Below are 287,353 nucleotides of genomic sequence, written 5' to 3'. Positions count from 1 at the left end.
AGCTAACCCATAACTTGTCAGGGCTGGGCCTGAACTGCAGCGTTGAAGGCATCTCCAGATTCCTGCAACTGGATCCTTTCAACAGTTTCTTCTGTACCTGTGGAGACACCTGATCCTTTGACTTTAGAAGACTGAAACTGTCATGCAAGAGCATGATGTGTGGAATAAGGCCCCAAGCTGACAACATCGACATTTTAGATACTGAAAGCTACCATGCTTTAAAAACAAACATAACAATCATTTAATCCATAACTACTTATGAGCTTCTATTCTTCCAAATACACCAGTCAATGCTGCTATTCCGTGATAAATATTCTTCAGGGACAGATCAAATCATGGCCTGAAATATTTCTAAAAATGAACTGGCAGTGAGAAAGGCAATAATGCCAGCAACAAAGAAACTGACTTTGGGATTTAATTTAGAGGTTATTTAAGCATGCTATGCTTGTCAGAGAAGGCAGTGCCAACCCTAATAAGGAAGGACGGTAGAAGAAAACCAAGTATAATTAAACAAAGATAGTTTTCACATAATGGAAATAGATTTCTTGGCAGATTTTACATCTACCTAGCAGAATCCTTACAAGGGCTGCTACAATGATCGAACATTCAAATAATGCCTGCTCACATCTGGAGGAAGAGGCAAACCTTAGGTGATCCATGGAGTGAAGCCACTTGCCTGGTATCATTATCAGAGAGTGAACCTGAAGCACTGGGATGTGTGCAAAGAGAGTATTGCTTAGCAGAGGGATGCTCCATTACTGCAGAAATTCCCAGAGATATATGGGGACGTGAGGCTGCTACATCCAGGTCAGCAGGTCACGGTTTATTGATTAAACAGACATACAACACAGTCATCAAAAGTAGTGGTTCAGATGGCAGCAGAGCACAGGCCCTACAAGGTAGCTTTGAAACCAGGAAACAAAATCAAAGACAGCTCCATCCTTGCAGCAATCAGAAGATCCTGCTCAGGCAGATGAGGCTGAGACCAAAGGCAGGATGACAAGAATATGGCCCTTGCCCAAATGGGGTTAGCAAAGTGGAAAGAAACAAAGTTTATGAGGAAGAGCAATTTTCAATGCTCTACAGTGCAATGAACGAAGACATAGAAGTGGAAACAAGAGTTTTTCTAATTAAGACAGCAAAAACTAGAGGTAAGAGACTGATCTGAAGCCCAGCTAAAGTGAATGGCTAAGAGGCCAATGAGGCTGCAATTAACAGGCGGCAAAGGTTGGGTGCTGGATCCTCTCTCCCACCTGCCCAGCAAGTCAGTTTGTTCTGGCAGAAAACAGAGGATAAAGGAGTTAAAAGCAGCAGATAACAATCAGGAAGAGAAACCACTGACAGCAATTGTGGAATCCCTGGAAAGAATCATTTGGAAGAGGTATTGAAAAGCCAGTTCAGTGTATGTATGTATGCATGCGTGCATGCAAGCTGAATGAAACCTGTAGTTACTCATCTTTGCTGGGCTTTCACCAAAAACCCATCTGAGTGCAAAAAAATAGTCTTTTGATGTTAGTCAACAAGTGGTAAAGGAAACAGGGGATGCTGGTACCATGGTAGCCCCACAGAAGTGTTGAACATGGCTCTCAGGTTTCTCAGAAGCAGCTCCCAGCTCCCTGTTACCCTTGAAAAGAGTAACCTGTGCCTACAGGAGATAGGTGGTCCTTCACACTGTTTAGATGCACATCCTTCTATGGTCTTGCCAAACGTTTTGGGAACTGAACTGAGCTCAGCTGCATCTATTAAGTTGTGCTGAATACACACAACTGCTGGATCTCCCCCTCCAACAGAAAAGGCTTTTTTTAAGGTTATGGTCTTTCCAGCCCTATGGATGCGATGTGACTGCTGGCAGACTTGCCTGCACTGGGACGCAATTTCACACTTTAACGTCAAGCCCTGCTCTATCCAAGGGGACATAGCCCAGCGTGTAAGCAGCTGGCTGGAGGGGCTCATGCACCTACAGAAGACAGACAACCTTTTCCAAATGACCTGTTTCCACATCATCCTAAGCATTTTGATAGTCTGGATGCTCCAATGGCTCCAGCAGGATGCCAGCCACAGGAGTAACAGTACAACTCTAGACTGATTGTTCCATGATTTCATGCTTGTTGCTGAAGGCACAATGGCATTCTCCATCCTAATTCTAATAAGAACACAACATGCTATGATTTGGTACATTATAAGGGTTTGAGGCAATCCCAGAAGGAAGTTGTTTAAATTACATTAACCAAAAGGGGAATTGAAATTGCAGTTTTGCACTTCCTCTATTGAGTCAGACTGTCAGGCTTATACCAAAACTACCAAAGATACTTGTCAATAAAACCCAGATGTGATCTTAGAATCACAGAACGGTTAGGATTTGAAAGGACCTTAAGATCATCTAGTTCCAAACTCCCTGCCATGGGCAGGGACACCTCACACTGGACCAGGTTGCTCCAAGCCCCAGCCAACCTGGCCTTGAACACTGCCAAGGATGGGGCAGCCACAGCTTCTCTGGGCAACCTGTGCCAGTGCCTCAGCACCCTCACAGTAAAGAACTTCTTCCTTATACCTAACCTAAACTTCCCCTGTTTAAGTTTGAACCCGTTACCCCTTGTCCTGTCACTACAGTCCCTAATGAAGAGTCCCTCCCCAGCATCCCTATAGGCCCCCTTCAGATACTGGAAGGCTGCTATGAGGTCTCCACGCAGCCTTCTCTTCTCCAGGCTGAAGAGCCCCAACTTTCTCAGCCTATCTTCATACGGAAGGTGCTCCAGCCCCATGATCATCCTCATGGCCCTCCTCTGTATGAATAGTTTGGTTTGGAAGGGACCTTCAAAGGTCATTTAGTCCAACACTCCTGCAATGAGCAGGGACATCTTCATCTAGATCAGGTTGCCCAGAACCACATCCAGCCCGGCCTTAAATATCACCAGGGATGGTGCATCCACCACCTCTCTGGGCAACCTGTTCCAGTATTTTACTACCCTTATTGTAAAGAATTTTTTCCTCACATCCATCCCCACATCCATCTTCTCTACTATTCCAATGCAACAGCCATTTTGCCTGATGATCTTTCTTGTTTTTCTGACTCTGCCCATGCTGCTAACTCAGCGTCTACAGCACTCATTTCATCTCACCATCAAATCAAATGAAATTTTTACTTTGCTCTATCAAATATGATCTTTCTTAAGCTATTGGAACATTATATAACGCATGAATTCCAGGAGTTTCGTGGAAAGACGGTAATTTTAAGTCTTTCTCAGCAGTTAAAGTTCCATCTCATTGGTTACAATACCTTGCCTTTTTCTGTAAATAATTTACCATGTTAACAGTTACCATCACAAAAACAGGTGATCATCTGTATTTGCTAACAGGTCTTCTGCTCAAGTACATGTGGGACTCTGTGGATGCATTTACATTCCTGTGAAGCTCCACTGGGTCAGAATCCCTCATCTAATTCTTTGCCCATGTCCTGGCACAGACATACCACCAAGTTGTGTTCAATGGGCATCCTTCATGCTAATTATATGAAATAACCTATTGTTTTCAGCATAAATTTGAGATGCCCTTCTATTCTCTTCTACAGGGTGACGGTGGTGCTGTCATACCCAACAGCAGTTAAACACTGCGCATTGTCTGCATTTTATTCTCAGACACTTGGCCATGAAGTATGGCTGTGTTACAGCAACGAAGAGCTACCAGTGCACCCCAGTGTCATGTACAGAGTAACCTGCTAGCAAACTGCTGGAGTCTGAGAAATCTTCACTAACAGATATTTTTTTTCTTCCCTTAACGTATTTAATCATAACTGGTAATGTAAAGACTCTGAAAGATTTGTTAGTACCACAGGCTGTGTAATGTTTGATATCTGACAGCAACACCCTTGACCAGGAGAAAAGCACAAAGTTATTGATGAAGAATTACCAGACCAGATCAGAAATCACAAGTTATCATCATTTAGCTGCAAAACTATAACCTTGTTTTCTCTTACTTACCAAGCTAGTTTAACCCCCACCGCTGATGTTTTAGTCCCAAAGCAACTTTTAAGTTAACTTTCAAAGTAAAAAACTTTGACAGAATGGAAGGAGAAGAAAACTTCTGTAAAGGAGGAAAAGAGAATGACAAAACCATGTAATTGTTCCTCTTTAACAGTAACAAAAACTTAAAAATATATTACCTCTTTCAGTCAACAAGAATAAATCAGACAGCTGAGAGACTGTAGAATGGAGTTCGGACGAAAGCTATCCTTGGCGCTTGGGTGTACGCTCCTGAAACTGATGTATGAAAAAGCTGCATCTTTCTTTTATACAGTAAAGGTAGATCATATTCCTCGCCCACATCTAAGCCATAGGATCAACTGCACATTTGCTCTAACGACTGAACATTACTTTACGTAATTACCAGCCTACCATTCTGATCTTATCATCGACTTGAATTTCATGAAGATTATTTTTTTTCTTATATAATGAAAGAAAGGTCAGCTTGCGAGCAATAATTCAGTGCTGGATGAGTTTCCTGGGGAACAAAAGTATCAGGCATGCAATCATTTGCTGTAGTTTTAAGTGAACAGAATCCCCTTTCAAAAAAAGGAAGTGTTACTAAGGTGTCCTAACGCTTCTTAGAGTGATTTTTTTTTTAATTTCTAAAAAAGCCCATAAAACAGTGGCATTGATTTAGCAAAGAATAACAAAATAAAGAGCAGCAGTGATCTATACACACATTTAAAAGAATAATCTCCATTTGAATTTAATGCCCGAGGAATGAATGTATGGATAAATATAGAAGGATTACCTTTATAAAGATAAGATTTCTGGCAAGATCTCATTTTTAGAATAAAGCTAATGCAATTAAGGCACTTCTGAAAACTTCATCAGGGTGCAGACTTTTAAGTCTTAGGGACTCGTAAGTCCTCACTTTCAAGTGACAAGAGTCTGTGTGGATGCTGGCTAAATAAGTTCCCACTCTGCCTTCTGGCACCAATGCCAAGCAGCACAGCAGAGCTTGCATCCAGGAAACTCTTCCCTTCCCAAAGGGGAGGTGCATGTCCAAACACCTACTGGGAACAGCCTCTGGCAATGCAGACAATGCTCGGCTGGTGCTCAAAGCCATTCCTGCAACCCTATTGTGTTGTAAAGTCCCGAAGACCTGAGGGAGATTCACTTCAGATGTCAGAAGTTCACATCAGAAGTTAATTTCCTAAACCTTTGGACTGCCTTTATACTCAACGGAGAGGAATAGCCCTAAACATCTACTTTGATACAAGATGAAGTCACTTTTCCGGTCCTGTTTTTCACCATTGAGAGCCCAGGGTAACTAGCTTGCACTGTTCACTGTCCTGTCCGTAGAGATGTACAAATGTTTTACAGGTTTAAGAAACTCCTAAACATCCAAAGGCTTAAAATTACTTTGTAAGCACCTACTTTTTGTCACTCACTTGGAAATATGATACTGAAAGAGATCTGTATAGCTTATTGTGTTCCTATGAAAATGAGGCTTTGGTTCACGACTCAGACCCTTCCAAAATGTTTACTGTATAGAGATTTGGTGAATCATACCTGTCCAGATTTCTGCTGCTCAGTTTTCCTATCTTGCCTTGACTTTCTTTTTAAGTAAGAGCAGCACCCCCGGACTCTGTTAGATCAGACACGTCTATTGCAACATCTTCTGCCTACACTAACATCCTCATCTGCTTCAAGGTGCTGCACACCTTTTTCCCTTCTGTTTGTTCAACTGATGACTGTAACAAAGTTAAACTTAAAACAATTGTCTCCAGCCTACACTTGGCTTGAAATTGGCTTCTGTTTCAAAACTGAAGATGGATTTCTGCATCTGGAAGCTTGTTTGGGTTTTGTCCAACAATACAAGCTGGTCTAATAAAAGAGAAATAAAAAGAAGGCTCTCTCCCTACAGTCTTGCTTCATTTAATAACAAAAGCATAAGGTTGGAATTTGAAAGCTATTGGTAAACATAGTTTTCTGAGAAATATTCCCCTGGAAGACAGAAGCTTAATATTTCTTGTCATTCAAAACAAAATGATGAAAATTGCTGAAGTTTATGGAGTGCCTCCGACTTGGCCCTGTCCTGCCTATTTCCTACTCACCCCAGCTTGCAGTTCTACAGGAACACCAAGGTGACTTCTGATGCTTCACAAAACCCTGAAAACTATCTTCATCGTCTGGAATATATGTAATTATTATATTGTACATTCAAAGTTGGTACTCATTTACCTACGTATTGTAGCATGTCATCAAACAGTAAAAAGGAAATGCTATACAAAGTAGTTTGTTCATTAGAAGGGCTCAAGCATTGTGACAGTGTTAGCCCCAAAGCATAAAAGAAAAGTAAAAGTGCCCACACACCTGGTAGTCTTTTCCTATCAGAATGTATTAGGGATAAATCTTGTGAAGTCAACAGAATTACACTGGTATAAAAGATAGCTTTAAAAAAAGCTCTTATTTTTATTAAGAGGATTTCTTATGTCAGCTGCTCCAAATCTCCAACTAAAAATACTTGGTCAAATCTGTCTTGATGTGTGATTGAATGAGAAATAAAAGAATGTGGCTCATTGTTTGGTTGGTTTGGTTTGGTTTGGGGTGGGGGGGAAGGGGAAACCCCTCTTTAAACAGGGTATCTTTACACCATTTAGCAACACTCTCACAGGTTTTTGCACGCTCTGATATTATGATTTTATGGTCTATATAAGAAGTATATAGATGAAAAGGTAAGTATGTATGCCAAACTGGACCATCAAACATGCTTTGCCAAGATCAGTATTTTGCTTCCTATTTGCGGGAGCAGAAAAAGCCATTCTGAGGTGGAAAAAGGCAACAAACTGCAAAATTGTCAAGTTTATTTAAAGCCACTATGTTCCTAAATTTGTCTGGGACTCTATTAAGGAGCATAAGTGAAACTAAATATAGCACTTGTTACGAGCGAAATCAGTGTGAGCTCAGCACTTACATATTACGGAGTTTCAACTTTTGGCTCTTTTCTAGGAGCTGGATACCCACAGTTCCTTCTCTAGATTTCTCTGGAAAGGAGAGTTCATATCTCTTCCCCTGCTCTGCCAGATGCTTCTCAGGGTATCTGTCCTACTTCCCTACTTAGTCACATCTGCTTGTCTCCAGGCTGCTTTCCGATGCTGCCTTGTCAGAGGAAAGCTTTTCTGTCTGGCTACTCAGCACTGACAGTGCTGGGCACCCTCCAAAATGGAAAAGGCTCTCTTGCTTCACAAGATAAACTCTTCTGTTCAGAAATAACTTCATTCAATCAATCAACAGACACAACCCCCCCCCAGTGTGGTCACAGATCAGCACTATAAAACCTATGTTTAATAAGGGCAATGCAAGGTTTGCTATACCTTACCCCAGCAGTAAAGACAGTACAGAGCACACCTACTTCTTTTGGTTTTATCCCTGCTGCATTCATCAGAACCATTCCTGCTTGCTTTCTGGGTTTTCCTATAGCTTGTAGATAAACAAAGGAGAAGAAGCAAACTTTAGAATGAAGTTGTGACAGCATTTTTTCTTGGATGGGCACACAAGCAGAATTCTGACAGACTTTTTTTTTTTTTTCTTTAAATAATAATTAAATTATATTTAATAACTTCCTCCAAATGCAGCCAAAATCCATCATTCATCATTTGTGCAACTCAGAAAACAGCAGGCCCCCATCTGAGAATGGAATGGCTCACTGAACGCCAGAAACTCCTTTCTCCTTCTCCCTTGCAGTCTTTGAATACCTCTTTGGTTCTTTGTCCAGCCCTGCCCTAAAAGCTGACGCAGCACCCACAAGTCTGAGCCTGCACTGGACCCTGAGCCAGATGAGTCCTGTAGCACTGGTACTATCTCTTACATTTTAGGTGTCACTTCCTTTGTTTCTCATGTTATCTTCCTGGCATCCCAGGAGAAGAGAGGCTCCCACATACCACATACCACAGGCTGCTCTGCACTGACGCAGGCAAATTATCAGAGTTGCTAAAGAGAGATAACAACAAAAGGCCTCACCAGAATGAGTGAGAGAATATCCTGGAGAGAAAAGTTTTACAGCGGTTCAAGCAAAAAGAAGTAACTTGAATCTTAAACAAAAAGATATGCAGCTATTTCGATACTTCACTGAGCCTCCCTACTCCTTCCCAGTTTGCTTGTAACTTTTCCAGTTGCCCTCCATCTATTCCCAGAGACAGTAACAACATCTCAGTAGATACACACTTAAGCAAGACTCCCCAAGGCAACAGAAAAAACATAAACACCATTTTCAAGTCAAAAGCTCCTGTCTCCCAAAATACTTCATACTGTCTTACATGGAGAGCGAAAGTCTTCTGTTTTTACTGATATTTTCAATGGATTATCTAAAATTATCTCTCAAAGCAGTACTTCTTGGCCTCATCCTCCCTCGCTTAAAATCAATGGGAATTCTGCTATTATTTCAAATGACACTGGATCAGGACTCTTAAGATTAGCTATTACTGTTCTCAAGCTTCAGCCAAACATTGATTATTCTGAGATAATAAGGCTTTCAGTACTTACTGCACATAAATAATTGACTGCAAAGCCTCTCCTATTCTAAAACCATAGTGTAAAGAGGGTTCACTAATACATATCTTTTTTGTTGTTGTTTTTAAAGTAATTAAGATTACAGATGATGACACTTCAGAAATATGTGCAATAATCATTATTTCACCAAAGCTAAGTAAAAATTGTGCCTCGGAAGAAAAACAGTAAGATTATAAAGAATACATACACTCTTTCCCCCTTTTAGACTGTAACTTGTCAAGGTCAAAATGTTTAATCTTGCCATCTTACCAGCCATCTTATGGTACTAAGAGGATGATAGCTTCTCTTTAGCTCTGTTTTCATGCTTCTTTTTGGAATATGTTTATTTGAAATCCAAGTCCTGTGAGCAAAATCAAAATTGATAGATAATATTACAACTGTCACAGCACTGTGGAACAGCAAACAAAATGCCATTAATGCGTAGGTTTGACCTCAAGGACTTCAGAAATTATGTTTCAATACTCCTTTTCTCTACTTTTTAATTAATAAAAGTAACTACAAGTCATATAATGACTAAACCAGCTCACAAGGTCATTCCTGTTACGCACAATGCTGCTCTGTTGAAGCAAGCAGGTTTTTTGGACTCCTGAAACATTAAGTGCTTATTATTAAACAGGTAAAACACCAGACTAGGTGGACTACTGATTAAACCGATTATGACAATGAATGTGTTCCTGTACCATAAGGCTAGCCCATGAGAGACAATGCAGCCTTTAAATATATTTCAGTATTTAGCTTTTTCATGATAAAAACAAACACCATCACAAACCATATGAATGCATCACTGCATGTCAGGTTTAGATCTGATAAACAGCCATGTAAAAGTGAAATGTATACTTCCAGTGCAGCTAAAACAAAGAAGCCTGATCAATAATGCAGGATGTCTCATTTATACGACCAGCTATTTCAGCAGCTCTCGCTATCTAATACAGAAATAATTGTTCAGACAATTAGCTGTTATCCTTCTCTAGCCCCAAATCAGAACACTTCCATATGCTCACTGTATCACCTCTTCTATTAGTAGAGATTTCTAGCATGAATTGCTTTCATATTTCATAGAACTGTATTTCTTGCTTTTTGCAAATGAAAGCAGAAAAAATGCTTAAGTTCACCAAATTCTGATCAAATCGCAGCAAGCAAGAAGTAGGCTATGGTGCTGATAATAAAAAAATGCACTGATACAGAAATGTAGCTGGAAAAGGGATTCTGAAGAAAATAGCTTATTTCTATCACATTACCAGAGGCTCATCGCTAGGTTGCTGTTGCCCTCTCCACTGTCACTGCACAGAGGAACCTGACTGCCAGGTCATTCAGCTGAGTAAAAAAAAATCACTGTATTTCCGATCCATATTGCAGCAGCACCTAAGAAACCCACACTGAAACCGAGCCGAGACGGCCCCCAGCCCCAGAGAACTCACCATCTCAGAACGGGTTTGGAGAAGCAGGAACTCCTGTTTCACTCAGGTGGCCATTTCTGTGAAGACATCAAATCTCAAGCTCCTGTTCTGGGTGTCGCCAAAATTTATAGATGAGGTTCTAGGCCTGCATAGTGCAGCAGGTCAGTTCCCACATTCACAGTGGTCTCTTCTGATCACACATCTAAGCAATCCCTTCATGCAGCCACCTGCCCGCCGGAAGAAATGTGCGTAGCATACGTTTCACATTTCCCAAAGACTTTCAGAGCAACAACGAAGGGAATTATACATGGTCCTTGGTTAACAGCCTGACTCAGTACACAGAAAATGGGCAGTGTGTTATAATAAATGCCATATTGGAAAGTAAAGCATGCCAATATTGCCCACGTCCATATAGTTGTCTTTCAGAAAGGGCTTACATTTACGTAATGATGCATCGAAACAGATCTTACAGTGCTTTGGAAGCTGGATATTGAGAGTTGATTACCCACATTGCTCAAATTTAACCACTCTCAAAAGGCAGGATAGTAGCCGTTCATCACCAGCAACTTTACTTGGCTGTCCTCCAAAGGCCTGCTATGAATCACAGTTATGTCTCAAATGTCTACCTAAGCAGACTGCAAAGGTCTAAGCTGCAAATTTGGGGAGACGGAGAGGGCAGAGAAGGTGGTCTGAAAACCAGTGAAAATGTGAAAGATTCTATTTTATATTATTTTGTGGTCCAGCCTATTTCTAAAGCTAAGCTTAAACTGTAAAATGAAGAGCAGAGAGGACCAAATAAAACCTCCTAGTTCAAATGATCTACATGGTGCATGTGTCCTCCTTCCAGACATGAGAAATGCAGTGGAAAATGCTTCAGGGGATCACTCCCTGCTTCAACTCTCAGGAATTATTTTGTGCATGCAAACTTCCATGTGCCTTTTAGTAATAAGCTGTCAAGAACTACAGGTTATTGATATTTTCCCCTTGCACAAGGGCAAGGAAGAAGAAAAAAATATCACAGTAGGATTCAATTCCCCCCCGCTTTAGACATCAGAGGTACAGATGGCCAATGACCATGCTGGTTGCACTGGCTATCTCTACGGTCAATGGCAAGATAAAGGCATTTTCAGGGTGCAGTTCACCTAACCTGTTCTATCACTCTCCTTAGAATGAAATGGGTGATGCCATACAATTGCTTATTTCTCTCCACCGGTTATAGACAGGTCAAGAAACGTGGCTTTGACAGTCCTATCCAGTTTTTAAGATATCCACCCTTGCCCAGACAAATCCAGCCCAAAGAACCCTTAATTTTGTGTCCAGTATGACAGGAATATGTACAATCATGCTTTTTTTTTATATATACTTATACAACCTGAAGTCCATGATGTTTCCCAAGCTCTCTGTAACTCCCTACAGCTGACCCAGGAGGTTAGGAAGGGGAAGAAGGTGAAAATAGATCTTATCTGTTAATTGCCTCCTAGATTCTTTCCCTTTGTCTGTGCTCATTCGTCATCTTTCATCTTGTTTGGTATTTAGCTTTAAAATTCTCTGAAGCAAAGACTACCCTTTTATTCAAACTATTTTTAACCATGACTAGGGCTCCTAAACAGTATAACTATTAAAGATCAACACACTGTTTGCTTGATATGAAGAAGGGAATGCATCGTATCCTTCTAAAGGATGGTGCTGCAAGTGCAGCTGCTGTGATGACAGTAAGCAGACCTTCAGCAACATAACTTCCCATAGCTATTCCCAGGAATATATAAGCAGGGATAACTTCACAGAGACCTAGAGCCTGTATAGAGAAACTCCCAGACTAATACAAAATGCATTTAGTCGCACTTGTTTTGATTTCACAGAAATACAGACTGAGGTCCTTTGGCTTCTAGTCTTTGGTACAGACAGATACTCACAGACCAGTGAAAAACTGTGCTGGTAAGTGACACACAAGATCCTGCAAGCAACCCTCAGCTGCAACCTCAGATATTGATGTCTTTTTCAGGAGTGCACTACACACTGCTTTAATGAAGGCAGCCAGAGCTTTTCACTACCAAGCTAATAAAAACATTTCAAAGCTACCATTTGTTAACTGGCTGTATTTGTTTCCTTGGGAATATCCTTTAGAGTTGTTTTGGTATTTTTTAAACATTTTAAATGCCATATCTAAATGTTAGATGGGAAATTCAAAAGACAGCACAACTTTGCTACTTCTATTGGCTAGTATCAAATACCACCAACTGAATTGTGACTAGGTGACAAATGTTAGCATTTGATATGCCTTATCAAGCTGAAACATGCATTTTTAATTTTAAACAGAGCTTCACTGCAGCACTGAAGCAAGCAGAGCACCGATGAAAACAGATTTGCTGCTCTTTGATGTGCTGCAGAACATGGCAATACAACTGATTCATTACAGCAAATAAGGTCACGAGTCTGCCATTGATTTATTGGTTTAAAGGGTCGTGTGTGTGAAATCAGCTCACTCAGACAGGGAAAAGGAAAGCTCAGCGCCAATGTCTTTGTGTTTTAACAGTTTCCTGTCTCTCTGCTTTAGTTTTTCCACCAATGTTGCTTTAACGTGCAATGAAACAGGCGAAGCAATGTCCCTGGGAACTTTTGCAGCCCTGATACCCATTAGTGTGCTCTAAAAAGCTGTATTAAGCAAATACTGAATTGAGACTCGTAGACATATTATCAGGAGTCCTCAGAGCATAAATTCTCTGTGCAAATAGGCAGGATAGGCAAGGTAGTGAGCGATGTATTCAGTTTCCTGGGGTCTTCTGTACCTACCTTCCATTTAAGTCACTTACTAGTCCTGCTGTCTGTGAACCACTGCTGGGTGACGGAATATCTGGGTGATGGTCTAGCAAATGTTTACAAGAAGAAGTTTAAATCCTCCCATTCAACTAAATCCTTCATACGGAGTTGCAATCAGTACCATCTACAAATGAGTAATGAGCAAGCCCTAACCATGAGGAGAGTGATTCATCAGTCTAGCAAATTAAAGTCCAACAGAACAAAATGGAATGCAGATGAAAGAGAGCGGAAGAGAAATTAAAACAAACAAACAAGCAGGCATGATGCAAACTGATACAAACTGATACTTACTTTCACTATTTACCGTATCTGGTATGTATCTTTGAGGGTATGGCTACACGTATTCTGCAAGATTTCCTTGAATAAGGCTGAGATTTGTCTGATCGGATGCACACAGCTGCAATGCCATATAGACACCCAAGCTGGATGTCTAGATCCCCTCAGAATCAAAAGAGAAAAAAGGGCATTTTTAGACCGATTTTTGACAAGCAGCTCAGGATAAGATAAACTGACCACTCTCCTTGGTTATAATGGCAACCTAGACAACTATCTCAGATGCAGGCATCTACAGCTGCACTTCAGATCCTTACATTTGGCCATATAAAGCTCACAGCAAAACCCAAAAGACCAAAACGACTTGCTGTTTAGCAGCCTGGCTAAATTTACTTCATCTGTTGCCTATTTCAACCACTACAGCTTTTCTTAGAACATCGTTACAGACACTGAAGTTCTGAAAACAGGTTAAAAAAGGGCAAGGGAGGGTATCAACACAGGATCTAGAAGCCATTCTGCAGGCACTGATTGGCACCAGGACATCCACCAGTGTGGTACGGCTCTGTACGAACACACTACAAAAGAAGCAGAGACACAGCAGTGTGTGGTCACACCTGAATTACTAAGTTCAGCTGAGAAACAAGGTTTGTCACTGAAGTCACAGAGTTACAGTGCAACCGCATTGTGCGCGTACACAGGACCAGCACAGCTTTGGTGCCTCTGTACGTGTTTCCTTGCTCATCCTGAAGCTCACCCAATCAGTCTGCCAGAGGCCAAAGACAAGACTCAGTGCTTGAGGCTAGGCTGACACACATCCTAGTTTAACACCTCGGCGTGCAACCCGTTCATGCCCAGCAGCAACTGCGCTCACCTCTGCTCTCCTTTTCCACCAACACACTCTTGCCTTCTACTCCTGTATGCAGAGAGAGAGATCATTTCCAACAGCAAGCAGACATTCAAATACAATTTAGGGCAGGGGATCACAATGGTCCCCAACTGAGCAGTCTGCAATTGTTTGCAGAGCAGCCGCTGGTGTGAAGTCTCATTAACTTTGGTAATGTAGCAAGTCCCAGTGATTTCAGAAGCATTTAATCATGTACTTACACGTTGCCCGAGCAGGGGTGTACATAAGCACACATGCTTTGCTGATTACAACAATTTTTTGACACTAAGCACACACACTGCAGAATGGTATCGGGATTGTCAAGTACAAGCTTAGAGAGCCCAGCCCTTGATCCCATGATACTTAGAGGTGTTTGAGTTAGTGGGCTGTGACAGAATTCACCATGAAAGTTCAGAGAACTGCCTGAAGTAATGTTTGAATCAATGGTTGCTTTTAAGAAATAACAGCAAGCAAGGAAGGTTCTAACCCTAGAAAGGTATAAATGCAATCCTTATTTTTAAAAGAGAGAGTGGAGGACTCAGAGCATTTTATACCCGTCTACCTAACTTCTACCCCTTGAAACGGAACAAATCATCAAACAACAAGCTTGTAAATACCTGGAAGATGATGATAATTATTAAAGAAACAGTCGAGATTGGTTTGTCATGAAAAGACTCCTATCAACTGATGATAATCTCCTTCTCTGACAGGGTAATTGCTCTAGCAAGTAAGTGCAAATGGCAGATATGATGCCTATTGACAATGACGAGCTTTTGACACTGTCCCACACAGCATTTTCGCAGGAAGCCACGACAGCGCGTTCCAGGGGTAAGCAGCAACGCAGGAGGTGCACACAGCATTTGAGAAACTGTTCTCAAGTTCAGTAACTGGTGGTTTGCTGTCAATCTGGGAAGGTTTCTCTGGAGAAGAGCCACGGGACTTTGTGCTGAGGCCAGTTTTATTCCCCACATCCATTAACAGCCTGGGTGATGGCACATGCGTGTGCTGCCGCAGTTTGGTGGTGACGTCAGATTGGGGAAAGTGGCAAAGTGCTCTGAGGATGGAAATAGCACTAAAAACGGGCCTCAACAATTGAAGCACAAGCCTAAAATCAGCCAGGCAAAATACAAACCAGACAATGTTTTGGAAAGAGAAATCTAATGAGGGCAAAAAGTTAAATATAGGATAGGAAATGACTGTGTAGGCAGAAAACAATGTGGGAGATCACAAACTAAAGAGTCAACAATGTAACAGGTGACACAAAGAGTAATTATTCCACTTAGCTCTGGCAAAGTCCCAGCAAACGTACTACTGGGTTGGGCATTGGTCACTGTACTCCAAGAAAGAAGCATAGCAACCCATGGAGGAGCCATATGACAGCAAGAAGCATTTAGGAAAGACCAGTTGTGAGGAAAGGCAAAGGAACGGGGTTTGCGTGACTTAGAAACAGAGCAGTAAATTAAGAAATGATCAAGGTGGAACATTGTAGCAGCACTCCAAAATGTAGGAAGCTGCTATAGAAGATTTGATGGCCATTGTTCCACCCTGACAACTAGAGGAAGGACACAGATCAGTCAAATTTGCAGCAGAGATTTAAGTTGGGTATTATGATTCAATTCAGTTAGCACTGAATTGCACTGAATTCAGTTGCAAAGCACTGAAACAGGCTATTTCAGAGGCTGTGAAATCTTCCCTCCAGAAGCCCTGATCCCACTTCCTTTGAAATAGCACATAGACACTTTGTATGCTTAATAATACTACTAAAGGTGTATGTGGTCATCAGCGAGTTTGAAAGGTCTGCTTGGTCTCTGCAAGCCAAAAGTCACTCAGCTCCTAATAACTCTACATCACCGCAACTCCACATCGCAATGATTCAACGTTTCTGTAAGCATGGGCTTGAATGGCAACAGGATCAGACCTACATTTTTCCTTATACAATGGTGCCTAAGTAATGGAATGTGTGTCTCAGATCTTTTAATGTAACACAATTTAATGCACTTTTTGTATTTGAATAGTACGCATAAATCACTGCAAAAGAAGTGCTATCGCACAGTAAGAGGAGAGCTACTAAACTGTGTGTCCTAGACAAAGGAAATATTTTTCAAGTGGCTTGCCTGAGGGGGGATTTAACTGAGGAAGTTAATGCATTCCAGCAAGAATCTCCATCTCTATAATACCAGTGGATTAATTGTAAGTAAAGCTAAAGCCATGAGTGAGGAAAATTTGCAGCATAAGGAATGTTGATGAAAAGTGTGGGATGGTTGTTGAAGATAAAAACATAATTTGAAACGAATTTCAAACCAGTTGTATTTTTTCAGCATTTTGTTATTCCCATGACTCACTGTCAGCTATAAGAATGAGGTTTTCATTTTATTCCAAGAAATCATTTTTGAATCAAGAATTCATTACATTTCCATCTTTTCATTTTTGCTGCAGTGGTTTCTTTCTCTGTGCACCGATTTTATCATCTGATTGCAATCAATATTGCTGTACCAGGCAGTACATGTAGTTCATCAGCAGTCAGAGAATGGTAAGGGATTACAGAGCATTTATACTACCCATGCTTAAAATCCATCCTTTACTTCCTCCTGCCCTTTGCCGGCTGTACCCTTTTTTCCATCTATTGGCACTGGCATCTGTATTACACCAAAGGTTTTCAGTATGAACTTGCTGAAAAAAGAAATCCATGAGATATTTGTTTTTTAAATAAATATGTTGCTGTAAAACATACTCTTGGGAAGCATTTTTATGCTCTATCACAGCAAAGAGCTGTGTGCCACTATTAAGTAATAAACTGACCATAAAACAACTAAATCACAGAGCATCAGCAATGCAGAATGCTGATCCAACATGGGAAAAAAGTCTTTATTTCATTTACCTCACACCTACCAGCGAATTCTTCCCTTACCTCTTAGCAAGACACTCACAGTAGTTACTCCAAATAAACTCCCTCCCCAAGCTGTTTACAAAACCTGCCCCATCCTGACGCCAAATCCCTTTTTCTGCACTCACGAAAAATGATCCAGTTCTTGAACACTTAAAACTAAAAAAAGTGTTACTGTGGAATCCTCCTAATTTATATGCTTATCTTGTCAAACGGGAAGGGAATGAAGAAAAGAATGCAATGAGGAGAACACATTTCCATCTCCAGGATACCCTTTCTTTCCTTTAATTTTTTAAGTACAGCTAGAGCTCTGTTAAGATCGTCTCAACGAGAATAAAACTTACGGATTCAGGCAGGGTGCACTGGGAAGTGAACAAAGGAAAATGATAAGCAGCAAAGACAACTGGAAAGGAAAAAAGGCACCATTAATTACAGGTAATAGCACTGTGGTTTGTACTGAATTATGTAAAATGAGAACATAACCACTCCCTTGCTTTTAAGATAGCTCTGAAACTATTTTGTAGGAACAAAAATTCCTGAGAAAACAGCTCAAGCCATGACCCAGGCTGTATTTTCAAATGGGCTGTCCTCCGCTGTCGTTAATCTGCTCCCTCTGGAACAAGAAGATTCTCCATGCGGTCTGAAAATGGATGTTGCAAAACTTTCTCCCTTCTTCCTCCCGACTCACGCAGAAGACAACCTACAGACCACACTCTGCACAGCTGCTTTGTTTCCTTGACGCCAGACAATTAAACCACTTTGATTACTGAACAAGGTATACAGACATACATCAGTGATTTTGAATATCGGTGAAAATGGCCTCAGCCTTGACAAAAGCCAGCAGTATCATTAAAAAAGGTGTGACTACATGAGATTGATTTCCTTCCCCTTCTGGAGTTAAAGTTTCACTTGCAACCAATTTTCAGGACCTGATCCCCTTCCAAACCCATTTTTCTGTTTTCTTTTGTAATGTTGTGGAGGAACACACAAGTAGCTTAGAAATAGCACTGTTTATTGAATAACATGGTAGCTAAGTCTGTTTCAACATACTCAGCAATCAGTCAACACTAGGTTTTCCTCACGTGGCACCATCCTTTAGCTTGAAAAACTTTTGTCCTAACTGATGCTCACTTTTAGTGTTTCCAGGCTGAAATTATACTTCTTTTCACCTTTGGTTTCACTAAGCTACATGAACCATTTTTATTCTCCTCTCATAAGACAGCATCTCCACTTTACTGATCATCCCTTGAGTCTTTCCCTGTACCTCCTGCAGTGCGAGCTCAGCTTTCCTGAATAACAGGGACTAGAATCACACAAATTGTTTCAGATGAGACAAGACCAATGTTTTTATCTGCAGTATCTAATGGAAATAGCTGACCTGGCACGTTGTGTGATTTTAGTAACTTTTTTGGTAGCTGGATCATATCTATGACTTGGTCATCATCAACCAATACAATGAGCACTTTCTATCCACTGTCACTTCCAACTAATGAGGTTCCCCCCTAGCAGAAAGTATTGCTATCGGTCTCCTTGCATGTTGTGTTATTAAAATTGATTCATTCTATTACTTAGGTTCCCAAGGTCACCTAGTCTTGATCCTTCTCATATTGAAAGTGTCTCACTATTTTGTGTCATCAGCACATTTCATTATTACAGCTCATATTTTTGTACCTACATCATTAATGGAAATTTCTGGCTGAATAAAGGTCTTCTGATGTTTCAGATGGGTATGAGATCTATTTTTAACTTTCACCTCAAATGTGGAAACATTTGCTTTCATAGCTTCTTTCTCATTAGCCGCTGCTTTAATTTCCTTTGTAAGGAAACTCAGCTGGGCTTCTGGCAATTCTCACTTCATCCTTACCCTTCTTAATATTTTTCAAGCAATCATTTTGTTCCATTCCCTTCAAGCTTTTGATTGTTCCCAATAACCCTTTTGAAGTGGCTATTTATCCAGCTGGGACTGACTGTCCCTCTTGTTTGAGATACTTTTTTTTCAGAGAGACTTGACAGATGCCAAGCCTTCTCCACATGCAAGCCCTTGACCACCTAGATGCAGCTTTCGTCAGCAACTCATTCCCTTAATTTGTCAGAATTTGACCTTTGAAATTAAGAACCATAGTTATCAACCTACTTTTGCTCCAATATTTTCCTAATACCTTACAAAAACTATTTCTCTTCAGACTTTGAACCTTTGATGTTGAACATCTCCAACACATCTTCATGCTCAAACAGAAGCTCTTTGCTGCATTTCCCCAACACTGACCCAAACAAGTTCTACTTCATCTTTCCTATCTTTTGTTTCTTTAATACCTATCACACTGCAAATTCTAATCCTCCATCAATCCCCTTTGCCTCCCAAACTCCATGGGTGCTTTAATATTGATGTGCTCCTGTCCCAGTTTCTGTTCTATCTGCTGTTATGTTGGGGGTTGGACTAGGTGACTTTTTAAAGGTCCCTCCCAACCCATACTATTCTTGTTTGATTCTATGCCTAAAAGATCTAGCTTTGTTGACAGGGCTCCAATGATACACAAACATCACAGTCGTTTCTTGCTAACACAACATTCTCCCTGGAAGAGTTTATAGTCCTTCTCCCAACTACCAGCTACATGCAGTCTAAGCAACACTTTCATCACTTATCACTTTCCAACTCTTTTTCCTTGCTGTCTGTCATCCCAACCTCTGGTACTCCTCTAGCTATTCACTAGGATTTTTCTCTTCCAGCATCTTACAACCAGTAGTGGGACATCACATAAATTGTGTCTTTTCTTTTAAAGTGATTTCAAGCAACTGGTAAATAACCCACATACAGGGGATCTTAGTTCATGAAGATTCCTTTTTCTCTTACACATTTATAGCCCGACCCAGCATCCCAAAACATACAACCAGAGTGGTATCCTAATGACAGGTTTATTTGAAACATGAGAATTGAAATGTGGAGCTAGGAAAACACCACACTGTGGAAATACTGAGTCAGTCAAGGAAGTGACAAGAGTAAGAGTGGGGAAGAGTGTATCTAAATCCCAAAGGAATTTCTGATGATGAGAAATATTTATTGCCATAAGCCTTTATCTTAAATCTTTATTCCTAGCACACCCTAGTAACAAGCTAGTCAATTCCTTTTAACAGGAAATTCCACCTTTGTAGCGGTGTAAAACTCGTGTCCTTCCCTTTCCAGTCTTCCATCATTTTTTTGTTCTTTCTCACTGTCTCCACCCTCTTTTTATTCCTTATACTGTTTCAGTTGGCTTGTTGTCATCTTTTCCTCCCCCTGCTCCCCCACGTCCCCAGATTCATTGCCCTTCCACATATGCATATCTTCCTCATCTTCTTCTTTCTTCTCTGTATTTTCCAGCACAGCAAATACCTTCCTTGACTTTATTTCCCCTGCAGTAGTAAGCCTCCTCTCTCTTACATTCATTTTTTCACTCATAGCCTGCCTCACAAATCCATGGAGAAAAAGAGGTATCTGAACAGACTGTCTTCCCTCCACAATTTCTTTCTCTCCTGTCACCGCCAGGCACCAGTTTTTCTCTTCCATGAGCTCTACCTACCACAATGCATAATACTCTTATTCACTGCTGCCTGTGGTTATCCCTTCTACTTACTAATTCATTCCTTGGTCTCTCAGGTGTAAGCTTAGCAATTATCTGCCTGTGAACCACGATTCTCCCTTGACCAAAGCCCCTGGAGGCCTAAGCGCAAGTCCTCTTCAGTATAGGACAGCTGAAAGGCAGCGTCCTTTCTGCTTGACCCTGATGAAAACAAAACAAATGACCCTCACCCTACCATCTCCAAGTGCTAACCTTTTGCATGAGCAAGAAATTCATGTTCCATGTCTCTCCTTGCTTCCTGGCCTGGGCTCAATTCAGAAAACCCTCTGGGCAAGGAGGAAACAAGACAGCAAGCTAAAACAAGGACAGACTATGAATATGAATTTGGCTTTTGTGGTTTACCCTGAAGTGAAAATAATTACACATAGCGCAACATAGGACTGAAAGAGTTATCCATAGGAGAAACTGTTTGAGCTCTTGTAGATAAATTAAGTGATTGAGAAAGAAGAAATGGGTCTTCACGCAGTTGTTCCTAGTATTTGCATCACTTATTAACACCCGTGTTACAAGCAGTTTAGCGGTGAGAAATACATACAGACCAGACGTTTTTCTAGTACTACATTAAGCCTTAAAGGGGAAAGCTGAAAGTTTCATCTTCTCCTGCTTAGAACAGAATGGGTATCATATACAACAAGTATCAGGAACTTAGGTTTCAGGCTTACAACAGCAAACAAAATATTTACTTGGTTACTTGTATGGGAAACTAGAAACACACCACGCTGGGTTTACTGCTATGACCCAAAACATGACCATCTTTGGACCGGACCCCCAGGTCCATCTCCAAAATGTTGCATATTTAATACCATCACTGTGAGTGTCTACAGTTACAGAATAACATTTCTGCAATCTCAGAGAAACCTCTTTTCTTTCCAGCTCCGAGTCAGCATTCATTCCATCACACGGCCCAGTTTCAACTGTACACAAGAAGTAGGCAGCCCCATTTTTCCTTTGGGACAGAGTACATAATAATCAAATCAGTCCAATGGGTATAAAAGTTAGCTGGTGTAGGATGTTGGATTAGATCTGGTCCAACCAAGACTGGCTGCCATGCTTAGGAGGCTGCAGCTGCAGTCTCTTACAGTCAAGAACCCGTACAGCCAGTTGAAGTTAGTGCAATACAGCAGTATTCCTCATTTTTCGGATAATGTGAAATGCCCCACTCAACACAGTGCACATTCTATCACTGCTGGCTAAGAGAAACAATTTAGTCCTGACAGACAACACCCTTGCAGCAGTAATGCATTTCTTCCTCTAGCAACACGAACAGTGTGAAGCCATCAACCTTTGTCAACCTGTACAGCACATAAGACTACAAAACATGTATCCAAGCCAATTCAGCGCCCATCAGGTCCATGTTTTCCTCCTCATCGATGTCTCAGGCCAACCACTGTGACAGGTGAGTTTCCTCTGCTTCTCTGGCAGACGCAGGGTTAGTTAATGCCCATCACTGGAGCTCTCCTCTGTTCTGAGGACATCAGCAGTGCGTGAGAGGGTTCTTGGCACAGCACCAGGATGGTGTGGGCAGCAAAGCCCTCCAGATCTCAACCGCTTCACTTGAAGAGAAAAACCACACTTCTCACTTCCAGTTATAATAAGAGCAGGTCGATGCAGGTACGAGCAACTCAGAGGCATCCTCAAGGCTAACACACCGTTACCTCCTGCAGAGGAGGAAAGTGAACACCACACAACACCACCCCAGCAGCGTTGACCGCGGCTGACTCAGCGTCACGCGGCCTCCTCAGGCAGGAGCACGGAGACAACGGCACAGGCAGGCTGCTGGATGTCCCCGCGCAGCCTCGCTCCACGTTGTGGCAGCTGGCCTGAGGGAAGCAGCTCTGGCGCTACCGGCGCCCACGCAGCCGGAGGGGCAGCAGCGATGGCCGCCCCAGCGCGCCCCTGCCCGCGGGGCACCGCCGACGGGCACACGCCGGCATCGCCACCATTTCCTGCTGTTTGCCGCCAAATCCGTCGGCGGGAGGGTGGGGAGGGCCGTCACGTGGCGCCTGGCGCGTGGCGCTCGCGGTCACGTGACGCGCGGAGGCGCGCCCCCTTTCGCGTTCTCGCCCCGCCCCCCTGCCCCGTTCTACGCCGCGGGGGACGCGCGAGCGCCCCCCCCCTCACCCCCCCCCCGCGTCGTCTCCAGGCACGTGACCCCTCCCTGGAACGTGGCATTGTGTAATCACGTGACCTGGAAACGGAGTGGTGGGGGCCGAGAGGCCGAGGCAGCAGGGGGGGCTGCGTACGCGACAGAGCGGGGTGCGAAGATGGCGGACGAGGAAGCCGAGCAGGAGAGCGGCAGTCTAGGTGGCGACCTCCTGGAGATGCAGCGCCTGCGGGAGCGGTTGGTGGAGCTAGAGACGGGGCTGCGGGAGAGCCCCGAGCCCGCGGTGCAGGCGGCCACCGAGTACTGCACGCAGTTCTGTCAGGTCAGGCCGCCTCTTCCCTTCCCTTCCTTCCCTTCCGTGGGCCCGCCCGCGGTCTCCCCTCCCCCGCGGGGTGTGTGTATGTGCCGTGTGTGTGCACGGGTGACAGGGAGTGCGGGAGGCCGGCCGGGAGCAGCGCCGCCCTCGCTGGGGCGCCCCGGGGGAAGCCGCAGCCAACGGCCCGGTGCGGCGGTTGGCCCGGGCGGGTTGAGGGGAGGGGGGGGCACTGCGCTGGGAGTTAGTGCCCCGGGCCGGGCTGGGCTCCGCGGGGTGGTTGACGCCGCCACCGTTCATTGTGGGCTGCGATGAAGCGGCCCGCCCCCCTGCGTCGGGGCCGCTCCGGCCCGGCCTGTAATCCCCTTCCCCCGCCTCTCCCCCCCCTCCCCGTCCATCCCCGGCGGCCGCCCCGGTTCTCGCGGTCTCTAGGCCCCTTTGTTGTGCTCTGCGGCTCGGCTTATCGAAGGGCCCTTTGTTCCTGGCGGTGGCGGACCGAGGGCCCCCCCTCCCCGTCCCCTTCCCTTCGGCACCCCTCCTCCCCTGGAGGCGAAGGGAGAAGGGAGGGAGTCGGCAGTCCGGGAGATGGAGGTTCCGCTTCTCTGCCGAGGGGTCGCGGAGGAGCTGAAAGTGCGTCCTGGGTCCCGTTTGCATGGAGCTCCCGCTCCGTGCCCCCCGGCCTTTCCCCTCTCCCTTGCCCATCTCGTACCCTGGAGGGATAGCGGAGTAGTTGCCATCCTGGGAAGGAGGGGGCGGTGAAGTGGTGGTTGGCTACATGAAGTCTCTGGTGGTGGTGGTGGGCAGGTCTGTAGGTCTGCGATGCTGCTCGTCGTTTTCTCGCCCTGTCAAGGGAGCGCAGTCGCACCTCAGGAGAGGACTCCTGGGCTGGCACCGTTGGAAGCACCATTGTGTGTAATTACTCTGACTGCGACTGCCTCGGGGAAAGGCCTGCTTCCCGAGGGCTGGTCCTGTTCCTAAAGCAGGGATGTTGGCAGGTGTGTCTGCTGAACTGGTGACCCTGCTGAGTATCCCTTTCTAAACAAACTTTGCGGTGCTAGCTCTACAGTTCAAACCAACTGATCCATTTTAGTCATGTATGTGTCTATACATTGCCCCGATTTCTCTTAGGTGGCCTTTCTCAGCTATGTATAAAACAAGTCCTTAATTATTTTAGGCCACGGAAAATCACAGAAACAGCTACTTCTTCAGTCTGTCTGATAAAAGCAATGATTTTGGTTACACATCTCAGTCATCCGTTTATGGACTGTAGGCAAATTGTTAAAGGGTGGAAGGGGTAAGAGTGAATTCACATGGTTGGTTTGAATTGTGTTTGATTTGTAATTTTGTATCTCTTTCCTCAAAGAGTTGATTCTTGGTGGTAGCCATTGTACCATGCCAATTTACATGTCTGTCACTTCTGGATTTAACTGGGATCTACCTTTTGCTAACTAGGGAGATTGACTGCTAAATATTTTAAGCATATTCCTTTCTCATTTCATATATACAGGATCTGGATTTCTCTTTGGTCAAAATTTATCATGCTTTATTTGGGTAGAATGTCTATGTAGATGCATAGAAACAAGGTTGGGTTATGTTGGTTCAGATCACTGTGTTCTCAGTCTATTTAATCTTTGTGCCTGCTGTCTTAAATTCATACACTGGGAGGTGGAAGTCTGACTTTTCTGGCTCCGGCTTGACTCTAGCTTGTGAATGAGCTGTTCATTGAACTGAAGTAGGAAGGTGGGAATGAATACGCTATCACGTACAGAGTAGATCGCTGGTCTAAAGCAGATTTATCACTGAAATTATGGGTGCATGTGCTTAGTGTGCACTTCAGTAGTTGACTGATTTAAAGTTTAACAAAAAATATTTTTTTTATTTGAATGTCTGTTGCAAAAGTCAGTTCTAAGGCCCAAGTTCACTTATTTTCTTAAACATAAACCTTTTAAAAACAAGTTTCATTGAAGGAAACAGTTGTGTAGAAACTGACTTAGATAAAAACTCCGTGCTCTTTTGAAATGTTGTTGTCTCTTCTAGACCAAGATTTGTAAGAAGGCTGTATCTGGTTTTGCAGGCTGAAGACTTGATACTGAAAGATTCTGATTTCAAATGGTGAAGCGTCTGTTCAGACCTTGGTTTATGTATTAAATAGAGGTGATGTTGGATGGATGGGGTTTTATACTAGTTCAACAGCGATTTGTTTTAAAATATCAGTTCACCTGTGCTGGTGGTGCCAAAATACTTATTCCACCTCTTCTGCGGTTTTATTCCTTTATTGGGCCTGAAGAAATAAAGTATTCATGGTTCAGATAGTATGTTTAGCTTGCATTGCATGACAGAGGTTATAGAAAATCCATGTAATTGTGAAAGCCATCTCAGAAATCTTTTAAGTAGCAGGTTAAAGGCACCTGCCATGATTTCTAGAATAAACTCTCTGCATATATATGCATGAAAGAATAATTTGGTTAGTCATATATACAAAATTTAGAGTCTTATTTATATCCTAAGCCTGGAAGTGCATTGCTGAAAAAATATTGTAGTGTTTGTCTCAGTGTGATTTATTTAACTTGCCTTTTTTTTTTTTTACATTTAGTTTCTAGGTATAAAATAATTACAGAGAACTTGGAAAGTCTTGTGTCCTTATTTTGCCAGGTAGTGACTCTGGAGCCCAGCAACCATACAGCTTGTTGCCGTAAATCAACTTTTAAATTTAATTTTTTTTAATGAAGTGCATAGCATAATGTTCAAGAAATAAGCATATTTTCATACTGAAGGAAGGTAAAGAATACGCAGCAGAGCACTGAAAGATCCTTAGGTTCAAAGGCAAACAAGGGATTTAAGTATTCTATGCTCATTAAGTGGGAATTGTACCAAATCCCTTATCTGGTTTTGAAAAATCTCAGTTTGAACTTTTTTGGTGTTTATAAGGAAGATATTGACTCTTGTTACCACACATGGTCTCTTACTCCAAAGAACATTTATCAAACTCTTAATTGAGTGTGTAGACATCCACCCTTAATTTTGTTTGGCTCAGCAGCTACAGGTATGTGATACAGTCACAAAGTGCTGGAATGTGAACGTCGATAAGGTTGCTATGTTTTTTTTTTTTTAGCTTTCAGTTCAATAAATTCTGGTGTAACCAGGTTTCCGTCTCTTCTTTTGAGTGCATGCAAATTCTGGAACTTCTACTTTTTAAGTAAAAAGTGTTCTCTTTTGAGTCCAGTGAGTGATTTCTACACTGAGCCAACCCTTAAAAGCTTCTGTTTTTATATTTCTGGGTTTGTACATTTGTCTCTACCACATTTTGTTTCTTCCTGGTTTCACAGTTGCTAGTTTTTTTCCTACATACATTACCACAAGTGTAAGATTTCCATCATGACTTCTAATAGTTTTCCATTTTGCATTCCCACGTGTGACCTCCAGATGATCTGCAATTCAGGGAGAGATGTACAGCTGCCAGAAATCACAAGGAATCTGCTAAAATGCAGTATACCACAGAGATTCCCAAATTCATGGAGAAAAACAACTGTCATCACTCTGTCATCTCATGCAAACTTTGAGCTGCCTCAGGCAGTTTTGTGTTCCTTCATCACTGTAAGACCTATGTCAAACAGTCATTATCTTATTGACTGGGCATGGGGGAGAGAAAAAGACACCTGTATCAAAGTGAGTCAGCCAGACCATGATTCCTAACCTAATAATAGGATTAATTTTTTGTAAACCATAGCTAAAAATGCTTATTTAAACTGTTGTCAGAGATTTCCAGTAAAAAACATTAGAAAACATCCCTGGATAATACCTTTCAGTTCAGTTATCTTTGCCTTCAGATCTTCCTCCGCACCCATTGCAGTCTAACTTGATCTCTAATCTCTTGCTGCAATTTAAGGCTATGGAGATTCATCCTATCCCATGTAGATGTGGAAAGTAGCACACCCCTTTTCTGTTGGAAGCACCTTGGATTTTCAAGGCTATTTTCAGTCTTTCTCTAGTTTTCACTTTTGTGAACAGAGTTTTTACAGTCCTTATTTTTTTTTTTCCTTTTTGCTTTGTTACTACATCCTTATAATGGTTTAGAAGTACGTACCTGCAGGAATTCGGAAAGAAGGTGACAACTTACATAAGAGTCAGGATTTAAGTACTTTTCCTGTAAAACATACTATTTTTCCTTCCTAGTACAAAGAGTCCAGAGAAGAGTGATAGTTCTCCAAAGCATAAGAAATTAAGGTAGTTAAGAAGATGGTACAATGTAGATGGAGGAATTAAAATTAATAGAACTTTTAGAATTTTGACAAAACTCACTTTTTTGTATAAGGTGCTGCATATAATACTAAAATCAAGCATTCCACTTAGTTACTGTGGGAAAGCAAAAAGATTGCACTTTGGCAAATAGATACTTAGTTTCATAGTTACCTTGATGGACGCTGATGCACAGTTTTTGCTGGGTTACAGATGATGCTTTTACTGAAATGAGGAAAACCTCTGCTGTCAATAAACTACCATTTCTCTGAGAAATACTTTTAGCCAAAAGGTAGTACTTCCAGGGTATGAAGTGTGGTTACAGTTAGTTTTCCTCCATAATATCCTTGGTGATTATTGCCCATTCAAAGACTGAGAGCCCTTCTGCTTTCCATAGTCCTTCAGCCATTAAAAAAAAAATCTGAAGACTTTACTGTAGATTTCAATTCACCCATTGTAGCTGGCTGTAAACAATAGCTGCACAGCTCTATGCATAAGTATCTCAGTACCTAAATGTTTTAGATACTTTCTGTACTGGCACATATGTTCCTGCCTTTACTTTTTCCCACAAATCCAAACTTTATTCCCCACTTTTGAATAATGTGTATTAATGATGTCTAGGCTGCTTTCAAAAATATGGTTATTGAAGATTCATTGTTTAAAAAACATGAAACGCTGACTATGGAAAACACCTTCCTTATTGTGCAGGACTGTATAAGGAATATATACATATGTTAATGCTCAGTAAGGCATCTCATTTTATTAAAATATCCACATTGTGTGTCTCAGTTCCTTGATAAGGAAATTATATATCTATTTGAATATTCAGTCCAGTTTTTTCCTCTATCTCTCAATACTTCTTTTTGGTGGTTGTTAGACAGTGAATATCTCATAAACCACAGATCTTGAGGGAAGGCAGCAAAAAAAAAAAAAGGGAAGATAAAAGCTCTTCTGGGGCATCTTTGCTTCCATTGTGACTAAGCTTCAGGGAATTTCATCTGGCCTTTACCATTTACTCTGCCATTTAAATGTCATAATATTTTTTTACTCTGGGCTTATGCAGACGTACTATATATTGTGGGTGGTTTCTACACAAGACTTCCCTAAATTAGGGATCAAGCTGGAACTGATAGGAGACATAACATATTCTTTCTTAAGCCAAAGAAATTAACTCAAATTCATGTATATACAGAAACTGTCTTCAAGAAATAGTGTTCCAGGTATTGATTTATATCTATCAAAAGCTTTCTGTTAGCATAGTTTTTTTTTAAAGGTGTCCATATAAATCCGTGAGCAGTTACAGTACAATGTGTATAATTCTTTGGTTTCCATGAGAGAAACTAGCATTACATTCTTGTGCCATCAGCCTCCCTAAAATGATGATGGGCAATAACTTGCAAATTTAAATTTAAATAGCAGGTAAACTGTGACTTTAAACTGTCTTTTGAAATACTATCCCCTATTTTATTTGGTCTGTGCTTTTGCATATGTTATTAGCTTAATGCTTTGTGTTTTAAGAAGTGTTCAGGTGTTTTTTTGAGGTGTGGAATATTTTTCTTTCTATTCATCTTTCCAAATGTGCATTAAAGGCAGCTCCATGGTATTATTTCCGGGATTTTTCAGCTGTAAGGATGAACTGCAGTGCTTTCATTTGGGAAGAGTTAATCTAATAACACCTAGTACTTGGCAGAACAAAGACATTCAGAAAGAAGGTGTGTGTAATATCAAAAAGGCAATGGAGATTTATAAAATTATTCTCTGAAAATAAGGCTGATCCAATAGGAAATGGGATTAATTTTGCAAAAACGTGCCTGTAGGTTTTGGTTAGGAATAGTTTGAACAAATTTCTTCTCTATGTTCTTCTCTGTAACTATTGTACAGTCTTTTGGTGTATAATATTTCTGGCTAGTAATGAAGGTAAGTGAATCTTTAATCAGAGAATCAGCAAAATTCTGTGCTAACTAATGTAGTTCTCATTTGATTATTTTGTTAATTATTCTGAGCTAGTCAAGAGAGTTTTTTGTCTATAAAGGGACTCATGTAACATGGGCAACTTCTGCCAGAGCTCCATCCGGCCTCAGATACTGACTCGTAGTGTTCATTCTCTCCTAGCTGATGGATAGATGCATTTGTTGCATTGAGAAACTTGACTCCCTGGAGTAAAATTCTTTAGGATTTCTTTAGGATAAAGACCAGTCTTTATTTCATAGCTACTATAATTTGGGTTGAATATAGAGTTTTTATTTGAGCTGATAGCAAATATGGTGTTGCTTTCTCAATCTCCTGTATATCGTAAACAACAAAATTTAGTAAGACTTCTTTTGTCTTCTGTTATTCAAAATGGAGAGAATTGATTCTAGTGAATAGATACATCCTGTTTGATATTTATGTATCTAATACACTGAATACTGTTTTGATGAATCAGTGAAGTACATTCAGTGATCAGGCATTAAATCAAATTACGAGTAAGGAGTTCCTCAGTCTTGTGATTTCTGCATGTCTCAGGAGCTCCTGGTAGCACACTTTTATAACAGAATGAGCACAAGAAGATGAGGACAAGAGATTAAATGTTCAGAATCACAAAAGACACAATCTGAACTTCATTTTTACTTTAATCATTGGAGGATGGCTCTCATGAGGAGAATAGATGAGATAGAAAGTAGCTTCTGATTACAAATCCATAATACTGAAGATGATAAAACTTAAATATCCCAGTTCTACAGACCTGGAACTTGCATAATGTTTTAGTTGAAACTGGCTTGGCAATTGAACCTTGCTTTTGGATACTCATTCCGACTTCATGAACCACATCACTGTGATGGCTGAAACTCCGAGTTCTGCTCAGAGTTGCTAACATATTCAGGAGAAAGCATAATCTTGGCTCCTCTCCTTCCTTGCACATGGACACAGTAGCCATACCATGACACTGGTGTAAGGATACAGTTTGCTATTAGACTTGGTGTGAATCAGGTGGGCATCGCCTTGTTCTTTCACAGGAAATACGGATCAGATAGAAGCATCCTTTGGGATGCCAATTTGACTGTCCTGAATAGACAGGCTTAAAATGGCAATTAAGTAACCTTTCTGCTGAGGAAGGAGATTATCAATTATGTTCTCATCAGAATTAAAAAGGTTTGAAATATCAGTGGGAGAAGTTGCATTCAGCTGATAGCTAATACAAAAACGTAGCATAGATCAACTACAGAAATATTTGTCATGTCTTAGTTGACTGAGAGAGCAGGTTCAAGTCACCTATATTGAAGGAAATGCACGTATTTTCAGATTAGACAGTTTTTTCTATCTTCCTATTTTTAATCTGCCTATGTGCCAGTCTAATAATTAAAAGAATAGGTAAGTTAGATTTCCTGGCAGTGGATAAAAGTTTGCTGTAATGAACATCCCACCGCATTCCTGAAATGCCAGTTTAATAGCCAACTGCTGAATACTGCTTTTAACTAAACAGACTAAAATAGGAAGGTCAGGATGACAACATTAAATTTGAGACCTGAATGAAAAACTGAATGGGAGGAATATAGCCTAGGACTCTGACAAGTTCACTTCTTATGTAAGGATGGAAAAGAGAAATCAGATACTATTGGCAAGGTCAGAAAAAGCATATTGAATACAAAACGTTGAAATATTGAAGAGAAGCTTAAAGAAGGATTAGTTCTATTATTATATATGGCAGAGCCTGAGACTTAATGAAGTTATTTCCTGGTATTATAAATAATTGGTTTAAAACAGTTTGTGGGTGTGAGCAGAGACTATTTTCTACGGGGTTTTTAGTTCTTTTTCTAAAACTAGCTGGGTTTTGAATTTTAAGCAAAATAGTGACTGAAGAATAACAGGACGAAATAGCACCAAGGTAATTTCTCTTTTGTTTTGCCTCTTTCAATTTAATTATTGCAATCTGAGCTCATGCAGTGTGTTCAGCATGCCCAGGTGAAAAACATACAAACTGCTTGCACCTTCGGACTTATATTTGGGGAGAGAATTCTAACAGAAGGTTCTGTGTTTGGTAATTAACTTTCCAGAGTCACTCATGTCTCTTCCATGCAGTGTTTTTTGTGGTATTTTCTTGGTGATGGTAGATGGTGTAGTTACTGCTATGAGAGTCGCAGCAGTCCCCCACAAGCTCTGCTATATCTGCTGAGGTGCTTTTTTTTCCCAGACCTTCCTTCAGTGTAGGCTCTGCTTTAGAAATGTAAATGTATTTTTCAATTGCACACTTAAATCTGACTTGGGTTTGTACCTGTAAATTGTGGGCAGTGGTACTTCCCTGCTATTTGATGTGACATGCATTAGAAAGCAAATGTGGAATTTTTTTGTTGTTACTTTATCTACCTAGTTAGGTATCAATGAGTAACTTCATTATAGAAATAGAAGTAGAAATAGTTGGGTGAGAGGCATGATTAACTTTTTACACTGTGTGCTGAAGGCTCAGGCTGCTCATGTCCTTACAAATTGAATTATAACAATAGTTAAAAAAACCCTCAAAAAGTTAATCTTAAGGAATGAGTTTCTTTATATTGTTCATCGTTACGTGGATTCTTCCTGCACTTAGTCTTAACTTTCTTTACCAGAGATGTGCACTCATGAGACAAGAAGTTCACTTTGGAAGTGATCTTCTGATCATCCCTGCTTACCACACTTTGTTGTACATTGTGAAGCTCCTTTGCAGTGTGGAAATTGAATGTGTTTTGGGTGAAACTAAACCATAGGCTGTGCTTCAAAAGGGATTGCAGGCAGTCTGCTTCAGCCACTAATAGCTATCAAGTTAATAATGGAACAAGCTGAAAGCTAGACTGAAGCAAGATGTCTTGTGATGGATACACTGGGGATTTGAGTTCTCAGCACCAGCCTTCTGCTGTATGGATCTGCTCCTTGTGCAGTGCATTGCACTGAAGTCTGTCTTCATGGGTTCTTCTTGGACTCACTAATCTAGTATTTACTAATCTTGACTTTACTTTCAACTGTATAGAGAAGCTGTTGGTGTTATGATGTGGGTGTAAAGTGTAAAAGCAGCTGCAGTTTTCTGTTTGAAGGAAAAGGGAAAAGCAGTGAAAAAGATTGGAATTGCAGCCTATCAGTGGAGGAGTAGTAATGGGAAAAAAAATTGGATAGTGTTGCACCATGTGTGCAGAAATCGAGAATGGAAACTACTGCTTAAATACAAGCTTGTAGTAAGTGATGGAATTAAGCGTCTGGCTGCAGTCCTCTCTTCTGGGCACAAGTCAATATCTCTAAGAATTAAAGCAACATCAACTGACTTCAGCCAAAGGCATCTTGGCTTTCTAAAGCTATACTTTGCTTAACAACTTCATTGTGAAACAATTCAGAAGGCACATTGAAAGTAAAAATAGCACATCAGCAACCTAATCTTGAAAGGTTTTGAAAACTAAAATGGAGTACAAATTGGGATTGATGTTCTTTGATCATAACCATTATTTAAATAGTACTTGTACATTAGCAAAAATTATCATATTTGATTATGTCATCCGTTGTAAATGCAGTCTCATGTTCTGTACCTGCTGAAGTTCTGCTTGATTCTGGATTGTGTTGTATTATAATAACAAATATGTAAGAGTTAATACTCTTGCAGCACTTGCCTGGCTACAAAATCAAGTCAACAGTGCTAAACCTTGGTAAAGAAATACTGAATCAGTTAACTAATGCCATTTTTAATTTGCTTAATTAAACTGCTTTGGCAATGAATTAAAAATACAATGCTGTGTTGACTTGATATAAAATGACCTCTCAGTGCACAGTTCTGAATAAACAGAAATTGATTTTGTTGACTTACATCAATATAACCCGGTTCTGTAATTTTGGCACACCCGTGAGGGCAGCAGTATTTCAGGTGGTGCTGTTCTGTCTGATGCTTGCAGTGGGCAGGTTTGAAATATCCATGCTTTCCTATGTAAGTTTTGTTCTAGTGTAAGAATCAGCTTGCCTGTAGAGCATCCCAACTAACAAAAACAAACCCCAAAACCACCAAATTGGAAACGGGTAGTTTATGTTTGAGGTTCTTTGTTGGAGGCAAAGGTGAAAGGGAAATAAAGATGGATTACGATTATGGTCGTAGGGAGAAATGCCTTGATCAAAGGGTTGTCATATCACAGAGAAAGGAATAGATACATATATTTTTCTCCCCATCCTTCCCCCTGCCTTTCCTCTATGATCTTTAAATTGGGCAGGAGGTATAGTGGAGTTCCTACTATATATAAGCATGTAGTTTACTCTTTAAAATGCTTTAAAAATCATCTGTCAGTTTCAGATGTCTTAGATAATGAAGTCTTGGGCAATCTGAGGTAGACTTGCCTTAAATTAGACATTGTTTAGTAAGGGTTTTTTCTTTTAACATACAGAACTAGTTCAAGAACTGTTCAAGTTTTTACTTGAATATTCTATTCGATCGGCATTTTAGTTGGGTAGTCTGTCCTCATACAGTGTGGACATAAATGCTGGTTGCATCCCAGCTACTCCTTAGCTGCCTCTAGCCCTCTTGATTAAAATGTCTTTCATGGGAACCTTAACCTAGCAACTATTTTGGGGTTTGGGCTTTTCTTTAAGTTGCAGCAGTTACCAAAAGACTCCTATTTTTTTTTTTTGTGATGAAAGGCTTGTTCTCCATCTTCTGGTTAAGTGCTGAACAACAAGGAGATCACACACACAAAAAAGTGATCTTCACCTCTGTATCACTGAGGCTGACAGTAATGGTATTTCAACAATTTCAACGCCTGGAAAGGTTGTTTTGGTGTCCCTTTAGGATGTAACTTTGTGAAGTCCCACAGCAAAGAGATCATCTGGTGCTGATGCACTGGAGTCAAGAGGTTTTGTTACGGGAGATGTCTAATATATTTTTAGTATCCCAACTACATAATTTAAAAGAGAACATATTTCAAAGCTCTTCTCAACCATTCAGTCCACTTTCCTCATGGTACAGAAGAGAAGCATCACAGGAAATGTTGCTGCATTCACTTAATCAAGTTTTGGTGGTCTGTAAATGCTTCTTGAACCAACTCCTTTTTAGACACTGGGGCTTTGAGGACATGACTGCCCAGTGCTTCTTCTTTTGTTCATTGGTAGTGCCTACTATCGTCCTAGTCATCTAATCAAAATTAGAAATTTACAATGGGTTCTTGGGGCAGGGATGACTTCAGCATTGCAAACCAGTACTAATGCTGCTCTTTGGAAGGAGAGATCTGTTTGTTTACTTATTTACAGGTTTGCTTTTATTTTGCCAGTTCAGTTTCGTGATTGATTTTTCTTTTGATTCTGTAATGGTACACTCATAGTGCCTGGCTGTACACAAGAGTCAAGGCCACAAGTCCAACTTAGTTTGTAAATGATCATAAATTACACCTTGAAAGCAGACTGTTACTAGCTTTCCAGGAATTTGAGCAATGCTATTTTCATCACATGCTCAGTTCTTTAATGGTTGCAGCAGCCAGTGAGATTATGCTTCAGGCTCACAGAATTTTACTCTGAAAAACACAGCCCTCAAAAATGTACTTAATTTGAATGAGATGGATGTCTAGCGCCTGCCCAAGAATCAGCATATTAGCTGTGTTTCCCAGAAAAAAAAATAAATTCACCTATTGTAAAGTCAAAAGACATCATCAATGTCACAGTTGTATACCTAAACTTGATCAAGAGTACAGATCAAGTCATCATGTTTATTGTATTTCATTTCTTAGGGCTTTTTCATGAACTAAGATGTCATTTCATCCTGTTATCTTTATTAGGAAAGCAGTGTCTTATACAGTGGACATTCAGCATTGTTTGACTCCTTTATCTAAAGGATGTTTCTCCCAAGCCTGGCTATTTGTGTGGACCTGTCATCACGTAGCTACCTCTGCTGCTGCTGTATAAGTTGATTTCATAGAGGGAGTTCTTGCAGCTGCCCTTTGTGTGCCTCCTAAAGCCTCATCTCCAGATGACTGTATCAAGCTTGTTGCTTGCACTCTTCTCCTGTATGGATGTGTTTGAGGAAAGTCACTGAAATAGAAGTTTTGCTAGTTACTAGAGTAGTTTGGGAGGTACAGCTTACCTGTGTGACTGCTATCTGTCATTTTCGCTATCTCTTAGTTCCTTGAGCAGGGAATGGAAATGGCAGTCCTAGTCATGTTCTAACATACTTAAGCAAGCTTGCTCTTACCCAGATACCTGCATGTGTAAGAACCTGATCTTAAGAGCTGAAGAAACATGTAGATGTGGACTGTACATCTGAAACTCCAGTTAATAGTAAATAATACCTTGTTTTAGTATGAAACGTATTTTAACGCAGCTTGGATATTGTAGGGCTAGTTTTAGCAAAGAGGGCTGCTCAGTATAACTTTTGAAAGTAGGAAGGCATCCTTCAGTGGTTTCACTTCTACAGCAACATTCATGTAAGGGTTTTGATAAAGATTGAAAAAAATAAAATGTATTGTCTGAATATTACCCATGGCTAAATATTTTATACAGTTTAAATCACAGATATAATACTTACTGATTTTTAGTGCACAAATTGGGATTATTCCCTTTTTTGGTGCAGTCTTGACTGTGTAAGCAGCTGCTGAAATATATATGCCTGTTTCAGCCTCACAGAGGAACAAAACTTTGCTGCTGTGCTCTGAGTACAGGACTTGGCTTGATTAACAAGCATGCCCTGACTAGGGAGATAAATAACTTAATGAGGCCCAAGGCTGGGGGTAAAATTCTCTCTCTTTATGGTTGTAAGTAGAGCACAACAATGATTCATTAAGCAAAGCAGAATGAATTTGATTTTCTTTGTACAGTGGCAGTGCTGTATAGTCTAGGGACATCCAGACAAGGAAATCTGACAAACTGATGAATACTTTTGAAGGGTGTGGTGGGTGTAAGTGCTTAATATAGTTCATGTAATGGCTTGGAAGTGGCTGATCTATATATATGAGATAAAAATAGTACTATTTAATGCTGAAATTAGTGTCATTATGTTATAGTGCAAACTGCTTGCTTTATACAATGTGTTTGCATCTGTACACACTGCTTTTAAAGTTCAGTATTGGTAGTAACAGTTCACCAAATATTTTTTGTTAGGTGGCAAATTCTGAGAATTTTCTAATGTGCTGATTATTATTTACTTTGGTTTTGATTAACTACTACTAAACCTTGTATTTTCAAAATCAAACGTCATTTGCTTCAATTTATCCTAATTAATCTAGACATGATTGATTAGTGTTGGTTCGGCTTTCATAGGTTCTGAAGGTGCTGTTACAGTTTTTCCCCAATCCAGTTGTCTGGTATTAATGACTAAATGGTATTTCTATAAAGTTCCTAGTTACCTGGGAAAATTCCAGCGGGTTTCTTAATAATGGGCCTATGGTTTTCAGTATCCTTCCCTGTGCAGATTGGATACTGCCTAGCTAGAGAGTTTTTTAGCATGGCAACTACCTCTTTCCTGCCCCATGAAACTTGAGGTCTTTTGATCTAGTTATTACAGGTCTCCATGGTCACTTGTCATGGCTTGCTTTATGAATCAGTGTGTCTCTACTGAGGCTTTTTTTTCTTTAGATTCTAGGTGTTGCTGTCTTTTCAAACAGCTGGTGAGAATCCTCTTGGTCCTTCAGTCATGCTTCTCAGATGGCCAGTTGCTTAGTTACATCTATACACTTCCTTCTCCTTCCTCATACCTTTCTTCCCTTTTCTGCTCAACTTAAAACTCTTGGAGACTTTCAGCATATGTTGGCCTGGCTTGGTAGCTAGCTTTGAATGTCCTTCACTTGCCAAAGCTTGCAGTAGTCTTGTTGCAGTCTTCTAAAGAGGACATTAGCAAAGGTGGGCATCCAACGGGGACGTGGTTGGAATGTTGATGTGAGAACATTACTAGCTACTCCACCTTTGTGTGTGTTTGAGTCCTTGTTTCTTGGCCCTGACTGAAATGAATAGAAGGCTTTCATACTTTGGGTGATGGTAGTTATTCCATCAGCTTTTTGACTAATGAGGTTTTGGTGTATAAATGGTGTCTTTAAAATATTCCTTTCAGGACCATGTATAATCAGTATCCTGAAGATACCTGTATTGGCAAGGCAGCAAGAGGAAAGAAATGTAAAACTAGTCCTCAAACTATAGAAATTAAAGGCTAATACTTTCAAATTTACTTGCTTTAGAAGCTGAACTGTAGGGGTGAATGTCTAAAAAATGAGTTTTCACTCCATTACAAACTTCTGAAAAAAGTTAGTATGCATATTCTCAGATACGTTCTTCAGGCTTCTATATTTGGAAAATACGAATGTGAAATTAATTGTATGGAGATACATTTATAGTGACAGTCATAACGTTTTTATACAATCAGAGGCTGGTTGTGTGTGGAGTTTAAGTGCCAGTAGTTAATGAAACAATAAATTTTAAGGAAAACAGTCATGCTTTGACAACAAGTAATTCATATTAAGGAGATAGGCAGTTTACTGGTGAGGAGTATAAAACCAAAAACTTACATTTGTTCCTGAATTTTGTTGTTTGTTGTTTTTTGTTTGTTTGTTTGTTGGTTTGGTTTTTCCCTTTTCCTAAACAGACTTTGCTGGAATATGCACAAAAGTGGAAAACATTAGAAGACCCTCTCCCCCTGCTGGAGGTGTATACAGTGGCTATCCGAAGTTATGTTAAAGCACGACCTTATCTTACCTCTGAGTGTGAAAATGTAGCCTTTGTGCTCGAACGTTTAGCACTGTGAGTATGCTTTTTGGTTACTAAAAACAACCTGTATGGTGCTAAATTTTCACTGCCTAAATGCTTTCCCAATCCAGTTAATAACCTATAGAAATTCTAAATAGATTGGGAAGTATTTTCTTTCCTCGCGGTAGATGTTGTATGTGAGAGAGAATATCTTTGGTTGTTGGAAATGGGGCAGTCTTGAGGACTCCTCATCTAGGACAAGCCAGTATCTCTGGCTTGAAACACTTTGATGCTATTAGTCTGCATGCAGTCTAAAGTGCATCAATTTACCCAGGATGTTAGAGGCTAGGACTGCAATTATAAATGTTTTTGGGTTTGATTTGGGGTTTTTTTAATGTTTCTCTTAAAGAGTTTGATTTTTGCAGTTTCTGGAAGAGTCTCCATGACCTTGATTTCTTTGTATATGCAAATAAAGCAAACTGGTTGTGATTTGGGCATTTCAAACAAATAACTATTTGGATACTAGAATAAAGAATTGCTTTTTTGAAGTAAAATTTGTCTCAAATAATATTCCCATTTGAATTCCAGAAGCTGTATTGAACTTCTACTGTGTCTGCCTATTGATTTTCCTGACAATAAATGGGAAGAATTTCAGGCTTTTGTGCAGGTGAGTTTGATTCGTGAAGTGAAGACTTAATACCTTTTAAGAGTGGTTTCGAAACCTAGGGATATTAAGCGTGTAGCATGTATGAAGACTTGTGTCCTGGTGGCTGATAAAGATCTAGACCTTTAGCTGGAAATCCTCATTCAGAGGATTTCTGTGGAGCATGTATCATTTGTCTGTCATAGTTCATGTAGCAGCTGCAGAGAAAATACTTTCAGATACTTGAAAGAAACCTCATGTTTTAAAATATATTTGCCTATTAACACTGTTAGAAACGAAATAGTATGTAAGTCATTCTTTACTATTTATGGTTGTACAATTGAAATGTATTATGAATGCAAAATCTGTAATTACTGCAGGATTGTTAGATATCCTACTAACAAGAGCACTAGCTGGTCAAGGATTAGAGCTCTTCTTTAAAGGAGGGTGTTGAAACAAGTTCTGCTCCTCAGTAGTTATTCAGAAATACATAGTAGGAGGTCCTACCTACAGTTAAAAATGGAAAAAAAATTGAAGTGGGGGTTAGGGAGGAGGAAGGAATAATAGTGGAAAAGACCAGATACAGTTACCTTGGGATTCTCAGCCTAAATAACATAGGGGGATGCAAGACTTGATTTTTAGAGTGAATTTTGACTAGCAACTGCCTTATGTGAATCAATTCTGAAGAGGTGTACATGGTGCTGGGAGGTTCCACAGCCTTCAGAGCAGGGAGAAAAGTAAAAGTGAAGGTGAGAAAGAGGTGAGCCCTTTCCGGGTTTTTTTTAAGCACCAGTTGTGCACTGGTACTTAAGCCACAGATTTTTGCAGTTATTTAGTGTGCTCCCAAGCATACATCTGCTTCCAGAATTTATTCTAGTATCTAAAGGCAGTAGAAACAGCTTAAATCTTTCACCTGTACAAAAATATTTTTTTCAGTGCTCCAGTAAATAAAAATTGAGCTGCTGAAGAGTCTGAAAATAATTAGAGTTTAGGCAGCTGATGCCAGACCAGTCTGTGAACCAAAGAATTTACTCATCCTTTTTTAAAAGGGAGGCCTATTCAAAATTTAGTTTCAGAAATTTAAGAAATAGCCCTGTTAATAAATCTCAAGGCAAGTTTGGGACACTCAATCATTTTTGGTTTTCAGCCCAAATCTTAGGAGACAGGCAGAAACAAAACCTATGTAGGCTGGATATTAAGGGTTTTTTTTATATGTTTAATTCTTTATCCAGTGAGGGTGGTTTGTTATTTTTTTATTTGGCATAAGGTATAACGAAGTATAAAAGACACATTCTCAGTATCTTTTTTTAACAATACTTCATTTTCTAAAATACGTTCTTCAGATTGCTCACAAAAGCTTGATGGAAAATGGCAGCCAGGAACTACACATTTTAACTACTCTTACCCAAGAGAAGGGAGCATGGAAGAACCCAGTGTTGTGTGGTATTCTTTCCCAGGAACAGTTGGATCCAGATAAAGGTAAAATTTAAAATTACAATTGGAATAAAATATGCCTGAATATTTCACTAATACATTGGAATATTATGATGATACGTGGAAGTTTTGTTTAATATAGTTTCTATGATAATTTATAAGCTGTATCAGAAAATATACTTCTAGCATTGTCTGAATGCTGTATATTCCTAGAAACATACTGAAAACAGTGTGTCCCTAGGAATATACAATGAGTTTAATGTTGGTGTTTTGCATAAAATGTAATCATACCCGGAGATCTCTTGCCATTTTCTTCATAAGCTGTGTGAAGGAGATCATGTAGAGGCTGTATTTTACAATGGGGTAAGTTCAGTACTGGTATATAAAAATTATTTGACATAAAACAAGAAAATAGGAAATAGAAATGAGAATGGTATTTACTCAGTGATGAAACACAAAGAGGGACATTATTCATTTGAAATTAAAGATTCATTTAGACCAGAGTTCTGAGAATGGCTACCAGCATTTGCATAGGGAAGAATATATGATCCAAAGAAGCTTTCAATAATATTTTCCTGATGTATTATTTCCACTGTTAATGATTTCCAATTCGGAAGTGATATCATTGTGTTAATAAGTCTTAGCTGTTCTTTTGATTCTTTGCCTGATAGGTTTTAGAATCTGAATGAACCATCACACCTAAGCATCTGTGGCTGTACAGAGTTCTTATATCACGTAAAGTAGTTCCTCTGCTGTCTGCCTACTTTTAGCCTGATGCTTGCTTAGGGGTTTTGAGGGACTTTCTTAAATGCCTTTAGAAAATGAATTGGATCTCCTTTACTTATATTATTACAGCTTCCTCAGGTAAGTCAAGTAAATATATAATGTGATTTATTATTTATTTACAAAAGTCTTGCCTACTCTTCCACAAGATTTGCATTTTGCTGCTTTTTAAAATAATTTATTATGCTTCTGCAACAGATTTTGGATTGGTATACAGTTCTTGGAGTGCCCCAGAGTACTCTTTTCTTAGCTTCATATCAACCACCTTCTAGCCATCTTAACAGTAAGGTACTTCTGAGAGAGAGGTTTAATTAATGCTTTACTTGCCATATATTCGAGGGTTTTTAAGAATTCCCTCATGAATCTGGTTTTGATGACTATTCGTTTTATTAGTGTTTTCCCCTCCCCCCCCAAAAAAAACATTTACGAACATTTCGGGATTCCTTTTGCTCCTGAATGTTGTTTATTCAAGATGCTTCTGCATTGGACTTGACTGACTGACTCCTGTTACAGTTATTACTTGTATCTGTGGCAAAATTATCATACTACTTACCCAGATTTTTGCTACTCAGTTGACAAGCTGTTATTTAGCTGTTGTCATCCTCTGTAAAACTGCATTGTTTTGTGTCATCATCTTGGTAATTTGAAGAATATTTTAGTAATTTGAAAACTACTTTAGTAATACCAAAACTCCATAGCCCAGACAGCTGACTTTCTTGTCTGTAATCCAGCATTCCCTCTGGCTACCACTCATGCTCTTTCAGTGGACAATTGTCTCTCAGCAGTCTTCAGCCTTAACTTCAGTCATTGGAATATTTGTAAACCTCACTTAACTGAATTTTGGGTTTATTCTTAAAGTGGCCTTTGCTATTTGCTATTTCAGAAGGTTTGGTGGTGTTTTTTTTTTTTTCCTGATATAATTCTTTAACCTTTTCTTGCCTGTATTTGTTTCAGTTGGTTTTTTCAGGTTTGTTTTATTTAAATTTTGTTAGTCTCAATTATGACCTGCTCAAAGTAATTACAGTGTATTCAGAATCTCCAGAATCACTGAATTTTACATCAGAGATTAGCTGTTCTTGAAGGCCTCTGTTGCTGACTCCTGAAGGTCAGTTTGCCTCTTTGCATCTCTTGTAGGAAGCACAACTAGGTGTGTGTTTCATCTCAGAAACAGATCCTTTTGAATTTCTCTGTTTTCAAATTGTACAAGCTCAGGACATTGTGAGAGACAAGTTCATTGACCACACAGCTATCAGAACAGCTATTTTGTTCTGATTACAGTCAAGTTCGTAGAATTATAGAATCAAGTTAAATGTGGGCTTGTCTGAACTGGACTATTCTCTTGCTCTTCTAGTTTGGGAAATGGACTGTTGCATGGGTGCCACCTCTGTATGAGCAGGAAGTACTCACTTCCTAAGATGTTAGGGAGACTGTTCTCTGAGTGCCGTATCACTAAATATTTGCTTTTCTCTGACTGCCTTGGGCACAGCTCAATTTTCCTAGAGGAGAAGGATCTGAGGACAACCCCACAAAAAGCCAGGGTGCTGCTCCTTTTCTGATCTGATTCTGATTATCCTTAGAGATTTAAACCTGGATGCCAAGAATTAACTTCCTGAATTTTTTCAAGTTTAAATGTGATAGGCAGACTTCTGAAGTATGTCCCACTGAAAAGAGGTTCAAGGATCCAACCATCACTATTCAGAGATCATCAGCATACGCTGCACTGTAAAATGTATTTATAAAATATTTTTTTAAAAAGCAAACCAAAATCTCTGTAAGACTCTTCCCCACCATAGATCTGCTCCTGCAACCTTGGCACCGTTTTTTGTCTTAAAATGACGTACACAGTTCAGTTACGAAATAAATATAATTAAAGCTTGTGCTTTGAATGAGATTTCAAATGTTAACTGTAATGACTATAATCACTTGGATTAGAATAAAAGCTTAAGAGCTAATATATAGCCTTAACCTTGAGGTCTTCCTGTATCTGGTTGAGAAGATAACAAAAAATGTTCTGATGATTATGCAAGGTAGGCTGGCTGAAGCAGAAAACAGTAAAGTAAGGGGATTATTGAGGACTAGCAGATAGAACACAGTCTCTAAAATATTAAATGCAGTAATTATAATAATAAATCAGAGTGAAACGTCTTGGGTTACCAGTATAGCTTAAAGTCTAAGGTCTTCCTGTATCTTGTTACAGAAATAAGGTAAAATGTTCCATTGCTGTTCCAGGCAGACTAGCTGGGAGTAAATGCTGTGGGATAAAGGATTACTGGTACCTGGTAGGAGGAAGAGCAAGGCTAAAACTATTGAATAAAATTAATCACTGGGTCATTTGTGGTTTGATAAGAGTATGAGGGTTTTTTTCCTAAAACATTGGTAATGACATTAAAGGAGCATTTATTCTGCTGCTTTAAAGGCAAATGTCCTCTAATTAACACACAGAAATGGTTACTATCTACTAATTGTCTGTCAGGGCACTCTAGTTTCTTCCTGCATAAATAAAAATATGATCATATCTTCATCGATGTGGAGAGAGGAAGAAAGAACTTGTAAGAATATTCAAATACGTGTCAGTAACCTGTATCAGAGCATTTTAATAGTGCAGAAGGATCCTGAGCAAATAACAAAGTCGTTGGTTGAAATGATAATTCAACCATAAATCTGAAAATGCATGAAAGATAATGCTGGGGTCTAACAAGCCTGATTTATCCAAAAGGCAGGATTTTCTGCCCTAAAATTCTGTGTGCTAAAATGATAAAAAAGAGAACGGTTGACCTAATTTTGATTGCAAGATGGGCTTTTAGTAATATCCTGTGTAAGTAGCTAGAAGGAGAAATCATGTGATTAAATGAAAGACAGTCATGAATCAAAAACTAATGAGAATGGAAGGAAGCAAAGATAAAATGGGATGGTCTTTTTTCTGTCAGTAAACCTCACATTCAGTGTACCAATACTCCAATACTAGAGAGGCTGTTAATTTTGCAGATGTTGAAATGACTTAATTATTTCATCTTTGACTTTGAAAGTCAAGAAAATAGAAATTAGATGAATGGGCAAATTATTCAGTTTCCTCGTGGCCATGGCTCCTTGGCGATGTCCCTCTTAGTGCTGTATCTCTTGGTGATTACCTTTCTTTCCCTTTTTGTAAAGAGCTGGGGGGGGGGGGGGGGAGTACCTCTGCTCTTCATGTCACATATTACACTTTCCTGGTAGACCAGTTTCCCTGGTCTTACAGCCGGCTCTTTGACACACAGGTGTCTGCAGCAATTCTTGGGATAATAGCTCACACCAATCCTCAAAGTAATGAATGGAAGAGTCTTACCTCAGTTCTTTCCCATTCATCCTTCAGGCAGTGGATGGAAGAGTCTTATCTCAACTCCTCCCACCCATCTCTGAAACAAAAGATAGGTGGATTTCCATCTTAGCTTCTCAGACCAGTCTTTGAGACAATGGACAGTGGAGTCTGATCTCAGATCAGTCTCTCACAGAGTGGAAACAAAATGCAGTAGAAAATTCTGTTTTTAAAAAATGAGAGAATGTGTCATGATACTAAGATGTGGATAACTGAAAACTAAAAAGGTTTTTCATGCAGTATGTAACTAGCTTGTGGAAATGGGTGTCACACGGAGGGGATGATATTGAAAGGATTAATCAAAATCTATCATCTCTGTGTCTGTCTAGTTTTATTAACTGACTAAATATTTTTGGGGTAGTACTAAACCTCGTGCTTCAAAGTTGAAGCAGTTTTGATTTTGAAGATCTGTATGAAGCTTGAGGTATATGTGTAAGAGTAGGTGCATTAACCTGTGCTTCCCTTTTTTATAGGATTCTTGTGCCTTACACTAAAGCACCTACAGTTGGGTTAGTGTAGACAGTGGAGTTGTAACTTGGGTCACAGCATATCTGCGAAATACAGTTGAATAAAATACAACCAGTCCTGTGTCTTTGAGTCTTAAACTATACACAGTCAAATGTATACAAGATAAGCCTCTTGTAGGAAACTTACTTGGCTGGAAAACTTCTAAAGGAGTTTGACTACTGCATTCTGTGTATGTGTAATACAAAATATTTAACACTCATGGAAGGGACTTCAGATAATTCTACACTTATCACATTTATCCTTTCATGGCAAGGTCTTTAAAAGGCAACTGTTAGCAAAGAAATAGCGCAAACGCATGAAGAAGGATGTAAGAGGAGTGGTTTTGTGTTATGTGTCTTTCTGTAGAACTATAATCAAAAGGTATCTGAATATTTTAATATCTGTATGCTTTCTAAATCTGTTTTGTGTGCAGCTGTTTTGCCAAGAAATTAGAAAGAAAACCTCCAGGTAGATCTGTAGGTCTGCAGCAGGGAATCCCATACGATAAACAAGTTCAGTTCTAAAAGATGCTTTGTCTCATCTTTGCTTCATATCTTTTTTACCTTTTCTGACTTGTATAAATTAATGAGTAAATGTCGTATGTTAACTCTGTAACCTGCTGTAAAACGTGTATGTGATATTTTGGATTTTTTTTCTTTCTAGTGAATGACTTTTTAGTGTTTGAAGGCCCTATACTGCTGGATATGCGTATTAAGCACCTGATGAAAACAAAGCAAGTAACACAAGCTACTGCCCTGGCAAAACTCTGCTCTGACCATCCAGAAATCAGTGCAAAAGGCAATTTCAAGCAAACCTACCTGGTCTGTCTTTGCTCAGGATCACCAAATGAAAAGCTAATGGAAGAAGTAAGTAAAAAATGAAGAGCTTTCTTTAGACTTACTTCTTTAATGATGATAAAGTCACTAATCATAACTTGTTTTCCTGTAGAAGAGTTGGGTTTTGTTTTTAAATATGAACTGAAATATTTTGGTTGGGTTTTGGCTGGTTTGGTTTTTTGGGTTTTTGTGGGGTTTTTTTTGTGAGTAATTTTCAACTGACTTGTAATGACTCAGAACACTTGAGGAAGTGTGATATTTGGACATTTTCTGGCTCTGCCAAAACTTTGATTTGCTTCAAGTATTTTAAAGTTCTGCCTCAGATCTTCTTAGTGAAGGAAGATAATGGCTTTCCCATTCTTTCTATTTTAACTATAGCCTTTTATGTAGTATGTAATACATAGGATGGGACCCTTCAGATGCTACTTTCAGTTCAGAGAATAAATGTAACCTTTTTTGATGCCAACGCCTGTGTGAAATTGAAGGTGAAATCAGATATTTAATCTCATTTGGAACATAAAATCCTTACTTAAATGCAAAAGTCAAGAGATGGCAGCTTTGCTTCTCTGCATTCTTTCAGGTGACATCTTCATTTCTCACCCCACCCCAAAGTTCTGTCTGAGCTTTTTTTGGTCCTTTTTAAAAGAAAACCGTACTTGTCAGCTTTCTTGTCTGCCTGCATCTCTCTGCTGTCTTTTTCTCTCTGTTATCTTTTTATGTCATTAATAAGTATGTTGAAATTGATCTTAAAGGGATGAAAACTGTGCAGTGTCTAGAGATGGAAAAATTTCCTACCTAGATACAGACTAAATTCTAATATGACAGCTTCTCACTGGGTGTGTTCTTCCAATATTCAGGATCAGATTGGTCTTACCCTTTTAGCTTACCTTAGCCTGCAGGCCCTGCCGGAGCAGGCTTAAGAGGAGCTGGGACAGGGCTGTGTAACCTATTGTGTGTTTGCCCAATGGAACTTGGAATTTGTAACCCTGCAAACATGCTTCCTTCATTACTCAGCCCCAACATGCTCCCAAAGCAGAATGGGCTCAGTCAGTGAATGAACCATGAATCCACATGGACAAAAGGAGTTGGAGTAGTTTGGTTTGTAAGAATGCGTTCAGAACAGATAAGTTCAAACTGGGTTATTGTAGAAAACCAAATACAGAGATTTCCAAACCTTGGATTGCTTGGGTTACTTAGCTTTGCAGCTTCAGCTGCAGCATGGGTTGCAGTATTACTAGCCATTCTGGAAAGTTAGTGTGTACCAAGAGAAGGCAGGTCTGCTATTAATATGTTAAGGTGGATGTCAGAACTGTGAAGGGTAGTTGTTTCATAGTAGGAGACAAAAAAGGTAAACTGTAAATAATATAGCCCACTCTTTAGTGGCATGGAAATGTTGATATCTGTTCAGAATAAGCAGAAAAGGAGCACTTGAGCTAATTTTTGTCTTGGATTAGTCTGTTTGCTTCAATAATGTGAAGAATTCAAATCTGCAGTATGTAAGAGCTAGACTGACAGTCTTAATGGCTGGACCTGTGCAGACCTTTGCTGGAAGTTGGGTCCCTTAGGAACAGTGAAATGCTAGAAAGGCATTTCAGGGAAAAAAATCCTTTTATTGTAAGTTCAGTTTCTCATACTCTTCCCTAAGCTTTTAACTGATGGTCCCTCTCTTAGATGGGGCACTGAACAAAGTAGACCTTCAGTCTAAATTGGTATCACAATTAATCCATCCTCTCTGAGGTCTTGAGAAATGCAGTCTTCTTTAGACAATGATTTTGAGGTTATTAAACCTCAAATGATGTTCAGTGAAGTACACTTACAGTGTCCATTTAGAGGAAAAAAAAGTTACTGTACCCTTCAAAATAGTAGTTTGATTGTGGGACCAATAGCTGGGTAACATGGTGCCCAACCAAACTGTGCTGCCACCTTACCCAAAGTACTGTACTAGCTGTGTGTTTGGGTGGGCGCTGCTGTTTCTTGCTTGGGGTGGTCTTGTGGTTTCTCAAGAGAGACATCAAGCAGTGCTTTTTCAGTGGTCAAGTTATTTTTCAGCTGTCAAAGAATAAATACCAGCATGTCCTGCCAGATGTGCTAATTTATGTCAGCAAACCAGTCTGCTGAAAATCAAATTAGACAGTAGATGTAACAACTGCTGTGATTCAGTACTGATACAACTGTCTAATACTGTTGGGTGACTAGTTTTCCCTTTGTTTTCTTAAAAAACAAAGTGCTTCCATCATTGCTTGAACAGACAAGTTATGTTGCAGAGACTGTAATGGTTTCCTAGAAGATAATTCAGTTGATCTACTTCTTACTGTACAGCTTCCCTTTTTATCTTTGATTTTTTAAAAACAGAGGAACAGTCATGTTGAACCTCAGCTTCATTAATCATTAAATCGTTAATCATTAAATTAAACCTGCTCTTGTATTAAAGCAGCAGCAATATCAGTGACTAGTGAACTGGGTTAGAATTTCAGGAATAATGTTCTTCTGTGAAGCTGCAATTTCAAGTTATAAGTCTGCTTAGTACAATTGTTATAGGTATGTAATATCTATGAATAATTAATGTACCTTAAAAAGTTTATGTGGCTGGGACAGTAAAGATAAATAATTCTTATGTCTGAGAAACAAATTTATATTCACTTTTTAATAAAACAGTTTTTTCTGGTGGTGTAATCAGTTTTGACGCTCTAGAAACGCACTGATTTGCTTGGAAACTTACCTCTGATACAGTTAAATATTCATTAAATTCTAACTTACTCTCTTTTTGCAAAGGATCAGATGAGTGTATGTCTGAAAATGAAACCACTTGCTTAGTCTTGGTCCTGTTTCCTTTCCTCCCTTCTAGATCTCAGAAGTGGATTGCAAAGATGCTCTAGAAATGATCTGTAACCTAGAATCTGATGGAGATGAAAAAAGTGCTCTGATTTTATGTGCAGCATTTTTATCTCGCCAGCTGCAGCAAGGAGAGATGTACTGTGCCTGGTGAGTTTGCAAATGGTTCTCTGTCTAGTGGAATAAAATTTAGTTTGGGGAAAGTAAAGCTGATATATAAGCCCTAAGCTAACTTTCTTTAGCTGATAAAATCTGTGAGCTAAATAGGAAAGCGGTAAGGCAAAAAGTCTAAGGAAGTATAAGGAAAAAGTATTTGACAAGATTAGCTTCCATTATGGGAATTTGAAGGTTGAGTGTATGATGAGGCATTTACAGATGCCACCAGCTGGTTAATAAGTTTTCTTGACACATAATCGTAGGCTGTAGAAATAAGGAATCCATTATCTGCAGGTAGCGAGTCAGGATTATGTCAACATTTAATCACAGAATCACAAGTGGCTGAGGTTGGAAAGGACCACCAGGTGTCTTAAGTCCAGTCTCCCTGCTCAAGCAGGGACACCTAGAGCACATGGCTCAGGATTTTGTCCAGACAGCTCTTTAATATCTCCAGAGAAGAAAACTCCACAGCCTCTCCAGGCAACCTATTCCAATGTTTAATATATTAAGTATTCTTCCCATCTGTCCTTATAATATATCTTTCTCTAACAAACTTCTAGAAAAGAAGGAGCTCTTTATTACTATAACCAAAATAATAAGCTAGATAAATAGTGCTTAGGGCTTGCTTTCCTTAATGTTGGGAACAAGTAAGTGGTCTTTGTTGGCAAGCATTTGAGCCACTAGGGTCTGAATTTCCAGCTGCTAACAGTTTGGTTGTACTTACAAACCGGTACAATTCCTGAAGAATTTGCTTTGTTTGTGCACCTCCCTTTTATGTGCAGTAGCAGGAGCACATCTGCTGATGCAGAACTTTGCTTTAACAGATGCTGCTAAAGTTTTTGGGGTACTAAATACTCCTGGCTATTTGCACCTAAGGAGGAATGAACTAGTGAATGAACAGTAATACTATTTGGCTTTGGGGACTGATTTCTTGGTAAATCATAGTTAGATTCAGTTCTTAATGCAGAGCAGCTCAAGAAAAATGTATCTACCACAAAGAGGAGCCATTCTCCTAAAGCTGTTAGTAATTACTAAGAATTCAGAAGTATAAGATTCCAGTCTGTGGAGTGAAGAGTAAACTACTTTGCAAGACTTTTTTCAAGACCACATAATAAGTTGTAAATTATATAGTGTAAATTGTGGTAATACTGATTCTATTCTGATCTGTCCTGGAATTGAGTCACTGTAATAATTTTGAAAATTAGATACTATTAGTGTGCCATATTAATAAAAACTTTTCTCTGTAAGATAAGATGTGAATAAATTTAGATTTTTTTTTTTTTTTCCTTTCCCAAAGACAAAATAGAAACTGTCCTCAACCTTGCATTTTTAGATTAGTGGTTGCATTGCTGGCTCTGAAATACTGTTCTCTTGTTCTAGGGAACTGACTCTTTTCTGGAGTAAACTGCAGCAAAGGGTAGAGCCTTCTATTCAAGTGTATCTAGAGAGATGTCGTCAACTTTCTGTGTTAACTAAGACTGTTTATCACATTTTCTTCCTGATTAAAGTAATTAATTCTGAGGTAAGGACTCCTGAAAGAATATTTTTGGCACTGTTAATGGAACTGTAATCAGGAAAACTTACGAAAGCTGCTTAGACATCCTGTCTCTTGTGTAGCATCAGCTTTGGGGCAATCCTAATTGGTTTCAGGAATGGCCATAGTAACTTCCTTCTGCAGGTAAACTATAAGTTGATTCATTTTGAATCATAAAAAGGTCTTCATTCCTTTGGAAAAAAGAAAAGGGGAGGGGAGATAAACAAGAGCTGATCCTAACGTTCCTCTTCATTATTTTCTATATCTCAAATATTACAGAAAATGGAGAGGAAAACATTATGAGGAAATGAAGGCTGTATATTAATATATAAGAAAATTACAGAAAGTTTAAAAAAAAATCAAAAACCTCCTTTTGGATTGACACTTCAAGAATGCAGTTTGGTTTGATAAATGCAAATTGCCTTTTCTGGACATAGATCCAACACTGTATTAAAAACTCTGTTAATCTACCTCAGCTAACGTTGTGGTCTAATTTCCCTAAATTCCTCTCACTAGTATTTGCACTATTTAATGTTTATAGCTACACTGAGTTCTTCTGAAAGGTTTTAGTTGGGAGGTTTCTGTAATTTGGTATATTCTAAGAATAAACATTCCTTTTTTCCTTTTGCAGTGTTCTGGTCTGGCTAATCATGGACTTCTAATCTTAACAAGTATTTTTTTCCAAAGGTCTGAGCTAAATTGTAGTTACAGAGGGGGAGAAAAATAACTGTCGTGGAGTCTTGCAATACTAAGAGCTCTCTCTGCTCTGTGTCATACTGATGTTTCTCTAGGGAGCTGTGGATCATATCACTGATAGCTGAATTTGGAGACCATGTGGGTAGTGGACTTGTACATTTATAAATTCAATAGACTTTATTCTGATGTATACTACAGCCTCTCTATGCATCCTTGGCAGCATAAAGGGACTGTAAAGTGGACATAAATGTAATTTATGTTGCCTGAGGGTATGAGAAAAGACCACATGACCTTTGGAACACTTAAATGATGGAACATTTAACTGTGCTTATTACTTCAGTTGGAGTGAAGCCATGTGCTCATTCAGTTGAGGTCAGTTGACTTTGAAGTGGCATGATCTTTAAAAACAAAAATATTTTTTTATACTTTAAGTGATTTCTTTATGAAGATCACGTGCTTCTCTTACTTCAGCTGTAGCACTTTTACTATTACACAGTGTTAACTTAATGCTCCATAGAAGCTCATTTCAAATAACTGCAACACAGCTGGCAGGCTTTGTTTCATGGAAAAGGCTCAATATTGCTCTAATAAAAGCTGAACACTTCTAACATACAGTCCTAAAGTTCTTAAGCTAGACAGAACATACGGTTATTTTGTGGTTTAGTTGTATGCAAACTTTCACATTGTTTTAGTAGCATTAAGACAAATTGTGCGACTTAAAGAATAGTATCTAAAGACAAACCATGATGTTTCTTAAAGAGTATAATTATATACTCCAGGGGCATGTTTTCTGACACTCAGCATTGAATAATAGTATCTCTTATTTGCAAATATAGAAAGGGTTATACTAAGCTGACTTACTAAAATGAGTCTTGCTTTGCAGATTGATAATGCTGGGCTTGCGACCTGCATTGAACTGTGTGTGAAAGCATTGCGCTTGGAATCCAGTGAAAATGCAGATGTCAAGATATCTATTTGCAAGACTATCTCCTGCCTGCTTCCAGATGATTTGGAGGTCAAACGTGCTTGTCAGCTGAGTGAATTTCTTCTTGAACCCACTGTGGATGCATATTACGCTGTTGAAATGCTATACAATCAGCCTGACCAGAAGTATGATGAAGAGAATCTTCCAATACCAAATTCTTTGCGCTGTGAACTCTTACTTGTACTGAAAACTCAGTGGCCTTTTGATCCAGAATTCTGGGACTGGAAAACTCTGAAGCGTCAGTGTCTGGCACTTATGGGAGAGGAGGCGTCCATCGTGTCATCAATAGATGAACTAAACGATAGTGAGGTTTATGAGAAGCTTGAGGATTGCCAAGAAGAGACTAAAGAAGCTTCTATGAATGGACTTGCTGGCACTTTTGATGAAGCTACAAGTCTTCTTAACGTTATTGGAGATGAAAAGCAGAAGAAGAGAGAAATTAAAAAACTCAGAGAGAGAGGTTTCATATCAGCTAGATTTAGGAACTGGCAAGCTTATATGCAGTATTGCGTGTTATGCGACAAGGAATTCCTAGGACATAGAATAGTCAGGCATGCACAAAAACATTATAAAGATGGAATTTACAGTTGCCCTATTTGTGCCGAAAATTTCGATTCTAAAGAAAACTTTGTTCCCCATGTAACTCTGCATGTTAAAAATTCCAGCAAGGAGAGATTGGCTGCTATGAAACCACTGAAAAGACTGGGAAGACCTCCTAAAACAGCAACTGCCAATGAGAATCAGAAAACCGATCCTGTATCTAAACAGGAGCAGCGACCCATTAAGAAGAACAGTCTTTATTCAACAGACTTCATTGTGTTTAATGATAACGATGGCTCAGATGATGAAAACAATGACAAAGATAAACCTTACATACCAGATATAGTGCCAGTTCAGAAGCCTCTCCCTGTTAACGAATTCACCTGCCCTGTATCATTTTGTAAGAAAGGTTTTAAGTATTTTAAAAACCTCATAGCACATGTGAAGGGACACAAAGACAATGAAGAAGCAAAACGTTTTCTTGAAATGCAAAGCAAAAAAGTGATTTGCCAGTACTGTAGACGACATTTTGTGAGTGTTACTCATCTGAATGATCACTTACAAATGCACTGTGGCAGCAAGCCTTATATCTGCATTCAGATGAAATGCAAGGCTGGTTTTAATAGTTATGCTGAGCTCCTGACGCATAGGAAAGAACATCAAGTCTTCAGAGCAAAGTGTATGTTTCCTAAATGTGGCAGAGTGTTCTCTGAAGCCTATTTACTCTATGATCATGAAGCACAACACTATAATACCTTTACATGCAAAGTCACAAGCTGTGGAAAAGTATACCGTTCTCAGAACGAACTGGAAAAGCACGTTGAGGATCATAGCAAGCAGCCTGAAGCAGTGCAGCAGCCTGAAGCGGTGCAGCAGCCTGAAGCGGTGCAGCAGCCTGAAAGCCAGACTAACCAGCCTGATCTCAGACAACATGCTAATGCTAATGAAAATACTGACGGAGTTGCTGTTAAAGAGGAATTGACATCTCCTCCGGCTGACAACTCAAGTAGTTTTACCGAAGGAGAAGACATTATGTGGAATGAAGTCAAAGCAGAACCGGCAGGGAATGAAAGTATAAATGCATCCACAATTGTGCTGCAGCAAAACAATTCCTTGTCTAACGATGCTAGTTTCGAGAAGTCTCTTACAGGTTCAGTGAAGGCAGAAGTGGTGATTCCAGCAAGCAGCATTAAGGTGCCTGCGGTTAACCAGAAGATCCAAGATAACTTCGTAAAAAGAGGTAAATTGGCTGCTGCTGCCAGCAGAGTAGAGACCACTAAACCTGAAACCCAGCAGTTGTGTACGTTGGCTGACCCTTGTCTTCCAGTTTTCCAAGAGAGAAAGGAAGGAGATTGTCTCAGTCAGACTCACAATATTCAAAATATTTCTGTGACCTCAGACATGCTAAAACCAGAAGCCCTTGAATCAAAGAGCTTAGAAAGACAAGTGAGCATTGTAAATCCATTCAGTGTGCAGAATCAGGCGGGATATCGAAACACCGTACCCATTTCCAAACTTGAAATTGAAGGCAGCATGAAGGCTTCAGTTAATCTATATAACCTGCCTTTAAAAACCTTAGAAAGTATTACATTTATTCCTTCACAGCCTAACATGAATAGCTCTTTGGTTCCAGCTTCATCACCAGCAGCCCCAGTTCGGAAATACAGTTGTCCGGTCGAAGGATGTACTCGAACATACAATTCATCACAGAGTGTTGGCAAACATATGAAAGCAGCACACCCAGAAGAATATGTTGCTTTTAAAATGCAGTATAAAAATAAGAAACCACGAAAATCCGTCGGTATGCAAAATGTGCCGAATGATGGGAAGATTGTGTATCTTGTGCCCACAAAAGTGGCCAATCACAGTGGTGCTGCTGTAATTGCACAGAACAAACCTAACTTGAATCCCACAGGTTCCAGTCAAGTGCAACATGTCTCAAGTGCACTTTTCCCAACCCACCTGGAAAATTTGGCCAATCCTATGTTGCCTTCAGTGGGAAGTGTCATAAATCCAAGTTTGTCTGCTCCTATTAAAAGTGAGCCTGAGAGTGTTCTATGTTCACAAATGGAAAATTTGTCTGGTGCAACTTTACCTTCGCAGCTGGATGATCTAGCAAAAAAAGTTATGCCTCTGAGTATTGACGGTGGTTCTGATCCTTTTCTTCCTTTACCTGCAGAAAATGGTCCAATGTCTCTCTTTCCATCGACAGCAGAGAATCCTCCGAATTCAGTCTTCTCGCAAGTAGAAAATAACACAAATAACTTTTCATCACAACTAGAAGGAAACGGTAGCTCTGCTTTCACAAAAGAGGAGACTGTTGTTCAGCTATTTCCCTCACGACTGGGTAATGAAAATAACTTCATTGAAACTAGTTCTCAAGATCCAGCTTCAGAAAAGGTGAAAAAAGATCGTGTCCGGAACCTAAATGGGAAAGAAAGGAAGCCAAAACATAACAAGCGGGCCAAGTGGCCAGCAATAATTAGGGATGGCAAATTTATCTGTAGTAGGTGTTTCAGAGTTTTCACTAATCCTAGATCACTTGGTGGTCACTTATCTAAGAGGTCTTATTGTAAGCCTCTTGAAGGATCAGAAATTTCTGCAGACGCTCTGCAGGCCAGTGGACAGTCTCTGCTTGCCAGCATGATTCTTTCTTCAAATTCATTAAACTTGCAGCAACCCCAGGAATCTGCCTTCAATCCAGAGGCGTGTTTTAAAGATCCATCATTCCTCCAGTTACTTGCTGCTGAAAATCATTCCACGGCCTTATTGAAGACTGTGTTTCCACGGGCCGGTGTGACTAACTTTAATACCAGTGGGAATGAGGAAGGAAATCAGATTATAAAACAAGCCTTGGAAACCGCAGGCATCCCAAGTACCTTTGATAACACAGAAGTGCTTCCACACGTCGTTCCAACAAGTTGCATCACTGCTACAACTCAGATAAATGCAGCTGTTCTCCCCAACTCAACCGCGTCTCCTCTGGTGCAGCCAGCCTGTAACCCCAGTACCCTGCTAACTGACCAAAACAGGACCCTCAACACCAAACCCCATCAAATAGTGTGTAGGCGTTTGCCTGTTTTTGAGAGAGGGGACTCAAGACTAAGCAGATTTGAAGACGACTTCTATCCTGGCTTATTTTCAGATCCTGTTCCAGCAGCGCAAGACACTGCAGTGGACAGTTCACAAGTTTCGGCTATTAGTAGTCCCAAGGATCCAGGATCAAGTAATTTGAATAAGAAGGGAACCAGTGCTTCAAAGAAGAAGAAAAAAGAAACTATGCCTTTGCTTGCGCCCAACACGTCACCGAAAATAGCAGTAAATAATACAGTGGTAGGACTTCTAAACAAAAGCACTGAAGAAAACGTGCAAATGCAGGGAGAAGGTTTTCAGTCCAACTTGCTAGCCAATTGTGGCTCTCAAGTGGTAGAAAACCTCACACAGAGACTCAACAATGTTGACAATCAGTTATTAATGACCAGTATCAAAGAGAACTTCAAAACAGATCTCGAGGCTCATACAACACTCCCACCTTTAACAGTGAAAAATGAAAATGGGGATTCCCAAATGGTGGCTGTAAATTCTTGTGTGCAAGCAAATTCAGAGGAGATTTCAAAAGACGGTGTTCTGCAGAACTTTGAAAAAACTCTGGAAATGCTTAAAACTGCTTTGAATACAGACATACTTGAGGTGAAAACTGAAATTCAGGATACTGTTGGTGCTTCAGGACAGAACTCACAAATAAATAACGCACAGGCTTCTTTAGGAGATTCTGCACATAGTGTAAAACTGCCACAGTTTGCCGTGCATGTGGGGAATGTCAGTGCTGCAAAGAGTAGCTCTGCTCAGTCTGAGATGTCTCAAAAGGATGATACTCAAATGTTGGAAATTACAGAGCGCTTGCAAAAACTGAAACTAGATGAGGATCCACCCATTCCAGTCTCCCAGACTGTTTCCCAGTGTCCTCCAACAGATACGCTAGCACCAGGAGTTCCTGTTGTATCGACTGAAAATAAAACCCTCATCCAGCTGTCTGCAGAGGCAAGTAACATTCAGTTCAGTGACAAAGTTAATAAGCCTTTTGTATGTCAGGATCCAGGCTGCAGTTACAGTGCTATGACAAAAGACGCATTATTTAAACACTACGGCAAGATTCATCAGTACACTGCAGAAATGATACTAGAAATTAAGAAGCATCAACTGAAGTATGCCCCATTCAAATGTGTTGTAGCTACCTGTCCAAAAACCTTCACAAGAAACTCTAATCTCCGAGCGCACTGTCAGCTTGTACATCATTTTACTACAGAGGAGATGGTGAAATTAAAAATTAAAAGGCCTTATGGCAGAAGATCTCAAAATGAGACCGTAAACACAGCCCCACGGCCTGTTGAAATAAAAACTTTGCATCCACTAACAATAGGAACCAAAACTGCAGCTCCGTTGGTCAAAGAAGCTCAGACAAAGGAAGTCATAGAGCCTGTAATAGTCTTGGAAAAACTTTTACCAGAAAACATTCCTGAAAGACTGGAAAAACCGCCCCAAGTGATTTCTGTTCTACCAGAGCAACATAATGCAGTCTCTTTCGGTAGTACACAGACAGAAGCCAAATTACACAAGGTCAGGAGGTACAGGAAGGAAAAAGAGGACAGAAAACGTAGGAAGCCTGTACCAAAGTCTCTGGAGTTTCCCACTAGATACAGCCCTTACAGACCCTACCGATGTGTCCATCAGGGCTGCTTCGCGGCTTTTACAATACAGCAAAACCTAATCCTTCATTACCAAGCTGTGCACAAATCGGACCTCCCAGCCTTCTCTGCTGAAGTGGAGGAGGAGAATGAGCCAGGCAGAGAGGAACGTGATGAGGTGGAAACCAAACCTGTTGTCAGAGAGTTCAGGTGTGAGGTGAGTGACTGCTCTCACATCTTCCAGGAAGTTACTGGCTTGATACAACATTACATGAAGCTTCATAACATGACCCCAGAGCAAATTGGAAACATGAAACCAGCTCCAGAAGTGGGAAGGTTTTCCTGTGATCAGTCTCAGTGTAAGTCCTCATTTACAGCTTATCTTAACTATGTTGTACATCTTGAGGCAGATCACGGCATTAAGATAAAGCCAAACAAAGTAGAAGATGACGGCGTATTCAGATGTGACTGTGAAGGCTGTGACCGTGTTTATGCTACTAGGTCTAACCTCTTGAGGCATATTTTTAACAAACATAATGACAGGCATAAAGATCATCTAATAAGACCGAGGAGACTGACACCAGATCAGGAAAACAATTCAAGCAAAGCAAATCAGGAGAAACCACTGAAGTCCAAACAGAGAGTACTAAAAAACAGATCGGGAAAAGAATGTAACAGGCTGTCGGGGAAAACAAAACTAAAGAAAAACCTGAACTTGGACAACAAAAACTCCAAAGGAACTGAAGTTGAAGAAAACCAGGGTTATTCACTGAAACGTGGCAAGCATGTGTATTCCATAAAGGCTAGAAATGATGCCTTGTTGGAATGTACAAGCAGGTTCATAACTCAGTATCCGTGTATGATAAAAGGATGTTCGTCTGTAGTTACAAGCGAAAGTAACATAATAAGGCATTATAAATGCCACAAGCTGTCCAAAGCATTTACTTCCCAACATAGGAATCTTCTTATTGTATCTAAAAAGCTCTCTGTCTTGCCAGTAAGGGAAGACACCTGTGAGCAAGAGGAGACTGATAAAAAAAGTGATGTGAAAGAGCCTGAACCAAGTTTGATTGTGAGCAATAATGATTCAAGCACAACTACATTACCACAAAAGGAAACTGAAAAAGGTGAAAAGGACGAAGTGGATGAACTGACAGAACTATTCATTACTAAACTGATTAACGAGGACTGTTCAAGTGCTGAAAATCAAGCAAAAATCTCTTCCAGTGTAAATAGTGACTTGCCAGAGACCAACTCCTGCCCCTCAGAAAAGCAAAAAATAAACTTAAAAAGAGCAAACAAAGAAAAAAATTTATCTCAGAGTAAGAGGAGGAAAGTTGAAAAACCTGAGGAAGTGCCACCCGCTGACATGAGCAGCATGCACAGGGAGGAGGAGACTGCTGTAGCCATTCAAACAGCCGAAGAGCAACCTGCAGCTTTTGACTGGAGCTCCTTTAAGCCAATGGGATTTGAAGCATCATTTCTCAAATTCCTTGAAGAGTCTGCTGTGAAGCAAAAGAAAACCACAGAAAGAGACTGCCACAGTGTCGGAACCAAAAAGGGATCCCATTCAAATGCCCGAAAACACAACGAGAAGACCTCTGTAGCAAGTAATAATGTCACTTGGTCATATTCTGAAAACGAAACCCTCATACCATTTGCCAACCCATCACAGCTTCCCTGCGGTGACAACGTAAAGATTGTTTTAGACAAGACTTTTGTAAGGATTGTTTTAGAGAAGACTTTTAAAGACTGCACTGAGCGCGTGTTGCGGCAGCTTCAGGAAATGAAACCTGTCGTCACGTTGAGAAAGACCGAAGGACATTGGGAGGATAATCTAGAGGTTTTAGCTGCAGAAGTTACTGTGAAGGGTCCCAAGGAAGGGGAGTCAAAATACTGAAAAACTAATGTGTTTAACTGTGACATGTAATAACATTTATTTTGAATAGGAAGCCATCAAGCATGTTAGTAACTGTGGACCTTTGATTTTGAAGTGATTAAATCTAGCAAAAAACATGATATGAGTCATGTAAGTGTCTTATTTTTTTTTATCCCTATGGGACTTGAAGAACAGAGTAATTACTTCAGTTTTGTAAATATTCCATCAAAACCTCAGCTTTATATCAGATTGTCCTTTCCATGAACTAAATCTTTGTGAATTGTCTGTGAGTGTTCTCTTTCACCAGGTTATTGTTCATGTATAACAGTACTCTTTATTATTTGTAGATACATTTCTTTTTAGTATATATTTATTATTGTAAATCATTTGCTGCCACCAGCAGTCTGTAAGTCTAAACTATTAAATTACACATTTATATTTGGAATTTTAATTTGTAACTAAGTAAGTAAGTTTTTGAAACTGGTCTTTAGTCATTTTAAATTAAGAACTTTTAAACTAAAATTAGCTAAGTCTGCCATATCCAGTTTTATTTTGCCTAAAGCATTTATTTACAGGAGAGGAGCTGGATACGACCACATTTCATAAGTTAAACATACTGACACCCTCTCATTTTCGTAAATTTTAACATCCAGAATCTATGGGTGATATTCATATGTAGTTAACACATAAATATAATAGTTTTCTTATAGCTACATTTTTCATTGCTTTTAATTGGATACAAAGCATTTATGATTCCGTAATAAAAATTGAAATGTGAATAAAAATAGTTTGCTACATTGGAGAGCTAAAACAATATTTGGTATTAAAGAATCCATTGTGAATGTTATAGAAAATTAGTAGTGTGGAGCAGTATCTATATTTGAGGTGGTGATTTGTGAAGTAGCCCAGTATTGCCTTAAATAAAAACACATTTCATTTCTTATTTTATACATGTGATCTTATAAAGCTTATTTTTGTTTCTGTAACTTAGATGGGTGTATAGTTTAATTTTTGTTAAAAAAAACAAAACAAAACAAAAAGCTTCAGAAACCGTTTTTGTAAATAATTGGTTTATAAAACAGATGGTTTATTTTGATAATACCAGTTTGGTATCTATCTATAAAATATGGGAGTCCTTATGCCATACCATTAAAAACTGAATAAATAAGGCACTTTCTGAAAGGGAAGTGAATGTGATCTTACAGACAGACTCGGTGGGTGTGCTCTATAGATGGCATGGCCTCCCTCTGTGCTCTTCTGCCTCTTGCTGACTGTACCTGACAGCACTCTCGCCACCTCTCTCCCTTTTCCACACTGGAATGAGCCTCGGAAGCGGTGCCACGTGTAGTGCCCAGGATCGGAGCAATTTCTCCATATATATTTCTGCTGCTAACCGAAATGACAGGTATCCGGTCTGTTGAGTAACCAAAAGCATGAATGCATTGGTGGGACCTGGCAGTACCCAGGAATCTTCAGTGTTGGTTTTCACGCGTGTTTGTACTTAACTTGGATGGGACATGCCATCTGGATTATGTGGTACCAAAAATTTTGCTTGGATTCTTCTCATACTGGATGTGACCGACCTTCAGTAACATAAAATAGTCTATCTTGGGAGAGATTGGCTTGATTTTTTTTTTTTCCCCCCTATAAACTTGTCTTGCCATGTAAAGCTTTGCATTAAATGCTACACTTGATTGCTCTCAAGTTATTCACCTGGAATCTTTGGCAGTTTACTTGAATATCAATGTAGAGGGCACATTCCTACAACCAAATGAAGTGACTTGTCATGAGGGTGAGGATTATGTGTGAAAAAGCAGAAAGGCAACAGCATTTCAACTTGGCGTAGCCCTTGGTTTGCTATCTGGTGCTAAATTGCATACCTTCACAGAAAGCCTCTGCTTCCATTTGAGCGGAGCCCATTTGCTTCTCACTTCCAATCCCTCCCGAGGGGCTACACTGGTAATTTCTGCCAAATGAGTAAATCAAAAGTGTGGTCTGAGGGGTAAAATCATACCAAATCCTTGTGGTTTAACTCTACGAGAGATTGTTGTAAGTGCATGATGTCATGTTTTACCTATGAGAGACCACATAGTCTCCCTGGATGGAGTTGCTGTCTGATACAGGCTGCAGGGGAGATCTCTTCTGCAGGAAGGTGAATCTTCTGTGGTTGTATTCTGTGAAGAAGAGAGCAGAGGAGCTCCTCTGGAGAGGATCCACACAGCTTGCCCAAAATCTCTTGGTTTCAGATGTACCCAACCACTGCAGTCGCTGTTGACAGACCTCACATTTTTTTAGGAGAACTTTGTGTTGTGTAAATAAAATAGTTTCAACATTGACTTTGTCAATGATAGATACTGTATCAGTTGCAGTTTTTAGGCTGAGAACAGCATACTACTATTTAGCTACATGGTGCTATACTAGAATGCTATTAAAAACGGGGTGGGGGGTGGGGGGAATTCCAATGTTATAAATACCCAGGAAATCATTTCTAACTTGGGTCTGAATTTCTGAGAATAAAATTTTTACTATTGTTTCATTCTTATCCCAATTAATCCAATTAAAGAGGGTGCTGCGCCAGTAGAGTCAGTGCCCTGCACCAGCACACTCCCTTTTAAGTGGGTACTGACAACCTGTCCAAAAAGTAAGCCAGTATGGTAGGGTTTTAAAAAAGCATGTTAAAGTGGGGGACTGAAAGCAAGGTCTGATTTAAGATGTCGTGGACTGCAGAGAGCGCTGTAGTTCGGTAAAGCCACCTACAGAGGTTCCTAAGGAAATAAATTTGGTATTTGCATTTAGATATTTTACATCGAGTGATGTATAAAACATTCTAGTACAACTGTGGCAGCATGCCTGAAGTGACAGCTCTTCCAGAGTTGGGAACCATACCCCTGCTTTGCCACCCAGCCTTTCTCTGTCTTCTCCTCTCCTTTCTCCTCTGTGTCTCCATCTTCCAGACGCATCACCCACAGTGGTGCCATTGAGCAAAGACACTTTCTTTTAAACCCCTTGTCGCCATCGGGAATGTGCTGACTAAACTGGTAGTTGTTGCTGATGGGGAAGTGACCAATTCGGGAAGTCTGGATGCAGAGTGCAGAGCACAGAGCACATAGGTTTGTGATTGAAAGACACCTCTAAACTAGCAGTCAGCTTCTCTTCTGGTTAGCTCTGTTTATAAAGAAATCTGATATTGTCTGAGCCCTGAGTCAGTGTAAGTAAGAGCATTGGTTTTGTCCTCACATGTTTTGGGGTGGTCATTCTTAGCAGGATGGGGGGGACTGTTGGTCCTAGAGCATTCTGCTGGGATGTCCTGCCTGCGGCTGTTGGACAGTGAGGGAGCGATGCTTGTAATGCTGCAGTCATTGGTCCAGGTGAGGAAAAGTAGTTGGATACATTCTTACAATTAGTTCCTGTGACAACGAATTAGTTGCGGCTCTCACCTGTGTGGGCAGAGACAAGCTATATCCCCAGGTTTAGCACCCTCCCAGTCTACAAAAGCTCCTCGTTTTGTCTTGCTCACCCCTGGCTGGAACCTTGGTGTGGAGAAGATGATCTGTTGAAGGGGTGGGAAACGGGGCTGGAGGTGGTAGAGATGGAAATGGAAGGAAGAAACAACCAGCAAATAGGGAAATAGTTTTTTTCTGTCACAGGGCAAGGAGATTACTTAAACAGGGGGAGTTCAGGTTAGATAAAAGGAAGAGGTTCTTCACTGTGAGTGTGGTGAGACACTGGAACACGTTGCCCAAAGAAGTGGTAAATGCTCCATCCCTGGCAGTGCTCAAGGCCAGGTTGGACAGAGCCTTGGGAGACATCATCTAGTGTGAGGCATTCCTGCCATGGCAGGGGGTTGGAACTAGATAGATGACAGTCCTTTCCAACCCAAACCATTCTATGATTCTATGATTCTGTATCTGTGTAAGACTTGGATCTTTTATGTTTGCAGAAATATTTTGAAATATGAATGAGCCTAAATCTTTTTGTATGAATGAGCATGGAGCAATTGCATGGGCTTAGATCAGTTTCCTACCAATTGCTATGTGCTTGAGGAGACTGCTTTCACACTTTAAATAGCACTTGAATTGATTTTTAATTCTCATTGGTTTGGAATATGAATACACAAAAACACCCTTAAAACTTCAGGCTAGGGACTGAGGCTACAAACTCATTTGAACCAAAAACGTAAGAGCAAACAACTTTAGGGATGGATGGGTGAGTGAAAGTGGAGCACAAAGGAGTATAAAGACAGGGAGGAGGCTGTGGAAGGGAAAGAGCCATTAGAAAATCAAATGTTGGACAAGAGCAGGGGCTCAGAAACTAGGTGAGTGTGTTTCTGTTCTCTCAGGTTAAATAATATCTGGCAGAGCTGCCTTGTGTGATGCTTATTTCTTTAGTAGCTCTATCAAACACCCTGATTCTGCAGGATATGTCGCTTGGTTTCTGTGGGTAAGTCGGCGTCACACAGTTACTCCATAATCATTTTTCAGACTATTCCTCATGTAAGATGCTGGCTTTGTCAAAACTTGAAGTATCATCCAAGACTTGAAATGTTGATTTTTGGAATTTATTTATCATTTCATGGCTGTTGAAGATAGAAATAAAACCTTGAATATACATTCCAAAGAATTAAAGTTCTTGTTTTACAGGAACATCTGGGGACCGAGCGAGAAGCTCCACCAGCCACAGAGCTTTAGGGGGATGCTGTAAAACCCTTCAAGCCCTGACTTAGTATACTTCAATATTAGACAGCAGCTAATGCACAAATTTAATCAGAAACCTGTGTTGGCTAAACTGTGTTTGCTTCTGTTTTCTCTCAAATAAACGTTTTTTTTTTTTTTTAAATGGCTAAATACTTTTTCATTCATGTGCTGTCTTAAAATCTGTCCTCAACAATGAAAAAAGCAGTCACTATGGAATCATTTTTTACTTTGATAGTGTTGACCTTGTCTTAAAAAATGAGGCATTAGGATATAAAAAGGCCAAGATAATTTGGGGTTTATTCTCCACCTGTGGCTGTCCCAGTTATACAGGGTTGAGGGGCAGTGGCTTTGCTTCATGTGCTTCTTGGGGAGGGGGGGGTGTCCAGTCACTGCACAAGAATTTCTAGCTGCATTTCTGCCATGAGCCATATTCTGTACTAGAGATTTAACAGAACACGTTCTGAGTGCTGTACAGTCTCCATATGCATGCTGACAGCATCACTTGAGATGTAAAACTTCAACTGGCCACAAGCTGGCAAGCTGGTAGCTGAGGCTGCTCCTGTCAAGCTCAGGAGCAGCAAAAGTGTTTTTACCTTTTGTAAAAGCAGGGGTTTGTTGTTTTTGGTTTTTTTTTTTTTTGGGGGGGGGGAATAGTGCATAGTTTATTCATTAACTCTTAAAGTTAATTCTGTATTGCTACCCCAGGACTCATAAAAGTAATGCTTCATAAGCAAAGATGGGGGGATCAAGTGAAAAAATAACTAGTTGACATCCTTCTGCTATTGTTTCCTTCTCTTTATCATGGCATGAACAATAACATCAGTTCAGCGTTAAGGCAGCTCCACTTACTGCAGATGGTGTTTTTCTCAAAAAGGTGTATTTTGATCAGACTCAGTACTGAGGTATGTTCAGAGGTCTTTCATTCCAGCAATGGAAATGTATTTCAGCTACCCAGAAATACGTCTTTTTAGGTGCCAATTTCTATCATCTCGGAAGTCTGGGTTCAACAGAAGACTAGATCCTAGAAGAAACTGCTACTGAATGCCAGGACTACTGGCTTGCCATGTGTGGGCTACATTTCACCACTCGGATCCTGGGGAACTGGGAATGATCTTTTTCCATTAAATGCCACAGCCACAGAGCAGAAGAAAAGTCAAATTACTGAGAAGCTGCTTGGTGCAGGTGACCAGGAGTTAACTCTGGTACATGCTGCCTGCACAAGTTTGAGGAAGTACCTTTTCTTACAGGACACACTCTGATGATAAATGCCCTAAAAACTGTAAAGGGCTCAAATACCTCCAGAAGGAAATGCTCCACATATAGCTTAATAACCAGCCCTGTCTTCGTCACCATGGGCTAAACTATATGTGTCTGCCACTTCTTATTTTCTTTCTTTTTATTTTGAGATGTTTTACAGTAGTCCAGTGGAATGGGCTTGTGCCCACCCAGCTCACTTCCAGACACCAGCAGCCATCATATACAGTGACTTATACTCAGTTTCAACCACTGTCAGAGCCACCCACTCAACCAATGCTGTACATGCTCTTACTGTTCAGCGTCTTCATCAATCCCAAGTTTTTTCAACTCTCCATATAAAAAGCCTCTTTTTGCTTGTACCAAAGCAATCCTGTGTAATATTCAAAATATTGCTCATTGAGCAATTGTTTAGGTGTGATTTATCATAAGCATCTGCATTTATAGTGAAGCTTCATGGAGTTTTCAGATTTCTACACCTCGTTTCACCATGAAAAGATTTAGATGATTCTATGTATGACATGCACAGTGCAACTGAATTTATCTTCTCAAGTCAGGGGGAATTAACAGACAAAAAGTATTTCCTACATAATTATCTATCTTTTCAGTTCTGTAAAGCATGGATTGGAAAAGCAATTGGCCAAATACAGTTTGTGCAGCAGGAAGTGGTCTCCAGCCTTCTTTCAAGTTGACAGGGAATTTTTTTCACGTTCATTTTGCATATTTAGAGGCAGGGAGAGGGAGCTGTCATGGAACTGTCCTGCAGCTGCTGCTCTGTTGTGAATGGTGGTTTCTGATTTGTGGCAATCACCTGAGTCTTGATGTTTCTTTATGTATCTCGTCAGATAGCATTTTACAGAGTATTTGAAAATGAGGTAACTTAATTCACTTAGATTTAATACAATGCACAGGCAGGAAGTTGCCACCAGAAAATAGAGGAAAATCATCTTCTCTGTAGGTTTGGAAATATAGCAGTCTACAGTACTGGGACATGGTCTTATGTCACATTTCACAAGATGTGGTACTTCGAATCCATTGTACAATTTATAAAACAGAACAAGAAAAACTATTTCAAATCCTGTTTTTAAGATAAGGCTGACAAGGTAAGTGCACAGCAATCCACCATCTCTCTCTCCTGCACTTTTATAAAGTTTCTGGTTGTGGCGTTTCTCTCTGTTCTCTCGGTAAGCGACATGAAAAACAACCAAGAGCGAAGGGGTGGAGACCATGATTAATTGCAAAGCCCAAAGTCTGATGTGGGAGACAGGGAAAAAATGGTCAAAGCAAACATTCTCACAACCAGGCTGCTTGATATTGCATTCAAATTCATCATGTTCATGTTTCCAGATGTTTTCTGCAGCTGCAACGTAAACCAGTAAGCGGAATACGAATACAACTGCCACCCAAATTCTTCCAATTCCTGTTGAATATTTATTCACTCCACTCAACAGATCACGTAGGAATCCCCAAGTCATTTTTCTCCTCAAGGAAAGAAGGAAATGCTGTACTGAAGAAACACAAGATCAGAGAGACACTTCCTCTTGGGCAAAGAAAAATGAGACGTTCATTCAAGGTGAAACATAAGCAGTAGCTGAAGCAATTTAGAATGATTAAGCTTTTAAAAAGGAAACCAACAACAACAAAATGCTCTTAATTCTGATAATTTGAACCTTCTGAGGCTATTACACAAACCTAATTTGCTGTTAAAGTAGATTTTGTCTGTCAGGCTGAAGCCCAATCATTCTATTAAACTGTCCTCTGCAAGTAAATGTGCCTGTTCTTCCCGAGGGTCTCCTGAGCATCAGGTAGAGATTTCTCCAGCAAGTTCAGGCTAGCATTCTACCACTGAGGTACACTCAGCTTAGCCCTGTAGTTATGCAAAATACTATGCACAGCCAAATCAGATTTCACTTTCAAATTTCGGTATAGGAGCCACGTGTCCCACAAAAGGTTGACTACCAGAATGCAAATGGTTTTCTTTTTGTCTGTGGTCTAACTTCCCAGAAAACTTGTGCAGTATTTTAAATCCTGTTCTGCTTCATTGGATTTTATTTGTTGTATTTCTTATCATGTAAGAAATGCACTAAGATTTCCTTCAAAAAAAAAGATTTTTTTAATAGTTTCTTTTCCATACAAGTCTTCCTCTGTCCTAACTCTCCACCACTTCTTTTGGAAAAGCAGTCTAAGGAGCCACTGGTAGCCAGACTCTCCTCAAAGTCAAAAAAAGCCCTGACATAATCACCAAGAGCATACATTCACCTTCCCACCAGGCCCCGCACTGAAGGTCTGTGTGGATCTTTGAGGATACGAAGCTCCTCTGTTTTCTAAGAACAAAAAGTAGATGTCTTCCCAGGACAAAGAATGGCTGGGAGACATGAGGAGGGAAATCTGAGATCCAGATTTGTGGATCTCAGATTCCAGATTTGTGTCTTCTAACTTCTTCATCTCATCTACTGCTCCTGCAAGTTCTGCCTAGCAAGAGAGAAAATGTACCCCTTTGAGGCTGCACTGGCACATGCAAATCCCAGTGCTGCTGTTGTAGCTGCAGTTGGCACTGAAGGATGAGCAAGTTCAACTGGTAAGTCTGAGCACAAGGAGTAAACATGCCGTGGCACCACAAAGGTCAACAGAGACAGAAAGCTCAGTACTTCTTTTGCTGTCCCTTGATTTTGCAGCCCATCCTGACTTCTGCCTATGGCCAGACTTCTGCCAGAAAGCAAGGTTATTTGCCTGTTTGAGTATTCCTGCTTTGCTATCATTAGAGCTGTTGACTTACTTGAAGAGCTGAGGGACAGCTGCAGAAATTAGTATTTCGCTGATCTATGTTGAAGGATGTTGAAAAAAGATGTTTTCACAAAGAATGGTTACCAAGCTACTCCTTTATGCTGCAGGTAAAAAAGAATAATGGGAATATCAGTTGGCTTACATGCTATCAGACATATGCTTATATGCTTTTAAATATGTTTTGCAGGATGGTGACTTTGTTATTAAAGAACTATTTCTGTCCTCCATGTCTGCAGAGCTCAAGCAGAAGTTTAAATCAAGCTCTTCAAGACATCAGCACTAGGGCCTTAATGCTTTCTAGATAAGTCAATACCTCAGTCTCAAAGGAGCTGAATAGCAAAGCATTTTACTTAGCATATTACTGCTATGTAATAAAGTACAGGCATGGAAAAAAAACATTCTCATCAGTGAGCATGAATATTAACACGTGTGAATGAATCTAGTGGATGAGCTGACCTCTGGAGGAGATTTGAAGGAAAACCTCAAAAGGCCTTTCCTAGGATTCACAAGCACAGTAAAAGGGAAGACTGAATATTGTTATTTCATAGGAAAAAAGCCCGGCTGTGAGTGGGCTTTTGCTAATGGCCATAAGATCTGCACCATCCCTTTGTAATATAAAAAGCCTAATGTCATCTATCAGTCCTTGACTAGAGTTTCACCAGTTCTGAGCTTCCAGCTGAACAAGTCAGGACAGATGTGCAAGATGTGCCATATAAAGGGTATTAGAGTAAATGTCACCCAGATTAACGAAGACTGAACTTTAAAAATGCAATTAATTCACTGAAAAATTGCAAAGAACATATGATACAAGAAAAAAAACTGGATTTCAAAGACATGGAGCTATTCAACAAGTTGAGAAAATTGTCCTCATGGCACAGCACAAGTACAGACTAATGAAAAGTTAAATTAGCTGAGGCTAGAGAAGACAAAGACTTTTGTTTTTAAGGCTGTATGAAGTTCAGAGCAAGGTGAGGATTCAGAGGACAAAAAAGAGAAATCTTCAAGCAAGCACACAACTGAGCAGTAAGAAACAGAAGACAGTGGTATGAGGTTTTATAACATTTCTAGAAGCAGCAGTACACATGGAAGCAGATGCCAAGAGCAGTGTCAGGGCGTGGCACTTCAGCAAAATTACATTCTAACGTATTGACAAGAGAGGAGAAAATGTGATCCACATTCTTGAAGCCAAAGGGAGATCTCAAGCTTCGCATTCGAAGGAGATGAGTTTTGTGCAGAATGAATCAAAGAGAGTCAGGAAGGGAAGCTGGCTAAAGCCATTTAGTAGATTGTGGAAAATGTAGATTACATCAATTTGCATCACGGTAATGGCCAATGTTGAGCCTAACAGTGAAATGACTGAAAGGATTAAAAATGCAACAAACAGGTGAAAGGGGTATCTATTTGGCACAGTGGACATAAAGACCACAAAAAAAAAACCTAGCCTGTATTGGAAATTACAAAAGAGGCATCAGAAAGTCTTAAACAGTCAAAGAAAGATTATTTGCTCCAAGAGCTCAAGAAAAAATTGAATGGAGTAAGAAGTGAAGAACATGGATTTGATGTTAGATTTACAGCTCGATGAAAAGTGACCTATAGACACTTCATAGAATCATAGAATAGCTAGGGTTGGAAAGGACCTTAAGATCATCTAGTTCCAACCCCCCTGCCATGGGCAGGGACACCTCCCACTAAACCATGTCACCCAAGGCTCTGTCCAACATGGCCTTGAACACCCCCACGGATGGAGCATTCACAACTTCCCTGGGCAACCAATGCCAGTGCCTTACCACCCTTACAGTAAAGAACTTCTTCCGTGTATCCAATCAAAACTTCCCCTGTTTAGTTTGAACCCTTTGTTAATGTGTAATAAGAAATTGAGTTCTCTCCTCAAAACATCAACAATCTAGACAGAGAGAACATGTGCTGTGGAGGAGGAGATGTCCACTGGAGGGGTGATGTGCTTTATCCAGCATCACTCAGCACATCAGAGGCAGAGCCAAGAAAAGACCCATGGTATCTCATAGCCCTGTCCCTTGCTTTCCTCTTCCTTAGCTTACTGATTATAACTTCTCACTGTTTCATGCCTATTACTATCTTCCAGTTCCTTGGAGCAAGAAATAAGCTGTTTGGTACACTGGAAGATAAATGGGTATGATGATATTAAAAGTAGAATTCCACAGACAATTCAATAGTGCTTAAAATATACATGTGGTGTGTAAAAACATCAGCTTAGGTATTTATTTGCCAACAGGAAGGCAAAGAAAAAAACCTAGATGGCAGAGGGTTTAGCTGGTCATTTAGCACTAGACCAGAGCTTGCTTGTTTGGGTTTTACACCTGACTTTCCCATAGACTTCTGCAGTGGCTTGTGATAAATCTCCTTCCTTTCTGGGCTTTGGGATCTTAGATGCCAAGCATTCATTTATCTGAAAATATCACTTATAAACTACATCTTCAGTAGGCTTCATATCCTTAAGCACACTTGGCATTCTTTTTTATAGCCAGTGGTGGCAAAATCCCGTCTTGTTTTGTATTTAGCGAAACCACAAACACCACTTAATAAACCAGCTGCTGCTGAATGTGATGCTTTGCCAGCTGCTAATTGCTGTGGTCGCTCCTCCACAGCAATGAATGGGTTTTGAGAGAGGGCAGACACAGTTTGCTTTGTTGCTTTGGTAAACTGTGTAATTAAAAACAAACAAAAAAACAAACTCAGAAGTAGCCAAAATTACTTTGTTGGTTTTTTTTAAGTCATGATGTCTGTATTTTGACTACACAACTGCTACTGAATTTCTCATCACCTCTGCGCCAAACCAATCACCCATCTCTCCCATGCTCCGTCTGCAGCAAATTACTTTCAACATTAAGAAGTATTACTGCTCCATTCAGGCTACCATCATAACATTTTAGTCAGCTCATAAAAAAAAATGAATTGACAAAGTCAGAAGATTTACACTTGAACAACTGACTGTCACTGGCCACATTTACAGTTTGTGACTCCTTATTAGTTATAAAGCATTGCAATAGTGCAATGAAAAGACGATTAAGGTTTATGGTAGTTGATGGGACATTTCATGAGGCTATTCTAAAGCCTCTTTGACATTAGAAAAACAACTTCTCATTTAGTAAAACTATATTTTATAACAAGAAACTCTAACTTACCTGTGCTTCACTGAATGATTACATCCAGATCAAAGCCTTCTAGTGGCATTAACAATCAATGACTCATTTCCAAGAAAGGGAGTTACTGCTTTAAGCCTTGAAAATGGAAACTGCTAGTCTCCTAGGTAATACAAACTAAATGAGTGAAACCTGATCTCATCTCTCCTGGCACACTGTTCAAACTAGAACCATAAGGTGTCTTGTATCACCAGAAATATATGAGGAAACTACAGCATTTGTTTAAAGTCACAGACTTTGTATCTTTTGAACACTCACTGGCATTAGGTCTAATGCTGCACCCTTTGTGCTTTCATGTTAGTGACAGCACAACCTGAAGACACGTGTTGTGGCATCCAAAGCAGTGGGCAGTGATCACAGAATCACAGAATCCTAGAATGGTTTAGGTTGGAAGGGAACTTCAAGATCATCTAGTTCCAACCTGTCTGCCATGGGCAGAGACACCTTCCACTAGATCACGTTGCTCAAAGCTGCACACAACCTTGCCTTGGACACTGCCAGGGATGGGGCAGCCACAACTTCTCTGGACAACTTGTTCCATTGCCTCATCACCCTCACAGTACAGAACTTAATGATCAGTGACCCTGTATGAGACACGTGTAGCCTGTGCACTTGCAAGTCAAGAAGTCACTTGACCATGTCAACCTTGCATGAAGACATGCAGAAGATGCCCTGCAAAGAGCCTGCCTTTCACATACCATTCTTACAGGAATGACCTGGAAGATCTGGCTAGCTCCCTATTTCAGATGCTGCTTCATTACTAATTTTCATCTCATCCAACTTATGCTCTCCCTTTGATACTAACTTTACTGCAATATCAAAGCAGCAAGAAGGGTCTTTATGAAATGCTTCTTGACCCTTAGCACCCCTTCATAGTGTGGCTTCTACGTGTTTTTTCAGAAGAACATTTTCCATGTGAAAAACTAGAAAACACTGTATGGAATGACTGTAACATTCTGAAATCATATAATTAAGAGCATTAACACCCACCAGGTTTGCTGTCCTGCCTTGTGCATCCTACCAACCATCAACATTTTGCAGTCATTTTCACCTGAGATGTGGCTATACCACTGAGTGATGTTACCAAAAAAGCAGAAAGACTGAACTCCTTGCCTCAAACGGATTTTTCATGGTACAATTCATTCACAGTATACTTTATTTAGCTTAAACTTACTGTGGTTTTTAGCTGGGAATTATATGCAAATCTTCAGTAGTTTTATGGAGAGGAGGGTATCACACAGCCTAACTCTTCTGCCTGAAATAGGACCTTGGTACTGTCCCCAGAGAAGTTGATGCCTCCAGAGGGTGAGTGAAGGTATCAGAGTTGGAGCTGGACTGCAGAGACCACAGAGACTTCCAGCTGCCTGACGGAGGGAGCTATCAGGCAGGCACCTTCCTCCCAGCACTGCTGCTGAATGCCTGACAACAGCCACAGTTAGCTGAATGACATTCAGTTCACATCAGGAATTCAAAGGCCAAAATCACTGTAGAAATATTGTGATGACCTGTAGTACTGGGAAAGCTAAAATTTAACTTCAGATCTAAACTTTATTACGGCATTAAAGGCACCTGTGCAATTGTAACTGTCCTTCAGAGACAGAAAACAAAGAAGTCCCAACAGCTCATTTTTTAATAATTGGAACTGCATGTTTACAATCCAATCACTTAAATATCAAAGCTGTTTAAACATCTTTATGACACCCACAGTTATATCCCTACTGTATCTAGTATATAAACGTTAGACACTGCCACTCTCCAGTGTATTTCATTACGTGGTGGTATTTATACATTGAAAGATGACTGTGAGGTGTAGAGAATCTGAAGACCTCAAGATTACGCCATCAGAGTCCCTTACTACAGAGTTAAATCTCCTGTGAAATTCCTACCCTCCAGAGTCCTCCCAGCAGCTGTATTCCCTGCCTGAGTTCTGAAGTGTGCTAGATCAGACAGGGTGCTAGCTGAAGGATTTTAACTTACCACAGCTTAAGCTGATTGAAAAATCCAGTACTGTAGGCAGAGGTTAGTTGTGGTCTGTGCCCCCACTTCCAACTGTACTACCCTGCTTACATCAGACTGCCTCACCCAGCCAACTGAAAACATAAACTTTGTTCTTTTCAATTTTCTAGCAATGTTAGTTTTCAGCTGGACCAGGGAGCAAAACTGGTATATGCCAAGGGTGAGCAATTCTGAGTCCTCATGCAAGGTCCACAAGTGAAAACAGGTCTCCCCCTACCCCCTCATTTTTGGAGGTGCAGTCTTAGATTAGTTCAAGTTGGTCTTTAAACCCAACTCCAAGGTGCCTTAGAGGTTGTGTATTGTTGTAGTGAGCAAATTCAGTGTTGCACGTGTTTCTCTGCTCTTCATTTTTAATAGAAACTAGCTTTTTCTTTCCAGGAGGGATGCTTTGGGGTTTGATATTATTCTGTTCCCAGTCAGAAACAATTTGCCCACCCACTAATGAAAGTAGAACCAAGCAAAGTGCCTTTTTCCTCCCATTATGAATTCAGTTAAAAAAGATTTGTAAGCTGTATCAGTATTTGAAGAATAACAATTGCTCTAATCTTTGCTGCAAGGCATGGCTGGGTGATTTGTTTGTCTTTCACAGGCACAGGCAGCTAACAAGTGCTACAGAAGGCATACACACAATGTTACGAAACACAGAATATTCACTCTAACAGATTTTCATTTTTAAAATGATAATTGCCTTAAAACTGTCAGTAGTAGGGTCCCAGCCACTACATGCTGCTGTCTGAATGCTCTGCTTCCTTTCAATGGGAATGATACAAATGAGCAACAGCAGCTGCAAAGCATCGTAAGGGCTCTTGAGACTGACTTGAGCTGAGCAACACCACCACCAAAATCTCTCAGTGCCACCTCTGTCTAGCTAGAGATGTTTGTTTCTTCTTCTGCAATTATGTCCTAAATATGGCAGTACTGTTTCACATGCCTCAGTACTCTTCCCATTAGCTATGAGTAAGGTGCAGGAAGTACTTCCCAATTTTTAATTTCCCTTCTCCCCCAGACTTGTTCAGGACGAAAAATTCCCAACTGTCAAATCTAACTAAAATGTCGTGAAATTCACAGTGTACAAGGGCATGCAGTGATAGGACAAGGGCTTTAAACTGGCAGGGGGTGGATTTAAACTAAATACTGTGAAGAAGTTCTTTATTGTGAGGCTGGTGAGATGTTGGCATGGGTTGCCCAGAGAAGCTGTGGCTGCCCCATCCCTGGCAGTGTTCAAGGCCAGGCTGGATGGGGCTTTGAGCAACCTGGTCTAGTGTGAGGTGTCCCTGCCCATGGCAGCGAGGTTGGAACTAGATGAGCTTTAATGTCTCTTCCAACCCAACCCATTCTGTGACTCTGTGATTCATGTATGAAAACCCTAACAACCACATAACGGAAACTGCCCGTCTCACTACACGTCAAAGCAGTGCTGAAGTCCCAGTGTTGATGCAAAGCCTATTTCTTCTGTTCACAACAGCTCTGTAACTGTCTCTCTAACATAGGGATATGCTTACCGGTAGCTTGAGGCATTCTGTGTGTATTTTAAAAACAATGTGAAGCTCTGCTCTTGTGCAGTATTTGAGATAAGGAGGAGCTGTGAGGTGAATTGGCTAGATGCAGCGGTATGCTGCTGCTCCTCAGTCGCATCAGGCTATCACATGCTAAAGACACCTGTAGAACACAGCATCAGACTTCCTCGGTCCCCAATGGAGGCTCTTCTGCAGCTCAAACAATAAGGGGATGTGAGCCTCAAGAGAAGCGGAAACTACTAAGAAGTTCTGAATGGCCATGAATGCATACAGCACAATACCAAATGCAGAATCCCAAAGGAATTTCTTTAAAAGGAAACCAAATCTCAGTAACAACCTCAGGTTTGTAAAAGGAGGGGATTTTTTTGCATGGTTACTTTTCAGGAGAGGTACTCAGATATTAAGAGGACAGGTGACTCAGAAATACCACACATGTTTACAATTCTACCCTTTTATAGAGTCTCTTCTGTAAAAAGATGCCTGACTACTTTATAAACCTTGACTGATGGAGGATTTCAACATCCTGTTGCGTCAGATGACAGCAACATAATATTCACATTAAAGATAAAATAAGACACTTTCCCACAGTCATAAAGCACAACTAGAAACACCAAGCAGTCCAAGCTTTTCTTGGAAGTTATATGGTTAGCTGGAACCTGCTCAATGTATACCAAGTACCAGAATTCACATTTGAATCCAGCCCTGCTTCTACATCCCTCTCTGCTTCTTTTTCTATGCATAAAGCCTTATCCTGCAACTCTTCATATGGAGAACATTTTTTCTCCAGACAGTAATGTTCTTTGTAGTGTGTGTGATTTCTTCCCCCATCAATGATGCCTGAGGCTTACCTCTCGTAAGAAAGATGGGAAATGCTAGAGAACTAGCAGCAACCTGACAATCCTTGCCATGACTATCAGGCAAATGTGTTCTGGCATAAAACTCATCCTACCATGACCTGGGAAACAGTGCCATGACCATGGCTGACTTTGGGTCAGAAATTTTAGCTACATGAATGGGGTCAGTTAATGACAGCTGCTGGGAAGGAGGCGCATGTGCTAGTGAGCACACTTCTCACTGTAGTCATGAAAATGTTTTGTATTCCCATATACAATATGTCAATTACTTGGGAACTGTACACAGAACATCTACAGTACTGTAAAAACTCACAGTTCCCTCAAGAAAACTAAGCTAACTTACCAAAAACCAAAGCTCATGCAAAAGCCTTGTCTTGCCTTCTTTCAATTACACAAACACGAAAACAAACCAGAACAGCAACCTTCACTCACGAAGTGACTTTCTACTCAAAGGTTTCCAAACAAAATCAGCTGTGGCATATGCTGCCAAAACAACAGCTACCAGATTAACAGATGGTATGTTGTGAATCAAAATGTTGACAGAAACCCCAGACATACCACTCAGTCCTCTCTTGACACTAAAACTTACTTCCCTATTTTTCTCACCTCGTGATATTTACACACAGAAAATACCTCTACATTTCTGTTTGTCCTCCGCTGCCTCCACGGCTGCAATAATCAGATGCTTCACCAAAGTCCCTTCACACACCATCCAGATACGAAGAAGCATGAGCTGCAGTTGGTGAGTCCAGAACTACATATGTATGAATCCACCAGCTGGCTGCAGCTGCATTGCTGTGATACTGTCCAACACATCTCAGTTCTGCCTGCCTGTTACCTAGAGGAGCACTGCTCTGCGTCTCTCCCTACCCTCCAGGTATGGGATTTTTCAAAAATTTAAATTTATACTCTTCTTTCTAGGGCATCTGGAATTGCCTGATGGCATCGAAGTAGGCAGAGACAGACAGGGAGCCAGGAGCAGGCAGATGTTATTGCATGGGCTTCATTTCCTCTGGACTCCAGGTAATAGATTTTACTCATTAGAATCAATACAAAACAAAACACAGACGCAAAGTGGCGTTTACATAACCATGAGCTTCCAGGTGCTTGAGCTTGGAGAACAGGAGGCTGAGACACCTTCTCACTCTCTACAACTACCTGAAAGGAAGCTGTAAGCAAGGCCGGGGTCAGTCTCTTCTCCCAAGTAACAGGTGATAAGACAAGAGGTAACGGCCTCAAGCTGCACCAGGGGAGGTTTAGATTGGATATCAGGAAAAGTGTCTTCACAGAGAGGGTGGTCAGGCATTGGAAAGGGCTGCCCAGGGCAGCGCTGGAATCACCGTCCTCGGAAGTGTCCACAAACCGCGTAGATGAGGCCCTCAATGGCATGGTTTAGTGTTGGTCTCGGCAGTCCTGACGTAATGGTTGGACTTATCTTAAAGATCTTTCCCAACCTAGGTTATTCTGTGATTCCACAATCCTTCCGACCGTGCCCCGACCCCGGGTTTACCCTGGGCACCGCTCCTCAACAAGGTAAACTGAGGAGAACGCACTCCCCCCGCCTCCGCCCCGGTCAGCCGCCTGAGGGGACGGGCGGGGCGGAGCGCAGAGGGGAGGCACAAGCGCGCAGGCGCAGGGCGGTGTGCCGTTCTCCCGCCCTCCGGGAGGCCCCGGCGGAGGTGAGTTGTGGTGTGGGGGACGTGTGGGGTAGCGTACGCTGTCCGCGGGGAGACCTCCGCCACCCTCCGCCTCCTGAGGGGCCGTGCGGAGCATGGCTGTGGCCTGGTCTTCTGTTTGTGTCCCCGGCGGCCCAGCCGGCGTTTTCTTCTAAGAAATTCGCCCCTTCGTCCGCGGCATAAAGCCCCCTGAGTCGCCCTGGGGGAGGTTTCTGCCCTTACCCTCGCTGTTGGTGCATGTTCGGAGCTCGGCCGAGCTGCTGGGCGGCTGGGGTTCGCGTGTGTGCTGGCGGTGTGCCTGACAGTCCCCTATGCCCGTGTAGTCGCGTTTAGCCGACCACCGCGCTGCCCTGACCTTCCTGCAGTGCCCGGGGCCTGGCCGTGGGTCCCCGGCTGTGCTCTGCTTGTGTGAGGTACGGGGCAGGGGGTCCGTAGCGCCGTTTCTTCTCTACGCTTCGGTAAGCGGGGTTAGCCAGGCCTGTGTTTCGTTCACCTTCGCTCAGGTGGCATCTTGCAGAGGGCCTTGTGTGTAAAAGTGAGACCTGAGTCGTACTGCTGCTGGCGGGGGTGGGGGGGGTGGAGTGACTGCACTGCAGGGGGGTGTGGGCTGTCCTGTCACAGGTAAAGTTTAAAGAAGAAAGGAAGAGTGTTTGCTGGCTTTGTCTTTTTTGGCTAGTGCTACATGATCTGTGGGTAACTAAAGCATTAGGCAAAGGCAAGCAAAACCTCCAATTATCAGGATATCAAAGTTCAAAGTCAGTGTGCTTAAGCTGGGAATGTTAGTAACACCAAAGGCAATCGTTAATACGTATATACAAAGTAAAATTCATGCTGTAAGAATGCATTCCCAGGGAGGTTGTGAGTGCTCCATCCCTGGCAGTGTTCAAGGCCAGGTTGGATGAAGCCTTGGGTGGGATGGTTTAGTGTGAGGTGTCCCTGTCCATGGCAGGGCGGTTGGAACTAAATGGTCTTGAGGCCCTTTCCAACCCTAACTATTCTATGATTCTATAATTCTGAGTGTGAACTTGGTGAATGTAGTTCAGGGTTTTTTAGAATAATAACATCTACTTTTTACTCTGCTTTTAGGAAGTATTCAACATTAATTAAAATGTCTTCCACCAACTCTCCAAATGCAAGCGAAACACCCAAAGAGAGAAAACCAGGATTGAGAAGTGTTCAAACAACTATGCTCTTCCGAGCTGTGAACCCAGAGCTTTTCATTAAACCTGTAAGAGGCTCATTCTGAGGAAAACTGAACAGGCTTGGAGAGACACGGTTGCTGTAAAGTTGTCATTGTTATTCTTTGTGCATTATATAACCATCTGTTGTTATGCAAAGCACTCAGTAATGTAGCTAAAAATATTTTTTACTTTATTTCACTCTGATTGTTACAAGCCCAGAACACTACATTGTTTATTCCAGCTTTTATTTCACTGCTATATTGTCTAATCCTTTTATACCTAGCCAAGTTACTAACAGAAAGACTGTCTACAGACATATTACCCATGTAATTTGACAGGTTAAGTAACAGGAGTCCTCTTTAATGTTTAAAAGGGAACAAAACAAAAGTGCAGGCTTTCGGGGGGGGGTGGGGGGTGGATTTTTGGTACCTTTTCAATATTTTTTATTTTTGTTGCTTTTATAATTAAGTTGAGGATATTCAGGTTTTATTTGCACTTGTGGAACCCAGCAAGACTGGATGAAATTTTATGTATTTAATAGAAGCAGATTCTGTGATAATACATTCTGTGTTTTTACACAGAATCACAGACTGGTTTGGGTTGGAAGGGATTTTAAAGATCATCTGGTTCCAACCCTTCCTGCCATGGGCAGGGACACCTTCCACTAAACCAAGTTGCTTGTCTCAGTAGCATGTTCAGATGAATTCTGTCAGAAGTTTACATTTAGTTACCTTTAGTGATAGGTTTTGGCCTGTTCATTCATGCTGAAGCAGCCTTTGTGACCAGCAAAAGACACAGCACTGGACAATGCCATGTTCTGTCTCCAGAGAGGCTTCTTTTTCAAAGGGAATTCCTTTTGCTGTCAAGAAAATTGAGTCTCCCTTCTTGCTTCTTATCAAAGTCATTTGGATCAGTCTGCTAGAAAGCAATGATAATGCTTGCAGATATCACAGCCGTTTACTGTTCACTTTCTTAGCCAAGACAGAAGAATGTTTGTGTTGAACAAAGGAATGTTTTGACTAAAGACAGATAAATAATTTTTTTTTTCTTGTCAGAACAAGCCTGTGATGGCATTTGGGCTCATAGCAATTACCCTCTGTGTGGCCTACCTTGGTTATTTGCATGCAACAATAGAGAATAAAAAGGACCTTTATGAAGCAGTCGACAGTGACGGATCCAGGTATATGAGGAGGAAGACTTCCAAGTGGGACTGAGAACGTAAGGAAGGAAATCAGCAAATCAATAACAGAACTTTGCCAGGCAACTACTATTTTTTTTTCTCTGTCCCTTCAAATAATGGATAAATGTCTTTCTTGCTGTTCAATCCAGTATACGCTCCTTTGTAAAACGCCGTACCTGTACGAATGAATTGCAGTTGAGATACATGTGAACATAAAAGTGACTTTAAGAATTGTTGTCTGCAAACTCCACAGCCTGTCAGAAGACATGAAATTACCTCAGACATGCAGTCAAGACTAGTAAATGCCTTAGAAATGCACGATAGTTCAGCTCATTTCTCTCTTTGCTTTGATTGAGTGAAAACAGGGGTTTGTCTTAATTTTTAAATAGAAGTGTAATGCATTGTGTGTGAAAAGAAAAAGTTGATCTCTTGATGTTTTGAAAGTTGACAGGTAACAGTTCAAGTAAAATAATTTTAAGGCAAGAAAGATCTGATAAAGCAGTCATTGGAGGGTTATATTTAATAAAGGAATTTGTAAAATACTGACCAAAGTATTCCTTGGATGATAATATACTCTTCCTTACAAAGAGAAAAAAACACAGCAACAAGGTCCCGGGCAAGTCTGAAAGCTCGCAGGTGAGGAAACCACTTGCCTTTCGATTGGTGAAGGAATTTCCAAGTGAATCATAGAATTGATCAAATATTCAGAACTGTCACATGCTGTGCATATCCTGTGGATTATGTTTCATTCGATAGAATGTGATATCTAGAATCCATCTTTTTTTTTCAAAAGGGTCATGCAGGATTTTAGCTCTTTTCATTAAAATGCACACGTTTGGTATGTTTGCATGAATTAAAACAACTCCAAACCCAGTGCTGCAGTAAGCATGTTAACCTGGTTTTCTGCAGGCTTTTAAAATACAAACTTTGATCCTTATACCTGCAGATGATTAGAAGTGAGAAAACCCAGTCTCTTATTTTCACATATTTGGGAGTAATGGCTCTCAAAATTTTGAATTGTGAAGTGAATATGGATCTGGAAGGATCTGAGGAAAAGGAAGTCAGGGGGTTGTGAAAGATAAAGGCTGGGATTGACCTGGGCAGGGTCGAGGCGATGTGTGTGCCAGTGGCACTTCATAGAAAAGCTAAGATGGGGCCTTGTATCTACTGACTGGAGTCAAGTCCTGTTAACCAGGTTAATTTAGAACTGCTCAGGCTGAAGGAACAGTATTTAAATTTGTCCCTATTATTAAGGAGATTCTCTAGTTTTTGTGGCAGGTGCTGCACAGGTAACTCTCTTAATGCTACAAAAATTACATATAAAAAGGAGATAGTGCAAACACAGAGAAGAATGTAATTAATGTGTGTTATAGTATCAATACTGGCATTTGCTGTTGTAAGTAACTGATTTATATCATAAAAACTGTGTATTGGATTAAAGGGGAAAAAAAACACCCGAACAGAGCTCCATTGGTAGCAAAATTTGTTGGTTCAGCTCTGAAAGCACAACTCCTTATACACCTGGAGGAGACACAAACAGTGGCAATTTCTTTTGTTTGGCTTTTCTCAATTTCGTCTTCAATATAGTAAGAATATCAGCAGTGGGTGATAGGTGGCTTGACAGGAACTGAGAGTCAAAATGACTTCCCAGGCAGCGGCTCTGCCAGGATTTTGCTAATTCTTTACTATATGTGCTGGCTTTCTCATCTTTACCAAGAACAGCAACAGAATTCTATGATTCAAATACCTGAAGCACCAGCTATTATGTTGCTCCTAAAATCTTAGCTTACATGGTTTGAATAGGAATTGTTGGCATTCAGCAATAATGAAACAAATATAAACAAGACACTGAAAAGGCAAAGCCTGCTGTGACACTGCTCAACTATTACCAAGAAAGTTAGTGCTTTGTGAGCAAAGCCAGCCCTGCCTGATAACCATTGCTCTGCAGGGAGCTGCATTCAGGCTGGAAAGGGTTACTTCACAAAACCCTCCCTCATCATCTGCCTGCAGCATGTTACCGAGCTGTCAGCATGTGTGAATCCTAACTGGAGGGCAAATGTTTCAGCCAACTCGGTAAAAAGTAATGGTCAGTGATTTTTCTTTCTTCACCAGCTTGCATGTTTTCTGTAGCAACCGTTAAGTGTTTTGCCTGCAAGTGAGAGATGTATCAGGAATAGAGTTCTGACATTGTAGCGACTGTATTACAGGAAAACACCAGAATGCCACAATGATTAGAAGTCCTGATCTTCATGTGTTGTGCTGCATGTTCAAAAGTAGTACCACCACCACCTTCCAGTGCTACTTTTGATCGGATTCGGGAGTATAAGCCTTTCATAACATGGTATTACACTCATCATGATATACTGGGTGAGTTTACTTCTGAAATCTGTTCCTTGCAATCTGAGATTTAGGAAAACTCCAAGAGCTGTTGTATCCATCTGTTCTTGACAGGCATGAAGGTGTTCATGTCTCCGTAACAATGAGCTGTGCTTACCTTCTGAATCTTAATAAGCCTAGTATATTCAGGGTCAGTTGTCCTGTGGTGCATGACGGTGTTCGACTTGGGCATAGTGGAGTCCAAAAGAGTATTAGCTCTAAGACTGTTAGCAAATGTTTTCTAAGCCTCAAGTAGTTCGGAAAGAACTATGTTTGACTTAACATATGCAAAGGTCATTCCCTTATCCTTGACCACAGCGCAGCACAGGACACAGCTGAGATATTTTATCCTGAATCCTACCTTCTTTTACCTGATTCAGCTGCTGACCTTAAATTGAGGCTCTGTAGATTCTCTTGAGGTTTGATGTTTTTGTTCACATGTCACAATCATAACCTCAATAATAAAGGAAATTGTGGTAGCTTTCATACTTTTGAGGATGTAGCAAGAATCTGAAGTATCTTTATATGCTATGCCTAATTGTCAGAGAGGTTTCTGATCAGTAAAGTTATGTAGAAATAATCTTGTGCATTTAAATTAATGTGCGTTGTGAAGAGCAGCGTGCTTGGTTTATATTTCAAATGATACAAAGAGGTTATCAGTGTAATTGGAGCCTGGGCAGTGGGATGAGTGCCCCACATGTGCTCAGAACATGAAGCTTCAGCCCTGCATTACACACAGGCAGTGTGAAACACATTGGTAAGGCCAGAGAGTCTCTTTAAATGATTTTCTTTTTACTGCTTAATATAATGTCCTGGGGGAAAGCTGTGCACTCAGAGCACAACATACTTGTTGCTAAGCTTTCTGCACTGTCGGACTTCTGTTTTGTTGATTTGAATCAGTAGACCCCTTTGTCCCATCCAGCTGCTGTCTTCCACGTACTTCATGTGAGCTCTGTGGGAGGACTCTGCCCACCCATGTGGAGAGGGGAGGAAGACTGGAGTGAAAGAGGGAGGGAAATTTAATCCTCCACTGGCTGTGTGAAAGCTGGATCTCCTGTGGCTCTACTCCTTTTTAGTTTTCCTTTATAATAACCCAGAAAGATGTGACTCTTTGGCCCTGTCAAGCACAGAGAATGGGACCCAAAGCAATGCCCAGGCTTGGCACTGAGTAGGAAAGATGAAGGCTCTGAAATCCCACTGTTGGGGCGGATGGGATATTTGAATTGCAGAAAGGCATCTTTATCTACTTCCCTTCCACTTCACTTAGACTTCATCCATGTTGCTAAGGGGAGCACCCCTGGTGTTGGCCCTGTGAAGCAATGTGGCTCACCACCATGCTGCTTTGCCCTACCTTTCTAGGAGGGATCAGCTGTGTCTGCAGTGCTGGGGCTGCTTGGACCCTGGCCAGATGCAGCAGCCATAGAGACAGAAGCATTCCTTTGTATGTGCCTGGTCCGCTCTAAAACCCTGAAATATTCTGCTGTATCTTCCTGAGGATATTTATTGTGTGCCCCAAGAATGGCATGAAGGAATCTGAGGACATCTTGGGCAATAGACCTCTCTGAAAGCCTTGGAGGACTCTGAGGACGCAGGGAGCCTGAGAAGGCACTGACTCACCTATGGCATCTAAAGGAAGCAAGGCTATCCCCCAAGCTGCTGCAACATTCAGACACAGACAGAAATGGGTGAATCACTCCCAAGGAAGCTGAGGAGTGACCAGCTTGTGCTGTGCAGAGGGCCATCAGGACAAGGAGTCAGGAGGGACATCTGCAATGCTCTCCTGTTCTGTAGCCCTGTCTAGGAAGCAAGAGTTGGGTTCATCACCTTCCTATTATATTTACAGAACTGCACAAGCAATAATTGTGGTTTCACCCTCATGTGAGATGAGGGTGCATGTTTTTTAGCCTTTTGACTTCTAATTCAGGTGTGGAGCCAAGCAAAGGGGTGGGGAGAGAGGCATGGAGTTCTGCACTGTGGTTGTCTGCTGTGCATGATCAGCTTGCATTGGCTGTGCATGATCAGCTTGTGTTGACTGTGCAGAGATTGGTGCACATGTTGAACAAGAAAAATATGAAAAGAAGGAGGCAGAGGTACAAGAGTGCATTGAGAAAATGAAAGCTGAAATGTGGTCCCAGGTAAATTAAATTATTCTCCCATCATTTCAATAATGATTATCCTTTGGAATAATTGCTACGGTATAAAGACAGTTAACAAAGAACTTTGGGGTTACTGCTTTAGAACTGTCATTAGTTTCAGCTCCTCCTTTGTTCACAGATTTCTGTGTGCACATACTTCTTCCATTTCTGATCACAACAAAGCATACTTTGAATTAGTAACAGATTTTACATCTGGTCTGAAAATGGCCTCTAAAGCACACAGAAGTTATCTGTTGTTAAAGCTGTTACCCATAGTGCTATGTCAGATTGACATGTACGTTAGATATATGTATCGTGCTTACAGCTGTGGCAGCTCAGTGCTATTGTGAGGACACATTTGAACAGGAATCACTGCAATAAAATTGCCAAATGGGCTACAGTGGGTTTTGCTGCCTGGTTTTAAATTTAACTTGCTGTGATTTCTTAAATAGCAAATAGAGAACTATTGTTTATGTAACCTGTGCTTCTTCTTAATAGGCTGTTAATAGAATGTCAGCAGTTATTCTTAAATAATAACTTGTTTTAAAAGCTGAAACACTCAAGGAAGATGCAGTGGAAAAATCCCTGAACAAGGCAGCTGTTAAACACAGTGCATTTGTACACGACCTTCAAAAAAACTTTGAAAAGAAATTAAGGGTACGAACCAGTTTGTTTTTATTACAATGGAAATAGCCAGCAGGACAGAAGCATGTGTTTGACAACCAAGAATGTAATTCTGTGTGAAACAAATATATATTTTTTTAAATGCTTGCTATAACCAGAACCTCCATTCATCTGAGATTTGAACTCCAGTGTCAGGAGAAGTACTCAGACTCACAGATGACTGCCTTTGTGCTAGACGAGATGTGAGCTTGAGTTAACTGGATTTTGAATTCACTTTCAGCACATTTCACTTTTTTTTTTAATTGAATAAAGATTGTGAACTTTGGTGAAAATTCCTTGTCAGGCCTTGATTCAGCCAGCCACTGAATTGATCTGGTGCATTTCTTAGAGGCAGTTAAATAGGGGCTTAACTTTAAATCTGTCCTCAAGTTTCATGTCCATCAAAGCTACAAAGGTGTTTAGTTGATTTGCTGAGCCTGCTGAATGGAGTGGAGGGGAAGGAAAACTGCCAGCATATGCATATTCCTAAATGAAGCATGCTAACTGTAGCCTTGAACTTTTATGTATGTTTAGCACGTTTTATATGGCTTTTTGGATATCTGAGAAAAGGCTCAGAGACATACAGAGAAAGGAAGGCAACTGCCTTCTGAATCTGAGCCTTCCTGCTTTCTGCGCTGCTTCACAGGGCTGTCCTGGTTTTGAGCAGCAGCAGTCATTTTTCTCCTTCTTCGGAGCTAGTACAGTGCTGTGTTTTGATCTTTTGGCCTTGGAGCAGTGGTGATGGCGCCGATGTTTTCAGTTGCTGCTCGAATGTTTGGTGTGGCCAAGGACTTTCTGAGCCTCATGCTCTGCCAGGGAGGAGGGGAGGCTGGGAGGGAGCAGAGACAGGACACCTGACCCAAACTGACCAAAGAGGTATTCCATACCACAGCACGTCATGCCCAGGATGTAACGGGGAGTTACCCGGAAGGGTTGGGACTGCAGGGTTGGAGGAGGTATCGGTCGGTGCTTGGCTGGGGGGAGTGAGGCGAGTTATCGGTCGGCTGGTGTTGAGGTGTTGTATTCTTTCCTCTTGTTATTTCCTTTATCATTATTATTATTGGTGGTAGCAGTAGTGATTTGTGTTATACCTTAGTTACTAAACTGTTCTTATCTCAACCCGTGGGAGTTGCATTCTTTTTGATTCTCCTCTCCGTCCCTCCAGGAGCAGGGGGAGGGCAAGAAGGGGAGGGAGTGAGTAAACGAGGTTTGTGGTTGGGTTTAAACCACGACAGTTCTTTTTGGCACCCAGCATGGGGCACGAACGGTTGAAATAATGACAGATCTGACCAGAGTGTGTCTAATCGTATTTGTGATAAGCATTCATTGTTTTGGATTAATAGTCACTCATCACAGTGCTGATTTATTGGCTCTCAAAGTTGCTGCTCTTGATCTCAGAGTTTCAGCATGTTGTACCTTACTTACGGCCAGTATTTGCTGTGTCAGTGTTTATCGGCTGGGGGCCTTGGGCTAAGGTTCTTGTTTTAGTGTACTTTATGGGTGGGGCACGAAGGGTTGAGATAACGACGGAGATGATCAGATTAATAGTCGTCACAGTGCTGATTTATTGGCTCTCAAAGTTGTTTCTCTTGCTCTCAGCGCTTCAGAATGTAGTACATTACATAGAGCCGGTATTCCCTGTGTTCGTGTTTATCAAGTGTGGGGCTTGGGCTAAGGTTTTTGTTTCACTGTACTTTATGGCAATGGCTTGTAATACGGTTGGGCTCCAGCAGCAGGGAGAGATGGACGTGGCCGTGGACTTGTACCCGGCCGTCCCGCTGCTCTTCACCGTCCTGGCCCTTGTCCTCGCCTCCGTCTTCGTGAGGCTGCGGAGGAGCCGAGCCCAGCGGAGGAGCCGAGCCTCGTGGCGGCCGAGAGCGTCCCCCGGCAGCCGCCCGCAGAGCCCCAGGAGGACGCAGGAGCCCAGGCAGCGTTTCCCAGCAAGGCAGAGGAGGAAGAGCTGCACCCAGGAAGAGAGAAGCTGGTGGTGGGAGAGCCGGCAAGCACAGCAGCTGCACCAGCCCCAGGGACAAGCACAGCAGCATCGTTTGAGAGTTCTGAAGGGTTCGAATGGCCTTTGGGTACCCTTGGAACCTGCCTGCTGGTTGTGATGGGGATCAGCATGGTGGCACACACACACAGTGTGTTCTACCCACGACCATTTTGTCTGATCTCAGAAGTTAAGCAGAGTCAGGTTTGCTTCTTGTCTGGGGTTAGACAACAATATGGAAGGACCAAGAGATCTTCCCCAAGGCTGGACAGTCATGAGTGGCAGGGTGTGTGGGACAGTATGAGCGAGTATCTGGTCCACTGGGCCCCTCCAGTGCTTTGGAAGCGTCGGAAATGGAAGGCAGCTCTATGGAGTCCCCAGCAACAAGCTGCAGAAACTGCTGAAGGGGACAGTGAATTATTTTGAGCCTGGTGGGCCCATGGCACTTCAGGCCATCAGGGCAGATATGCGACATAGAGATGGACTCATGATCGAGGGGTGGACTTAGCAATGGACACTATTGCCCAGGTTATTCATGAGTGTGAACACTGCACACAGCCTCTCCTGCTCTGAGAGACTGTAACAAGAGATGGAGCCTGACATCATGGACCAGATGGACTCAGCAGCTTTATAGGTCCATGCACTAAGAAATGATCTTTTTCTCTGTGTGTATGTAGATGTATATATACATGTAAGAGTGATGGCATATTGAAGATGTGGTATCTGAGCATGACGTGAATGGTATGGAATAAGGGGTGGATAATGTCCTGGTTTTGAGCAGCAGCAGTCATTTTTCTCCTTCTTCGGAGCTAGTACAGTGCTGTGTTTTGATCTTTTGGCCTTGGAGCAGTGGTGATGGCGCCGATGTTTTCAGTTGCTGCTCGAATGTTTGGTGTGGCCAAGGACTTTCTGAGCCTCATGCTCTGCCAGGGAGGAGGGGAGGCTGGGAGGGAGCAGAGACAGGACACCTGACCCAAACTGACCAAAGAGGTATTCCATACCACAGCACGTCATGCCCAGGATGTAACGGGGAGTTACCCGGAAGGGTTGGGACTGCAGGGTTGGAGGAGGTATCGGTCGGTGCTTGGCTGGGGGGAGTGAGGCGAGTTATCGGTCGGCTGGTGTTGAGGTGTTGTATTCTTTCCTCTTGTTATTTCCTTTATCATTATTATTATTGGTGGTAGCAGTAGTGATTTGTGTTATACCTTAGTTACTAAACTGTTCTTATCTCAACCCGTGGGAGTTGCATTCTTTTTGATTCTCCTCTCCGTCCCTCCAGGAGCAGGGGGAGGGCAAGAAGGGGAGGGAGTGAGTAAACGAGGTTTGTGGTTGGGTTTAAACCACGACAAGGGCTTTTTGCTGCTAGAGCATCCAAACACTCCTCAGTCAGGCATTACACAGTCCGTCTAACGCTTGTCATCCTTAGTCTTGCAGCCTCCCACCGGCAGATGAAAGGCGCACAGAGAATTGCTGAAGTGTTTTGCTTTGGAGTTTTATTTTATACAAGTTTCTAAATAGCTGTCTGTTTATACTGCAGGCAGTCAAAGCAATGTGCTTGGCATCATAAGAGGAAAAGCAGGGAGGTTTACAGTGGTCTTAAGTTTCTGGTAGAGTTCATTCCGTTTTATGGAGTTGTTTTCGAAGGGAGCTCTGTCTTTTGCTGTCAAAGCATCTGGCAACATTAGTTGCCAGAAGCTTAGTTCCTTGTGATTAACCATTCAGTTACTTGCTATTATAGATCTTTTCAGGCTATTTGTGTTAGACTATTACTATAGTCTATTGCAGATCTTCACAGACCTGAGTGCTCAGGATTTGAACATGTAACATTTGTTCTGGCAACATGGGCTCCAGTGACTGAGGACAAGGGAGCAGATACAGAATACTACAGCTGAAACAAAAGAAGAGGCAGATATAACTAAGTAATTGTGAGATGTTTGAGATTTGGTGGGATTTGTTTCTTGGAGTTCATTTTAAGAGGTGTATTAACAGTGAGCTAAATGCTCACTAGCAGTTAGCTTGCCGAGACAATGGCAGAAAATTTACTCAACTCCTGTCTAAGCAAACAGATAGTGGCAGCTAACAAAGCATATCACTGAGTGACTGAAGTGGGGTTTTTACCTATAGGGGAGGCCAAAGACAATTGCTTTTAGCTGATAGCCTCAGGAATGTTGTTTTTTTTTTTTTTTTTTTTGCAGCAGTACTGGTATGGCCACCACCATTCATGGTCAAATGGTTTTAGTCAGGCTTCCTGTAGGCATGTGAGCCTGTGAAGAAAATACATCAGGGAACTTTTTCTGCCTTATGTACAGAACATGGGTGATGTAGATGTGAAATGATGTTACAATAAGTCACTGTAATTGCTCCATAATACGTTTCTGAAGTCTGTTCTGCTGGGCGTTGCTGGGGATTGTTTAAAGACAACTGAGCAAAAAGCTGTTGTCACTACTTACATCTAGTTTTAACTTTGCTTAAGGAAGAGGTGAGGAAGGCAAAGGCAGAGATGCAGCGGTACATGGAAGAACACCAGAAGAGAGAGGCAGAAGCTGCAGAGCAACACATGTCTCACAGACTTCAGAGGATCCTCATAGAGTGTGCCCAGGACAAGATGCGAGCTGTAGCCAAAGCCAGAAAACAGGAGAGGGAGGCAGCCTTTCAGGAAGCAACCATTCTGCACAGGTGCTCTTAGTGTTTCCTCTGACTTGGCTGGCAAAAAATGCTGTGCTAAAGAAAATGATTGTAATTGCATCAGCATTGCTCAGATGCAGGTCTTCTCAGAAAAGATCAATAGACCCTTCAGAAAAAAAACTATTTGGAAATGACAAGTGACCAGCAAGAGTTGCAGGCTCACTCTCTCTCACGGATGCACCAAGTAAAAAATAAACATATTTTGTTCCTAAAAGCAAGTATCACAAAGCCAGCCAAGGATCCAAAAGCTTTGGGTTTTGTAGCTGATTTAGAGTCATCAGAAGTAAAGATCTTGGGGCCTATTGTGCCATTGATGATATCTATGCAAAACTCAGATCTGCAGGGCACAGGAGATTCTACCTGTATAGATTAAACATTGTGAATTAAATAGCTTTGATGTCAAAATAATAGCACACCCCTCTCCCTTGAGAGTAGAATACATTTCATTTTTTGACAACATAGACAACAAAATATCACTATCACAATGAAAAGATCAGTTCAGGTGTGTTCCTTTGTAAGATTTTTTTTCATTTTCTGAACAGTCACATTGAAGTTTTGATCCATTATTTCTTTGTTTTCACTATTAAAACATGCCCTTTCTGCCAAAGATAAATGACATTCCACATAAACTTAACTGGTCTCTTTAACTTCTCATGTTAGCAGAATTCTGCGAAAATATCTCCAGCAAAGTGGAGAGAGCACAAAGAGAGGGCAGAAATTGTTTTCTCTACATCAAAGTATTTGGCTCAGTAACCTTTATGGATGCCTGATGCACCATTTTTTGTGTATCCCTGAGCCAGCTCTGGTGAATAGCACCCATAATGTTTTAACTACATAATATATTGTCCTGGGTTCAGCAGTAGCAGTCATTTTTTCTCCTCCTTGGTAGCTGGTGCAGTGCTGTGTTTTTGACTTTCGGCCTGGAAAGGGTGCTGATAGTACCAGTGTTTTTAGTTAGTGATCAAATGTTTGGTCTGGCCAAGGACTTTGTGAGTCTCATGCTCTACCGGGGAGGAGGGAAAGCCGGGAGGAAGCAGGGACAGGACACCTGACCCAACTAGCCAAAGAGGTATTCCATACCACAGCACGTCATGCCCAGGGAGGTAACTGGGAGTTACCCGGAAGGACACTCTCTGTGTGTAGAAACTGTGTGGCTGACTGGGTTTAGGCCATGACAGTTATACTGACATGCTGGCACAAATATGTTCTCAGTAATATTTAAACAAAATTATGGATGAGTCTGTAGTCTAGAAATCAGTTGTTAGATTTGACATCAAGGCAGCATTTTAACCTGGGGGCAGAATTGTCAAAGTCTATTTGAAAATCAATGTGTACTTAATTCTCTTAATTCTCAAAGAAAAAATTCAGGTGTCTCTCTCACTCAGAGAGAGTCCTGAATGAAGAGTGAAATACTGATCCTTTATATTTTTCATTTGGAAGCAAGCATCATGAAATTATTGCTAGATGTGACACACACAGAAATAGAATCTTCTGCAGCTGCCTTTCTCTGTGTCATCAGTAGCCTTCTTCTACCCTATTTTATTTCAGATGTCCTAGATCAAGATCTGATTTCACGTATATTTATAGTTGAATAAGAGAGGTTTTTACAACAACCTAAATAGACTTAAATCGTTTTTTTCAATAATCTTTAGTAACATATGTTCCCAACAAATATTTTCTTCATTTTCTTTTTTAAATAGAAAGTGCTTAGAACAACTCAAAGAAGAAATTAGGTTAGCTGAGGAACAATATCATAGGACTATAGAGCAATTAAAAAAAGAAAAAGATCACGAGATTCATATTGTCCGGAGTATCATACAAAAAGAGAGTGAGACTGAGACTGAAAAACAGCCTGAAAAAGCAGAGACTTTACAGGTTGGTGAGCTGGAAAAAGTTACGGTTATGCTGAAAGCAGCAGAAGAACAGGTAAAGACTCTCACAGAAGAACTGGAGAAGGTGACAGAATGGAAGGACATCCTGGAAAATGAAATACAAGCAACAAGACAAACCTTTCAAAAGTATATTGATGCCACATTTCCTAGCCTGTCCCCTGGACAAGCAGATTTTATTTTACCATTCAGGGAAGCATTTCAGCAGAAGGACACACCAGAAGCATCAGAGGACAGTGACAGAATAGGAGAACTAGTATCCGAAGTGTGAGATTCACAGCCATGGGTAAACAGAACTACAAACGGGCAATGCTGAAAAATAGTCATTTCTGCTCAATGAATTACATTATTGTGGTTAGAATGATACAGAAAAAAAATGATTACCACTGCATTAAATAATTGGTGAGCCATGCTGAGAAATTATCCATTAATTTTTGTTTCGCAAATGCTAGGGCAGAGGTTGGAACATGTAAGGCTTGAGGAGCTTCCCACTGAGTCCTCCTTGAGAAGGAAAAAGGCAGAAAAATCTAAGCAGAAAATCTCATTAAGCACAAGCACTTGGACTTTGAGGACTGTTGGCTCTGCCCCTGAATAGTCGGGTGTGGAATAAGACACACAGGCTTTGCCGCAGCTCAGGTTCTGAGATTTACAGCATGGTTATTCAATGCAATGGTGCATATGTCTATGTAAAGTCCCTGCAAGTGAGTGGCTACATGATCTGAAAACTCACCTGGGCTGAGAGACAGCTTTTGAGCAAAAAGTGTGTGCCAGCAGGCATGCAAAATAATTTTCCCTTGGGAGGACTCAGGTTTATCTATTCACACGTGCTTGAAGCCTTTATGGCTTTAGGCCAGCCTCAGTACACTGCTTTGTTTCGAGATTCTGCCTCCCTAAACAGCTGATTTGCCTTCACTGTGTAGTAAGACTTCCCACAGCATTTGCTTAATATTCACTAAAGCTTTTTGTCTGTCTTGTTACTTGTTCATCTAAAAACACTGCACAGCATCTTGAGTGTAGCTGAAGAAGGTAAAGGAGCTGGTATTTACTGTAGGTGATAGAAAGTATACTATGGTGAAGGAAACTGTCCATAGGTATCTCGTTTACAGGATTTTTTAAGAGAGCAATCTGTGCAGCCATCTTTTCCTCATGCTCAAAAACAACCCCAGAAAACCAAAAATCAGAATAATCTCATAGATCTCCATCACTCTACCAAACTAAGAAGTGAAGACAAGTGAAGTCACTTATTTCTTGCGAAACAGTTTAATTCATATAAAATATTTTGAGCAGATATTTGGCAGGCTCTGGCACTATTTCTGACCTAAATACCTGTACAACCTTACTCCACTGAATTGTGGAAGCTCTTGCTGTGGAGAGCTGATGCTCCCTGTTCATTTTCCCTCTTGGGTTTGCAATTAAAAGATCCCAAACTTCATGCTCATGGTTGTCTAATCAAACGGATAAACTGCTCAGAACCCAAGATAAAACTTGTGTTTGCATCTTGAAAGTCCATCAACAGTCTGAAATACTCCATAAGATCCATAAACCATTTTCTAAAAAATGCATTTACATATGCATTAAGCATAAAAGTCTTTTGAAACTACAGGAGTAAAATACTGGAACTAAAGTACTAGCAGCAGCATCATGCAATAGCTGGTGAACACTCTTTTGGGTTAGCTGGTTAAAGGCTCACCTCAGTACACACTGAGGAGCCCAAAGGCACAGATGCAGCTCGGGGAGCCCTAGCAAACCAGTCAGAGGAATATGTCTCAGATCCAGCCCCTCCTGGGTCATCCCAGGAGGGTGTTAGCCCCATGGACTGGGAGTGAGACCCAGCACCACAAGTCAATAGGAGAGGCTTTCTGGAGAACCTTGCAGACTGAGGATGGATACAGCCTGAAGGTATAGGACTCCTCATGGGATGTGGCAAAGTGTATCTTGAGATTGTACAAAGGTTTAGTATGGAATGTTTAGGGAAAGAACCAAGTGTGGAAAGGGGGATCAAGGTGTTTAGGGAAAGAAAAAGTGGTAAAAGAGAGGGATAAGGGGATAAAGGGGCTGGTCATAGATTACAATACCCTGTGCCTGATCAGCACAGTCTGTCCTGTCTTCTTATTGAACTCCTTTTCTAACTTTTCCTGGGTGCAGGGCTTTCTCTGTGTGTATGTGTGTATGTGTATGCATGGAGGTCTACCTGCCAGCAGCTGGAGTTAGAACACAGATGACAAGGGCTGAGGGCTTAGGGTGCCAGCAATTGAGAGACTGGAGTGCATATTATCTGGGTATGTATGTCAGTGTGTAATCACTGTAAATATCAAGACAGTCTAGCTGACAACTAGGCTAAAGTGTGGGAGCCAAGGGACAAGTGGCCATAAATCTAAGATACTGGAGAGAACAGAACATCAAACAGTTCACTACTTGAGGGACTAAGTGGTAGAAGCCAGTGACTGGGGAGGCTGTGAGGTCTGAGGGTTGCTTGCTGGCAAGGTCATAAGTCTGGACCAGCCACCAGGCATTCTGTTTGCATGTGTTGTTTCTGTGAATGAGGCAAGACAAGGGGCAATTCTGCATTTCATGCAGAAAACCTAAGTGATGTTGAAGTGCTTCAGCTCCCCTTGAACAAACAGCTCTGATTCTCTTGCAGTGATAGATATGTAGGGTTTTTTTTTGTTTTCCTCTACTAGGAAGTATATAATAATCATATACTTCTGTGAGCTTTACTCTAGCATTTGTTTCAGAAGAAAAAAGAAGTCACCCTGTCTCACAGAGTTAGCCTGCTCTATATCTGGGATACAATGGCAGTGACTGATGCAGACCATGGCTGTCTACAGGGATAAGTGTGCCTGTAGTGGACCTTAGTCACATCCAGACATCCAGATAAGACAAAGGGCACCTGTGAGTGCACATCCCAGGCTCCTCAAGACCTGCAGCCTTTGGGGCACAGTTGGAGACAGGCAGCAGGGCCTCACGATCTGGTCAGCTGTGTCTATACATATACATACTACAGGCGTGCTCTGGTGTGAGCTTACTCACCAGTGCGTGCACAGCACATACTGCATGTAACAGTCTGTCAGACACTGGCATGGCTTTATTGCCTTTTGGAAAAGGAAAGCTATTTTGGTTGACTGCTTTCAAATGCCAAGGTGAAGTTGTGTTGGCTCTGCTTAGAAACAGCATGTCCTCTTCAGTCTGTGCACTTGCTTGTGTAAGAATGAAAGGATCCACAGCCTGGCCTAAGAAAGGTTCTTCGATGTAATTGGTAGACAAGATAACAAGCACTAAAATTGCTATGGGACCTGGAGAGCCATTTGCCATGGACATGGTTTGGTGTTTCAAGGAAATATTTTAGAACATGAAGTATCTAACTAAGCCTGAATTAAGAGACTGTTTTTCCCTCCCAGTTGTACTCACTGCACAGTATTAATTATAGTTGACTGTCCAATTTTCATATTTTATAACTTTCTGCATGTCAGATAACTAATGAAATCTGAGTACATGAACTATTGGTAGCTAATAAATATTGGGAGTTCAGACATAGAAGCGAGCCTTTCATTGCATGAAGCAGAGAGAGCATATGTTTGTTGGCTTGCTTTTGTGCCTGTTTGAAAAGGATTGCAGCATAAAAAGTAACACTACCCACTTGTGCTCGGAATCAGAGGGAGCATGAAGACATGCTTTTTGACTGTTTGTCTGAACGATACAAAGAAAGAAGCTTCAGATAACATCAGGATGCTAGTGTTATAAAAATTCCGTCTTAGCCATGATCTGATTCAATTACTTTATTACAATTGATTAATATCGAGAGGCAATAAGCAAGCAGTGCTGGGTGCGCTAGGGAGTCTCCACTCCACCAGAGACGGACACCGGGGTCTTTGGGGTCTAGTCTCTTATACTTCTTGGTCCGGGGTCTCAGCCAATCCCTTCTTCTGTACCCGGATGCCAACATGGCCTGTTGCTGGGGTCTTTCTCCAGTGAAGACGTTGCTGAACTTCTTGGTAATACATTAATGGGGAGATGTCTTTCACACGCAATTAACCATGATCTTAGCCCCATAAATTCCATTCCTTATCTGGTTACTTATCCTGTAACAGGATGTATCTATCTCTTAGTTATGTAACCCCCTTAAAGCATTCAAGCAGTTAATCAAAGCACTCTTTAAACAACAAAGCGGTTCCAAGCAGTTAAACAAAGCACCCTTAGAAAACAAAGCGGTTGAGTAAGAGGGATTATTCCTTGGTTTCTTCTTCTCTCTCATCATTGTATTGATAGGAGCATTTATCATAATCATGATCATTCCTATACATCCCACACAAGGTACAGTGGTCACAAGGGGTTCCGATTCCACATAAAGTGCAATGGTGACAAGAACTCCTAAGTTGCTGACACGAATCATTCCTGTATACCTCACACTAGGGTGCTAGTGGTGGCACATATTGATGGCAGAGTGCATGAGATAAAACCTAGAATGGGGAGCTGTAATGCTGCAATGAATAATACAGAAATCAAGATTTCTCTATTAGTTAGTCATTGAGGGGATGTCTTATATTGGCAGAAAGCACCAGAGTCTCAGGAACAGTGAAACTTTCTGTCTAAGGCAATGCTATAAAAGACTGAAAAGTGGATTGTCTAATTACTGTAGCTGAGCAGCTGAACTGGGAGGGAGCTGTTGAGTATGGCTGATAAGCAGCTAATTAATAAACTAGAACCATCTTGCTTGTTAGTCCCTCAAAGGTCTGCAGAAGAGATCTGTGACGTCCTAAAAGGAGGATGTGCAGACTGTGAAAACTCTGAATCCCTGGCATAGAGAAGTGAAGTGTGAAAGAAATTAATGATGCTGGTAGCACTTGGAGCGTGAGCACTTGCTGTCTGCGTGTGTGAGGCAATTAAGGAATCGCAGCACCTCACCAGCAACAGAGCGCAGAATGAATCCACTCTGTGCGTGGATGTACCGTGAGACAAGGAGGCACAAAAGCACAAAATGCAATCGGTTCTAAGTAACATTAAGTTTGATGGCTTTGTAATGGAAAATAACTGAAGTGCTTGAAGGTAGTTGACATAGTTTTAGGTCCTTAGGACCTTAGTACAAAAAGTGTAAGAAAAACAGAATAGAAAAACAGGACTTGGGGATGGGAAGTATCTGAGACTAGCAGATGTCCAGGATGGGTGCAGCTAAACTAACTGATAGGTAGAAGGACAGGATGATTGCTATGTTTCTGGTGTTAATGAACCCATTAAGCTGGTGTAAACATCTACTGGGGAGCATCATGGACTAGCAGATGTCCAGCATGGAAGTAGTTAATCTAACTGATAAGTAGAAGGACAGGATGATCGCTATGTCTGTAATGTTAATTAAGTTGGTGCTTCAAAGACTGCCAGAAGTTATGAAGATTGTTGGAAGAAGTAAATGACCCTCAAAGACCATATTTTTGTATGCATGCGGGAAACTTTCTGGAAAATGATGTAATTCATGTGTAGCCTCATGAATATATATGTATGCCCAGTGACTATATAAGGATGGCCTGTATAGCAATACAGGGATACATGTTAGGAGGAGCTATTCCCTGTGTCTTCCAGCACTGCAAAAAGGAATACCTGCTTGTCAACTTGAAAACTTTGTTGGCGAGGTTTGTTCCTGGAGTTTTCTCCGAATCAACAGACACAGATATAAGCTGAGTAATTGTGATTTAAGTTACTGATGTGATTTCCTTTGCTTGGCTTAAATAACTACAGTTCAGTGTTACGTTTCCTGCTAGTTAAAAGAAAGATTGCATAAACAAATATGAGTGACTAATTGCAAAATGCATCAAGTGACTGGTGGGAGATGCAGGTGCTGAACAAGTGGCATTAATATTGGCTAGTAGGTACAATACATGGGTGTTTCAGGGATATCTAGGCAGGTTTTGCCTGGGGACTTCTCAGCAGTGACCAGAGGAAAAGACAAATCCTAGAAGGAAGACTGGGCCAACAACAGTGATAGAAATGTCCTGAGAAGTGAGGAAACCTGTGCTGCTTCTATTGCTCTTTAGTGGGACTAGCAGTTAATACATCACCTTAGCTTTTGTTGAGCCAGTGAGCAAACCAAGAGTTAGGTAAACAGCTTGACTAACATCAGCTAGTAAACTAACTCCAAGGAGAAGGATAAATGAAACTGTTGTACCCCAGTTATGACATAACCTGCCCAAATCTTGGCTCTTTTTCTAGCTGATCATTAACAATTTGTCTTGTTTGTATTAAAACAGTCTCTAGCACTTTGTTTTGGCTTCTTCTAGGAGTATGGCTGTCTCGTTCTTACTACTGAGACACTCTACTACTACTAGCTATTGAGCACCTGAAGCCCTTCTGTGACATTCCTTTTAAAATACTGTCTGCAAGAAATGCCTATTTCTGCATCCACTGAGTAGATGGTTCCATCTCATCCATAAAACCTGTTTTCTGCTTTCCTGCTTCTATCTGAACAACCTCACCATGCACGCTTGGTGACTTTTCAGGTGCTGCATCTCATTTCTCAGTTATGAAGGACATTTCTAATAGCAATAATAATCTCTGCTTGAATGTATCCTTCCCTGTAATTTGAGAGAATTGGTTTTCTGTTTACTGTTGTATTATAAATACCTCTTTTGTATATAGGAATGCAATTTGGAAATTTTGAAATAAAGGCCATTGTAATAAGAGGAGATGAATTCCTAGAAAGGTTACCTGGACCAGAACATTTAATTTCATTAAACTGTTAGAGGTGACTATCATGAGAAAATGAGTGAGGAGTTGATGCAAAATACTATTCAGTAGGATACACATTCTCTTACATTCCTAACCTGATTCGATAAATGACCTACATAAGCTGCTGCTGACAGACAGAGCTTTAAATAGCCTTGGAAAGTGTCTCGTGAAGGTCCCAAACCTCTTCCTCTAAGGTCTAAAATTTTACTTCTGACCACCGAATACTTGCTTTTTCGGGCTTGTGACTTTCACTGGCTGCAAGGATAGAGAAATCAAGATGCCAACACTGTAAACTAAAGTGAAATAGCTAGAAGGTCTTCCTAACTCTGTTTTCTAGATTCAAAGCTTAATTCAGGGGTGTTCAACAGGTGTTCATAAAATATGAATTCAGACAGAAGTGATTGAAATGAAAACATGAATTCAAACAGATGGTGCAAGTGATGGGTATGGGAGTAAATGTATTACAGCTGTACTCATGCCCCTTTAACCTGACTTGTAACCCAAGAAATATGGTGAGGACATGATAGGTATTTTCCTGTGTCCTCTATGTCACCTCAGTGAATCCTGGTCAGACTACCTGGATACAAGCATATGAATGCATGGTTGTGAGACTGCGGGTGACACTAATTTTGTTTAAAATCAAATTTGCCCATGAAATGTAATACGCAAGAGCCCTTTTTGTTTGAGGAAGAGGAAGACATAACACTGAGAAGGTACTGCAGAGAGAAACCATAATGCTTCTTCAAGGCTTTTCATTAATTTGTTGCTAAGTAGAACCAGCACAGGTTTTGAGTAACTGCACTCTCAAAGTGAGTGTTCTCTCAGTTCTTGTTTAGCTTGATAAAAAAGGAGCACTTTTTCTTTGGGGCACTGGTTAGCAAGATAATGAGTTAGAAATCAAACATTTATACAGTCCAGCTGTTACTTCAGCAGAAAAAGTATGAAAAATCCATCATAGGAACTTGTGGGGGCTCTTGCCAAGTTATAGTAGGAGCCGCCATAGTTGAACATGCATCCAAGCAATCTGAAGATGGCAATCCTAGAAAAGGAAAGTGTAGTTTATGGCACTTGCGAAGAGAACCTTTATGAAGAGTTACTTGCAAACACTACAGGAAAGTGTCAGAAAATATCTGAGGCCTGCGAACTTGCTAACCCAGAAGAGCTGGGGTGCACGTCTTGGGTATGTCAAAACACTAAGCTAAGCTTGAAGCATTTCCAGCATTGGCAAAGCTAGTATCTCAATGCCAGCTGGGTCAACACTGAAACTCAAGTGTCAGTGTTCCTCAAGATACTGCCAGGATAGAAGGCAACATTAAAGATAGGATCCGTCAGGATAACTCTTAGTACATACTCTCCCCATTCATATGAAAGGAGGATTTCCTCATTAAGACTGGAAGCTTGGACTTGAAGCTGCATGTTGAAAAAGGAATATGCCCCTCCACTTTCTGATTCAGGTAATAAAAGTACCCTTGCCTTGCTAAACAGACATTAGCATCACCTTCAAGTAAGGCCACGTTTTCACAGAATAAAGTGTCCATAGTAAAATCGGATTAAAGTATTCTCCTCCCCACACTCTTCTTTTATTCTGGCCCAACCATTTGCTGTGGTGCTGGGAACTCAATCAGGGATCTGATTCCTCTTTAAAAGGAGATTGACAGTCTAGGCAACATGTAATGATCTATGTTTTTTATTATAAAACAAGACCTTTGCTCTTGATTCAACAGAGAACAAGGTAAATGCTTGCTGGCATGTTTAATGCATCATCATCATCAGTCATGTGGGGAATGCAGAGGAGGAACTGGCTGCTGCTGTAATGTTTGTGTTAAGCTTTCCCTAAACCCTGTCACCTCTGAGACTGATGCTGCTTTGGTTTGTGCTGGTCTGTTTACTTGTTGGGTTTTTTTACAAAAGCTGTTTCTTCACTAGAAACTACAAGTCACATTAGTAATCATTTGTGAGTAATAATGTGGATGAGTCTGGGTTTAAAGTTAACTACCTAAGGTGTGTTTCTTTACAGGGTAACTCTTGAATTATGCAATAGAAAATAAAACAAACTGTAAATGTGTTTGACTTCTGACTTTCACCTAGAAATGTATTTAACCCAAACATCGCATCCTTGTGCTATTGAAAAAAAAACTAGAAAGCAAAGAGACACCATCACTGTGACAAGGAAGAGGAGGCAGTTCAAGCAAATAAAAAATTGCTGCATCTTTTATTTCTTAACATGTATACTCTATATCATAAAATAGCTGCTAAGCCATTATTCTTGATGCCACCATATATTAGTCACCCATTCTATTTAGGAACTGATTAAATAGCAATTTTTCTAAGGATAATTGAGAATGGAAACTAGGTAACATTCAGCAATATATATACACATTCAATAATAGCCATCTCTTGGTTATTAAACAGATAGTGCTCTGTATAAGACTTGCTGACCTCTCCTGGATGAAGACTTCTAAATAGTTTGGAATACTTTATTTGTTAATGAGAGAAATCTGATCTCCAGACAAACTGGGCTGATCCTTTCTTCTGTTACAAACCATGTTAGATGAAACAGATTACTGTAATCAATAGCAGAAACTTCACATGCCAGCTCACAAACCATGTGAAAGGAACTGTTTCAAAGCATGACTCGGATAAGGCTCTAATACTCGGTTCAGTTCAGTAAGCTGAGCTTTGTAAGTGAAAGATAGGAACTGCTAACTTTCCTGCCAAGGAAAAGTTCTTATGCTTTTAGTTCTGCTGCCAAAAGGGGCTGTATTGGAAGGGTACTGGGGAGTTCCTGGCTGACTTTGCTGGAAACCTTGCAATGTTACAGAAACCACCAGCCACCCACTCTGCTGCGTATGGGACATGAACTGCAATTCACTGACATTATTACTGGGCAATTAGAGATGCACCCGTGTGGCTGAGACCTTGATGTGTGTCTATACTGTGCAAGCTGGCACATGCTCTTGCAGGCTGGCCAGTTCTGAACTGAGCTCCATAGAGACCATCCTCTGCAAGGCTTTCACCAGTGACAATGAGGAGTTGGATTTCTTTCATAGTATGCTGCAGGACCACTATGACCTTGCCAGAGAATTCCTGGGAAGCTGCCAAAAAGATAGCAAAACTTTCTTTTGTTCCATTCAGAAGGAAAATAACCTGGGATTTTCTACACACACCACACCAGCAGAGCTCTTTCAGTACATGCCCCCAGTCTTTTTAGCTTTAAATCCAAGGTTAAGGTGTTGGAATGTACATTGTTCAAAGATCCTCCTGAACAAAAAGCTTCTGATACAGTAAAAGCCTGAAAGCCTTAGTTTCATCTGTTCCTGTGCTTGGTTCTATCTAAGCAGCAATATGTCGAGTGACTTGGAGTGGGTCTTGAAAGTTGGACAGTGAAAGAGGACATTCACGGTGTTGAAAGACTGCTCGAAAGAACTGAGCTCATTTGGAACTGAATGATAAGGGTTCAACTCTGTAAGCCTCTAGAGTCCCTACTGCTTACTTCTTTCTTTTTCTTTACTAAAATATTTTTTCCTTTGAGAATACTAAAACTGTGTATCTTTCCTTCTAGCTGGAAAAAGAAAAAAAGGCTTTTGGATACTGTATTCCTGAACATAAAAGCAGTATGCATCTCATTTTAATTGCCTTGCAACCTTACTTAGGACAAAAAGATCTGTACTTCTGCGATGTGCTGATACATTCTTAACCAAATGCTGGCACAGGAAAGAAACTGGAAAACCTTAGAGGTACGTAACTGCCCAAAGACCAGGGGAACAGCAAGAACACCACAGGTTGAATGGCATCTGGTGCCAGGTGGTGGCTTTTCCTTGGTTCTCACTATGTTCCTGTCAGGCTTCTTCCCTCTTGGACATAAAATGTTTTGGTAACTCAACTTAGTGCATTAAGCAGTGTCTGAGTGCAAACATAGTGTGCAGGTTTGTTCACTGTGAGCAAGGCTCTCAGCACTGCTGCAGATCTCTTTCCACAGCTCCCGGCACTCATGCTCTTACAGGACCTTCTAGTGAATTACCTTTTGAAAGTTGTAATCGTCCTGCCAGTAAAAAGCCATCTTAATGAATCTGATGTGCATGGACCAGAGAAGTGGTGAGTCTGCTGAGACCGCCAAAAGGACAGTTGACAACAGTTTAAAAACCACCTTCTTGAATGTATGCTGGAGGCAGGAACTTCTTGATGAATATTGTTCAGCAGCTTCTTTCTCCCTCCTCCTGGCAGTGACCATCATGTCACTGTATGTGCACATACTGGATGCAGAGGGAAGGCACCACATTTTTTGTAAAGTATTTAAATTGTTTTGACTATTTTACTCGAGTCAGAGTCAAGGAAGCCATAATCAGAACAGAAATGTGTGAAAGCTGGTGAGCTAGCATCTTTGAGGAATTACAATAAATATATGCAGTCACCTTTTAGCTTTATCCCACCTTCATACACACCCCCCACATTGTATGCATAGCCCAGTTTTCTTACCTGTTCTATTTCCTTCTTCTCTTCTTGGCTCCAAATGGCAGAATGTTCACTCTGCTACGGTCGGTACAGACAAGAGGGAAATGTCTTTCCTTTAGCTGCAGGCCTCTAGTTATCCCCAAGTCTTCCCCAGGACATGGAAACACACTGGTCAGAAGTCCCTTCTGCAGCCCATTGCAAGACTGCTCTGAATGACTGGGGTAGGGAATTTTTTACACGCAAAGCAGGCTGATGGCTGCCTCACCTCCCAGATAACCATAGATAGGGGTACTAAGAATATCTGTCTTCATTAGAAGTAGGGGATGCAATGCAAGAAGAAAGCAAGAAACTTTGTCATGCCTGCCATGAGTATAATAACATTCCAGTCTGGTATGGTGTAAATGTTTGATCTGCTGCTCGTATTTTAAGGTGCGGCTTGAGCAGGTTCTACTTGATTGGGACATAAAGAGGTTTACTACCAGATATGCCCGTTTATATGTAGTTATTAACTCAAGGTTTTGGTGAAGTTTCACATTGTGGAAATTTTTAAGGCACTTCTAGAAGAAGTATTATATAGGAAGACTACAGATCTTAGCAGGCTGTAAACTTATAAGCTTTCATTTGATATTCTATACTTAGTTATCCATTTAGATGTCCATTATGCAGAATGCTGTGAAACCTCTAGTGTAAGTAAGAGGTCAAAGAAATGACCAGTGGTCTTTCAACAAAGCATCCTTCCAAAGTTTCACAGGTACTTTTGAGAGCAGTTTGTGCATTTAGAGTCATCCAAAAAGCTTAGAAATAAGCTTTAATGCCAGTGTGGGCTTCCTTCAAAAACCTTTACTCTAGGAGGAAGAGGATATTCTTCAATGTGAAGTAAGAGCAGATGCCTTTTTGCAGAGTGGTAGAGCTGTCTGGAGGGGTTGAAGGTCTTCTGAAGTAAAGAAGTCTCCTTGATATACAGGACTCCTTTCCTTATTTCAGCAGTATGTACGAAATGACCATCTTTAAGTCCTTTTCAGACACTCTACTCTGCTCTTGTGAGACCTCACCTGGAGTATTGTGTGCAGTTCTGGTGTCCTCAACATAAAAAGGACATGGAACTGCTGGAACAAGTCCAGAGGAGGACCACGAGGATGATCAGGGGACTGGAGCACCTTCCGTATGAAGACAGGCTGAGGAAGTTGGGGCTGTTCAGCCTGGAGAAGAGAAGGCTGCATGGAGACCTCATAGCAGCCTTCCAGTACCTGAAGGGGGCCTATAGGGATGCAGGGGAGGGACTCTTCGTCAGGGACTGTAGTGACAGGGCAAGGGGTAACGGGTTAAAACTTAAACAGGGGAAGTTTCGATTGGATACAAGGAAGAAGTTCTTTATTGTAAGGGTGGTGAGGCACTGGAATGGGTTGCCCAGGGAGGTTGTGAGTGCTCCATCCCTGGCGGTGTTCAAGGCCAGGTTGGATGAAGCCTTGTGTTGGATGGTTTAGTGTGAGGTGTCCCTGCCCATGGCAGGTGGGTTGGAACTAGATGATCTTGAGGTCCTTTCCAACCCTAACTATTCTATGATTCTGTGATTTCATTTCTATAGTTAAATGGTTACTTCTAATGACATGTTTTCTGTACTTGTCATTTCACAAATTGCTTTCCCATCTCCTCAGGGTATTATCTGTCTAAATATTGTTTTCATTTCTATTACCAAGATTAGCTGTCATACCAGACTGAAAAAGAAATCACAGCTGGTCAGTGCTGTGTATCTGTAGAAAAATCTCAGAATTCATTTCTAAACTTAAAGGTCAGAAGAAGTGTTAATTCAGCAATCCTTCTGATTTTCTAAGAGTTACCAGGCATCCCATGATGTTAAAATACCCCTTTTTTCTAGTCCTTAGTGGTGCTTTTGAAGATCACTACAAACAGGCACAGCTCTCTAAAGAGTTATTCTATATTACTCAGCACAAGTTGACAGAATCTCAAGCCTTAATAGCTGCTCTAGGGGAGAGAAGCTGCACTGGGAGTAGATTTGGGTTTGGGCAACAAAATTCAGAATTTTGAAGAAGGATTTGAAATTTGTACATAGGCACAATAGTATCCATGTGGTTTCTAGTTCCTGTCTTGACATGGTGAAAACACTGCAGGAGTACACTCTGGAGTAGTATGGGTAATAATCCTCTTGCCCTCCCTGTCTGATGCACTGATCATTCCCTTCATTTCTGACAGATGAATGAAGAGCATCTTTGTACATTAGTGAGAAGTCTATAGCTGGATAAAAGTGAGCTGAGTGAGAAGTTAATTTACAAACTGTGAAATAATCACATTCCCAATATTAGTGCATTTTTTGCTCTCTACTAAGGGAGTCAGAGCCACAGCAGCATATTTCCTATAACATTTTCTCCTCTGTTTACTGGATAATTGTCTTTCTGGAACTTTGGAAGAAGTTCCTATAGCCTGAACTGATCCCTCAGTCCTGGATCACCCCACACTGCCGGATGCCATCAGTGTGGGGTGCTGCCCAGCAGTTGTTTCTTACACTTGATCAAGTTGTGGGAAAGTTACTGCATCACTTTTGGTTTTGGTTTTTTTTTTTTTTTTGCTTTTGCATAGTTGGGACTGTTGCAATGACTCAGCATTGCACAAGAAGGTGGCCTCCTGTAAAAGGACTATTAATGTTTCTGAATCACTATAATGTGCACAGACATAAGCACTATTTAATATCTAGCTAATCCGTGAAATAGCAGCGTGTGCTTTTGGTTAAACTGCAGCTCTTTTGAAACTTAAACTCAGTAGGAATATATGGCAACTACTTGATCTATCTCAAGGAGTCTGTGATAAGTCGTGTCTAATTTTCGACAGATTTTTTCAGAGGGATGATTAAAGGAAAACAAGCTTGATCTGTGTTATTTTTATTAATGCATTTGACCGAAATGTTAACGTAATGTTAACATTGTCTACGAGCCTTAGTGATTCATCTGAAGACAGCTGAATAATGAATCTTTTGCAGGAGTTTCCAGTTGAGGAACTCGATGATGGTATGTTTGGAATCTCTCCGCTCCCTCTCCATAGTGAATGCCAGAGCTCTCAAGCTTTGAAGGACAAAGTTTTGCTCCACACCCTTTTCTGTAACCTGGCAAATACAGTGCAACCACTGTGCTTACTAAGGCATCCACACTAACAATAGTGCATTTATTAACTGGGTTTCTATGCCTAGGTTTGCGTTTGGTTGTTTGTTTTTTGGTTTTGATTTGGGTTTTGGTTGTTCTGGGTTTTTTTTTTTCAGAAATGCCCAAATGAAGAGTAAACCTTTAGTGCTGTGTTATCTGTGATTGAATTTTTCAATTTCTAAGTTAAAAGCCAAATTGGACTTCTTTGTCCAGCAAAATCCTGCTGCCTTGGGGACACATTCATCCTGGGGACAACAATCACCTTCCCTATACAGTGAGTAAATTTAAACTTCCTGCTAGGTACCCTCGTATTTTAGTAAAAATGGGATGCAGTGAGAATTATGGGGAGGCACAGTGCTGGCATACCCAGATATACCTTCTTTACTGCAGCAAAATGATGGAGCTGGGAGAAGACGACAGAAAATCAGTCTAACATTCCTTTACCATATTCTAAAAGGGAGGCTCAAACCCTTAATGATACCTAAAAAATTGCTATAGATGTCACCTGGGATTCTCTTACATGTGAACCATTAGTCTGCTCTGTGCCTCAATGTGCCTGAAATGGATATATACCTACCACTTATGTAGCTTTCCAGGAAAGTCCAAGAGACTTGAAACAGCCCTGCCCGCTCTTGTGTGAATGTATCACAAGCTGAGCTGGCCAGCGCCATCAGACGGCACCGTGGTGCTCCAAGCAAGGCAGCACAAGCACACAGCCCTCCAAATGCTGATGGAGGAGGAAGAAAGAATAATAATTTTAGTGTGAGGTGTCCCTGTCCATGGCAGGGGGGTTGGAACTAGATGATCTTGAGGTCCTTTCCAACCCTAACTATTCTATGATTCTATGATAATAATTCTTGCACCAAAACATTCTCAGCTTCTAAACACATTTTTTTGTGAACTAACAAACTGAAGAAGGTGGCATGGCACATCTGTCCTCACAAAGCAGAGGGCTGAGGTTGTGCTCTAAATTCACCTGCTGCATCACATAGCTGGTTCTAGGTTGTTTTCCCTTCAGCTCTGTGGTGTGAAAGCACCCAGCTGCAACTTTGTCCCCACAGTGGCAAATCGGGGGATATGGTTATGCTTGAGCAACCTATCGGGTAAATCTGCCTTATGGATATAGCCGCAGAAAGAGGTTACTTCCTAAATGTGGCAATTAATAGGTGATATGCTTACCCTTGAAGAAAGCACTAGGCTGTCAACCTTTATAGCAATTTAAAAACTACTATGTTTTTAATGACTCATCAGACTATTATGTCAAATCCTTATATCACAAAAAGACCCCAACCGTTTTATTGCATATCAGTACCAGTCAATGTCTTAGACACACCGCTGGGGGGAAGAGTTTATCTGTCTTTCAGTCTCTGAGCAGCTGTATATTGCGATTTTTGGAGGAAGGATTCAGAACTCTTTTAGTTACAAGAACACTGGAAAAACCAGTCCTCTATTTCCAGGAACTATGTTTTAAAGTGAAAATTAATACTAATTCTAGGAAAGAAATCCAGCTGCTCTGATCATGAAACACTGTTCTGCAACCTAAGTCTTCAGTAGCATACCAACAAGTTAAATTAATGTTGTGGTCTAATATCGACCACAAACCTTCCCTGAAATGAAGTTTTCTTTGGAAAACATATAATTGGCTGTTCTCTCTCTTTCTTTCTTCCCTTTCCCTCTTCTTCCTGTTCAGGAAAAATCGACCTATGGCTTCCTGCTTTCTCTGAAAGCATTTGTGTAAGCCTGTGAATGTATTAACCATAGCCTCTGACTGTTACGGATGGGAACTGGCTTTCTGCAGCTGTAAAACTGCAAATTCCAGCACCAACTCTACTACAGATAGTGTTTGGTTAAACTAAAACCATCCACTTCCAGCTGATAATCTTTTCAGGACAAAGCATTACCATCACTGCTTTGAGCACCAAGTTTTCTCACTGCCTTTTGAAATTTGCTTTTGTAGAGAGAAACCTGGTAATGGCACCCTCTTCTTTTCCTCTTAATCCCCAGAACTATGTTATTCTGCTCCCCTTGCTCCTCTCCACTTTTGATTGCATCATGTGTGATTTATTTAGAAGTGCAGAGGGGGGATCTCTGCAACCCTAAACTCAGCAACAGGCTTCTGCTTCAGGAAGGGAGGCTGAAAGCTTTTCATCCTGCAATCTGTGGAAAAAGTGGTCCTGTAGGTTTTTGTTCCCTTGATAAATATCTTACTACAATTACTGAGCTTAAGGCATTGATTTTCTTTTTTTTAATGGGAATGCAGAAGACATATTAAGAAGCCCCATTAGCTGTGCTACTGCAATGAAACCTAACACTTCACAATGTCCATTGCAGGATTATTTTGAAGCCCACTCCTTAGATCTTTCCCACAGGTGTTTCCCACAGGTGATGCTGGGACTGACTGCACTGTAGCCTTGTGCACACACTGAGAACATGGATGTAATCCTGCAGGTGCTCACCAGGTAGCATAGCATCATATTAATTTTGTTGATAAGAGTGACTTGTCTGAGGTCACACAGGAAAAAAATTACCATCTCGATCATATCTCAGTAGAGAGACTTTAAACCACAGAGAAAAAAAATAAATCAGGTGAAAACCGGTGTAGTTTGTCAGAACTTATCCCTGCATTCCCTGTGCCTTTTGAGCTTACCTGATTACCTTTTAGGGACATGGTTTTTAAATATAATTAACTCGCTATTACTCTTTCTTCTCTCTGACATGTAAAAGCTTGAACTAATTGAGTATTGACTAACTGAACTAGTTACAGCAAAGCATTGCTATCATCCATCAGCATGCTCACTGGCGTGTGGAAGAGCTGGGGATGAACTTGGAGCTCACTGGGCCACTGCTTGTGGGCTGTAACCCCATTAACACCGGTGGGAACTGCCACCTCCAGCAGCAAGCACGATATCTGAAAGCTTAGCTCTCTTGCTTGCACTGCAGAGTAAAGTAGCCTTGTCTGGGCCACCTCTGCATCCAGCAGTCACTGTATACCAGTCACACACGTTCTATGTATACATATATGCATGCATATATCTACATATTGTTTGCATTTATTTATCTGCATCAGTTCTGGCTGGGATGGAGTTTGCTTTCTTCACAGCAGCCCCTGTGGTGCTGTGCTTTGGATTTGTGGCTAAACCGATGTCGATAACATATGGGTGTTTTGCCTGTCTGCTTGAACAGTTTCAAGGTTTTCTTTTTCCTACTCTGCCCTACTGGCAACTAGGCTGGGCACAAGCAGGAATCTGGGAGGGGACACAGCTGGGACAGCTGGCCCAAACTGGCCATGCCGTATAATACCACGCTTAGCTACAAAAAACTCAGGTAGAGGAAAAGGAGGCAGGGATTTGTCTGTGGGGGTTTTTGTCTTCCATGATGGCCCTTGCTCTGAAAGTCGGCATCCTTCTGCTTGCGGGAGCTGGTGAATGACTGCCTTTTCACTGGCTGGGGGGGTTCCCTCTTTCCTTTACTTTTTAAATGGTCTATATTTTGACTCATTAGTTTTCTTGCTTTTGCTCTTCCTATCTTCTCACCAGCCCTACTGCAGGGTTTGGGAGTAAGCAAACAGCAGTTTGAGTGCTTTGCTGGTGTTTGGGGTCAACCCAACACTGCCTTTTTGGCACCCAACATGGGGCTTCAGGAGGGGATGAGATAACAACAGACTTCACAGGGATTGTGAATGGCTGTTTTCAGCCTTTGCTGTTTGCTGTGTTACTGTGTTTCGCCCTTGGGGGATCTATGGTAAAAGTGGTCTTGAGCCTGGAGTTCGGCCCCTACAGTGCTGCTCCATCCCTTGGAGGCAATCAGTGATTGCACCTTCCACCTCATCCCTAGGGGATAGGTCTTCCCGGCAGTGCTACAATGGTCCACGGCCTTCTGAAGCCTCTGTGCAATGCGATCACTCATGCTGCTGTCAGCCTGGTTTGGAAGCTGCATGCTTCTGGTGTGGGTAATGAGAGTGACCCCATGCCCCCTGCTGCACACTGCCCCCCACCACCTCCTTGGACCCCCAGCCCAGCAGCCCTGGTTCCGGCCGCAGTGGTGCCTCTGTGGACGCCCTGGTGGGGGGTGAGGCTAAGGGATGTGCCCCAGTGCAGGCGATTCCTGGGCGGGAAGGGCTGTGGGAGGGCTTGGGCAGGCGCCTGCAGTGGTTCTCACCCGCAGTGGTGCGGCAGTTCACACCTCAGGGCTTGTGGAGGCCCGCTGAGGTGGTCGAGCGCCTGAAGGCCAGTTGTCTCATCTACGCAGAGACAGCCGCTCCTGGTGCTGTGCTGGGGCCTGGCCTACACCTACTGGGCCTTCCTCCAGCAGCCACATATGGGCAAGAGAGTCTCTGCACCTAGGCACGTGAAAACGGACATGGTGGCTGAAGCAGACCTGGCTGCCACCACAGAGACCCAGCTGCCACCGACCTCCAAAGAGAAGCAGCAGAAGCAGAGGTCCACCCCCTTGGTGAGGGAGGAGGAGGAGGGAGCAGAGCAGCCCTGGGGTTGGCAGTAGGAGGCAGGCAGCAGGCGGAAAAAGCCTGTTGCCCCTTCCCTGGTGTGAGATGCAGAGAGATTTCACCACCAGCCAGGCAAGTGGCTGCTCCGGTGCTAGGACATGGGGGCCAGCAGCCTGGCTCTGGAGGGCTGCGAAGTGCCCCCCTCACAAGGGACCATCTTGTCGATGGGGAGAAGGGGGGCCACTGCCGGCAGTCTCTGGAGCAGTGAAGAAGTATCCTTTCAAAGTGGACCTACCCAGGGAAGTGGACCACCACAGAGGAAGGTGGTCTGCAGTAACCTGGACAACAACCATGTCTCCAAAGATCTGGACATTGCCCAGTGCTTGCAGGCCTTGTGGTGGCAGCTGGTGTGCGACACAGTACTGGCCTACACTTGCACGCTGGTGCTGAGGGACTGGCAGGCTGCCCTGCCACCACTGTGGGCTCAAAATAAAACAGAGACTATGCAAAGAAATAAATCACAACGCTGTGCCTGCTCCTCTTCCTGCCTCCTCCTACCCTCATAAGCTCCTTTGGAAGATATTCAAAGATATCAAAAATATGTGTCTTTTGCATCTGCATATATATATACATGCATATATATACGTGTATATACATAAGTACACATGTATATGCAGCCACAGCTTCTCTAAGCAACCTGTTCCAGTGCCTCACCACCCTCACAGTAAAGAATTTCCTCCTAATATCTAATCTAAATCTAATCTTTTTCAGTTTAAAGCCATTACCCCCTGTCCTATCCCAACATGCCCTTGTAAGAAGCCCCCCCAGGATTTCTCGTAAGCTCTGGAAGGCTGCTATAAGGTCTCCCTGGAGCCTTCTCCAGAACAAGCCCCGCTCTCTCAGCCTGCCTTCACAGAAGTGCTCCAGCCCTCTGAGCATCTTTGTGGCCTCTTTTGGACTTGCTCTAAAGGTCCACATCCCTCTTGTGTTGGGGGATCCAGAGCTGGACACAGGACTTCAGGTGAGGTCTCATGAGTGTGGAGCAGAGGGGCAGGATCACCTCCCTCGGCCTGCTGGTCACGCTCCTTTTGATGCTGGTCATGACTACAGTTGGTTTTCATGGCTGCAAGTGTATGCTGAAGCTGGCTCATGTTGAGCTTCTCCTCAACCAACACCCCTAAGTCCTTCTCAGCTGCTCTGAATCACTTCTCCACACAGCCTGTATTTGTGCTTGGGATTGTGCCGACCCATGTGCAGGACGTTGCACATGGCTGTGTTGAACTTCGTGTGGATGTTTAGGCACACATCTACATATACTCCTATGCCTTTTTATACACATTTGGTACGTATGCAGGGCATATATGCCTATATTTTGCATGTACACCCATGTAAATATTCTTTGCACACAGACACACATCCACAGCCGCACCCGCAGCGCTCCCTCCGGGCCGCGGCGGCAGAGGCCGGGCCGCGTCCCCATGGCAACACCGGTGGCTGGTGCCCGCCTGCGGCCCTTTTTCTCCTCTCTCCGCTGGCCGGGACAGGCCAGGGCCGGGGCGGTGTGTAGAGACGGTTCGGGTGAGTTTGGGGCGCTCTGTAGGCGCCCGATGCGGTGGGAGAGCTGTCGGGACGGGGATGTCCCGGCAAGCGGCCGAGGCGCAGGAGCCGGGGGGCTGCGGGCGGCGGCGCGGCGGCACGAGGGACCTGAGCCCCACGTGGCGAAACGTTGAAAAGCGCTCCCGAGCTCTTCTTAAACGAGTGCTGATGGCGTTAACGCGTGTGCTTGTGCAGCATGTCCGCCGACCGGGCCAGGGATGTCGTCAGGAAAATCATTCGCGAGATCGGTCAGGAATGCGCCACCCAGGGACAAACTGTTCCTGAAACCGTAGTGGCTTTCATGGTAAGGGCAAAGTAAGTGTTCAGGGCTGCTTTTTATTGTTAATTCATATGAGTGCTTTTCTAATCGCGTTCAAATTCTGCTATGGAGCGTAAAATATTGAGGTAAATATGTCATGATGGCCTACAGATGAGATGTTTCAGACCTGTGTGCCTGTAGCTTGGCTGTTCAAACTGGGTTTTGAGGCTTTTATGAGGTAGGGGATTAATTTCACACGAGGTCAGTAGCTCCCCTGAGGTCACCAATGCTGCTTGGACTGAATGACATAGGAGAGGATGGAAAGTATTCCTTTAGTCTTAAAAGTCACCAAATGTAAAATGACAAGTCCATGGCTGGGATGGCAGTAGCCAAGGCTGTCAGGGGTGAGTTGGACCTTGAGGTTTCTGATTGATTGCCCACACTAAGAAGTTTTAAAGGGATGTTCAGTGATATTCAATAGGGGGTACTAAAGTCATGGAAAAGTAGTTAATTCCTCTGAAATGCTATCTATGTGAACATAAGGCCCTGAAAAGGATGCAGGCCCTGAGTCCTGGAAGCTCTTTGAACTCCAACTCAGAGTTCTGCCTCAGTTTTCTTCTGCAGGGAGAGAAACCATTTGATTTTGTTTTTAAAGTGAAAAAGAGAAGTGTGCCCAAGTTTGAATAACATTTCTTCCCACTCTCATAAATGAACAAAAAGGCATGACTCATGGGCAAATGTTTATTGCAGCAGCTATATTTATTCTTTGACTGTTACCTCTTCCCTCTACTGTTACGGATTCTTTTATTTGTTTCTCTGTTTTGGCAGGGCCACAAAGTATATATGGGCTGAATCTTTGAAGGAGTGGGCTTGGATCCCACTTAGACTAAAAATGAAATGGAATCAGTCTCAGTGTTGTCCTTGGTAGACAACTTAAGTATCCTAAAAAATATTACACACTCTGACATCTCACTTCTGCACTGCTGCAGAATATAGTCCAAATGCATCTGCAAAGCTCAGTCTGAAGAAAGATGGAGCTATGTTCTTTTTTATGAATGATATAAGAACAGAATCAGCTCTCAAGAAACTTGTAAATGAATGTAAATGGTGCACAGCAGTCCTATTAGTCTGCCTTTTTCTAAATGTGACATCATGGCATTAAAAAGTTACATTGGGTTCAGAAGCAGTGTTAGTCAATTAAACATGATCATTAAAACTTATGTGAATTATAGTGAGTGAAGATCCTGTACTGGGCAAGATATGCAGCATGCATACCAGCTGCAAACGTGCAGGTAGTTCCCTGTATGCAGAGCAGAATGGATTTTTTTTATCCAAATCCAACATTCGTACTGGTACATATAACAACCACAATGGATTTTTTTAAGATTTTACTTAGAAAAATATATATTCAGGAAAGGAGATGCATTGAAATACTCCTCTGCAAAGTTGCATCACAAATAGATTTTTTTCCCCTTATATCTGAGAACTGAGATTGAAACTGGCAGCATGTGAAATGATGTAACTTTGTTTCATTATAAAAGGTTGAAATGGGAAAAAAAATAGTAAAGAAATATTGGCTGCATTGGAGATTTTTCAGAAAACAAAAGGTTAGTTGCAGAGTGTATGTTGAGATGTAAATTAATAGCTTTCTTTTGGCAATCTCTAGGTGAAAGCTGTTGCTTTAGATCCCAGAAATGACTTTAAAGTGGATCAAATGCTTACAAAAGAAGATGTGCAAAATGTTATCCAGGTAATTCTGACATCATGTTGAGAGTCAGCACTTAGCTAAGACTGTAGCATTATTTGCTACCTGTTCCTGTACCTAAAATGCCATTTTATTCTGGTATGAACACTTTCAAAATGTTAATACTACTTTTTCTGTCATGGTTCTGTAGCTAAAGACTGGACTATGTGTTTCCTCGTGTAAATAAATGCCTTATGCAGAGAGAATGGCAGCGAGGGGGCTCTACTGAAGTTGTGAAACCTGCAGCATAATCACTGTCTGTTCAGACTTTTCCCCAGAGATGAGAAAGAACTCACTTCTCTGTCTCTCTTCGTAGCTCTGTGTTACCAGACTGCTTGACACAACAAACCCATCCCTGAGCACAATTAAGATGCAAGTTTACTTTGATATGAACTATGCAAACCGAGGTAATTTCAAATATGTTTCCATAGAAGAAGTTGATGCTGAGTTAAGGATTCAGTATCTCTCTCTGTAGGGCTAACAATGATTCCTCTTAAATGACTGCTGATAGTAATGCAAAATAAAAATCCCTGGAGAACTGTACTGCGTAGAAGTATGGTGTTTCAGTATGGATGTAGTAGAGGAAACAATATGCATTAGATTTGAAAGTACACTCATCCTGTCTGGGAGGTTGCTAAACATAATGTATTAGATCACTTGAGAACAATTACGCTTTCAGGTGCAGTGGATAGCTGCCTTCAGGAAGAAAAACTTGTGCACCTGTGTATTTGAAAGAGAACTAGTACCCAGAACTGCACTGTCTGAAAGAGAACTTGATGTTTTATCAATAGCCCTAATTGAGAGATATGAGGAATCTTGAACAATCAGTTACAGTTTTAACTGAGTATATTTTGGTCTTATCAGTGGTAACTTCATATGGTCTGAGAATGGGAATGTGGAAGAAAAATTACATGGAGAAAATGGCTCTCTTGTAACTGTAACTTCAGATCCAAACGGGACACTGAGGGCTGGCTGGGAAACAGAGGGCAGAACAAAAGTAGACAAAAAATAAACATTTCTGTGTGGGGAGATAATGAAAATGTTTTCTTGTTAGCATGGATTAAACCCAAAAACTAGCAACACTATGAAGCTGCTCCATAGTCCTTTGCATATAAAAAGCTCAGTAAGCTCAGTAAGTCTAGGAGGATTCTGAGATCCTGAGTAGTCTTCAGATTTGAGCATGTAACATTAGGCGTGTATCGTGTGTGTGTGTGCTAGGCCCTACTGCAGTCAGAGGAGTTCAGAGAGCCAGAGACTTGCTGATTAATATGGCCTGAATAGTTCTCTGGACTCTACTGACTGATGTTAATCATGATAATTACGTTAATGTTTAACTCCGCTGTTGTTAATTATAATGGTATGGTACCTTAAATATCTCTTACACATTTCTGTGCTTCCAAAACCTTAAGTTAGTGCTCTGACTTGGGTGGAAATGAACCGGACCCTCTATATAAGCCAAATTCCAAAGAATTTAGATGGCACTTTCTAACTGTTCTTCTTTCCTAGCTGAACTCCTCAGTGAGCAGCACCGTGTTCTGGAGACAAGGCTGGCTCCTGTGGTCAGAGATATCACAGATAGTTGTCCTCATCTGCAAGAAGAAATGGAAAATGTGTATCGAAAGATCGTTAGCTATGTGCTGCTGGCCTCTGGCCTAAGATCCCCAACAGATACTGGGGTTGTCAGGGAAGTAACAGGTCAGTAAACTCCCAGGTGTGAAATTAGGCTTTTCTCACTGAAAAATAAAATTTCATCTTATCTTTGCTGGTCTTTAGATACAGCTGTAGTAAACTGGAGTGAATACTTACTACCTACTGTCACTGCTCAGCCTTGGAGTCTAAATTTGCCATAGATTTCCTGCTTTTTGCAGTTGTTCAGGAGAGGGTATGTTTGCTTGTTTAATGATTTTTCTTTTCTGTTCCCTCATACGTAATGCTTATAGCTGCCCTGCAGAGTGTATTCCCCCAGAGAGAGATAATGACTTTCACCTCACTTGGTAAGAAGAGCAAAGAGCAACAGCTGAAAGCTTTTGCCATGCTAGTCACAGGAATTCGGTTGTACAACAAGGCATGTGGGAAAGGAGGAAGCAGCATTGATGACTGTAAGTAGACAGCTGCATTTGGGCTGTGTATTCCCAAATAATTCTCCCTGGGCTTCTTCACTGGAGCAGCTCCAATAATATCACATCTCTAGGTAAACATCTTTGACTCAGAGCCTGTAAATCTGAAGGAAAAGTAAATATTTGGTACTGATTATAGGATTCCACGTAGGCTACTACTTTTTAGCTAAGAGGGAGCCCTGTGTGGTTGATGTGGAAGTATTATATGTATTAACTTCGTGCACTAATTTACTTCATGATAACTTGTTCCATGATCCCTTGCCATTAAATTAATTAAATATGTAATGTTTGCCTTTAAAAGTAGTTAAAATCTTAAAAGGACGCTTGTCAATCCAGTTACGATTTTCAGTTGAATACGTGTGATGAGAAGTGATAAAAGTTGCAGAGGCATTATCTGTATTCTGGTAATTTAGAGTAACCTCTTCAGGTTCTTAACATATTCTCAAAAATCTTACATTTTGAATATTTCTGCTTCATTAATAAGTAAAAAAAAAGTTGTCAATGGCTACCGTGAAATTTTTCAAGAGCTGTATTCAGTGTAGAGCAATACTTTGTATTCCTCTTACTTTTTCTTTTCCCCCAAAGCCCCATTATTTCTGGTAAATTTACAATCAATAACCAAATAAATGACTGGGCAGTGGAAATGTTTTTGTGAATATGCATGTAGTGTTGTAGCTCATTGTGGAGACTTATTTGTATGAAGGGTCTGCAGCCCAATTTTAGGGTAAAACCTTCTGTTTTGGAAGACCAGAGTTTCTGGAATAAAGGTTACAGCACATACTTTTCCTAATAAGAAAATGGTGTTTTATTGGAAAGCAAAACACTGGCTTAGCTAGACATGATTTTAAATAAAGCACAGAAAAAGAAGTAAGCAACTTTCTAGATTTGGTGGTAATTTTTTTTTTCTCATATGCTAAGCAAGGCATTGTTGGTTTTCTATTTTTAAAACATATACTTTCCCACAAATGTCAGCTGGCTGAGTCTATCCTAGGTTCACTGGGCCTGAGTTACAGCGTGACAGAACATTATACTATTGTGGTTCTACAAAAGGCACAATTTACAACATGTTATGGTCTTTGTCACTGTAATATGTGTGGGATTTAGAATAGGTAGTATGATTGTTAATCCTGTTACCTTTGCTGGCTTACTATAACACGGGCTTTTTTGCACTGAGCTGTTTACATATGATTTAATGGAAAAAACACAGCATGAATGCTCTTAGGTGAGGAGATAAAATGGATGTCTTTATGTTTTGGGCCAGTAGTTAGACTGCTAAAGTCTTAATGTAAGTGTTAGCAGCAGTCTCACCTGGGCTTGGTTTTCTACCCTGCTTCCAAAAAGTAAATCAGCCAAGTGCTCGGCTTTCTCCAGCTGTGGTTAGACCACTCGTAGTACCTGTACAAATTTACTTCCCATTCTGGCTTTGTTAAATCTAAGCTCTCTGTGCTCACAAGGGTTTGGGTAAACATACCTCAGGCGCAGTTCCTTGCACTGCTGATTGCTGATGTTGCTAGCATGAAAAGTATTTTACAAATGAGGAAACCAAGAACTGAAAATCGTGCTAAAAAGGAATTCATGAAGATAAGGACAAAATTTAGACATCAAAATTGATCAAAATGGAAGACTGCTTTGTTCAAATACTGCATTTCAGCCATTTGCAAATGATTAAAATAATTCTATTTATACATATCTCATATTTATTCTGCACAAATAGTGCCGGCCATTCTGAATGAAGCCATTCCGTCAGCTACACAGACTATCGATGAAGGTCTTAATAATTGCCACCTACGGGCCCACCGGTACACAGCTCTGTTGGAATCCATGCAGGAAGACCAACACAGGCATACACAGCTAAGTTCTTTTAAATTAAAAGAAGCACTGTTCAATGTGAGACAATATGAGGCCTTCCTTTGCATCCTTCTGGTGAGATACCATCATGTTATATCCTGTGGGTTTTTATTGCAGATGGAACATATTCAAGTTACCTACTTGTACAGGACAGAAATACAAGAAAAATTATTCAGAAATAAATGAAAAAAAAAAAGTATAGACTAATTTAGGTTAGAAAGAACCTTGAATATCATTGGATCCAACCATTAACGTAGCACTGCCACATCCACCACTAAACCATGTCTATAAGTACCACATCTATATGTCTTTTAAATATCTCCAAGGGTAGTGACTCCACCACTCCCCTGGGCAGCCTGTGCTAGTGCTTGGCAACCTTTTTGTCGAAGACATTTTTCTTAATATCTAATCTAAATCTTCCCTTGTGCACTTGAGGCCATTTCTTCTTGTCCTATCGCTTGCTACCTGGGAGAAGAGACTGACACTACCCTTGCTGCAACCTCCTTTCAGGTAGTTGTAGAGAGTGATAAGGTCCTCATCCTCCTTTTCTCCAGAGTAAACAACCCCAGTTCCCTCATTTATCTGCCTCTTCATCCTGGTAAGGTGGTTTATAACAGATCCCCACCATGATATCTGCTATATGAGAACCTACATCACCTGTCATACTGAGCTTTGTGCCTAACGTACTGGGTTTGGCTACTCTTAGCTAAAAGACAAAATGGATTGCTTGTTTCAGTCTGTCTGTGCTTCCATTCAATTTCAGGAATTTTCCTCTTTTAGTTTAATTTCATTAACAAAGAACTTTAAAAGTAGGACTTTTTTCTTGTTTTCCTGCTGATACTCACTCTATCCCAAAAGGCATAAGAGAAAAAAACCTCTGTGTTCAATTCATAAAGCATCTCAATTTTAGTCTGAAGACATTCCCAACATATATGGAGTCATCAGAAATCTTTGAAGAATACAATTTAAATTCTTGAAATTTTATGGGTTTTTTGTTTGGTTGGATTTTGGGTTTGGTTTTTTTAAAGACCTTTACATTTGTTTTTTGAGAAACTGCAGTCTTTCCTGTATAGCATAAGGCTTAGAAAGATATTTCCTTTCTGTTTTTTCTTTCCATTTTTTTTTAGTGTAAAAATGTTGAGGTTTTTTGTAAAAAATTACTGGTGTATGTTGAGAGAAGTGCCTGGTTTTATACTTAGAGAAAAATGTATTTTGTGGATAGTCAGGGTACATTTCATTCCTTAGAACAGTTGTCTGAAATCAGTTGAATTAAGAGATCCAAGTAAATACTTATTACTAAATACTTGATTTTTTGACTGTCATACTTACCTGAAGTAAGTTCTGTTTTCAGTCTGATGCAATTACAAGTGCTCAAGAAGTCAAAAAGATGCAAGAGCAGTTTGCAACAACAATGGAGCAGTTGAAAAGCACAGTGGAGAATAAAGTTTCTGTAGATGCCAATGAAGTTTTTGTAAGTATTTTGAATGGAAACCCTATTTCTTCTTAATTATAAAAAAATACTTAAGTATTATGAAAGAGAATCATAGAATCATAGAATCATAGAATGGTTAGGGTTGGAAGGGACCTCAAGATCATCTAGTTCCAACCCCCCTGCCATGGGCAGGGACACCTCTCACTAAACCATCCAACACAAGGCTTCATCCAACCTGGCCTTGAACACTGCCAGGGATGGAGCACTCACAACCTCCCTGGGCAACCGATTCCAGTGTCTCACCACCCTAACAGAAAAGAATTTCCTCCTTATATCCAGTCTAAACTTCCCCTGTTTAAACTTTAACCCGTTACCCCTTGTCCTGTCACTACAGTCCCTGACAAAGAGTCCCTCCCCAGCATCCCTATAGGCCCCCTTCAGGTACTGGAAGGCTGCTATTAGGTCCCCACGCAGCCTTCTCTTCTCCAGGCTGAACAGCCCCAACTTCCTCAGCCTGTCTTCATACGGGAGGTGCTCCAGTCCCCTGATCATCCTCGTGGCCCTCCTCTGGACTTGTTCCAGCAGTTCCATGTCCTTTTTATGTTGAGGACACCAGAACTGCACACAATACTCCAGGTGAGGTCTTTTTGTATAGTTTTTGTTAAGAAAAAAGCTACATTTTTGTCTCTATTATAACAGCATCTGTGGTTTTTGAAGGGGCCAACTAAACAGAAAGGCTTGATTTCAAGGTGAAAGAAAAGCAAGGTACCAAAAGGGAGAGAAGGAATCAAGTGGGTTTTACTATGCCTTGAGTAATTTGTCAGTATTAATAGATTTACAGTGGTATTTTCCTGTTTTTATAAATATTTCCTGTTCCTTGCAGAAACTGTAAAGATGACAGGTAACAGCACATCAGTGTGATTCTTTTGAAGTCCTTTCAGATAGCAATTCCTGTAATTACAGTATGAGTCTTTGATAATCATTTTTCTAAAGAAATCACGTTTATGTGATGGGGGTTTCAGCCTCTTTGCCCCTCCCAGTACCTTCTGAAACTGTTGGCCAATTCCAGTTGAATTTGTCAGAGCCTGGCAATCTGAAATTATATAATTTTCTGCAAGTTTTGTGGAACACAACCAAGAGACAAAATTAGAGCCCTCCTGAAGGACTTATCTGTAAGACAAGGCTTATATTTGTAGGAAGCATTTGTTTTAGGAAACATAGTAGATTTCATGAATGTTCTTTGTTAATTCTAGAAAGAATTGATTGGGATCTTCCTGTCCTTACTTTAGTTTCTTCCATTTTTGTAACCATAAAATTTCCACAGCATTAGAGATGCTGATGAATTCCAGAGCTGACTTTGTTGGCTATTCTTATAATAATATTGTTAACATGCATAAAATACAATGTTGTTTGTGTGCATTTCAGATTTGTTCAATCTCCTCTGCGTGTTTAGATGTAAAAGGGCACATTTTATGTCACTGTCACTGAAATCATCATTTATAGTTAGAGTTTGTAGGCTTCTGCTGTACATGTGTACAGCTGTATGTCAGCGTTGCTGCTGGGAATGGCAGATTCCAGTTCTGTTGGGAATGCTGTACCACTGGGGTGGTACAGCAGAGTACTTGCAAGTAAGGGCTTGCAACCCATTAATCTGTCACACCTGATGGCCTGGGGGCTGTGGTACCAAGTCACTCTGGAAGCAGGGCAGGCAAAACAACAAAACCCGATTTTTTGCACATAAAAGGTGTGGGTTTACTTCAGTTGGTAGTTAACCAGGTGCATTTCTTCTGAACAATTATTCCTGAACACCTTGTTTTCAGTTGTAAAACTGTATTGTCAGGGAAACACTAAATTCCAAGCATGTACTCAGAGTAACATATTTCAGAAAGGCTGTGGTGTAAAATGTAGAAAGGTGCCATTCGGGCCTGTAGGCCTATGTGCTGGCTGTACGTGCTTTGGGTGTGTGTGAAGGGAACTCCTCTTACTATGCCAGTAGTTTCCCTGGAATTTCTCAGTGCTGAAGGCCTTAGAGATCAGCCCCACTTTGTTCGTAGCAGGGATTGTTGTGCACAGCACCTGGGTTACACTGCAGAAATAAAACAAATCTGGATTTCAGCTCATTTTCTTTATTTTCTAGCCTCTCTTTATTGCACTTTCTAACCTCTGGACCGGCTTTCAGGATGAGATGCTGCTGCTAAAGTCCCTCACAAGTATGACTAACAATCTGCAACAGTTCTCAGAAATCCAGTCACAGCTTTTTCCTGAGGAACTGCTAACATCTCTTCTGGAAGGACTGACTGTGAAAAGTGATGAGGAAAGGTTAAGAGAAACCACGGGTACTGAAAGTTATTGGTTTTCTTTGATTTCCCAAGATTTGGTGGTTTGAATTTTTTTACAGAAGGCTCTCCATATGTATTTTTTAATAATCAGAACTTGCACAGTAAATTAAAATACAGCGTGTAGTGTGTGGATTTAGTTTTCAGGTAACGTAGTTTGGGCTTTTACTTTTGTATATAAAAACATAAATATAGAATAGATGAAATTATAAATAATTATAGATAGATAAAATCTGTAGAATAGATCTACTAGACACAAACATGCCTTATAAAAATGGCAGAATGATCAGGGAAGAATGCTTTTTTTTTAACTTCTTATGCTTGTTTATGTCTTTTTAGACCTTTCAGAACTTCTGAAATGGAGGGGGAATAAAACTAATCTAACAGGACTTTGGTAATCAGACATATTTGTTTGTAAGATGGTATCCCTAGCAACCAAGCTATACTTAAGGGGATTTGTAATGCCTGAGTGGGAGAAAACAAAACAGAAGAATAAGATACTACCTTCCTGTTGTTGTCCCCTGCTTCCAAAGAAAACTAACACTGCTAAAGAAGCCTCTTGCAGGACTGATTTTTCAGTAGGATCTCTCTTAAGACAGGGCTAAAGTTTGGCTTTTGGGATCTTGGTCATCCTGTAACATTATTGTATTTTCATCTTCTGATGTTTTGTCACTGAAATCCTTCCTTCATCCAACCTTTTCTTAGGAACCAGAGTGAATGTTTCTGATTTTGAGAACCAGGAATGGCTTTTTCCAGAGACTATTGATCATTTTGATCAGTTGCTAATCCAGTACCGTGGTTTCTGTGCGCATGCAATTGGTGTAAAAGGCCTCACCCTCCCAGGTATTCTTTTAACTTTCCATACTTTATATGTACAAAAGTAATAGGGAAAATATAAAGACATGTTCTGCATGCATCCTGTAGCTAGAGTACTGTATTATCATGTTTGCAGTTTTCGCCCCAAATAACTTATTTTGCCTGTTAAAGTATTTTTCTTTAAAAAACACACAAATAAACTGCCCTAAATAGAAGTTAAGAGGCTTTCAAGAAAAAGCAGGCACAAGCAAGCCGAGGCAGAAACAAGATGGAATGGATAAATGTTTTCCAGCTGCTGTATCTGCGTCTGTATAACCTACACTGCAGCTGAATGCAGGCTTGTTTACTGCCATTAATGTGTTTTAATACAGGCATAGGAAAATGGTCATTCCTTCTATTTTGTCTATCTGTGTGTTGCAAACACACCCATTCATGCCTACATCATATGTATTTTTAAATAGCTGTTATAATGTACCAAAAATCTTCTCTGAAAAGAATGCAGAAGTGCACTTGATAAAGTCAAGGAATCATAGGGATTTTTTTTTGGTCTGTTCTAGGTTCATTTGTCTTGAAACAAGCCTGATTTCAGCTACCCCATCAATTCATGTTTTCTGTCTTCCTATCCTTTATAGAACCTATCCATATAGGATTATTATTTTTTAATCTAAGGAATTTCGGAGGAAAATATTGCCATTAATTAGCAGTATTAAAAAAATACATATTTTATCAGCAGTGTAAATTGCTTATTTAGTATTACATATGAGAACAACTGCCCTGGATTGGACCAAAGGTTTCTCTAGCCCTGTATCTAATTTCTGCACATGGACAATCGTGAACACTTGAAGATTATGAGAAATCAAGTAGGAATGATCCTTCCTTAATTATATCGTTCCCTGTTCTAGCAGTTAGTGGTTATGGGATTTCCTCAGATAAATGCTGAGACTGTAACCTTCTGTTGAATAATCCTTGAGAGACATTTTTCATTTATCTAATTGCTTTTTGAATGCATTTAGAGTTTGCCATAGAATATTATTACTGTCAAGAGCCCCACAATTATAATTATATATACTATGAAAAGGTACCTGTTTTTAAGATGGTTTTAAGCTCTGGCTTAGTGATTTAATGAAAAACCTGATAGACTTTCTATTAGGAAAATTAGCAAATAGTAATTTTATATTACACACAATTCATGGTTTTATAACCTCCTATCATATTATTTATTTTTGCTTGTTTCTTTTTAATGCTGAAGAGGCCTCCTTCTTTAATCTCTCCTTCTGTGAAAATTATCCCAAGCCTCTGATCATTCCCAACTCCATTTTACTTCTGCATATTCTGTTATGTTGGAACAAAGTGTAGTATTACAAATGTGGCATTCTTTTTGCTTCTATGATTGCCATTGAGTAGTGCCATTTAGTCTTTCAGGGCACTGTCTATGATGATTCTAGATCTTTCCTGGGCAATGACAGCGGAAGCAGAGTCTACCACTGTCATTGAGCTCAATTTGTGTTTTTCTATGTAAGTTATTCAGCCTTTATTGGCATTTCATTTTCTCTGTTAATTTATTGCCCAGCTTTTCAGCTGCTTCATCTGCTTCTTCAGTTAATTTCAGTGTTATGCCCTTTGGTATAAATGGACTGCTGATCTGCAAGCAAATACTTCTGGAGATTATAGCGGAAACGTTTGTGGGTATGGGCTGTTTTCTTATGCCTTTGCTGTAGGTGTTTTATCTGTTGGTTTTTTTGCAGATATGCAGTAAGGTGAGCTGGATGTGAACTGGGCAAAAGCAGGTGTACTGGCCTAACAAAATAGACTTGTCTGTCTTTAAAAAAGCTTACTTTCAGGGGGTTATTCTGATTTCAGAAAAAAGGAAGTGAAACTGACTTGAGGAAAACACAGAATCTTGATTATGAATGTATTTTGTATTGGATATCATACTGTTCACCATTTTATTTTGTGGAGTTTGGTTTGTTTGGGTTTTTGGCTTTTTTTGTTTTGGTTTTGGTGGGTTTTTTTTTTTTTTTTTTAGGAAATCCTGCCATTGGAATTTTGAAGCACAAGGAGAAATGTTATGTTTTCACTTCCAAAGAAGCTGCATACATCTTTGCTCAAGATCCAGATAAGTTCATTCAGCTGAATGTAGAAAAAGCAAAAGAATATGCAGAACTAATTCAATTGCTTGAGCTTCAGCATCAGTTTGAATACCTTGTTCCATATGCACAGGTACACATTGCCCATGTCTCTTGCTGAACAGCTCACTGATTGGTTTGTCCTTTCTAGTACATAAAGAGAACAGATGATACCAATCTTTAGAATCTTTTCATTTGTCTGTCATACAGAAAGTCTGAAGGTCCATCTTTTCTAGGTCTTCAGAGTGTTGATGAGAAACATTTTCCCTTTATGTTGTTCTTACCTTATCTCTTCATAGGAGAGTACATAGAGCCAAAGGATTGTGATAGCAATAAAAGCTGTTTGTCCTTAGCCTAGAAAGATCCTGTGTCTGATGTTTCTTTTCCTTATTTTTGCAAAACTTAAAGGCACAGTAAATAAGTGCAATAGAAGATAAGCCAGATACCATATTAACTGGAGCTTTAGCTTAGCAGTTCGTCTGTATGTGCTGGATGAGGGTGGAATGATATCTGGGGACAGGAATTACGGATTATATTACAAAATTAAAAGGAACTCATTAATCGTGAATGTGACAATGCTACTATGTGAAATCCAAAGACTTTCTTTGGATTCATAGACTTTCTCTGTGATCCACTGTGAATTCTAGGTCCCTAGCAATGGAAAGAAGGTAGTCTTGAACTGGCCCTTGGTGAGAAAGATAGAGTTTACGTCCTGGCTCTGGCAGAGATGTAAGCACTTCTCCCAGCTATGTTGTGACTTTTAGTCCATTCATAAGGACAGACTGAGGTGCCTGCTTCATAAAATACTGGTAGCAGTGGTGATGGGACCCCTTCTTACAAGAATCCAGTGATGAAGCACTTACTCGGGATGTGGGAGTCTCAGCTGTGGCCTCTGCTTAAAGGGCTTTCTGACAGAAATTAAATCCATCTAGTACTTACTGTTTTCTTCTTTTTGGTGGGGGCAGGAAGAGAAAAAACACTGTTGAATGTAAAAATCATTATCCACTTGTGGTTTGCAGGTTTCTGTTTGCTTTTAAAAAGTAGCATATCCATTTGCTATTTTTCTGAGATGTCTGTGTCCTCCTTGGTAATGCCTTGCTTGGTTTTGTTTGTTTGTTTTCATCCAGGCCAGAACTTCAGACAAATGTTTGATGAAACCAACTGTAAAATGTGACAGTAGTTCTCAAACTGATACACATATCTTGCCTCCAACCATTGTGACATCCTATGAGTGGAATGAATGGGAAATGAGAAGAAAAGCTATAAAATTGGTTTGTATTGTTACTGCCAATTTTCATTGTTGGATAACAAAGTTCAGAATAACCTACTGTTAACTTTTGTTCTTTGCAACATAAATCTAACCTTATTCAAAGACACACACTTGGTTACAACTGGTTCAGTATTTTTTTCCAGGTATTTTCTCTCCTTATTTCTAGACTTTCATATTCTCTCAGTTCTCCCATATTCTTCCCCAGTGCTTCCACTGCTAAGTCTATTCATTCCAAGTTTTTCAGTTGCCTCCTCTAAGGAATAAGAATGTGTTTATTAGCTTGAATTCTAAAGTTGTTTCCCTACACTGAAATAGACAGGTTGAAGATACTACTATATACTTAATGTCTGAAAAAAAAGCCAACAAATCAATTACAACAGGTTGCAGAAAGGTAAAACTTTATTGCACGTTGAGAAATTTATATTAATATTCATTACCATCCAGTAAGAGGAGGAAAATGTCGTAACTGGCAGAGGCTTTCTTTGAGCTAACTTATCCATCCTGGGAAGGTATCAAAGCATGAGGCCTCTTTCATATAGGACTGGAGTGGTAAGAAATGCAAGTAGGTTTTCTGTTGTATATATAAGCCAGAGGAAATGTTTGTTATACTATCATGATGATTTACTTATGGATTGGAAAGCACAGTCTGTCAACAGAAGGTTGGCTGCATACATGAAAGCTTTTCAATATGCACATCTTTAAAAGCTTCTTTCTGGGGTTTGCCAGCACATGCCGAGGCCCATGTATAGCACCTGGTTTTCAGAATTCAATCAAAATGAACTTGTGAGTACAGGGAATATTGCAGTTACCAGTATTCACTGGCCACAGAATGTTGCAGGGTTGACTACATTTTTTCTGTGAATTCATGCACTACAGAGGCCTGTGGCCTGCTGTGCTGCTTATTTCTTTTCTGTTGTTCTTTTTGTGATGAAATCTTCAACATTATAAAATGAAGCCAAAATTCTGTACTGAGAAGTCTTGCCAGTGTTAACTGGTTTATAAAGGATTCTAAGTAATAGTTGTTCCTGAGATACGTAAAGAAGCCAATTAAGTTTACAAGGGGCCTGGCTAAAAGCCTCTTTGCTTCTCTAATGGACAAAAGTACATAAATAAATATAAGGTGTGGTCAGTGACTTATTTTAGCATAAGCAAAAGTGGCTGTTTCCCAATAGCTGGACATTAAGACCATTCACAGGCAAATGTGTAGCTCATTAGTTTGAGATATATAGAGAAAGTACTTTAAAGTACTAAGAGTGTTTTAGCCTCAACTGTCCATACGGGAGATGAGTTATGCTGAGATGAAACAAAAAATCCCAGATGCATGCAAGTGTTTTGTCTATAGTGACTATGCTGAATCTGTAATATGGAGCTGATACAACATTTAGAATCAAAGTACTAAAATAACAGGAAAACTTACCAATGCATCTGTGAGTTTGATACTTTAGGGGAGCACTGGACATATTTTGGGGTTTTAGAAAATGAGCTCATATGTCTTAGTTTTCTTCCTGCTGTTCATAGTTAGCCAGAAAACTCACAGTGATAGTGATGAAGTGTTAAAATATAACATCATTAGAATACCTATTTGATGTCACAAGTAAAATTTTCAGCTCACATTTGTTTCTCTGTGCAAGCACAGTTCCTTGCAGTAGCATGCGTTTGGTTTTCAAGAGGGATAAGCATAAAAGACAGTATCTCATCCCTGCTTTTGTTATAATTGTCATAAAAATCCTTGGAATAATGGACTAAAATACTGTCTTTCTTTCTACGCTGTCTCTTCAGAAAGTTCTTTATTATTCTTTTCTGTATTTTCCTTGGTGACACCGTGCGTAAGTTTCATTTGTAGATTGAAATGTGTCTAAATACAGGTGCTTTAACTTCTGCTCTAGCTGAGAGGGACCTAGTTAGTGGAGTCTGGAGAACATTTTGACTCATCCCAATACAAACACTGAATTAGGCCAACTTAATCACTCTCCAGCTTCCACTGACTCCAGTCTCTGCTGTCTGGACTGGATTCCAGGGACTTTCTCACTTACATGCAGGGGCCTGTATCCCACCACGAGACTGTATTTTTGTATTTTTATTACATTATGTCATATGATTTACAGCATGCATGTCTTCTGACATAGAAAGCTCATTGGACTAAGGAACATTTTGTTGTTTCAAGTGCTGACTTTGTAATATTAACACTATGAGAAGTGTTTTTTGTTGTTGCATATACAGCAGTTTCTGTGATTAAACAGAACTTTAATTATAAATTATCTTAACTTTTGCCCCTTGCAGGGATTAAAGAGCAATGTCTTGAAAGAAGGCATTTTCCCCTTTTACCTGATACTTCGTGACACCAACCCCCAAACCTCATCACATTTGGTAGGAACCAAAAGACTTGATCCTGTAGTTGGCTTATCCACAATATTTCGCACCCTGATTGCAGATGCCCAGAGGGACTTATCCAAACCTGACATCATGGTCAGGGGGCTTTCAGATCTATTGAAATTAATTTGAAGTACTGAAGAGCTTACCATGAAACCAGTATTTTATTCTAACAAAACAAAGGCTTCAGCATTTAACAAAATACGAAGCAAAATGACTAAAGGAAAACAGGAAAGCAGTAAGAGGCTGGCTTAAAATTGTGTGGGTACGTACATACATGTGTGCTGCTCACACATCCTGTTAGTTCAGGAGTTATGAAATCACAGTGCAACTGTGTATTGACAGTGGACCATGTTCCGGGTCTGGGAAGCCCAGAGATGTAAAATACACAAACACACCTAAAATACATTAATGCTAAAATGCCAAAGCAGATTTTGCTTAATCTGCTGCTTTTTTGTGTCTTTAGGCCAATTTGCGCCGCAAATTAACTCATGCCATGCAGACTGATCTCAGCAATATGAGAAGACAGAACTGCACCCAAGTGTACTTGCCAAAAGATGTTAGCACCCAGACTAAGCGTGACAACTCAAGCAATGTACCCAGACCACAGATATTCCTGGAAGGTCTCCGAGGACAATCATCTCCTACTACTCATATGGTCAAAGTAAACTTAACAAGAGCAGTAGATGAAACCTAAGTGAAAATGAGAAATTGAATGTATAAACAAAATTCCCTGCATATATCTGAAATATGATAAAAAAGATTTTACTGTGTCTGTTGATTCCAGGAGCAGTTGATTTATTTCATTTATCTTATCTGCTGGGGCTGCTGACTGGCATCAAGTGATAGATATTATAAGCTTGAAGCACCCACATTTTAAACAGCAATTTAGAATCAAGATGTTCCTAAAGATTTGAACATAAACATTTAAATGTGTAGTGTGTGTTCTTAGATTTTCTTGAGGTTTTAATACAATGATTGCTTGCTGAAACACTATCGCGGAGAGCCATGTCTTTGGTACATGGAAAGAATAATGTAAGGCAAATAGCTTTTATGAGATACGGAGGCAATGCTGCAGCTCCTGTGGAGGCATAATTCCCGTTGATGTGAAATGAGAGCAGCACCATGGAGAAGGTCTTGGGGGTGTTGGTTCATGAAAAGTTTAATGTGACAAAGCAGTGTGCACTTGCAGCCCACAAAGCCAACTGTGTCCTGAGCTACATCAACAGGAGCATGACCAGCAGGTCAAGGGAGGTAGTCCTGCCCCACTGCTCTCATGTGACCCCACCTGCAGTACTGCATCCAGCTCTGGATCCCCCAGTACAAGAGGGATGTGGACCTGCTAGAGCAAGTCCAGAGGAGGCCACAAAGATGCTCAGGGAGCTGGAGCAACCCTCCTTTGGAGACAGGCTGAGAGACTTGGGCTTGTTCAGGTTGGAAAAGAGAATGCTCCAGGGAGACCTTATAGCAGCTTCAGTGCTTAAAGGGGCCTACAAGAAATCTGGAGAGGGACTTTTTACAATGACATGTAGTGACAGGACAGGGGTAATGGCTTTAAACTGAAAGAGGGTAGATTCAGATTAGATATTAGGAAGAAATTCTTCACTATGAGGGCAGTGAGGCAGTGGCTCAGGTTGCCCAGAGAAGCTGTGGCTTCCCCATCCCTGGCAGTGTTCAAGGACAGGTTGGATGGAGCTTTGGATGGAGCTTTGAGCGACCTGGTCTAATGGAAGGTGTCCCTGCCCATGTCAGGGGGTTGGAACTGTATGAGCTGTAAGGTCCCTTCCAGCCCAAACCATTCTGTGATTCTATGAAATAAAACTGATATGACGAGAGTCACCTGAATGTCACAGCTCCACCCTTACAGCAGAGCTCTCAAGAAAGTAAAACCAGCAAAAGTAAATCACTCTCAGTCCTTGGGCCTCTCCATTCATTAACCTAAGTGTTAGTGCAGGGTAATAGGCATCACAAGTGTAGGCCGAGGCGGGGAAGAGAAAATTTACTTCCCATGGCTCTGGCAGCCTTTTAGGACTCTAGCAATTTCTGTATTCATCAACTAAGCAGTGTGCTGGTGAGCACGCTGAAACCATGGGACCTTATCTCCAGGGCACCTTTTCAAAAGCTCTGTTTCACTTATGTTTGAAAAACTAAAGCACAACAGGAAAAGGTTTTCAGCTTTATTTCATTGTGACAGGGAAATACATGCCAGGTCTTATCAATGCAACTGCAGCTAGTACTTCTGCTTGTGAATTGTGAGCTTCAAGATGAAACATCTCAAATGCAAGCAGGGGATACTTTAAAACAGAGATACTTTTCACAACAACAAAGAGCTTCAGAAGCTGTTATCTGCAAAATGTCCAGGTGTGCATCTGTGATGGCACACGATGCGCTAAGGTTTCCAAATCTCTTTTTCAGTCAGGTGCAGCGTGGTGTAGTGTGGTTTCCATTGTTACACAAGCCTGTACGATGAAGCTTGAAGATTCAAGCTGCTGAGTGACTCTCCTGTGGCACTGTACATGATAACATTCTCCTTTTCTTTATCTGTCTCCAAGGAGGAGAGCACAGAAAGAACTTAGCTAAATGGTTTTCCACTATGTGGTTTTCTCTTATGTGAAAATAAACTGAGCATTAGCAGACAGATGTGCTGCTCTTCCATGTTTTATATTATGAGTTGGCACCAATTTTCAGTTTTATTATTAAAAATATGAATGCTATTAGCAGCTGCAGCTTCTTTTCATCAAAATACCCTATTGCTGCCTTATTAAATACTTTTTGGTGCGACGTCTGTATTTTTTATCATTTATTTATTCTGAACCTTTCATGTTAAAGTTCTTACTTCGAACCAACAAACTGGTATCTCAAGAATCCATAAATACGGTTATTGTAAAGAAAACTGAGGAGTAAAAATCCCTTTTATTCTGATTATTCTTTTCCACTGGAGAAGATACTGCAGTATTTTAAAATACTGGGGAATACAATTGTAATCTACACCTTGGTTTTGGCATGGCAGAAACATATTGGTTAGCTATGAACTTACTCCCGGCTATGAGAAATGTGTGTGTGAACTCGTGGGTGTTTACTGCCAATAAAATAGTTCAGAAAAAAGGGAGAGGTTACTTTTCAAAGTGCTTAGTCATGTGAAAGGGGAGACAAAGTTCAGCTGATGCCCACTGGAACTTGGGTTTGCTTTTTATTTCATCTGGTTCTGCTGGTGCACAGGTGAGTGTACTCGTGAGGACAAGACCATACACATACAGTGCACAGACTCATGGCCTGGGGTTTGGAAACAAAGTGACACACTTGCTGTTACCAGGTTTTATTCTTTATAGAATCAGGGAATGGTTTAGGTTGGAAGGGACCTTAAATATCATCCAGTTCCACCCCCCTGCCATGGGAAGGGACACTTCACACCAGGCCAGGCTGCTCCAAGCCCCATCCAACCTGGCCTTGAACACTGCCAGGGATGGGGCAGCCACAGCTTCACTGGGCACCCTGTGCCAGCACCTCAGCACCCTCACATGGAAGAATTTCTTCCTAATATCTAATCTAAATCTACCCTCTTTCAGTTTAAAGCCATTCCTGCCCTGTCCCATCCTTACTTGCTCTTATAAAAATATTAGTAACGGGTGGACTCCTCTTTGCTACTGTACAATGTTATTAACCCTACTCTGAAGTACTTAAGTTCTGATCAGAAAATGGAATACAAAAGGACTACACCGACTACTCGCTGTACATAGAAGTTAAATGCAGACACCTAAAATCCAGATGCCAAAGGAAAACAGAGAAGACCAAAACTCAACATATGGCTTGTTTTGGAGAACAGCGTTGAATTAGCTCCTGCTTGGGCTCCACGGCGACTAAGAAACAGGGGAGGTGTTATTTCCTGAACAGGTTGAACCGAACTTCACCCAGGTGGCACTGAAAGGGACAGTCCCTCCTTTGTTTCTGCCACAAGTTCCTGCTACTTCCCCGTCAGCACTACCACCCTTCACAGCTGGGTTTGGGTTTTTCATCCTTCTCAGGTGTTGCTGTTCGGGGAGTACAAGACTGACACATCACACAGCCAGCACGAGGTACGGACTGCAGCGTATCCCTCGGCTTCCTTAAGTGTTCCTGCGCAGCCCGCACGCATCCACACAGTCCCTAAAGCCACCCGGCGGTGTATGGCCGCCCGTGTCGCTGTACACACCGAACGCGGCGCCGCCTCCAAGCCCCTCGGCTCTCCTCACCCTCTGAAGCTCGTGCTGCGGCAGCAAAGCTGCCGCCCTGTCTGCCCCCCACCTCACCCTTTGGGGGGCCCGGCAACCACCCTGGGCAGGCCCCGCCGCTCCGAGGTTGCCTCCGGGGTACCTTCCGACCCCCCTCCCGGCTCTGCTCCTTGCGGAAGGGCTACACTCGGTAAAAGCGGAGGGCAACGCGCCCCGGCCGGAGGCGCAGACAGCCACCTTCCGCCAGGGGGCGCCCCATCCACAACCCGCCGCCTCCCCGGCAAGGCTTGGAGCGAGGGGAAGACTATCCACGCAGAGGCCCGCCGACTCGATGGTGAAGAGAGGGAGGCGGGGCGCTCTAGGCGGCGGCGGCGCTGCACTCTATGGTGTAATGGGAGGAGCGGCGGGGCACGGCGGACGGCTGTGGCCGGGCCCGTTTGGCGCCTTCCGCGGGCACGATGTCGCCGCCGAAAGGTGAGGGCGGAGGCGCTGGTCAGTCAGCGGCAGCCGTGGCGCTCGGAGGGAGGTGCGGTATAGAGGGGGGGCAATCCCGCCCCGGCGCAAGATGAAGCGGGACCCGCGAGCCAGCGGCTCCCCCCGCCTCAGGGGGAGTGGAACCATCCGCGCTGCCGGGGGTTGCGGCGCCGGGCGCCACCACCGCAGCAACGGGGGGGAGAGGGGCTCTGGGGGGCCGCGGCGGGGAGGGACGCGCTCCGTCTCCCCCCACGCCTCCCCTCGCTCCCTCTCACTGTCCGCCGGCTGCCGACGGGGCTGCGTGACGGGACCGCCGCCTCTCCCGCGCCGGCGGGTGTGAGCCGTCCCGGAGCCGGCAGCGGCCGAAGGTGGCCCTAAGGACGGCGGTGCCTCTGTGGGCCGGTACCTGCTCTGGGGGTGTTTGAACACGGTGTAAGCGCGCCGCTTTCGGGCGCTGGTGGTGGCGTGGAGACAGACCCCGCCGCTCCTCTGCGCCCTCCCTGCGGGTCACTGGAAGCCGCCGCCGGCCCCTGAGGTCCGCTGGAGTGTGGGCAGCGGTGCCAGTACTCCGGCTCTCCCGCAGCCCTGGGGCCGGCAGGGTGGGCTTAAATGCTGCGGGAAGTCGTTGCCTGTCCCTCTGCTTGCCACCCCCATGGGGGGCCTTGCTCAGGTCGCCGCAGGTCCCGGCAGCAGACTCAGAGGGGAACCCCGGGAGGACAGGGGCCGGGAGCAGGAGGGTTTCTCGCAGCGTAGGTAGGGCCGGGTGTGAGATGCCACCGCCGCGGCCGGCCGCACGCTGTGTGTGCCCCCCGTGCCTTGGGCTTCTGTTTACAGTAGCGGTTGTGTGAGCTCTGTCGGAGGCCCACACGTGTGTCCTGAGGCTTTTGGCCTGTCTGGCCCCTTTTGCTGGAAATCGTTGCATAGAATCACAGAATCAACTCGGTTGGAAAAGACCTGTAAGATGATCAAGTCCAGCCGTTACCCCAGCACTGCCACGACCACCAGTAAACCATGTCACTGGGGGCCTCATCTACACGGTTTTGAACACTGAGGACGGTGATTCCACCACTTCCCTGGGCAGCCTGTGCCAATGCCTGACCACCCTCTCTGTGAAGACTTTTTTCCAGTCTTAACCTCCCCTGGAGCAGCTTGAGGCTGTTAGCTGCTCTATCACTTGTTACTTTGATAGGAAATCAGCCACCTCCTCTGTCCATTTCGTTCGAGTGGGATTTACTGGAGCTAGTGAAAGAAACCCTGAGAAAGAATACAGTATCGTCTTTCAACTTTAAGCTTGTTTTTATTTCTAAGCTGGTTTAAGTTCAGACTTACCAGAAAGAAAATATGGGTACCCCAACTAAGTTTTCCTTCAGTCCCGAGCACTGCATTGATACTGATGCAGACACGTGAGCCAGGCTGGAGAAACCAACCACAATCGGCTTTTCACATAATGCTAGAACTCTGAAAGGGTGGTCAGGCATTGGTACAGGCTGCCCAGGGAAGTGGTGGAATCACCATTCCCCAGTGTTCAAAACCATGTAGATGATTAGTGACATGGTGTACTGGTGGTCGTGGCAGTGCTGGGGTAATGGTTGGACTTGATCTGACAGGTCTTTTCCAACCGAGCTGATTCTATGATCATGATCATAGCTTCATTATATCCTGCTGCATTTAGTTTACAAACCGCTGCCAAACTGGGACATTTGTTTATTTTCAAAGAAGAGTAGTTAACATAGGCAAGGATTAAATTTAGTTTTAAATTGGTAGTGCATAGACTTAAAATCTTAACATGTAAAAAACACGTTGTTGCTATAATTTCTGTCAGCACTAACACATCATTAGGAAATCTGTTCTTGTAAGGCTGGACTGGGTTAACTTTATTTCCTGGCTTTTGCAGCCTTGGGTTCCCACCACCCTTCCCCACGATCCAAATGTAATTTAAAAACAGATTACAGCTTGTAAGTCTCTCCTAAGCATTGTTAGTCCAAAAACTAATTGGCTCTACCTTTTAAAAGTGGTTACTGACGTGGGTGAGATTTTTATCTGTAAGGAAGTAGCTAATTTAAACGATGGCAGCAGCAGGAGGTATTAACTGTACCTTGCAGAAATGTTATGCAATAGGAGACATCGCTGACTGGAAAGAAAAGTGAACCCAAACATCAGTTGCACTGGATTCAGCAATTCATTCCCATATTAAATGAACAAAGTTATTACAGATCTGCCTGGAGCTTATCTGTTAGCTCATTCCCTAATCAGCACAGGAATATAAATTTATGCCAATTAGAGTTATGTTTCTTTGGAATATTCAGATAATGGCCTGAAAGATGCTGCTGAGTGACCAACATCCAGCCATCAGATGCTGTATGTAATAAAGAACAATTTACCAGCTTGAAAGATGGTTTTGTAGACACTACCCATTTGCTAGTGTCTCATGTCACAAAGGTCATGCCTTTGTGCAGAGCAGTCCTGTTTGGAGTTGTCTCTGTTCTCTTAATGGTAGGGATGCAGTCTGAGCCGTTCTCTGCACTGGTCACGTTCACCAAATGGAACTCTCAAGCCACGGAGGAGGACAGCTATGTGGAAGACTGCCTTTCACCAGCTGGCCTGGGACAGGCTGACTCCCAAATTATGCAGGATAGCAGTTGATTTGGGGCAAAACTTACAAGGATTGCTACTGTTGTTCCATTTTAGCAGTGGGGAAGATACTGGGGATAACACAGATGATACATACTCATTGTATGGTTTAATTTACTTCAGTAAGTAAATAATAACCTCTTGTGGCAGGAGGGTTGAAACTCCATGATCTTAAGGTCCTTTCCAACCCTAACCATTCTGTGATTCTAATAGCCTCTAATGATTCTAATAACCTCAGTGTTTTCTACTGTCAATAATTTTTCAGGAAAGCCTTTTGTGTGAAGTTCCACCACTGTTGTGAGCAGAACTCCCTTCTGTGAACTCAGGTGGAAAACAAGGCTGAAAGAAATGCTGCTTTACTTATCCAGATTTGCTGGATTGAATCCCTTCTCTGCTGATAGTTTTCTTTTTGCTTTTAATAGTCTGCCAACGCTCTTTTATGTCAGACTTCAGTATGCTACATGGAGAGGGTCAGAGCAAGCTTTTACTGTCAGCTAAAGAGCAGGAGCAGAAAGGAAGCTTTTTTGATTACTATTACGTAAATATTAGTCTATGATTAGTTTTCTGGAATGGAGGACAATTGTGAGGGCAACAAGACATCCTGTTTTCAAACAGCTAGTGTTCGTATACAAGCTGCTTTGAGAAGGGACTTTAAAATTTGACTTAAACTGTTTATGGGAAGCCTTTCACAACACTAAGTATTGTGTGCTACCACAGTAGTGTTTGATACAGTCCTCCAGCTGGAGAACACCCTGTTTCAGTCCTTCAGTTAAAATGAAGGGCATGCTGAGTGGTCATCTTTGTTTTCTTTCAGAAAACGTCAGCTTACTGTTCAAGTTGTACTGCCTCACGGTGATGACCCTGGTTGCTGCAACATACACAGTCGCGCTGCGGTACACAAGGACAGTGGGGACAGAACTGTACTTTTCAACGACGGCTGTGTGCATCACTGAAGTCATCAAGTTGTTCTTGAGTGTGGGCATCTTGGCTAAGTAAGTGTGGGAATGCCAGTCAGTATTCTGAAAACAAATCCTTGCTTCTAACCTCAGATTCTCAGATACTGAAGTACAAATGTATTTGAGAATGTGGCTGGATAGTCATGCTGTGGAAGAGTCATTTTAGAGCGGGTTAGAGCTTGTGAGTTCGCCTCAACTGAAACTGCTTTGTAACCACCACAGTATTCAGGTGTGTCCTTTCTGCATATTTTTTGGTTTTGTATGCTTTGGAATAGGTTCAGAATGTCAGCATGGATTATCCTTGATGTTTTGGGTCTTCATTGGTGGAGGTGAAAGCTGAACTGTGAGCCGTCTTCTGCTGAGTTATACAGAATTGTACTGTTCCTGCTCATAAATTTCCCAAACAGTGTTGCAGACAGGCATTTTGCTGTCTCTCTTAAGCTGGGGAATCAATGTTGAAAAACAGTGGTCAGAAAATATTTAGAGTTTCTGTAATCCCAAACTGTTGCTAAGAACTAGAACTTCAGTCCACATGTGAGCATCTAAAGTAGGGAGGCAATCAGCTTGCTCTTTTTCCTCTCTGCTTTCATGTGCTACATTCTTCTTGGGAGAATCTTTATATTCTGTGCTTTTCCAAAGCCCAGTTCCTGCTGTTGTAGTAGAATTTGTTCTTTTAGGGTCCCTGCTTATCTCTTTGTGGCTTTTGGTACATCAGAAGGCTGGTTGTTTTGTGCTAGAGAATCAGAGTCACATGGTATACTTCAGATTTTTATCAGAACATGTCTACTTAACATCAAAACAGCATTTTAACTTGCTTTAGAAATGAGACAATATTTGGATTTGATAAGGCAGCTGTGGCAAGCTGCCTTTTGTTTAACCTTTCATTAAATGTAATGTGTTAGAAAAGGCAAGTGTGACCAGTGGTGGCAGATTTCTGTTTTCGTTTTTATGCACCCTGGGCTTCTCCCTCTGCCAGCAGAAAATGCTGGCAAGAGGGTCTCTGCCAATAAGTGATTGCGCTGTGGTTCTCACAGTGTTGTCACCAGTGTGGATCCTGATCCAGCCCACTTTCAGGAGGTTGTAGCAACCCACGTTTCTCAGTAGTGGTAGTTACTTTTAATTCGGAAGTCTATTACATTTTTAGAACAGCCCTGCACAGCCAAAGATCCATTTGGCCCATCGTCCTCCCTTTGACAGTAACCAGCAGAGGATGCTGAGAACAGAAGTACAGGCAGTAGGGCAAGCACTTTCCTTAGCTGTTGGCAGAAGCTTGTGGATTTCCCAGCCCGGATGCTATGTGCACACTGTGGCTGTAGCACCTAACAATCCTGTCCTCTCTGAGATTGTCCTGTTTCTTTTTGATCTGTTAGTCCCTAATATATCTGTAAAATGACTTCTGCAGTGTAACTACATGGTATGTGAAAAAGTACTTATTAATGAACACTTTATCTCGCAGTGTCACTGGATTCTGTCTTCTTGGGTTGGCAGACATCAAGAATAATTCTTCTCCCTTCATTTTTATTTTCTTATCTCTACAGGTACATCGTGTTTTAAGAACCCGTTCGTTTTCTAAGCTGAGAGTTCTACTCTAACTTTTCCCTGATCATCCTAGTACCCATCTCCACAGCATTTCCAGTATTGTTACATCCTTTTTGTAACAGGATCCAGAGCTGCATGAAACATTCAGGATGTGAACATGCCATGGCATTAGGCAAAGGGGTGAAGGTGCTTTCTGTCTTGGTCTCAGTCCCTTTCCTAAGGATTCATAACGTTCTGCTCATTTCTGTGAATACAGCTGAGCCTTGATCTGGTGCTCGTAAGGCTACTCACATCTCTTTTCCAAGTGCCTGTAACTGGTTTAGAGATGGTTGCTGTATTATGGAGTTATTTCCTATGATTCTTTATCATTTATTGACAGCTGAGCTTTATTTGCCAATTAAAATGGGATGGATCTGATTCACTGCGTGATTTGAAGGTTGTGATATCTATTCTGACCTAGTCAGCCAGTGGTGGTGTTTCTCCATAGTGGGGAGAGAGGTGGGCACCAGCAGACACTATTCATCAGGCCATGCTCACCTCTTAATGGCAGGATGTCTTGGTTGCTGATGGGTCTGGGTGCCTTCCTTTGCCGCCCAGGTAACTGAGCTGTTTCTCAGATGGCCAGAGATCTAGTGAATTGTGCTTGGTGCAGTGAAAGAACTATTGAAAGCTTCTTTTTGCGTATCACGTATAATAGAGTATAATCAGCAAAATTTGCTGATTTCCTAGTAATCTCCCATTTTAGCTCATTTACAAATATGCTCAACAGCACAAATTCCAGCATAGTTTCTTTCAGTGACTCCTTTACGGCTTCTTCCAGTCCTAACCAATTTGTCTCACTCCAGACAAGCTGCCTTTGCAGTTTAATAACCAGTTAGGGGATAGCATATGATCTGTTTTTTCTGCACAGAGGGATACATTTGGGTGGGTACCTTTTCCTTTTTGAACCAGCCAGCACTGATAACTGCAACATACAGGATACTGGGGTATGACTCTCATCTTGTTCCGCCTGCAGAATTTGTTTTCTTACATTCTTACTCCACTGTGTTTACTTTTAAGGTTTCTCCTGGAAGGCATATTGAATGGATGAATGCCAAAAGATTGTCTTTTAAAAGAGGTGTTTATGATAGTTTAAACTGTGTTAATTGTTTACTCAACTGTACTCTCAACTTCTCATATTTATTTGAAGTCCAATTCACCATCTGGTAATTACATTGTCTACATTCTTAGATGGTACATAGTTAGCAACGGATGAAGAAAAGTAAAGGAGATTTGCAAACTCTAGTTTTAACTTCAGCTTTTCTAATGAATGAGTGTTTCTGTTGCAGAACTGATTGTTACTAGTATCTCTCACCCATTAAGACCTATGAAGAAAACAGAGTATGTTTTTTAAGTTGAATCTAGATCACCATCAGAAACACTCAATTCAAGCTAGGTTTTTTATTTTCGTGTTTGATTTTGCAATGTAATCTTTGGGCACCATATTTTGCATTTTCAGCTGTTCATCGAGGCTTGTTTTAAATTCTTTTTTGCGTAGATTTATATCTGTCTCCACGTGATCTTTATACTGAGTTCAACTTACAGTTAGAGACTCTTGATAAGTGCATGCTTCAGAAAGCACACCCACTGCAAAGATGAACTAGTTCATTTTCTTGCTCTCAAAACTAAAGAGAAAATGGTGCTTACTGGACACCTGTTATTCTTCATTGCTGAAATTCCATGCTGGAAGTCAAAGTAGACAGACACTACTGTTTCTGCTGTGACTTGACTTTAAATCAGCTAATTCACTGAGCATGGTCTGAACAGAAGCAGGTGTAGTTTAAATATTATTTTGTTGTTTAACAATCTCCCTTAGGATCAGTAAATAGAAGAAGCCATTACTGTGTGGTATTTTTTGACTTCTTACTCTCACAGAGTAGGCCTGTATCTCTGATAATTACAGGTTATTTGCAGTTAGATATTTCATATAGAAGCACTTCAGTCCAGCTGCACTTTGGTATCACCAGGAACTCTTGCTTTTCTTGTACATCTGTAGGAGAGAAACGTGGATGAAAGGGTCATGAGAGGGTGGAGTACGTAAATCTTTGGAGAGCAAAAGTTTAAGAACCTGGAGTACAGAGTTAGGGGATGCAGGAACAAGGGGGTTAGTGAAGGAGCCTGGGGCATAGAGAGATGGCTAATTTTGGTAATTGCTTATAATAGTTTGGGGAAGGTAGATGACATACATTTGTGAAAAAGAAAGAAACTGGGTTATGATTGAAATGTGGGGAACTGGGCTTCTGGAATGCGGAGGAGGATGAGCCATTTGTTCATATGCATGTGTAATGGAAGCAAAAGGAGTGTTGAATTCGAAGGCAATACAGGTTGCACGTTGAGAGGCCTGTGGGAGGGGACAGGATGTTGGTATTAGTCAGTGACCAAGCAAGAGAGGAATGCAAAGGGGGAACATGGGACTTGGGGAGAGCTGGGAAGGGAACTGGAGGACTTTAGTGGGAGTGACAAGTAAGCAAGAGTGTCAGACTGATGTACCAATGATAAGGGAGAATTACAGTGCAAAGGTCAGCTTTAATAAGCTGAGGAGCAAGCTGCAAAAGGGGACAGAAGCAAATAGCAGCATGTTCTTCCCCACGGCCTGCTCTTTCACAGCTGTAATCGCATGTGGGAGATGTGTGAAGGTGCAAGGTGATAGGGAGCTGCCTCACACTCTGCCAGACCTCTTCAGATGTGGGCTGGTGCTGGTCCAGCATCTCCTGCAGCACAAGAGAGAAGAGGAAAACAGGGCTGGCTGAGGAATGAGAGGTGTTTCCAGCTCAGTAGTGTGCAAGGGTACAATCTTTTTTGTCTGTGCTGTGAAGCCCGGTTTAAAGGGGATCTGGAAAAGCACAGGCGTTCGACATCACACACAAATATTAATATCCCCCCAAAAAAAGGGTGGAGGGGAAACAACAGCCTTCTGTCCCACTGCCTGTATGCTTAGTGACTTATTCCACTGTTCACAGTGGTGTTGTGGTTGTTGTTTACTTTATTACACATTAATGCATCTAACCTCCTCATTCCAGAATGCCTTCCTCACCTTCAGGGGTTTCTACTTGTTGATAACCTCACTGTTTTTCTCTGTTATATCTTTAATAAGCAGAGGGTACAACTGATTATTGAGAACAGATTTTCAGCCTTCCCATAGGACTCATTGATTTGATTTCTGTTTCCAAATGTCAGTTTAAGAGAACTCTCTGTTATACTTTATTTTGCAGAGAAACTGGCAGTCTGGCAAGGTTAATAACATCTTTAAAAGAAAATGTATTTGGAAGTCCTACAGAACTGCTAAAATTAAGTGTTCCATCTTTGGTATATGGTCTCCAAAACAATATGGCGTTTGTGGCTCTTAGCAACTTGGATGCAGCAGTCTACCAGGTAATACATGGTTTTGTCAGTAACTGGTCTGTAAGTGTGTTTCTCTTTCCTGTTTCATGAGGCATGCGTGCCTACCACGTGGTACTCTCTTTAGCCTCGATGATAAAAGCCAGATGATGCTTTGTTATATTCAGAGCATACACTCTGTTTTAGAGCTGTCTGTTTTAGAGCTCTGGTTTGCTCAGCTAACCCACTCACTGCTGGAGTTGCTTCAAATTCACTTTATTGTAATCGGCAATGATACCAAACCCGAGGGATCAGTAGGAAGTCAATATGAAATTGTATTTGTCATTCTGTGGTTGAATTCTCTATTTTGTTTTCTTGGTTTGGAGGAGTTTATAAAACCACATCCTCTAAACTATATTCCCACCTTCCTTAGGTGACATACCAGTTGAAGATCCCTTGTACAGCTTTATGTACAGTCCTAATGCTAAACCGTACCCTTAGTAAGTTGCAGTGGTTCTCTGTCTTCATGCTGTGCGGTGGTGTTACCCTTGTTCAGTGGAAGCCTGCTCAGGCTACGAAAGTACAGGTAAGAGTTTACATTTTGCCACTTCACGATGAAGAATATACTGCATTGTACTTTGTATTTCACTTCACAGCAGCTGGGATTACAGTGAGGTTTATTGTATCCCACAGAGCAGTGTCTGTTTCTTATTTCCAGCCACTTCATCTACAACATAACCACCAGTCTGCTCATTCTTTTTCACATTTATTGCATACCAGTTGAGGCAGGCTTGTGGTATTACTCCAGTCTTTCTGGTTGGAAAGGCAACTGATTGCTACAATTAGTATAAATTACTACAGTCATCATAAGCAGCCTAATGCACCATCATAGGGGTATCTGAGTAATGTTTCCAGCAGTTGGCCCTGGTATCAATTGTAGTTGTTGGAGCAGAGAACTTGAATCAAAGCACTTGGCAAAATCAGGAGGGAAACTCCAATGCCTTGTGGGTGTGGGTATGTCATTTAAACACACCCTTCAGAGGCACTGACCTAATCCTGTTTGAGGAAGAAACAAGCATCTTCAGCAGCTGAGACATAAGCAACAGGTCAGTGGCATTAGCAGGAAGGGCAGGTCCAGCAGCTGGGAAGAACACCCACCTCCAAGGAGACAGTGCTCTGAGCATGGCAGGGGTTGCTAAGGGTACACATGGGCAATGGAACACCACACAGCTACCCCAGGCTAATCCAAAGGACAGCTCTAGCTAAGCAAGTAAATTTTACACTGTAATGAAATGCTAATCATTTTGCTGTACTTAACAAAGGAGCTCTGGAATTGATTACTGTAAATGACTGAAGTGTTGTGTCCTTTTTAAAATAACGGTTGATGTTGCATGCAGGTGGAGCAGAATCCATGGCTAGGGTTTGGAGCCATTGCTGTTGCTGTATTGTGTTCAGGATTTGCAGGTATAGTATTATTTCTGTATGCAGGTCACACTAAAAGGACTGCACTCATATTTAAACCAGAACTTTCTATGTTAGTTAGCTGTCTTTGTTGATTAAAAGATAAAAAATTACTTTACACCCTCTACTCATAACTATCTTCTACTTGCTGTAATTATGGCAGATTCATGACATGATCACTCATGTCAAGCAAATGACTAGGAGCATGTACTATTGGTTTTATGTGATGCAGCTTAGAAGGCTGGTTTGCATGTGGAAGCATCTTTCAAATGGTTAGAATAATACAGTAGGGAACATCCGTAATGACTTGGTACAATTAATTAATGTACATCAATTTTATAAATTGGGCGTTACAGTGAATAGCTGCCTTGTGGTGATCACACAAAATAGTTGCATTCTTTTATACGGGGAATGGTGGGGCTTCTGGCTCTGTTCTTGCACTTAGCTCAGCCCCGGAATACATTTTGCCATGGTCCTGTAGGTAGTAAATCTAACTGAGATGCAAGGGAGCATGAGAAGGGCAGAGAGGAAGATGAGTAGCAAGAAGCCTAGATAGACCGCATGAAGGAGGTCTGGTTTGGTTTTGTTCTACAGCCAGCATTTCTCCTCAGAGTAGTTCTTCTCTGGCTTCTGCAGAAGGAGACGAGAACTTCAGGACAAGTGAGCCGGTGCTGAGAAATAAGGAAATGCAAATTACTACTTAATTTGAAATCTGTCTCACAGGGGCATATTTCTCTGCCTGTGAACTGGATTCTTCCCCCTCCTTCTGTAAGAAAACAAGGTACTATCACTCACCTCTAGTACTGTACAATCCTGCAAAAACAATCTTGTGCTGTGCGTACACAATTGTTACTTGTGGAAGACATCCTGGTTGACAGGGGAGGAGAGGAGGAGTGTGTCACTTTTCTTTGGTGTCTTCCCAGTGAAATGGCAGATAGCTTTTCTTCTAAAGGTCTGCAAATTCAGACCATCAAAAGAGCTGATGTAGGCAGCCTTAGAGGATTTAGACACATAGGGCTTTCTTCTCCCACAGAAGGATTGCAGCTTGGGTGTTTCCTCACCAACAGCTGTAGCTTTGAGGCAGCTGGGAGGACAGAGCATTTCTTCTGTGGAGCTCCTTGTGCCCTTGGGGCTTTACATGTCGAAAACATAAATCCTGTTCAAACTCCTTTCCTCTACTTCCTTCCCACACCCACATGAAGAAGCCATTTTGGCACTGAACCTTCAGTTTCTGGACTGACCATGCTAAGTGTTTTATATTATTCCAGCAAAGTCAACAAAGTTTTGTGGTTTTTGCCCCTCAGAGACAGAAAAGAAGTATTTTCTTCAAACCACCGATCCTGTGATAATTTCCAAGCATCCGGCAGACCAGCAATGCTTATAAAAGCATTTGACAAATATATGATGGCAGATCCCTTGTAACTTGAAACAGTACTGAAGAGTAATTTCTCCTAAACACCCATTCCTTCCTTCATTTTGCTCAGTGGGGTGATTTTCATGCATTTTCAGACATCTGAAAGCATAGTTCCATTGCTTTGCTTACCCTTGCCTTAGTTTATAAAATTTACAAGTATGGTTGATACTCAAGCCAAATCTCTGGTACCTGATTACATCTGCGTGTGCTTTGTGGGCCTTCTCAGCAGGCAGAAATCTCAAGATAGATTCTTCTGGGTTCTTTTAAGCACTGCAGTTAACAGTGCTGGGGTTTTGTTGGACTTCATAAATCTGTATTCATATGAGATAATATCATGTTTCCTTGGTGGTTTTTTTATTATTTGTACCCCTGAAATATAAATCTGGTCTCTAATTTATTCCCCATACTGTATTAAATTATAAATTGCATTTTTCATGAATAAAAATATAGCAAGACCTTCCCTGAAGTTACCTCAGGGATTTCGGGAGGTATGCTTAGGGCTTCTGACTCACAGATCTTTTCTCTCTGCTGTCTTTGTCAGTTCTATATACTTTTCTGATATGATTATGAAGGCTCTTGGGCAACATTAATCAGCAATAATTAGTCAGGAGGGCTCACACCAGAAAGTCATGGAAGTGGCTGAGACGATCTAAGTCCAGCGAACTGCTGTGTTTTGAAATCCTGAGGAAATTCCAGAGATAAGCAGAGTGCTGGTGTGGGACCAGTGGTTAAAAAGGCGGCTAGTGAAGGCCTTGTCAGATGTCAGCCTTTTAGCCTGACATACACCTCCCAAGTAGAATAATGAAAAGGTATTTGGGGAATTTCATTGAGGCAGAGCATAAAAGTAATGCTGAGCAGTGTGGCACTGCGAACAAGAGCTTTAGATTAAAATGAATTCCATTTCCTCAAAACCAATCTGTAGTTTCAGTTAGCAGGAAGCATTGGTTTTGATTTGCTCTTGTAATCCCCTGAAGCTGTGGTTTCAGAATGTGGCTGCTCTGCCAAGCACTCTGCAAGCCCAAGGCTTCTGAGGAATTCTCAGTCTCAGTACTGAGCTAATACAGTCCCACCCCTGTTTTCAGGTTTTTACTGCTGAGTATCCCAGTGGAGGGGAAAAAAATTGTTCTCCATCATAGTGAAATACGTAAATACTGCCCGGGCAATAAAATACCAGTGCCAGGGTGAAAGGTTTGGGGTTTTTTCTTGGTGTAAAACTGTACAGAAGAAACTGCTGGACAGAAACCTGGCAAATCAAACAGAAATGAGGAGTAGTTTCAATTGTCAATGAGTTGTTATAACTGTAAAGAGAAATAGAATCTATTGTTGACATTCCATACCCATTAAAATCCTGTTGTGGAAGACATCCGTTGGCAGGATGTGGTGTTGGGTGCTTGATGTTTCGAACAGTGTGTAGGACAAGATGATTGCAGTAGAACCAATGGTTCATAGAATCATAGAATCATAGAATCATAGAATGGTTAGGGTTGGAAAGGACCTCAAGATCATCTAGTTCCAACCCCCCTGCCATGGACAGGGACACCTCTCACTAAACCATCCAACACAAGGCTACATCCAACCTGGCCTTGAACACCGCCAGGGATGGAGCACTCACAACCTCCCTGGGCAACCCATTCCAGTGCCTCACCACCCTAACAGGAAAGAATTTCCTCCTTATATCCAATCTAAACTTCCCCTGTTTAAGTTTTAACCCATTACCCCTTGTCCTGTCACTACAGTCCCTGACAAAGAGTCCCTCCCCAGCATCCCTATAGGCCCCCTTCAGGTACTGGAAGGCTGCTATGAGGTCTCCACGCAGCCTTCTCTTCTCCAGGCTGAATGTTCATGGTTCATAGTGTTTGAAGGATGACACTTCATCTCACTGAAACCCTTTTTATTCTTTTGGTTTTAGGAGTCTATTTTGAGAAGGTCTTGAAGAGTTCAGATACTTCCTTGTGGGTGAGGAATATTCAGATGTACTTATCTGGGATTGTGGTGACTTTATTTGGTGTGTACATGTCAGACGGAGCCCAAGTCCTGGAGAAAGGGTTTTTCTATGGCTATACATACTACGTCTGGTTTGTCATCTGTAAGTATCTTGTGGTTTTAGGATCTTGTTGCACTGTTTTGCTTTTTTTCACTATGATATAACTGATTGCACAAAGCTACAAATCCAATCTGATACACTGGTTTTTTAATATGCTTTGAAGGATTTTATTTAAAAGTATCATTTTCTTGGAAATTATTCACTTGTCCAATTTAAAATTGTGCTAAAGCAGCAGTCTAAATAACAGTAGTGAGTTGATCATCTTGAAATTAGTTGTATCTGAGCTACTAGATGCCATGCAGACATCCCGTTTTGCTGAATGTTGCATTAAATCATCAATTAGGTCGACATAGCCTAAACAAGGAGTACACCACTGGAGTAAAATACATCACTTGGAGAGTAACCTACTGCACTTTTACTAACAGAAACCTGTTTATCTGCTTTCCAGTTCTCGCCAGTGTAGGTGGCCTCTACACCTCCGTCGTTGTTAAGTATACAGATAACATTATGAAAGGCTTTTCTGCAGCGGCAGCCATTGTTCTTTCAACTGTGGCATCAGTCGCCCTCTTTGGCCTACAGATAAGTAAGTGCCTTTTTGCCTTTGATTTGACTGTAGGTGCATGTTTCCCTCCTGCAGGCTGCTTGCTAGTGGGCTGTATGCCATTCATACCAAAGCAGTCTTTTGCATCTCCTTTGCATTTTTCTGGTTTTAACTTTGTCTTCTCCAGGTCTCCTGTGCACGGGTGTATTGCATAAGGTGCCTGTGATCCTGTGCTTTCAGAGGCATTCATGGTTTGCTCTTTTAGAGGCATCCTACAACCTCAAAAGGAAAGGTTCTTTGTGTTTTAAACAGTTTATGAGCTCATACAGCTTTATCATAGAATGGTTTGGCTTGGAAGGGACCTTAAAGATCATCCAGTTCCAACCTCCCTGCCATGGGCAGGGACACCTTCCACTAGCCCAAAGCCCCATCCAACTTGGCCTTGAGCACTGCCAGGGATGGGGCAGCCACAGCTTCGCTGGACAACCTGTGCCTCATCACCCTCATGGTGAAGACTTTATTCCTTGTATCTAATCTAAATCTACCCTCTTTCAGTTTAAAGCCATTCCCCTTTGTCCTGTCACTACATGTCCTTGTAAAAAGGCCCTCTTCAGCTTTCCTGTAGGCCCCTTTAAGCACTGGAAGCTGCTATAAGTTCTCCCTGGAGCCTTCTCTTCTCCAAGCTGAACAAGCTCAAGTCTCTCAGCCTGTCTCTATAGGAGAGGTGCTTCAGCCCTCTGATCATCTTTGTGGTCCTTCTCTGGACTCACAACAGGTCCACATCCTTCTTATGTTGTACATTGAGCCACTGACCACAGCATTTTGAGTGTGACCATCCAGCCAGTTCCTTACCCATGGAGTGGTCCACCCATCAAATCTGTGCTTCTCCAGTTTCGAGACAAGAGTGTCATGCAGGACAGTGTCAAATGGTTTGCACAAATCCAGGTAGATGATGTCAGCTGCTTTTCCCTTATCTACCAATGCCTAGCCCCACTGCAGAAGGCCACCAGATTTGTCAGGCAGGATTTGCCCTTAGCGAAGCTATGTTGGCTTTATTCATGAATCACTTTCTGATGCAGTTTAGCAGCTGTATCACACACTTATCCAAGACTGCTGTTAATAAGTTTTTTTCTTGTTGGTGTTAGTACAGCCAGTGCCAATTTAGTTCCTCGGCTTGCAAGGGCTTTACACATCCCTGTTAAGTTTTACCTGCTACTGCATTAACTTCTGCCTTCTCCATCTGCTGTGGACACTACCACATGAGAGCAAGTCAAACAGGAGCTGGGGGCGTGACTGGTATGTGGTGAATATTTTTGAGAGTAAAGAGCAAATTGCTCTGGGCTGCTCTGCAGCTACAAATGATTTCCTCTCTGATCAAATCTGCATCTGATACTATACCTAGTAGCTCCTGCTCAGGCTTTTGCTCTTTAGGTTTGGGTGTGTTTTGCTTTCCTGCGATAATCCAAAGGTGGGACTGGTGATCCTTCTGAGAAAGTGTCATTAATAGTGTTTCTTAATCCTGTCTAGATGTGGAAAGACAAACAGTGTGTTATCGCACGCTTTATCACACCCACTGTGTCACTATGATTAAGTTTATTGCTATGTAAGCCTTCTGGATGGCATCTGGAAGTGCAGATGTTTCACACTTCCTTTTCCAACGACCACCACGTTCTTGCTGATATGAGACTAATTGAAAGGGTGTGGGGAATGAGCAAATGCTTGCGTCCTCAGTGGCAGAGGATGATCTAGGTTCTGTGAATTATTAACAACTCATTGTCCTGTTTAATACTGTCATTCAGGTATCATAATTTATATAGCTTAATCTTCTGGAGGTTTCTTCTTATACAGAGGTGTTTATTTAAACTGTTTTGTCTCCTTCCAGCTGTTACCTTCTTCCTGGGTGCTCTCCTGGTGTGTGTTTCTATTTACCTCTATGGATTACCTCGACAAGACACCACAAAAATCCAGCCGTCAGAGACAAAGAATTCAAAAGAGAGGCTTGCTACTGTGTGATGTTGTCCATAGAAATGGACAGGCAGGCAAGAGGGAAAAACTGGACCTAAAAACCTGCATTTTTTTAAAATTAGCCTTAAGCTAGTCATGGAATGGTTGAAGTGGGATACACTGAAAGCGGAACTTAGTTCTGTTTTACATGGGGAGTTTCCAGTGGCTGACACTGAGGCTGCATCACAGCCGAGGAGCCGATGGGTGTTTTACTGAAGACATTCTTCACTCACAGCGAACTGGAAAGCCCATTTACAAGGAAAGCAGAATGAAGGAACTGAATATTCAATTGTATATAATGTATATAATAGAAGGAAATTGGTTCTTTGTGTATTTGATAAACTGTCTTGCTCTTTGAGGGCAGAAATGCCCGAAAGCTTCATAAAAATCTATTAAAGAAGAGCAAGCACTGCCAGCATTTTCTCTTAAACTAGTTGGCAGTTGCAGTTTGATTAACAACAGGAGAAGTTTCTCTTCTGGGTGATACATATGAGATGACCCAACTACGCCAGGAATAACCATGCTTCAGGCATCACTTACTTATCTTGAAGTGATTAGAAGCAGCGCTTGCTGTTTGGTTTAAAAAGCCAGAATGAAAGACTGGTGCTTTTCTTAAGTTCTAGATTTTGACTTTTCAAATGTTTCTTATACCTGCTGTAGCTGACAGAGGGATTTTCTCTTCTGTATGTTTTGTCAAGCCCCAGTTGTACAGGGGAAGGTTCATGTGTGTTCTTGTATCTCTGGCTTAAGTACGAATGAGTCTACTCATTGTCAGATGAGATTTTTATCTATACACTTTCTCTCTAAACCTCTTTGTGCATAGCAAGTGATGCTTGAAAGGACTTCCTGTAATGAATGTTAGGCTTTGATTTAATGTAGGAGTGCCAACTGTGTAATTTCAACCTCCTCCCTCATTTTCTGAGGCCTCAGTTCAACCCTTACAGAAACTGCAACTCTGCATTGAGGGAAAAATTAACTGGTGTAATTTAGGCAACTTATCTACCTTCAAAGTGGAATCAGAAACATGGCCTAGTTCATATCCTGGTTAGATTCCTTCAGACATGAATTAACCAGCTGGATTTTACTTGAAAGTGGGGTACATTAAGCACAGCAAAAACAGATTCTGTTGCAGTGGAAGAGGACACTCCTCTCCGACTTTTGCCAACTGTGCAGCTGGAACAGTGTGCTACCCCCATGCTGCTCTGATGAGTGAAGGCTTTGGTGGTGGAGACGTCAGTCACCTGCACTACCTCACATGTAATGCCCCAACCTCTGTTCAGTGATGTGATGGCTCTATGTGCCACATCTGACTGCTTGTACAGTGCTGAGGGAACATGGCAGGTCCTGTTCCACCAGTTGGGCAGCAAATCCTCTTCTTCCCTGTTGTCAAGTCAGTGACACAGGGAGAGGTGAGGAACAGAAGGTGACAGCTGGCAGTTGGGCTTGGCTAAAGTTACAGAATGGAGAATGCAGTACATCACACACGGAGTAAGTCTCTGGCCTGATCTGACTCTGTTCCAGTATACAGAGCACCTGCAGCTGATGTACTACTAGGCCTAAGTACACAATGGCAACTTCAAAAGGGGAGAACTTTGATCACTTAGGGCAGCACACTTAACAGCACTTCCTCCACCAAAAGGCTGTTATATTTGCATGGCAAATAGAGAGCAGTTCTCTTTTATGGGAAATACCACGTAGACAAATGTCTTAAGTATACTACTCCTACCAAGTGCCCAGGAGAAGGTGACTGTGCTCTCCTGGGCTCCCCTACGTGGCAGTCAGTGTGATGGAGCATATAAACCTTCAAGAACAGGGAGAGAGGTTCCAGACTGCATTAGCAGGGACACACAGGAGAGTATTATCTTAAAAAACCCTTTTACTGAGAGACAGGACTTTACATGGCATACAGCCTCATTACATTTGAGTTACAGGTGTGATGCCAAGAAGTTTCATCCCATTGGCTAGAACTGAGCGAGCAGCTTGAAAAAGACAGCACCTTGCCTGGAAAACAAGAAGAGCCATCAGCTTACAGTACTGCACAGAACGGAATGTGCTTCTCAGGACAGTAGTTAGGAGCAGCCTGTCAGAGGTGAGAACACTGTGTGCATCCTTCTGTACCCAGGCAGAGCACTGGGAGTTGGACCTACACATGATCTGAGTGACACACCAATACTGGCAGAATTCATACCTGTTCATACCCAAACATAACAACCTGTTGTTGATAGCCCATTGCAGGGTCAACAAAAGGACACTTCTGCCAGGGGCTGCTTCTGAAGTGAAGCTTGAAAAGCAGCATTCTGCCCAGCCCTGTTACCCTCAGGGCAAGGTAACCAGAGGACCTGCCCGCAGAAGAGCTAGCCATGACTAGAGAGGGGAAATCTTTCTTGCCCCAGCAGCTGTTACAGCCTGCAGATGCTGCTGGAAAACCTCCCCTCACCGTGCCTGGGTTAGAGGCTGTCAAGCAACTGTGAGCTGCTTTGACAATTTCACTCTTCCTTATCACTGTCTGTCTTAGCTGTTACACAGCTGGCTGGTGGGGAAAGGCTCCATCAACCCTGCTTCAGAAAAAGAGTTCTTGAAAGCTGTCACACTGTAAGGTGTTTACAGTTTTTTTGCAGGTTAAAGAACTCAAATTTTCCTTGTCGCTTGGACTGGCTTAGTCTGTCTTCAAAGGCAGGAATACCTACAGCATCTGAGCTCAAATACAGAGCACAGCTCCATCAGTTCCACTGAACTGAAAAACTGAAGCTTTTCCCCCCACAACACAGCTCAACACTTAAATGTGATTTCCTACCAAAATCAGATAGATCATACTTGCTTTTGAAATAGATTAAAGAGGCAGTGTAATTAGTATATCATTTACTGAGCTGTTAGGGGGTCAAACATTGCCTGGGGGATGAGTAGAAAATAATTTTTATATAGTTGGAACTGCAAAGTAACAGCTGTCAGCCTCTGCTTGAGCTGGAACTCCAATACTTGGGATATGTAGGTGGCAAGAGGGGGGAGACTGAGTCAGTTATCTCCTCATTCTCTTGTCTTCCCACATAACCACTAAAGGAAACCATCAGAAATTCACCAGCGAGTTAACTTGCTTTGAATGTTTACTTCTGACTGGGTTTGGAGCAGTTGTCCTTACGGAGATTTGTGTTTTGGGAAGATCAGGCAGAGCAGACCCACCAGTGACAGCAGTCCCTGCCTTCCCAAAGGAGAGCCTGCCTGCTGGATGATTAGCCTGCAGGTGTGTATTCACCCCAGTGTGGTTACACAGCTAGGCTGGCAAAGCCCAAGGGAGCATTCATCTTGGAAAGGACACCCTACTCAGACCCCAGCCACATAAGAGCCCCGTGCTGTGCCATACCTGTGCTACTTTAGGGGCGCTGCCTTTCACAGGAAGGGTTTTATGTGCCACAGCTGCAAGATGGCTGAAATGGAAAACACAAGGAGAATGCTGAGAACAAGCAAGTCTCTTGACAAGAGGACTGCTACGGGCTACAAAAAGCAGCAGAACTGGAAGAGCCACAACTGCAGCAGGCCAGAGCCTTATCTCCACCTGGCTGAAGGAGGGCATGGTTTTCTGTAGTCTGCATATTATCAGGGCATGCCATCAACACCTTCACGCTTGTAAAAGAACCCCAAAATGTTCCACCCCTGACACCTTCACCCGCCAAAAAAAAAAACCCAAACCAAACCAAAAACAAACCAACCAACCACACCTACACAAAAACCCAAACTGGTCTGGAAAGATCCTCAAAAGCATGCCCTGTCACTCCCAAGGTGTGAGATTCCTTATGCAATTTTCCTTAATTCATTAAGGCTTTCCCCATACACATGCCCCCCACTTGTTCCAGGTCTTCTCCAGTGTTTCACAGTGCTGTTAAAAGGGACAGGTCCCTATGGAGGTAAGTTATATGCCGTGTAACTTACAGTAGCATGCTTTGTCCCTCTCAACACATAGGCTGAGATCAGTGGTTAAAAGGGTTTGGACAGGATTTCCTAGCTGAAATGTTGAGCTTTGAGAGCATTATTATCACTCTAATCTGCTCTTTAAGACAGGATTAGTCCATTGTGATTTTGGGTTCAGACACTGAGTTACAGCAATGTGATCCTTTCTTGTTGAAAGCATTTAGTTTCTGCCTCCTTTGTTCCTGCTTCCAGCCTCAATCTCTGTTACATTATTTGCTATCCTACTTCATACCTTACCTGTTCCAGAGAAACTGTCCCACAAATTTACATCTTCCCACTGCTTTTGCTCTTCAAAGCAGTGCAGATGTGAGGGTTGCAGAGCCAGCTCAGGAACACCTGTCCTTACCAGAGATAGATGCCCACTATCAGCAATCACCTTACCTAAGTGTGAGGAGGTAGCTGACGATGTGCTTGGGTTGCAGATCCTGGGAAGATTGATACAGAACCTCATCATACCTGTGAAGAAGGAAGAGGGTTGTCTGGTGTTAAAGGGATTGGAAAGCGTACTCAGATAAAAGGCTCATCAGACAGCTTAAGTAAGAACAAATACAACTGCAGAGTTGACATGAACAATCTTCCCGACCAGACCTAAGCCATGTAATTAGTCCAGAATTGATTATTTCTTCCTCATTCACTTATTGAAGGAGATCACTTCTGCTTCTCATCATGCAAGCACTGTAGATGGCAGAGCTCAAAACAAGGCAGGCTAGAGCAAATTAAACACAAGAATTGTATTTGCTGCCGGAACACTGTGTCTGGTTTTACATTTCAACACTAAGTTCCTAGGAGCAAAAAAATACCTATTAAATAAACAAGGCAGTCAAAACCATCCCTTAGAGGATGTTGCTTTTACTAAATGCAGATTAGAATTTTAACAAGCTAAAGGATTCTCTTTAGCTTGCAGCATTAGAAAATACAAAACCAAAGTGGGTTTACATAGTCCTGGAATAAGATCAGCTTTTGTAAGATGATATTAAACTGGATTATGCAGGCAGAGTCATGGAGATCCATTTTGTTTTCTTCATGTGTTCCGCTGTCCACTTGTACATATCCTCTTTTTCCCAGCCTGCAAAAAGCTACCAACACTTTTGGGGCTGAACAGATTTCCAATTAAAAAGTCAGGAGTGGACTTCTTTTCTCAGCTTTCAGGCCCATCCTGTGAGAATGAAGACCTTACACCCACTGTAGGAGAAGATCAGGTTTTAGATCATCTTAAGAACCTGAACATGCACAAGTACATGGGACCTGATGAAATCCATCCTGAAGGAGCTGGCGAATGAAGTTGCTAAGCCACTGTCCATAACGTGAAAAATCATGGCAGTCAGGCGAAGTTCCCAATGACTGGAAAAAGGGAAATATAACCCCCATCTTCAAGAAGGGGAAAATGGATGACCCTGGGAATTACAGACCAGTCAGTCTCACCTCTGTGCCTGGCAAAATCTTGGAGCACATTCTCCTGGAAGGCATGCTAAGGCACATGAAAAACAACAAGGTGCTTGGTGACAGCCAGCATGGCTTCACTAAGGGCAAATCCTGCCTGACCAATCTGGTGGCCTTCTATGATGGGGCTACAGAATTGATGGACAGGGGTAAAGCAGTTCATGTCATCTACCTGGACTTTTGCAAAGCGTTTGACACTGTCCCACATGACATCCTTGTCTCTAAATTGGAGAGACATCAATTTTATAGATGGACCACCTGGTGGATAAAGAATTAGCTGGATGGCCGCACACAAAGAGTTGTGGTCAGTGGGTCAGTGTCCGGCTGGAGACTGCTACCAAGTCATAAGGAAGTTCTTTACCGTGAGAGTGGGGAGGCGCTGTAACAGGTTGCCCAAAGAAGTGGAGCATCACTGGTGTTCAAGGCCAGCTTGGACAGAGCCTGGGGCAACACACTTTAGTGTGAGGCGTCCCTGCCCATGGCAGGGAGGTTGGAACTAGATGATATCAAGGTCCTTTCCAACAGAAACCATTCTATGATTCTATATTCCTGCCAGCACACCCAAGCTGAACTTCCCTTCCTCAGCCTCTTCCTCCTTTAAAGGCAAGCTGCAGGAAAACTGGGAGTGAGCTCTGACAGTGAGGGCTCAGTGGTCATATAACAGCTATGACAGGAGGGAGGGAGCACTCATCATTCCCTTGGTCAGTAAGCTACAACATCTCTTGCCTGTGCGTTCAGCAGCTCATCTTGGTCAGCACGTCCCAGGCGGGCACTGTTCAAACAGGGAAGATCCCTGCCTTTACAGCATTGTGCTACAGATGTGAGAGACAAAAATCAGGGGTACCTCTGCACTGTCTCAGGGACAATGGTATTTTGTCCCTGGTATTTGGAAAGAAAACCAGACAAACCTGAGAAGATGCTGAAGAACAGAGATGGCATCTGGCTCTTGCAAGCACGCCACGTTAACATCAGTTAGCTGCTTATCCCCATGCATCTGTTCTAAACTAAAACGTAAAAACAAAAAACCATATATTGGATGAAAAGCTCTTGTTAGCAAAGCTGGACAAGAAAAACAGTAATTTGTATTTTTAAAGGAAAAAGGGTAGGCATCTTCTGCTCAAGCTGAATAGAACACTGAGACAGACTGGCTGACTTCAACCCAAGATAACAAAATTTGTGCTAGCCATTCAGGATCAACAGGATTAGAGATCCGCATGGTCCAGAAGCTGATGCTGAAAAGACTAGGGAGGCCACCAATACCCCAGTAAGGATATCAGCACCATCAATACCTAGACAATAAGGGAGTAGAAGAGGAATGGACTATAGAGACCGATCAGGTTTGCATGTTCTCCCTGAATACTGTCTTCTGTTACCACTGCCTCAGACAGAATACCAGGCTGGTACAGGCCTTTGGCCTGACACAGTAAGGTACCACACATGCTTTTAGGAAAACCCATATCAATGTCTGCACTAGAAATGCTCTGACAGATCACTGTAATCAATACAACTGTTCAAACTGGACTCTTCTGAAATTCTTTTTAGAAATAATGAAATATGTCAGGTGTTTGACCTGAGTCAAAACAACTTGGTTACAACAGTGAGAAACAACAGTGATCAAAAAAACCCCAACTAGCTACAGTGGCAGCCTAAAACATCTCAGTTCTGTGATGTGGTATATCTTACAAGTACGGCATTTTGTTTTTAAATCAGTTTCCTTAATCCTAGGGCCACCATTCTTCATCACTGACAGCAAGCACACAGAGAGGCTGTTCCTAGAATTGAAGAAGTACATGGACACTTATCTCAACCCTGTGGAAATGAGGTAGGAATTTCATTTTAACTGGTTTGCTCTTCTGGAAAGCCTCAGTGATTCCTATTGTAAACTTACACCTCTGCTGCAGAGTAAGTATGTATCATATTTAGGGAAGGAGTTAACACTACCAATTGACAAAGAAGTTAATAAGGTTAAAACGTATGTCAAACTGTACTTCTGCACACAAATGCTGCTCTTACCTATGGAGTCTGGCATGGGTGTACTGCAGGAACACACCTGTATCTCCACGACTTTGAAGAGCTCGGTCCCAGCTAAACTGATAATCAGATGACAGAAGGCCCCGGAAGTCCTGGGAGAATACATTAACATCACCTGGATATGGCTCTCCATCTCCATTTTGAACTTTTCACAGAAGATGCAAACACCTCAGGAGGCAACTCAGACTCACTTGAATTATTAGTGCTGCAAGCCCAACTTTCTCTGCTGTCTCTATAGGGTCTTCTATCTCTTTGGTTGCTGAAGAGGAACAGAGAAAAAGGAATCATAAGTCTGTAGCAACATAATGGCTCCCGTGCTCAGATTGGAGATGCCAGTAAAACAGCAGATTTTCCATAATTGTGAACTAGCAATTGAGAAATTGTCAGGACGCATACAGCAAATACTCCAGGATATAAATTCTTCTTAAAAGTTGGGATACAGCTGTTTCAGACAGGCTTTTTTCCACTTCTCCTAGTATGTGTAATGCATGTTTTAATGTTGGAAGGATTCACTACAACAGGATAGGCTACACTGAATTCCTCTTCACAATTGAGACAGACAATCTCTAACATCAGGAAAAGAATGACAGGGCAATTCAGATTTTGTTTAAAAATTGATAGAAAATATCTCCAATTGATGTGGAGGCATAAACAGTCAAAGAAATGGCTAATGGAACATTTGGATGTCATTTAGGGAGTATTCACACCATCCACTACAGATATTTAAACTGCTTATACTCAAGAAAATCTGAACTGAATCATAGAATGGTTTATGTTGGAAGAGACCTTAGAGATCATCTGGTTCCAACCCCCTGCCATGGGCAGAGACACCTCCCACTAGACCAGGTTGCTCAAAGCCCCATCCAACCTGGCCTTGAACACTGCCAGGGATGGGGCAGCCATAGCTTCTCTGGGCAACCTGCTCCAGGGCCTCACCACCCTCACAGGGCAGAACTTCTTGCTTCCAATCTAAATCTCAGTTTGAAACTATTGTCCATTGTCCTGTCATGAGGGGCCCTGGTAATAAAGTCTTTCTCCATTTTTCTCATAAGCTCCCTTCATATGATGCAAAGCTCCTCAGAGCCTCCTCTTCTCCAGGCTGAACAAGCTCAACTCTCAGCCTGTCTTCATAGGAGAGGTGCTCCAGCCCTCTGATTATCTTTGTGGCCTCCTCTGGACTTACTTCAGCACACCCCTCTTGAATTGTCAGCCCCAGAGTTGGACACAGGACTTTAGGCATGGTCTCATGAGAGAGGAGTAGAGGGAAAAAATATGTGGGGACAGTTCGTAGCCCTGACAAGTCTCAGACTGGCTATTCTCTCAGCCCTTCCTCAGGATTTACCATTTCTAATTTAGGAAATGGGAAGTAAGGCAGGAATTAAAATGTAAGGGGAAAATTTCTACAAGCACAGGTAGAATTTAGGAGCTAAAGGATAAGCCCTGGTTAATGTTACAGTGCCACCTGAACACATCATTTCTTTTAGCTGTTCTTCTGCCGACTAGTTGTGCAATGGAACGTGCATCTGCACCTCTGCTATGTCAGTAAAGTTTGCTTTGCACTCAGCTATGCTACTAAACTTTAAACTGAAGTTCTAAGCTCCATTTCTCTCTACAGTAAAACTGGTTTGCATATGGGGTGGTCACCTTTGCATCATTCTGCCTGCCTGCCTTCCTCTTGTCCACTCTACAAGCAAAATTACCTGGATTAAAAAAGCAGAGGAGGCAGAACAACGAAGATGCACACTACTTAACCTGTTCAGTTCATTCAGCACATTCACTAACTCCAGAAAGCACAAGAGGGGGCAGCATTTCACTGGGAACTGCTTGAATCTTTACTGTGTCAGGAGGAAGCGGCTCTAGAGCCACAGCCCCAGGTGCAGGCAAACATCCCCTTCAGCAGGTTGGACTGCAGAGCAGTGACCTCCTGGGGACTCCGGAAATAGTCCTGAGGCTGGGAAGATGACAAGGCAGTAGCTGCAGACAAGCTACAGTCAGTCTGGCCAGAGAAAACTGTCAGAGCTACAAATCCTTTGGATGAAATCTGACTGCTCCCTGAACTCCGGCCCCAACCATACTACTGACTAGTTTGTCCCTCCAGAAAAACAGCAACTGTTGTCCCCCAAAGGCAGGTACTTCCTTCACTGTGCAAAAGCGTGATGGAATAATGCCACTGGATATTAAACTTTGCAAATCTGTAATTTAGGGAAGTTCACAGAGTAGCAAAGGATTATTTTAAAACTGCTTATATCGTGGGCGATACAGAAAGTGCACAGAGCATATCACTGCCATTAGTCTGAGACAGGAAAAAGTGAAGGGTAGAAAAGACACAGTTTTGATCAACACAGAAAAGAAGTTAGTAAGACCTGAAGTAGCTAACTTTTTGCAGAAGCCATGTTTTGTAACATCCTCGAGCGAACTTCATTTAAAACATCTTCAAGGAAAACTACTTCTCCTCTCCGAGTCTTCATCCCTTGCACTACACCAAAAGACACATGCTGGCACCTGTGGTGAAAAGCAGCAGGACCTAAAATTACATTTTAATCAAGAGAAATGTTTGCAGTGTGTTTGTTCGGAGCTGGATTCTCTACCAGGAAATAGCAGTAACAGCTGAATAAATAGTGCTGTGACGTGGGAAGCTTGGTAATAGAATCACCAACTCGCATTTCAGCAACCAAAGCTCCATACTTATTACATAAGGGGAAAATTATGATCAGAATTATGATAACCTGGTCATTTTTGTGCGCTCGGGAACCCCTTTTGCTGCTAGCTTTAGTACAGAGGACTCCATGCAATAAACTGCAATAAACTGAGGAGAGGCAGGATGTAGACAGATCAAATTACTGTGGCAACACAGATCTGTTAATAAGATTAGAAAGGGAGTCATAATAATTCTATTGTGGGCACATTAAGCTAAAAGTGTAATTAATCATTGCTAATAATAAAACTTCCATTGCTCCTGCTCACAGTAACCCCAAGCATTACTCTGGATCCATAACCCAGGGTAATTTTAGTGCAACTTTAAGCACTGAGAAAGGAGGCAGACTAATATTCCTGAAAGCTAAAATCCTGTATTTAACCACAAAAACATGCAGTCTATCAGAGAGCAATATGATTTAATCTGCAGATCCATGTCTGACCTTTGCTCAGACTGCTAACAAGGCCAGTAAATACAGTAAGCAACAGCGGGGATACATTTCCCTGCAATACATACTTCAAGCCTGAAGCTTGACTCAAACTCAGATTCAAACTGCTGCTAAAATACCATACCTTAAGAAGTAATAATTTAATATATGATCACACAATACCCCAGAAGCTATGCCGTAACATCTCTGAAAGATTCTCTTTTTCACATCAAGCAGCTAAGAAAGACCTGTGAAATGAGGGACAGGGCTGGTTTTCGCAGCCAGAGCTTCACAGTTGAAGCAGACCAGAGGTATGGAATGAGAAGGCTGGTGTCACATTGTACACAATACTGAGGGTTTGTTTTCTGATGGCTTTTTTCCCTCCATATTGCTTTAGTTGGGTCCTACAGGCCAAACTTCTGCTTGTACTCTAGGGTTCATAATTTGCACAACAGCAGCACACCTTGGAGCTTAGTTTCATTCAAACTGCCTACTTGATGTGTGCTACAGCACAGTGTTAGGTGGACAAAAAAGCACTCTGAAATTCCAATGTACATATTGCCCGTTCTTAAACAGAAAAAAACATATACCAGTAAGATTCATAAGTACATACCTTTCTGCCCAGTCATAACCCATAAGCTTCAGTATTTGGAACAAGTGTTGAAAATGATTGCTTTGACTTTTATCTGTCTAAGGAATGGAAGAGGTGCATATCAGAAAACACTTCACATTTGATAAGGATTAGCTTTCAACATACAAGCACATAACACTACAGAAACTGTGCTAGTAAGTCACTGCAAGCAGAATTAAGACCTATGAAGACAGGACAGACTTGGAAAGTGCAACAGCTGGAATCTATGGCAACGGGATTTTGCATCCGGTTAGAAAAGTAATTTACTTTTTCAAAAACTATTACTGAGGGGAGCAGTCTGCAGTCGGACAGTGTGGATTATATTTAATTCTGCATATACGTAAGTATTTGGAGTGCAGCATTCAATGGAATCTTAGTACCTCTTTAATAATACATGTCACCCACTTTAAAATGGTTTTAGGATTTTGCTTTATCACTGCATTTTTATGAAACAAGTCAGATTTTAATATAAATTACTGAATGCACTGATTTACAGCATTACAACTAAGAAACCAGTTTGATGTTCTTTTAAACAAGTGGATCTGATGAAAATAAGATGATCTTATGAAGTAAGACTCAAGAGCCTCTATCTAATTTCCTTGTAACAAGATCAGGATTCTGAAACGCATTTGTATTTAATAATTAAAGACTAAAATCACTGGTGTTCTCACTTACACCCATGAAGTCCTAACCCAGGACAAAGTAGTGCCACAGAACAGCAGCAAAGCTCAGCCAGGTGGCAGTTCCACAGACTCTCCTGACAGTTTATGTTATTGCCCTCTCATTTTATGACCCACATTCTCAGCCCTCAGAAAGCCAGAAGTCATAAAAGTACTAACAGTGCCATAAAAACACCTCTGCAACCTATGCAAGGTGAAGAGAAACAGGACTAGACAGGCTAATCTATCATTCCCAACTGAAATGAGACATAGACGTAACACATTGGTTGCATCACAGTCCCACTTTGCCGCATATTCGGTTGGAGTTGAAGCAGATCAAAGAGGCCCAGGCAAGGAAGTAAACAGTTACTGGCACTCAACTATAAGCAGCCAGCCAACTCAAGACTATTGCTTCCACGCTGGCTCACTCCATTCAGCCCACATCTTCATTTGTGCAGAACACCTACCCAACTATTTTCTTTCTTTCTAACTGTTCCTTCTACCTTTGTCCCTACTACCTCATGGTATAACCAATACAAATAACTACCTACCCATGTGGACTACACAGGAAATGGTCTCCTTAACTCCTAATGCATTGACTGCACTTAAACAGCCACACTGCTCTCTGATGCCAGTGAACATTTCAGTCAGGAGAGGCAACAAACTTCCCAAGCAACTCGCCCCCCAAAATATCCCTGTTCTATGACCACATGTGGGAATGGTAAGCTACTGGAAACTTCCTGAAGACTGTAAATAAAAGGAAGAATGTACCTTAACTAAAAGTCACATGTTAAACTATCCATGTATGTAATTTTATGGTTACTGATCTCTCCTCCTCCCTTGAATCATGGTACTTGCCACATTATATTGCCTTTGAAAAAGCTGTACCACGTATGTAATTTTATGGTTACTGATCTCTCCTCCTCCCTTGAATCATGGTACTTGCCACATTATATTGCCTTTGAAAAAGCTGTACCACAGAAGATACATGGGCATTACCAAACACACCACAAACAACATGCATTTTTTTCCATGTTAGTCACTGACTTCACCTAAAAGAACACGGTTTTCAAAATACAATTTTTTTCTAAATCTGGGATAAACAAGATGTAAAAGCATTGTGTGATACGTCCTTGGTAATACTAGAGCAAAAAAGAGTTCCACACAAATGAGGAGATAAACCTGCTATTCAATCACATTGTGTGTGAATTCACAGGGTGAGGTGTTCCTGCGCATGGCAGGGGGTTTGGAACTAGATGATCTTAAAGTCCTTTCCAACCCTAACTATTCTATGACTACTGATAACTGTTGGAATTATTAAAAAGCAAATAATTTTATTATATATATATATATATATATATATATATATAACTGAGAAATATAACCAGATTCTCTATCTACAACTGCTTCTCTGTCCAGATTGATTAAGCTGCACTTTATGTGCAATTTCTGCATAATGAAATCAAGGCACTGTTCAAAGCCATAAAAATTTACATTTCAGATAAGATATTAGGACTGTAGATTTAGATTCATTTTAGATCATTACTTTCTAAATTAATGTTTTACAACCCTTTGTAACACTAACAGCTTTTCCTCACTTGTTAAATATTAATTACAACACTTTATCTAGAGTGTCAATTGAGTGAAAGTTTCTTTAACAGCAATTGCAATGAATTTTTATAACAGAGAGTAACTCCAGAGCTGATTTTTCAACCATTTTGTGCATCCATTGTGAACTGAAACAGAACCAAGCAACACTGCCACACTGAGGCACAGCTGCTGGCCAGTGAGGGCATCTATTTCCCTGCCAAAAATACCATGGGCTGAAGTCACATTGCAAGCAAGAGCCCCCCCTGGATTATTGGAGAGTCAAGTTCGAAAGCATTCGGTCAATCTAGAATTACTTACCACATAAATCATAGTATCACAGCTATGCTTATTCATTCGGTCTATAGCAGCAGCCAGATCTCTGAAAGAGGTAACAAGAAACTATTTGGACTTTCACTCAAACATACTTCATTAGTTGCCCCTTGGGAAAAGAATCTACTCTTATGCTGGGGAGAGGACTGCCTGATTAAAGGTATCCCTGTATGGATTACACACAAAAAAAGGACATGTATACTTTCTTAATGATGTGTTTGAAATGGTGGAGGTTTTTTGTAAACCACTAGCTATGAAAATTACTGAAGAAGGTATTTATGTGCAGAGCTAAGTCTGGTCTCTCTCTGTCTACCGGGACTATCAATCCACTCGGACTTGAGAGAAATAACCTTCTCTTGGAAAACTCTCTGGCTAATCTTCACACACACAAAGTAGTACAGAGAAAAACCACCTTGCTCTAGCCCCTCCCAGGACTGTCACAGGAGAGCCATTAGCCCCATGTCCCAGCCTGAAACCAGCCCCAGAGGTCACCAGGAACAGCTCTCCAGACCATCTTCTGACTGGGAGACATTACTGCTTAAGGGACATGGGACACATGGGATGCAAGGGAAAAGCATTTTGCAATTGCGTAAGACTTATTATGGGATGCTTAGGGAGTAACCAAAGATAGGAAAAGATAGGGAGAAGATATCAAAAGGACAAGTGGCTTGTAAACCAACTGCTCATCAGTATGCTCGTCTGGTTGTGCCCTACACCGTATCAGCACAATCTGTCCTGTCTTTGCATTAAACTCCATTTCAAACTTTTTCTGGGCGAGGGGGTCTCTCTTCTGTGTTCATGCGTGTTTGGAGATTTGAGTATCAGTAACTGGAGTTGCAAACTACAGCTCGTATAGGCCATGCATCTGTAGTGCCAGCAACTGAAAGGACTGGAGCTAAGTTAAATTAGGTGATAGCAACTGAAATCTGAGCAGAGGTCAGAGATCAAAGTGTCTCTGCTACCAACAACTGGAGTGAGGGAACACATACCCACATGTGATGGACAGCAAATATCATAGAATAATAGAACGGTTTGTGTTGGAAGGACTTTAAAGCTCATCCAGTTCCAACCCACCTGCCATGGGCAGGGACACCTTCCACTAGACCAAGTTGTGTAAAGCCCCATCCAACCTGGCCTTGTACACTGCCAGGGATGGGGCAGCCACAGCTTCTCTGGGCAACCTGTGCCAGTGCCTCATCACCCTCACAGTAAGGAATTTCCTTTCATCTGATCTAAATCTCCCCTCTTTCAGTTTAAAGCCACTCCCCCATGTCCTGTCCCTATGTGCTCCTATAAATATCAAGCTGAAATAGCCTGCTACGCCTGGCAGCCAGGTTAAGTGTGTGCTTTCAAAGATGAGCAGGAGTCTAACTACTGGCATCAGGGAGTCTGGGGGTTGACTGTGACCTGCCTGTTCACATGTGTCTATATGTAGGAGGCAGCAGCAAAGAGTGAGGATCCAGGGCCAGCTGCTGGACGGACTGCGTGTCTAAGCTCAGTTACTACAGAGATCCACTGTGCCTATACCAGCAGCTAGAGTGGGGATGTGGTCCTTGGGGCTCACGTGCCCGGGTGCCAGCAACTAAGGAGACCTGGCAATCCAGAGGCCAGCTGGAGTGTTGAAGCTCAGCTACTGGAGGGATACACGTTGTGCATATAGTCTGTACATACAATACATATGTGTATTACTCATATAGATAATCTGTAACCACATACATAGGTGTGTGTATATATGCTCACACAAAAATACATGTGCATTTCTTCACACTAATAGACCTTCATCCTACTCAGACAGAGAGGAAAGAATGAGGCCAACTGTGCTGAGTGGTTTTGTCTGTGATGCCCTGTTTGGTTGGCTGTGTGTATGTATGTGCATGAGTTTGTGTGCCTACTGGAAACAGGTGCTCAGCCTTACTACTGTTTGAACCTGTGCACATGGATCTGTGGCAGCCCTGCCTCTGTCAGGCTACAGGATTCAGCAGCTCCCTAATGTTCAAGATTGACTGCAGCATCTCTGTAATACCCTTGCCCTGAAAAGCTGTACACACTTTACCCCAAGGGCTAGACATATGATTTATTTACATTAATGGCACAAAGAAACTGTTAAGGCTTCCATATTAAAATACCCAAGTGGAATTTTGATACTGATGAGAAGGCAAGAAAACAGTGCTAAAATTGATGTTACACTGCTGATGGTCCACTGAATCAATGAAGACACGGCTGAACAAGCCATTTTCTGCTGCATCACACTGTCAATAAACATTTCAAGCAAAGATCTTTCTAAAATCTTCATTATTTGGCAGGTATTTATTAGATTAAGAGATCCCAGCTTTGTTTTCAATGTCACTAGCTGGAGAAAGTATGGAGAAAGAGGAGATTTACTAACAGACTGCTTGAGGGGAGGAAAAATATGTAAAAGCCATTGTCTTTCCTGAGCCATTTTTATCCCATCACAGTTACATTTCTAGTTCCAGTTACAATTACTCATTATCAAAGGTGTTCCATCCCAGAAATAAAAAGCTTCAAAATCTGTACTATCAGCACAAATGTACTCACATACAAAAGCTTACTGGCAAAATAAATGGCAATGAACACAGATGGGCTTACTTGCCTTGTGATATAAAGAGATGTCCCATCACTACGCATGACGGTGGAAAACAATGAGAGGTCTTTCTTTTCGGAAAGGTCCACAACTCCTGTTCCTTTTCTGTAAGTGGAGAGGAAACACAGAAGTAACTGCAAGACAGATCCAATATGCAGGCAAGTTCAGGTAAGGCAACCAAAACAAAGCCTACTGCCATGGAACACTGCCCCCCCACCCCCGACAGTCTCATTCTTTTCTTTGAATGACCATCTCCTTTAAGCCTTTCTGAAACCCATTCCTCTGGGTTTGCTGTCACCACTGTGGATGCCAGAGAGCAGCCTGCCCACAGCTTCTGTCCCAGTTCAGCCAGGCAGCTCCTTCAAGGCAAGAATCTTGCCTAACTCTGCTTGTTAAATGGCACATGTAGCTACCAAACTGATTAACAGCCTAAAAGGCCATTAGGAGCTGAACGTTGTCTTTGTACCTGCTTTATCATGGGCAGGCTTCTGTGCTAGCCACAGAAAATTCAAACTTAATTTTTCACTAACTGCATAAATCCTATTGGTATTCCACTAGAACAGCTACCAAAACCATCTAAAGAAAACTCTACCCCTTAGATTAGGTACAAACCTCACTCGTCAATATCTCATTTGAAATGCAACTGAGACGTTAAGTAAACTACACCAATAAATGGAATAATGAGTTCATACACTGTTTTCTGAAGGAGTCCTTTATCCTCCAACATCTTTAGAACTTCCTGGGACTTCTCCTGGTAAAATGACTCTCCGGAATATTCATCAAAGTGCACTCCTAGACGCTGCAAAGTTCCAAGAATATCAAAGCAAGGTGACATTGTTAAGAACGAGGCTAACAATTCCTTCAGATTCTGTCAGATGTAGGTTTGTGTCACAGGTCACACAGAGTGCAAAGACCAATTTTATTCCAGGAAATGTCGCTTCACTGGCAAAAAGGAAAGGATGTTTGGGTTTTGATTTAATCCATTTCTGCATTAGAATTAATCTCCCTCAGTTGAATAAACGGTGTTGGATATAATGTTCATGAGAAATTGGGCATAAACTGGATACAGCAATTAATGCAAAAATTCTGAGCTAGGTCTCTAACTTGCTGTGCTGGAGGCAAACCACGGGACTGCAGAGTTGCTGCTTAGACATGAAACCAGTCTTATTTTAAAAGGATACTAACAGACATTTTACAAAGCAGGAACTGCTCACAAGCATTGCTGAGCACACAGACATCACCATTACTAGGAAGGCTGAGGGTACACCTAGGAGAGATAGGATGACCTTAACTGTCAAAACTGTCTGAAATATAGTAGTACAAAAGACAAGTTGCTTAATTGAGGGCAACAAAACTGTCAGTCCAATAGCTTGATACTTACTAGTTTGAACAGATTTGGGAAAGATCCAGCTGTGCCAGCCATTATGTGATCAATGATGAGTGACCATCATGATGCAGCTGCATACACAGCCCAGTACCCCCTTAACCTGTCAGGTCAGATTTCCACTAGGATTAGAAGAGCTCTCACTTAGGAGATCTTAACTTACAGTAGTTGGCACAAACCCAGTTATATGCTTCAGGGAAGAAATTAAAGCACAGCCAAGCAATCTGGATTACTGAGGAAGGGGCTGGCCACTTCTCTCTTAACTTTACAATCAAGGATGAAAGAAGACATGATCAATTTCCACAAATATATCAAGAGGAAGGAAATGGAAAAGTGCAGTTTTAAGTAAAGAATAATACTAAAAGAAGGAAGTGGTATAAAACAAGTCACAAGTTCTTTGGAGCTGCAAGTTAGGAAAAGTGTCTAAGCCCATTAAAACTGGGCACCCATTCCAGAATTTCATAGCAAGAATGTGGGAAAGAAAAACACGTGCTTGTTTTCAGACAGATTCAGTTGGTTCTTGAGTAAGACTATATAGTATTAATACTAAGAAACTGGATTCAGTGACAGAAGGTGTTCTCACTCCTGTTTCCCAAGTTCTCGTAAGATTAATTTTGTGGGCAGTGGCACAAATATCAACCACAAAACAGTGGGCACTGGCTTCACTCTTGAGATTACAGTATGCAACAGATGGCTGTATATTAGCTCAACTGAACCTGCAGGTAATTTATGCACTGATTACTACTGTAAACTCCCGCTGCTATAATTTCTTACACTTGATTTAATACGCAACATACACAGCTCTGCATTATAACATTAGGTCAGAAATGTGAAAACAGTTATCTCCTAATAAAATTTATTGCATGGAAACAGTTGGGGTTAGTGGGTTGCTGCCGACTTCAAAGATAAAGCAAAACTGAACAACATTTATCTAATACTGATTTACTTTGTTGCTCAGCACCATACTCCCAGCTTCAGGGCTTCTAAGAAGGGAGTATTAGTCTAAGGGACAATTACATGGACTCCATTCAATAAAATGTATCCAGGGTGTCAGCAACTGAAGTGATGGGCTGTTTGGATGTTAAATCAACTACTGTGGTTTTTCCAAGCAGAATGAGGCATAACCTGGAATACTGGGAAATATCTTTCCCACAACACTGTAAAGTTTACTGGAAAAGCAATGAATTGACAACATTACGGCAACCTCTGTTCCCAAGTCAGTTCACTGCTTGTCAGCCTCTTGGATGAAAAGGTGCTGTGCACTGTCAAGCAGATTGATGGAACAATAGATTACAAAAGACCATTTTACCGACAACACAGAAAAAGCAGTGGATGATTTGTACCTTATAAATTCGGATGTATTCCTCAATACTCAAGTCTCTAAATTGTTTCCAAAGTGACAATGTCTGCTCATCATGTTCTTCCAGTTTTCTAAAGAAATCCTTAGCCAGCTTTTTCACATTTTCATCATCTGCTTCTTTGTTAATCTGCACATACACCTAAAATATAATGAAACTGAAAATGTTGAAGAAGTATAATCCTCTCCTCCAGTAAATATATGCAAAGTTCTACAAGAACAATACAAATACATTTAAAGATGACATTTGTAATGTCAAAATTTTAAAGACATCTTAAAGCAATACATGTCCCATTTAAAGGACAAATGAGTAGTCCAAACTGCAATAGGAAAATGTGCAGCTTGTCATGAAACAAGAATAATGTCATAAAAATTCCTTATTGCTGTTGTTATTGTCCTCTTCATAACCTTGAAACAACTGCAGCAGCAGAACACAGAAGAACTAATTTATGCATGAAAGGGAAACCATCACAGATTTTTAAATTAGAGGCTTTTCCTCAGAGGACCACAAAGTTGATATTTATAACAACTGCACTACCTAAAAGTGAGATGGCAGCTGAAGCAGCAAAGTCCTAGCTAGAAACCTAGCTCTGATCCAAAAGCCACTTACTTATGCTGCTCTATACCCATACTAACACATGCTCATAAATACACATATACCCTGCTAGTATAATTTCTCTACTTAGAACAGTTAGGGTTGGAAAGGACCTCAAGATCATCTAGTTCCAGCCCCCCTGCCATGGGCAGGGACACCTCACACTAAACCATCCTGCACAAGGCTTCATCCAACCTGGCCTTGAACGCTGCCAGGGATGGAGCACTCACAGCCTCCCTGGGCAACCCATTCCAGTGCCTCACCACCCTAACAGGAAGGAATTTCCTCCTTATATCCAATCTAAACTTCCCCTGTTTAAGTTTTAACCCGTTACCCCTTGTCCTGTCACTACAGTCCCTGACAAAGAGTCCCTCCCCAGCATCCCTATAGGCCCCCTTCAGGTACTGGAAGGCTGCTATGAGGTCCCCACGCAGCCTTCTCTTCTCCAGGCTGAACAGCCCCAACTTTCTCAGCCTGTCTTCATACGGGAGGTGCTCCAGTCCCCTGATCATCCTCGTGGCCCTCCTCTGGACTTCTTCCAGCAGTTCCATGTCCTTTTTATGTTGAGGACACCAGAACTGCACACAATACTCCAGGTGAGGTCTCACGAGAGCAGAGTAGAGGGGCAGGATCACCTCTTCAACCTGCTGGTCACGCTCCTTTTGATGCAGCCCAGGATACGGTTGGCTTTCTGGGCTGCAAGCGCACACTGGAGCCGGCTCATGTTCATTTTCTCATCGACCAGCACCCCCAAGTCCTTCTCTGCAGGGCCGCTCTGAATCTCTTCTTTGCCCAGTCTGCAGCTGTGCCTGGGATTGCTCCGACCCAGGTGTAGGACCTTGCACTTGTCATGGTTGAACTCCATAAGGCTGGCATCAGCCCACCTCACAAGCGTGTCAAGGTCCCTCTGGATGGCATCCCTTCCCTCCAGCATATCAACCGAACCACACAGCTTGGTGTCATCGGCAAACTTGCTGAGGGCACACTCAATCCCACTGTCCATGTCAGCGATGAAGATGTTAAACAAGACCGGTCCCAACACCGATCCCTGAGGGACACCACTCGTTACCGGTCTCCAGCCGGACATCGAGCCATTGACCACAACTCTTTGTGTGCGGCCGCCCAGCCAGTTCTTTATCTACTGAGTGGTCCATCCATCAAATTGGTATCTCTCCAATTTAGAGAGAAGGATGTCGTGTGGGACAGTGTCACACGCTTTGCACAAGTCCAGGTAGATGACATCAACTGCTTTACCCTTGTCCATCAGTTCTGTAGCCCCATCATAGAAGGCCACCAAATTGGTCAGGCAGGATTTGCCCTTAGTGAAGCCATGCTGGCTGTCACCAAGCACCTTGTTGTTTTTCATGTGCCTCAGCATGCCTTCCAGGAGAATGTGCTCTAAGATTTTGCCAGATACAATAACGGTAATGTATTAGACATCGTGAGATTATGATTTCCATACCAACACAATTCAACAACGTGCAATAATACCATGTGAGACAAGACTTTAAGCCCCACTTAAAACCCAAGAAAATAATTTACTAATTAAAATACTTTTAAAAAACAGGTAAAAATACAACACCAGCCAGAAGTAAAATCACTTCAATCAATGAGCAACAATTATTTCCAGCAGCTTTAAAAATTATCTATTACCTCATGAACACAGAGTGTGTATTGATACATCCAAATATCCTGGGCTGCATCAAAAGGAGCGTGACCAGCAGGTCGAAGGAGGTGATCCTGCCACTCTACTCTGCTCTCGTGGACCTCACCTGGAGTATTGTGTGCAGTTCTGGTATCCTCAACATAAAAAGGACATGGAACTGCTGGAAGAAGTCCAGAGGAGGGCCACGAGGATGATCAGGGGACTGGAGCACCTCCCGTATGAAGACAGGCTGAGGAAGTTGGGGCTGTTCAGCCTGGAGAAGAGAAGGCTGCGTGGAGACCTCATAGCAGCCTTCCAGTACCTGAAGGGGGCCTATAGGGATGTTGCGGAGGGTCTCTTCGTCAGGGACTGTAGTGACAGGACAAGGGGTAACGGGTTAAAACTTAAACAGGGGAAGTTTAGATTAGATATAAGGAGGAAATTCCTTCCTGTTAGGGTGGTGAGACACTGGAATCGGTTGCCCAGGGAGGTTGTGAGGGCTCCATCCCTGGCAGCGTTCAAGGCCAGGTTGGATGAAGCCTTGTGCGGGATGGTTTAGTGTGAGGTGTTCCTGCCTATGGCAGGGGGGTGGGAACTAGATGATCTTGAGGTCCTTTCCAACCCTAACTTTTCTATGATTCTATATAAAATTCAGCCATTCAGTGCCTCAAATCAAGCATATGAACGTCAACATTTGGCCAGACACACACGTAGGCACTGTCAGCTTGCTAAAAGCATTACAAACTCTTGTATTAGCTAACTTTGCCTCGGTACAGCAAATTGGGTTCTGCTGTTCATTAACACACTTCTTTATATCTGAAGGCCAAATATTCACCAGACAACAATTCCTTGCTTTCCATATGTAGCATCTTGAACACCCACGGAAGTGGTTTTAAAAGTACTGTGTAAAAGCAATTAAATTAACTAGTGGTTACACCATGTATTTTGACCCAAATGGCTCACTGCTGTTTAACTTAAGTCTTTGTAAGAGTTTTGATCCCCAAATCCTTACAATCTTGATAAAAACTAAATAATCCTAAAAACTTCACTCCTGCAACGTTCAGACAAGGAGCTTGCCAACAATACCTTGGCTTGAGTGGTTTCTGCCTATTACAGAAAAAAAAGAAAGAAAAGGAAAAGCTTCCCCAGCAAAACTCTTGAACTTTTCCCCTTCCTTTTATGCCCCAAGACTTTTAGAGATTTAGAGGCAGTTCTGCTGACAAGCCTCAAAGATTAACATTCACTTAGTTCTGCCACAAGAAAGAAATTTAAAGGGGAAATTTAACCCTTGCTCAGTAGCTTCGTACATTCTAACACCCCCCTGCCTCAAATCTTTGCTGTTATAAAGCAAAAATAATTCAAAAGGCATGTTTGCATCTGGCTTGACCAAAATAAAAGGGGAAAAGCTGTCTGAAAAGGTGCATTTGCCTATACATTTATTTATATGAGAAGTGTGGAAACTTTCTTTCAATGAACTACAGGAAATATTAATTTCACACAAAAGCAGAAAAAGATCCAGCACTTTGAAACATCTTGGTATTTTATACAAAACAGGAATGCAGCTGAACAGTTAGAAATTAGGAATATTTGAGAATATATGCTGGTGGGCATGGTGGGCAACCAAAAGAGCAACCTCCTGAAACGAAACACTCCTCCCTACAGCTGGAAGGCATTCCCTGAATGCTTGTCAGCAGAAATTGCACCTCCTAATCCTTCTGGCTCTTTCACACTGATGGAAGAAAGAAGAGCATTCTGCGGAGCCAGCACAGTACTCCGAAATGACAATCTCTCCTCCAGCTAAGGCTCCATCTTAGATACAAAATGCTTCAAAGATCCTTTTGCCCAATGACAGTGAAGTGTGTACTGAGCAACGGAAATTAAGTATTACGTATTCTAAAAACACTAACAAGAAGAGGATTTTTACACCATACATGCAACTTCGGTAACCACATACTACAGCATCTGATGCGAGACTCCATTTCCACTGCAGTCACCTCAGTGAACTCAGTGGTCCCCTAGGCCAGTTAAGATGGCTGATAGCAGTCAAGGCAGCTGGTAGTAGCAGCAATCAATGCAACCTAAGTACCCATATGATTACGTCCTTTATGGGAGGTATTTTTCAGCCTAATGAACCCTATCTCTGCTGCCACAGCCAAGTGGAAACTCTCTCCTGCCACGGCCCAGGCTAGCACTGGTCCTTCAAGTAAGGTTGTTTAAATCCAACATGAGTCTCATCATGACCCTGCACAGCATTCTATACAAAACTGACAACCAAGTTAAATGGACCATCCTCTGAAATGCCTAGTTGAACTTACCTCAAAAAGATGTTGCAAAGGACTGGATTTTAGCTTTTCTTTGTTGCCAAAGCACTGGAAACCAACACCCAATAAGCCTTGAATGACAATTAAATACAGAGTTAGACAACAGCCAGAGTATTGTTTTGTTGAAGTCTAGTCTTAACACTGTACATAATAAAACAAATGCCTTTTTTGAACAATATGACGGTGTATGCTAGAAAAAAACCCAACAAAACCAACAACAACAAAACCCACAACAAATCAAAAGCATAACCTTTTTTCCACTGCACGATAAACCCCTGAAACGATAATAGCTAGAAACTAGTAAGAAATACTATGTTGATTTTTCAGTTCCTCATAAATGGGATTTATGTTTCTGGACTTGCAGATAAAACTATGTTTGACACAGTAAATAAGTGAGAAGCAATACAGTGCTAACTGTCCGGTAGCAGCACATGCTCAAAACTCCTTGTTTTGCTTCCTCCCTGAATAGTATTATCATTTCAATGACAATACTGGGACACAATATGGTATTCCACATACCACATACACAGTATTTTCAAGGGAACTTTTTGCTGAATGCTGAGAATATGCAGCTCTTCCCACATATCCAATTTGGCTTCAGCACTTTTTGAAAGCCATCTGAAAGGGCAACAAACCCAAATCACAATCTAAATCAAAAGAGCTCATTAACTCCTTCAATAATCTAGCAATATTAACCCTGCAGCCTCCTAAGATTATCTGAGGCTGCTTTTAAGCAGCTCATTCCTTTGAGCTGACAAGGACCAGGACTGATGTGAAAACAGCATCTGAGGAATAGGTATGCTTTGAAAACCACTCGGCAACTAAACAAGCAGCACTGTCTCAAGAACTTCTCTCTTGGAAACACTGAGTGCAGTAGGAGCCGTGTCAGACTTAGGTAAGAAAAACATGTTAGGGTTTAGCAAATAAGATTAGTCTAATCCTATTTAAAGGGAGTTTCTTTAAGGACAGCTTGTTCTACGAGCAATGAGAGCTTGATTTCCTAATGATCTCTCTTGGATATTAGCATACCTCCACATTCCACTGCTGGCTTCACACTCCAGCACCTAGCAAGCCTGACAGTTTTTATTCTACCCAAACACATCCTTCCACACATTCCTGTCTTCCCCAAACTATCCCCAGCTCTCATTATACTTGCCAATTATTGGCAAGATGCAGCATGTGTTGGGACTGATTCCGACTTAGATGTGCTGACTGGTTAGCCGGCAGGCTAAACACAGAAGTTAACTTTCTCTCCCAGAAGGCACTACATTGTATTTCTACCCCTACTCAGCTGCCAACTGTCACAATACCAGAAGAAATTTGTTCTCCGAGACATTTTTCTTTGTCAGATCTGGCTGAAGTTGGCCAATGGGTTCAACATTTATTAGGAGAGAGTGACAGGAAGACAGATGGACAGATAGTATGATTGCATAAGATTCGTTACCTTAAGAAACCTCCCCCAAAACTTCCTAAAGGTTGAGGACTCCTCTGCCATGTTTCAGCAAAATATGTTTTCAATTATTATGTTTTAAAATCTTTGACAATAGGAGCTGTAACAGAAATGCTGACAGATCATTAATTATAGCACTGCTTCTGGGAAAGGACCATTATAATTATAATGCTATGCTACAATTTTGTGAAGCATGACTATATTACTTGTTATAAAACCTGCCATATATGTGAGCTGAGCCAGTGCAGATAAAGGGCACCCATTGTAAAAGAAACACTTGGAACTACTAGCTCAAAAGCATTATTCTAACAGTTGTGTGCTGCACAACAGGTACACACGTAAATAGCAGGCATTGTGATCTTTATACCTTCAGGAAACTTTGTATGAAAACACATGAAATTCCTGATACTCAGATTTTAGGAGTACAATTTTTCAAAGACAGAATAAATGAGGTCAGCTGAAAAGCCCTTTAACCACATTGCATTTCATTGCTTAATTGTCATTGCCACATTCGTTATACAACAGCATAGCCATAAAATCATGTCTGAAGGGCAAAAACGAATGAAATACGCAATGATGAAATTTACTGAATTTTAGAAGAACTCATTCTGCATTCAATTCCTATGAAACAAATCCTAAGTGAAGCAAACCTCTGCTAAAAACTACTGCTTGATCAGAAACAGAATCGGAAAGGATGAGCTGTGGAGGAAATAAATTAACAAAGGAAAAAATACTCTGTTGCTGTTCTCACAGTCATAAGAATGTTATTCTCTACTGTCTAAACCCAAGGAATTTACTCTTGAAGGAGAATAGGTGGAACCGAATATATCTCAGTTAGGTTATCTATGCTGACGAACCTGAATACATAAATAGGGTAGATGTAGGGTATTTATGCTAAACTTTTAACCCAGCTGTGTTCACAAAACGGATTCATTAATGTCCCCATAAAGATGATTAAGGGAGTGGAACATCTCCCTTATGAGGAGAGGCTGAGGGAGCTGGGTCTCTTTAGCTTGGAGAAGAGGAGACTGAGGGGTGACCTCATCAATGTTTACAAATATGTAAAGGGTAGGTGTCAGGATGATGGAGCTAGGCTTTTTTCAGTGATATCCAGTGATAGGACAAGGGGCAATGGGTGTAAACTGGAGCATAGGAAGTTCCACGTTAACATCAGGAAGAACTTCTTTACTGTAAGAGTGACAGAGCACTAGAACAGGTTGCCCAGGGGGGTTGTGGAGTCTCCTACACTGGAGATATTCAAGGCCCGCCTGGACAAGTTCCTGTGTGATGTACTGTAGGTTACCCTGCTCTTGTGGGGGGGTTGGACTAGATGATCTTTTGAGGTCCCTTCCAACCCTTGGGATTCTGTGATTCTGTGGGCTGGAATGAGCTAAAGTGGCCACTTAGTACATACTGCACTTTGTGTTAGCTATTTAAAAATAAACATGCAGACACTGTTTTCAGAACCTACTGCAAAAGACGCGGGGGAGTTTTATAGTGTTCACAGGTGTCCCAGCTTTCAAAAACAAGGAAGTGGGTACAACAGCCTTTTTTTAATGCCTACAGATATGTCAAAAACAGCTTTTGGGGGCAAACTGGAAAAGGAGAGGAGATTGTGGATCAGTTCAAAATGCAAGATTAACAACAGAAATCAATAAAGTTATGAATTCTATGGATTAATCAACTGTGATTTAAGAGAAGTATTTAGAGATCCAGCAGTCAGACATAAATGGTCTCTGGCCAGGCAATAAATATCAAGCTATGCTAGGCTGCACATGAGAGGATTTTTCAGTCCTCACTTATTTGATGGACATTTCAGAAGAGGTGGGAGTGTGTATGTGTGTGCATGCAAATGCATATGCATGTAAGATCGATAGTCTTCTAGGGCCTATTCACTTGCATATTCTCCACCTACCCACCTCTCTATTGCTACATTTTAAAGGGAAACTGAATATCCTGGGGGAAGTGTTGGTGTATCTTTAAAGATACAAACTCCACAAGCCTCTACCTGCCAAAATACAGTTGCTGTGGGAGGTAATTATGCTCTATGAATAATGAAATAGTTTCTAGAGGGAACAACAACAAAAAAAAAACCAGATAAAAAACCCCATACAAACACAAAGACAACCTAATATAAACCATACATTTTGTTCCAATTATTCTATTGTTGTGTGTAGAGATGCGGCATAAGTAAGTTAGCAAGATTACTTTTCTACAGCTCTTCCACATGCAAAATCTGAATAAGACAATAACACAGCAGACAGGCAACAGCTATGGTAATATGTACACATTTTGTCTGGAGGCAGCAACAGAAGTCGGCTGAGCTGTGAGAGCTCCAAACGCCTAACCAGCACACTCAGAAAATATTTATACTGCCCCTTAAAAATAAACTCCAAATTACATATATGTAATCTGAGAGAGGAGGTACTGAGGGACAGAGGGCAAATTTCCTCCTGTTATTTCTCGTACAGCAGTATAGGTCATACTGCTGATGAATCAGTTTGGATTGTTTCATTCCTATTTTAAGGAGACTAACTCTACAGTACATGCAAGGAAACACAATATTACTCTTTATGAGCCCAGAGTGAATTCAACGGACCTGCAAAACCCAAGGCTGGAAATATAGACCATAATATACAGTAGAAAAGAGAACTGGAAAACAGGTATTAAAACATACCGAACTGCATGCCCCAGTCACCAAGGTAATTCATTCTTATTACTTCATGTCCCAGTGCAACTTTGAGATTTGCTATAAAATTCCCTGGTAAGGAGACAAAATTGGTGGTATTATTATTATTATTATTCAGTTGCAGGTAGTCTCTCATTCCAACAAAACAGTTTTCTGGTTTTGTATGATCTGTATTCAAAAGCAAGAGGAAAAGCAATCGGATGAACTACTCACAACTAAAAGCAGTAGTATTCTCAGCAGGAAAAGAAAGGCTGTGCATTTGAAAGGTGCCATAAAGTGTCTCATACAACAGTGATAAAAACATACACATGTATGTGCATACACATACTGAAAAGTATATGAATACAAAAACTAGTTTTTAAAGTCGTCTTGTACTCTCACAAGTATATAATTGGTGAGTATACATAACTCCCACCAAAGTCAGGTAACCTCATACCAGGAAGTTAAGCAAGTATTCCAAATTCAACAACTGCTGTTAACTGTGACAGTAAGTAGAGAACATCAAGTCCTGAATCTCCAAATACTGCTGGACAGTATTGAGCTCTGCACTTAACACACTGGGTGTCCGGTATGCTCCAAACTTACCATATCACATAAGCATGTAATCTTGATTCTCTTATTACAAAAAAACCCCTTAATCTTTCTCCCAAGATTAGCTACAACCATAGAATTACAAAGAAATACCTATATCCCTTTCTCTATTTTTCTGTTCTTCAAGGGTACCTTTAATTACAATATTGACGTAGAATGCAGAAAGCTTTCTCTGCTGCTGCTGCTATTACAACGTCATACTGTAGCTTGAAATTACTTTCAATTCCATTCTCTATAGCCAATTCAACCTCTTACTATTGGACTGAACAACAGCACTGATCTACAGAACTATTTTTGGAAGTGAAGGGTTTTTTTCTGTAGCAAAGGGTCTAGAATGGAACATAAAAAGGCCAAAATATGTAATTTCATTCACCTATCAGTCCATGAAGAGACTGAATTATTAACTTTCTGTAATTAATAAATATACATTAAATATAATGAAAACCTAACACATTATTAGCTGCTGCAGGATCTTCTGCTAATAACCCAACCTACTAGTTTTTATTGTGAGTGAGGGAAAGGAGGGAGAAATAATGTTTTTCATATGCCATTACTGTAGCGCACCGTAAACTTATTAATTATTCCATTACAAATTACAGCAACTGTGTTAGTAACACTGGCATAAAGTAATTAACATATAAAAGCCAGCTTTTTGCAAGACAGCCACCAAGACATAATTATCTGACTGCTCTGCAGTCCAGTGCAAATTGGAAATTCAAAATTCAAAGGACTCTCATAACACCTCAATGAAAACTGCCCCAGGCAACTTTGTAGAATAATTTTAAACTACTTTGTTTAACGTTCACAGTCATAAAACTATATTACCTTTGACTTAATAAATCTGCCAGCACCACACTATGCTCTTTTGTTCACTGCATAATGAGCAAAGATTTTTTTAATTAGCAACTCAGGCCTGACATAGCCACTCCACTAGAAGAGTGAAAGGTTAGAAGTGTTCCCCATCAAGTGGAACAGGAAAACAAAGAAGCCTCTTCAGGAGGCAGTTAGATGCATACTTACCTATTATTGTGGATCGCAAATGTCCTATGTGAAATTTTTTGGCAATATTAGGGGAGCTGTAATAGATTTTCATAAATAATGTTAGTTCAATGTACAAAACTGCCAGATAGCCAAGTCAAAGAAATTCAACTCCTGCATATAGCAGAAGAACTGAAATAAAACTGCCATTTTCAATTCTCCCTTAAAATTCTTTGATTAACTTCTGCTTTAGACAGCATATTTTCCTATCCCACCAGCTTTTCCTCCAGTATCAGTTAAGAACCAGTGTTGTAGGGAAAACCCCCCCACAAACAACCCCACAATAAAAGAACCCCCCAAACCCCAACTATACTAGTGACAAAGGACTTACACTACCTTCTCGATTTTTACATGTTTTGGACATACGGGTCTTTCTCCCCACACCTGTATTAGAGATATATCTAATACCAGGACAGGTACTGTGTATTATATCATGTACAAGAACCAGTAACTAAAAATCACATGATATTCTACCAACAATACACCCCCCCCCCCCCCAAAGAAAAAACACCTCACAACTGTACCCACAATTGTTTGCCCTGGATAATAAAACAGAAGCTCAGCTATGGAAATCCACCCTCCAAATTAAAACAAAGTGCTCACTTTCTGTGACTACGGAAGTCTGCAAAGGGAGTATAAGTGCACAAAAATATTTTTACGAAGAGGTCAGCCACTTTTCATTTCATACGCAGGTGACTGTAAGCAAAACTGCACTGGACAGCAATTTTGGGACCAGCAACTGAGAAGATTTAGCAAGACAAATGGGCAAATGCCCGGCTGCTTTCCCTAGCCACAGAGGAATGTATTAAGGGGAAAAAAGAAATGGGTTAGTGGCTAAAAATTCAGGTCATGTTTCTTGATAACAAAATAAAGGGAACCTACTGAAAAACTGAGTGCTGTTATGCACTTAATGAGAATACTCTTAGTGCAGGACACTGTGAGACACAATCTCTTTAAATACCAAAAAAGTATTCTGGGAAAAAACCTCGATTTCCTAAATATAACTTACATTCTACTTGTATCAAATACAGCTGAATATAACACTGTAAATACAGTTTCATTTCACAGGCATCATACATTACAGCAATGAATATCAATCAGCAGACAAGGCAGTTTCCTCAAAGGACTCATCACATGTCCTTACCTGAACTCAATTACTGCTTTTTGTCTAGGCACTGTAGAGAAAAGTTCACTTTTTACTCCATACTCGGAGCCATCTTTCAACACCTGCTGCAACACAGTCTAAACCACAAGGAAGATTGAAAAATTATTATCTAAAACTAGAAAATATTTTTCAACAACAGAAAGCTTTATCAGGAAAACTGTTCCCCAATCACCCAAGAGACTGATCCCAGAGCTTTTATTCACAATAGCAATTAGATGGCTGATCTGCCAAGCAAGCAAGATCACCTGTGCAGATGAAAACATCCCTATCTTTTGAAAGCTGTATCTGATCAGTTAAAAAAGTTGGAGAAATCATAGGCAGAGTTTTTGGTGAAAATCCAAGCTTTAAAATTCTTCTACTTACAGATATTGAACATTAACAAAAAAAAAAATTAAATAAGAACAGCATGTGTAGAAAAAACTTTAACTCTGTTCTTATTACTGTACCAAAGAAGGTAAGCTAGACATACACATAAATCATCATATCTACCCATAGACCTGTTCTTACCAGTGAAAGTTACAGCTAGGTCTTATATCCTACTCTTTCTTCAGTGATATAATGCAAAATTGTATGTCCCAATTCCACACTTTTTCCAGCAAAATTCCACTAGGCCAAACACACAGTTTTGCTTGAATCAATAAACTGTCTAGAATTCCTACAAAATAAAGCAACTTGCAAAATCCATGAATAAAATTTACCACTGAAACTTATCTTACAGTGGAATAGGCAGCTGTTACGATCTTATCAAGATAGACTGATTATAAATAGCTAATGAAAAACTTAAATGGATTATCATAAAATTATTATCAGTGAATGGTAGACATATTGTTTTCTCATAAGGATAAACTTTTGTGTGTTTACCTAAGGGATCCTTGAGAACTTACAAAAGACAGTCTTACATAGAAAATACCTTTCTAAAATAACAGTAAATATCTATAGTTTTATACTGAGGAATATATTTTTACTTTAATGCACCTGAAATACAGTACTCACCTTTGCTAATAATTCCCTGTTTATCGTGAAGTTCACTGTTCCTGGACCAGCACTGATTTCACTCACTACAGCATCACATTTTAGCTAAAGGAACAAAGCAAAACAAACTGGATGAAAACTGGTAAACTGTAATTCAATCCACTATAAAAATTAACTTAATCCACTACATTAAATGTTATTTATTGGTTTGAGCCAATCACAAATAGGCTTATACTGATGTTCTTCTTTACTGTTACAATTGTTCTTCCATGTAAAGGTGTAGGTCTAAATGTCCCAGATCTATTTAATGAGCCACAAACAATAAAGGAGAGACAACTTGCAGCCTTCTTAACTGTGGGAACAGCAGCTGGTTTTAAAGTGACAGACTAGACACAGGGAAAAACAATGTTACCAAATGGTAACAGTCATTGGAATAGATTGCCTAGGGAAGATGGCAAATCCTTGGAAGCTTTCAACACCCATCAGGATTTCAAAAGCCCTCAGCAACCTCATCTGAAAATCCTCAACAACCTGCACTAAGGAGGAGATGGGAACAGATAACTTCTTGAGGTTCCTTCCAAACTGAATTATTTTATGGCTCTAGATAATCTCTAAGTTGTTTTATAACTTTTGGTTGTACATCTGGGATTTGAAAGTCTGGCCTGTCTGTCCCACAAACAGGGGCTATATTTATCCGCTGCCGTTCTAGTGCTGGATTTTGCAGTCTTTGGTTTTCTAAGCCGCTGCATATTCAATTTCTTTCTCAAGTGTTGGGCAACATTACAGACCACAGCATACACTTTAGATACCTTCCCGACTTCAACAGTATATACTCTCAAACTGTTTGAAAACAGTAATTTCACAAGACGTTTAACTAAAACCACTTTTCAAATTCCTTGTGAAGATTCTGTGTACAGTTACAATAGGTGCAATCATTCAACTACTCTGACCCACATAGATGTTTTGGAGAAAGAAGACTATTTACCATATGGTGCCTATTACTGTTAACACCTGTAAGTTCATTATTGCATAAATATATGATTCAAATGCACTAGCATACCCTTTCAGCTAGCTTCTGAGCTTGAAGATGAAGGTCTTGCGCTAAGCTCTCACTAGAACTGTCTTCTGTTACAGCAGCAACGGAAAGCTGGAAATCAGCAACATGCCTGAAAAACAAAAGAACATACCAAAACCCCTACTGAACCTAGCCTACTTGCCAGACAGAGACACCTGAAAGTTCACTATGTTTACAAAGCTGAGACAGAAGGCCAAATATTACCTCCGCTCCAACACAAACAGAAAGTAAATATGATGAGAACACCATCTCAGAATAAACAACAGTTATGTTCGTTCATAAATGCCATTTAGTTGCTAACATCATTAAAACTCTCAAGCAGGACACTGAAAAAAAAACTTGTAACTTTACATTGGTTCTAAGCAATTTCACATTCAGCTCATTAATGCTGAAACATTTGCCATTCAAGCACTGCCCGTATTTCAGCAATTATATTAATTTCAAGCTCGCTTGCTTGAAAAAATACAGCTATTTTATTAGATTTAATTTATCTTCTATTTGGATTGGCATATTAGCTTAGGTTGGGGTTTTTTTCTGAGTTTCTTTCCCCTATGTCTTGTTAAGCTCTTGCAATAACAAACACAACAATAAAATACAACATTGTAAGATAAAATGTAAATGCTACCGTTTTTTGGAGACAGGAACTGCAGATATGGACTTTATTAAACTTTCTGGTGGCAGATCCAAAACCTTTGAAAGCTAAATTTGAAAGGAAGAACAAAGTGGCTTAAACAAAACACAAGATCCAAGAAAAACACTGCTCCCTGCTTAAATGCTCACGGGGAATGCATCATTTATGTTTGAGAGCAAGTTTCAACCCCAATAAGAAGGCAAACACTTATTAGCTGTTATAAACAATATGCAATACAGACCAAAGTTAAAGGAGTCTTAGAGAAGCAAGACAAAACACCACATATGGCTTTTTGCTTTTGTTTATTTACTTTCCCCCATCAAGGATCCCAACAAACCCCCGCTTGCCTCTACGAACTTGTCTCTACTCCTCACTTGGCTTAAACCGCGCCCGGTAAGCGGGGGACAAGAAGGCCCAGGCCATGCGAGGGCCTCACTAATTAAGCTACTAAAGGCTGGCTTCTTGCCAAGGGAACGAGTCTCCGGAACTCACGGGTTTAAACCCTCTGGGCGGTGGAACCTGTAGCCCGATGCGGGGCTGGTGGCGTGTGAGGCCGCGAAGAGACCGCGGCCGTCCGAGAGGGGAGGAGCGTGGCAGCGATAGGGAGCCCACACCGAGCCCGTGTGGCAGCGGGCCGGAGCGCTCACGCCCGGAGGGAGTGTGTGTGTGTGTGTGGGGTCTGGTTAAGGGCGTGAAGGGGACGTCTCGGGTACGGCGCACCCCTGCCTCCGCGCAGGCTGCGGGAGGGAGCGGCGTACCTGGGAAGCGATGCTCCTCCGAAAGGAACAAGCCGCCATGGTTCCGCCTCCAGGCGGAAGGTCGCGCCTGCGCCTTCCCCACCCGTTTCCGCCAGCCCAGGGGCGGGCTGGGTCGTACCATTCTGAGGACAGGGGTGGGAGAGGGAGGAAGAGCGCATTGGTGCCCTCGGCGCAGGGGCGGCGGAGGCTGTCTCACCGTGCCGGGGCAGCGTTCCACGGGGAAGCAGGGGGCCGTTCCCGCGGTGCGCGTGCGCGTCGTGTTCTGTCGGCGGCTGGGCGGTGCGTCCGGTGCTGAGGGTATTTGTGGCGCGAGAGGGGCGACATGAGCACGTGCTCCGTCTCCAAGGTGAGGGGAGGGCGGAAAGGAAACGGGAAACATGGGGCACCCTCTGCCGTGGCTCCGGGCGCGCGGGGCGGCCTCCGGGTTCGCTCCTGCCCCGGCACTGCCCCGGGCCGAGCACCATGAGGAAGAGCGCGGCTCTGCGGGTACTGAAGGAGCTACCCTGTCCCTTTGTCGCGGTCTGCGGTCGTTCTCTCTGCTGTCCTCATCCACGGTTCTCATTCCCTGTGCCCAGGCTCCCGTCTGCCCCATCCCCTGCTGTGTCAGGTCTTGGCTGCTCTTCATCCGTGCCATGGTGCCCGCTCGGTCCCGTTTTACCTTCTTTCTCCTCACAGCAGACAGTCAGCCCTCCTGCCCTGCTGCTCTGTGCTGTTAGCGCACTAAAAACGCTCGTACTCGAGGTAAACCTCACAGCAGTGCTGTGGCTGTAGGTGTTGTCACTTTTGGCTCAAGTCTGTTGGCACTGCTTGCTGCCACTTTGAAAACTCATTGCATCTCTCCTCGGAACTAATGTAATAGAGAAATAAAAGCAGAAGTGCTGTTACTCACAAATAATATTAAATATCTATTATTGCCTTGATATTTATGAGCTGAAGGCTTTTACCTGGCCTGTAGTTGGGTTGGTAGTAGGTGCAGGGCATTCATCAGGGTGTAAATATGTAGTGAGACTGAAAATGTTGTATTGGAATGTTTAATTTATGTTCTATCTCACTTGATGCTGTAATGAGCAATAGCAGTGGTTTGCAGCAGAAGGATGCATTTTAGACTCAAAATACCCCTGTCCCTTATATTGTTTTGCACTAAATCGTGGTGTGCAGCTGTATCCTTTGGTGGGGAAGTTGCTAGTTATTACTTTCAGGAGTAAAGGGAAGTACTTCCAAAGTGAAAATTCAAAACAGGTGGATTTCCCTTCAAAAAATGACTGCTGCCTTTAACTAGGTAGTGAAACATGTCCCAGTGCCTTGCCCTTGTGTCTTACCATATCGTAGAATCATGTAATGCTTTGGGTTGAAAGGGACATTAAAAGTCATTTAGTTCCAACCCCCCTGCAGGGACACCTTCCACTAGACCAGGTTGCTCAAAGCTCCATCCAACCTGGCCTTGAACACTGCCAGGGATGGGACAGCTTCTCTGGGCAACTGTCCTCACAGTAAAGAATGCCTTCCTAATATCTAATCTAAATCTGACCTTTTTCACTTTAAAGCCATTCTGCCTTCCCTACATGCTGTTGTAAAAAGTCCCTCTCCAGCTTTCCTGAGGGCCCCTTTAGGTACTGGATGGTCTCCCCTGAGCCTTCTCCAGGCTGAACAAGCCCAGCTCTCTCAGCCTGTGTTCGCAGGAGAGGTTCTTCAACACTTGGATCATCTTTGTGGCCTCCCCTGGTGTGGCTCAAGCAGGTCCATGTCCCTTTTATGTTGGGGGCCCCAGAGCTGAACACAGTATGCTGCTGAGTGCAGTATGTAGTACTTTGCCATTTTATATTGTGGTCTGTACTACACTGAGTGGTGTAGGGAAATCCAATGCTTGTAAAACATTAAATAGTATTTGTGTTTGATTTGATTAAACATAAATTGTTTCTTTGTATAGAATTATAGAATAGTTAGGCTTGGGAAGGACCTTAAGATCATCTAGTTCCAACCCCCCTGCCATGGGCAGGGACACCTTCCACTAAACCATGTCACCCAAGGCTCTGTCCAACCTGGCCTTGAACACTGCTAGGGATGGAGCACTCACAACCTCCCTGGGCAACCCATTCCAGTGTCTCACCACCCTAACAGGAAAGAACTTTTTCCTTATATCCAATCTAAACTTCCCCTGTTTAAGTTTTAACCCATTACCCCTTGTCCTGTCACTGCAGTCCCTGACGAAGAGTCCCTCCCCAGCATCCCTGTAGGCCCCCTTCAGATACTGGAAGGCTGCTATGAGGTCCCCACGCAGCCTTCTCTTCTCCAGGCTGAACAGCCCCAACTTTCTCAGCCTGTCTTCATACGGGAGGTGCTCCAGTCCCCTGATCATCCTCGTGGCCCTCCTCTGGACTTGTTCCAACAGTTCCATGTCCTTTTTATGTTGCGGACACCAGAACTGCACACAATACTCCAGGTGAGGTCTCATGAGAGCAGAGTAGAGTGGCAGGATCACCTCCTTCGACCTGCTGGTCACGCTCCTTTTGATGCAGCCCAGGATACGGTTGGCTTTCTGGGCTGCGAGCACACACTGGAGCCGGTTCATGTTCATTTTCTCATCGACCAACACCCCCAAGTCCTTCTGCGCCGGGCTGCTCTGAATCTCTTTGCCCAGTCTGTAGCTGTCCCTGGGATTGCTCCGACCCAGGTGTAGGACCTTGCACTTGGCATGGTTAAACTTCATGAGGTTGGTATCAGCCCACCTCACAAGCGTGTTGAGGTCCCTCTGGATGGCATCCCTTCCCTCCAGCATATCAGCGAAACCACACAGCTTGGTGTCATCAGCAGACTTGCTGAGGGCACACTCAATCCCACTGTCCATGTCACCAACTAAGATGTTGAGCAAGACCGGTCCCAATCAATCTTTTATGTATATGATTTACAGTTATTTTGGCCAACTCCAGTTGTGCCAACTCTCAACTTACTGTTCTGTTGCTTACTGTTCTGACACGTTGTGTGTGGTGAAATTGTTCCAGAGCGTTTAGGATCTGTAGAACAGCCACAGCTTTTGTCCAGCTGATTTTAGATGGTTGTTGATATATGTTGTAGCACGTAAATTATCTGAAGGCTTCTGCAATTCATAAGGCTGGTTTTCAGAGGAAACCAATATTCTGATTAGTGTTTTATTGCAATCTCTTATTTGCATAAGAAAGAAATTATCATCTTCAAAGTCACTCAACAAAGTAGTGCCTGTGATCAAAATTAAATATACCTCTGGAGTTTTAGTTTCACTAGGTCAATTATTATGCTAGTTACTGAACTATCCTAGGCTGAGTTCTGCAGTCGTTGCTTGTATAAGCATCTTGATTGAGAAACACAGGATTCAGTCAGTCTGTTTATCTCTCTAGAATACTTGTGTGTTTCATTCCCTCTTGCTGTACAGCTACAGCTGGGAAATGCGTGTGTTTTCTGATACATAAGAAATCATTATAACCCTTCGAAAGAGATGAATTTTTAAGAAGATGGGGAAAGAAATTTCAGATTTTCTAGAAGAAAATTTAAAAAATCTTCCAGAATTCAAAACTTGAATCTTGTGCTTTATATCCTCCTCCTTTGTGATGAGATGGATCTAACTGGGAGATGAATTCTATCTGGAGGGCTTCCTTGGAGCCAAGGTTTTTATTTGTCATTCTGCTAAACGTCTTTCCTTTTTCAAGTTGGGATGCCCTTGTCCTGTGTAGCTAGGGTGCGTCATTGGCTTCTGTAAGTGACCTATTAATACCCATTGCATTATTCTAGATCACCTATTCTATGCATCTTGGTCTCTTGCCTTTTTTGTTGTTGTTTTTAACTGAAACGTACTGAGAAAACTCTATTGATGTGTCCCCAGGGAATCGTTTCCTCTTAATTCTAAACCTGTTGGAGGGTATAAGATGTTTAAAGACTCTGCTGCTGTTCTAGTTGATGGTTGAATTGAAGAACATAATGGGAAGATGAAAGAGTTCTTCCCAAATAAGCTGGGATACTGTTTCAGCTTGAAGCAGGAATATAAAGGGGCAACATGCAGATCAATATCCTTAGGATGCTGGTAGTTCAGTTCGAATTGTTGGTTTAATGGAGCACTGAAATTAAAGGAGAATAAAGTGGCCTGAGGAACCAGTCGGATTGATGTTCATATTGAAGTTTACATTTTTTTGCTATTCCCTAGGGCTGCTTTGTTTTTAAGCCAAGTCCCAAGAAGAGAAGGGTGTCTCAGAAAACAGGTCAGTGCATTTTAATATTTGTTTCCATGCTTGAACCTGGAAGGTCCACCACATCTGATTGAGTTCTGTCATAGCTGCTTGAGGATTTTCATTGCTCCTTGATGTCGATATTGCTGAAAACTCATTTCTTCTGAGGAACCCCAGCAAATTGTTGGCTAGTGTGAAAGTTTTTTTAGCAATGAAAATTGAATAGCTGTCTTTGTCTCTGCACTTTTTTTTTAACAAGAGTACTCCTTTCCATGTGACCAGTAAATTGTTTACTGGCAAATTGTTTATCTGAGTGAGCCACCTTTAAGCTATGGGAGTTAGAAATGATATCTCATTCCTAAATCTCATCGTATGGTGGGTTGTTTGCCTAAGTTTCTTGAGAAAAGAAAGAAAAGCCATTTGTGAAGATCCCATGGCTTCTGTCTGCTAGTATTTGTTATATATATTTTCTCCAGCCTATATGCAGTATATACAGGTCTCTTGTCATTTGAGGAAGACTGAGCAGGACTGACTCTTATTGGAGCCACAAATAATGCTGCTTAAATAGTTGCTGTTAGAGACTCGGTTAGGAAACTTACCCTTCTTATTCCCAGGTTAAACTTTTGGCAACCAGAGCTGTCAAAAGGTGCGACAATTTGTATTAAAAAAGTGGAGAAGAAAGTCATAAGGCCAGATTTTTGTGGACATCACCGCAGGCTCATTCATTACTTGCTGTACCACCTGCTTTAAAAGTAGTCTCAAATTATTTTCAGTGAGAGTTGGCACATCTGTAGCTCAGGGAGTGAATGGCAGGCTGTCATTTCAAGTCATTGCAAGGTGAATAAACCAACAACCAAGACCTATGCACTTAAACCGTATTGAAATTTTACCCCTTACTGGATATTATGTTTTAATTTTTGCAAGGTTAGCAGTGCTTGGGTAAATCCTGCTAAACATGTTGTTAGCAAATGCTTTAAGATAGAAAAATAAATTTGACTGAACTGCCCCTAAATGAAAGGCAGAGGTGAACTAGTTTGGCTGCTCACAGCAGTTGGTTAGAATGGTGTTCTAAATAATCAGTGCTTTGATGTGCATCATTAAAAGTTTGGAAACCCAAACCTCTGGAGTGTGAGGTTTCAGTTGTGAAACTTCACAGCATCACTAGTTGATAGTGCTCTTGCACCCCATGAAAGGCCTTCTGTGCACATTTGCACCTATAACTTGAGTTTTGGTGATATATATGTATTTGCCAATATGCTAATATACCAGTATGACTTGGTATATTACCTGTAATGTGATTTCATTCAGCTGAAAAGCCTATGGCCTGTGTAATCAGTGTGGGTTATGTATTTTAAGAGATTTTTTTCCTTAGGGATACAAATGAGGTGTCAGGGGAGACAATGAAAATAGAGGGTAAGGAGTGCCTCTTGTTCTTCATTTACAGAGCTGTTTGGGGTGGTTTTAACGCTTTGGGAGACTGAATGTGCCCATCAATTGGTTCTTTGCTAGAGATCAGTCTGACGCTGATGCTCCATTGAATGGCCACCAAATGGACAGTAGTGGATAGCAAACATTTTTTTTATATGCATATGCTTAGAAAAAGTAATGGTTATATTTAATGTTGCAGCAAAGCAACAGTTAACAGGCTATTTTATTTTGCCTTCAGTTCTTGTGTGCTTCCAGGTGGTATTAGTGAGGCCTTAAACCTACCCCAGGCCTGCTGAATGTATGCTGGGAGGAGAAGAATGGTTGCAAGCCCATACCCTTTTTTTTTTTTAAGGGAAATGTAAACTGTGTGAGTATGGGAGGAAAAATGACAAGAAGAAGCTCACTCAGTTATGCAAGTTTCCATTCAGTCTCCAGTTTTACTCCCAGCTCTGTTGTTTTTCTTTGGTTGGAAGCTGGTGGAGAATTTCTGTACTCACATCTGTGAGGCAGAGCTGCACCTGGGAAGCCAGATGTACTCAGAAAATGTGCCAGGACATGGTTTTATCAAAAAGGGTCTGATTCTCCTTTTCTTTCTCATAAAGAGTGTGTATAGAAGCGAGATGCAATTTCAAGGTGAGCCAGAAATGTAGAGCTAGTTTGTGCTTAAAAGTTTTGTTGGCATAGTTGTGTCAGTTAAATATATTTAAATACATTTCATGTAAGCAGACAGTCCTTTCCCAGCATACCTTATTATTTTTAGGAAATTGGTGTTACCTGCATCTTCCCTGTGGAACAGAAAGAGTTTTCATGTGTCTATTCTTGCAAGCCTTTATGATTCATATCTGACTAATAGTAGAGGAGGACTGAATATTTAATAGGTGAAAGAGACCCACAAAACTTTCTGAAGCAAGGGAAAGATTTATTTTTCATTTTTATTTTAATAATAAAGGCTGTTTGCTCTGATTTAGCCTTTAGCTCATGTGGGACTTGAGATAGAAGCCAATTTACCTTTTGCCTGAAGATCTGGATAACAGATTCTGCTTGTTCCCATGCTTATTCTGTCAGATACCAGCAGTTAATTAACTGGTTAAGAGAAAAGTTATCTCCCTCAGATATATACATATTTTAAGATGTTCTTGTTTCAGTCAGATGCTTCATTTTCTTGTTAGCAAAAAATGTTTTGTTTCAATAATCTCATTTGTGCTTGCTTTTGCTTTCTTGTTCTAGCTGTCCATTTCAGAGAAGGAAAAAATGATTCGGAGGATAGTGAGTTACGGTTTGATACTTGTCAGTCGTTATGGAATCAGATCAAATTGGAAACAGAGGTGAGTGTTATACCACATACTAAAGCGGTGTTTTGCATTTCTAACAATGCTTCTTTGCTTTGCTTCTTTGCTTCTAGAGATCTTTTTTTACACACTTAAAAGGGCGATTAGCTAAAGCACTAAAAAGGCCAGAAGTACTGATGAGACTGAAATTGCTGTCCAGAATATAAAAGAGTGATAATAAATCCATCAATTAAACATTACTTTTAGCCACTGAACTACATGCTTCTAATGCTTCAAGCTGCTTCTTCTAATCTCTTCTTATTAATAGTCCTTTTTATTAATTCCTGGCATACTGCTGTTCTCTACCTTCAATTCAGTTACATGCTTGCCAGCCCTCTGAGGATTTTAGGCTGCTCTTGAGCTCAGTGTTACAGAGTTCATAGCAGCCTAGAATTCACAGTGGATTTATGTGACTTACAGTTGCACCGATGTCAAATACTGAATGACACAGCTGCAAGTATAGTCTATTGAATTAGTTCAGATAGTGTCAGTGGGGTTGCCTGATGGGTATCGGAGTTAGTTTCGTACTGACCTGCGGCCTCGTAAGTGTTGTGTGTTAGATGGCATGCTGCTGTTGTGTCCCTATAGCCAGCTGGCTTGCATTGTGGTATGAGTAGTTGCTTCTGTATAGCAGGGATTTCCTCCTCTATTCAGTGTCAAGGATTCTGGGCAAGTATTCCATACTCCTCTGCCTGCTGTTGGGCTCTAGACACTGAGAATTTTTTTTTTTCCAAAGTTTGTTTTGGGATGAAAGTAGAAGCCAGCTGGATGTAACTTAAAATCTGGACCCTTGGGCTAAACTCATAAATTCCTTTAATTCTGTTCCTACTATTCCTTGATCCAGCTCCCTTTGACTAGTCAGCACCCTTTTCAAACCGTAACTAGCCAGGCTGTACAAAGCAGTGCACTAAACTGCAATGCTGCTTATAGAGAATGAACAGAAGTTTGTGAAGGTATATTTGGTAAATTCCTGGCAGCTGCTTCAACTTGACAGGTTAGCTGCTAGCCTTGCCAATAATGTTGACAGCTGCGCCAGAAACTGCCTTGTCAACTACAAAATGGACTACAGGGAAGATGGCATTCTATAGCTACTTCTGGAAGACCTTTACTTGGATCTTCTTCCTTTGGCACAGTGTTGTCAAGGCTTTTGAGATAATGCTTCTACACTACCAACAGTGGCTACAGGATTTTCAGGTTGGAGAAGTGCTGGGGTTTTTTCCCTAGTGCACTGCAAGGATTTTTTCCAGAGCAGGAGGCACAGCCCATCATAGTGGAAGACTCCCTTAATCACTCAGAAGCACAGAGTCATTGCCATCTGGAAAATCATTGTTTTTCCTTGTTCTAAATCTCCTACCCTTGTTTTCTCTGCGGCTGCTAGGAGTTTGCCAGATAACTTTCTTCTGCTATTCCTCCTCCTGATGGAAGACAGTTCATCCTACATTGACAAATTGATAGGGGATATGCCTTAGAGTTTGATTTGCCCAAAGGCAGATTGCCTGCTATACCTATAATTTTCTTTATCCAGCTACGAGGGTATATTTTTTTCTCTCAAGTTTTGAATTACCATCTTTTTATCCTGCTGTTGGCAAACTTGGGGGTGATGAGGTAATGATTGTTTTTACATCTAAAATAATGTGATAATTCAGGTTGAAAGTCTCTTGTCTGAACTCCTGCTCATAACAGCATCATCTGTGAGGTCAGACGAGGTAGGTGGGAGCTTTATCCAGTTAGGATTTTCTTTCCTATATACTTTCAAACTGGTGTAGTAAGCCTGAGCTGTGGCAGAATACTTGGGAAGCAGATGGCTTGCTGGTTTGGACTTTTATTCTAGGAGTTCTGGTAGTGTGCTAAGGGAGCTTAGAGGATGGTCTAAGTTTTTGCCAGGGCACTGTTATGTTGGCAGACCTTGTACTTGTGCTAGTGTTTTCCCAGTCTTTGATGTCTACTTGAGGTGTTGGAAGAGTGAAGAGAATTTCACCTTCAGGCACTTTGTTGTGGAGCACTCTTGACCTTTGTATATCCATCATAAACTGTGCTGTGATTGTAGCAGCACCATCTGTCATCTGCTTGTGACATTCTTTCAGGCTTTTCACAACATGAAAAGTTGGCAAAAGTACTGCAGAAACTGTCCTTAATTTTTTGGAAGGTGGATTTTGGACCTTTTCTGTTTTCAGTATTGCAAGGTAAACCAGTTTTGACCCTTGCTGTCACCAGTGGTCTTGCAAATGTTCTTATTATGATGCATTTCATCAAAGGCTTTCACAAACATTCCTTTCCTGTAAGGTGAGGAATTCCAATTGCCAGTCTACCTCGATCCAGGTTAGAAACAAAAGCCTAAGTATAGAGCTTATAATATGGTAATTTTAGCTCTAATGTGCGGATAAGGGTTTTCAGACCGCACAATAGATAATCTTGACCAAACCTAGTGTAGCAGCAGGAGCTGAACTTTCAGTATGACTTTGCCAGAGTAAGCAGTGTTGTGCAAGTAAATGAGCTGGTCCCTCGAGATGCAGAGCAGCCTGGCATGCTTTCTGCAGCACTACCAAAGTAGTGCCAGCAGCAAGTTTGTTTTGACGACAGAAGACTGGTGGATTTTAAGAAAACTTAGTAAATGTGTAGTGCTGTGGCAGCCTGAATTCCATCTTCAAAAGTGTGCATTGGACGAAGTAATATATAATGTAATCATGCTTAGTAAGGATTCAGGTTATTGTTTAGAACAGCTTAGTGAAAACATGTACAGTAATGATCAGAAGAAGCTCAAGGTCTGATGACTTTTGAAGAAGCAGCTCAGAGGAGGTGTGGTAATACAGGAGGTGTTAAGATGCTGTTATAAAGCTGATGGTGTAAATTCTTCTTGTTAAAGCCATGTTACAGTTTCTTCTGAGTTGCCATAGAATTTACTGCGTGGGAGCTCAGAGGTGTACAATCAACATCAGAAAGGCCAGAATATTTTATAATAAGCAGAGGGTGAAAAGACTAAGATTACTTAGTGTACAGTTTTATCAGAGAGCAAGAGGAACTCCTGTGTGTAATGGAAATGGAGCTCAAGTTTCTGAGCAGGCATCATGTGCAGTCTCCTGGAGATGTCCCTTTAACTCCTTTGATAGCTGTCTCATCAATGCTGCTAGGAATGGCCTTTACCACTTAGTTTAAATTCAGGTTCACTGCTGTGTATGTCACTTCCTTGATGATTTTACTGGGGGCAGGGATTTAATCCAGTTCTTAACATCTGTGTTCTAGAGTATATATTGATATGCTGAACCTCAGAGTACAGGGATGTTTTTTTTGTGTGTTCTAGCAGAAGGAATACCTTGGATTAGAGACAGATTTTCAAAGGCACATACATAATTCAAGAAATACATAATGCTGCCACTGTGTCTGCTTTTAAAAGTTTCATCTTTCCCTGTTTTCTCTCACCTTTCTATGTATTCCTATGTATACATATTCTTATATGAAAATTATCCTGAAGGGCAAAAGACGGTGTAGCAAATGTAGCAGTTACGTATTTTTCCCTATAAAGCATACTTAATACTTCCCTTTTTCTTTTGTTTTGTTTTGTTTTTTCTCCTTTCATCCTGAATTAGATTTGGAGAGATTGAATGTTTGCTCTCATGTAAATCTCTCAAAAAAATGTTTTGTAAGCCAAAAGACAATAACAGCTATTTTCATGAACATATTTCCATAAACTAATTATATTGTTTTATTCCTCCTATGTCACTTACACTTTGTCAGATGTTGGTTTTTTTCCTCCTCCTTTGAAGCTTCTGGAGTGACAACACAGTTAAGCTCATTTGCTTTCCAAGTTGAGGCATTTGACCAGAAGTTCCAAGATTGGAAATGGCTGTGTTTGCCCCACAGTGAATAAATTAACATGTTTATAGTTCACAGGAAAACTTAGTATTACTTAAAATTTTACCCTGGAGTTTTGAGGATTAAAAATTATGCAGCGAAGGGCTAGGAGCAGGAAAATGCTCTGATGTTCCCACATCTTCATAAATAAAATCTCTCTGTGTTTGTTTACAGCGAATACAAGAAGACTTGAATAAGCAGTTACTTGATAACCTAGTAAGTTTTTTGAGGCGATCTCATTCTGAGCTCCAAAGAAAGACAACAGACTGGACTTGTCGGATGAAGTCCAGAGAAATCCCCACTGCAGCTCTTGTCTTAGGTAATTTTTTAAAGTATATTTTGGTGTGTACATGCACTTAAAACTGTCACAAAGATCAAGGAAAAATACAGTCGTGACTTCTAGCAATTATTGTGAGCAATATAGGCATAAGAAATTTTAACAGAAGAGGCTGGACTAGGAGAAGAAAGCAGGATAAGACCTCTTTCCACTTTTATGCATAATAGCATATGCATAGTAAGTTAGCATCTTCCCTAAAGGTTTGTCTTAGGCAGCTGCTAGTGATTTAGAGGGATTTTTTTCCTGAGGTTCTGAAGATGGTTTGATTTTGTTCCTGTTTCTGCCACAGACACACTTAGTGTTGGCTAACGGTGGAATTACATAGCTTCTGTATTTCTGATACATGTTCTTGCAGTGCATCTTTACCTGTAGGAGAGCAGTGTCATTATCTTGGAAAAGGAGAAGAAGGTTAAGAAAATAGTGGAAGATCATATTACTGAAGTTGGTGAAGTTTGGAATTGTTCGTTTGGTGCTTTCCTTCTCCCCCCACCCTCTTCTTTCAAAGGGTTGTAACTACAATCCTGAACCTGGTTCAAGGCAACCTGCTGCATTTTCAGTAGGTCATTTTAGGGAACCTGAAATCAGGCCTGTGCATCAAGTTTACTATGTGGGCGCTAACAAATTGTGAAAGGTAGTCTACGTTTGTGGGCAGTAATAAGTGAGAAGCTCCTGCTCTGTAGAAGAAGCTGTGAACTGCCTTCTGGAGGGGCTTTTTTTTGTTGTTGTTGACTAAGGATATTAATATTTTCCTCCTTACATAAGCCATGTGAGGATCCAGGTCTTGGGTATATGCAGTGTTGCTCTTTTACAGAAGGTGAACTTTGTTTTCTGGTCCGCAGGCCTTAGATGACCATGGATGGCTTTTGAGGGTATGAGCAGCAGGGAAGATAGAAAACCAATCCTGCTTCTTGCACGTTTGTACCCCATAGAATTATTTTTTTAAAGCACCCAACCAACCAACCCCCCCCCCACCCCCCAAACTGTGAGGGGTTTTTGCAGAGGTTCCCTGTTCACTGTAATCAGGTAGTATTAACATGTATGTCTAATCTTGTGCCGGTTTTTCATCTTTCATCATAGATGATGCAGTGCTTTTCATTCCTTCTTGAAATATTTGAAGTGTCATCTGGGTTTTTTCTGCTGTTCAGTTTATTATTAAATCATGGTGGTCACAAATCACAGGAAAAAATGCCCTTAAAATTTTTTCTTTTTCTAGGTGTAAATGTTACAGATCATGACTTGACTTTTAGAAATCTCTCAGAAGCCCTTCAAAATATTACTCCTTATATAGCCTTGCTGGAAGCCAAAGATTGCCCAGGTAAATACTGCAATAGCTTTGCTGCTTCTTCTGAATAAGCTAACAACTAACTAGAAATTCTAGCTTGTGCACCCAAATGTAAGAATAATCTTAGAATCACAGAATGGTTTGGGTTGGAAAGGACTTCAAGATCATCTAGTTCCAATCTATTCCCATGGGCAGGGACGCCTCACCCTAGACCAAGTCGCCCAAGGCTCGGTCCAACCTGATCTTGAACACAGCTAGGGACGGAGCAGCCACACATTCTCTGGGCAACCTGAGCCAGTGTCTCACCACCTGCAGAGTGAGAGGGGTCTTGGAGACTTTCTAAAGATTTGCTCAATCCCATGTTAACATAGCAGTAATGCCTACTACTGTATTGTAAGAGGTGACCAGTTCTGTTTAAAAACAATGAAGATTGAAATAAGTGCTTAGTTCTAGCAAAAACGTCAAGAGCATGCTGCTTAGTCCCTTGCATATTGATGTTGTAGGTTGGCTTTTCTCTTGTTTAATTGGATAGTGTATGTATGCATTCCGTATTTTAAACGCTTACAGTCATGTTATTAAAGTGGGGAATGCGTAGAATAAAATTTTTCCCACTCTCCTTGTTCTTTTTTTAATTTTTTAAGTAAAAAGACCAGAATCACTTCCAGCAGCATCCCCAGATCCATGGGTTGGCTGCATTGTTTTAGGTTTTTTTTTAGGTCACTCCAATGGCATGTGGCTGGAGTTCAGGAAAGGTGTAGGACCAACATCTTGACCCGAATTGTTGCTATCTAGGCAAATTAATAGCATAATTTTTATTGCATTAGCATGTGTATCATGAATATTTTCAAGCTTTCTGTAGCATGAGATGTGCATTCTGGGTAAAGAAGACACATAATCAGAAAATTGAACACATAATAAGGGATAACGGGGTGATATTTTAGAGTATGAGTTGAATAACCGAATGTCTTTACTGTGTGTCTAAAAATGTGAAGGCATAAAAAATCTGATGCAGAAGCTGATGGGGCAGCTGATGAACTGCTCTACTGATGTGGTCGCATTGGAAGATGAGGACTATGTACAGGTTTCTCAGAATAGAATACGTTGTTCAATGAAATCTGTTGTCGACTGGTATGAGAGTGTAACAAAGGTATGTTTTGGGGTTTAATTGGGAGCTAGAAGCTTAACATGCAGTATCAACTTCATGCCAGGAGTGCTTTTCTCCCAGGAGTGCTGAGATGTTTATTAAAATAACACTTTATGCAAGAACAGCCATCCAGGGTAAAGGCACCCTATTAGTGATAATGTCCTGTTCTGTCACCTGCAGCCCAGACTACATTGACAATCAGTGAGAAAGTAACTTTCAAAATGTTTTTGCATCTTTGTGTTTAATAAAGCTAATGAAATTTAAAGTTTTGCTTCTGTCATGAAGTTAAAACCGATTTTATGATGACTTCTTCACAAGCAGTGTGTTTAAAAAAAAGTTTAGTGACCACATTTTTATTACTGGATAAAGATACAAGAAATGAGCAATGTCTCATGTATGCAATGTGTGAATTTCATCAGTTCTGTCCCACAGAGCTGTTCTTGCCTTTGTTGGTATGTGGGATTTTAAGATTTGTTTATGCTTTGTACTTCATGCTGTGCCAAACAGAAGGAAGAAAAATTGCAGTTCTAGATGCTAATAATAAATGCAGCTGTAGTGAAAATCACCTCATGTCACTTTCAGACATTATAATATTGTAGATGAGATTCAGTCTTTTTATTTTATTTTGTCTTATGTTTATTAATGCATAACAAATGGCTTTAAAGAAAACAGATTCTGAAACTCTGAGCAAAAAAAGAACTTCCTCTTCAAAACACCAGCAGTCTCCTCCAGTTGTAGTTATATTCAAAGACATGGAAAGTTTCACCACAAAAGTACTTCAAGACTTCATAGTCATCAGCAGGTAAGGAGAGCTGAAGTTTAGTTCTTCCACTCTTTTACCCATTTTCTATTTGCAGCTGTTTCGAAGTGTAACAGTGAGGGCAGTGGAGAATTGGAATCAAATACTGATGCTGCATCTTTGCTGCAGTGATTTTGCAAAAACCTGTTGGTTAAGTTTTGGGGATAAGTTATCCTAAGGCTAACCTGGGGCTCTGAAGCAGTGTGCCAAAGGGCTGGGTTGAGATATTGGGTGGCTGATTTAAGTCTTTACATAAGAATATTTATTGGTACTAGTTGTTACAGAATTTGTGATTGTGAAACTGATTTTTCAAGATGCCTAGATCTTTCTTCTGTAGACTTTTACAACTGTATGACTACTGATTTAATGCTGTTTAAAGGTCACTAGCTTACTAATGGGAGGATATAACACTTAACCCAGAGAATTTTTGTGTCAACCAGGATCTGTAATGAGTAGCTGACTACTTCAGGTGCTCCTGTGCTTCTGTTTGTCCTTAACCTGTCTTCCTTAATATAATCTCATGCATTCTAACCAAAACCCATGCTATTCTCCAAAAAGAGTATCTTATATTCAGTCCCCAGCTTGAAAGTACAGGTGCAGCAAAATTGTGGCTGCAGTTGTACAATGCAGCTGCAGCATGCATGCCTTACGTTACCTCTCGATAAGGCTAGGCAATTTCTCTTGCTGAGAGACCCACAAAAAAACCATTTTTCTACTTCAGATCTGGCAGATGGGCTCTCTAGGGAGCATTTGAAGAAGTAAAATCAGAAATGCACAATTATCTGGAAATAATTAGGGGGTAAAGCAGGGGGGAATGAGGTTTCAATCATTAAGTGTTGTGTTTATTTTAATTTTTGTGTCAAGGATAGATACCTGAGTATATGGAATGTAGGTGAAGTGCTGTTCATGTCTATCTGTCTACTATTTGTAAATACACTTTTTTAATTGGTTGTGCGTCCCTTCACAAGAAAGTTTTAGAGGGTTCAAATGAGCTTTTAACTAAATATTGTCTTGATTATAGTAAACAGAAGATGGGTAAAATAGAAGCTTGGCAGAGTTGCATAATACATCGAAAACAGGCCTCTGCGTAATGGTAGAGGTTGAATTTATTCTCTCCATTTCAGTCTGAAATGTGTTTAATAAAGGGTGAAGTTGGGTGAATGCGAGAGGTTCTTCTGACTGGTTCATCACAAGATTCAATTTCTTGCCAATATTCTTAGGTTATCAACAGTGGACAGTAATAGATGAAGTTTATCTGTTTTATGTTTAAGTCCCTAGCAATGACTTCTGAGGGGCTCTAGAAATGAAATAACTGTGGGATAACAATTAAAACACCAAGGTCAAAAAGTTGCTGTGGTGAAACCAGGCAACCAGAATAAATTGGCAATTTTAGCCTAGAAAATATTTTACGATAACAGAATTTGTATCTCCTTAACACTGATTTTTTTAAAAAAGGGGAAAATGATGATTAAATAATACTGAAAGCCCTGCATCTTGAATAATTTGATGCTTTTCACAAGGAATGCACGGAATTCAATCCTGGTTATCCATTCTCAAAGCATATACTAAAAAAAAATCTGAAGAGGAAGATTGAATCTGAAGAAGTTGGAATTCTTTATTTTTAAAGTCTAATGAGAACACAGAATATTAGAAGTGTTTAATATTTATTTTCCATGTATTAAATGGTGCAAAATCTGTACATTTTCTGGAGACTGTTAGCTGGGTTATGTCTTCTTTATTTCTTTGGGGAAAAAAAGAAGAAGATTCAGTTATCTGAGTATAACTTTGGGGGCAGATAGGAGCAGTACGATACTCTAACTGAAAAGATGCTTTTTATGCCATTTCCTGAAATTTGAATTCTAAAATATTATTTAATTTCCTTTTCTGCTTTAGGACTTTAAATAGCTTCCATTCTTTTTCATTTTACTCTACATCAAAACCCTTTTAGGTTACTGGCAACAAATCTTTTAATTTACCCATTTCTGCAACTTAGGGCTGTAGTAGGAGCATAATACACTTGTTTTATGATTTTCTATAATGTAATTATTGTGGTTTTTTCTCCTTTTCCCCATGATCTAGTCAGCATATCCGTGAATTACCTCTAGTACTGATTTTTGGAATCGCTACATCTCCAATGATTATCCACAGCTTACTTCCTCACTCTGTTTCCTCTCTGCTGTGCATAGAGCTTTTCCAGTCCCTTTCCTGTAAGGAGCACCTGTCTACTATAATTGACAAGGTAATTCCCTTTCTGAATAGGAGTGTTTGTGTATTCAAACACAGTATAATACATGTGGCCTTTAGGTTTGTCTGAAGCTTTTGAAATGGAATCTGTTCCTGAGAGCTGTCGATTTTGGGTATTTCTACTCATAGCTGCAAAGTAGCTTAATATTGATACCTTCTTTCTCACATTGAGCCACACTCACATACCTGCTTTCATCTTTCATTTGCACTGACATCTGCCCATGTGTGCTTCAGCAATTACACATTGACATTCCCACCTCTTCATTAAGGCCGTACTTTGATCTGAGTTTTAGTTTGTTCCAGAAAAACATAGCTTTAAACATAGAAAAATCTGGTTCAGCTTGAGTTTTGCTGCTTGTCAGAAATTAGCAGAGTTTTCCAAATGATCAAACCATGTAGATGCTGTGCCTGTACAATTCTCGGTATGCCACTTTGTGCAGGATTTCCAAAATCCCTATTACACATGCTGAAAGTAGTGGTATCCCTGGTGGTTAAAGCACCCTCTCTTCTGTTTGTAATTTTAAAAATAAAGACAAAAATAGCGTTAAGCAAAACTAACTTCAAGTGTTGCATATTAGCAAAAGGTATTTACAAAAATGTAGTGAAATGATAAACTGAAAATCCATCTTTGCATGGATATTTTAGTAGAAGTATTGTTTTTAGAAGTTCGTGTATTAGTACCTCGTTTAGTTGAATGCTGACACATAGTAAGAGTTGTATCAAATTGTGAATGTAAATTTTGATGAGTTGAATTCAGGAAAGAATTTCTGTTGTAGCTACTTTTCCTTTTTGTCTCCCTTAGCTGCTTCTGACGTCCCAGTTTCCCTTTAAACTGGGTGAGAAAGTTCTGCAGGTTCTCATCAACATATTCTTGTACCATGATTTTTCTGTCTGGAATTTTATCAAAGGATTTCAGGTAAGCAATGGTAATAAGAACTTATTGGCTTATATAGATCTTCATCTCTAGATGTATCTGTGTGTCTGAGTCTCTTTCAGGCCTTTGTGGATCATTGACAAGAGTTCTGCAAAGAGTTTGTAGTCCCTGTAATCTGTTCTAATGCAGGATTGTGAAAATTGTTTCTTTCTTGTCTGGTTACATGTGTGAACCTGTTAGTAAAACATGCCCTTTTAGTGTCATATACCTTTAGAATGTTTCAGATTGTTTGATATCTAAGATTCAGTGATTACACATCACCAAGAGAAATATCCTGACTCTAGCACCTTTTCCTGCAGACAGACCTGCCTGGCCTTTGATAGGTTTCAACTCCTCTTATTTGAATGAGTCACCAGGTTTTAGTGAGCCCATGTTGGCTTGATACGAAAATACAAGTCCTGTCTCTGACAGGATATGTCTGTGTCTTTGTGCCTTAAAAGTATTCAAGGATGAAGCAATTTTGGATCAGATTTCCTAAATGATAGGTACAAGGAACCACCATCATCTCGTTATGTCTAGCAGTGATATTTTCTGACAGGAAATGTCTTTCGTCTTTGACAGTTTTCATGTTTTAGAAGTTTTTAGTGAGGTAGTCTGATTGGGGTTTTGTTTTGTTTTTAAGAATAGATGTGTGGAATATACGCTACTATCCTGCAAGGCCCTGATGCTACTTTTCGTACAGCTGAAATCAGTGATAAAGCGCGTTTGTGTGTATGCACAGTAAGAGCTTAGCAGTGTATTTGAAATGGTACATGAAACAGAAATTGAAATTAGGACATGCAGTAAGTTTGCTTCTGTACAGAAGCTGCTTTTCATATCTCTAAATATACTCTGTTATTTGTGAGCACTGGAGCTGAATATATAAACTGAAGAATGCAGTAGTTCACAGAAGTGAATAGAAAATATTTGACAAGCAATAGTTATCATCATGTAAGAGGAGGGAAGGATGAGGTATTGAAAATGAATAGTGCATACAGCAAAAAAGGTAATTATGTGACTGTATTAAGAAGTGATTGATGTGTCTTGTAGTGATTTACAGAATATTTATCAACTGTAGTGAATTCCTTTTGAAGGAATACCATTACTACTGTTGTAGTATATGCACTGTAGTAATAAGAAAGCATTAAAAGGTAGATATAGCAGGGAGGATGAATTTTATTAACTTCACTGTTTCTTGCTTTGTTTTTCAGCTCTGTATTGTTGAACATTTCTATTCCCAGCCTCTTAGTGTACTGTGTTGCCAACTGGAAGATGCTAAGAGCAGGGTAAATGCTTTATCACACGATCAGTGTGAAAACATTCGAAGGCTGCCCTCTTTTAGAAGGTAAAAGGCTAAATAAATTTTGGACAATCTTGTATTTAGTCAGCTTTTTTAAAAAATGAAATGAATATGTAAATGTAGCTCTGTGAAAACTAGATCATTTGTGCATGTGTTTCTGTTGCAAAGGGAATGCTGGATTTGACTGTCCCTTTTTGAATCTTTCCAAAGATATCCTTGTAGCAGCATAAACTGTTTGAAATTTTAAGCCCTGTAATCTTCAATCATACTTTACAGTGTATTTTTTATGTTCTTGTTTTTTTCTTGCTATCAGATATGTAGAAAGGCAAGAAGCAGAGAAACAGATTGCACTGCTCACAGCAGACAGCTTCTTAAAGGTAAAATTTCAAGAATGTCTTTGGAAAGCACAAATAACTTTCCCAATATATTACTTCCTGGAGCGTAATAAAATACAAGACTAAGATGTGTAGTTCCGTGTAACATCTTTTGCAGTACATACTGTACTTCATGTCCAGTAACGGAGAATTGGGACTGGGAGGCCAGAATTTCAAATCTCTAGGGCTGCCACGTATACTGTTATACAAAACTGCACAACTTTTCTTACATAAACTTTTAGCTATGTGTAGAAATATAACTGCTTAAAAAGAAGGTTATAAGCTTTATTTATGGCCTGGTCTTTTAACGCTTACTCAGATTGACTTTCTTGGAAAGTCAGTGAAGTGTTTGAAGAATGAGTAAGTAATCTTGGAGGTTATTTCATAAGCTCTTAATCCTCCATACCCTCTGTGTAGTTTCTGATTGATCTCAGTGGGGCAGTCTGGGTCCTGAGGCACACATTCACACTAGATGTCATACAGGATTAAAACTTTAATTTATGTTAGATGTTTATCAGAAGGTTTATCAAGTGATTAAAGTCAGGTTACCGCTATTGTGAGCCCTTCCGGAGTTCACCAACAAAGCTCTGCTGGTTATTTTCACCAGCTGAACCTCTCCCAGAAGCATTGTTCAGGGTAAGGGGTTTCTCCTAGCTCTTATCTCAAGTATAGCTAACCTGTCAGGCAAATAGTATTACCAGAGATCAAGCAATTAATTTATCCTAGCAGAGCTTCCTGGTCCGCAAGGACTTTTCAAGTGTGAAGAACAACGGTAATGGCTTGAAGAGAGGTTGGTAGCACACAAGTTTGCAGCTGTAGTGCAGTTATACTCATCATGGCTAGACATGATTTATACATGATTTTTTGATCCTTAGTCTTCAGTGGCAAAAATAGATTAAGCTACAGCTATTCCCTTGCTGTTTATTCACACCTGAGCAAACATGCCAGCACAATTCCTCATGTGGCTGTGTAGTTAATGTCATCAGAGAAACAACCCAGTTGAAGTAACCTGACAAAAAAAAATGACAAGACATAAGAATGCTTTTGCTGGGTTGTTTCTGCAGAATTATTTCACTTATGTTGAAATAACAGGAGGGAAGGAGTGGGAATGGGCAGCTGAGACTCTGTTTCAAGTTTAAAGACCATGTAATGTGCTGCTACTTTGAAAGTTTAATACTTATCAGCTTAAACTTTGTATGTATTTATATGTTTAATAATATATACCCCTTATGTCACAACCCTGTGAGTTTGGGAAGGAAGCCAGAATTTTTGTGCTTATGTGCATATGATGCTTCTGACAAATTTTAATTGAAGACACTTGTTTTAATTTCTGCAGCAGAGTCAGGACTATTCACTGCACTGCCAAGCTGGCAATTTAGTCTCCTTGGGGACAAAAGGCCCTACTGCTGTATTAATGAGGTGCTGGTTATTCTATAAATCATAGTAATCTACAGTATCATTCTGAGCTTTGAAAATGCTTTCAAAGTCACTGTGGTGATTGTTCATGTTCAGGACCAGGTGAACTTGCCTTTCAAGCTTAGCACCTAAACCTGCAATACTCTTTGTCAGCTGCAGTTTATATTCCATGTTGTTGCCACTTTTTGTTTAATAACTATGGGTAGCGTTCCACCTATTTAGAATAATCAGTTTAAAAAGCAATCGTACATCCTGATTACTTACAACTCTGAAAGCTTTTGTGGCAAATTTAATTTGAAACTATGTAAATGTGTCAAGCTATATTTATTGAAATAATAATGCATAGTCTTCTAATAACCAGGACATGTTTTCAAACTTGATCTGGGAAACAAGATGAGGAAATATAGCTGCTCTAATAGGTGCTCTGATGCTCTTAATAGATGCTGTAATGCTCTGGGTTTGGAGGAGTAAGACTGATCACAGAATCACAGAATCACAGAATCCCAAGGGTTGGAAGGGACCTCAAAAGATCATCTAGTCCAACCCCCCTGCAAGAGCAGGGTAACCTACAGTACATCACACAGGAACTTGTCCAGGCGGGCCTTGAATATCTCCAGTGTAGGAGACTCCACAACCCCCCTGGGCAACCTGTATGTAGCAGCATTAAAAAGAACTTGTTTTCTCAGCTTTTTTTTGTGGTGGGGATATGTTCTTTTTAATGATCCTGCTTAGAATTAAGATGCAAACTTGTGAACGTCTCCCCTAAGATCGTAGAAGTCATTTAAACAATTGTATCAGTGACACTCAAACTTTAATAGATAAAACTATGTGGGGAGAAATGTCTTTAATGTTCTTAATCATCTCAAACTTATTGTAACATCAGAAAGATCTGTGCAGCACTGTCTGTTACTTTCAGTCTTTGAAGTAGGATACTTAATCTTTACACGTGTTAATACTTCCTCATATTGTCTGCAGATAAGCTTTTGCTTTTTCTTTTTTAATCTTTGATACTCTTTGTTTTAGTTTAACTGTACAGAACTTCAGCGGCTTGTTCTGTTTTTCCCTTTCCATTTGGAATAGTTTTCTCAGACTTGAGCAAAATGGCAATAAAATATGTAGAGAATCCTGTTGGAAAACCCAAGGATAAAAGGAAAAAACAAATTCTGTCAGGTTTTTTTTCCTCTTTTATCTCACTGAAGACAAATGAGAGAAGATCTGATTCACAAACTTAAATAGAATGAGCCCAAAGTACTTTAATGCAGCTACCAGAAATTTTCAGAAGTGTTACATATGCTTCTATGGGAGGCTGGTGATAATGAGATACCATCCAGTAAATTCAGTAGCAACAGTTAATAATTTCTTTTTCTGAATGCATGATTTCTTTTTCCTTCCAGTTCTCTATGAATAAATGGAAGTCAAATTAAGAGCACATAGGAACAGCAACTGCATATTTATTTTCTGTGCACTGGTCATTTTACATATACGTAGCTAATAAAACCAGCAGCCACCTGTAATATAAGAAATACCATTTAAAATGCATTTGTAGTATAAAAATGCAAATAAGGATATGAGTAAAAGTAGCTTTGTCATTGCCTGCTAAAGATACAATGTACAGTCTCCTTTTTGCTAGATGACATACCAAATCTAAAGTGAAATATAGTTGAAAATGGTAAAATAATAATGCTAATAAATGAAAAATCTCCAGTGAGATGGAGGAAGAAAGTGAGATTTAACAACATGCAATGTGATTGCAGTGAACTGTTGAAATACAGTTTTTTTGCATAGTGGTCTTAATTTAACACTGGTGATTTAAATCATAGCACACCACAATGTCAAATCTTCAGAGTTATTTGCAGTACTTTATGAGAGTTTTAAATAACTGTATGTCAGAATGACTTACAAAGCAATTATTTTGTCACTGTAGGAAACAACACAGAAGTTGCTGGAGGACTTGCATGTTTACCATGAAAATTATGTTTCGGTTCTGAGATGTCTTCATGTTTTCACATGTTCTCTTCCAAAGTATCCTTTGGGCAAGCAGGTGATGTACTGTTATTCCATTTCAGTGACATATGTTTTGTTTGTTTGTTTGTATGGTATCTGAATAAGTATTTTTATTCTCTCTTTGCTTACTATTCTGCTGCTTTGCTTCCTGCTTAAAATGGAGACAGATGCTTTCTTTCTATGGGCAGAGGGCAACAGCATGTGATGTCTTTAGTGGCATAGATGATACCTTATCAATCAAAAGGAAGGAGTTTCCAGGAAGATTCAGGTGTGCAGATCAGCAGTAGAATGCACACATGGACTTTTCCACATTTGGGATTGTCTGTATGCACTGCAGACAATGTACACTCTTCTGCCACCTATTAGCTCGCTAGTCAAAATCACTTGGAGAGACTGAGTTTTAGCAACATTCTGTACAGAATAAAATGATAGTAAGGGAACAGTGATAATGGCTCTTAATAGCCATATTGCTCTAATGTCATTAAATCCACCTTCTCATGCTAAGCAGTTTCTTCTTCCACTAGTAGAGCGAACTATTCTGTGCATGTTCACTTGTCTCTTTGTTCTCAATGTATTACACACTGTCACTAGAATTTGTTCCTAACTACAAAATCAGCATGAACTGTCCTAGTATTTGAGAATAAAAATATGTTTTAGTTGTGGCATTTGATTGGAGCTCCTCTCTGTTCTCTGCAGTTATCTTAATCTGAATGTTAGATGTTTGAAACCTGGTGTGTGGTGGCACATAGATTCCAAGATACTAAATGCTTTAATTTCTTTTGCATTCCTTCTACATCTTTGCAAAAACAAGCTCCAAAGGAATTACATATCGCTTTGACAAGCTTCTTGTAAGAGTTTTGCATTACTTTGTTTGTAAAACACTTTATCTTTTCTTCACCTTCTGCATAACAGATCAGGGAGCTGCATTGTGCGTGTTTGGAAAACCGAGTGTGGGAGACAGAAGATTATGAATCATCTCTTCAGCTAGCAAGGTGATATTTTTCTTTCCATTTTGTTTCAATAGCATTGTGCACATGGAGAATATCAGTCATCAGTTATTCTGGAACTTAAAGCTGAGGATGTTAGCTGTTCACAGCTACTTGGAGGATTGTATGCAAGTATAATTGTCTGCTGTTTTCATTTTGTCTTTCAACTGTTTTCCATGAAACTCAAACCAGCTTCTAGTATCAACTCTGCACTGAGTAATTATGCTGAAACCACAGAGATTACTCTGTGTGAATGAGAACATCAGTTGGGTTTAGTCTTTTATTACTATTACTTTTAGTTGGCCTAAATTTTAATCTGTTGTGAAAATTAGAATCTCTTCCAAATTAATAGCTGAGGCCTTTCTTATCTCTTTAATTTACTGCTTTCTTCCTGCCTCCTTTGTCTGACAGTTTGTACAGGGACTCAGTTAAATTTTTGTGTTTATTGTAAGCTTAGGACTTCAGGAGAGCCTACACCTGTGTTGTCAGACTGTCAGTGTTGAAAATGGAGAAGTTGTCCAAGCCATTTTTCTTAATAGAAGATCATTCAATTGCAATGCTGCAGCTACAGACTTTTAAATGTGCTTTATTGTGGCAAGGGACTGTTTCCTGATAGCTGCATTTATTCCAGTAATACATCAGTTCTGATGCAACACCGTTACTTTAACTGCCTCTTCCAGACCCTCCAGCCTTGTGAGGTGTTATGTGTCTGACACTAAAATTGCGTGGAAGAATATATCTGGGCTCATATACAGAAGGAAACATACTCTTACACATTACCACTGCGCCCATATTGTTTGCCTTCATCCCTTTGAAAGGATTACATTCTTGATTTGTTATTTCTAGAGTATTTCCTCCTTAATCTTTCTCTGACTTACTGAATATTGACAGCACCCGAGCACCTATCAACCCTTGCCCACCAGTGTGTCATTTTGCTTTCCTGTAGTCTGCTCTGTAATGTCTAGTAACTCTGCCATTTTTTCCCTCTCCTTTTCTCCCCTACGTTTAGTTTGCTTTCTTGCACTTTTAATTCATCTGTCTCTTCTCCTATCTCAAAGTTGATGGTGCCATCAGGTTCTGGCTTGCTCCCCATTTATTCTTATCTGTTCAATTCCTTTTTAAAAAAAAAAAAAAATCCAGGTACTCTGTCATTTCTTCTTTTTTTTTTTTTTTTTAAACAAAACTACTTCAGCCCAATTTCTTCAAGTACTTGGAATGCTGTGATTATTATTTTTTCTTCTTTCAGCTTTAACTCTCTTTTCCATTTTACACATAACTTGTCTCTGCTTTTTCTACATAGAATCTTGCTGTTGTCTTTTATAAGAAAATGACAAAATGTGGTCTTTCCCTTTCTGCTCACAATCTTCTTTTTTCTCTCATTTGCCCAGTATGGAAGTTAGTCATGGTTCAAACTTAAACAGGGGAAGTTTAGATTGGATATAAGGAGGAAATTCTTTCCTGTTAGGGTGGTGAGACACTGGAATGGGTTGCCCAGGGAGGTCGTGAGTGCTCCATCCCTGGCAGTGTTCAGGGCCAGGTTGGATGAAGCCTTGTGTGGGATGGTTTAGTGTGAGGTGTCCCTGCCTGTGGCAGGGGGGTTGGAACTAGATGATCTTGAGGTCCTTTCCAACCCTAACTGTTCTATGATTCTATGATCTCTGTCTTCCGAGGGGACACATCACTTGTTGATATCCTTATGGTTGCCTTTTCCCATGCCTCATTCTTCTTGTCAGTGTTTTTCTGGAGTACATCTTTATTTCCCTTGTATTTAGAAAGTAAAAAACAGAAGGTTTTGATCAGTTTATTTCTGAATTTCTAACAAAGTCTCTCTTTCACCCTTCATGAATTATGTTTTAGTGTGGGGGTTTCAGTTGTTGCATTGAGTTCCTTTTGTGGTTGGTTGGTTGGTTTATATTACAGCCTTTCCTTGGATTGGATTTTATCCGTTCTGCCCAAAGTGCTCTCTCCAAAGAGGGTGTTTCAGGTTATCAAAGTTTAGCAATCTAGACAATAGTTATTCTACTTTATTTTAGTTGTCTAGAGTCTTAAAATATATAATGGGGAGACAGAGAGTGTGCGTGAACAGTAGTTCACATTGGATTAATCTAATCAGGTAAGATTAGGAGATGTTGGAAAGTGTCTCACCTGACACTCTCCAGCACCTGTCTCACCTGGTTATGGGGAGCTGACTGGCTGCAACATCTGGTCAAGCTTTTAGGTGGTAAAACTTTGAGGACTGTCTAACCTATTGTCTTCTGTCTAGATACTGTACTGATGCTTTTGTATGTCAGTCGTGGAGGCCGTTCATCACTGCTTGTCACAGTCCTGCCCTTCTGTGACTGTTGTCATTTTGTTGTTGACCGATCTCTGTAACCACTTCTTTGGATGATTGCCCACTTCAGCATGAACAGGATGAAGCCTTGTGCTGGATGGTTTAGTGAGAGGTGTCCCTGTCCATGGCAGGGGGGTTGGAACTAGATGATCTTGAGGTCCTTTCCAACCCTAACTATTCTATGATTCTATGATTCAGAAGAAGTTTCTATGGACTTCATCCTGTCTTCCTTTCTTCTCTTTCTTAACTCATCTCTGAGTAATCAGAGACAGATTTATTTACTGTCTTTGGGTGATCTGAGATCTTCCTTTCTGCTTTAAGCCTGTCTGCTAACTGAACTAAAATCTTAACCCCACGCTCTGATACTTGGCATACCTTGTAGTAATCTCAAGCCCAAAAGGTTTAAAAGGATCCTTTCCTGTTTCTGATAGGCAATAACCGTCCTCTTGCTTGCTCTTTGGACCCTGTAGTCCCATTGTTGTTGTAAACAGTTATTTTCCTAGAACTTGCAGCTTCTTTTTGAATAATGTTACTAAAATAAATCTGTTCTTCTCATTCACAGATCTCCATATCTGGTTAGCCTGTCCCCGTCTTAGGTGTTAAATTGTTGCAGTGTTTTGTCTGGCCTGGAAGAAGGCTATCTTGTTTACCCATTAGTTTCTACAAGACAGTTTCAAAATGTTTTCTAGCCATTTGTGTGCTCAGGGTCACCCCTTCTGTTGTTAACTCCTAATGCTTTTCTGTACACAGTAAGTGTATCCGCAGGCACCACCAGACTTACAAAAATCCATAACCCCTAATCAGATAAACTGAAATTTCAAATTCCAGCTTTTACAAGCATTTAGCATCAACTGCCAATTAGAAACTAGAGATCAATTTGCAATTGCTCCTTCAGACATCCATAAAGCTTCCCCAGCCTCTTCTAAATTCTTCCTTAAAGTCTCTCTTAGTCAGTGTTTAGGTGGCTGATAATGGAGACGGACTCTCTGAGGCACTGTTCACCATCGTTTCATTCTTTTGTCATGCTCCCTCTTTTGTGTAGCTGTGGTTTTATATCTTCTAAACTAAAATCCTTAGACTATTAGCAGCTTTGGTTTGTGCTTTTATATTAGCACCTTTGCTTTCAATAAGACAAAGCAAAACCACAAGAATAAGGCTGGAAAGGTCTTCTGGTGACAGTGGATATTGCAGATATCTCACACTACGTGAAGAAAGTTCCATGCCTGTGTAATGGTACTGGCTTGATGCAATGGTTGCAATTCTGGATTTGATTTATGGATGTTTGCAAGGACCTGCTTTGGTATCTTTTAAATGAAGATTCTGAGACTGAGCAGTGCTTGGTGACCCTTATAAAATGTCCTAATACATAATTAAAAATAAGTAAATGGCTGGATGTTGGGTTAGATAATCTCAAGGGGTCACTTCCAACCTTAATGATTCTAGTGGTGGTTAGGCTTTAGGTTTATAGTGACCAAATACAGAAAACTGCAATTAGGATTTTGCTTGTGAATCATTTTGAATACAGCGTAATGGATTTTGTGGCTGTGTGAACACTTACTAATCTAATTTTCTGCCATTTCGTGAACCGTTCTTGGGAATGGGTTACAAACCCCACCGGTCTTCTTTTTAATCAGAGTCACAGTCTCAAACATGTAACTCTGTATGCAGGGAGTGTTTTTAGGTAGCATATCAGAAAAGTTTTCATTGTCAGTTCTGCAGGAAACTGTAAATGGCATCTGTCCAAGTTGCTTTGCTTCCTTCTGTCGATGACAGCAAGGAAAGAAATAACTGAAGAAAGACTGAATGCTTGAAATCTTGAAAGTTTTCTCTTTTAAAAGGAGTTTTCCCAATTATTTTTTAACATTTTTCCAACTAAGAACATTGAAACCTGTTTCATCATTCTGTGTTTCAACTTCAGCCAACAATTGTGTCTTTTAGAATGCTGAATAAGTCTGATTTGGAAACCATGCTTCAACAGTGTGTGGAGATACTTGTGTCATCTTCTGGAAACGAGTTTGATAAGGCAGTGGAGAAGCTGAAGGAGTTCTTGACCCAGTTTCAGAAACTGGAAGGTGGGTGTGTACCATCAAACATTCCATTGCAGATTATAGGAAAAGCTGGTTTATAATCTGACCAATGGGTATAATTTTACCTGGTGATATCCTGCCATCATATTAAACCATTGGATTTTTCAGGATTGTTTTAAATACATGCACAAAATTAGGAAGTGCTTAGATTCTTTATTGGTATGTGGTTCATGCTTTTTATAATACAGAAAAGCTTTGTGAGGTAAGAAATTGGACAGATCAGCAAACATTACTCACTAAATCTGTCATACGTAGATCTTGAGCATTTTACCAGATGTTGCAATTGTTTAAAACGTTTAACAAATAAAACCAGATATTGAGATATATATAGGAGCAGACTTCCTTATGACACAGTATTTAATCCAAATATGTATAAAGTTCTTTCACCTGCATGTTCAGTTAGATTCATGTAAGAGCCAGGATGCCAAGTGCCTGTTGTCAGGGCTCTGCTGACAGGGTGTAACTTCCCAGGCCCATATATTTGATTGTTCCTATTGTTCATGGTATCTGAAGGTTTAGTAAGGCAAATGAGTAGCAGCCTTCCATCTTTCAGAGGCAGATTAGTGCCATATTGCTTCTGGAATAGGAGTATGACATATTCCAGCATTCTTCTGGAACAGGAATTTCATTGCTTCCCCTGAACTACAGGAGTTCCTCCTCTGTGATTCCCTTTTAAAGATGAAGTGGTTATTACCTGTTCTGCTTTATGCCTGTGAAGTTCATTATCAGGGTGGTTGCTTGCTACCCAGCATTTGGACAAGTAGGCAATAAGCCCCACAAAATGCAGTCTAATATTAATCAAAGTAGTCACCTAATGCTCTGGGGTTAGCTGAGGCTTGTTTAGAAGAATTTGCTCTTGTCTTTACCATGTATTTTTGAATAGATGTAGTGACAGCAGGGCTGTGGTACAAGAAACAGGTGATCACTTTGAAAAAGCTGTATATGTCAGTGAGGACAGCAGCACTGAAGGGTCTGAACTATGATGGAAAACCTAAAGGTTGATCTAGTTTAGGAAAAAGAATTGAAGCAAAAGGCTTTTAAGTAGCTTGGCTTACCCTGGGGTTATAAATAAAAGAGAACAACACTGGGAATTCACAGACATGTAGAACTATGAAAGAAAAAAAGGCAGTATTTATTTTCACCTAGGATTTGAAGATATTTTTAAAGCAGAGATGATCTAATAAATCCGTGAAGGGTCTTAGTTTGGTTTCAAAGTGGACTTTAGCTATAATGGAAAAGTGAGAAGGGGAAGTTCGGATAAACTCTGCATGAATAGGTTGCTGAGTTAGGTGACTTCTAATAAGTTTCTGTGACTGGGTTGATCTTTAGTGGGAGTTTTCAGAAGTCTGCCAAAAATGTTATATACCCGTGTTTCCCACAGAGCTCTTGGAGTGAAAGGGTAGTCCAAAATTCTTTATTTTCCATTGTTAACAACAACGAAGTCCATCTCCCCAACTGCCTCGTGAGCTGGAAAAAATGAAAACATGAAGCTTAAGAAAACAAAATACCCTTGTGCTCAGTCTATTTTGAGCTGAAGGATTTGATAAAAAGTATCTTAAAATGTATTGGTGCAGTAGTGGAGGGAGGAAGTTCTCTGTTTTGGAGTCTTCAACACAAATGCAAATGTCCGCAGGGCACTGGAAAATGCCAACTCCTTTTATGTAGGTCACCAGAAAGCTTTTATCTGTAATGATTGTCACAGCTGCTTGGAGCTCTACCTGTGATCTGTAGGTGGAATCTCCATGTTATTACCATCTTCATAAGTAAGGCAAGAAATCTAGTTACCTTTTGTTTTGATTCTGGTTATCACTCATCCTGCCATTGATTGTGATGCTGGAATTTTTGCTTCTTTGTTTTTACCTAAAACTCACTAATTATTGGTGCAGTCGATCAACAGACTACATGGCTATGAAAGCAAAGCTTTGTTATAAATCGAGAATAACACTGAACAATGAAATACCTTACCGTCCTTTTGGTTTGCTGCTCTGGTTGCAGTTTCTGGGTTAAGTACAGAGAACTCATTTCTGACATTGTGGTTTTTGTGCGTGAGAAGGGATGTGTATGCAGTGATTGGCTCTTTGAATGCTCCTAAGCATCAGTGCTATCTAGTACTAATCTGTTCAATTTACAGATATTATGAGTATGACCTAGGATGACATAAGCAGAATGCAAGGCTTGTGCTGGATCTTTGCTCAGGGCTGAATTGCTTCAGTTACTTAATTACCATTGATTAAGCTGCACTGCAGAGTCCTTGTTTAACTATCTGTTACAAGGTGCAAGACTCACAAGCTGCCTGTGTTTGGGTCTGTGTTAGCTGAACACTTCTCAGATTGCTTCTAGGGGCAAGGGGGCTATATAGGTAGTCAGGAAAAGTTTACCCCACATATCAAACATTAGTTTTGTTCTAGTAGCAGAAGCTTTCCAAGAACAAGATGAGTCCGTATCGTCACAAAAGGAGCTCCAGAAGAAGACAGACCTTTATCATCTTCAGAAGGTTAGGCCTGCGTAGGCTTTACTGACTAGTTCCTTAACTAAATCTTTTAAGATGTACTTGTCCATGGTTAGTTCTTCCCAGCTTGCTGGAGCTCTGAGTGGAGGCTTTGTATAAGTAACTCTTCTTAAAAATGAATGAATAAGTACCAACTGTGTATGTCAGGCCCACCTGGCACAAAGACAATTATAGAAAATATCTGTCATAAACTAGGGTTTTAAAGTGCAAATTAGGGGGTTTCTTCTTATTTAACTTGTAAATGACACTTTCTGCCTAACACATACTTCTTTGAATTTCCCAAACTCCTACCACTTTGAGAACTGAATACACTGGCCTAAATAAAAATAACTGCACGATCACACTTTCAGACATCACCAGTGAAGACATGCCAGCAAAGATTAATTTTACATGTTAAGCATATAGATTGTGTTCTGCAGAGAATAACTACCTCCCATGTAGTTTTATGCACCACTCTTTTTTTAAAGACCTTGTTGGAGTTGAAGGATTCAAGGCGATCTAAGAAACTGACAAAGTTTGAAATGCTTCGTTTTGAAGTTGTTGGCTATATAGACAGTCTCGTAAGGTGAGCCTTCCTGGTTTATATTCCTGCATTAGCTTGCACCATAACTTGCAACAGAAATCTTGCTAGCATGTTAGCCCTGCCAAAACTGTGGTTTGGTCCCTGCAGCCTGAAGCACATTTTTTTCCCTTCCTCTTCTTTCTTTGTTGAGGGTTCTAAAAATAATAATAAAAAAAATATATATAATCTCTTTTCCATAGATCAGTAGAAGTAATTGGCTACAGAACAAAGCTGAGGGAGGACTGGGTGTATGTGGCAAAGTAGAGTTGAGAGGTTTTACCCTAATCTTTGCTGATCTGTTCTACTTACAAAACTATAGATGTCAAGTGAGATATCCTGTGCATTTTGGGAAGGGTTTTGGTGAGCAAGGCAAAGCAGAGAGGGGTTTGGAGGCAGCTCAGCAGCAGAAAATGTGTAAGGCTTGGCATGGGGGAAGAGATGAAGGTACTTGTTAATTATAGAGCGGGGGGGGAGGGGAGGGGGCAGAGAAGCTAACAGAAGTATGACTGTGCTGAGAGAAAAGCTTCACATATAAAGACAATGACGGGCAGAGACTCAGCACAAAGCTCTGAGATGGCTAAGCAAGATCTGTGGAGTACGTGACTGATGTTAGCATTTCAGCTGCTGCCCTTCAGTGGCCCAGCCACGCTAAATCCATTAGATGTAGAGTTGCGCGTAACAAACTTCCCTGCTTGAAAGCTGATTTCAGCACCGTTCACTGGTTTTTCAGAGATTTGTCAGTACTGGTTGGAAACATACATTCTTGTAGTCTCTAACTGCAGTAGACTTCTGTTGTTTCCCATAAGGTGAAGCTTTGTATCTCCTTCCTTCCCCCATAACTCATGTTGCTTTTTCAGGAATTACCTTGTTCCTGCAGACCACAAAACACTGCATGAGATAGTGTATTTCAATACAGCCAGTGTTCTCCGTGGGCACTTGAATGCTGCCCCGAGGATTGCACTTCATACAGCTTTAAATAACCCGTACAGCTACCTGAAGGTAAGAAACAAGTGAGTTGTTTGTGGTGCTGGGGGGGTTTCTGAAGGCTGCACAGGAGGATGATGTGTAAGGCTGAGTTTTGCTGTTTCATGAAGCTTGGCACACATTCAGCTGTTTTGCAGAGAACCAGCAAGTTAGTGTTGATAAGCAACTGGGGAGTTTGCAAAGAGCTGGGGAATCCAGCTGGCTGAAATAAAGCACCTAATTATGGAAGGGGTTCTATGTGGGAATCCATTTTTCCAGAGCCTGTTCTAGTCATGATCTTTTCTTTCTCCTGTTGATGTAGCAGAAAAGTCATTTTGTCCCCCATTATAAATGGGATGACTGTCTGTGGGGAAAAATAGAGTGTCTGCAGCTCTTTCCAGGGACTTCCTTTACAGGGCTGGTGCTTAGTCCTCACGGTGTAGACTCAGTGTATGGTGAAGGCTTTGTTCAGGTGCAGTGATTACATTAACAATAGCTTAAATAGAGCATATTTAAAGGAGTATGTTGATTTTCTATTTACTATAATATCTATTGAGTATTGGGATTATGTCTTTTCAAAGTCCAAGAAAAGGATTGTCATCAGTTCTGTTACTTAACCCTGCCCTTTTCTAGAGAAGAAAATCAGCCCTTTTTCCATTTCTTTCTGAAATCAAATTCCCAGGATGACCAAAAGAAAGAAATAGAGCAAGGTTTGGAAAAGAAGTGACCGTATGTTGTGGTTTAAGCCCAGTCAGCCACGCAGCCCATTTGCTCACTTCTCCCCCCTCTTCCTTCCCCGCCAGCTCCCAGAGGGATGGGGAGGAGAATCGAAAGAATGTAACTCCCATGGGTTGAGATAAGAGCAGTCCAGTAACTAAGGTATAACACAAACCACTGCTGCTGCTGCCACCAATGATAATAATGATAAGGGAAATAACAAGGGAAGAGAATACAACCGCTCACCACCTGCCGATGGATACCCAGCCCGACCCAAGCAGTGATCTAACCCTTCCGGGTGACTGCCCCCAGTTTATATGGTGGGCATGACGTGCTGTGGTCTGGAATACCTCTTTGGCCAGTTCGGGTCAGGTGTCCTGTCTCTGCTTCCTCCCAGCTTCCCCTCCTCCCTGGCAGAGCATGAGGCTCACAAAGTCCTTGGTTACAGTAAACATTACTGAGCAGCAACTAAAAACATCGGTGTTATCAGCGCTGTTCCCAGGCTGAAAGTCAAAACCACAGCGCTGCACCAGCTACAAAGAAGGAGAAAAATGACTGTTACTGCTGAACCCAGGACACCATACATTTCTTTGGTTTGTCCTTAATTATAGATAATACTTGGAGTTATCCTTGTGCCCTAACATTTCCCTTAAAAATGTGATTACCGTTTTGAAATGAAAACAATTGGTTGTAGCTGGAGCTGAGTGATTATATGTTACTTGTATCAAAGCCAGCACTTACGGGGAGTCATACTTGATAAAGATCAGTCTTTGAAATATACAACCCGATTCATACTGGGTTTGTTGGCACCGTGCCTCTGTTGGAACGATGGCTGTCAGTTTTGCTGTGTGCAGGAGCTATTTCTAAAACCACTTAAGAGCTTATTTGTGAAAACAGTAGTTAGCAAGTGGCCACCATTAAAGGGATCTAATATGAACCTCAGTCATTTATAGTTTTTGAAAACCTGTAAAAATACAGATTAGGAAAGCTAGCAAAATCTACCTACAGATGGGTTTAATAAGTATTCTCTTTGATGAGTTGACAGGGTTTAAAGCCCTCTGTCATCCTGTACTTTGTTATTTGACATGCTTTAACATATTTCTGATGTTTTCCAACTAGATTGTGAAGGTTTGGCATAGTTTCTAACAGCAGCAGTACTGGCTGAGTACCTTGCTTTTGCATTTTAATCCATGGGACTAAAAGAAATATGTTTTCTTGTTTGTATCCATGACTTCTGCATGGCTTGTACTTTCCTGGGCCATAAGCAGAGCAAAGTTCTCTAGAGCTGTTCCTTCCATGGGGCAATGACAGAAAAGGATCTGCTTCAGTGGAGTACCAGCAAATGATTAATATGTGATGCCTTTCTTACAGGAATCCAGTCCAGTTAGCAAAACATGAGCCAAGAATCATGCTTATCCTGAAACGAACAAAAAACACCGCCAAAAAAAAACCAAACCAAAAATAAAGCCCAGTTCTGGTTTCACTGAGCCCTTGAAAATGCAGCAAGTTGTAACTTGGAATAGCAGGACAGCACTGCATGAGGAAATCTGATCTTGGATCTTCCTGGAGTTTAGATAGTCATTGCAAGTTCTGATTGTGACCTTGGGTAGGAAGGGCAATTTTCACACTGATCTCAAGGAATGAGCCCTGTTACTCACTAATTCATAGCACTTTGATTGCTATGAAATGAAAATCCTCAAGTTGCAATTAAGCTCTCGTATCAGGGAAAGGAGATACCATATGCATTTGATGCTTTGGGAGTAACACTAATTCCAGAGTAAGGGATGCATCTGTCCTCTGGCTAGCTTCTGGGTTCTGGGTGCAGGGTCAAGCAAGAGGAACCCCTCATCAACAGCGTTCTGGGTTGTGCCCACTGCCTTGCTCTTTCTGAAGCAGCACCTCTGTGGTGCTGTACTGGTGGTTTCACAACTGCTGCTTATTCTGGGGCAGCTTCCTGCCTGTGTGTGTAGTTATTTCCTCTCAGCACAGTGCGTGTGCTGCTGCCTCAGGAAGCTGAGGTTTCCCTGCATGCAGTCCCTCGCACTATGCTGTAAAGACTTGGCCTTGTTACCACAAGTGAGGCTGAGCTCTTCAGGTGCTGGCAGAGCCCCTGGCAGTGCCAAAGTAATACCTTTCCTGGATCGTTCTCACCACTTACATGTGGTCCAGCTAGATACTAATTTCTGTAGGTGAACCTGTTCCAGGAGAGTGCAGTTGCTTTAGAAGTTGCATCCTCTCACGACAGTGATAATCAGTGCAAAATGCCCAGCAATGCCAGCATTGGCACAAGGTGAGTGGTAGGAAGCCACTGACTTAGGCTGAAGTAGCAGGAGGGAAAAGAGAAGGGTCTGGGGTTATCCTTCTGGGCAGTGGTGACCCACTAGATCAACCAGAAGGTGTAACTTCACTTATGCTGGTTACTAACACAGTAGTATTTGAAACTACTACGGTACACTCCCAAATTACAGTCTGGTAAATTAGTGTCTGGAGTGTCACATTCTGAGGGCTCAGCCATGTTACTGTGAATTATCTGGAGACCATTTAGACTGAACTGACAGATGTTAACCTGGTCTCTGCAGCTTTTGTGGTCCTTGTGCAGAATAACTGAGTTCGACAGTTGTCAGGCTTTCTGGATATAATGAGATGCCTCCTAAGTGCTGGAGTGCAAGCTGAACCCGAGTCTCACAAATTGCAGGGTTTGAGAGCTGTGAAAGGTAGGCTAGAGATTCTTGAGCAGTCACATTCTTGGCTAAACCTTCTTTTCTGTCTTGAAAAGCATTTATTTATGGAGGCACCTTGCTATGGCTTCACAGGCTTCCCAAAAGCAACTTGCATATTTTACTAGCATGGAAAAGCATTTTAGCCAAAATTTCTGTGAACTGACAGGAATGGTCAGTGGCTGTTTTCGTTCGTAAGAGTTCATGAAACTGAAAACAGGAATAAACCCCATGAACCGATAACGAAAGGTTACTGCAGCTCTTGCTTCTGCCTCAAGTGGCTTTTTCACTTCTCAAGTAAATGGTTCACTGCTGATGACGTGAATTTCCTGACATCCAGAATAGTTTGTGAGAAATCAGACTGTTGCCTTTATGGCGGCTGAGTTTCAAGCCAGAGAGAAATGACCATTACATTTCAAGGACAGAACTCTGAGATGAGAGAAGTAATTTTGCTTTCTAGTATATCTGATAGATCTAAGATTTCCTTTTTCCTTTAGCGGGGTGGGGGCAGGAGACACTTTTCTACTTCCTACATTCTGAGGCAGATCCTGCCTGGTTTCTTTTCCTGAATCCATAGAACAGAGTATTTCCCTCTGATATGTAAATAGAACTTGCAAAAGAATTGGGGGAAAAGCCTAATCAGATAATCCCTCATTAGAAACTCTCTTAAGTGTACAAAACTATAGCAGGAATGCCAGGAGTGAAGTAGCTGCATGGTTTTTTATTGGTGTTTGTTTTTAATGGTGTGCTTGCTTATTTTCCTGTTTTGTTCTTTATTTCTTTGTACGCTCCACTTGCCATTAACCATACAAACAGTAAACGTTTGGTTAGAATACCTACCATGGGAATTTCCTGAAATAACGTTCTGTGTAGCCCTTAGAACTGTTCCAGATTCAGAACTGATCAAAGTTAACTGCATTCTTTTCATCAGAATCAAGCTTTGAAGAGTGACGGCGGGAGCATTTCTAATAAAGCCCCTGACATATGCATCGTGTATAAGCTTCATTTGGAGTGTGGCAGATTGATTAACCTTGTTGATTGGTTAGAGGTATGTGACAGTGCAAGCAGGGTCTTCACCTGCTCTCAGTGTTCTGATTTATCCTTTTGCTGCTTGTCTGCTTTTTTTCAGTGCCTCTTTTGACAGCTTACATCATTGCACACCTCAGTCCCTCCTGTGCAAGAATCCAGTCGCCAGCCCACAGAGACTTCCTCCGACTACTGTGGATCGTTTATTTACAGATTGTAATGAAAACGTCGTGCTTCTGTTTTATGCTTCACAAAGTTACCTTTTTTATTATTATTATTCCCTTTTAAGTCTTCTGTGACGCTTCTGTGGAAATGTTCAGGCAAATGCTGCTGCTTGGCAAGTGTGGGCTCTTGGAGAGAATGCTTGTGCTAAGGCAGAGCAAAGGTCCTTCTAGCCCATCTGTGGTGTGACCAAAAGCGGGGAGGAGTATAACAAGAGAACATACATTAATAAGTCATGTTTTGTGGGAGACCTTACAGCAGCCTTCCAGTACCTAAAAAGGGCCTACATGAAAGCTGGAGAGGCAGTTTTTACAAGGGCATGTACTGATAGGACAAGGGAGAATGGCTTTCAGTTAAAAGGGTAAGGAGGAAGTTCTTCCCTGTGAGGGTGCTGAGGCACTGGCACAGGGTGCCCAGAGAAGCTGTGGCTGCCCCATCCCTGGCAGTGTACAAGGCCAGGTTGGATGGAGCTTTGAGCAACCTGGCCTAGTGGAAAGTGTCCCTGCCCATGACAGGGGGTTGGAACTGGATCATCTTTAAGGTCTCTTCCAACTTAAACCATTCTGTGATTCTGTGTTTTAGTTCTAATGTTTCCTAGATTGTATTTCAATAAGCCTATCTGGATTATATTACCAATGTACCTTTGTAGACACCACAGCATCCTCTGGCAAGAAATGCTGTAGCTTAACTACAGGCAGTGCTGAGGACATTCCTTTATCTGTTTTGTTTGCTGCTGCCTTGTTTGTGTACTAGAAATACAAATGGACAGAAGCCTCTTGCTGTCCCTCACTCTTACAGATTTCTTCGTAGCTAACATATCTCCTTCTTTTTTCCATGTTTAAGCAGTCTCGCTTTGAGAATGTTTTTCAGTTCTGTACTGAGAACAGGCCAGGACCAGAACTGCACTGGGATTTAAAATGCAGGCACACGAGTTCAGAGAATGAGGTCTTTCATTCTGTATTCCTGCCATGCTAATGTGTAACCTTGCTCACTCTTTTGATGGCTGCTGAACTGACATTCTCATGGAACTGCCATTCCAAGATCTCATTCCTCCTGAGTGATAGTCATCAACTAAGAGCTCATTGTTTTATGTGTAGCTCTGTTTATGAAACGTGTTAAATCTGTGCTGCTTTTCCCTTTCCAGGCTTTCTCAACAGTGGTGACAGCAGTTGACGAACCAAATGCAGATGCAGCTTCCTCAGACCAGGTGGATGATATCATCCAGTATCCTTTCTCTTTGCTCTCAAACGTGACATTTGTTAATCACAGGATTAATGAACCAGGATTTTCAAAATTCAGCTTCATGTTCGCTGATAACTAATTCCAGAAAAATAAGGCTGGTTTAAGCAGCCTTCATGTACTGGAAATGTCACAGAAATACATTAGCTGATCAGCAGTTGGGCTGGGTGGGTCGAGGTAAGAGAGCAGCTTCTGACCACAGGAGCTGTTTGGGTCTGAAACAGAACCAACAGACTGTAAACCAAGTTGAAGCTGTTCTAGTTGGTTAAATCATCTGAGAGTTGGTACAGCTGCTATATGGGGGGGAGCATTGCTGGGGAACAGAAGGTAAGATAGCTGCGACCTAGAGAGCAGATGGAGAAACAGAGGTGGGAGTTTATGATGAGGAAGATGGAACCTTAGCAGAAGAAATGATTACACAAGGAGTGTCCTCAGCAGAAGCTGTGAGTTCTGGCACCTGAGACTTAAGAATTTGAGTCCCCTCAAAACACACATTCTGCTTCTCGCTTCCTACTTCTCTTAACTGAGATCTGAAAAATATCTAAAGGATGAGCATTAGAACCAAAACTTAAACCCTAGCTGTACAAAAGGAGGTTTAACTACAGCAAGAATACTTCTATGGTGTAAAACTTCACCTAGCTTTCCTTTACTATAAGGCCTTTTTTTATGGTTTTGCTGATAATTAACACAAAACTAAACTCTGTGGTTAACTGAAGGATGTATAGTTGTGTGTCGGGAAGGCAGCAAGAAAGGTATAGCAAAGAGTATAGAAAGGGTGGTGCTGTTTTACGAAACTCCAAAAAATCTCTGTAATTATCTAACTTCCCGTTCTTTTGTCAGGAGACGCAGAAGTACAGATTCTTTCCTCTGAGAGACTACAAAATTACTATCTTTGTAGGCTTTAAGTGTGCTTCAACAGTGGGGAAAGGAACTCCCTCCCTTGGTTGCCACGGTGTGCACGTAGCAAAAGAAATACTGATCAGACTGAAGATTTGTGCTTCTGTAGGCAAATCCTGCTCTGTCCTTTTCCCCAGCAATTTTAGTGTAATCAGTGCTTACCAGGACTTAAGAGCTCTTGCCCTCCTACAGCGAGTGCTGTCTCCATCCATACATGTCATAAAAAGTGCAGTTTCCTTAACTGAAACATCCAGTGCTCGTTTTATTCGTGCTGTTTCTGAACTGGAACTCTTGGGCTTCATAAAGCCCAGCAAGCAGAAGACGGACCACGTGGCACGGCTGACGTGGGGTGGCTGTTAATGTGCCACCAGGATCTTAGTAAACCTGTTCTTTCTCTCACCGTGCAACAGCTGCGTTCCCACTAACCCAGTCCTTGTAACTTTGGATACCGAGTCAGTGATGGGCGAATGTTGTGAGATACATTCTGAGTGCCTGGGTAGGCTTGAATAGCACTGTTGGTTTTTAACGCTCACCCTCCCTGTGTGATGTACTGCTCTCATAATGCTCATGTTCCAAATACTATTGCTATGCCAGTTTTCATCTTTGATGTCTGATATTTAACGCTATACTGATGTAATTCGGGCTAGCAAGTCAAAAGGACAACACTGGCTGTGTGAGCTCCAGAACTGATGAAACAGTATTAAGTAACTTGCTCATAAGCCGATAGGAATTGAGTTGTCATGATAAAATGCCTTCCAGATCCTTGAACTACACATTCAAAAATAAAGCCAGTATGCTAAAAAGACAGTAACCATCCATGTTCTGCTGCATGTTCTTCAAACCACAACTGCTTATAACACCCTGAGAACTCCTTCATGAGGAGAAAGGGATGGAATTATTTTGAAGGTGCTAGTTTCTGCTCTTTGAGAATATCAAAAGCAAACTGTCTAAAACCATTCCCTTCTTCTACTGAAGTCGATTAGTAATGGGTGACTTGCTGTAAGGGAAACGTGGGTCAGCACAGACTAAATGAAACCACGGCACTCATGCACCTTAGAGGAAGGCAGTAAAATCCACACCTGAACTACATGCTCTAACATGTCCCTTTGCTGAGGATGTGTACTGTAGGAAAGCAAAGGAAACAGCTATATGAAAAAAAAGCACTGCTCATCCAACTGATCTTCAAAGAACTTTCCCAGCCACTCGGCCCTGGGCAGTAGCAAGCCCAAAATGCCCCCTCTGAGCTTCTGCCCGCAGAGCACAACCTATACACCTGGGTGTGGGTTGCTAATGCTGCCCCCTTTGTGGAACAGGACTGGAGTAGCTCAAGTCTGCTGATGATTTGGTCAGGGGAGACCAGAGAGCTGCTGGTCTCTGCCTAGAGTAAGTTGCAGATCAGTGCCTGATACTGTAACAAAAGCCATAAAGTGCTGTGCTGAAGCACTGTGAAACCATGGTCAGTGCTGGAATTGTCCCCAAAGAAGCAGAGGTTAAGAAAAACCTACATCCAGTGGCAGGTATCAGAGCAGCATGGGGGTCTCTAACCAGACCAGTCTTCGGAACTCAGAAGACACACTGCAGTTCTTACAGCATTGAGCATCAACTTCCCTCGGACTCTGGGGAGTAAATGTGTTCATGCTAATGTCAGCACCCCATGTTTTCCAACTGTGGAAAAAGCCTTATAAACCAAGGGGAGAAAGCCACGTTTCCCTGCAAGAGAGCGTGCATGTCTGCCATGCCTTGATAAACTCTCCTGAGGGCCCTGACACATGCATTTCAGCAGTTTCAGTGGCGACTTCAGGTCAGTCCTACCACCTAGAAATAGGCTGCAGTTGAAGTGTTTAAATTTTGTCCCTCCCAGCCCACTTAAAAGCTGAAAAGTGATTACTTAAGTTTATGGCAAAAGAGACTGTATTTACCTCAAAAAACTTCCAGCCTTCCTCAGGTTCCTTAAGAGAGGATTACAGGCTTCACTTCCCTGCTCTTTGACCTGTCAGTAGAATCCAGATGCTCCCACTTGGTTGCACTGGCACTTCAGCCTACACAAACATACGCTGTCCTGAAAAGGACAGCCTGGGGCACTGGAGATTAAATCACTTGCATAAACCAGATCCCTACTAGGAGGGGAGAAGTGCTATTACAGGAACCTGTAACTTACCAGGCTGTTACCCAGGAATGTGCACAGGATGGGTTAGGCTTGCTTTAAATACCCTCAGAGAGGGTAGAGTCATGCATTTTCCAATTGCTCTAATTGCAGAGCCACAGTCACACCTCCTGCTGTACTTAAGGGAGGGCCTGGTTCTAAATGTTGCCAAGCAATCAGGAGGACAAGTAGTTTATCTGCCTTTATGCTGCCTAAACATACAACATGGGAAACACCACTATCAGCAAGAACTTTGAGGATCTCGGCAGAAGAGCTTTTGCAGCTGCTCCACCAAGTCTCAGGGGCGAACAAATTCCACTGTTCCTCACTTCAGAGGGCAAGCTAGAGGACCTGTATCCTCGTGGCCTTTGTATGCAAGGCTTTCAAGCAGTGGGAAGGGAGGAATTTCAGGAGGGGAGTGCTGAGCAGCTCCATCCTGGAACTGCACCTATTTATCTTGCAAATGCACCTGACAAATGAAAGGGAGCATCAGAACAAACTTCTCACCTATCTGCATGAGGACACAGGGCCAACTACTACAGCCCCCTCCACATTACCCAATGCAAAACAAGCCTGCATCATCTAACTCACACCTCTGGAAGGTAAAGTATTTGAAAATAAAGAGAAGCCAGCCTCAACAGTGTGTGCTTTTAATCCCCAAATGCATAAGCAACATGACATTAAAACAGAAAAATTAATAATGTCTTCTCTTTAGCTAATACAGTCACGTTTGCTATGCTAGATATGGTTTCGCAGGATCAAAGTTTTAATTCAGTACTTGGCACTTCTGACCCTAAGATGTATAAAGGGGAAACGACTAAAATTACTGTGTGATTTGTCTTCAGCAAGGAGGGTAGGAAGGTCGGACAGGTACAAATGGAACAAAACTGGTTATAAATTTAATCTAGTTTGCCTTTCTTTGCAGTCCCACCTGCCTGGAAAGAGCTTAACATCACTGCATTCTGAACCAGCATCCATCAGGAAAAGATGAGACACTCCAGCCATGAAAAAGCACCTTGTGCTTACTACTAGGGGGTCTAGTAACACCAGGGTTTTATCTGGCAATACAGTATCATTTTTACATTTGGCTCCTCTCATATAATTTACTACTTTTTGCTGCATATACTGCAAACTCACCCACACGTACCCCAGCTGAAACACACACAGATTTCAACTGCAAATACTATGCAATTTTAAAATGTTCGTTTCTACAACTGCCTGCATAGTAACACCACGCTCTGCTGGTACTCCAGGGAACTTGTCCGCAAACAGGACATACACACACCCAAAAAAAAGCCAATGTTTGTATTGCGGTACTGGCTCTCAAACCGTGACACAGTGTAAAAGCCTCACCTCTGGATGGATAACCAATACTGTTCTGCAGTAGCCACACCTTTTCAGCAGTGCTACTGCCAAAGCTCAGACCTCAAATTAAATTAACTCATATGAATAGTTTGCCATTCTTCTTTACCACTGCAGATGTTGTTCTCCAACACCACTACCACACTGGTTTCAAACACAAACTTGGTAACTTCTATCTTGGAGCTCACAACAGCAGTAAAATACAACAATCAGCCAGGTGCCTGTATGAGCCAAACATTCATCCCCACATTTTTCATCTCAGAGAACAGTTTCCAGTACAAAGGTCATAGGCACTGGTTCACAGGAGCATAAACTCTTTAATACTCCGTTTTTATCTTTCCCCTTTGCAGTCACAGACCTAAATCCTTCCCAATTCCCAACTGGGAAAGGGGGAGAGATTTCACAAAACACAGCTTCTAACCAGACTGTGCTAATGGCCTTGCTGTTCAAGGGTACACATGCAGACTGCAAGCATCAGCACACAAGATTGAAGCAATTTTCCTTTTCAACCTTGAAAGATGCTGAATCATCTTATGGTTACATGCTTTCACATCCAGGCACAAAAAACAACAGTCAGGATGTACATGCTGCTTTTTAAGCAGACAGCAACAGAGAGCTGCTTGAAAAGAATTTACATACTATTGTCTTAAAAACAGGTTAACCCAGATCTTCGGTTTCACTCTGTGAGGTTGCCATGAACTGTCCTCAGCTTGCCTGGCTTTTGGGCAGACTGCAGTTACACACAAATATTCTCCATGTGGCCACCACAAAAACGTAGTGCCAAGAATCTTACCATTTCTACTTGACCAGAAAGCAGGTTTCTTTCTAAGCATCAGCCTGCTCCCCACAGCACCCCAGTTTCCCTGATTTGTTCAAAAGTAACCAAGCAGCAAATAATTTTCCTGCGACAGAGTAAGTCACCGGTTAGAACAAGCCTTTCACGTGAAATTCATCACCAGACACTGGCACCGACATTAGGAAAAGGAGCCAGTTTAAGGTCCATGACAGAACAAGCAGCAGGTTAAAACAATATGGAGTACTTCAAAGAATGCAACCTCATTTCCAAACCAGGCAGAAATTAAGCATACCACAGCTGTGATGCACAAGCACCCACGGTGGCATTGTATTTCATATGCCAGAAGACTGCTCATTATGCATTAATTTGCAGCAGCACAGGAGTGGCTGGGTGCTAACATGACATCACTTCTTATTTATAACTCTTAATATCCCAGAGGAAAAGATAAGAACACAGAAGTTAGAGGAGACGTATCAGGATGTTGGAGTTTGGGTAGTGGTCCACCTAGAAGTAGTGGCTTTCCTACCCTGGGCAAGTTAATAAAAAGAGGGCAAAAAATCAGGAGCAGTAAGGAGAGGGACTGAGAACCCTAAGGCAGACACCCAGGAATTACAGCCCTTGAAAATCTTGGTTTTCCTTTCAGATAAAATCTGAGAAGGGAGCCTAGCATACATTTCCCATTTCTGAGACTTGGAAAATACAGTAAGAAGAATCCAAATATTTAGGTAAGCTGAGTCTCAGGAAAGTCAGCAGAAAATACTGTGATACTGCGGCAGTGGGCCCAATTCTGAACCTGCAACCTCCCGAGTGAATAAACCTTCACAAAGAACTAGAGTTCATCACATGGCTTCTATGATACCATAAGCACCAGCATAAGCCAATAAATGCCTGCAACTACCAACTGAGGTTTCAATTCCATTTCAACTAGAACTCTCCTGCTAATTTCAAATGGTACAAAGACCAATTACACAACAGACTTGCACTTAATCAGGAGCTGGCAGTAAGTTAGAGAAGACAGTTTATAATTGAAGGATTACTTTGGAATTGCTTTCAAGTCCCAAAGCAGATACCCTGAGTCCTTTGGTAAGCAGTACCTCTACCCCACAACACACAGATCTGGACTTGCCATGTAGTAACTTTGCAGTAATTCACTCTGGGACTCAGAACTGCACAGACAGCAGCAGCCAGCACTGATACAGCAGTCTGGAAAAAGCTGAATGCATCCAACAACAAACTCCTCGACCCTGAACACAGAGATTACACACCTTTAGCTCTTCCAGTACCTAAGCAGTTGCAGCTTGTGGTGTCAAGCGCCTGCCCTATCTTACAAACAGATTTCCTTTAATGCGTCATTTCAATCCGAAGGACAAACACAGCCTTTTGAGGCAGCTGCAGCAAGCTAAATCAACAGTTTCTTATCAGTTCTGTACCAAACATGCTTCCACAACAGGAAAACACCACAGCTAATCTAAGAAAGACTTCTTTGCCTCTGAAGAATTACCAAAGATTTTCACCCACCTCTTTCTCCTGATCTAAAATTCTGACCCACCCGCTCCTGCCAGTGAATAAAGTTTTCATTTAAACAGATTTAAGTTTATTCGTACACAGCGAAACTTCCACCTGCGTATGAAAAACAAACAGATTAGAAGTAAATGTTTTATTCTTCCAACTAAATTCCAGTACTACAAGGGCAGTAAAACAATGATACACTGAAAAATTGCAGCAATAAACATTTGTTAAAGACTGATAGAATAAATAAAAACTACAAAAATGAGAAATCATATAAACCCATTCTTAACCCAAAAAAAGTCATGGAATACAGAAATGCCCTCCTTCACTATTTCACAGGCAGTACTGTGGGCTATTTGCTTAAAATTGTCCTGGGATTACATTCTAACTTAACTGTGATTACAGCTTTGTTGTAGTGCACAGTTATGAAAATCACACTAACTTCAGTCAGAAGTGTCATTCTACAATTTTATTTACACAACCAGTGAAGGGCAACTTCTAGAACACCAGCTTTAATCCTTTAACTTTTTCAAACTTATTAACATAAGAAGCCAAATTGTAATGATACAGCAAATGAGGCCACTGGTATTATTACAGGTAGCAAAGGTCCACATCCAGGTGGTACTGACATCAGGGAGCACTCCAAAACCAGTTGCTGCATAAGAGTGGTTGCCACTGACAAAAGCTTGAAATAACCTGTGTTCACAGGGGGAAAAAATATGGCATTGCTGCAAGTCTTTACTGGGACAGCTTGCAACAATAAAACGGGGTGTACAGGGCAGCCCACATATGCAGAAAGTGTGATTCATGAAACGTCTGGAAAGAGAAAAAAAAGCAAGAGTTAATAATGGAGTTAATACATGCCAGCTCTGTCACAAATCTGCCATGACTACATCAAACCCTGCTTCAGAAATACACCACCAGCGTGTTATGGGAGACAGTCCCAGATTTTTAAAACAAAAATCGGCATTTTATCCCATGTCTTCCTTTCGACCTTGGTCGGCCTTTCTCTTTACCAGTTTAAGATACTTTTAACTTGGGGCCTAGCTGTAGCTTAACAACAAAGTCTGGCCATTTCAATTCCTGAACATTTGCTAACGTAACGGTGCAAGAAGAATCCAAAGGAATCAATACTCACAACTGGCAGGCTGTTCTCCATATCGTCGCATGATTTGATCATGCGTGAACTTCACAAATGCGTCATATTGCTCTGCAAGCATGAAGCAGAAATGTGAGTACATTAACTGAAGCTGGAACATACTTTTTCATACATACAAGTTAAATACACACCCACTAACAGTAGTTTTAAGTGACTTTACACAGTTCATACCTTTTCATCCCCCAGAACAGCAATGCAGCAATGTCCAAAATCCCAATTCCTGACCATCCCCAAAACAATGTCCCCCTAATTAAGAAACTTTCCCATATAAACATCTGTAATGGGAATGACGGTAATATGCTCAAGGAGAACTGTGCTGCACACACACACAGACCTCAACATACCTAATGCCTGCAAAGCATCAGACACTGTGTTTTGAAGTAATCAAATGTGCTCATTTCACAGATCCATAATGGGGGCAGAGTAGTTAAGCAAACATAGCATTAAAGTCAGTGCTAGGGTTGGAATCACAACCTCTGCTTTTATCAGTACCAGACGCAAGAAAGTCCATTTAATGAAATGGAAACACAGAAGCAGAGGAAAGGCACTTGCTACGGAATTAGGAAATTCTTTTTGTTGACCAGCAGAAAATCAAACAGAAGTAACAAACTAAAAGAATGAAACACCAAGTGACTAGCACTTAACTAACTCCAATCACAGAAGCAGCCACAACAGAGACATGTAGCCGACTGTGGACTTCCCAAAAACAGCTACTGCGCAATCCGAAATGAAATTTAGATTCAAATGTATGAATTTGGCTTTGAAAGAAGTATTTCTATTTTCCTGAAAGATTATTCTTTCTATGCACATACACACAAATACATTTGCAATATTTTATTCAGTTTAATATTGCACTCATCAGCAGGATATCACCTTTCAGAGTTAGGAAATTGAACAAGGAGAGTAATATCTACCAGATGCCGCTCCTCTCCATTCCCCTTCCTCCCTTGTGGAAAAATACATGTGCAGCAATGTGGGGTGTTCTGAGAAAGGGGCAAGGTCAAAGAAGGCAATCTTCAACCAAAAATGCAGTTAGATTTGTAGTGGTTCCTAGTCCCACAGGTTTGCCCCATTAAAGTCCCCATCCTCTTGCAGGGATGAGCTTCACCTTTGAAGTAAACAGGGTATCAGTAATCAGCAAGTAGTTCAGCAGCAGCCCGAAGTTCGGATCTGACCCCAAGACCTAAGGACATCCATCCCTGGCCAAAGGGGCCCAGAGCCATGGCAGCCAGTTCCCCTCTGCCCAACAAGCAGGACCTCTGTTCACTGCAGTTCTGACTGATGGCTTTTCAGCAGCCATGCGAGGATCTTAGCCAAACAACAAAATAGCACAAAGAGCAGATTGAAGGATCTGTTGCCCAGAAACCACTTCCAAAAATAACAGAAACTAGAACTTTTCCTCAAAGTATGTATTAAAGGCCAGAAACCAACTTGCAAGCTTTCTTCTTTAAAGGTTTAAGTCAACATACACAGCTGCTTTTTAGCATCATCTTTGTTAAAAATTATGACTTTGGAAATTTAAAGAATCCAGCGTTACTAAAAATCCCTCTTCTTGTGGCATTCAGATTCAGGAAGTTAAGCAGCTCAAAGGTCTGAGCAACCTACAGTGAGCTGTTTGAAAATTTAAGTGAATACTTGTAAAGACACTTACACCACTGGCATCCTGTATCATGTATGTTCTAACTACTGTCTGTTTTCAATCAGAAGGCGGCTGAACAACATAAGTACAAACACAATTACTATGTGACCTGACCTTTGGTATAAAAAGCTGGTTTTCACAACCGGATTCTAGAAAACCTTTCAAGCGAAAGCGTCATTTAGTCTCTTGAACTCTTCTGGTTTTAAAATCTGCACAGGATCTTGCAAACCCAAGTTTATGCTAACACAGCAGTTTCAGGTAACAGGCAGGAAGGGAAATCAGGGCATTAGCATGATCTGAGTTTTCCATTTATCAAACACCCACTCTGTGTGAAAGACAACTCCGCTCACAAAGAACACGGGAGAAGAAAAAAAAAAAAAAATATAAGCAGCATCTGGTTATCTACCTACAAGAAAACTGTGATTCAGAAAGGAATAAGGAAAATATCCCAGATCCAAATATTAAGTAATTTGAAAGAAGCTATTCAATTGAGATTAATCACAGAATTCCCAGTTACATTTCCATTGACTTCACTAGATTGTAAGAATGAGTATCACCTTACAGTACAAAGTCTAGAAAAGGGTATCTGTCGGCAGAAAAATATAACTGCCCTTCTATGTAAGGAATTTCTAAATTCTTCTGGCAGTCTCTAAAAGCTCCATGTAATACTGAAAATGTAATACTGGCTTGATACATGGGATGCAGTAACATGATCTTTCTCAGTCTTTTGATGACCACCATCCTAAGAACAAGAACCTAACCCATCTCACTGCAAAGCACCCCCCTCCCTTCAAAAAAAAAAAAAAACAAAGGGGAAAGAGAACGTTCCCTTTGGGACTAACAGATGGAGCACACGTAAGGAACCTGCCAGAGGGTTTCCTGCTTGTAAAGAACTACAAGTTTGTACTCAGAAAGTGTCTGGAACAAATGTAAATGTATCTGGTCTTCAAATGGTTATTGTGATCACTGCTAACTGAAATGTATTTAAGAGAATGCAAGAAGTGACCCAATTCCTAACATACACAAATTGGAAGAATATCACTCTAAAGGGTCATAATTCATCAGTCTGAAGCAGGTTATAAGCACAGAAATGGAGCATTAGCTCCAAAGCAACGAAAGTATTTAGAGCTCTAGCTCCAGTTGTAAATAGATGTAGATTTAAGAGGGACTCAGCACTGTAGCTATTTCTTACACAGCAATGGCAGGTCAGCAATACAGAACGTGAACAAAGGCTCAGGTGCAGAGACCATACTCTCAAAGGCAAGCCACAAGGGTGACTTCAAGTCTGCTGACACTGCATGGCCACACCACTCCTACCATACCAGAAGAGATCTGCAAACTTTAATTTTGATGTGTTTTGAGGTGGGAGGCAGAACAGCTGTGGGGAGTCAAAAGCAGGTTTGCTGCCCCAAAAGTGCACTCAGATGTCTGTTATAATCACCATAAATATTAAATTAGACACTGCATCATACTGTGAAGGCACCTACCTCTGAATGCACCACAATTTAGATGCTCAAATGCTAGCAAAGTGCTTAGAGTGTAGAGGACTTCAAGCAAAGAAAGGTCCTACTTATAATGCTGACATTAACATGAACCTTATGGAAAACTAAGTTGGCATCAGGCACCAAAAACATGAGCTAAATGGTGTGAAATATAACAATTCAACAAAGAGCATCAGCTGAAAGACTGACACTCGGACAGATACCAAACACTGCTGGCAGCAATGTAATGGCAAGTACTGGGAAGAGAAAGGGAAATCTTAGGTACTGTCATCTTGCCAAATTCCAGAAAAAGGAAGTCAGTTCCTAAGCAGGAGGAAAAAAAACCCCAAAACCCTTCACAAAGGTCCCTTAAGCCAGTAGAAGAGAAAGGCTTTCTAGCAAACAAAACAAAAACCCACTAAAAAACAAAAAAAGAGGAAATCATCAATTCAGACATCATAGCAAGAAAAATTTCCATGTGAAATAAATCCACACTTTCAACTGATACCCAGCAGTCAGTTTCTACCCAAGCCAGCATAGAAGAAAAAAACCTATCAAAGTGACTACACACCATTTTTTCTGTCCTGTATGCAATCTTGATCATGTTAGGTCAGAAAAAAAGTACAGTGTAACAAACGGAATGAAAAGCTTTAAGCTTTCAAACTCATCCTAACACATTATTTTGAACTATAATATACCTGCAAGTTTTGTGGTCAAAATTTCTTCATACTCTTCACGGATTTTCTCTTCACGTTCTTTCAGCAAGCGTTCACAGATCATTCCAACTTGTCTGAGAGTAAACAGGGGCTGTTCTTTTTTCAATGGTGATGACGCTGCAGATGAAGTACCTAAGATTAAATATTCAGGCACACAAATTTACACTTAAAAGTAGTTCAGAACCACTTTAAAATCAATTTCCTTCACAACTTTGACATTAGAAGCTTTACAAAGAATTTGGAGAAGACTTTCTCTGCCATTTGAATGCATTTGAATGCTAATTACTATTAAAATTGGACCCTCAAAAGGAAGAAGTCTACCATGGGCAATATGCACAGGCATCTTACACAACACTGTGAATGCCATTTACAAATTTAAGCTTCTATTTCATGTAAAACTGTCAGTACAGTACATCTGTGCAAAGACAGATGCTTTGCAAAAAGCCTATTACAGTATCAGTGGCAGGGTATGCAGGACCATCTCCTGAAAACAATGCAAGCTTTGTGTCCTACTGGTTCTCAAAACAAGAAGCTACAATCCTCCAGGTCAATGCTAATATTGCCAAAAAAAGCAACAGTAACTGGTGAGACTGTGCCATGTAACACCAGATAACTGAGGAAAATTATTTACTCAAGCAGGAGTCTAACAGCATATAGCAAAATTACACAGCATTCATTGCCAAAAAAAGCAACAGTAACTGGAGAGAAGGTCCTATAAAGATAACTAGGAAAAATTATCTACATAACAGAGTCTAAAAAGACAAAGCAGAAGTTACACAGAATTTTCCAGGTACCTGGCAAAGCTGGTCCAGTAAGGAGAAATGCATGTGGCTGTGCATCACTAGAACAACAAGGATCTGTCTGCTGGAAGCTATTTTCTAAGTGTCTCCTCTTCTGCATGCGTTTGTACTCCTGTTTTATGTTGTACAGAATTTGTTCTAGAAAGAAAAACAATATAAAAAATAAGCCTAAAATAATTACAATCCAAGGTTTTACTTGACTTGGTTTCCAGTCAAGCACCAAACACTGCAAGGAATGAACAGATGATAGATTCTTTAAACATGGCCTGCAAAACCCACCACGTTTTACCCAAGACACAAAGAATGACTCTAAGTGAAAGTAACTCCAGACTGTTTGCACCAGAACACTAACAAAAATGTTGTTAGTTAAGGTCAGGTATCAGTGCCAGAGTGCTGCTAACAAAAATAAACAGCATAAGGTTAAAATTTATGAACTATCAACAATACAATATACAGATAAAAAATAGTCTGTAGAACTTCTACTGGTATTTATAATCTTCCCTTCATACATTTAATTTGCAGTAATCTTTCTCCCCCAGACAGCATTTATCACGCATACTGTTATGGATAACAAAAAATTCCAGAATAAAATACGTACATGAACCAACTACTACTTAAAATCTCAAAAAATGGCAATCCCACAGGCAAAATACAAAAGCATTCCACAACATTTCTGACAACCTCAGATCTATCCTAATAAAGACAATGGATGGATCAACAGCCTCTTTTAAAGGAGTATAGCAATATGTAGCTCAGTATTTGATCACACTGAATAAAATACAGCAAGTATTTTTAATAATCTCATTTTCACTGCAGCATTACAAGAGAGAGGTAATCCTTGCAGTAAAATTATCAATCCTGCATGCCTTTTCTGAAAAATTTCCTATAGAATCAGCTTCCACTGAGTCTTCCAGACTTTCGGCAAAGACAGCTTTCCGAAACTCAGGTACATACAAATCTATTTGATCATGCGAGAGTTGCAAGTACTCCACTCAGTACCTTTCTACTTCTGCTCAGCATTTTGCCAACACAATACCATGAAAAATTCTCCACTAGTTTTCAGGTTTGTTAACAGTATGCTATTGAGCTTCCTTATTAGAACGTTTTCTAGTAAGCAACCATGTGATGTGAACAAGTAACTTCAGCTACCAGCTTGGTCAGTCAGTGAAGGAAGCCTGTGGTAGGCCAAGCAGAAGCAAACATTTGCCAATTTCTATTTCACAGGTTTAGCTGTTGTGGTGGTTCAACTCTGTAAGTCGGTCCAGGAGCTCCCAATATATAAAAGAAGAGGAAACTGTTTCCACAGTCAACAAGAATACCAGCTTTTGTCAGTGAAGGAGCTTCTTCCTTGGATTTTGTTCTCTGATTAAAGCCTTACAGCTTATATACCTTTTCAGTCCCATGCCTACAGCGCTTGTACAATTTTCAACTCCGTAAAGGGAGATCAGTAAGTTGGTTCAAAGCAGAAGCAAATGCAGAAGACACAATAAAGCAGCTCAGTAGAGAAATGAAGAGAAGGAAACTAGAAAGGGGGGAAAAAAGCACTCAAGGATGCCTGGAGGAGTCACACTTTTTGTAGGACAAGATACGCATTATGCTCCAGTGTGGTACAAAAATAATAAATCAGGTTAAATGGAGACGCAGTCAGGCTTCCAAAATTTAACAGAATCCCATGTCGAATTAGTCACATGCATACACACTGCAGCAGTGGGAGAATGGCCCTGCAACAGCTCTACTCAACGGCATTATGGTAATAAAACAATACTTTTCTTCAGAATCAAATGCTGTTCTAGCTAAAGTGATAGTACATAATTTTGAGTGGGAACAGAATTAGCTCATAAGAGAACATCTGTCCTGAAGTGTCTACACTAAGAGAAACATTCACACTGTATTTACATCAACTGAAAAATGTAATGGACCATGTGCAACCTTCACTATGACTACTGGTCCTGGACATACTTTCCAAATTCCATATGAACTGCAACAGCATCAGCCAAATTTTGGGCACAACAACTTCGATAATAATCTTCTTTACAGCTCACCTTTCTATTATTGTCTTGCAGACACATTCTCAAACAACACTAACCACCAAAATCATAAAAAAAAAACCAAGAAAAAAAACCAAGAAAAAAAAAAAACCCAAACCCAAACAGACTCTTGTCTCTGGTCAATGGATAAAACTGCAAGTTAAAATAACAATCATCAGCCAGGTTTCCTCCAGTCCTATCAACCCCTGTAAATTAAATACGGAGTAATTCAAGGACAATGTTAAAACAGCAGCCAGAATAGAAGGAGTGAGAGCAACTGGGGGGCAGGGGAAGAATATGGATAGAAAACTAAGATCTTTACACCAACGATACATGGTTCTAATCCCAATTATACTGAATGGTGAACACAGAAGTCTCAATGATATTGCAGTAATTTCTAACCTGCTTCTAATTTAACAACACTTTTAAACTTGCCATCTTCAAATCTTGCTCTGAAAATAAAAAAATCTCAAGATACACCATTGGGAGTTCCCAGCTCTGAGAAAACCACTTCTGACAGTCTGCATTACTATAACTTCAGGTAAAGAAATAAAACCAAGCAAAGTGAAACGGAGCAGGGGACTATCTAAATGTGACAATACACTGTCCACATTGCAAACAACCACTGGCAGAAAGAGAAAAGCATGAAGTCCTAACTGAACACACTCGCAGAACACGTACGTAACTTGCTCTGGTATACAGTATTCCTCTACTTAATCTAATTTATGAGACTTAATGTACTACTGCTCAGTACAGAGAACTGGAGTACAAGCTCTGCTCAGTTCTGTGCTGTTAGTAGGCAAGATGACTATGAAAATGACTCGCCTCATACTTCCCAGTTTCCACCATTGGTAAAATGGAGATTAATAATCAAGAAACACAAGTTTAATGTGGCACCAAACTGTTCAATAACTTCACACATGAATGAACAGACTAGTAATCCTTCAAACTAAGCAGGCACATTTCTGCAGCAGCAAAAACTGAACAGGCATTTTAATTAACATACAGTGGCATAAAATCTTTGACTTTAAACAAAACTACTTCATTGTGAAGTGAAATGTAAGCTTGCAAATATTCATGACTCATTTTAAATGAAAATCTGAATGTCAAATTGAATTAGTTTGTGGTTGTTTGTTTTTTTTTTGGTTTTTTTTTTTTTTTTTAACAATCTAGCAGAATAAGCTGTTTAAGTTCACCAAAGTTCTGGCATTTACAGTTTTGCTTAATAAATCCACAAAACTGTTTGATGAACAAACAGATTCTGTTCAAAACAATTTCTATAGCATGTCAGCACTTGAAAGAAACCGTTAAATATTAAGGCAGCTCAAACCAGACAACTTTTGAACAATACTTTTATGACAGACAGCTAACTGCAAAGCCCTTTAAACCTCTGGCCCAGTTAAACAAAGCTTAGCATTAGTAGATGTCATTCTCCAACCTAGTTTCAATTCTAGAAAACCTTCCTGCTTTTTCAAGTTCATTTTCTTAACCTTTCTTACTTCCAATTAGCTCTGACTATTAACTCTGCAGCTGACAACTGAATTAAAATGTTCATTTAACTGGTGTCAAACATAGGAGAGATGTTTTTTGTGTGCTCCTCAACGTCAAGGCCCAAATTGCCTTTTTCAACAATGACATCTCATAGGCGCTTAAGTTCAAATGAGACATTGTACGTCACACAATAATTTATGATATTACAAAAAGAATGTATTTAATATGATAAAGCATGTATCACTGAGGCCTACCCTCAGTTTCTTTTTAATTTCACCTTACCCTTTTTGCTCAGTGTTCCTTACTGGTTACGGATACCTCCACCTTAAGGTAGTAGCAAGAAAAAGCCACACTGCTAACATACTGAAATGAATTGGTACTTCATAAACAATGCTTCAATTTCAGGATGATTATGAATCTCAGCCTGTTATGCAAGACTGTATTATATTGCCCTTTCTCCTCCTTCAAGTTCAAGGCTAAGATAAAGAATGGCAAACAAAGTCTGCTACTTTCTCACCAAGACCACTAAAGGTATACAGGATTCAGTCAAATACACCTGAAAATAATGAAATACGCTGATATTCTCTTTATCTAGAGCACAATGTACTGAGAGCATAAAGTTGAGTACACAGCTTCGTGAAAGATCACACTAGATGAAGGACAACATTGACACCAGCCTTCTTACAGAGTAAGAGATGTGACTCGGGGAAACAATGTTTCACGTCTCAGCTGCTTTAACTCCCAATGAGGAGAGAATAAAATGTGAAACGGCAAATCAGAATATGATCTGTCACACTAATGGATTACAAAGCCAAATATTCATTTCCAAGGAGTGATGTTGTCTTCTTACTTCCTTTAATTCATGATAAAAGGCAAGTTGTTCTTTTTCAAAGTTCTGTCATCTAATTACTTCATTCTGACCTGTAATTACCTAGAAATTACGTACAAGAGAAACAGCAGTTCAACTTGAAAATGTAACAAGGCAAACAATTTTCTTCCGCAGTTTAATAACCGCTTATCAACTATGAAAGTGCTGATTGTTTCCCCTGAAGGATTTTTTTCTTTTGCCTTCATTTTTAAACCAGCAATCTCTCATCTTAGTTCCTGGCTTCTCTCTTTTAGCTGAAGGAAACTTTGGCAAAATACATAGGAAGGTGACTCAATAGGCTGAAATCAGAGCAGCAGTTTTCCTGACCTGAAATGGAATCTAAAGCTCAGGTTTCAGTCTGCAATGTCACCATTCAACATATGCATTCAAACTTGAACCATGCCTGAGATTTCTTCTAAGTGAATCAAGCAAATGCTATCCTGATGTCAATCACGTACATTTTCTGGGACTTCAGCTCCCGTCAAAGCAAAACTGTTTCACTGTCCTAGTTCAAATTTTTAACTTCTCCATTAGGCCATCACGCTTATTCAACATCTAGTTGATGCTACCACATTCCTAGTTTTGGTCTTCCCACCAGACTACAGACAATGTTAATTTTAAGCAGCTAGCTTTCACTAAGGGCAGCACTGCAACATGGCAATGGGTAACTATTCTTCACTTTTTCTATCTACCTAACCAGGGTACCCATCTACTTAACCAGGGTATCTACCACAGGCACAGACAGAAATTAAAATAATCCAGATACTCCTCTTATTCTCCTGCTTTGGTCACAGACATCAACTGTTCCAGTTACGTTTCTTAAGTAGGCATGGACTGTTAGACTTCAGTAACAGAATGTATACTTCTGGAAAAAATGCTCACCTCAGAGGAGCATGCTCTAAGCCAGAGAGAACACTGATAACTGGAATATGCTGACACTTCACAGCCAGTGTCTGTAGCTAATGAACAGCCAGAAGCAGCTCGTAATGGGACTCTGTGGCACAGAGCTAGCCACCCCACCAGATCCTATTACTCAAGGTCTAAGGCTGACGAAGGTTCTGGTTCTCCCACAATAAGCTGGATGCTCACATATGCATTAGCTCATTCTGACAATATGTTATTTCAGGAAATCCCAGTTCTCCTGATCAAGGGGTTGAGGAATGAAAAATAAATCAAGCAATGCAAAATGTATTAGACACAGCAATTAGATCTTTGTCTTCACATAAAAAAAGTATGTCACATTGCATTTATCAGACTTGCCACTGAAACAAAAACCTGCTTCAACATTTTATGACATCTACAACCAAGGGTATTTAACATTTATAGGTACCACAGGCATCTGTAGAAATTTCTCATATAAATTATCAACTCCAGATGCAGACATTATGTGTTGCCTTTTTTTTTTTTTTTTTTTGGAAGGGGTGGGAACGTTTTTGTTTCTTTAATCCCAATGATTTCTGCAATACTGGAGCACAATGAGAAAACTGGCATCTTGCCAGGGTAATTTAGCAATAAATACACATGCAGATAAATGTTAACAAAACAGAAATTAAGCAGAAGGAGATACAGCACTACTAATACGTCACATTCCTAAACTGCTAGATATGCTCATTTTAAAACCAAACCTGCACTTGGCCATTGTCTGACCAAGTTTCAGACAGAAACAGTCAGTTTGCTCAACAGGGCAACTGAGAGGTCATGGGAGGACAGCCTGATGGGAAGACTTACAGTTCTTCCTATTCAGACAGCTCGGAAGTCATTTTCTTGCAGTAATTTTGAAAATTTGTCTTAACTAGATCCTGGGTTTTCTTCCCCTCAGATTATTTTGTGAAGGAACAAGGTATACATTAAAGAGAAATTTAGCTGCCTTCTGTTTGTAAAGAGTCCCACGTGAAGGACTCTTAGAAACAACTCCATTTGCTGTCTTTAACCAGACATTTGCCTTATGACTGTGTTTGAGCAGCAAATATGCACAAATATGCACTTATGCACACTCATAACTCAATACTGCATAAATTTAGTAGTTTCCATGTTCCATCAAACATTTGACATTATCTCTCCTTGGATTTCAACCAGTGTTCTGAGTTGAAAGACTGTTCTCAATAACTCAACCCAGTACAATTTTTGGTTTGCAACATTAATTAGTTGCTGGGGAAGGCAGATGAATATTTCAGATGGAGGAAAAATTGCATGTACAGATGAAAAAGTTTGTGCATTTTTAAGTAATTTCACAAACTGTTTTTAAATGTAACATTCTGATTCTACTAAGTTCTAGCTGCAAGCGAACCCCAGACTTCAGAAAAGGAGTATGGAGGCAAGCTGCTGATCTCAGTTTGTCTTCTCAGTTACTACGTAGCACGAATTAGATTTAAAGCCCTAAGGTCAACATTCCATCTCCCTTCTCCCCCCACCAGCTTCCATTTCTTTGGACTGTACTTCCCACTGTTGCTTCAGTCTCAGGAATATCCAGACATTCAGGCTTTCTACACCGACCTGCCTTTGAATTTAAACAACTTCAGGATAATTTATTGTTCTTTTTCTTTCTTTCCCTCTTCTCCCCTCCCACCCCAACATAATCTTTCATCAGGGTAAAGCTGCAAATAATGGCAGAACAGAAAAACAATACTGCCACTGCTTCCTCCTTTCACCCTATAGTATTCATTTAACAGCTTTGAAACAGGGCAGCTCTTAGGGTTTCAAAGGAAATCGAACATGTACACTGCACTACACGCAGGCATCCAGACTGAAGTGCAGTTACTCTGATCAGACACAACAGATTCATTATAGCTAAAACTTACATGAAAGTAAAACTCAACTGTAGTATTCAAGCAGTAGGAAACTTCTTAGAGCCACTTTTTCAAAATCAAACCCGTCTTATGCCAGGCAGGTATGGTCTGCACCACTTTTAGTGAACACTGTTTTAAAAATGTTCATTCTAGATGCAAACAATGGTATTCAAAAATTAGCCTGCACACACATTAGCATGCTCAAGCCAGTAAGCACAGTTCCACAGAAGGTAAAGCCACAACTGCAGTCTGGCTGCCAAATTCACCGAAAAACTGGAAGTAACTTAACAGCTGTTCAAATAACCACAAAATATTAAAACACTCTTGTTGGAGATAAAATTTATCTTGAATAAGCCTGCCCTCTCTCAAACAGACATAACGTTTGTCTATGATCACTCTGAAGACAGCTGTTTTCTCATATGACTACCACACTGTACTCTTAGTTCTCAGCACCACCCTCCATCAACCCATAGTCTACTTCCAAATAATTCATCATTCTAAACAATTCACCATGTGGTAAGAAGTTCTAGTGCTGATATAGTCTCCACTGGGTACAGTTAAACGCTACCAGGACAGAGTATCAGACAGAAGAAAAATGCTGAAGCGCGAACTTAAAATGAAGTAGCAGCCTCAGATTTTATATTCAGAGCTCTGATTTTGTATAACCATTAACTTTCATTAAATAAAATTCAGACAGACACTTTTTTAAGTGCTGGAACCCTAACCACTGCAGTAACACACAGAAAACCATAACTGAAGTCAACTGAATTCTGGCTATTGTTACTAGATTTCCCAATATAAGAACTGAACAAAACAGTGACTCAGCTGGCAGCACTTTTTGAAGTCAGGCTGGAATTCCTTTCACACACAGAGTAAGACTTATCTGATCCAAATGCAGACATCTGCATCAGAAATGGTCATGTAAATTCATTGTGCAGTCAATGGAAAACAACACATTTTTCTATAGCAAACTGCCTCATCCTAAGCCAGAGCTCTAGAATAAATGGTCTGTTTCTTCCTACTATCATGAAAGCTACAAATTATTAGGTCATACATACATTTACAAAATTGGATGAGATGAATTCCACACAACCTTTCAAGCAGCTCCTTTAAAATTACAAGCTTTGTTTTGTTTGCTGGTCGAAATTAAATACACACAATGTGGTAATAACTACAAATTCAACAGCAAGTAAAACCTAAGCAAGCTGCTTAGCAGTCACATTTGCACTCCCACCATACAAAGGTATTTCTCCTTGTAACAGACCCCACAGAGGGAGCTTTTAAGCAAAACATGTAAATGCAAGCAATTTCTAAATGTTTCAAGTTTTGCTCAGGAGCATTCAAGTGCTGTAAAAGACATCATGATTTACGGACCTTCGCTTTTCATTATATTATACAAATGGCTTACATGAAATACACCCTTGTCAGTACAGAATCACCCTCTCACATGAATTACCACCTGCACCTCTGATTTTCTCAAGGTAAGATGAAGCCTGTATTTGCTTAACTTCAGTAACATTTTCAGTTCCAAGGCCTTTAGAATCATTAACACAGACATTCAGGTATGGCCTCAAATACTGCTGTGGGTTATCTCTACTGAAAATTTTATTATCCCTTTTCAGCAATACACATTTACTGGCCAGACAATATTTATACTAAATATTCAAAACCTAAGCTCTCCAAATCCCAAGGAAACGAGCCAAAAGTAAGCCTTGCAATGAAGCCACACTTACCTTCTAAAAAGAATCAAATCAATTGTCATTTTAAGCATCTATCTCAAAGTACATGTAATGCCTCACTGTACCAGGGAGTGCCATCCATCACAGCTCCCATCCCAGACCGCTGACTCATTCAAGATCTTTTCCTAGAGGTTCAAAAAAATACTGAGGCACTGATGCCAAGTTTAAGTAGTCTGTATGCCCTCTATGTGTTTCCTCCATAGCAATTTATAATTTGATTAAAACCTGTAAAAAACATGCTCTACTGTACAGTTTTCAGAATTGAGAATATAAAAACAAGGCACTGTCCTACATGGAGGAGGTGGTAATTTGAAAACATATTCAAACTTAACGCTCAGTAATAACCAGCAGTAATCCGGAGCTAACTTTTGTTTAAAGGGAGTACCGAACGCAGCAGCAGCAAGAGGAGGAATTCAGCTGCAACAACTGCAGAGGGCTTTTTTTTCCTGCACACAAAGGACACAGATCCATACCTCAGCGCCACAGCCACTCATGGCTGCGAGCTTAGCCGTTCTTAAGTGCATTACTGGAAGCTACCCACTAGACTAACCGTAAGGAAGGGCCAATCAATCCTGCGTGCCCGGCCAAGATTCATTCCTTCTTCTTTCCCTGCTCGCTGGTAAAACAAACTAGGACGATTCTTTGCTTGAGAACACTTACACAAGCAGACCCATAGCTTTTAGGGGCATCGGCTGACTCATCTCTCACACGTTAAGAATGTAAAAAGATTTTGCTCTCGCCCGACGTCTCCTGGACGAGGAGACTGCCCGATTCCATTTTATCTGCCCCGAAGGCAACTCTCACCCTTGCACACAATCGCTTTCATCTCTCGGTTTTCCTACCAAACTTTAAGGATGCCACAGAATGGGTGATCCGGGACTGTGGCACGCATTACGGGACTGGAAGCGGAATTACCCCTTTGTTTTATCTGCTTTTGCCTTTTCCCACTGGCGTTTTGCGGGTGATTGATGACAGACCGCGCTCCCCGCCCTCCCCCCGCTTCCCTCCTCCCTCACCCCCCCGATGTCTGAGCAACGGGAGGAGGTGCCGCCGCCTCGGCTCGGGCAACGTTCGACCCACCGATAATGGCTTCAACGGATCGATGGGGGCCCCACCGAGAGGGGCTCCGGGCGCCTCCTGGAAGCGAGCCCCAGCCCCGCCGACACCATGGTCATCTCCTCCCCCCGCCACCCCCAGCGCTTCCGCAGCCTGACTCGCCCCTGCGGCTCTCCTTGCCACATCCAGGCACCCGTGATAAAGAGGAAAAAAATCCTCCGTGCCCGTCCCCGACGCAAGAAAAGCCGGCCCTCACTTTCCCGGCACTGGATCAAGCTTCCCCACCAACGTTCCCCCCCTTCTTCTGCTCAGGTCCCTTTCTCCAGTCTTCTCACCACCCCCACCACCACCCTCCCGACCCCTTTCCTATGGCCACCCGCCCGCAACGGCTCAACCCGCCCCCCCTCCTTCCTCCAAGTCCCTCCTCCCCCTCTCCTGCTGCAAACGGCCATTTCTATTGTGTCTCCGTCGCGGCGGTGCCAAGCCGAGGGGGGATCGCCCCGGCCCCGCCGCTGCCAGCCGTGCAGCCCGACAAAAAATGGCTGGAGGAGAACGCGAAACCCACCCAACCTTCGCCTTTTCTTCTTCTCCCAGCTCCCCGCCCCCATCCAGGTCGCCTTCCCGGCCCCCTGCCCTGCGCACCCACCGCCCCCCTCCCCGCCGCTCCCTCACCCCTCAGTTCCCCACCACCCGCCGCCCCGGCTGGCTGCCGAGTACGGCGGGGCCGCGTCCCTCACCTGTGGTGAGCCGGGACGACACCTCTCCGAAGGGCGAGGGCTCCATGCGCAGGTATTTCTGCGGGGAGGCGGCGGCGAAAGACGAGGAGGCAGCGGCCGAGGCCGGGGCTGACAATGGCGCACATCGCCTCCGCTTCGGGGACGCCGGGCTCAGCAGCGGGTCGAAATCCAGAGTCCTTTTCAAAGTGGCGCCGCAAGCCATGGCGCGGGGCGGCGGCGGGGCGGAGGAAGGGGGCTCAGAGCGAGAGGCAAGGGAGACGACGGCAGCGGCGGTGCTGCTGGCAGCAGCCGGCCCTGCCCAGACGCGCCTTCCCCGCTGTCTGGGGCGGGCAGGGGGGGAGGGAAAGGAGGGCGGCAGGGAAAGGAGGGGGCAGCTGCGTCAGGGCCTCCACCGCCTCTCCGTCGGCCTCTCTCTGGGGAGCGGTCCCGCCAGCGGCTCCGGCTCGGCCGGCTGGATCTCCGCTCTCGCCGCCCGCCCTGCCCTAGCCGGGCCAATTCCGCCCGCAGCTGGTAGCGGGCTAGGAGCTGGGCCGAGGGGCGCGGGCCCGGGTCCTGTTAGCCGATCCGGGGCCGCCGATGACGAGCGATGGCGGTGGGGCCCGGGCGGCAGCGGCGCTTCCCTCCGTGACTCCCACACCAGGAATATGGCGTCAATAACAACGCCGCGGATTCAAAAACCAGCCCTCCCCACTGCGCCTGCGCTGCTGGGGCGGTGGCGGCCGCGGAGGCTCAGGGGAATTGTGGTTTCTCCGCCCGGGCTCGCGCTCAACGCCTGAGGGTCCGGATGGGGCGTCGGGACTACAAATCCCGGCGTGCTCTGCGCCGGCCGCCCCGGCTTCCGGGGGTCTGATTTAAATCCCCTTTCGGAGGCTGGGGTGTGGGTTAAAGGACGGGGTGATGTGGTGGTGTCTGTAGGCGGCGGGGAGCAGGGCTCAGCCCCCGGGGCGGCTGCCGCCCTCGGCATCCTGGGGGGCTGGCGCGGCCCTGGGGAGGTGCGGGAGGTTTACCGTCCGGTCACGGGTACGCAAAGGGGGCTAACGAAACCCTGCCGCCTGTGCTAGGCCCCGTGGCGTGGGGCCTCCTGTGACCGCGGTGCCGAGCGGGTCTGCCGGCGGCTGTGTGCACGCCGACAGACTGGCTGGCTGTGAAATAAGGGCAAAGTGCGTTTAGTGGCCTCCGTGCTGAGGGAGGGCAGTGTGCGGAGCAGGCAGGAGTCAGAGATATGAAGTGGGTGGAGGTGACAGCTAAGGACATGTCAGAGAAGGGTTCGCGGTGTCGAGAGTTGCGTTTCTCTAACCAGCCGGTTTCCTCGCAGTTGTGTAAAGGGCTTTCTTGCTTAAGGAGGGCGGCGGGGGAAGAGGTTCAAAGTGCCATAGCTGCCTGTGGGAAAAGCAGAGCTCTTTCCTGTTCAGCTTCTGAATTGAAATAAACTGGGTCGCAGTTCACCCCAGTGGAGAAGTTAACGGAGGTTGATAGGCCCCAAAATATCTGTATCTTTCAAGCTTTTCTGTATCAAATCCTGTCAACTATGAACATAAAGGCGGGTTGTCTTTGGAAGATAAAAAGGAATATGCCCTCATAAAATTCTAACGCTTCAGTGGTTTTTTTTGGTTGTTTTTTTTTTTTTAATTGCCTTGTGAAATAGAAGCTAGCCTTTCTCAAATGATAGCTAAACCAAAAATAAACGTTTTTATCATTTGGAAGCAAGTTTTTGCTTCATGTGTTCAGTGTGTGGTGTGTATTGTTAATTAAGCTGTAACAGCACCCTGTCCGTCTAAACACCTGATGTTTGTGCTGGCAATATGGTTACGATACTCGTAGCGTAACTGGGGTTTTGGGTGATGGGGTGACCTAGCTGAGCCTTTCTGCCCAGCAAAAGTAGAAATAGTAATTAATATATTATTTGCTTTCTCTGACAGATAGCTCCTGACAATGTTGCAACAATCACGTGAAATTCACCTAGGTTTGCTTGACTTGCCTTAGCCTAAAACCAGTTACAGAAAATAGCAAAATGATTCCTCTGCTGTTGGCTTTTCCTCTGTAGAGGAAGCACTTGGAGTATTTCCTTGGTAAGGAGGATGCTGACAAGCCTTTCTAAAATTAAGGCAGGTTCTGGTTCTCCATAGCAAGGCTCAGGAAATGTGCTGATGTTGTTAAAGTGTTATAATTGTCTTACTATTACTATACTGGTATAACTCCTTCCGTGGACATTCTTCTGTGGAGTAATGATGGCTGGTTTTCCATTCATTTAATTCTTCATTTCCATGACATTTCCCTAAGCAGATAAGTGTTCATGCAACAGTCTTAAGTATTCTTACCAAGCATTTCACCCAGGAAGACTGAGGCAAAATTGTTCTTGTAGGCTTTGAAGTAAGGAAACTCTGGGTGTTTCTCTCAGCATGTGTATGATGCACTTGTTTAGTTTGGAATGCCATGTGCCCACACAGGATGGAGACGGCCACTTTTGCCATCATCTGTAACCTGAGAAGTGCCTGTGTTCGGGTGCAATATAAAAAAAAAACCCACCTGAATTTTAGAATAACCAGCGCTTTCCCACTGAACTTAGTATTTGTCCCGCTGAACTTAGTATTTTCTATATGTATATATTCTGCTTTCAGCAGCAGAGAAGGTTCGGTTACATTAACCCATGTGACACCAGATCCTAAGGAGCATTCATGCACAATTTAAGTTGATTAAAACAGTCTGAGGGAAAAACTTCATCAAGATAAGCTACTAGAAAAGAAGATTTTGTCAGCTCAGGCAGCACTATAATTGTAAGCAATTGATTAGAACCACAATTGTCCTACTCAACAGTTACTCAGGCTTTATCGGACCTTTAATTTGTTGAGTTGAACTGAAGTAAGTCTGATTTAAGTCAAAGGAAGATTTCACACAGCCCTTTGCAGCAGATTAAACCCAGCTAAACCAATGTAGCCTTGCATGTAGACAAGCCCTAAGGCATCCAAATGTCCAACAGGAGTGACAAACTGCTTGATGGTTCTTGGGGAGCATGTGTTTTTACTTTCATTGTGGCAGGAAACACCATAAGGTCAAGGCTGCAAACCACTATTTATGTTGTTCTTTCTTCCCCTTAGTTATTATATAACCAATTTGCAGTGTCCCATTATGTGCTACGTGGGGTGCCATTAAAATTATATATTATAAGCACATTTTTTTAAATAAATAGTATCCACAAATTTTATTAATACTGGGAATGGGAGAGTTTATAACTGGTATCATGCTAGTTTTCATTGGATCTGCACTTCAAGCATGACACCTGTTAAAAAGACAAGTCCAGACACAGGGCACCATTTTAACCTCTGTACAGCTGTTAATGGGGTGGGAAAGTAAGCCTTTCAGTGTGTTGCTTTGGGATGTGTGTTGCTGTGATGGAAATGTCCCATTTGACTGAAGGCTAGTCTTTATGCATTCTCTTTTCTTCCTCTTCCTCCTGCCATTGCTCCATTTCCCCATTGTCTTTTGTTTTCTTTTTTTTTAATGTCTTCCCCCCATTCTTTTTCTCTACCATCTTGACTCTGTTTCCTCTTCCTTTTTCTTGAGACATCCTACTCATTTGGTGCAGGGTCCACATCACAATCCTTTTCTTTTGTGCCATCTAACCATATTCCTCCCACTTCACACAGTGGCTCATTTCTCATTAACAGCTTGTGCTCGCCAACGTGGGACCACTGGTTAGCTTAACTGTTTTCTACGGCTTGTTTCACCTCATCCCAAGTGAGCGAAAGTCACTTTAAGCAGTGTCTTTCCACTTGAACTTGGCCACGCATGCTGAAGGTTTCTTACCAATGTATCAGGTGCACATGGTGGTTGCAGATTTTGAGGACAAAATGCAGCAGAGGTTATCTGTGAGGGTGTCAGTGAAGTGTTTTTGTGGTGCCAAGTGAAAAAGGATTAGTTATGTTGAAAAAATGGGGGTTAGAGCAGGAATTGTAAGGGGGGGAATTCAGCCAAAAGAAAAATGGAATATATTTTTCAATCTGCTTTGCTATACAAAGCAAATTGTATGGTAGGGCTGGCAAAAGGGAAGGGTACACAGAACAGGAATGAAAGGCAGAGGTCAGTGAAAGTCAGCTCTGCTTCTCCAGGTTATGTTGGTAAACTGTATTAAAAATTGTGATCTGAACCTGCAAAATACAGTGACCTTCAATAGGATGTATATGTTTCTTAGGCCTAAGCTATTTCCAGCAGAAGTACAGAAGTATATTTGCCAATATAAGAGACATTCGAAACACTTATTTCCTCTAAAATACTGTGTATACTTCCACTCATATATATTCAGGAAAGATTAATTAAAACCAGAACATGTCTAGAAAAAGGTAACTGAACTGATTAGGAAAATAGAAATGGAAAGTTTACCTATTACAAGAAGTTAAAGGATCATTAGTTAAAGGTGAATGGCCCAATGAAATAACTGTTGAAGTCTATGATTTTTCTCCAAAAGTGCAAGGAGATAAGTTCAGGAGATTGTTAAGATCGATTTTAGCAATGCAGACTGTGTCGATACAGGAACTGTCAGTTACCTGACCCAAACTGGAAATAAGAGGAAAATTTTTAACTACCAAAGGAATGTGTTTCAAGAGCACTCTTCTAGTAGCAACACTATAGGTGAAAATCAGCAAAATCAACCCCAGATCTTTAGATGAGGTTTAGGTGGTCTTTAAATAAGGTTTAATATTTTAAGAAAAAGCATTGTATGGTATGGTTGCTCTCAGTGGCATGAGACTATCTTGAATGACCCAGGAGGTCCTTGCAGTTGTTTTGCAATAGAAGATGGCAAAAACAAAGTTATGGTAGAACTGAATTTTTTACCCTTGTGCTGTGTTTGGCTGGGATAGAGTTAATTTTCTTCAGAGCAGCTGATAAGGGACTCTGTTTGGGATTTGGGCTGAAAACAGTTTTGATAATTCAGGGATGTTTTAGTTACTGCTGAGCAGTGCTTACACAAGAGTCAAGGCCTTTTCTGCCTCTCACACCACCCTGCCAGCGAGTAGCCTGGGAGTGCACAAGAAGCTGGAAGGGGACTCAGCCAGGACAGCTGACCCCAACTGGCACAAGGGATATTCTGTACCATAAGGTGTCATGCTTAGCACTAAAAACTTGGTGAAGAATAAGGAAGGGGGTACACTGGGGGTGATGGTGTTTGTCTTCCCAAGTAACCGTGATGCATGATGGAGCCCTGCTCTCCTGAGATGGCTGAACATCTGCCTTCCCATGGGACGTAGTGAGTGAATTCCTTGTTCTACTTTGCTTGTACAAGCAGCTTTTGCTTTACCTGTTAAACTGTCTTTATCCCAACTCATGAGTTTTCTCACTTTTACTCTTCTAATTCTCCCCCACTGGAGAGGAGTGAGTGAGTGGCTGTGTGGTGCTTAGTTGCTGGCTGGGGTTAAACCACGACAGCCTGCAAGAAGGTGAAGCAGTAATAACCCATTTGAGTCAGTTCAGCTATATTCAGAATAATACATCAAGGCTATAAAAGGAAAATTACTAAACTCACTAGTGTATATGCATGAATTGTGCTAATGGACCTGGATATAGAATAATTAGGAAGCAGTGAGCAAAATTTTGCAGATTTGACAACTGCAGTTGCCTCCACAACTTCAGGAAAGTAACACTAGCAAAGTGTGGATCAGTGCACGCTTCCATCCATGGACAATCATAACCTTGATAGGGTTGTGATTGTCCAAAAAAATAATGGGATATAGGATGGGGTATAGGGAGAGCAGTGTCAAAAGGTACTGCAACCTAAAGAAAGAATGCACAGCCTTACCCTCCACTGTCAAACAATTTAATACACAAACATCTATGTTATGCCTATTATCTTCTTTGCTTTTCCTGTTGTAAGGAATTTGCTTTTTTAAATTTCACACATGACATTCCCTGCCTGGATTTTGGAGAAACGCTGCACCAAGCTAAACAGTGCTTTGCTCTTGATTTAAAGAAACTGGTACAGTGCTTTAACAGAAAGGAAAACCAAACTTCTTCTGCAAAGATGTTTTTCCAACATCTTCTCTTATAGCTTTGTAGGGCAATTAATTTTTTGTAAGTGATTGTAAGGGTAAAGGAGCAGCCTGGTGTTACATATTAACTGGAGAGTAGAATTGAGCCAACTAAAAATACATTGAACTGGAATGGTGAAAAAATAATTACAGGCCAAATATGAATCAGGTGAGTAATACGCAACATGTGAATTAAGGGGCATTGAAGTAAAATACACTTAGAGTTGTGAATGTCTCTCCACTGTTGCAGTGGACTAGAGCCCAGATCCTCTGTGAGCTTACACAACTGTGTCAGGCTGAGATGTAGTGAAGGTCAGGTTTTTCTTCTGTACTGGTGTGTTAGTGAACAAACCAGTATAGGACACAGTGACAAGTGAGACATATTAACAATTTCCTACTAATTTCCTTAGGTCTAGGAGGAGGTTTGAGACACTGTGCTTCCTGTTCACTCGCATCATGTACCTCTGTTGTTTGTTGTGCACACTGAAGAAATGGGCATGTACTTTTCATTGCAGACCTGTTGCACTTCTGGAAGTTTTGCATGGAAACTCAGTGGAAGCCAGCTGAAAATTTTGCTTTTGTTTCCCCATCTCTGGCCCCCTCTGCCAATCCCATGCAGCATCTCTCACTTAGGGTATCTTTTCCATTCACAAAACAAAACAGGATGACCGTTGTCTTCCGGCAAATCCCTTCCTCATCCTTTCTTCACCACCACAGGTAATTCTGTCATCCTCTGAGGTTGTTTGCTCCCTTTTCTCTCCCATATGAACACTGGTTTTAGGCCATGCTTGTTCTCTATGAAGTCTTTTCAATGACCTGTTTCCCGACCTCAGACCTTGTTTCCAAAATTGTTACCCAGACTTAGGTCACCTCTAGCCTGAAGATGCTCACAAATTGTCAGCTTTCTAGAAGTTTCTTGTGGGGAATCTTTTTCTTCTCTTTTCCAGTCAGCTCAGGGTCTTTCTGTTACCCATTCTAGGAGATAAAGCTTTTACTACCCTCCTCCTTTTTCCTCACCAAGCTGCAGCATCTCACCACTGCTTGTGCCCCTTCTTGGTCCTTCTTGGTTTGTTCATCCCTTTGGTTTCAGGCTTCATCTTCAGGGCTCACCATTGTTCTGCTGCTGCATTAATTCAGGATTTGTGTCATTGCTTCCATGCATTCTGGTCCAGGCCAGCTTTCCTCTGATCGCTTTCTTCCCTCCTTGCTTTCCTCCAAGGGCTTTCATTCATGCTGCCCTTTTGTTTAAGCTTGGAACAACTGCACCCATCTTGTGAACCAAACCCGTGCTGTCTTCATTCAAATCTCCCCATAAAATGTTCTTCTGCCATAAAGCCTATCCAGCTCAGATTCCTCTGCTGAAATATATCCCATTCGTTTATAATAAAAACAAATCCTGTTTCATAACAAAACAAGAAGAACGGAGTGAGAGACTGACTGCGCAATTAATTTTTGACAGTTGCTTTCTGCCAAGAGCAACATGCTTGTTCTTATCCCACTCCTTAGGACTGTCCTCCCCATGTGCCTCCTGTTTGTCCTTTTGTTTTGTTGCTGGCTTTCGAGTCCTTCCTGAGGGCTCCTAGCCTAATCCTGTGCTCCCATTGGTGTGAAACAAGGAGTAACTGCTGCAGCAGACAGGGCTTTGCCAAGGTGAAATTTCTGTGGAAGGGAATCAGCCCTTTGTTTTAATATTAGCTAATAAAGTCTGTGCACAGCTCCAGCACAGCACTCTGGTTTTAATTAATAAGAATTAGCATATACGTCTACATACACTCTTTTTTTTCTCCCTTTGCAGGTTTAGCTACTTTGAAGAAAACCTCTTTGTATGTCTTCCTGGTTATTCTATATCTTGACATTAAAAAAGCCCAGATGAATGAAAACTGAAAACCAAAGTAACATTAAGCTCCCATGCAAACAAAAGGCTTAGCTGCTGCCTGTGCTCCTGTGGCGGGGAGCACTGGGAGCAGCCCTTCCCCGCCTGCTGAGGGGAGCCGGCTTCCAGCCCCTGCTCCTCACTGCTGGGGAGCCATCCAATTCCCAGCCTGCTGCCCTCCCCTCTGCCTTTGCACAATCCCACTGCAGTGACTTCCCGGTCCTAATTGGAGCCTCTGGGCATTATTGTATTACTATTATTTAATAAACAACCACATGAAACACAGGTTGACATTTAAATAAGAGTAAAGAAAGGAAAGCTCTGACTCCTAGACTGTTTTGTTTTCCTGTTGGCTTGGGTGGAAGCAGGAGCAGGTTTTCTGTACAATACCCACGCTCACACAACACATACTTTCCTTTAATGTTTTCGAAAAGGGACTGCTAACATGGACCCGGTGTGGATAAGAGAGCCAGATCTACTGCAGCTGCCAATCCCTGTTGCAACATAAGCTGTAAATATAGAGCCGTAATCTGGACATTCCTAAATAAAATGCACTAACGGCTTTTCTTGCCTGAACTAGGACAAGCAAGGATTCGGCATAATTTTCTGCATTGGTACCCCCAGCATTTCTTTTTGAGGGGTTATCTGAAATGTGCAGCCATCAGGATGCTGCTAAAAAGACTAAATGGAAAAAACAGTTTTGTTTATTTGCATTTGATTGCAAATTTGAGACATTTCAGGGTGAGAGTTATCATGACAAAAGAAAATGTGGTGTCCTTGAAGTGAACGCAGAGGAGCACATCTCGTTCAGTAAGGTTTTGAAGGAAAACAAAGAGCTGAAGGCCAGAACTGACTCCTTTAGAAACTAAAAATCTAAAAAGAGACAGGACCCGAAGTGCTTAAAAAACTTTGGTGACAAGCAACAAAGAAGTGTCTGTTACTAGAATTGATTGAATTAAGGAAAGGGAGAGAAAATCTTGAGAACTTTTTTAAAAGCAGAGATTTGATGTGTGGGGAGTATTAGAACAAATTTCTTCTGGTCCATGACTGGAGCCCTGAATCAGCATAACCCTTTTCCTTGGAGAAACTGAAAACTGGACAAGGGTGAGTACATCCACCCTTATTATCCTTTTTCCATTGTGGATCAAAGAGGAGGAATTCCTTGGGCTGCCCAGCTGTCCACTTTCCTGCAGTGAGTCTGGAGTGCGGGCTGAGTTTATTTCTCTTGGTTAGGCAATGCGTCTCTAATATTCTAACTGATCAGGTCTTATAAGGGACTTCTTGTGAGATATGCATCTTATTTACTGGTGTGTGCGTGGTATGAATGTTTCTAAAGTATTCAGTAGGAGTGAAACGTTCTTGCCATTTACAAAAATTATGTACATGTGTGCTTTAATTCTAGGGAGTTCACCCCTCATTCTTCCCACCATTTCATTACTTTTGCTCTCCTGTATTATATATTAAAAGCTACATGCAGTGGCTCACTTGCATTTACATATGAGGACTGTAATAATTCTGTGATGTTGCTTGGAACTTCTGTATGAACATGTTATATGGAGTCAGTGCGGGCATGACAAATGTATTGCAGATTTTTTGTAGATAAACACAGTCAGTGAATGCAAATATGAGTGAATTTGAGTGCAAGTTTTAATATCTAAGCAGAGCTTATAAGAGCGTAACACCTGTAACCACAACTGTCAGTGCAAACAGGCAAACTAGTTTTTAGGCATTTGTGCTGATTTAAAACTGCTGGACTTTGAAATACTTCAGCTGTAATGGTGGAGATGCGTTCATCCTCTGGCAGGTATTTAAGTGCATAAACTCTGTTATTAAAAGAACTTTATTAGGAGTTTATATGCCAAAGTCCTTGTGAAAACAAGTACCAGAACAGTGAGGACTGCCTTACAAAGGAACCTGTGGCTTTTAAAAACATTATGGAAATCTTACTGTGAAATGCATTAAAAAGTGCTGGTTGGTGGTCTTAGGGAGATGGGTATTAAGCACAGAGAAGTTTTTTGGAAAGCAAAATAGGAACTTGCCAGGTGGGTGCTGGATTTGCATGTGTGGCTCTGTAGCCAGTAGTAGATTTGGTCTAGAAGCAGATCGCTTGCTTAGGAAAGGCACTGCAGGGGCATCTAGCATAAGGAGAAAATAGAATCTGATCGAATATGGGGTGCAGCAATCTTTTCCTGAGGGGAGACCAAGTGACTGCTTTTTGTCAGAATACTGAGACACGAATATATTAAATTGTAACCAAAGATGTAAAGAAGTATGTTCTGTAAAGTTTTCTAATGCATTTTGTCAAAACTGTTCATGTCACAAAACCACGGAGGTACATGCAGGTCCAAGCCTTTAATCAACAAAAAGGCAAAATGCACCTCTTTCAGCCTTTTCTTTATTCATGAATGCAAATCTTTGCTTGTTACCGTATTTAGTGGAGGTAAAGTTGTCCTTAACTGGCCTGCAAAATATTTCCTAGATAGAGAGTTCAGGTTCAACATGTGAAGGAAATTTATTCTGAATTCACTGGAAGGTCTACCTGCTTGTTCTAAACACCACCTTAGAAAGTAGCTATTGAACTGCTATAAGAGAAGTTGTGTTTTGCAGAAAAGAAACAAAATTGTCTTTGTGTTTGCATTTCTTTAGAGGTCAGTCCAAGCAGTTTATTCATGGAAAATCTGGAGACAGTCTTCAAAATGGTCAGTAAACTGAAAAAGCTGGGCTGGGACCATCCATATTTCTTCACATTTGAAAACCTCGCCTGTTGTTCCTACAGGGTACCTGAGAACACTGGTAAAAAACAAATTGCGTTAGTACCATTGTATTTTAGAAACTCTGTTGTCTGTATAACATTAAGATGATGTCAGAGCTTGATTATGTATTAGGTTGTTCCAATAAGAGCAATTAATTTGGGAGCAAAAGTCAGTGAGGACCCTGTCAGACACTGAGCAATGTTTTTGGTTTTCATGCACTGAATCATCAGTGTTTATAGGCCTCCAACATGTAAATCACCCTGAGGTAATCTGGAAGGGAAGGATATGAATAAGCCAATTAAATTGGCAAAGAGCCCAAGGAACACCCTGTTTAGGGATAAAATCACATGCCTGCTCTGGTGCCAGTAGTTTTGGATAAAGAAGTAAAGTTAAAACGTTTGTAGTTAATTTCTTTGCAGAGAGAGATGATCTAGTAAACTTTGGTCTTCTCATGTTGTATGTGTGAGCTCACGTGACTGAGATAAGGTAGTAAGTGATGTGTTTTCTGCAAGTAACTTCTATTTTGATGACACAGAAGGATGTCATCCAGGTTGCAGAGGGTGTTGGAACTAGTTGCCTCATTTATGGTAATTATTTCTTATTCAGTTTTATGATATGAGCATTCAAAGGACTGAATTGCCCTTTATCTTTCCTTCTCCACCCAACTCAGCAGTTACTAACATTCATTAAGGTGCTCTGTATCTAAATAATAACAAAACCCACTGCTTTCTTCTTCCCATCTGCCCGGCCTGTGCCTTCAAAAGTATGTAACAGGAAAAAAGGCAGAGGTGAGGAAAGTTTTTCATTGGAAAAAGTATTTCCATTCTTAGTTCTTTACAGTATAAATTGATTCTTTTTGTGTTTTTAAGAGGCTCACTGTATTTGCTGTAAGACTGACTGTATTTCTGCCATTCTACCCAGATCTTTGAACTCATAGGCCAATTCCAATCAGTAAAGTAGCTGGCTCTCTGGAAGACATACTCTGCATATGCCTTCACTGTAGGAGAGGCCCAGGCAGAACTCCTGGCTGACACCAGACACTGCGTGGGAGTGGATCATTATGACCTCCCCAAGTGCAGGGGAAGCTGTAATTGGCATTTGTATGTTATTAAGCATCAGAGAATTTAACCATAAACAGAAATCCATAGGAAATCAGGAGTCACCAGTCACACTGCTCACAAAGCTACTCATTTAAGGGCAGCTTTGGGGCATTTTTCAGACACCATTAAGAGCGGGGGAGATGTAATCTCCTCTTTTTCTCCTCCATATAGCCCATCATCTTTGGACTTTCATAATTATGTTTCTGGTTGAAGGGAAATAACTTCCTGAGAGCAAAAGCAAACAGAAAGCAGGAGAGACAAGGGGTCACTGGAAGCACCACCAAACAGCCCTCTGGATGCTTTGGAAGTAAGCACATCGGGAGATTCTTGATACGAATGCACAGACTGGAAAAAGACCCAGATAAACTTAGTTGTTCAAGATGGTTTCAATGCCTCTCACCTAGCTCCAGCCATCTGATAGCTGGGCATCTAGCCCACGTGAGTCTTTACTCCCTTTGGAGGCAAACAGACACCTTCCAAGACCAATCTGTTCCAGCCCAAAATAGGCATGAAATGGGTGTGATAAGCCCTTCCTCTTCTGTTTGCTTGCACTGTGTGCTGAGGAGGCCTGGATGACCATGGATTTTTTAGAGAGCTAATGTTCAGTGGGATGTATCCCAGCCTTAGTGTTCAGCTCCTGAGCAGTCTGACCATGTGCTGCTGGCAGCAAAGCAAACTTCCATTACTAGATGAGGTCTAGGAATTCTGCGCCAGAGGGTTAATTTAAGGGTCCCTTGTGTTTTGAACTGTAACTGGAGGTTCACTCAGCTTCTTGGACATGTCTCTGGCTTAGTCACTTTCAAGTACTCAGGTACTGCCCAGAGCAGTGGGAAGAAACAGAAATAGCTGTTTTCACTTTTGTTGTTGGTGTATGGACCCTTCAGAGAAACAGGAACCAAAGTAAGGTTAGCAGGGTTTAAAGGAACAAGATAATGTTTGGCAGAGGAAAGGAAAACTGCATAAACTGGACAGGTCTTTAACTTCAGAGCAGTGTACATAAGCTGTTACTGCGTCCCCAGGAAAACAAGAGATTCAGGAAATAATCCAAGGCTAGGCTGCATGAAATACTGAGCACATGACACAGCATGAGTCCCTTTGTCTCGATAGTCAGTACTCTAGAATCGGTATGACCTTACCCCTGCCCTTGCTGGTCTCAGATATGTAGCACAGCTGTAGGACGTAGTTCATCATTTATCACGGGTAAATACAGTTCTGGATGGGAACATGGAGGTAAGTGTTCTGCACACAGCGTTTGCTTGCGTGTTGTAACCTGCTGCCTGGAAAAAAACCAGAACACTTTGTCTTCTTGTAACACTGGTGAGTGACTCCTTATCATAACCTTGTAAGAGGTTTCGAGTGCATTCATGAACAGGAAGATGATTCAGATGACACATCAAGGTTTTCTAAATGCTTACTCCTGTTCAGCTGCATCCTCATATTTTTCTTAGTTTTCATTCCAAAACATGGTGTTTCTAATCTCTGGTGTGATTGTTAGACAGCATCCTTTCACTCTTGGTGGTCCAGCTTGCTGTGAAATTCAAGCAGAGCAGTAAGAAAGTGAGTTTAAATGAGAGGCTGTCAGAGGTAAAGCAGCTAATTTAGCTGAAAGGCCTTGCAGTGACCTCTGCAAAGGAGGCCTCTGTTGCTCTGAGCAGTTACTGTGACAAAATCCAAAGCTAAAAATGAAGTGAGCTGTCTAAAAGTTTAGTGGGAAAAAAGCTAAATGGAGGATTTAGAGGATCTAATTTGTAGGGTAAAAAGAGGACGATGGCTGTGTAGCTGGGGAACAGTTGAAAGTCTTGCTCTGAACACATCTATAAATCATCATGCCAGGTAGGGTATTTTCTCTTCCACCAAATATTTCCCAGTGTGGGAGTCTGCCTTGGCCACAGCTGCTTCTCTTCAATAGTCCATTAGAGCCCTGAGACTGGGTTTTGAACAGGCCGTGTAGGAAGGATGTAATACTTGTCTCTTATGCATCTGAAGTGTTACATCTGTAGCCTGACTGATGTGCCTTTTTTGAGGAGAGGACTCACATTAATTACCCTACATCTAAGGAAATCTAATTTCAGAGCACAAGGACACAGAGGGGAAAAGGAAGCCTGATTTTTCCAGTGTTCAAATGATTGTATCAGTGCAGAGATTTGTGTCATGGGAAGTGCCTCTGGGCCTTCTTGCCACCGGGATTGTTAACAGAGGGCAGGAAAACAAGTGAGATAGTGACTGTATTCAGGTGAGTACAGGTGGTATCATCTTTGCAATTAGGCTGAGGGGTCTGCAAGTGACAGAGCAAGGGCTGAAAGTTTTACTCAGTGTCTCATTGTTTCTAGGGCTGTAAATCAGTGCTGACCATAGAAACCAACAGCACAAGTTCTACCACACTGGAAGTAAAGTAGCTCTGGTGGTTCCTCTTTCTTCAAAGTGTTTCAAACTTCCTTCAAAGCCACATTTAGGGTATGCTTGGTATGGGCATGCCCAGTTCAGAGGGGGTAGAAGTAGTAGAGGAGGTAGGTTAAACTGTAGCCTCATTTTCTTGATTTGATAGGGCAAAGAGAGAAATCTTAGAAGCCACGTATCCTGAGATTTACTCCAAGTTGGTTACAAAGACCAAATGAAAAAAATACGTATGCTTTTTGACTTTGCCATCCTGACCTTCAAGATAAGCAGCCCTTCCCGTCTACTTTCCCAGTTCACCCCCCTGTTTCTACCCTCTTAGCTCTGTAGCCCCAGGAACCCAGTTAACTGCTGCTCCTTGCTGACTGGTGGTGCCCTCTGGTGTAGAATACCTGTCCGGGCTACATCACACCTTTATGCAGTTGTGGGAACCAGACTGTACCCTGTGAACTCATGAACTTGTAACTGCTTTTTCCCCATTGCAGCTTGGCTGTGGCAAGGGCCCTCTGTTATGCCGTGGAGCTGGTAGGACTGGCCTGGGAGGCAGGAAGCTCTAGTCCTAGCTTTGCCAATCTTGTTTCAGTCCTTAAAGGGGGAGAACGGGAAGCAGACAGGCTTTCACAGGTTCCCCCCTCCAAGTGTATCTCCCTTGCTTTACTCCCTCTCCTTATCCAGCTTTAGCCTACTAACTTTTATCATCCATACTCTTACTGCTATTACTTTCTCATAGTTGCCTGGTCTCACTGCTGAAAACTTTTCTTCCTCCTCCAAGATGCAGCTCCTCTTCCCCCTGGATACTATTCCCGCACTGTCTCTGATCTTGCTTCAGACACCATATATTGCAGGGTGCATGGCTCTGGAATACTTGGAGCTTATGCATGCTCAGATCTGTTGTTCAGAAAACAGGATTACAGTATCTTCACTGTCCTTCATCTCCCCTCTAATTAATCAATGCTAATTGATTGATTGATAGTGTCTCTTTGGCGTAACAATCTCCCAAGTCCAAGATGCAGCCACATGCCTGTTATTCTCATGTATTTACCCAGAGCATATGGAACATGTTAACCTCCAGAAATTAGCTAGTGCCTCTTCTAAATTGGTTTGTATAAATTGTCAGGGCTCATTTCTCTGGACTATAAGGAAATTGATGACAGTGGCAGATAGCAATGACAGGCAATGAGCTGTAGGCAGGCACTAAGCTTGAAACATGTGAACTGATAAAGGGTTGGCAGAGCTGTAAGCAATCTGAAATGGGACCTTATAAAAAGAAGTTGGGCAACCTTCAAAAAAGTGGTGCTACCAGTCCTGTCAATGAATACTTGGATATGGCCCTCGCAAATTGCAGGTCCCTTGATGCAATGCTCACTGTGAGTCATTTGGAAGATCACTAATGGAAGGACAGGAGATGGCCTGCTGCAGCCTGCAGCCATTATGAGCTGCCCATTTTTGAAGGGATGTTTGCTGCAATCCCCTCTAACTTTTTGCAGAAGGGGTGTGGCTTTCCCATTCCTGGCAAAGTGGTGGTGGAGCCTTTGGTTGGGAAAATATGGCTGCTGTTGCATGACAGGCTAGGCTTTCCCTGGCAGGGAGTCACCTTCTTCCTCTCCAGCACAGTATCAGGGGCGTGACAATTCCCTAAAGCGCAACAGAGCTGCACAGAAATCCAGCAGATTTATCCAGTTTGTAGTTATATGGACCTGGATCAAAACCCGTGTCTGAATCACATTTCACACTACCTAGCTAGCTATGTAAACACACCTGATCCTTTTCTTAGCATCTTAGCCTTATATTTCCAGACTATACCTCCTTTTACTTTTCTCATGAGAGGTCTTGTGACCCTCACTCCTTGCATAACTCTTCGGGCTTGCATGAAAGCTGCTGTGTTCAAATTCCTCAGCTTGCAGTCAGAAGTGACATTGTCACTCTTTGTTCATGTTGAATGCAGGCACCCAAAGTTTCTTTGACTGCAATGCATAAGAGAACTTACTCTTCATGCAGGATGGGAGGGACACCACACTCAGCTCTGCAGATGACACTAACATGGGCAGGCAGCAATCCTGCAGCTGAGCCTGTGGTGGGTGGGACAACCCCTACACTGCCTTGACTCCTTTCTGCCTTTCCACGACTCTGCCTTCCCAGATCCACTCACTTTGCCAGCTGAAGACTGCCCAGTCAGCTCTGCTGGAAGCCTGGGGTCATGGAGCAGGAGACAGACTATGGCACTGTGCTGCTGGTGTGGGAAGCATGGACTTAAGTTTGTGGAGGCTGCAAGGAGGGAACAGTCTGGTAAGTATTCACACAGACAGTGCATCCAGTCTGGTAGACTGAAGAAGAAATGCATCTTCCGTACTTATAGGAAAATGGGGGTTGCTGTGTTAGGCCAAACTGATTAAGTCTGGTATCCTCCTTCAGACAATGATGGGCATTGGCTGCTAGTGGAGATGCATGAAATGCTGTAGTAAAACAATGATAAAATCACTCAATGTGCACATTTCTCATCATCCTACGGATATCTAGGTCAGGAGTTAAACATGTCAACAGCTAGTGACCAGCATGAGGTGGGAAGGATGAATGCTTTTTGCTGAACTATTCCAGTTGCTGTCTTACATGATTTCTCTCAGCTGAAACAAAAATGGAAAAAGAATGATACCCTCCTCATCCTGTTCCTTCTGAACTATGTGACAAACCCCATATTGTTATCAAAGGTGCAGGATGAAACCTGTCATTATCTCCTGTAGAGCACAATAAATATTGTGATTAACAGTTAATAGTGCATCAAAAATGGTAATCTCTAAATCTTGGCAGGTTTTACATGAACTGAACCAGGTTATCAGGTGCCTTCTTCAGTGACAATGCAGCAACTACTCTGTATAATCATTTTCTGTCACTGTATGCTACAGGTGAAAAATGCAGGTAAACAGTATTTTACATACACAGATATGTAACTAATTATATGATGAAGAACTGCAAGAACAAGGCATTTATTTTCCACTTTTAGGAATTTGAATGAGAAGATCACATTACCCAGCATCAGAAAGTGTCTTGCTTGGCAAATGCAGTAACAAATGGATTCTTCAAATCCTGAATTCACAAGCATTTCAGAGAGAGACAGTTCAGCAGCACAAGCAAGATGATATACTATTCCTAGAAATCTGACTCAACTCCTGTCCTGTATCTGTCATCGATTGAATAGCATGGCAGTTGTAATTGAGCACACACTTCTCTCAGCAAACAGGAACAAGCTGGGCAGAATCATCAAGGTGGAAATGGGCTGGCTGGGTGCCAAACTAGGAGGTCACACCTTGTTGGGGCTGTGAGGTGTGTGATACAGGTAAGGTGGTCAGGCTTGCAGAGGGAAATCTGAGTTGTCTGTCACCGTGTGGGAATAAGAAAGCAAGATGTGCAAGGAGGATGATAAGCTTGGCTTGATGGGCACTTACCAAGGCAAAGCTGATAAGCTTGATGGGCACTTAACAACGTAAAATTAAGAGATAATAGCTTCATTTCTATTTCTTTGCCTAGTAATTTGCTTACCTTTTCCTTTAGATTGAATACTTTGTATAAGAAAGCACTGACTGCAACACTGAGACATAATGTGTAGATTCTGTAGATTTACAGACATTGTAACATGGCTGGAGAAGATGGATTATCAGCAGGTAGCCAGCAGCCTGGGAGAAGGTTCTTGAGATTTTGTGTGCTTCTATATGCATCTCCTCAGTTCCACCTAGTCTGCTAGAGATCTGATAAAAACCCAGGACTGTTCTCTATTTATGAAAGAGATAGTGACTTCAGGACAAGGATATATGTTCCAGGTAGCTCCTGAAACGAGGGATTGTGCACAGGCTATTGCTTAGGACATCAGATAAAGATTCAACAAGTGGGCGTAAAAAACTTCATTACAAGTCTCTCTTTAGGAACCCAAGGAGCTGTTCCCATTTCCAAAGGTGTGGAATCACTGACAACTTCAGCTGCTCTGTTCTTCCTGCTCTTATTTTGTAAATGGTGTAAGGCTCAGTCGTTCAGGCTTCTACTTGCCTGAATTGGTAGTATGTCTAGCAAACCAGTAGGACGGGTCAGCTACTTTTCCTGTCTTTTATTTGAAGTTCTTTAAAATGATCAAATCTCTGCAGTTGCATAAGCCATCAAAATATAAAGCAATGGAAGAGACAATTTTCTGTTAAATGCCTCCTTCCTCCCCACTCCAACCTCCTTGTTGGAGGTTTCTTTCTATCAGTCAGCTCCCTGCACCAACCAATGTGTGGACACATCCCTCCTGCCTCCGAATGGCTCCTTGGGGAGAGAAGAATTGGCACAGATTATCCTAAAGAAAGATTATGGCTTCACTGATTAAACTCTTTGGGGTAGTGATATGTCCAACAAAGCTGATGGCTGCAAGTGATGCTTAGTTTCAAGTACAGTTTCAAGGGCAAAAAAGGCTCCTCCTGCCAAATTTGGTTAGTTTTCCCAGCTGAAATGTTTGTTGATAACTTGCACATGTGAATAGGTCTTGTTATAAGCTATCTTCCTTGAACAATCTGTGTTACATTGGTCTTACTGATCATTTCTGTTGACAGTGTTTTGGAGGGAGGAGAGGACTTCATGAATGCAAAAATACATCTTCATTAGTTAGGTCTTTTTCACAGCACATGAATCTGAAAAGACCCTGCTGTCTTGTTGCTGTAACTTAATGGCATGTATCAAAATCTAATTGAGATTAATTTTCTGGCCCAAAATGTTGGAAGTCTAGAGCTTCAGAGAATAATTTAATTTCGTAACAGCCTCACTCGTACTGCCATGAATGTTTCTTGATCATAGAATCATAGAATCATAGAATGGTTAGGGTTGGAAAGGACCTCAAGATCATCTAGTTCCAGCCCCCCTGCCATGGACAGGGACACCTCTCACTAAACCATCCCACACAAGGCTTCATCCAACCTAGCCTTGAACACTGCCAGGGATGGAGCACTCACAACCTCCCTGGGCAACCCATTCCAGTGTCTCACCACCCTAACAGGAAAGAATTTCCTCCTTATAGCCAATCTAAACTTCCCCTGTTTAAGTTTTAACCCGTTACCCCTTGTCCTGTCACTACAGTCCCTGACAAAGAGTCCCTCCCCAGCATCCCTATAGGCCCCCTTCAGGTACTGGAAGGCTGCTATGAGGTCTTCACGCAGCCTTCTCTTCTCCAGGCTGAAAAGCCCCAACTTCCTCAGCCTGTCTTCATACGGGAGGTGCTCCAGTCCCCTGATCATCCTCGTGGCCCTCCTCTGGACTTGTTCCAGCAGTTCCATGTCCTTTTTATGTTGAGGACACCAGAACTGCACACAATACTCCAGGTGAGGTCTCACAAGAGCAGAGTAGAGGGGCAGGATCACCTCCTTCGACCTGCTGGTCACGCTCCTTTTGATGCAGCCCAGGATACGGTTGGCTTTCTGGGCTGCGAGCGCACACTGGAGCCGGCTCATGTTCATTTTCTCATCGACCAGCACCCCCAAGTCCTTCTCCACAGGGCTGCTCTGAATCTCTTCTTTGCCCAGTCTGTAGCTGTGCCTGGGATTGCCCCAACCCAGGTGTAGGACCCTGCACTTGGCTTGGTTGAACTTCATAAGGTTGGCATCAGCCCACCTCACAAGCGTGTCAAGGTCCCACTGGATGGCATCCCTTCCCTGCAGCGTATCAACCGGACCACACAGCTTGGTGTCATTGGCAAACTTGCTGAGGGCACACTCGATCCCACTGTCCATGTCAGCGACGAAGATGTTAAACAAATAATCTCTATTTCAGCCATATAGAGGCACTTACCTGAGCTATTCTTTAGGTGGTAAAACAGCTTCTGGCAGTCAGTGCTAGAAGACTTTTGGAGTAAGACCATTTGTGGCACAGAAACATCAGGAAGGTTGGGAGCCCACTGGGGACCTGATTGCAAGACAGTGTTGTCCTGATTCTTCCATTTTGTAGTGTGGGGAGATCCAGCTGTTTGACAACCCCAAATCACACTGAAGTTTCGGACAATATAGCTGATTTCCTGGTGTGCTCAGGGTGATCAGTGTCTGTGTCTTTTCTCCCTGTCTGTGCTTTGTAGGGCTGTGGGCTTCAGGGATCTCCTCTACTGCTGAAAGAATCAACTTTATATACAGTAAGTTCAAAAGAGGACCTTAGTTTCCAGCCAAATCTGTGGGGCACATCTGGGTAAATATTGCATGACCACAGAGCAGAGCTTGTCATCTATGGGTTTGTGTTTGGAAAACAGTTGTAGGAATGCTACCAACAAGCAGCTGCATCCATGCAGTGCTCTTGGGTGTACATGCACTCTCCCCTAAGCAACTGAGGAAGCACCCCAAAAGATAGATGCTGTGCAGTGTACATCACTTCCTAAACATTGCCCAGTCTGTAATCCACAGCTGCTGTGGACTTCCTTTCAGCAGAAGTTCACTTTGTCTGAATAAGCAACAGCAACATGTAAGGAAGCAATAGATTTTAAGACAACTGGAACAGTCGTACTTTGATCTCTGGCAAAGCCGAGGGGCTTGATTATTATCCAGTCAAAGGAGCTGACATAAATGAGTTTTCAGGAGAAAGGAACTCACAGAGTTCAGGCTGGAGGTGGATTAGAGTGAAGGGTGAGAGGGTCCACACTCCTCCCAGGATAACGAGGTTAGTCATCAGAGAGCCACAGGGTCCTCTTGGGGCCCAGCACTTTACAGGGCTACATTTTCTAGGAGCAGGCAGGAATGTTTCTTTCCATAGATCTCTGCCACCTCCTTGGAAGCCAATCAAACCTGTTTTATTGAAAACCACTATTTGACTTCAAATGTTTTTGTACTGATTAAGAACATTGCCTTGCCTGTCTGAACAAGGGAGCCAGTTGTAGCTCAGCTGCTTCATGCTGGAAAAGCTTTGATTGGACTGAATGGGAGTTTATGTTTAAGGTACTCTATAAAATTAATTTTGGTGATAAGCTTATAAACTGAATTTGAACCTTGTGCAGGCTCTGGAGAGAAGGAATAACAGCTCAATTTATATTCTCTACAGATACACACCAAGATGTCCCTTTAACCTTTGGTTATTTTACCTAGGGGGTCACACTCTTTCTTAAACTGTTTGAAATTATTCGTCCAGATTAGCTGTCCTTGCTGAAGATGGAGAGCTTTCAGGGTGGCTCCCAAGAGCCCCGAAGCCAACTATAATGAATGAGTTTGGTGGTTTACTTAGAGGAAAAAAAAGCTGAATGAGTTACAGAGCTGCCAAATAGCCCTAGTTCATTCACACAAGCTTGAGGATAATGTGCTTCTCTTTATCGCAATATGGTATCGTTATAGCAGCTTATTTCAAGGGCATTCGTGTCTGATATGTTCCCTCTTTCATTACTTATCAGCTTCTATAGTTACACACAACAGTGAATTGCAATTAGAAAACAATGCTGTCGGACAGGAAATCCTGGGTTCATCTCCCCTTTCTGCTGAAACTGGTGACCAGACTTGCAGGGGATCAAGTGGAAGCAAGGTCAGGTGGTCATCCTGTGAAATCCTCTGGTCCAATACATCTGGGGAGGGTGTACATGCATAGGAGTCTCTCTGAAGAGTTTGGTAACTGGTCAAGTAATTATTCATCACAAGCGGTGTGTGCAGCACAGATCCCAGCACAGTCATCACTGAGAGTCGGAGGCTGCCACAAACCTCAGGCACAAAGGAATTGCTCATTGCGGCAGTGATGGGGTCTTTGCCTGGGAGATATTTTCTTTAGATGGGGAGGTTGTGATCTGTCTGAACAGATGTCTAAATATTTTATCAGAGGAGTCACCCAGCTGATATGTAAGTCTCACAGCAATAGAAAAAGAGAGACCTTTGTTTGCCTTTTCCCAAGGCAAAGGGCTGGAAGTGAGAAATCCGAGGTCTGCCTCTGTGATGCCTTCTGCATTCCTGCAGGCAAGTCACTCTCCTGCAGTCTCCCTGTGTCTGTGCTGAAAGACAACTGCTGAGACCTGGCAGCACCCTCAGCTTTCACAGTCATTTCCTCTTCCCTGCTTCAAGTGTGTAGTGCTCAGTGATATCAAAGTTACATTAAATTTCCATAAAATTGGGAGAGCACATAATGCAAACATTGCCTCTGCTGAGAGAAAAGTCTTACCAGATATCAGAGGATCCCAGTGGGAAGGTGGAAAGAGGGACATAGAGGAAGGCATGAGAAACAAGGCTTCATTTGCTCGTTCTGTTTCACACACTGATTTTATTTTGGGTTATCTGCTTGTTTTCCCATAACTTCTAGTTATCTAAACCTTACTTGGGATTTGAAGTGTACGTTAGTATACTAGCAACCAAAAATTCCTCTCTTTAGCACCCAGTTGCTCTCAGCAGGTTATCCAGAGAGGACTAGAGTTCACCCGGTGCTGCTTCTCCACCCGTGACAGGGGTAGAATATAGATAAGCAGCAAGGTCACTGAACATGCCCAGGGCACAGGTCTGCTAGGAGGTGAAGCAGGTCCATTCATCAACCAGTTTCACTATATGAGAAGGGAATGCAATAATATATGTCTAAATTGGAGACAAATTGTGAAGACTAATTTGTGAACTGGGGCTCCATTCCTTGGAGTAAAGGTCTTTTGCTTTGAAACTATCCCCAGTGGCTTTGCCTGGTATAGAAATAACTATGGGAAAAGGCATCACAATCAGGTTCTGCCAGCCTTCTGAGGGCATTACTGACTTCTTGACATGCTCCCATTCAGGAATCATAGACTCCCTGAACACTCAGTTCCCACCTGAATAGCTTTACTCACAGCCTGCTCTCTTCATCGCACATTATTTTATTCATCTGCCCTAAAATAACAAAGTTTAATTGGTGATCTGGATCTGATATACTAATCTCTCCTTGTGCATGGAAGGAGACCTCAAATTCTATGTACTCATCCTCAATCAACGTCACCTTGGTATTAACTCAATGTTATTACATTATTGATTTTATTCATCCCAGGAGCTACATCAATTTGTCATGGAATTTACACTTCTTTAACAACCAACACAAATCAGGAACATTTGGAAGGCTTGCCATGTAGACTAGAGGGTTTTTTGCAATCTGATCCTCATTTTCCTTTACATTTGTTTAGATTTCCAGTTAATCTGAATTCCTATCTTGCCCCTTTGAACTTTCAACCAATTGTAAATACTTTTGATAAATTTCTGTGCTAAAAACTATATTGCAACATAGTTCTGGAAAAAAGAAGGAAAAAGAAAAAGAGAAAAAGGAAAAGAAAAAAGAAAAAGAAAACCAACTGCAAAATACCCAGTGCCTTCTGATGTATTGAAATAAGTGTTTTGGGGAAATAAATGGTTGGGTGCTTTAGGTTATACACTAAACAATAAAATCTGTTTGTAACTTCAGTCATGCATTTGGTTCTGCTATATAGCATACCATTTGTAGTTTTAACTCATGTCTTGAAGACGTGTAGCAAATTAAAAACATGACAAAGAGTTTGTCCTTTCCCATTGCCTTTTACTGGCTGACTTATTTGCAGCAAATAAAGCAGTTCTGGGAAAGCTCATTGTCTGCTTCTGCATTTGTTCAGCCTCTCTGGCTGGACTCTGTGATGGCTGGAGAGATACTGAAAAGATGCTGTCAGAAGAGTGGGAAGTGAAAGCTGAAGGGAATATCAGTCAGATGTTTTGAATTTTTGATTTAAAAAGAAATGCCTAGTGGTTAATGCTGATTGAGCATTTGGGAGAAAGGATGTGGGGCACCACAGCAGTCACAGCACTGGCTGGTGTAAACAGAAGTACTTTTTAGAGGGCTGAAGCACCTTTACTATCTTCCTTTGCACCACAGAGAAGCCCACCACTGGCTGGAGTGCAAAGTGCAATTGTAAACTTGCCATGCTGTACAGTAATTTTATCACTGCAGCTGTGTGTTGATCCCATTGCTTGTGCTTGCATACAGTAAAAACAAAACTTTAAGGACATATTGTTGCTTAGTAGAAAAAGGAGAGAGACCAGTCAGAAACTCAGAGATGGCCTTAATTGAAAAGAAAAGGTCAGTTCAGCTGCATTCAACTCAGAGTGCGTGAGTACACTAGGAAAGGGAGGATTGCAAAATCTGTTTGTGTCCACAGCAATGCCACCCTTCCGTGTTACCTAACACAGTTGGGATTACATCATCAGAACAAACTTTCATCAGTTCATCACAGTTCGGTTATGTGGCACTATTTTGAGTTCAGCGTGGAAGTGATGCTTTTATGCAAACTTGTCCCCTTCCTGAGAACTGCAAAACGCAGTCAAACTCTGTTCAGGAGGTGCACTGGGAGAGAAGGCCACACCACCCAAAAATATCAGCTGAAATTTCAGGAGCTAGAGGATTTGTGCGGACTTTCCTTTGAAGTTACCAAAGCAGGACTTTCTTGGCCAGGTTGCTCAGAGGAGTTTCAGGAACATAAAGTACCAGTAGTTCCCACATCGATATCCTTCTGGTTTGGGTCTTACTGTTTCACATGGTGGTGAAAGTTGGATACCTAGGTACCTGAGTGCTTTTGAGGTTTGAAATAGAGCATGCAGGAGGCAGGGAAGAGAAGACAAGAACTTGCTTTGGATTTGCCTGAGTAGATAAATGTTTCTGTTTTGTTTTTACTACTCTGATAGAACAGCCAGCTTGCATCTATGACAGAAGCCTTATGCGTGGGCTGTTTGCCTAGTGGTAGCTGTGATGGTCAAAGGGTAGGAAGATCAAGTAGCGTCTCTTCTCAAGGTGAGCAATACAGTGGGAATCCTCCCACAGGTCAGACCATGGATCACTGAAAGGCCAGGGAAGCCACAAACCAGAGCAGAGCTGTGGTGCTGGAGGCAGTAGGAGGAAATGGAGCAACTGCAAAAGGTGTGATTCAGTTCTGCCGTTCCTCACCCTGCTGGCCAGGTTAGGGTCTGAGTGAGAAGCTGGTGTGGAGCTGTAGCAAAACACTTGGCACTTTTGCACAGAGACCAGCCAACACATGGGGTCTTCAAGCCTCGAGATAGTACCCCAGCTGATCCTTCAAGAGGCACAGAGGAGTGGCAATTCACCCCTGCGTGTTTCCTCATACACCAGCCAGACGCATAGGTAAGCAGGCTCTGGCCTTTGCCAGCTTCTTACATCAGGCTGTGGGAAACCCTGAGTGCTTTTATAAACCCATGCTGCGATTCACAAGTCCTGGGCAACAGCAGGCACATGACCACTATCAGATTAGTCGCTGACTATACGCTGCCTTTACACCGCTCCTGAGAGGATGCAGTGTAGCAGAGAGTCAGAGTGGCACAAGCAAGCACCTCATCCAGCACACAGCACACTTGTACAAGGTTAACCCACCAGTAATTTTAAACAAGCTCAAGTAGCCACAGCAAACTTACCAAAGCTTTGCACCATATGGCATTTGACTCAGTGCTAGGCACCCTAACGCTGGCTTCAGTGTGTTACTGGGTGCAGCTCTGACCTGTGGCTTGCCTGGGTGTTTGGCTGGGTTGGTGGAGGTACTTGGCTGTGTGGTGGAGGTTTTGGCATGTTCGCTGTGGCTGTCAGCACCACAGCATCGTGTGGGCTCCAGCTGCTGCAGCTACAAATCACCAAGGCCCTCAGGCTGAGCCCTTGGACTCTGCAGGGGTGTCTGACTTGCGGCAGCTGTTCTTTGCAACCTTGAGCACTGAAATATCTTTGCTCATTGCTCAGATTCCCTTGTTTTCCTTTTGCTGGCTCTGTGCAGCTTAATGCTTTCTCAGGAGTTCATCTCAGCAAAGGTTGCCCAAGTCGTGTCCATACGCAGGGAACACTTTTCTCACCCTACATTATAACCATGGTTTTTTGTTTTCTTTTAAATTCCTTTCCCTTAGGTTCAATGCTATCTTTAGACATCATGCTGTTTTGACAGATGTCCGTGTAGTTCCTGATACTATCGGGGAACTGTGGCATGACAAGGACTGGCTTAAGTAACAGCTGCATAACTCTGTCAGGAATGAATGATGCAGCCGGTGCCCTTTCTGGAAGTGTTCCCATTTTCAGTGCTTCTGGCCCCAGCGCCGCGTCTGGCAGCCACTCATGGCCTGGCTTGCCCAGGTTTTTGTCTTTCCTGTTGCTCTGACCTTGTGTGAGCATCTTACTGCTGCAGAGTTTTGCTCACATTCTGGGTCTCATAGCCTGAGAGACTGACAATTGGGAAGTACAAGGCTGTTGGGATGGGTAAATGGGCACTGAAGCCTGAAATGGTTAACCCTGCTGGGAGCTGAGCTTTCACCCCTGCATAGTCCCAAGGCATGTGGCATGTGTTTTCCTGAAGGCAACAGGGCTGGAGTACGGACCTAGAAATGCTTTTCCAGCCTCACAGCATGAGCCAGTTGTATTTTAGATGCTGGTAGAATGTTCTTCTAAGCAAAGGCTGTGGATACCGAGGGCAAGTGGCATGTCCCCTGAGATTTTGTGGCTGGCACCTAGTTTATGTATCTTTATTCTTCAAAAAAGAATTATTGCTTCTGCTTTGTGCTCATATTATGCACAACCTGGCAAATGTGAAATCTATGGAGTTTTGTTGTCCATTTTTATCCAAAGAAAACTTTAAATTTGTGGTACTCAAGCTATGCAAACTTCTTTTTTCATTTGTTTCTTGAAACATTTTGTGTTAAACCACTGATGCTCTTGATATAGTTGCGTGTCTCTCTGAAGGCTTGTGTTTACCAGAGGTAACTCCAAAATAGCTTGTTTAAAAGATGCAGTTTTCCTGGTGGTTTTCCCTCAGTGACGTGGGTGCAAGCAGGAGACATACTCAGGCTTCCTATCATCTGCTGCTCAGTTCTTGCTGGGTGAGGCTGTCATGTGCACCCAGCTGTTACCCATGCAAATAGAGCAAATGCCACCCCAGAGATCTGTTTTGCCAGCTTGAGGAGGTGCATGGGGCAGCAAAAGGACAGCAAGGCTGTGAGCCTCTCCTCTGAAATCTCCGACTGTTCAAGCACCCTATGCTTAAGGGTGCTCAGGAGTCTGACCATTCAAGTTCATACTTCAGAGTCATCAAATCAGAATATTACTGGAAATCTGACCTAAATTATAGACCATACAGTCTGATATTGCCTTCAGCTAAGTCGTAAGATGACATTTCCTTCCTGTAATGGACTGTATAAACCTCAGCTTAAAATGGTGAACGAAATTATCCCATCATTACCCAGCTGATTTAATGCCAGTGTGCATTCAGAGGTGCAGAGGTGATCTTTAGCATCACACATGAAATTTATGTTTCTTTAATTAACTGCGTCATACTGCATGTTGGCAAGAAGCCATAATGATACTTCATCTTTCCACTGACTGATCAGCAGAAAGTTACAGGGATAATACTGCCAAGAGGCAAAGTCTTGATTTAAGAAGTACTCTAGATTGATTCGGAGAAAACTCCAGGAACAAACTCGCCAACAGAGTTTCAAGTTGACAAGCAGGTATTCCTTATTGCAGCTCTGGGAGACACGGGGGATAGCTCCTCCTAACGTGTGTCCCCTTATTGCTATACAGGCCACCCTTATATATGAGGCTACACATGAATTACATAATTTTCCAGAAAGTTTCCCGCATGCATACAAAAATATGGTGGTGGTCTTTAAGGGTCGTTTACTTCTCCCAACAATCTTCATAACTTCTGGCAGTCTTTGAAGCACCAACTTAATTAACATTACAGACATAGCGATCATCCTGTCCTTCTACTTATCAGTTAGATTAACTACTTCCATGCTGGACATCTGCTAGTCCCAGGATACTCCCCAGTAGATGTTTACACCAGCTTAACGGGTTCATTAACACCAGAAACATAACAATCATCCTGTCCTTCTACTTATCAGTTATTTTAACTGTGCCCATCCTGGACATCTGCTAGTCCCAGATACTCCCCATCCCCAGGTCTGCTTTTTCTCTTCTGCTTTTCATACACTTTTTGTACTAAGGTCCTAAGGACCTGAAACTATGTCAACTACCTTCAAGCACCACAGTTATTTTCCATTACAAAGCCATCAAACCTAACCTTGCTTAGAACTGACTACATTGTGCTTTTGTGCCTCCTTGTCTCAAGATACCACAAACAAAAAGCCCTTCTAATAGTTTGATATTATATACTCAAAATACTTATTCTGCATATGATGGAATTCCTTATTAGAAACAGTGGGGACCAAAATCAGTGCTATAGCTGGGTCAAACACAGCTTTCTGAGCATTTTCTTGGTTCCAGATAGCTATGAGCCTTAAGCTTCGTGCAGGTTGTTGCAGGTAGGAGGTGCAAGTATGACAAAGTTACATCAATTGTGTTTACTTACAAGAACATACTTGGCTTTTCCTAAGACACAGTGAGGGTTCAGGATGTGTCAGGCGTCCTCTCCAGAGGTTGCCCACATGATGATTCTCAGCTTTTTCTCTGTCTGGCAAAGCTTGGTACATGGCAGGTTCTAGCTCCTTGCTCCATCTCCAGCCCTCCTCCTGCCTCCTTTTGCTGCCCTTCACTCAACCCCGGGAGCCCTGCTGCTCTCTCGTGTGTATCTCTTAAAGATGACATGATGCTGAGCCGGGCTCAGGATCCCAGCCAGTCCCTAAGCCTTTGGGCATCCATGAAGGTGCTTCCCTGGGTTCCAGCAAGGTGGTGCTGAGGCAGCCCAGGTTAGCTCCATCCAAGGGCAGCGTAAGTCTGGCAGAGCTCCCTGCCTCACTACCCCCTTACATCTCAGGATGTAAAACCAAGACGTAACCCACGTCCTAGGAGCTGAGTGAGCACTTCTGGTCTGCCGTTGAGTACCAGCATTAAGCAAGGCTGGCATGGTGGCAGTGCAGCCAAGGGCTCCAAAAGCAGTGTCTATGGTACAGCTATCAACTATGATCTCCTTAAAAATAAGCTGACAAAAGGTCTCTGCTAATGGAGTTCCTGTGTACTCACCCTGATTTTCTCCAGTTGGCTCCATGGGCTGGGAAGCATGAGTTTTTTCCTCACCCTGAGCCAGCACAGCTCTACAGGCAGTTACATTTTCTGATCTGAATCCAACAGGTCTGTTTCCATGTGTTGCTTCCCTGCTCCTTCTCCTTACACACACGCTGTGCTCAAGGTGATGAGCAGGGTGCAGTGCCCCACATGTTCCTTTTCCTAGGAAGCCAGAACCAGATATTCCTCTGCCTCCCTTGCCCCTAGTGGCTTGTTCCCTGTGCCGAGGCACCAGCCTAGGACATGGGAAGGGAGTTTCAACCTTCCAGAAAATGCATGGGCAACTCCACCCTTGGCCCATCTTCTTTGCCCAGAATTTAGAGAAGCTTTGTGTGTTTGCTTTTGTTTTGGGTTTAAATACGTGCTTAGCTATCTCTCAGACTTATCTCAAATGCAGGGGTGTGGTGAAGCTGCCTAATTTAACCCAGCCCGTGACATCTGCAGACAGATGGCCTGTCTCCATAAAGCTGTTTTATCTTTTCATTTCGGTTGGTTTAAAAGCTGATATTTTAAGTCCTTTGTTGCCCCTCTTCTTTTGGCTTAGTGAGACAAAGTCTTAAGTTTGCTGGCAATTGAGACAAAGTAAAACCTCTCAGAAAGAGAAAAGGCCCCTGCAGAAGTTTGCACTGGTTTGAGAGCCTGTCTTTCAAAACACCACTTCAGTTGTCTTCCCAGTGATGCAGCGTGTCATGCTTCTAGGAAAGGAGAAGAAATGGCAGGATGTTCTGCGTGCTTGTGTGAGGGCCCAGTTCCTCCCCAGACTTTCATCATCGCCTTTGTTGTTTCCCATCCCTGGGTTCCTGCAAAGCCTGATGGCCAGGCACAGTACCTGGCAAGGCCAGCCACCTCCTTCACACGTCAGTGGAAAAGCCCAGGTACTGAATGTAAGGAGCTGCATCCCTGACCCACTGGAGTCACTGGAAAAATGCCCTTGGCTTTCACAGGGTTGGGATTTCAGCTTAACAGGCACTCTCTAGTTGAAAAGCTAGAGGCCAAACACACCCACAGGATCCACAATATACAACTCTAGCAATATGCTCTGATTTTAATGTATTTGCATATAATCTTCTCAGTAAGGGTTTTCCCACTAAATTCTTGCTCTGACATGGTGAGGAATGTCTAAGGACAGCAGAATGGAAAACGTTGCAGGGAAATAGAGACACCTGGAGAGAGATGAGGAGGGCAAGCATAGTTATCTTTTTCTCCACCCTACTTTCCTTCCTGCTGGCCCCATCACCATGAGTTTTGACTTCCAGAGTCACTCCATGGTGGCCCTAAAGGGAACACCTGTGGCAAGTGTGTGGCAGCATCCTGGTCCTCGTGCTGGTGCTTTCTCGTTGTACATTGTGATGTGCAGCACATTGGACACCATCCCATCAGGTGTGCACGAAGCTTGCATGCAGATTGCTGGCGGAGGGCCCCAGGGCTATTTTTAATCCACCGCAAGGTGGATGTCCAGAACTCCAGAAAGGGGGATGTCATTCAAGAGAACTTGCTGCCAGGGACTTATAAAGTGCGAGGGGACTAATGTGTTGTCTGTTGGGAGCAGAAGGCAGGAGGATAATTGCAGTGCTGTCATTTTTGACAGCACAGGGCAATATGCCACTGAAAGGATGTTTTCATTCCTCAAGAAGATGATATTTCTATCTCAGTCTTTTATGTATTTATGCCTCTGTGAGATAGAGAAGTGCTATTACCCACTACTTGTGGGGCTAGGTCATACAGCATGTGAACAGTGAGAAACTGAGCTCTAGGTTAATAGCATAAACCCATAAACCCTCCCTTCTTCTTAGGAAGAGGGAAGGAGATAGACACCTTTTCCCAAGTGCAGTCAATCCCACTAAGCCAATGGCAGGTGCACACGTTTCTTTCCATCTCTGTTGTTTTCCTAAGGATATATGCAGATCACTTTCGAGTAACAAGGATTCTGGCCACATTATGTCAGTTGGTAGTTGTGTTGTTGGTCCTGCGTGAGGTTCAGATCCTTTGCAAGGTGCTCTGTGAACAGCACAGGTGCTTCTGTGGGCCCACCACAAGTGCTTATTCCCTTATTCACGGGATTGCCAAGTCCCTGCAATGCTTTCCAGATGTGTGTCAAGCCTGATCTGGAAGAACCAGTTCTAGGTGAGTGTAGACTTCAAGGGCCAGCTGCACACAACAATACTGATTAATTCCCTAGAAACAGCACAGTCCAAGATGTACTAGACACAGACCACCAGCAATACAGACAGTCCATTCATTATATCAGGGTTTTTTTCCAGAAGCTATGAATTTGGGCTGTATTTCAACTAGGGATGTTGACTGGAAAAGTACCAGATCCCGTGCTGTGTATCTTGGGGATACCCATCTTGTTTGTAAGTATCTCAATTTCAGAGTATTGTCTGTTTATTTTGTAAGGGTTACCTCTCCTCCTTGAAAAAACAGAGATGAATTGGGATAAATACAGGCAGAAAATGGTTTCCCTGGCGACACTAAGAATGCATAAGAACCTCATAATTCACCTTTATTCATTAGATACACTTTTAAAAGAAGTTTGAGCTACATTAAAAGACAGTTCACAGCACGGCACCCAAGTCAACAGAATTAATCAGAATTAATCGGATTTCACTTTCAGTGAGACAGGAACCAAGTCCCTTTAAAAACCAGGGACTTAAGATCTTCAGTTCCAGGGACTGAAGGCTGAGTCAAAAGAGGAGTTCATTCAGATTCAGCGCGGGTCAAAAAAAGACGCTTTATGCAACATTCAGCTTTGCTGAAGTGTAACTTACACTAATGAACTTCCAGCATGTCCTGTTCAGAGAGCCTTAGGTTTTGGTGAAGCCCCAGTCAGATTGTCCATAAGCAAAATGTAATCTACTTGTGTGACAGTGCTGGGAAGGAAATAAAAAAAACTGAGGTTATTAAGAGAGACATCAAAGCTTGGTGCAATGTAATTTCTACTCCTGTCACGTTGTACTAACACATTCCCCCCTCTGCCCCCCTTCCCTGATCCACTTGCCGTTCCTGCCAGCCTCTTTACACACTGTAAGGTGCAGGAGAGACATTTCAGCAACTTGGATGACTTCATCTTTCATCTGGAACAGCATGTTCATCCTCAGAAACCAGGGGAGGCCTCAATGGGCATGTCCTTCTCACCCAGGTTGGTCTGTGGCCTGCAGGCAGGAAGGGTTGTTCTTGTGGAGAAGCCATTTGGGAAGTAGGGTTACAGGCTTAGCCCTGCCTGATTTCTACCTTTAGGGCAGGCCAGATCTGCCCTTTCCTGTCCTTAGAGAGGGATCAGATAGGCCCGGAAAGGCCATGGTGTCTCAAGGACATGGTGTTCAACCTGCTTCCTTGTTTTATGTCCTTTCGGGGATCACTGCTTCTCTGACCTATATTTAAGACCTACTTTCTTGGTTCTTATCTGCCTAGATTAGCATTAGATTTGTCTTCATCGGCTGCTGGAGATCAATCCATATTCACAGATACAAATCATTATTCAAAAGCTGTGTTTCTACTGAACGCGTTATTGATGCTGTGGAAGGAGGACCCATTGCTGATGACATCTGTAGATGATAACAGAGAATGTTTAAGGTCGGTTCATAGGAGGGCTGGTTGTTCACCTGAGTGCAAATGAGCAACATGTGGTGCAACATGTGCCTAATGTGAAGATCTGGGAAGAGAAATTGCAGCACATGAGAAAGTCTCCAGGGCCTCCCTCTGTCTGGCATATTGGAAGGAAGGCTGAGAAGAGGCTGGTCACTGCTTACCATCACCTGGATGAGGACAGTATTTAATGGCAGAGTGCTCTTCGTTCTAGCAGATGAATAGAAAAAACGGTAAGTAGAAGCTGGAAGTAAGCAAACTCAGACAAAAATAAAGATGCATTTTCATACTGTGAGTGTAATAATCATTAGACTTCGATGACTTCAACCAAGGTTGAGCTGGTTTTTCCCTCACAGGCAATTTAACATTCATAGTGTTTTTCTTAAAGGTGAACCTCTGATCATTTCCAGGAGGCCCGCCGTGCCAGGTTATGTAGGAGATCAGAAAAGACAGTCACAGTGATACCTTTCTGGTGTTAGACTCTATTGCAGAGCAGCTGGAGAAGGTAGTCCAATATCATGTAGCAGGTTTAACCTCCTGGAAGGACTGATGGGAAGGAAGGGGAATATACGGTGATTCCACATACTGGAAGGGCTCTGATATTTGCAGGAGAGTGCTGGTACACATCTTTTTTCCTCAGGCCTGTTTGAAGTGAAGACTGCCAAGAAGCAGAGTGTCTTGTTTTACCAATCCCACTGGCATAGCTCTGGTTTGTTTGGTCTCAACATCAACCTAACTCCATGCTCAGTAATATTATTGCTGCCTTGTATCAAAGGAACGGGTTGATGGTCCCTACTGGGATGAATTAATAGTATCTTTCTCTGAAGTAAATCTGTGTGGCCCAGCTGATGGTTGGTGCACAGAGAGCACACTGTGGCAGCTGGTGCTGGAGGAATTTGGAAGAGGATGGTGGTTACTGAGGAGGTTATGGATTTGCAAAGAGCCTGGGCCTAATTCCCACTGATGTTGTGCCGCTCTGGACTAGTTCATAGAAGGAAATGATGCTGTAGCCAAAGACAGCCCAAGGAACTAACCTAGTCACTTCCTCATCTCCAGGGGGGCTGATTTAACTCAGAAATGGTTTCTAAAGCTGGTTCTGCATTTTCCATCTACAATATTAATAAACTAAAAAAAAAATAATTTCCAATATGATGCAATGCCATAATGATGAAATATGACTGAAGTGTGGATGGTTTTGTTCTGTAAATAAGTATCTATTGTTTGTTTGAAGATCAAAATTCAACAGTCATATCCAGTAATAGAATTTCTGCTCTGTGGGGTGAGATTCTCCCTTACACAGTGCTCAGTCTCAGGGATTTGCTTTCCTTATCACCCCACTCTTCTTCTCACACAAAAGCCATTTCTCAAAGATATACCTTTGCTCAAGCAGGGCTTGGACCCAATGAACCAGACTGTGGAGGCCAGATTGGATAACAGCATTCTTTTTGGTTTTAAGCTGCAAAAGAGGATTTCTGGAGAGCAAGGAGCTTGGCAGCTGAGAGAGGTGGCCTGGCATCATGGTCAAACACCTGTACCTGTCTTCTGGGAAGGAACAATGGGAAGAAAAAAGGACACCTCAGCAGAAGACTTTGCAGGCCCACGCTCCACAAAGGGCTTCTCAATGCAACCTGTGAGACAGGCAGTGGGCCAGCAGCAAGAGCAGCAGAAGCAATGGGGCATGGCCCAAACTTGCATGATCCATGGTGACAAAAAGCTTGGGGCTCTTCTTTTGGGAATGAGATCCCTAAGGGCCTGGCTGTGCCCCTGCTTGCTGTGGGTGTGTGGAAGGAGGAGGTGGTGTACATGCTCTCCTGGACTAAGATAGAGCAGGGCTTGGCTGGAGGATCGCTAGTGCTTCTGTGCCTGCCCTACCTCTGCTGCTGCTCTGGGTTAGCTCCACGGCAAAACTCTTCTTGATTTCAGCAAGTGTTGCCTGAGCCCCTCTCTCCATGCTGCTGTGCTTCCCTGCCACATCTAGCAATTAAGCAAAAGCCCCAGACATCCCCTTGCTCATACAATGCTTTAATTATAAAGTAATTTGTTTCTGATTGGCAATTACTCTGCCTGGGAATGGGTCTCACAAGTGGGTGGGCCTTTGAGACCTGGCTGTAGCTTTCACCTGCCTCATCCCGTTTTCCATCTGGCTGCCGACGCATGAGGTCTTGCAGGCTTTGCCATGAAATAATAACACTAAAAAAAAATCAAGAAGAGGATGGGGTTTGCCTTCTCTGAGGCGGCAGCTTTGGTTTGTTTCTTAGTTTTATCCCTTTCCCTCTTGGTTGTTGATAGGAAGTGGGACTACCCTGGGAAAAGCACTTCTCTGAAGCACATTCCCCACCCAAGACACTGGGGTTTACATGTGGCCGGAGGGGTTACGATGTGGGTCTCCACAACGGGAAACATGGGCAGGGACTGTGTGTGTGGAGGGCAGACCAGTGACCTCTGGGTTTTGCAGCATGCTCTCCCATGCTAGTTGACCCTTCAGGCTCCATCCTAGCCTCTTCCCATGTCAGGAAGCACATCGAGGCAGAACTAATTTACTTTTCCAACTAGAAGCTCCACGAGATTAGATAGCAGTACCTTGTGCTTCAGTTTTCAGTACAATCACACTGGTCATACGTAGCTGTTCCATAGTAAATATTGGTAGAGAACAAATATTTGGGGGCACAAAGATTAGGACACATTGTGGATGAAACTCTGCTTTCCTTCAGCAGCCTGTGGGTTGGGTTTTCTTTGATCTTTTTGAGCTATTTAAATTCAGCCACTAGAGAGCAAACTTCTTCTTTTTATCAAATGGCAGTTTATATAGTTCTTTAGAAAAGAACTGTACAGTTCTTCAGGCTACAAGCCATAGAAATTGAAAACAGAGCTTTTAGTTTAGAGAAAAGAACCAACCACCCTTCCTCCCTTCCCTTCCCTTCCCTTCCCTTCCCTTCCCTTCCCTTCCCTTCCCTTCCCTTCCCTTCCCTTCCCTTCCCTTCCCTTCCCTTCCCTTCCCTTCCCTTCCCTTCCCTTCCCTTCCCTTCCCTTCCCTTCCCTTCCTCTTTCTTTCTGCCCCCTCCTTCTCTCTCTCCCTTGTTCCTTCTTTATGTCTCTTTCTCTCTTCACAAGCTGTGTTTAGGTGGGGAGAAGAATAGATGAGTGTGTTTTGTTGTAGCGAAGGCCTCTGCTAATGACTGCCAAAGCTCTCTTCCTTAATGTGAATCACCAGAGGTAATTGTCTATCCTGACATTTGGCATGCTATGTGAGGAGCACCTCAAAGGGAGGCCTTGGGATAGCAACAGGCACTACAGCATTGTGCGTGTGATTGTGTAAGAGTTAGAGAGGAGATCTGCAAACCAGCAGGTTTATACCCATTAATCATAGAATCACAGACTGGTTTGGGTTAGAAGGGACCTTAAAGATCATCTAGTTGCAGCCCCCCTGCCACAGGCAGGGGCACCTTCCACTAGCCCAGGTTGCTCCAAGCCCCATCCAGCCTGGCCTTGAGCACTGCCAGGGGTGGAGCAACCACAGTGTCTCTGGGCAACCTGTGCCAGGGCCTCAGCACCCTCACAGGGAAGAATTTCTTCCTAATATCTAATCTAAATCTACCCTCTGTCAGTTTAAAGCCATTCCCCCTTGTCCTGTCACCACATGCCCTTGTGAAAAGTCCCTCTCCAGCTTTCTTGTAGGCCCCCTTTAGGTACTGGAAGCTGCTCTAAGGTCTCCCTGGAGCCTTCTCTTCAGGCTGAACATGCCCAGCTCTCTCAGCCTGTCCTCATAAGAGAGGTGCTCCAGTTCTTGGAGCATCTGCACTGCGTGGGCCCAGGGTCTGTTGAGTCCTGTAATTGCTGTGTTACAACTGTATGTCCTTGACAAAGTAATGGCTTCTGTCAAGGCTGCTTGAAAGCTTCCTGTAAGAAATTGTTAACAATAAACCCTGCAGAGGTACTGAGGTGCATAGAGAGGCTTCCTAACATGATATTGATGGTAGAGACACCTGAAAGATGGTGGGGATAGGCAGGGAAATACGTGGTTTAACAGGAGACAAGTCCCAGGGATGGGCTGGGACTGTGCTGCGTGTCCTGGACTTGCTGGCCCAGGCGGTAGCAGCAGCAGTAGGGAACTGACCTTCCTGGAAACCACCTCCAAATGGCCCCAAGCATGAGTGAAGCAAGTGCTGCTTCAGTCAAGATCTGGAAAACCCCATCAGCGCCTGATCAAAAGCAGCTCTTCCTAGGAAAATGAAAGAGGGTTTTGTGAAATACTTAGCATTGTCAGCATTGTGTACACGGTAGGTTATCACCCTGCTTTTCTTTGTGAAGTGGCCAAGGGACCAGCTGTAGATATATGTGTGTTGCCTGATGTTCCATGAGGTGGTTCCTTATGCTGACTCACAGGCATGGTATTAGGGCCATGGCCTGACATGGACCTTTACAGAGGGCACTCCAATGAATTGTGGGTGGTATGTGATTTGACTGCTAAGAGGACAAGTCCTGCTGTTTAATGTCCCACTGACATTTTGAATTGTCTCATGCGGTGATGTAGCCCAGATTTAATCAGTTTAATCCATTGCACCAACCTGGGAGCCAATGTTTTAGAGTGAAACTCCTTTATTATCTTTGTGCTGCATTAAGCACAATGAAGTGGATATGAAATGAATTAGTTGTACCCCTACAACATGCTGTGACAGACTCTGCAAGCCAGATGTTTTGTTGGCAAAGAGGGACCTTAGGATTTTGGACTCAATCAGAGTAACTGTGAAAGTCACTGTTGGCAAATCTCACCAAGTCAATCTGTTGCAATGTAAGTTTTTATATTTTGCTGTGAGGCCACCGATTTTGAGACCAGATACAGCTTGAAGCGCTGAAGAAATGCAGGCAGCAGGTAATAAAACCCTTTCTTTTCTATCTTGGGAACATGAAGGTGTGGCGGAGTCCCACCATCCCCGTTTTTGATGCAACTTAGCTGCAGATATGACCTCAAATTGCTGTGCCTTTAGAGCTTGGGTATGAACAACTTTGCTGTTAAGGTCTCAAAAATCACAGTGGTACAAACCCTGAGAAGTGAGGACATGAACAGGATTAGAGTGTCCCATGCCACTAAGCACCTGGACCACCACAATGGGTTGGGAATTGACCTAGATGAGCAGCGGTCAGAGCGGATGTGATATCTCTTCTGACCCTCTACTAATGCCTGCCCTGAAAATTACTGGTAACGCTGTGTGAAGTGTGGCTCTGGGCAAGCTCATTTCACCAGAGAAGCTCCTACCTGGTGTGTGCTTAGGTAAAAAACAGCCACTGGACAAAAGGAACAGCTCCCAGAGCTCACTGGCAGCAGCTGTGTAGCTTATGTCTTTGCTCTGCATGACAGCCGAGTCTAGTGTCAGCATAAATTCAGCCCTGAGCACGTTCAGACCTCTCATACACTCTACCTGCCCAGCTAGCTCTTTAAACTGTGTCAGAAACAAAAGCTGATTATCAGCTTAAGTAGTGCTGTCTCCCCTCTTCGGCTGTAAATATTGGTCGCAAGCAGGAGTAAAACCAGCACCTTGAACTTTCTCCAGACAAGACTTCTGGATAAGGACTGTTTAGGCAATCAGCACTTACTTCATTAGTAAGTACGCTGGCAGGTTCATCAGGGTACATTTAAGAATGCTTTGTGCAGCTTCCATATAGGGACAAGGATCTCTCTTTGGAAAAGAAATATAGCCTTGATTTTTATTTTGTGTCTGAAAACATATTTTCTGCAAACATTCATGCCTCTGAAATTAGATCCTAAGAGCTCTGAATGGGGTGGCTTGCACATTTCCCCCTGGCAACTTTTCTTTATGCCCCTCATAAGTGATTGTTTTCAAATGTGCTCTCTGCTTTTGAGTATCTCCTTGTTTTTTCTGTATTCACTTTGGGACAGACTTCATTGCTACTGCCATGCTGCAGTTCCTGAGCACATGTTGGTGCTGAACCACCCTGGCACCTGCATTTTGTGCCTTACATGCATGAGGATGTGTGCAGGGTTGGGAAGGAGATGCTTGGCTGGCACTGAGGTGGAAGCACCACACTGCTAAGCTGTGTCAAGGAGTGCATCTTCCCATGAACTCTCTGGATGACTTTATGGCTTCCCTACTTAAGGCCCAGAGCTAGAGCACATCTATGTATTTCGCCTTTTTCAGCTGGGAAATTCTTTCTATGGGAAATTTCATATGGAAAGATTAAAGAATTATCTTCCTAAATCCTATGGAAGTTATTCTGCCAAGTGCTGGGTTGTGCCCAGGGACCAGGATTTCATTCTTGGCTCCTGTTCATGCTAAAGAACTCCTTTTACTTTCCTTTTTTTTAACCCAAGAAATTTATTGATTTTCTTAACTTTTCTCTCCTTGAAATTAGACAGTCACTTTCTTTATCTCTAACCACCTTTATGGTTCTGTCCTTTTCCATTTCTTACCTTTTTTCCCCCCTCTGTGATTTCTCTCTAGAAAACATGTCTTGCAGTGAATGTTTACTACTGCTGGAAAGGAAGATAGGACAAAATAAAAACTAGACTCACTCTCACTTTCTTTACTCTTCACGTTATGGGAATGCTCAGTTATCTGTCATTCAGCCAAACGTTTGAACTTCTTCTAAGGCCTTACCTTTATTTCTTATCCATGAATGAAAATTAGCATCTGTGGCTTGGGGAGATGAAAACTGACATGACACTGCCTTCCGATGTGCTTAGGTCAGTCTGGACCCTTCAGCATAGTGCTCTGCTTGTGGGTAGTCTGACGGAATTTGGTGTCATTCCCAGCTTCTGAGGGGTTAGGCTAGTTGTACCAGACCCTGTGCCTTGCTTAGCAATTCTCTTGTGTGGTTTTAGGCTTAAGCTGGCAATTAATGCTGTTCTCCTTTCAGTGTGTCAGTATGCTTGTCATGCAGAGAACATTGCCGGCTTGGAGTGGTCCCAGACCTAGCCTGGGGGGAATAAAGGGGGAGGAAGGAAACAGTCACTGAGGTTGGGGGAGAGAGGCCAATCACCTCTGGCATTTATGAAACTTATGCTCTATAAAATACTGCAATTATATTGTTTTCTGAATCCAGTGGGAGCCGTTGTTTTTCAAGCAATAAATATCATCCTGCAGTGTTGGCAGCCATAATACAGCAGCTCTGACAACCTGAAAGTGAAACTTATGCCAGTAACATGAAACTAATGCTGGTGACTTTCCATTATCTAAGATGAGAGAAACGATAAAAAAAAAATACAACCCCTAAATAAATTGGATGTTTAAATTTATTTCCTTTCCCCCTTTTAATAACCTCTTTCTGAGGGAGAAAGCCGAAGACCTTCACTAGCAATATGTTTTTGATAACATTTTGATAACAGAGCCTTTAAAGATGAAGGAACCACTAATGACTGATAGACCCAAACCAATAGTTTTTGTTAAGAATGATGCTTATTTTTTTTATAGTTCAAACATGTAAAGGCAAGATGATGTAGGCAATCATCCATTTGAACACTGACAATATTTCTTTTTCCCATCTTTCAGCTGTTTTCATCTGGGATATACAGGATATTGTACTGACATTTCTGTAGCAGAAATTCAAATGAATCACAAATACATAATAATGAAAAACAACATGCCAGGAATTACAGGATCGAGCTGAGGCCCTAATGCTGCAAAGCCTTATTCAACTCTTAGCAGAACAGCTCTGAAGTTATGTGATTCTTGGCACAAATGGGAATGAATATCCAGATCATTGCACTGTAAGATACTGTACACACTCGCAGCCCTTGTCTATCATCACTGCAGATCCCAGCCTGTGCTCTGACGCCAAACACAAGGGTAGACCTTAAAGAATATCACCTCATATTTTCTAGTTAAAAAAGATGTATTTTGCTCACCAAACCATTTTTCCCTAGCCTTGAACACCAACTGAAGGCTATTGTTGTCTGGGCGTTTGTGAAATATATCCGTAGTTCTCACACTAAATCTTAGTTGACAAGCTGTGTGATGAAGTAGTTGATTCCGAATGAAACCTTTGGGGTTTGTTCCTTTGTGTCCTACAATTTAGAAGCCACAGTTGACTTTGAGATGTGCTTAAACAAGAATAAAGTTTGCTGCAAAACCTTCCCTATTGCAAGAACTTTGCATGTACAGTTGTAATTATTAGCCCATTACCAGAGATGTTAGCATAGACATAATAAAAAGATTTATTCTATTTTCTTGCCAGCCCATGTATGCCTTAATTGTGTATTGAAGATACCCTTAGAATCCTCTTTCATGTAAATATACCCATTGGCTAGTAAATATTAATGCTGCTCTCTAGCTCCAGCTGTGAGAAGATTTTATTGTGGTGTTAGAGGTTTTGATTAGCTTCCAAAAGGTTTTGTAGCGTCTACTCTATTTATCTGAAATGTACAGAACTGCTGCAAGCAAGGGTTGTTACAAAGAAAATCATGTACTTTCATTGTTTTTAATTTAGTCTGTGCAAGTGGAATTATTTCTGCATGTTTAATGCTTCGGAGTCACCCTCTGTGAAATTCCAGAGACAGGGAGGAAGCTGCCTGGTACCTTTTAGTTCCAATTTTCAGCAGACAGCACTGAAGTAAAAGAAACATATGTCACATCTTCCCATTATTCTCCCTAATTGTCATGGCAATTTAGCCATAAGCTGACATGATAGCCATGGAGGGAAATGGAGCAAAACCTTTTGCATAACTCCAGGCTCCGGGAAATCGTGGGGGCAGATGGAAGGGGGAGTTTGGTGTCTGCAGGCTGTCCTGCAGGGGCTCTCCCCCGTGAGATCAGCTGGTGAGGTCAGTGGCCTGTCTTGACCTCCCTTCATCCAGCTGAAGGAACAAAATCCTCCTCAGCTGTCCCTGCCGTATCCCTTACAGGAGGGTACCTCACTGTTGTGGGGTTACCCCGGCCGCCAGTGCTGAGCACTTCCCTGGCTGCCGGACTGATGTCCATGGGACTGGTGTCCACCCTGCACAGGGGCTCTGGTGCTGTTGTGCACAGGCCAGCATGGCTCTTAATGGCACAAGGAACATCCCATATATCCCAGTTTTTGCAATGGGAAGGTTGTCCTGAATTCCCCCATCATGAAGAGTGGGAAAAATTGTTTGGGATCCCTCCTGGCTCTGGAGGGGCTTTCTGGGGAATAAGCAGCCAGGACATAGTGATCATCTCCATTTCCTCGCCCAAGTCACCTCACTCAAAATACTGTGTTAGTGTGAGCTCTGGTCTGTGCTTCTTCACAGACCACCTCAGAGGGAAGGATTTTGCAAGGAGGTGTGTCTTTCAGCAGGGGCAATGGCTTGCTGGGGCAAGTCTAGTTAACCTTGTGGTGATGATATGCCTTTTGCCCCGAGTTTTGACTTTAAAACCTGAATTAAATATGCCCAGCAGGCATTGACTTCTGAGCTGGGAAGCTGGACACTCTCCTCTGCTGACACATCTGGGACCATTAGCAGTGTCTGCTCCATGGGGAGCGCAACCCAGGTCAGCTGAGGTGCATGCTTAATCTCTGGTTTCTTCTTTTAAGGCTCATGTCTGTGAGAAACTCAGACCATCACTTCTGGCACATAGGCTACTTGGAGCTAACTACTTTTATTTACTGGTCTGGATTTGAGCCAGTTTTCTGGAGCTGAATTGCCAGACCCCAGTGTCTGGTAGTCCCCTTTAATCTGTAGATGTTAATGTTCATCCCACGGGCTTTTTTGGGGGGACTTTTCAAAACTTGTTGGTCTATTAGTGGAGGTGAGTTTTGCTAGTAAGTTAATTCTCACGTGGTGGTCACCAGCATCTCTAAGATCCAAGCATCTCTAAGCTCCAAGGCTGCTTCATGTAAACCTTAAATATAAAACCACAGTAGCTTTGCATGCTGAAGAATATGTTCTTGTTTCTATTATGCAGAAATTACGACATTTTCAGCTGATCTTTTAAGTGGTTCTTACTAAAATTATTAGGCGACTAGAAAATCTTCACTAGCATTTTTAAATACAGTCCAGCTTCACAGTAATAAACTCAGCTTTTAACAGCCCTCGTTTATAACAATTCCAACAGCGAGAACTGATTTTCCCTTTGGTTAATGTGGCCTGTTAGCAGGATTGTTCACACGGGGCTGACCTGGATTCAACAGTCGGGGTTTTTTTTTCTGTTCTCCATTTGATTTTTTTTTTCTCTTTTCAAGGCACACTGTGTTTGGTATGTAAACATACAGCTTTCCCTCTTGTCCTTGCCTCTACTTGTCTCTGTAAAAACACTGTTTGAAGGTTGCTAAATGGAAAGCACAGAAGTAAAATACAGTGATGTTCTATGCAAATAGCAGGCTTCTTCGTTGTTCTGATGCAGCTAATAGCTGAACCCCGCTACAGTGTGTACTTTCACAATGGGAACATTTATCTGGTTCCCACTGGGTTTTGTTATGGTGAAAATACGCCACTTCAGCTTTTAATATGGGCACAGGACACAATTATTTTAATATGCTAGCCGCAATTATTATTCTACACGACTGCTGGCTGTGGGTTGCAGAGCTGAAAAATATTGTCTCCTGAAAGCAGTGGTGAAACCCTGATTGCTTCCCATGGAGCAGGGTGGGTGAGTGGTTCCCAGTGAGCTTCCTGCACCAGAAGTGGAGGCGTCCCCTCCTTGCTGGGCCCCATACAGGCCCAGGGTAGGGACCAGCATGGGCTTTCTGCCTCATGGCTCCTGAGTGAGGCCGACCTGGCTGTGGCTGCAGGACCAAATTGATGTTCCTGATCCAGGGATGCCTCTCCCTGACTCCAGGCAGCTCTGCACACATGTACCTTCCGAGAGTGCCCAGCATCTTGGAGATGAGCTCCGCGAGTACGTGCTTTCTGCTGAAAGGGACATCTCAGCCAGGAGCAGCTGTGTTTGGTCCTATTGCCCTCTTGTGGCTGCCCAAAAGAGGCTGCAGCACTTGCTGGCTGGTATTTGCAGAAGTGGTACCTGCCCATTGCATCTGACATAAGTTTCCTACAACTTAAGAACACAGTGCAGGTCCTCTAGGTCCAGCTGCATAAGGTAAGGTGGAACACCAGTTAGTAGATGGTGACATTTCTTAAAGGGACACGGGGGTGCCATTGCTGTGATAGCAGATGTGGCACAAAGGTGTCTCAGGCCCAGCCTTCCTCCTCCCTCACCCTCACTGTTGCCTTGTGCCTATTTTCCAGGCATTTTGAAATGGGAAAAATGCTTTGGCAGAGTGCGCCAGGGCTCTTGCATCCAAATGCAACCATTAAAAATGTCCCGATAGCCGTGGCAAGACATCCTCTCTTTACTGTCTGACCTGGACCCCATGCGTTAACAATTAGGCATATGGGGTGGTGCTTCTGTCCCTGTAGGACATGGTGCGCCTAAGGTGAGGGGATCATTGTCGAAGGGTTTCACCAAAAATCAGTTAGAATTAAAAGAAGGAGAATTAGGAGGAATGGTAGCAGAAAAAAATATTACCACAGTAAGTGTCCCAAAGCCTTAGCACCGTTTCCAGCCGTGCATGTGGGTGCCCTGGGTTCAGCCACAGCTGAGCTGCTTTCTCT

The 287,353-nt window shown here is 41.8% G+C and overlaps 9 protein-coding genes across 29 annotated transcripts; 6 read left to right on the top strand and 3 right to left on the bottom strand.

Annotated features, from left to right (window-relative positions):
- The first annotated feature begins 22,575 nt into the window (after positions 1–22,575).
- On the top strand, positions 22,576–59,512 carry ZNF292 (zinc finger protein 292). Of its 2 annotated transcripts, XM_065681292.1 has the most exons (8): positions 22,576–22,834; positions 37,602–37,756; positions 38,291–38,369; positions 39,689–39,824; positions 45,085–45,287; positions 48,103–48,239; positions 49,626–49,767; positions 51,359–59,512. In XM_065681292.1, the coding sequence occupies exons 1-8, from the start codon at positions 22,673–22,675 to the stop codon at positions 58,583–58,585; spliced, it is 8,241 nt and encodes a 2,746-aa protein (XP_065537364.1). In that variant the 5' UTR covers positions 22,576–22,672; the 3' UTR covers positions 58,586–59,512. The 2 variants fall into 2 exon arrangements, with proteins under 2 accessions (XP_065537364.1, XP_065537365.1); XM_065681293.1 differs by lacking the exons at positions 22,576–22,834; positions 37,602–37,756; positions 38,291–38,369; ... (1 more) ...; positions 45,085–45,287; positions 49,626–49,767 and having other exon boundaries at positions 48,109–48,239.
- Positions 59,513–63,908: 4,396 nt separating this feature from the next.
- Positions 63,909–67,345, bottom strand: GJB7 (gap junction protein beta 7). The gene is made up of 2 exons (XM_065681294.1): positions 67,289–67,345; positions 63,909–66,019 (listed from the first exon to the last, which is right to left on the bottom strand). Exon 2 carries the CDS (start codon positions 65,985–65,987, stop codon positions 65,196–65,198), a length of 792 nt encoding a protein of 263 aa, XP_065537366.1. The 5' UTR covers positions 65,988–66,019; positions 67,289–67,345; the 3' UTR covers positions 63,909–65,195.
- A 9,077-nt stretch (positions 67,346–76,422) lies between these two features.
- Positions 76,423–79,450, top strand: SMIM8 (small integral membrane protein 8). 3 transcript variants are annotated; one of them, XM_065681289.1, is made up of 3 exons: positions 76,423–76,541; positions 77,625–77,766; positions 78,775–79,450. In XM_065681289.1, the coding sequence occupies exons 2-3, from the start codon at positions 77,647–77,649 to the stop codon at positions 78,931–78,933; spliced, it is 279 nt and encodes a 92-aa protein (XP_065537361.1). In that variant the 5' UTR covers positions 76,423–76,541; positions 77,625–77,646; the 3' UTR covers positions 78,934–79,450. The 3 variants fall into 3 exon arrangements, with proteins under 3 accessions (XP_065537361.1, XP_065537363.1, XP_065537362.1); XM_065681291.1 differs by lacking the exon at positions 76,423–76,541 and adding an exon at positions 76,555–76,996; XM_065681290.1 differs by lacking the exon at positions 76,423–76,541 and adding an exon at positions 76,556–76,951.
- A 1,207-nt stretch (positions 79,451–80,657) lies between these two features.
- C5H6orf163 (chromosome 5 C6orf163 homolog) lies at positions 80,658–91,036 on the top strand. Its single transcript, XM_065682606.1, is given in 6 exon segments — positions 80,658–81,266; positions 83,316–83,408; positions 83,958–84,067; positions 88,537–88,739; positions 90,449–90,878; positions 90,881–91,036. Coding segments are annotated over 6 exon segments (1,110 nt in total). The 5' UTR covers positions 80,658–81,148.
- A 19,797-nt stretch (positions 91,037–110,833) lies between these two features.
- On the top strand, positions 110,834–128,088 carry CFAP206 (cilia and flagella associated protein 206). Of its 5 annotated transcripts, none has more exons than XM_065681285.1 (14): positions 110,834–110,977; positions 111,191–111,299; positions 112,921–113,004; positions 113,315–113,405; positions 114,505–114,693; positions 114,939–115,097; positions 116,830–117,038; positions 118,315–118,434; positions 120,575–120,731; positions 121,437–121,574; positions 123,147–123,233; positions 123,574–123,767; positions 124,801–124,944; positions 127,780–128,088. In XM_065681285.1, exons 2-14 carry the CDS (start codon positions 111,192–111,194, stop codon positions 128,008–128,010), a joined length of 1,911 nt encoding a protein of 636 aa, XP_065537357.1. In that variant the 5' UTR covers positions 110,834–110,977; position 111,191; the 3' UTR covers positions 128,011–128,088. The 5 variants fall into 5 exon arrangements, with proteins under 5 accessions (XP_065537357.1, XP_065537355.1, XP_065537356.1 ...); XM_065681283.1 differs by having other exon boundaries at positions 120,533–120,731; XM_065681284.1 differs by lacking the exon at positions 127,780–128,088 and adding an exon at positions 127,224–127,771 and having other exon boundaries at positions 120,533–120,731.
- Positions 128,089–131,312: 3,224 nt separating this feature from the next.
- On the top strand, positions 131,313–148,403 carry SLC35A1 (solute carrier family 35 member A1). 2 transcript variants are annotated; one of them, XM_065681282.1, is made up of 8 exons: positions 131,313–131,386; positions 135,441–135,618; positions 140,373–140,532; positions 140,912–141,064; positions 141,876–141,942; positions 145,263–145,439; positions 145,846–145,980; positions 147,821–148,403. In XM_065681282.1, the coding sequence occupies exons 2-8, from the start codon at positions 135,482–135,484 to the stop codon at positions 147,949–147,951; spliced, it is 960 nt and encodes a 319-aa protein (XP_065537354.1). In that variant the 5' UTR covers positions 131,313–131,386; positions 135,441–135,481; the 3' UTR covers positions 147,952–148,403. The 2 variants fall into 2 exon arrangements, with proteins under 2 accessions (XP_065537354.1, XP_065537353.1); XM_065681281.1 differs by lacking the exon at positions 131,313–131,386 and adding an exon at positions 131,866–131,995.
- A 1,395-nt stretch (positions 148,404–149,798) lies between these two features.
- On the bottom strand, positions 149,799–182,199 carry RARS2 (arginyl-tRNA synthetase 2, mitochondrial). Of its 7 annotated transcripts, none has more exons than XM_065681279.1 (20): positions 182,178–182,199; positions 181,218–181,291; positions 180,578–180,683; positions 179,539–179,622; positions 178,525–178,622; positions 177,363–177,418; positions 175,740–175,823; positions 171,607–171,683; positions 167,038–167,193; positions 165,003–165,109; positions 164,320–164,415; positions 161,697–161,757; positions 159,112–159,188; positions 157,754–157,878; positions 155,568–155,635; positions 155,359–155,468; positions 154,254–154,349; positions 152,287–152,361; positions 151,301–151,364; positions 149,799–149,943 (listed from the first exon to the last, which is right to left on the bottom strand). In XM_065681279.1, exons 7-20 carry the CDS (start codon positions 175,771–175,773, stop codon positions 149,857–149,859), a joined length of 1,233 nt encoding a protein of 410 aa, XP_065537351.1. In that variant the 5' UTR covers positions 175,774–175,823; positions 177,363–177,418; positions 178,525–178,622; positions 179,539–179,622; positions 180,578–180,683; positions 181,218–181,291; positions 182,178–182,199; the 3' UTR covers positions 149,799–149,856. The 7 variants fall into 7 exon arrangements, with proteins under 7 accessions (XP_065537351.1, XP_065537352.1, XP_065537347.1 ...); XM_065681280.1 differs by having other exon boundaries at positions 180,578–180,664; positions 182,178–182,194; XM_065681275.1 differs by lacking the exon at positions 182,178–182,199 and adding an exon at positions 181,982–182,085 and having other exon boundaries at positions 180,578–180,664.
- Positions 182,130–221,660, top strand: ORC3 (origin recognition complex subunit 3). 4 transcript variants are annotated; one of them, XM_065681272.1, is made up of 20 exons: positions 182,130–182,260; positions 186,153–186,207; positions 188,830–188,927; positions 192,954–193,098; positions 194,330–194,431; positions 195,391–195,545; positions 196,208–196,344; positions 198,421–198,580; positions 199,388–199,501; positions 200,710–200,843; positions 201,112–201,175; positions 204,513–204,629; positions 205,505–205,584; positions 209,849–209,982; positions 212,406–212,491; positions 212,974–213,071; positions 213,926–214,067; positions 218,397–218,513; positions 219,858–219,937; positions 221,104–221,660. In XM_065681272.1, the coding sequence occupies exons 4-20, from the start codon at positions 193,059–193,061 to the stop codon at positions 221,207–221,209; spliced, it is 1,866 nt and encodes a 621-aa protein (XP_065537344.1). In that variant the 5' UTR covers positions 182,130–182,260; positions 186,153–186,207; positions 188,830–188,927; positions 192,954–193,058; the 3' UTR covers positions 221,210–221,660. The 4 variants fall into 4 exon arrangements, with proteins under 4 accessions (XP_065537344.1, XP_065537341.1, XP_065537342.1 ...); XM_065681269.1 differs by having other exon boundaries at positions 182,180–182,327; XM_065681270.1 differs by having other exon boundaries at positions 182,181–182,327; positions 212,409–212,491.
- A 5,453-nt stretch (positions 221,661–227,113) lies between these two features.
- Positions 227,114–243,847, bottom strand: AKIRIN2 (akirin 2). 4 transcript variants are annotated; one of them, XM_065681268.1, is made up of 5 exons: positions 243,159–243,833; positions 232,449–232,592; positions 231,637–231,771; positions 227,798–227,869; positions 227,114–227,475 (listed from the first exon to the last, which is right to left on the bottom strand). In XM_065681268.1, exons 1-5 carry the CDS (start codon positions 243,358–243,360, stop codon positions 227,465–227,467), a joined length of 564 nt encoding a protein of 187 aa, XP_065537340.1. In that variant the 5' UTR covers positions 243,361–243,833; the 3' UTR covers positions 227,114–227,464. The 4 variants fall into 4 exon arrangements, with proteins under 4 accessions (XP_065537340.1, XP_065537338.1, XP_065537339.1 ...); XM_065681266.1 differs by having other exon boundaries at positions 231,637–231,786; positions 243,159–243,829; XM_065681267.1 differs by lacking the exons at positions 227,114–227,475; positions 227,798–227,869 and adding an exon at positions 228,746–228,926 and having other exon boundaries at positions 243,159–243,847.
- Positions 243,848–287,353: the final 43,506 nt, after the last annotated feature.

This window comes from Lathamus discolor, chromosome 5 (genome assembly GCF_037157495.1).
Source record: "Lathamus discolor isolate bLatDis1 chromosome 5, bLatDis1.hap1, whole genome shotgun sequence".
Taxonomy (NCBI): domain Eukaryota; kingdom Metazoa; phylum Chordata; class Aves; order Psittaciformes; family Psittacidae; genus Lathamus; species Lathamus discolor.
Note: the sequence above shows the minus strand (reverse complement) of the source record. Positions and strands in the feature narration are given on the sequence as shown.

Excerpts from the sequence above, each read along its gene's own strand:
- GJB7 (XM_065681294.1), bottom strand. The coding sequence starts at position 65,987 with ATGACTTGGGGATTCCTACGTGATCTGTTGAGTGGAGTGAATAAATAT.
- AKIRIN2 (XM_065681265.1), bottom strand. The coding sequence starts at position 243,360 with ATGGCTTGCGGCGCCACTTTGAAAAGGACTCTGGATTTCGACCCGCTG. Across the intron at positions 232,593-243,158 it reads GTCGTCCCGGCTCACCACAG|AACAAATTCTGTACAACATA; the intron begins GTGAGGGACGCG and ends TTTTCTTTCTAG. Across the intron at positions 228,927-231,636 it reads TTTGACCACAAAACTTGCAG|GTGAAGCTCATCCCTGCAAG; the intron begins GTATATTATAGT and ends TTTACTTCAAAG.
- RARS2 (XM_065681274.1), bottom strand. The coding sequence starts at position 182,020 with ATGGCGGCTTGTTCCTTTCGGAGGAGCATCGCTTCCCAG. Across the intron at positions 178,623-179,538 it reads ACAGGGAATTATTAGCAAAG|ACTGTGTTGCAGCAGGTGTT; the intron begins GTGAGTACTGTA and ends CTTGTGGTTTAG. Across the intron at positions 165,110-167,037 it reads AATACATCCGAATTTATAAG|CGTCTAGGAGTGCACTTTGA; the intron begins GTACAAATCATC and ends GGAACTTTGCAG.
- SLC35A1 (XM_065681281.1), top strand. Across the intron at positions 141,065-141,875 it reads CTCAGGCTACGAAAGTACAG|GTGGAGCAGAATCCATGGCT; the intron begins GTAAGAGTTTAC and ends TGTTGCATGCAG. Across the intron at positions 141,943-145,262 it reads ATTGTGTTCAGGATTTGCAG|GAGTCTATTTTGAGAAGGTC; the intron begins GTATAGTATTAT and ends TTTTGGTTTTAG.
- ORC3 (XM_065681269.1), top strand. The coding sequence starts at position 182,304 with ATGAGCACGTGCTCCGTCTCCAAG. Across the intron at positions 182,328-186,152 it reads GCACGTGCTCCGTCTCCAAG|GGCTGCTTTGTTTTTAAGCC; the intron begins GTGAGGGGAGGG and ends GCTATTCCCTAG. Across the intron at positions 188,928-192,953 it reads AGATCAAATTGGAAACAGAG|CGAATACAAGAAGACTTGAA; the intron begins GTGAGTGTTATA and ends GTTTGTTTACAG.
- ZNF292 (XM_065681292.1), top strand. The coding sequence starts at position 22,673 with ATGGCGGACGAGGAAGCCGAGCAGGAGAGCGGCAGTCTAGGTGGCGAC. Across the intron at positions 48,240-49,625 it reads GGAGAGATGTACTGTGCCTG|GGAACTGACTCTTTTCTGGA; the intron begins GTGAGTTTGCAA and ends CTCTTGTTCTAG. Across the intron at positions 49,768-51,358 it reads TTAAAGTAATTAATTCTGAG|ATTGATAATGCTGGGCTTGC; the intron begins GTAAGGACTCCT and ends CTTGCTTTGCAG.
- SMIM8 (XM_065681289.1), top strand. The coding sequence starts at position 77,647 with ATGTCTTCCACCAACTCTCCAAATGCAAGCGAAACACCCAAAGAGAGA. Across the intron at positions 77,767-78,774 it reads CAGAGCTTTTCATTAAACCT|AACAAGCCTGTGATGGCATT; the intron begins GTAAGAGGCTCA and ends TTTTCTTGTCAG.
- CFAP206 (XM_065681283.1), top strand. The coding sequence starts at position 111,192 with ATGTCCGCCGACCGGGCCAGGGATGTCGTCAGGAAAATCATTCGCGAG. Across the intron at positions 123,768-124,800 it reads ACCTTGTTCCATATGCACAG|GCCAGAACTTCAGACAAATG; the intron begins GTACACATTGCC and ends GTTTTCATCCAG. Across the intron at positions 124,945-127,779 it reads GAAGAAAAGCTATAAAATTG|GCCAATTTGCGCCGCAAATT; the intron begins GTTTGTATTGTT and ends TTGTGTCTTTAG.